Here is a 243,793-nt window from a genome sequence, read left to right on the forward strand (position 1 = left end):
ACAACCAGATCATCTTGTATCCCCCCCCCCCCCCCCCAGCGCTTAGAACAGTGCTTGGCACATAGTAAGCGCTCAACAAATGCCATCATTACCGTTATTATTGCCACACTTCTCTGGGCCTCAGTTCCCTCATCTGCAAAGTGGGGGTGAAGACTGGGAGCCCCAGGTGGGACAACCTCATCACCTTGGATCTACTCCGGCGCTTAGAACAGTACTGGGGACAGAGTAAACGCTTAACAAATACCAACATTATTACTATTATTACTGCACTTCTCTGGGCCTCAGTTCCCTCATCTGCAAAATGGGGTGAAGACTGGGAACCCTACATGGGACAACCTCATTACCTCGGATCTCCCCCAGTGCTGAGAACAGTGCTTGGCACATAGTAAGCGCTTAACAAATACCATTATTCATTATTATTATTATTATTATTATTATTATTATTATTATTACCATTATTACTGCACTTCTCTGGGCCTCAGTTCCCTCATCTGCAAAATGGGGATGAAGACTGGGAACCCTACATGGGACAACCTCATTACCTCGGATCTCCCCCAGTGCTGAGAACAGTGCTTGGCACGTAGTAAGCGCTTAACAAATACCATCATCGTTATTATTATTGTTATTATTATTATTACCATTATTACTGCACTTCTCTGGGCCTCAGTTCCCTCATCTGCAAAATGGGGATGAAGACTGGGAACCCTACGTGGGACAACCTCATTACCTCGGATCTCCCCCAGTGCTGAGAACAGTGCTTGGCACGTAGTAAGCGCTTAACAAATACCATCATCATTATTATTATTGTTATTATTATTATTACCATTATTACTGCACTTCTCTGGGCCTCAGTTCCCTCATCTGCAAAATGGGGATGAAGACTGGGAACCCTACGTGGGACAACCTCATTACCTCGGATCTCCCCCAGTGCTGAGAACAGTGCTTGGCACGTAGTAAGCGCTTAACAAATACCATCATCATTATTATTATTGTTATTATTATTATTACCATTATTACTGCACTTCTCTGGGCCTCAGTTCCCTCATCTGCAAAATGGGGATGAAGACTGGGAACCCTACATGGGACAACCTCATTACCTCGGATCTCCCCCAGTGCTGAGAACAGTGCTTGGCACGTAGTAAGCGCTTAACAAATACCATCATTATTATTATTATTTATTTTATTTTGTTAGTAGGTTTGGTTTTGTTCTCTGTCTCCCCCTTTTAGACTGTGAGCCCGCTGTTGGGTAGGGACTGTCTCTAGATGTTGCCAATTTGTACTTCCCAAGCGCTTAGTACAGTGCTCTGCACATAGTAAGCGCTCAATAAATACGATCGATGATTATTATTATTATTATTATTGTTATTATTATTATTATTACTGCACTTCTCTGGGCCTCAGTTCCCCCATCTGTCCAATGGGGATGAATACAGTGAGCCCCAGGTGGGACAACCTCATTAGACAACGTCACTACCCTGTATCTACTTCGGTGCTTGGCGCAGAGTAAGCGCTTAACAAATACCAACATTATTGTTATCATCATCATCATCATCATCAATCGTATTTATTGAGCGCTTACTATGTGCAGAGCACTGGACTAAGCGCTTGGGAAGGACAAATTGGCAACATCTAGAGACGGTCCCTACCCAACAGTGGGCTCACAGTCTAAAAGGGGGAGACAGAGAACAAAACCAAACCTACTAACAAAATAGAATAAATAGGATAGATATGTACAAGTAAAATAGAGTAGTAAATATGTACAATATTAATAAATAATCAGTAATAAATACGTACAATATTATTGCTGCACTTCCGTGAGCCCACTGTTGGGTAGGGACCGTCTCTCTATGTTGCCAACTTGTCCTTCCCAAGCGCTCAGTCCAGTGCTCTGCACGCAGTAAGCGCTCAATAAATACGATCGGTTGATTAGTAGTATTTAAAAAGGGAAAAAAAATTCTGTATCTGTGTCTCCTACTAAAATGATTAATAGTATTTAAAAAGGGAAAAAAAATTCTGTATCTGTGTCTCCTCCTAAAACGATCTCACTGAATTTTGAATTCTCGGGTTCTCTCTCCCCCTTTAGAGTGTGGGTCCCGCGTTTTTTTCCCGAGATGAGTTTAGTCCTTAGGAACCTACAGAAAGTCATTCCCATCAGGCGGGTCCCGCTCCGGGCGAAAATCGAGGCCCTGAGGCACGTTTTGGGGGTGCGGCAGTTCGACTTGGGGATCATCTGTGTCGACAACGAGCGCATCCAGCGCCTTAACAGCACGTACCGGCGGAAAAATGTTCCCACTGACGTTCTGTCCTTTCCCTTCCACGAGGTAAGAGCATTTATTTCTTTTTAATCACCTGGTTATCAATCGTATTTATTGAGCGCTTACTATGTGCAGAGCACTGTACTAATCAATCAATCAACCAATCGTATTTATTGAGCGCTTACTGTGTGCAGAGCACTGGACTAAGCGCTTGGGAAGCACAAGTTGGCAACATATAGAGACGGTCCCTACCCGACAGTGGGCTCACAGTCTAGAAGGGGGAGACAGACAACAAAACCAAACATACTAACAAAATAAAAGAAATAGGATAGATATGTGCAAGTAAAATAAATAAATAGAGTAATAAATATGTACAAACATATATACAGGTGCTGTGGGGAAGGGAAGGAGGTAAGATGGGGGGATGGAGAGGAAGATGAGGGGGAGAGGAAGGAAGGGGCTCAGTCTGGGAAGGCCTCCTGGAGGAGGTGAGCTCTCAGTAGGGCCTTGAAGGGAGGAAGAGAGCTAGCTTGGCGGAGGGGCAGAGGGAGGGCATTCCAGGCCCGGGGGGTGACGTGGGCCGGGGGTCGTCTCCCAAGTGCTTAGTTCTCTGCTTATAGTAAGCGCTCAACAAATACTATCGACAATAACTCCCAGACTGAGCCCCCTCCTTCCTCTCCCCCACCCCTCCGCCTTACCTCCTTCCCCTCCCCACAGCACCTGTATATATGTATATATGTTTGTACATATTTATCATCAATCGTATTTATTGAGCGCTTACTGTGTGCAGAGCACTGTACTAAGCGCTTGGGAAGTACAAGTTGGCAACATATAGAGACGGTCCCTACCCAACAGTGGGCTCACAGTCTAAAAGGGCTCACAGTCTAAAAGGCTCACAGTCTAAAAGACTCTATTACTTTAGACTTTATTACTCTATTTTATTTGTACATATTGATTCTATTTTATTTTTGTTAATATGTTTGGTTTTGTTGTCTGTCTCCCCCTTCTAGACTGTGAGCCCGCTGTTGGGTAGGGACCGTCTCTAGATGTTGCCAACTTGTGCTTCCCAAGCGTGCTCTGCACACAGTAAGCGCTCAATAAATACGATTGAATGAATAAACGAATGAATGAATGAATGAATGAATGAATGAATGAATGAATGAATAATGCCAAATCAGTACCAGATAAGGGACAGGTCAGCTGAAAACCAAACTGTTTAGAATAAAACCGAAAGGAAGCCGTGCTGCACACCTGCTCCACTTATGATCATCCTGGAAACACCTGGGTAGGGTGACACATCCAATTCCTTATAGGCATTTGTTTGATAATAATAATAATAATAATAATAATAATGGTATTTGTTAAGCGCTTACTATGTGCAAAGCACTGTTCTAAGTGCTGGGGGGGGTACAAGGTGATCAGGTTGTCCCACGGGGGGCTCACAATCTTAATCCCCATTTTACGGATGAGGGAACTGAGGCTCAGAGAAGCGAAGTGACTTGCCCAAAGTCACCCAGCTGGCAAGTGGCGGAGCTGGGATTCGAACCCATGATCTCTGACTCCCAAGCCCGGGCTCTTTCCGCGGAGCCACGCTGCTTCCCTGAGTTGATGAGTTATGATGGTTTTATTTGTAAAAGGGTTGAAAGTAGGCTGTGATTGGGGATGCTTTTATAAAATCAAATCAGTTGTCAGTTTCAAAAACTTATATTTCTCTCTTTTCAGAATCTGAAAGCAGGCAAAATTCCCCAGCCCGATTTCCAAGAGGACTACAACTTAGGTGACATTTTCCTAGGAGTGGAGTACATTTTTCAGCAGTGCCAGGAAGGAAATGAGGATTACTACAGTGTTCTAACAGTAAGTGCCAACTGAAGTCACCCAGCCTAGTCATTTCCCATCTGGGGGCCAAACAGCATCAGGGCGTAAATTGTTGATTTGAATGGAATATTCCGGCCCCTGAATCACTCTCGCAACCTTTTTCGGCTTCATCCTCCTACCAAGGAGAAGTTTTGTTCTTTATTTTATGTTACAGAGTCAGGGAGAAGTGTCCACTTTTCTGTCCCTTATAAGATGGCATTTGAGAAGGGTTTTGGAGATGGGGAGAGCGGTGGTCTGCCGGTTACCAACTGCATAGATCATCATCATCATCATCGATCGTATTTATTGAGCGCTTACTATGTGCAGAGCACTGTACTAAGCGCTTGGGAAGTACAAATTGGCAACATATAGAGACAGTCCCTACCCAACAGTGGGCTCACGCCTACATACTCTGTCTCTCTCCTGTCAAAGGAGTTTAGCCACAAAACTTTTAAATAAGAACTAGTCCGAGGCAGGGAACGTGTGTACCAATTCTTGTATTGAACTCCCCCTGGCACTTAGTACAGTGCTGTGCACACAGCAAGCACTCAAGTGCCGCCGATTGATTTCGATTCAGCGAAACCCTGTATATATGCATATATGTTTGTACATATTTATTACTCTATTTATTTTACTTGTACATATCTATTCTATTTATTTGATTTTGTTAGTACGTTTGGTTTTGTTCTCTGTCTCCCCCTTTTAGACTGTGAGCCCACTGTTGGGTAGGGACTGTCTCTATATGTTGCCAACTTGGACTTCCCAAGCGCTTAGTACAGTGCTCTGCACACAGTAAGCGCTCAATAAATACGATTGATGATGATGATGATGATGATGAAACCCTTTACAAAGCGGCATCAATGAGTTGACGTCACATCCCGTAACGTGGACCGTTGCTAATAAACTCCAACAGATGTGCAAACTTGGTCCCTGGCCTTGTGCTTACCCACTTATGATCGTCTCCGTTAGTCTCCAGTTTAGTCGATTAATCAATCAATAGTTTTGATTGAGTGCTTACTTTGTGCAGGACATCGTAGTAAGTGCTTGGGAGAGTCCAAAAGAGGTATTAGATATAATCCCTGCCTTCAAGGAGCCTACAATCAAGCAGGGAAGACAGACGCTAAAATAATCTAGACAGGATAAATGACAAGAGTTTAAAAGCATGAACATAATTGCTCTGAGCTGGGGAGGGAGGGACGTACTAAGTGCTTAGGTGTTCATCATCTTTGTTTTTCTATTTATATATATATATATATATATATATATATATATATATATATATATATATATATATATATATATATATAAATAAAAGTAGGCTGTAATTGGGGATGCTTTTATAAAATCAAATCAAATGCCTGTTTCGCAAATTTATGTTTCTCTCTTTTCAGAATCTGAAAGCAGGCAAAATTCCCCAACCCGATTTCCAAGAAGATATATATATATATATATACATATATATGTAGGATATATAGATATATATATATACCTTTTTCCACTTTTGTCTCTCTCCTGACTTCTCTTCACTTGCATCACCGCCATTCCTTTAATTAATTAAGTAATTATGGTATTTTGACAGGTAACTGCAGCTCATGGGCTTTGCCATTTACTGGGCTACAGACATGACACAGAAGCAGAGTGGCAAGAGGTAGTAGTTTTTGGGGTTGTTTTTTTTAACCTTCTCAATGAATCGATGTTAGAAATGTTCACAAGTGTTTTTTGCAGTGGCACAACCCTCAGCTCTTACTAATTGGAGGGTAACTCGTTCATGTTTCTAGGTTCTCAAACTGTTCTAACTGTATGTGTGCGTATATATGGGGAACCAAGTTGCATTCGGTGATAAAGTCAAATTGCTTGAAAAAAATAAGAAAAAACATCACGAATTAAATGAAAACCTAAAAACGCTAATCCTTCCAGAAACATGGAATGGCTGAAGAACAAAAGGGGAATAAATTATAATGTTGTTTACCAAATATAGATGAAAAACTGAAGGCCAAGATAATATTGTTCCAGAACATTGTTAGGAGAACAACTGGTGACTTACAACTGATTTCTTCATTGTTTGGACTAATATTGTTCCATTGTGAGCCCACTGTTGGGTAGGGACCGTCTCTATATGTTACCAACTTGTACTTCCCAAGCGCTTAGTACAGTGCTCTGCACACAGTAAGCGCTCAATAAATACGATTGAATGAACGAATGAATTTACCTTGTAAATGAGAGCTAAATATTTCTCAGCCCATACTCCACCAGGAAGGACCCGGGTCACAAAGTGCTGTGAAATCTCACTGATTTGGACTAAAGAAGGTAATCGAGCGGGGCAGCGGGAGACGGATTTTATAACAGAACTGACGACTATGCTATGTATGTTCTGAATGATGTATGTAGTCGTAGTAGTAGGAATGGCATTTATTGCCTTCTAGGTGCAATACACGGACTAAGCGCCACCCTGTATCTTTCCTCCTGGTCCTTCCCTTAGTCTTTTTCATTTCTAGCTCAATTTTGGGTCCCCTTCTAATCGCCGTCTCTCCCCACTCCCTTGGAGGACTCATTCGCTCCCATGGCTTCAACTATTATCTCTATGTGGATGATTCCCAAATCTAACGTCTCCAGCCCTGATCTCTCTCCTCCTCTGCAGTCTCACATTTCCTCCTGCCTTCCAGACATCTCTCCTTGGATGCCCCACTGACACCTCAAACTTAACATGTCCAAAACAGAACTCATCTTCCCACCCACACCCTGTCCCCTCCCCTTCCCCCCCGCCTCAACTTTCCCATCATTATAGACGGCACCACCGTCACACGAGCCCATCGCCCTGTCATTATCCTCAGCTCATCTCTTCCATTCAGCCTGTCACCAGATCCTGTGGGTTCAACCTTCATAACGGCACCGCAATCCGCCCTTTCTTCTCCATCCAAATTCCTTCCAAGCACTTATCCTAACCCGCCGCGATTACCGTATCAGCCTCCTCTCTGACCTCCCTGCCTCCTGTCTCTTCCCACTCCAGTCCGTACTTCGCCCTGCTGCAGATTTCTACAGACTTTTCTGAGTGGCCTTTAAGACTGTGTACAGCCCCATAACCCTTGAAACACTGCCGGACCGTGGTTTCTCTGACAACGCTCAATTCTGGTTCTCGTACAGCTCTGAATACTCCTCGGTTTCGTTTGCCGGCCTCTTCTCTTTAGCTGCGGATGTCCCAGAGGCTCTGTTCAGAATCCCTTAATTCTTCTCGCTCTGTACTCACTCTCTCATGGAGTTAAGGAGCCCATCCACCGGCCTGGGCTCAGCTACCATCTCTATAACTTCCCCTTCACAGTCAACAACACCACTATCGTCCCCGTTCCCAGTCGCCTTCGACTTTGGTATCATCCTTGATTCCCCCACAACTCACGTCCGATCTACCCCCAGGCCTGCCGGTCCTTCCTACGCGTCGCTTGGATCCACCCTTCTACAGTAAAACTTTTAATACCCTGATCAAAGCTCGTGTCACACAGCAGCGAGGCCGCAGTATCAGCCTCCAGCTTCTTCTCGCCGTTCTCTAGACTGCGAGCGGCCGTGAAGATCGTCTTCTTGAAATGTCACTTGGCACACATCGATCGATCAATCAATCGTATTTATTGAGCGCTTACTGCGTGCGGAGCACTGTACTAAGCGCTTGGGAAGTACAAGTTGGCAACATATACAACACATCTCTGCATTCCTCAAAGATCTCTCAGTTTCCCCCAGATCAAGCAGGATCCTCACAATCTGCCACAGGCCTCTCCTCTGTCTCTGCCCATCCTACGTAGCGGTTCTCTTCCCCTGCTTGCTCTTTGCATTTTTCCTGAGCTACCTTTCACATTCTGTCCCGCTCTCACCTCTCCTTCTGTTCTCAATCAATCAATCAGTCGTATTTATTGAGCGCTTACCGTGTGCAGAGCACTGTACTAAGCGCTTGGGAAGTACATAGAGACGGTCCCTACCCAACAGCGGGCTCCCGGTCTAGAAGGGGGAGACAGACAACAAAACAGAACATAGTAACAAAATAAAATAAATAGAATAGATAGGTACAGGTGAAATAAATAAATAAATAGGGTAATAAAGAAAAGGGAAAAGAGTGCCAGGCACTGAGGGGCAAAGAGAGACACACACAAAGACAGAGGCAGAGAGAGGAAAAGAGAGTGAGACACACAAAGACAGAGAAAGAGAGCGAGACACACAGAGACAGGGAGAGAAAAAGAGAGATGGAGGGTGTGTGTGTATAATAATAACAATAATGATGATGGTATTTGTTAAGCACTTACTATGTGCAAAGCACTGTTCTAAGCGCTGGGGGATACAAGGTGATCAGGTTGTTCATTCATTCATAGCACTGTTCTAAGTGCTGGGAGATAGAAGGTGATCAGGTTCTTCATTCATTCATTCATTCATTCATTCATTCATTCTCGGCTGGCCCTCCCCCTTCCTGACCGTCCTTCGGGGGCTCGTTCATTCATTGTCGTATTTATTGAGCGCTTACTTTGTGCAGAGGACTATGCTGAGCGCTTGGGAGAGTACAGCACGACAATCAATGGACACATTCCCTGCCCACCATGAGCTTATAGTCTCGAGAGGTCATCTCCTCCCACCCCCCGCCCTGCCTTGCAGGCCGCACTCCCTTCCCTTAAGCTGTCATTAATTAATTAATTCATTCATTCATTCATTCAATCAATCGTATTTATTCACTGACACTGTTCCCCTGGCCTGAAACTCTTGTGAAAGACCACAGCGCTTCCCTTATTCCAAGCCTCCCTAAGATGCCCCCTCCCCAGTAACCCCCAGCTCCCCGAGTCACATTAACCGAACATCCACCTCATATTTCTCTATTCGTGCCTTTCAGCAGCGCTTTTCTAGTCTTAGTGGTACAGTCATCATCATCAATCGTATTTATTGAGCGCTCACTGTGTGCAGAGCACTGTACTAAATTGTGTACAGTCCACAATTTATCCTGATTACTCACGTTGTATTTCCAAATCTGTTCTTCCCCATTAGACTGTAACCTCCCTCTGGGCAGGGAATGTATGTTGTGTGTCTGTTGTACTCTCCCCAGTGCTTTGTTAACAGTGCAACGGGAATTCATTGAATGCCTCAACTACTACTATCACTGCTTCAGAGCCATTAACAACCTCAATTTATTCATGCTGTCCAATGTCAACATTAGGTTGTCTTCGTCTTGGGTTCCCTTTGTTTTGTTGATTTTCTTAGACATTTTCGTGCCTATTAGCATTACGAAAATTCGTTTTTATAAAGTATTGGTACAAAATATTGTTTTAATGCAGTCCCCCCAAAATGATATATTTTGAATAATTTCTGTCTCCTCTTCTTCCTTAGATGTATCAGAAAGAAAAACATATCCTTGATGAGCTGAATAAACTTACCGGGACCAATCTCCAGCCACTGACCAAAAACCATTTTTGATCCTTTAAGAATAAAGTTCAAAAATACTGACAGGACAAAAGGGCTAACTTGGTTTTTATTTTCCCTCTTACCTAACGTGTACATCTTGGGGAATATGAATTGATAGTGAAATAGTTCTCAAAAGTTGTTCCAATAACCATTTGAATGACTTTCTCTAGGTTGCCCGACTGTTTTCTAGTTCAACTCTTCAAATGTATGAGGAATATGGTAGAATAAGTTAATATAGAATGTAACCTATGCTAAGATTCATTGATATCATGGCACAATAGAAAATAAGTGGAAAATTGATGTTAGTACAATCATAATGATAGAAAGAAGGACTCTTCTTTCTATTGGAAATGATTCACCCCATCACCTGACTTTTTTGAAAGTCTATACAGTTTATACGCTCAGTTCTGGGTCCCCTTCTATTCTCCATCTACACCCCCTCCCTCTCGGTATATTTGTACATATTTATTACTCTACTTATTTTATTAATGATGTGCATCTATCTATAATTCATCTATTTTGATGATACTGACACCTGTCCACATGTTTCGTTTTGTTGTCCGTCTCCCCCTTCTAGACTGTGAGCCCGTTGTTGGGTAGGGACCGTCTCTATCTGTTGCCAAATTGTACTTGCCAAGCGCTTAGTACAGTGCTCTGCACACAGTAAGCGCTCACTAAATACGATTGAATGAAATTCATGTCCATGGCTTCAACTACTATTTGTATGCACATGATTCCCAAATCTCCCTCTGCAGCCCTGACATCTCTCCATCTACCCTTTCCTGGGGAAGCAGCATGGCCTTGTAGATAGAGCACAGGCCTGGGAGACAGAAGAACCTCGTTTGCTGTGCGAACTTAACTTCTCTGGGCCTCAATTACCTCATCTGTATAATGGGGATTAAGATTGTGAGCCCCTTATGGGACAGGGACAGTGTCCAACCCGATTAGCTTGTATCTCCCCCAGGACTTAGAACAGCGCTTGACACTTACTAAGCACTGAACAAACACAATCATTATTCTGGAGTCTTGCATTTCTTCCTGCCTTCAGGACATTGATTCATTCAATCGTATTTATTGAGCGCTTACTGTGTGCACCGCACTGTACTAAGCGCTTGGAAAGTACAATTCGGCAACGGAGGAGACAATCCCTACCCAACAACAGGCTAGAAGGGGGAGACAGACAACAAAACAATAACATCAACAACATCAAAATAGATAGATAGAATTATAGATAGATACGCAGCATTAATAAAATCAATAGAATAATAAATATGTACAAATATACACAAGTGCTGTAGGGGGGAGAGGGAATAGAGCAGAGCGAGGGAGTAGGGGCGATAGGGAGGGGAGGAGGAGCAGAGGAAAAGGGAGGCGAAACGCTAGCTATGAATGGATAAAGATAAATAGGAAATTGCCTAGTGGCTTCAACCCCTACCAATCATCTTTACTGAGCACTTTGTGTGCAGAACAGCATCATCATCAATCGTATTTATTGAGTGCTTACTGTGTGCAGAGCACTGAACTAAGCGCTTGGGAAGTCCAAGTTGGCAACATATAGTGACAGTCCCTACCCAACAGTGGGCTCACAGTCTAGAAGGGGGAGACAGAGAACAAAACCAAACATCTTAACAAAATAAAATAAATAGAATAGATATGTACAAGTAAAATAAATAGAGTAATAAATATGTACAAACATATATACAGGTGCTGTGGGGAAGGGAGGGAGGTAAGATGGGGGGATGGAGAGGGGGACGAGGGGGAGAGGAAGGAAGGGGCTCAGTCTGGGAAGGCCTCCCGGAGGAGGTGAGCTCTCAGTAGGGCCTTGAAAGGAGGAAGAGAGCTAGCTTGGCGGATGGGCAGAGGGAGGCCATTCCAGGCCCGGGGGATGACGTGGGCCGGGGCACGTGGGCACTATACTAACCTCTAATGCTAGAGTGGTAAAAAGTACTTTTAAATAGGTCACCTTCCTAATAGCAACATCTCTGCTCGGTTGTCCCGCTGGCATCTCAAATTGAGCGTGTTCGAAACGGAACTCCTCATCTTCCCACCCAAAACCCGCCTGCCCGAAAGACTTCCCCATCACTGTAGACGACGCTACCGTCCTCCCTGTCTCACTAGCCCGTAGCCTTGACGTGATCCTCGACTCAACTCTCTCATTCAGTCCACATATTGTCATAAAATCCTGTCCGTTCTACTATCATCATCATCAACATCATCAATCGTATTTATTGAGCGCTTACTATGTGCAGAGCACTGTTCTAAGCACTTGGGAAGTACAAATTGGCAACATCTAGAGACGGTCCCTACCCAACGGTGGGCTCACAGTCTAAAAGGGGGAGACAGAGAACAAAACCAAACATACTGAGAAAATAAAATAAATAGAATAGATATGTACAAATAAATTAAATAAATAAATAGAGTATCGCATCTTTAAAATCTGTCCTTTCCTCTCCTTCCCAACTACGACTACACCGATCCAAGCAATTATATCCGCCTTGACTACTACATCGGCCTCCTTGCTGACCTCCCTGCTTCCTGTCGCCACTCCAGTCCGTATGCTGCCCCGATCAAAACAAAAAACACTGTTCGGTCCATATTTCCCACTCCTCAAGAACCTTCATTGGTTGCCGATCCTTCTCCGCATCAAACCAAAACTCCTTATCGTTGGCTTTAAAGCACTCCATCACCTTGCCCCTTCACATCTTACCTCGCTGATTTTCGACCACAACCCAGCCCAATCGCTTCATTCTCGCTAAGGCCAACCAAAGCGGGAGAGTCCAGATCAAAGTACAGTTAGGTGAGCTCGAGAGGGACGAACAATGTATGTCGGGGAGCAGCAGGTGAAGAGAGCGATATTTAGGATGGGGAGAGCCTCGAGGCCAACCGGGAGAAGTTTATGCAGCCAAGTCGGGGGGCGGTGAGAAGGAGGGAGCTGTGTGTGAATCAGTTTCAGTGGGGAGCAAGGGAAACGAGTGAAAAGACTGACTCAGTAGTCTAATAATAATAATAATAATAATAATGGCATTTATTAAGCGCTTACTATGTGCAAAGCACTCTTCTAAGCACTGGGGAGGTTACAAGGTGATCAGGTTGTCCCACGGGGGGCTCACAGGCTTAATCCCCATTTGACAGGTGAGGCAACTGAGGCCCAGAGAAGTGAAGTGACTTGTCCAAAGTCACACAGCCGACAAGTGGCGGAGCCGGGGTTTGAACCCGTGACCTCTGACTCCAAAGCCCGGGCTCTTTCCACTGAGCCACGCCGCTTCCGTGTCGCGAAAGATAGAGCCGCGCCCGGGACTTCGGGCTCTTAATTTCTAAACCTCTCCCACGCCGCCAAACGAAATCGACGTCCTCTACTTCCCGACTGGACCCGGTTCATCGCCTTCCCTGCGTCGGTGGGCATCTGCCTTCTACAGACTCCCTGAATACCTGACTTGGGAAGGGCCGCGAGAGATCCATCCCCGGCCCAGTCGAACGACAAGTTATCTCGGGGACAGACGGGTGACTCAAGTCCAAACCCGAAGGCCCCCGAGACGCTAATGCCTTTCCACCGGGGTCGAACGACTCGAGGCCGAAGCGTCCCCATTTTTATCCGACAAGCTCTGTCCCCGCCGAAGCCGAGTTGTAGGTCCCGGGTGGTAGATTTTCGGGTGGGGAGGCTGAAAGATACCGTGGAGCGAAAACTGGCGGAATTGTTCTAGTGTGAGAGCTGAAAGCGAGGAACCAAAGATGAAGCTAAGGTTGTGAGCCTGTGGGACTGTGAGGATGGCTGTGTTATCAAAGTTAGGATAGTTAAGAGGAGGAGTGGAGTAAGGAGATGTTGTCCACTAGCGGACTTGACATGACTGACTCCATTTTGTGGATGCTGACAGTAACCCTCCTTTTGTACAGGCCGAGAGAACAAGTCTGCAACAGATGCCTTCAAGGCCATCAAGGAACACCCATCCGAAGATAACGAGAATTTACATCCCTATTAACGAGATTTACCTCCCTATTAACGAGAATCGACAAACCTATCTATGCAAGGCCATAGGCAAATAACAACATCTTGCACAAGGCCGTAGGAACGGAGAACAGAGAGAATTTGTAACCCCCTGCCGGTCCCAATTGAATTCCTGAAATTTCCAAATGCCCCACTCCCAAAAGACACAGTGATATTGGGATCGGGGCTGCTTGTCCCTCGTCCCTCTCCCAGGAGGTGAACGGGCAGGTGGCCGCTTTCCTTCTTTGCTGCTCTATCAGAACTCATGTCTCCGAGTCATTTTTCCTATCTGCATCACCACCCCGGTTACAAGAACCCTGCGGCCGATTTACACCAAATTAACCTATTTTGCACCCTACTTGTCGATAACGGAGAGATGATAAGTTTAATTTCAGTCAGACACAGTTTGAAGCCCCAACAGGATAGACTAGCCAAAGTGCAGATGTCCTGGAGGAAATGTGGGATTGTAGACGAAGTGTGTAGAGAAGCAGCTTGGCCTAGCGGAAAGACACGGGCTTGGGAGTCGGAGGTCGTGGGTTCTAATCCCGGCTCCGCCACTTGTCAGCTGTGTGACTTTGGGCGAGTCACTTCCCTTCTCCGGGCCTCAGTGACCTCATCTGTAAAATGGGGATTAGGATCGTGAGCCCCGCCTGGGACACCTGATTACCTTGTATTTCCTCCAGCGCTTAGAACAGTGCTGGGCACATAATAAGCCTTAACAAATGCCATCGTTATTTATTATGATTAAGTGAAAGATCTTGGTCAAGGGTCCAACTGGATTAGCTGGCCCAGGGGCAAGAGCCCGGTCCTGGGGGTCAGAGACCGCGGTTTCTAACCCCGGCTCCGCCACTCGTCTGCTGTGTGACCTTGGGGAAGTCACCTCCCTTCTCTGGGCCTTAGTTACCTCATCTGGAAAATGGGGATTAAGACAGCGAGCCCCACGTGGGACACGGACTGTGTCCAACCTGATGACCTCAAATCTACCCCAGTGCTCAGAACGGTGCCTGGCGCATAATAAGCGCTCAACAAATACCATTGAAAGAAACAAAGCGCCTGACAAATACCATATTAAAACAACAAAGGTCAAGGCTTGAGGGGATCCTCCTCAGAGAGGTGATTGTTGAAGCTATGCAAGTGTACTTCCCAAGCGCTTAGTACAGTGCTCTGCGCACAGTAAGCGCTCAATAAATACGATTGATGATGATGATGAGCCCCCTGAGAGTGAATTTAGAGCAAGGAAACTCTGGGACCCAGAAGAAAAGTGCTGGGGCATCTGGCCTTAGGGGATAAGAGGTGGAAGAAGAATCAGTGAATGAGGCTGAGGAGAGGTTAGTGAGGTAGGAGGACAACCAGATCAATCAATCAATCGTATTTATTGAGTGCTTACTGTGTGCAGAGCACCGTACTAAGCGCTTGGGAAGTACAAGCTGGCAACATATAGAGACGGTCCCTACCCAACAGTGGGCTCACAGTCTAGAAGGGGGAGACAGAGAACAAAACCAAACATACTAACAAAATAAATAGAATAGATAGGTACAAGTAAAATAAATAAATAAATAGAGTAATAAATATGTGTCAATCAATCAATCAATCAATCGTATTTATTGAGCACTTACTGTGTGCAGAGCACTGTACTAAGTGCTTGGGAAGTACAAGTCGGCAACATATAGAGACAGTCCCTACCCAACAGTGGGCTCACAGTCTAGAAGGGGGAGACAGAGAACAAAACCAAACATACTAACAAAATAAAATAAATAGAATAGATAGGTACAAGTAAAATAAATAGAGTAATAAATATGTATCAATCAATCAATCGTATTAATTGAGCACTTACTGTGTGCAGAGCACTGTACTAAGCACTTGGGAAGTACAAGCTGGCAACATATAGAGACAGTCCCTACCCAACAGTGGGCTCACAGTCTAGAAGGGGGAGACAGAGAACAAAACCAAACACACTAACAAAATAAAATAAATAGAATGGATAGGTACAAGTAAAATAAATAAATAAATAGAGTAATAAATATGTACAAACGTATATATATATATATATGCAGGTGCTGTGGGGAAGGGAAGGAGGTAAGATGAGGACCAGATCATCAAAACCAAAGTCAGGATGGGGTTCAAGGAGAGAATGGTCCACGGTATTCATTCAAACGTCTTTATTGAGTGCTTACTGTGTGTGGAGCTCTGTACTAAGCGCTTAGTGGTTTAGTGGATAGAGCCCGGGCTTGTGGTCAGAGGTCATGGGTGCTAATCCCGGCTCCACCGCTTGCCTGCTGTGTGACTTTGGGCAAGTCACTTAACTTCTCTGGGCCTCAGTTCCCTCATCTGGAAAATGGGGATGAAGACTGTGAGCCCCACGTGGGACAACCTGATCACCTTGTATCTACCCCAGCATTTAGAACAGCGCTTGGCACATAGTAAGCATTTAACAAATACCACGACTATTACTATTACTGTCAAAGGCAACGGAGCGGAAAAGGGGAGTACAACAGAGTAGATTGTGGAGATCGAGTAGATTGAATGGGGCTTGTTGGTCTCGGCTACAATCAATCGTATTTATTGGGCGCTTACTGTGTGCAGAGCACTGTACTAAGCGCTTGGGAAGTACAAGTTGGCAACGTATAGAGACGGTCCCTACCCAACAGTGGGGCTACAAGGAGGTTCCTGGTGGCCTTGGAGAGTTCTCTTCAATGAAAAGGGGGTGAAAAACTTGATTGTATTGGATCAAAAAGACTTGACAGAATAAAAAAGTGAAGACGGTGGATGCAATTGAAACTTTAAAGGAATCTGCATGGGATTGGGATGAGGAAGTTGGGCAATAAGTCGAGGGAGCTCTGAATCCAGAGAAGACTTGAATGTGCTTCATAATAATAATGATATTGGCATTTGTTAAGCGCTTACTATGTGCTGAGCACTGTTCAAAGTGCTGGGGTAGATATGAGGTAATGAGGTTGTCCTACATGGAGCTCACAGTCTTAATCCCCATCTTACAGATAATTAACAATAATAATAATAATAATAATGGCATTTATTAAATGCTTACTATGTGCAAAGCACTGTTCTGAGTGCTGGAGTAATCAATCAATCAATCAATCGTATGCTTACTATGTGCAAAGCACTGTTCTGAGTGCTGGAGTAATCAATCAGTCAATCAATCGTATTTATTGAGCGCTTACTGTGTGCCGAGCACTGTTCAAAGTGCTGGGGTAGATATGAGGTAATGAGGTTGTCCCACATGGAGCTCACAGTCTTAATCCCCATCTTACAGATAATTAATAATAATAATAATGGCATTTATTAAGCGCTTACTATGTGCAAAGCACTGTTCTAAGCGTTGGGGTAGAAATGAGAAAATCGGGTTGGACAGACCTCTCCCACAGCCAGTCAGAATCTGGCAGTTTGAGTTTTTGTTATTCTTAATAATGATAATATTGGTATTTGTTAAGCACTTACTATGTGCCAAGCACTGTTCTGAGTGCTGGAGTAATCAATCAATCAATCAATCGTATTTATTGAGCACTTACTATGTGCCGAGCACTGTTCAAAGTGCTGGGGTAGATATGAGGTAATGAGGTTGTCCCACATGGAGCTCACAGTCTTAATCCCCATCTTACAGATAATTAATAATAATAATAATGGCATTTATTAAGCACTTACTATGTGCAAAACACTGTTCTAAGCGTTGGGGTAGATAGGAGAAAATCGGGTTGGACAGACCTCTCCCACAGCCAGTCGGAATCTGGCAGTTTGAGTTTTTGTTATTCTTAATAATAATAATATTGGTGTTTGTTAAGCACTTACTATGTGCCAAGCACTGTTCTGAGTGCTGGAGTAATCAATCAATCAATCAATCGTATTTATTGAACACTTACTATGTGCCAAGCACTGTTCAAAGTGCTGGGGTAGATATGAGGTAATGAGGTTGTCCTACATGGAGCTCACAGTCTTATTAATCCCCAACTTACAGATAATTAATAATAATAATAATAATGGCATTTATTAAGCGCTTACTATGTGCAAAGCACTGTTCTAAGCGTTGGGGTAGATACGAGAAAATAGGGTTGGACAGACCTCTCCCACAGCCAGTCGGAATCTGGCAGTTTGAGTTTTTGTTATTCTTAATAATAATAATATTGTTGAATATTATTGAATGAATGAAAGAACAAAGAAGATGGTGAGTTCATCATGGGGTAGGGAGGGAAGCGATGAGGTCCCAAAGGCCATCCCTCCTCCCCCACCGCCCGGGGAAAGAAACGGAAAAAGCAGAAAAGGAAAAAAACAGAAACAGAAAACCGGGGAAGCAACAGGAAAGACTTAACCCTCCCCATTCCCTCTCCCCTTACCTCCTTCCCCTTCCCGCAGCACCTCTATATATGGATATAAGTTTGTACGGATTTATTACTCTATTTTATTTGTACATGTTTATTCTACTTATTTTGCTAATATGTTTTGTTTTGTCATCTGTCCCCCCTCTTCTAGACTGTGAGCCCGCTGTTGGGTAGGGACCGTCTCTATACGTTGCCAACTTGGACTTCCCAAGCGCTCAGTACAGTGCTCTGCACACGGTAAGCGCTGAATAAATACGATGGAATGAATGAGTGAATATTGGGGTGGGGTTTGTCATCATTCCTCCCTCGCTGAAGGAGGAATAGAAGAATTACTGAGCTAAAGAGAGAGCTAAATTACAGTGGGTCAGAGAGAATTGGAAATGGCAAGATCGGCCTATTGCCTGGATTTCCACTATTTCCACTGGTATTAAGCACTTACTATGTTCCAGGCACCGTCCTGAGCACTGGGGTAGATTCCAGCTAATCATGTTGGACCCCGTCCATGTTCCATATGGGGTTCACAGTCCTAACCCCATTTTCCAGATGAGGTAACTGAGGCCTAGGGAAGTGAAGTGACTTGCCTGGCAGCATCAGGATTCGAACCCAGGTCCTTCTGACTCTCTGGCCTGTGTTCTATCCACCAAGCCACACTGCTGCTTCTCAGAGTTGACGGCATGAAGTATCGAGGGATGGGACGCTTGGTAGGGGAATCCAGGGGGAATGTGATCATCTGGGACAGAGTCTAAGGGTGGAGAGGCGACTACGGAAAATTTCAAATCTCAAATCTACAATTTAAAAAAAAAAATTAAATAACAGAAGCAATTCCACTGGGAACATTTCACTAATTTATTTTTCTTATCCAACTACCTTCGCTTCAGTGTGCACTTCATCCTTCTATCCTTAGCGCTAATCAAATACCTCCTAAATCTCTGAGAGTGGAAAGCTGAAGCTCAAAAATCCTATCTTCTTCCTTGGTAGCTCTAATTAAGTTTTCCAAGCGTCTCAAGCGCTTCGACAGTGAGGTGCCTGTTTCTTGCATAGATTGTGTGTTTTCCATCTGTCTTGTAACCTGTTCAAGGTATGAGAGAGGGAAAATGAAGTTATAGCCAGCCCCATTAAAATGGATCTAAGTGACACTATGTGCGGTTTGTTCGGTTAAAGCAACAGACTATCAACTCATCATCAATCGTATTTATTGAGCGCTTACAGTGTGTAGAGCACTGTACCAAGCACTTGGGAAGTACAAGTTGGCAACATATAGAAACAGTCCCTGCCCAATAGTGGGCTCACAGTCTAAAAGGTGGGCTCACAGTCTAAAAGTCTAAAACTTATTATTTGTTCATCCTACTTTGGTCGGGACTCTGTCATGACCTTGAGAAAACCATTTGACTTTTCCCATGCCTGTTTCTTCTTCTGAAAAATGGAGATAAAGTTTACAGGAATGAGGTGAGGAATAACTGATGAAAGCGTTGTTAAAATGTCATTGCCAGCCTAAAATATCAAGTTATGTCCTTGTGGTTAGCTAGAAGAAAAAATTGGAGATACTATATCCTGCTATGTGTAATCCAAAAATACAGAGTTTAATCCAGTACTAATACTGACTAATAATTGTAGCTACAATAACTATTCATAATCACCATTTAATCCGGTGTATCAGCGGGTAGCGAGAATAGGAAATTGCACCTTGAGCTAATAAAGATGACTAATAAAGATGTCAATAATTGCTAACATTATCATTTCATACCAGGAGAAACTAGATCACAAAAAGTCTATATGTTGCCAATTTGTCCTTCCCAAGCGCTTAGTACAGTGCTCTGCACACAGTAAGCGCTCAATAAATACAATTGATTGATTGATTGATTGATTGAAAAATTAATACTACTGATGGTATTTGTTAAGCGCTTACTATGTGCCAAGCACTGTTCTAAGCGCCTGGGTAGATACAAGGTGATCAGGTTGTCCCACGTGGGGCTCACAGTCTTAATCTCCATTTTACAGATGAGGTAACTGAGGGCACAGAGAGGTTAAGCATCTTCCCAAAGGTCACACAGCAGACAAGTGGCGGAGCAGGAATTAGAACTCAGGTCCTCTGACTCCGAAGCCCGTGCTCTTTCCACTAAGCCACGCGGGTTACAAAATAACTTGCCACCTGTTACAAAATAAGGCAGTGAGTGGCCTAATAACAGAGAAGCAACAGGGTTTAATGAAAACACTCAGAGTCAGAGGACCTGGTTTCTAGTCATACACAGCGTGGCTAGAGAAGCAGCGTGGCTCAATGGAAAGAGCACAGGCTTCAGAGTCAGAGGTCATGGGTTCAAATCCCGGCTCGGCCAATTGTCAGCTGTGTGATCATGGGCAAGTCACTTAACTTCTGTCATGACTTCTCCCCCTTTTAGACCGTGAGCCCACTGTTGGGTAGGGACTGTCTCTATATGTTGCCAATTTGTACTTCCCAAGCGCTTAGTACAGTGCTCTGCACATAGTAAGTGCTCAATAAATACGATTGATGATGATGATGACTTTGAGAAAACCATTTGACTTTTCCCATGCCTGTTTCTTCTTCTGAAAAATGGAGATAAAACTGCCAACTTAGTTTACGGGAATGAGGTGAGGAATAACTGATGAAAGGGTTGTTAAAATGTCATTGCCAGCCTAAAATATCAAGTTATGTGCTTGTGGTTAGTTAGAAGAAAAAATTTGAGATACTGTATCCTGCTATGTGTAATCCAAAACTACAAAGTTTAACCCAGTATTAATACTGACTAATAATCGTAACTACAATAACTATTCATAATCACCGTTTAATCTGGTATATCAGCGGGTAGCGATAATAGGAAATTGCACCTTGAGCTAATAAAGATGACTTGCTTCCAGGTATGTCAATAATTGCTAACATTATCATTTCATACCAGGAGAAACTACGTCACAAACTTCTCTGTGCCTCAGTTCCCTCGTCTGGAAAATGGGGATTCAGACTGTGAGCCCCACGTGGGACAACCTGATCACCTTGTATCCTCCCCGACGCTTAGAACAGTGCTTTGCACATAGTAAGCGCTTAACAAATGCCATCATTATTATTATATTACACCTGCTGCATGACCTTAGACAAGTTACCGTGTAACTTCTCTGTGCCTCAGTTCCCACATCTGCAAAATGGAGATTCAGTTCATTCATTCATTCAATCGTATTTATTGAGCACTTACTGTGTGCAGAGCACCGTACTAAGCGCTTATCCAATCCCTCTTCTCCCTCCTACTACTTAGTCTGTGAGCCCCCATTGGGACATGATTATCTTGTACCCATCCCAGTGCTTAGTACGGTGCTTGGCTTACAGTAAACGTTTCACGAATACCACAATAATTATAATTAAACTTAATCTGGTACCCAACTAATATTTAGGTAACACAAGCAATGGAAACTTCAGAAACTTTCATCTTTCCTTTTCTACATCTTATAAGAGTAGGCAGAGAAAAGGTAGAGGATGATAGAAAATGATACCTTCTACCATTCCAGATTTTAGAAAACATCAATATAAAATGTAGAGCTTATTACAACACTATACATCTGAGTGGGGCTCGACAAATAACTGGAATTGAAAAAAGAAATCAACCGGGTGGGACAGCAGAGAGGTGTGAAATAGGCAGATCTCCCTCTGCGCCTCAATTTCCCCATGTTTAAGATATATTTCCCTAATCACGTGGAATTTTACGGACTATGAAATGGTTTACCTGCAGTTCAGTTAATGCGGCGGATTTGACTAGTAATGCAATGGACTGAGGCATCAAAGTAAATTGCTGTGGCAGAGACATTTCCAATTGTCCAGACTCCTCAGTCAACCACTGCTGAATCTGATCTTCAAACCTTTGAATATATACAGCGCTGTATCATTTGGTTTGCACTCTACACAATAAACATTTTCCTCTCATGTGCGTTCTCTGTACTGTTTTCCACAGTTTCACCTCACCAAATTGAGGAAGAAAGACACTTGCAACTAAATCTAATAAAGGATCCTGGTTAATCGCACAATCCCCTCATTTTATAATGAGTTTAAGCAGTACAAACTTCCTCCAAGCTTAAAATGTTGGTTTTTTTAACTGAAATGCAAGCTTAAATACAAATTGAAAGTTTGGATAAAATTATCTGGAGCTAGTTGCAATGTGGCTTGGATGCAAAGAGGTGGAGATTGGGAGTCAGAGATCGAGGGTTCTAATCTTGGCTCCGCCACTGATCAGCTGTGTGACCTTGGACAAGTCACTTGACTTCTCTGGGCCTCAGTTCCCTCATCTGTAAAATGGGGATGAAGACTGTGAGCCCCACGTGGAACAACCTCATCACCTTGTATCTACCCCAGTGCTTAGAATAGTGCTTGGCATGTAGTAAGCGCTTAAGAAATGCCATTATTATTATTATTATATATGGCATTTAGATTTTGGTTCTTTAAAGGCTGATATATGTTTTTAGATCATCATTAACTCAAATTATATGGAAATTAATTTATTTGCAAAGAACGGAATTTTTAAGCATAACTTCAACGTAACAAAATGACCGAATTAGTAGTATTTACCGGAACATGAAATCTAATTGAGCTATTTTTTTTAGCTTAGAAAAAAAACTAAATAATGATCTGTGTACTAAGTGACAACTGTTATGATAAACATGAGATGGCTCAAGTATAACAACTCCTACTCAGACGAGTTGATTTCTGCAAGCTACAGATCTTGGAAAATATTTTATAAACTTTCCAATTCTTTGTCATGAAATTCTCAGAACAGCTAGATAACAGTTAGCAAGGTGTTGGGGAACTTGGCTACCTAGGCCCTTATATTGTACTCTCCCAAGCACTTGGTACAATGCTCTGCATACGGGAAGTGGCATGTAGTAAGCGCTTAAGAAATGCCATTATTATTATTATTACATATGGCAATTAGATTTTGGTTTTTTAAAAGCTGTTATATGTTTTTTAGATCATTATTAACTCAAATTATATGGAAATTAATTTATTTGCAAAGAACAGAGCCCCTTCCTTCCTCTCCCCCTCGTCCCCCACTCCATCCCCCCATCTTACCTCCTTCCCTTCCCCACAGCACCTGGATATATGTATATATGTTTGTACATATTTATTACTCTATTTATTTATTTATTTTACTTGTACACATCTATTTTATTTATTTTATTTTGTTAGTATGTTTGGTTTTGTTCTCTGTCTCCCCCTTTTAGACTGTGAGCCCACTGTTGGGTAGGGACTGTCTCTATATGTTGCCAATTTGTACTTCCCAAGCGCTGAGTACAGTGCTCTGCACATAGTAAGCGCTCAATAAATACGATTGATGATGATGATGACGAAGTGCTGAATAAATACAACTGATTGACTGACTCTCCCTATAAACTTACACATTCAAGATAAGGAATCCAAATACCTAAAAGACAAACAAACCAAAAAAAAAACCCCAAACTATATTTGCTGCTCTCCAACTCTTATGGTTAAGGAAATCAAGGTTTCTTTAACATTTCTTCTGCTACTTACCTTTTGCTTTCTTGCCTCTCTTGCCGAAGGCAGGTTGAAAGACGAGCTGAGAGTAGTTTCTCTATGGAGAAAGAGGGATTTGAAGCTTCCACAGGCAGGTATTCCTTCTTTTTGCCAGGTTTGAGATGCACACAGGCATCATTCTGCTCTAGAATCATTCCCAATGCATCATTCAGCTTCAAAGTCTTCTTAGAGTCGCTCTCTGAACTACAAGACAAAACGTTTTTATATATAACTAAAAGGTGGTTTAGTTGATCTGCAGAACCAAATAAAAATCCTGCCATGCCTAAAGCAGTGTCCTCAAACACTGCTGCATCTGATCTTCAAACCTTTGAATATATATATATATATATATATATATATATATATATATACAGCCTTATCCTTTGATTGGCACTTGGCACAATAAACGTTTTCCTCTCATGTGCATCCTCTGTGCTGCTTTTATTGTTAAAGCCTCACCAAATAGAGGAAATAGTCTTGCAACTAAATCTCATAAAGGATCCTGGTTAATCACGCAATCCTCTCGTTCTATAATGAGTTAAAGCAGAACAAAAGGGTAGAAGAGAACATCAGAGGGAAAATATTGTATTTCTACCATTTCTCACTAGATCAAAACGGACCCTTCCTGTTGTTGGCAGCTTTGAGGCACTCCCACGGTTAGAGGATGGGATGCAGGCGAGGAGCCTGTGAAAGAGACAGAGAAAGGGCAGAGAGATAGGAGGAGAACCAGGAGAGAGCAGTTTTGTTGAAGCCAAGTAGTGTGTGAAGTACTCAGAAATACTGAAAAAGACAACTACAACCCAAGTAAGAAACATAAAGAAAGATGGGGGAAGGGGAGTGAAGGCCAGGGGAAAGGTTGGGAGAGCGGTGATTCAAGGAAAGCCAACACAGGCATAGGATCATAGAATTGAATGACAATTTTTGTCATCTATTCCATTCCAGAGGAAAACACATTTTTACAGAATACCCAAATTAGAACTATTTTCTGATCATTCTACTTAATATCTGACATTTAACCCCCACCCCACCCCCCAAAAAGAGTATAAGCACACCATTCATAACTCTGCTGGATCTCCTTCTGGGTTCTCAACCTGGCTTGTTCCCACGCCGAAGGACGAATGAATTTCTTTAAATGTTCCTTAGAAAAGTAAACACATATTTCTCCATCTCTGCTCAGGGCTTCTACAGACATACAGAAGAGAGGGGTGAACATAAAGTCTCTATTAGCATATGTTTAGGGATAAACGTAAAATCCCTATGCGCGTTTTTAAAAAAGTTTTCAGAGGAGCAAAAAAAAAAGTATATTTTTTCATTACTCACCACTCCTTCTCCCTGGCCTTCATTCTCCACTCCCTCACTCTCCTTAAACTTGTGTCCCCACAAACCCTCCTCCCCAAATCCCGTACCCCAACCACTAATGCTGTCCCCACAACCTCAAACCTGAAATCCATCACAGGGACCTTTTTTATTTTTAACTTGCCTGGCCATCTTCTGCATCCCCCAAACCTGCAGGGCAGCAGAGACGGGAACAAGATGGGAGAATTCAGGAAAGTGCTCCGCCCTCCTCACCCCAATCCTGTCTCTGCCTCCCCACGGATTTGGGGAGTGGGATGCGGTGGGTTAGGAGGGAATGAGGGCAGTACCATAAAGAAGAAAACAGGCCCCTGCCGTGTGGATGGAGTCACAGGGCAAGGAGTCAACAGAGGAGGTGAAGACTGGGTGAAAGAAGGACAGGGGAGCCATGGATGCCTAGGGTTAAAGAAGAAGGGGCAAGTGGAGCCTGAGGCAATCAATCAATCAATCAATAGTATTTATTGCGTGCTTACTGCGTACAGAGCACTGTACTAGGCTCTCAAAAGAAAACAATACAGCAGAATTAGCAAAAGTTCCCCGCCCACAACGGGCTTGCAGTCTACAGGGGGAGATAAACATTAATGTGAATATAGACATCATTTATAATATGTCATTTTAAGATATACACATAAATTTAAAGATTAGGAGAGAGTGGAGCAAATAAGCCCCCTCCTTCCTCTCCCCCTCCTCCCTCTTTCCATCCCTCTCACCTTACCTCCTTCCCTTCCCCACAGCATCTGTATATATGTATATATGTTTGTACATATTTATTACTCTATTATTTATTTATTTTACTTGTACATATTTATTCTATTTATTTTATTCTGTTAATATGTTTTGTTCTCTGTCTCCCCCTTCTAGACAGTGAGCCCACTGTTGGGTAGGGACCGTCTCTATATGTTTCCAACTTGTACTTCCCAAGTGCTTAGTACAGTGCTCTGCACACAGTAAGTGCTCAATAAATACGATTGAATGAACGAATGAATGAACAAGTACGGCTTAATGAAAAGCCGTGTTTCCTAATTAATTAATTCATTCATTCAATTGTATTTATTGAGCGTTTACTGTGTGCAGAGCACTGTACTAATCGCTTGGGATGGATAGAACACAGGCCTGGGAGTCAGAAGGACTTGAGTTCTAATCCCGATTCCGCCATTGGTCTGCTGTGTGACTTTAGACAAGTCCCTTCACTTCTCTGTGCCTCTGTTACCTCATCTGTAAAATATGGATTGACTGTGAGCCCCATGTGGGACATGGACGGTGTCCGACCTAATTAGCCTGTACCTACCCCAGTGCTTGGCCGAAAGAAAGAAAGAAAGAAAGAAAGAAAGAAAGAAAGAAAGAAAGAAAGAAAGAAAGAAAGAAGGAAAGAAGGAAGGAAAGAAGGAAAGAAGGAAAGAAGGAAAGAAGGAAAGAAAGAAGGAAAGAAAGAAAGAAGGAAAGAAAGAAAGAAAGAAAGAAGGAAAGAAAGAAAGAAGGAAAGAAAGAAAGAAGGAAAGAAAGCAGGAAAGAAGGAAAGAAGGAAAGAAAGAAAGAAAGAAAGAAAGAAAGAAAGAAAGAAAGAAAGAAAAAGAAAGAAAGAAAGAAAAAACAAAGAAAGAAGGAAAGAAAGCAGGAAAGAAGGAAAGAAAGCAGGAAAGAAGGAAAGAAGGAAAGAAAGAAAGAAGAAAGAGAAAGAAAGAAAGAAAGAAAGAAAGAGAAAGAAAGAAGGAAAGAAGGAAAGAAGGAAAGAAGGAAAGAAGGAAAGAAAGAAGAAAAGGAAGAAAGGAAGGAAGGAAGGAAGGAAGGAAGGAAGGAAGGAAGGAAGGAAGGAAGGAAGAGAGAAAGAGAGAAAGAGAGGAAGAGAGAAAGAGAGAAAGAAAGAAAGAAAGAAAAAAAGAAAGAAAGAAAGAAAGAAAGAAAGAAAGAAAGAAAGAAAAGGAAAGAAAGAAAGAAAAGGAAAGAAAGAAAGAAAAAGACAGCTGACAACAACAGGAAGATTTCTGTTGTGCTGCCCAGCAACAGGTGGTTAATATATCCAACATCCATGAAATAGTTTTGAGCATTAAGTATACATCTTCACATTCTAATATCAACAGTATTGGGCCAAAAGGAGTCCAAAAATTAAAATGTGTTAAATACCTCTATTTAGCCTAAATTTTCCTTGAATTACAGTCTAATGCTCCCCAAGAGTTACCTGGCCTAGCCTCACCCATTACAGGACTCGGTAATCACATGTTTCTCTGTGTGGCTCTTTCAGATCTGTACTCTGAGATCCCTTGGAGTCTCATCGGCCATGCCAGGCTAAAAGAAAGCAAGGTCATCTTCCTCCATGTACACTGAGTAAGGATTTACGGGCTTAAAAATATAATTTAGGGGATAATTCACTTGGGAGTCTTAAAATTCAAGTTCAGATTCTATTTTAGCTTTTCTTTTTGATTCTCGTACAACAGCACCTGTTTTTTGTTCAGTAAAATTCAGGTTCAGGTGTTATTTTAGCTTTTATTTTTTGGCTCACATGCAGCGGCATCTGTTTTTCATTCAATAACATTTCTCCTTACTGGTGCTCACCAGAGTCAAAAGACTGAATAAGCCCTTCTCATAAATACCTATCCAAATAATATTGCTTAATTTTCAACATTCAAACTCTAGTATAAATTCTAAATTTAACAATATGATAATAATAATAATAATAATGGCATTTCTTAAGCGCTTACTATGTGCAAAGCACTGTTCTAAGCACTTGGGAGGTTACAAGGTGATCAGGTTGTCCCACGGGGGGCTCACGTCTTCATCCCCATTTTACAGATGAGGGAACTGAGGCCCAGAGAAGTTAAGTGACTTGCTCAAAGTCACACAGCTGACAATTGGCGGAGCTGGGATTTGAACCCATGACCTCTGACTCCAAAGCCCGGGCTCTTCTCCACTGAGCCACGCTGCTTCTCTGCAATATCCTAATTTTGAGTCTTTAGTGATGGCTGAATATTGAAATAAGAACACTGCAGCCGTCTGTAGAAGAGCATGACATTTTAAAGTAACCACACATGCCAGGTACCCAAGGAAATTTCATACATAATGGAAGACAGAAAGGAAGTCCCCCCCAGAAAAAGATTTTTTTGATGTATTTTAAAATGGCCATGCCTTCCAGATATCACGTTCTAAAATACACCATCGATTCTCCTACTAAGAAAATGCTCTTGTATTTATTGTTTCAGGTTTTACCTTAGTTTTTTTTTCAAATAAGCTAAGTTTTGTTAATGGTATTTGTTAAGTGCTTACTATGTGTCAAACACCGTTCTAGGCGCTGGGGTGGTTATGGGGTAATCAGGTTGGACACAGTCCCTGTCCCACACAGGAATCACAGGCTCAACTCCCGATTTTCAGGTGAGGGAACTGAGGCACAGAGAAGTTAAATGACTTACCCAAGGACACCCAGCAGGTTCATGGCAGAGCAGGATTAGAACCCAGGTTCCCTGACCTCCACGCCTATGCTCTTTCCACTAGGCCACGCTGCTTCAATCGGATTAAATCAGGTCAAATCCTAAAAGTCTTTACCTGCCTTTACCCTTTTACCTGTCCCGGCCCAGATCCCATTTCTGAACCAGCATTGATCACGTCTCCTGCCAAGTTATCCAGGAGGAGAAGTTCACCACAAGCTTCTGTTTGTTTGGGACTCGATAAAAGCGGGATGTTGGAATCCACCACTAAGGTGACCATCAGTGACCCTCCCAAATATCAGACAAGGAAATGGTCATCACATGGATAATGTTGGGCACGCAGCCAAACACGAACAGGTCATAGCCACCATTTTGCGGAAGAATGCCAATTCCATGCAATCCTATCACATTTCTCCAAAGCCTTTGTGTTCCCCTCTCAGTCTGTGGGAACTTTCCTGCCGCAGCTGAGTTGTGGAACTTTGCCTCAGAAGCCCTCGTGGAGGGGGGCTCGGGGCTGATGATTTTAAAAACATGCGTAAAAGCATCCGGTTCCATATCAGAACAAGACAGGAGACATGCCAGATGAAAACCAGACTGTGTGTTGGAAAATTGGACAAACTTAAGATCCTCACTGAAGCTCCTTATGGTCACGGAACTTGGGACTTATTTATTCTGTACTTCCCTTTTAGACTGTGAGCCCACTGTTGGGTAGGGACTGTCTCTATACGTTGCCAACTTGTACTTCCCAAGCGCTTAGTACAGTGCTCTGCACACAGTAAGCGCTCAATAAATACGATTGATTGATTGATTGATTCCCTAGCACCAAGTAGAGTGCACCTTGCCAAGGGGATGTTTGATCAATGCTAATGGTACTATCAGTACTATCTGCAACCCATCACAAACTGAAACTCGCGTTATGATGGGAAATCATTAAACTAGTCATCTATTTCTATATGAAATAAGCCTTTCAAGAAACTGAAATTCTGAAATGCTTAAAGTCCCACAAGAAGTCAGCAGCAAAGGCAAGATGTCAAGGAAAGTGTTCGCCCTTCAATCCAGTACTGAGTTCGTTCAGCCTCTCAAATAAAAGCCTACAGTGATACAATCAATAATGATAATAACAGTTTCACTTCTTTACTGAAAAGAAGGCATAAGCTCTAACCAATCTATTTTACGCAATTCCTGTACCAGAAGAGAAAAAACTCAGCCAAGGAAATTGGGTTCAGAAGATCTCATTTATAGGCCATAAATACTATAAACACCATACTGAATTTAGCAGACTTCAATTTAATACCTGACATGATCGGTAACGTCAGTGGCATCCAATCCTTCAGTCTATGGTTAATGCATAAAGAAATGATAGCATCCCAAGGGATGTCTTTAACTGAAAATCCACCCTCTCCGGATGAGGCTAACTCTTTGTCCTTTAACTTGAAGTAGACTCTGCTCAGTAAATCCTCCACCTGAACCTGAAGAACTGGTTGAGTCTGATGCGAACTGGGAATCTGAGAAGCATACTGAAAAATTGTGGTGCAAATACAGTTCCAAGGGGCTGAAAAACATAAAGTACAATTTGCGGGGAAAAGGCGGCACTTCAGGATACATATTAGCTGAATCATGACTATAAATATGATATGTTTAAATGATATTAATGAATGAATATGTGATTATGCTAATTAATACTAGTTATGCCGATTACTAACCCAAGATCAGGAAGAAGGAGGACAACAAGCCTCTCGGTTTCTTTTTCCTTTGCTTTCCACATCACTTTGTCTCCTCCTACCTTAGCTCACTGCTCTCCTACTATAACCTAGCCCACAAAGCTCACTCCTCTAATGCCAACCTACTCACTGTACCTCAGTCTCTTCAATCTCTCCACCGACCTCTCGTCCACCTCCTGCCTCTTCAAACCCCCTCCCTCTTCAAATCCGGCAATCACTTTCCCCACTTTCAAAGACTTAGTGATGGCACATCTCCTCCAAGAGGCCTTCCCTGACTAAGTCCTCATTTCCTCTTCTCCCACTCCCTTCTGTGTCGCCTTTTCACTTGGATTTGCTCCCGTTAGTCAACCCCTCCCTCAGCCCCACAGCACGTATGAACATATCTGTAAATTTATTCATTTATATTAACATCCGTCTCTCCCTGTAGATTGTAAACTCGTGGGCGGGGAATGTGCCTTCCAACTCAGTTATACTGTGCTCTCACAAGTGCTTAGTATGCTGCTGTGCGCACAATAAGCACTCAGCAAATACGTTTGATTGATTGATTCGTGGTTTAGCTCTAGAAGGGGGTTTCTGGGGACACGTCAGTCAGTCAATCATATTTATTGAGCGCTTACTCCTGCTTCTACAAACCAGCCCGCACACTTCACTCCTCCAATGCTAACCTTCTTACTGTACCTCCATGTCATCTATCTCGCCTCTGGCCTGGAACACCCTCCCTCCTCATATCTGACAGACAATTTGCTCTCCCCATTCAAAGCCATATTGAAGTCACATCCCCTCCGAGAGGCCTTCCCTGACCATTCATTCATTCATTTATTGAGCTCTTAGTGTGTGCAGAGCCTTGTACTAAGCACTTGGGAGAGTACAATATAACAACAGACAGATACATTCCCTGCCCACATTGAGCTCAGGGTCTAGAGGGGGTATATGCCAGGAGAAAAAGGATCCGGGTTCCTTATGGGTCTTTCAGCCTCACCTACACGCATGGCTAGGTAGCAACACAGTCAGGAGGGTCAACTTTAGACACTCATCAATCTTTAGCCATGGGCAAACGTTACATTAACAAACGTGTCAAAACGGAACCAGCAAATCAGAGAAAAACACTCTGTGCCAATACACTTTTTGAAACTAGGAAAGAGAACTCGAAAGAACAAAGTGCATGATACGTTAAGAAACAGCTCTTCCGCTCATCCCTACCTGAAGGAGGGATGTCTATCTGTGGGATCTGGAGGGAGAGTACTGCTTCTTTCAGCCAAGCAAGGTGCTGTGGCGTATTCCAATAGAGGTGAGGAAGTTGTCTAGTACCCCCGGGTTCCGCGAACTCAGTTACGGGCCACGAGAGATTACTTAACCATCCTGAGGATATCGCTTCGGCAAGGAATTGAAGTACACTGTTGTAGAGGTCAATGATAGGCCCGGGCTTCTGAGATGCTAGTCCAGCTAAACGTCTCTCTTTCCTGTCCCAGAAAAATCGTTGACTGAACTCACGGTGAACTCCATCTTCCACGAATTGAATAAGAGTTTGGCAGCAGAGTTTGGGGTGGCAAGGGGAATGAGAAGCCAACCATTTCACTGCCTTGGAGACCTAGAAGATAAAACATTTTTTTAAAATGGCATTTGTTAAGCGCTTTTTATGTGCCAGGCATGATACTAAGTGCTGGGGTAGAAACAAGCTAATCAGTCCCTGTTCCACACAGAGCTCATAATCTTTATCTCCAATTTACAGATAAGGTAACTGAGGCACAGAGAAATTAAGTTGCCTTCCCAAAGTCACACAGCAGACATGTGGTGGAGCTGGGATTAGAACCCAGGTTCTTCTTACTCCCAAGCCTGAGCTTTATTCACCAGGCCATGCTGCTCCCCACTTCCCTCCAATTTTCCAAGCGCTCACAATGCTCAAGTTTTGTGGTAAATGGCCTAAGGTCAGGTGGTAGTGGTTAGATTTTATTCTACAAAGTTGTTGCTGGGGTCCATTGTTTTTGTTGCGAATATCAGTTTCAGGAAGGTGGTAAGAGATCCCACCACTAATATATCTAATTAAGGATTATCTTCAAGAATGAATCAATGCTAGCTCTCTGGTTTAACTAGACAAACTGAGGTATTTTCCACCTGGATCATTAATTTTGGAGACTTTTGTCTTTTGCTTCGAGGAAATCTATCATGAGGTGATTTGTGCCTGTTCACTTGTTGGCACTATATTTCCAAATGCCTATTTAAGAATTTTATTCCCAACGTAAACAATCTCCCCCAGTTCTGGGGGATTTCAAATATGTCATTTTAAATAATGAGGGTGGTGACTAAATCTAGTTTTGAGGACGTTTTCTTACCTGGAGGTTGGCTTCCAAGTCATTTAAAAAACTAGGTATCTTAACAATAATGTAGTCAGAAATGAGTTCACTTGAAATTAAGTCCTGCAGCATGAGACCTTTAAAGACAAATCAAAAGTAAAAAAACAGGCTTGCTTCTTTTAACTGTATTTCTGAGAAAATCTGAAGGAGAAAAAGAGCACGTTTATATCATTTCATTCATTCAATCATATTTATTGATTTACTTTACTAAGCGCTTGGAAAGTACAATTCTGCAATAAATAGAGACAATCCCTACCCAACCACGGGCTCACAGTCTAGAAGGGGGGAGACAGACATCGAAACAAGTCAACAGGCATCAATGGCATCAATATAAATAAATAAATATAATAATTATAAATAAATATAAGACCATTAAGATTGGCTATCTAATCTAGTTTTCAATTTTCTATTTTGAGCCCAATTCTAGCAACATCCAAAAAGGTAGCAAAACAAAAGCAACACACCCTTTTCCACATCTTTTTCTATTTCATCTTTTCCCTGAATGGGAACTAGGATTATTAGAGGTATAACTGGAAGGACAGGTTTGGCCTGAAGCAACTTTTTCAACTGAAGCAATGCTGAAATCCAGGATTCATCTATTTTTGTTGTATCTTCATTTTTCTCTCTCACTGGAAGGAGGAGAATGAAGCCACTGGTTCCAAGAAAATCCCTCTGACTTTTAGCCACCTCCAGTTCGGCATCATTGAGAATGCCTTGGACTACCTAGGTTAAAAAAAAGGTTACAATACAATTTTTACACATTTTGTTGTTTAAATTCACTAGGAATACAATAAAGGAATATACTTCCGCTAGATATTTTTCAGAGCTAACCAATCAATCATTGGTATTTATTGAGCACTTACTTTGTGTTAGCACATCTAAGAGCATGGGAAAATTCCTGCCCACAAAGAGCTTACAGTCTACAGGGATACGGAAAGGGCATTACAACAATCAAGCGTTAAAATTTTTCTGGCAGTGTGGAAGATGACACTTTTTAATGACACCCCACAGTTTGAGTCTCTAGGGACATTATACAGGGACATGCGTCATCAATTACAATATGTTGCCAACTTGTACTTCCCAAGCGCTTAGTACAGTGCTCTGCACCCAGTAAGCGCTCAATAAATACGATTGATGATGATGATGATGATGGTGAATTACAACCCACTCCAAGCAGCTTTAATCCTGAAAGACTCTTCTTAACAGAAGCCTAGGTATACTGCGCATTCAGTCACTGGGGAAAGGTTATAATGACCTTTGTTTGAGGTTTCTAACTGAACTTTTCATCTTCCCTTCCAAACTCTCTCCTCCCCACGATTTTCCCATCTCTGTCGACAAAACCACCCTTCTTCCTGTCTCGCAAGCCCGCAACCTTGGCATTATCCTTGACTCAGGGTCAGTCAGTCACTGAATCTTGTCAGTTCAATCTCAATCAATCAATCAATCAATCAAACATATTTATTGAGCGCTTACTGTGTGCAGAGCACTGTACTAAGCACTTGGGAAGTACAAGTCGGCAACACATAGAGACAGTCCCTACCCTCTCCACAATTCACTCTTTCTTCTGCATCCAAGAAGCTAACACACTGGCTCGAGCACTTGCTATAACCTCTCTCGGCTATCATTTCTGCCTCCTTGCTGACCTTCCTTCTGACCTCTCTCCACTCCAGTCCATACTTCATGCTGTTGCCCAGATCATTTTTCTAAAAGATCATTCTGCATATCTCCCTATTCCTCAAGTGCCTCCAATTCTGCTGAATCGAGCAGAAATTCCTCATCAATGGATTCCGGGGACTTCAGGCAGTCATGTCCTCCCGGCCTGAAACTAGTTCCCCCTACAAATGCCCCATGTGAGACACAGACTGTGTCCAATGTGATTAGCTTGCATCTACTTTCAGTGCTTTCCTTCTCCTGATCGTACCTGGAGAGTTTTCAGTCCTCTACCAGTCTCGGCTAAGGGAGGGGAGAATCAAGCAGGGGCATATCCATTCCATTCCTAGCTTGGGCAGTGGCTAGTGAGTGGAAGGCAATCTGCTACAAGTCTGTACTGGGCAGCAGTGGCACGGGACAGAGTCGAGGGCAGAGACTCAAGTTTACCGTGTGGAAGAAGGCAATAGTAAACCACTTCCGTATTTCTACCAAGAAAACGTTACCAAAACGACTGCGGATGGAGGTGGGGCGTTCAGGGAGAGTTGTGTCCACGGAGCTGCTATGGGTCAGAAATGACTCGACAGCATAAGACAAGAGGCAAGACCACAGTGCTTAGAAGAGTAAGCTAACAAATACCATCATCATTATTATTATTATCATTATTACCCAAAAGACTAGGACTCGCCCCATCTTTAAAGTCTTAATCAAATCATATCTCCACCAGGAAGCCTTCCCTAAGCGCTTAGTACAGTGCTCTGCACATAGTAAGCGCTCAATAAATACGATTGATTGATTGATTCCCTAACTAAGCATTCATCTCCCCATCCTATTTCCCCTCGCTACTACTTCATCCGTGCACTTAAACCCTAAACACTGAGGTACTCCCTCCATCCTCCATACATATACTTATACCAGATTGCTTGCCCTACCTCTTATTTATTTTAATGTTGGTCTCCCTCAACAGGTTGTAAGCTCCCTGAGGGCAGGAAGTGTCTACCGACTGCACTGCACTTTTCCAAGCACTTAGTATAGTGTCTGCACAAAGTAAGCACTCAATAAATACCATTGACTGGTTGATAGATCTCTTCATCAGAGCCATTAGTGCATAAGTACTTCACGTACATGGCAATGCATTTTTCAGTTCTAAATGGGCCTTTCCTTCAGGTTACATTTAATTAATATATACTTAATTAATAAGAAACTACAGAGAAGCAGTGTGGCTCAGTGGAACGAGCACGGGCTTAGGAGTCAGAGGTCATGGGTTCGAATCCCCACTCTGACACTTGTCAGCTGTGTGACCTTGGGCAAGCCATTTAACTTCTCTGTGCCTCAGTTACCTCATCTGTAAAATGGGGATTAAGAATGTGAGCCCCGCCTGGGACAACCTGTTTACCTTGCATCCCCCCCAGTGCTTAGAACAGTGCTTCACACATAGTAAGTGCTTAACAAATACCATCATTATTATTATTACTGTATTATTACTGTAGCGAACTTTGTCATGCCTTCTCTATAGACCAGTGCTTAGAACAGTGCTCTGCACATAGTAAGCGCTTAATAAATGCTATCATTATCATTATAGAGTATAAGGATTTTATTAAACATACCTTTACACACACATTTACATGTGTTGCCCAGCCTTCTTGTTGGTTAATATATTGCAACAATGCAAGTGTCTGGATTTTGTCCTCAGCATTGCTAGTTATTTCTTTAGAAATTTCAGCTCCCATGAATTTGACTTTTAACCAATTTCCTAGAATTCTATATAAAGCAAGAAAAGAGAAATGATTATTTCAGTAACAAACCTTATTGCAGATTTGCAAATATGTGAAAAAAACCAAACCCCGTAGTTGCAGAAATGTGTTTAACTAAACCTCAGCATACCAATATAATAATTCGAATTAAATTTCTTTACGACTTCCCTGACATCAACTGCTGTTTCAACTGGGAGAAAGGGTAAGTTACTCTGCAAATCTAATTCATAATTAAAACCAAAGAAAAGTAGGTATTTAGAGTCGGGGGAGAGGGGGGCTGATGGTCCAGGATATCTTTACCTTATATGAATGAAATTTTGCCCTTGTAGAGGAGGAGCTGCTCTATTAAAAAGGAATCAGAGTAAAGATTTCAATCAACAAACAGTATTCACTGAACTCCTACTTGGTACTGAGCACAGTGCTAGCATCTTGGTGAGTAAAATAGAGCTAAAACACACAATCTCTGCTCTCAGGGAACTCACAGTCTGGGGAGAAGTCAGATAAAAATTAATTTACAGGTAGCAGAAGAGAATGGAAAAATGGATATGTTGATGAGTGAGCACTTTAATAGTTGTGCATGTGAGTCGATATGTACAGAAATGCTATGTTGAATTTAAGCACATACCTGTGTAGTTGGGGCTGAAGTGTGGAGGTGGTAGTTAGAGGGACATGACAAGAAGAAAAAATAAATCAAGGAAGCCTCCTGCAGCAGGTGGGATTTCAGAAGGGCTTTGTAGATTTGAATTGGAAGGGAGGAGTTCCAGGAAAGAGGAAGAGATAACCGGGGGCAGAGGTGGCAGAGATAAGAAAGAGGCATAGTGAGTAGATTAGCTTGAGAGGAATGAAGATTTCTAACTGGAGTTAGGGAAGAGAGTTGATTGGCAACAGGGAGAGAGCAGACTAAGTAATTTAAAGCCAACAGTCAAGCAATTTTGCTTGAGGTAGAGAGGAATGGGTAACCATTGGAAAAGTTTTGAGGTTGCAAAGATGTGTGCCAAACCATAGTTTAGGAAGATAGTCTAGGCATCAGAGTGAAGTACGGATGGAAAAAGGAAAGGGCTGGAGGCAAGGAGATTAGTGAAATGGACACAGTAGTCTCAGCCGGGAAATGACGAGCATTTGCACCTTTGTGGTGACTGGATGAAGAGGAGGGGGCGCATCCAAAATATATGGGGGAAAAACCAACAATAGTTAGTGACGAGCTAAATGTGAAAGTTGAAAGAGAATAAGGAGTTGAGGATAATACCAAGCTTGCGGGCTTCAGGAAGGGAAAGGATTCTGGTGTTGTCCACTGTGAAGGGAAAGTCAGGTGGAGGAGAGGATTTGGGAGGAATTCAGTTTTAGAAACATCGAACTTAAGGTGAACTTAAGGAACTTAAGGACATCCAAGTGGAGGCAAAAGGAATGACAAGATTCCAGAGGAAGTGAGAGGTTGGGATCAATTAGATAATAATAATAATCATTATTATCGCGATATGTATTAAGCGCTTGCTACATGCTAAGCACTGTTCTAAGTGCTGGGGTAGATACAAGTTAATCAGGTCGGACACAGTCCCTGCTCCGCCTGGGGCTCACAGTCTCAATCCCCATTTTTACTGATGAGGTAGCTGAGGCACAGAGAAGTGAAGTGACTTGCCCAGGATCGCACAGCAGACAAGGTGTGGAGGCGGGATCAGAACCCATGACCTTCTGATTCCCAGGCCCACGCTCTATCCACTATGTCATGCTGCTTCTGGACTGGGGAGTCAACCTACTGGAAGTGGTATTGCAGCCATGGGTGTGAATGAGTTCCCCAAGGGAGTGCGAGTAGAATGAGAAGAGAAGGGGGCTCAGAACAGAGGCACAGTTACGGGGAAGGGAGCTGATGAAGAACCAGGGAAAGAGACTGTGAAAGCATGGCCAGAGACTGTACATTATAAAGTCACATGATTCAGCTCCTTAAAGCTCTTCAAGAAGCCAGAAATCTGGGATCTCCATGCCCGACCTTGCCCGTAACCAGATTTCAACTGACCTGTACTGCCCCAAATCGCCCACTACCATCTAGGATACAGCTCCAAAGTCAATCAGTAAGTCAATCGCATTTATTGAGCGCTTACTTGTGCAGAGCCCTGTACTAAATGCTTGGAAGAGTACAATATAGCAATAAATAGACACATTCCCTGTCCACAGTGAGCTTACAGTCTAGAGGAGGAAACAGATATTAATACAAATAAATAAATTGCAGATATGCACGCAAGTGCTGTGGGGCTGGGCAGGGGGGATGAATAAAGGGAGTAAGGCAGGGTGACACAGAAGGGAGTGGGAGAAGAGGAAAGGAGGGAAGTGATCGGAAACTCCTTTCAGGGTATCACCGAGAGCGGCCCACATGAAAAACTCACACTCTGTGTCCTTCAAAGAACTTTTCCTTTTATAATATTTATTAAGGCACTTATTCCGTCTTAAGCGCTGGAGTAGAGGAGACAAGATTATCGTGGGGGACGCGGTCTCTGACCCACATGGAGCTCACAATCTATGAGCCCAGAAAGGTTTGGTGACTTGCCCAGGGTCACCCAGTAGGCCATCAGAGCTGGGACTTGAGAATCATGCTTTTTCCACTAGGCAATGTTTTTCTCTGTGTTTTACCGTCTCTCTTCCAGTTTCAGTGCTGCCTCACTTCTAGTTCCCAAGTACTTAACCTACCTTAAGTCTAGGGAACTGGACAACCCAGCTGAAGCTGGTTTGTATACAACTTTTTGCTCTCTTAACCCAAGGGCTTAGGTCCCATAAAGGCAAGCAGGCTTTTCCAAACCCAAATGCCACTTTTTCCAAAATACCTCAGAGGCAGCAATCACTCTATCTTCAGAACATTAATGTATTAAACCTAATTTTAGCACCAGCGCTTATTTTCAATAACACAGTACACTGAAAACATAGGGATTTGTAAGCTAACCTGCTGAGATCTCCGCTTGGATGCATTTCGCTGTCCGGCAGAACTAAAACCACCTTCCAAAACACGTGTTCTCTTTGAAGTGCGAGGTGTTCAGAGATAAGTGATGGAAGATCCAGTGGAGACCAGGATGCTTCTCTTTAAAGGACAGAAGGCATATTGCTTTTGTCAGTTTGTCATTGACTTGTTACTTTTCTCTTTCAATATGAAAAGAGTTCTTGAAAAGACAATGAAGCCCAGCACTAAACATAAGTTACTTAAATGAGTTGTTCCTAGAAATATTCTTTCCAGTCGTAACATGTCAGTTATGTCATATTAAAATACCTAAATATGTTGTTTTAGCTTTTTTATGGTATTTGTTGAGCACTTACCAATCAGGTTGGAATACAGTCCCTGTCCCATATGAGGCTCACAGTCTATCCCCATCTTAGAGATAAGGTAACTGAGGCACGGAGAAGTTAAGTGACTTGCCCAAGGTCACACAACAGACAGGTGGAATAGCCAGAATTAGAATCCAAGTCTTTCTGAATCCCACTGGGCCACACTGCTTCTCAGCTTAGTTGGCTTAGATTGCCACACTACCTGAATGTACTCTTTGACCTCCTTATACAGACACTGTGTGTTCACTTGATTCTTGATTTTCTTTTCTACTTCTTTGCCTGTCCACGTAATACTGGATAGTGGTGGATATAATAGAATTCAGTGAGAGTATTAAGCCATGTCGTCAGTGAAGATCTTTCACCGTGAGTAGGGATTCCCAGTTGAAGCCTGATACATAGGCACAATTTTTCAGGGTAGTTGTCAGCCCATAAAACTGTGATGAATCTGTGAAGTGGCTCACGATTACCTACATGTCTCATATATATGTCTTCAGAGTACAGCCATCAGCATTCAGTGACTTCTGGACAATTCCGTCTACGACTTTCAATGGACAAGCCTTTAAAAAAACTTGCTGAGCTTCCCAGGATGGCAAAAATTTGCTCATGGTCAGTATCCAGATCTAACGATGGTGTCAAATGGTTTTTTGTGGGTTTCATGCAGGGGACAGAGTTTATGCAGGATTGGAGAATCAATAAAACAAAAAAGTGGACATCCTGTTTATTTGAGCATCGGATCAGGCACGTCCCAGTGGCCTATAGCAGTACAGGAGCCAGACTAGCCCTCTCTGGAATAATTGGCCCCAGTGCAGAACCAATTTTCACCCAAGGCCATAGCTCGAGCCCACAAGTGCAAGTTTGCCAGATGGCCAGTTGAACACCAGTAACACTGTCTGCTCCCACAGTGAGCTAGATGCTCTGGGCAGGGTTTGAAGCCTGATCCGGAGACTCGGGGAAAACTATCCCCGCTCCTGCTACTCCAGCTTTTACAGCCAGCAGGATGCAACTTCGGGCCCCGTGACCTGTAGGCTTTACCTCATCTTCACTGGGCTGCAAGGTGAGTCAGAGTCATGCTTGCCACTGCCAAGCCTTTAAATGTCTTGGCCCGGTGTTCTCCGTTCCAGGATGAGGCAATTTTTATTTCACCCTGAGCTTATAAATATAAAACCCTGGTGCCACTTCCTGCAGTTCCCCTGGGCCTGTTTTTGCCTCAGAAGATATATCTTCTTTATTATAATTTAGTTTAAATCCACAATATGATCCTGGAGGTGCTTGGTTAGCAATATTCATCAGTACTGTGTCGAAAAAGACTCTGGCTGGTTTCTAGCCAATGATGGAGAACAGTGAGATAGTCCAACGGCTCCCCTCATCAGCTATATCTTATTTCTTCTTGAAAATGGTGATACAGCATTACAGACTGACAATAAATCTGAAGAAAACCGAGGTTACATGGCACCAAAAGACATTCTCACCACTATATTGGTGTACATGCGTTTTGTATACATAAAAAGCATCATTATCATCATCAATCATATTTATTGAGTGCTTACTGTGTGCCGAGCACTGTACTAAGCGCTTGGGAAGTACAAGTTGACAACATATAGAGACAGTCCCTACCGAACAGTGGGCTCACAGTCTAAAAGCATGCACATACATAAGCTTTGCCTTATACAACAGTGGGTCTATGGATCATTTCAGTCTACAACAAAACTGTTGTACTTCACTTTTCTCATTTTCTAGATTTCTGTGGAATTTATGGATTTCAAGTGCCTTATAAAGTAGATGACAAAAAATTTTAAAGGCTCCCCTAACTGACAGCTTACAGCTGAAAAAATTTTATCTTTAAAATATAGAATTCTATCTTCTTTTATGAAAACATCTTCGATTTTATTTGTCAGGTTTTTCTTCCTCTATTAATTCTGAAATCCTATGTCCTGGCCAACAAGTTTGTGATCTGCATCAAGGACTGAAATGCATTTTCTAGAAAGTATGCTTAAGGTAAATATTCTTAATGACACAGTGTTCTGTGGTTTGCAATAAGTGTGTTTTTTTTGCATAGGAGAATATGCAGTAACATGGTCAAAACAGGGTGGAGTATGACATTTATTTTGAGGACTTGGTCGGAAAAATATTCAGTGAATCACATCTGTTTATTTCCTTGTAAAATAATTAAATGTACCTCAATAACTTCTGGTAAAAATACTGAACCTTCATTTGATGTATCATCTCATTTCTCAGTCTATTTAATCTGAAACCGAAAGAAAGAGTAACACCTGCTTAAAATCATTTAACCACTTCAGCATGATTCCCTGGAGCCAATACTGTGGCAAAGAGAATGAGAAGTCCTACCCTAATCATCACTCTTAAATCATACTTGACTCTACTGATGAAAAACCTAGAATTAAATTGGTATAATCCCTTTTTTAAGAAATGTGATGGCAAGAGACAGTTTAGTGAAATCAATTAGTCAGTTAGTCATATTTATTGAGGGCTTTACTGTGTGCAGAGCATTGTTCTACGCACTTGGGAGAGTTCAAAACGCAGTCTAGAGGAGCAGACGTTAATGTAAACAGATAAATTATAGATACCTACATAGGTCCCGTGGAGCTGTGGGATGGGTAAATAAAGGGTGCAAATCCAAATGCCAGGGCTACACAGAAAGGAGTGGCAGAGGAAAGGAGGGCCTAGTCGGGGAAGGCCTCTTGGAGGGACTGTGCCTAATTAGCAATCTCCATTTTAAGGAGGCCTTCTTTTTTCCTTCATTTGCCTGTATCTGTGAAGGCTGGTTGCCCAGGTCTGTGGATGTGCAGTAGGGTCCGTCCATTGTTTTAGGAGATAAGGGAGAATCAAGTAGCTGTAGTATTATTCAACTTAAGTCACCTTGCACCTTGCCCAGTGCATCAAAGCAGAGCGTTAATCGATGCCCAAAAGTTGAGTGGCTGACTGGAATGCATGGAACCATGGGAACGGTATTGATGAGGAAATAGTAGAGGTATTAAGGAACTGAAGGTTCAGGCAATCACCCAGGAATCCTAATGAAAAGGCCAAAGAGTCCCCTCCATGGATCTCAACACTCTGTTTCCCCCATTTGGACTGTAAACCAATGGTATTTACTGAGCGCTGACTGTGTGCAGAGCACTGTACTAAGCACTTGGGAGAGTACAATACAACAGAGTTTTTTTTTAATGGCATTTATTAAGCGCTTACTATGTGCAAAGCACTGTTCTAAGCGCTGGGAAGGTTACAGGGTGATCAGGTTGTCCCACGGGGGGCTCACGGTCTTAATCCCCATTTTACGGATGAGGTAACTGGGGCCCAGAGAAGTTAAGCGACTTCCTCAAAGTCACACAGCTGACATGTTGTGGAGCCAGGATTTGAACCCCTGACCTCTGACTCCAAAGCCCGGGCTCTTTCCACTGAGCCACGCTGCTCAGTTGGTAGAGGTGTTCCGTGCCCACAACGAGCTTACAGTCTAGAGGGGATAACTCATACTTGCTCCCGTCTACTAGTGGCATGTCATAAGCCTAGATGCCAACTTCTCATTTTGAGGGTGGGGGCCAAGAGGGAGCTGGAATTTTAGAGCGGGGTGGGCAGTGGGAAGGACAGGCTTCGAAAAGCTAGCAGGGGGAAAGTCACCATTTTAGGTTTTCTTATCCCTAACTGGAAACTCTCGGGTCCTGTCGGAGAATTGCGACAGGTGAGACTGAGAGGTGTTTCTGAAGGAAAATAATATATTACATGTGAAAGACCCTTGAGTCCTTCAGGAAGAGAAATACAATAGAAACATTAAGTACTATAGTAATCCAGATATTTCTATTCTCAGAAGGTGTTCTTACCGGATGCAGGAGATTCCCAGTTTTCCTGCATGCCCCAGGTCCAAGATTCCCTTAGAAAGATACTCCTTAGTAATAGGGCATTCTGCACTGGGCAATAATGCCTTCAGTTTATTTGTGTTGTCCACGAAACATGGTGCAGCTGGGAATACTCTGAGTTTGCGCTTTATTTTTTTCTGATTTATAACCACATTTCTCCAACTAGAAAAGAAACAAACTTGAACATATCGCTCGTCAGAACCACTTAATGTGAATCAGATTTCTCTTTGCCACTATTCTTTCAGCTGGCAAAACATACTGCAGCCTACCAGCCAGTGTTGTTCAATTTCCAATGACACAGCTCTATGCCTTGGGAAAGCCAGAATGACGTAAACTAAATCAGCAACTTTACCAGGAAGCAGGAGACAATCTGTCTCTATATGTTGCCAACTTGTACTTCCCAAGCGCTTAGTACAGTGCTGTGCACACAGTAAGCACTCAATAAATACGATTGATTGATTGATTGAGTCCCATTTCCCATAATCTAAAAGCTCTAGAAGATAGAGGTAAAAACGACAGCTCGAAAGCATTTGTTATTGGGGCTTCCAAACACATCAGATACCTCCACACCGTCTTCTCTCTTTTTCACCCCAAATGCCTTAGCACATAGGCATAGATCTCAAATGGGCTATAAAATGTCTATGTACTGATTTTTAGGTTTCTGTCACATATATATATATAATATATATATTCATACACACATGCACACACACACACACACACACACACACATATATTTTATTCATTCTATCTCCCCCATTAAGCTCTGAGCATCTTGAGGGAAGGATCCATGCCTTCTCATCTTTTATAACTACTTAGATCCTCATGGAGTTGTGGAGTTTTCTAAACTCAGTGGGCAGAAGCAGGAGACTCTTTGGATCCCAGGCCTGTGCAACTTGACGTGGCCTTCCTAGGCCAAATTTTCCTCCCTGTCCCTCAGAATAAAAACACACACCTCCATTTCTGCCTTCCCTTCCCTAGATTGCTGGCACCATTTTGAAATCAGCAATGTAATAATAATAATGGCATTTATTAAGCGCTTACTATGTGCAAAGCACTGTTCTAAGCACTGTGAAAGAGGTAAGGGGGAGAGGTGCTATATCAGGACAGCTGCAGAAGGGTCTCCTAAAAGTTGTACTTGCGCTTCTAATGGCATCAGGAGCTTCTCTTCCAGCCTTCCCCTCCAAAGGGTAATGGGAAAAGGGCAGCTGTTTCTTTCCTCACTTTTATAAAGTGTCCCAAAAGTGTGTGTGCTCAACAGGAATTGTTGTCTTGACCTACCTTCATAACAAAAGAAAAAAATTCTACACTCAAAAAAATATTTCTGCACCATCAAAGTAAAGAATCTGGGGAAAACAATGCTTGATATGGGGTTTTCCATACTAGGATGGTAGATTATTATCAAATCAGTTGTGGCCACTATACAGTAATTTGCCATAAGATAGCATCAGATAAATCATGTTCTTCATTTTTACTACAAACGATCTCATGTGATGCAAATTATTTGTCACCTTAGCCCTTCTGTGTTCATCAATATAAATTATGTACTCCTCTGGAAATTTTTTTCTCTTTCTGGGGTGGAAAAAAATTCTGCTGAAATGGTGAGATCCTTCACAAAGGCAGTGGGATGGATTAAAAGACTTTTTTTAATGTTCTTTCCACTCCTGCAATCATTCTCTGTAGTTCTATATGGACGGTGGCAATGAAATTATCAAGAAGGATAAAGCTCCCTTAACAAGCATATTGAAAGCAAAAACAGTGAGAAAAGTTTTATCCTTACAGAAAACCATATTTTATGTTCCCCTGGAGTTCCATGGAAGTTTTGGTCACTATATGTAGGAAGAAAAATAACTGGAAAAAGTATAGATAAGAGCAACTAAAATGATCAGGGAGATGAAACAGCTTCCATACTGGATCAGACTGAAAAAATTAGACTCCACTCTCTCAAACACTGAAAATGTAGTGGGGAAAGGCCTAAAGTCTACACAATCGTCAAAACTGTTAGTAAGGAACATGGTAATCTTACTCATTAAACCCTACAATACCAAGATTAGAGGACCCAAACTGAAGTTTAAAAGCAGTAGTTTCAAGACAATGGCAGATGATTACTCAGCATAAAGCATAAAAAATTCATAACCACAGGTTTCTAAGCAAAGAAACATCAATATGTTCAAGATGATTTATATAAGATTTAAAGACAATGATTCTCTGGTGCAGGTTGATAAATTACCTCGATAATCTTTAGACATGCCTAATGTCTAGCTGATTTAGTGAAGCAGTTTAAAATAGTTTGACTGTCTCCTTGGATAGGTGCCTCTAAGATGCAATTCAGTGCAAACTTCAAGTCTAAATAACTGCAGTGCGGAGTAATCTTTTCTACCTATACTCCCCAAAGATACTGCATTCAAGTATTTGAGCAGTTCCATCAGCATTACTTATGGCCCACACTCACATCAAGTGGTAATACAGTATCACAAACCACAAAGAAGTTGAACAAAATTACTCTCCTAAGCTCATCATAATACAATTGTGCTGAGTGGAACATTGGAGAAGGGATGACAACAGCATACAGAAACAACTGCTGCACCTTGAATGAAATCAGGTAACCAAAAAGGACAGAGACGTTTGAAGGACCAGGAAAACAAAGTCTAAGACAAGCAGCATCTCAAAGGTTGAGCCAATTGCCAAATAGACCAGCATGGCACATTTTAATCAAGAAAGAAGAAGTCCTTTATGAACAGAAGACTCTGTAAGGATCATGAGAAAAGAAGGCTAAAGCGAAAACAACTCCAAAACCTACAAATGAAAAATTCTGTACTACCAAGGACAATCTTTGTGTTTGCGCAATGCAATGGGAATACGGATCCCTCACTGGCCTTTCAATCAGATGTGAATTTCACTGTGAGGAGTATCCTTTCCAATGATGAAGGATGACTAAATCATTTAGAAAAACACAAACCTGCATATATAAGGGAAGAATGGTTAGAAGATATATCCTTATTAATAAGGATGGGTGTTATGATGGGTTTTTCCACCCATTCTTGGTAATTAGTTCATCCTCACTCGATAAAGCTCTGTCTTCTTCCCATTCAGCAACACTGCTTTTCCTCCCATGCCCATTTCCCTCAGCAATTATTCCAGACCAATAACTCCCTACTGAAATCCTGAATGCCTCCTCTCTTCTCATCTCTGATGAAACGGTCAACTACTTTATTAACAAAACTGAAGCTATCGGGTGTGAACTTTCCAAAAATCTGCTCCTCACGACCCATGGCCCTCCTCCTTGTGTCTCATTTTCTATCGGCCTTTCCCATCCTCTTCTGGCATCTTTCATGAAGTGTACTGGGTGGTTTGGGTTAGGGGTGCAGTCTACTGCTGTGGTATGGAATATCTGCATGCCCCCCTCAGTTTCAGACACTACATTTCTTTGGAGAGTGGCACTCATTTCCACCATAAAAACTGTTTCAGTTTTTGCCATTCATCTAGTACAATATTGTTTTTCTTTGTACTGCTGTGCCCCGAAAAAGCTTGACTTGATGGTGTACTAAGGAAATTTAGAGATCTACAATTTTTTTTAATCGGAAGTCTGCCCATGTTGGTGTGCACGAAAAGCTTCTTCCTGCTTCCAGGAATTATTTACCTTACACCAACAGGACTCCCTCAACAAAATGATTTCAGATTACTTTGATTCATAGTTGGAACTCTCTATGCTGTAAACAGTAATTCACATCCTAATGTTGGTGTCTTGTCATTATGCAAGACAAAGTTACTGGGGCTCAGGAAGCCTAGGAATGTGATCCAAGATTGGAGTTAACAAATGTGAAAATCTATTTTCCATCAGCAGTAAGAATGAGAAAGAGCAAATAGTTTCACTCACCGCCACAAACACCTGCGGAAATGCTGAAATTCCTGTAAGGTTTCCCGGGCTGTCTGAAAAATCTCATCTTCCAGAAAGAGAGTTACTAAGTTAACGCAGGTCTCCTCAGGACAAGAAAATATCTGTGCTCTTTGACCTTTTTTAGGAGCATAGCTGAAGTATAATAATTAAAAGATTAGAAATATAACTTTGGCCTGGCATTCACACATACTAATTCTTGATTATACTATTTTCCCAGGGTTTACAACCAATTCATTCATTCAATCGTATTTACTGAGTGCTTATTGTGTGCAGAAAACTGTACTAAACGCTTGGGAAGTACAAATTGGCAACATATAGATATAGATTTATCTATATCTATATAGAGACGGTCCCTACTCAACAATGGGCTCACAGTCTAGAAGGAACAATTGAACATAGTCATGTTGTTTGCTTGTTTATTGTTTTGTCTCTCCTGCCCTTTCAGGGCTGAACACTTTCTATTATTTAATATAAATCCTAAGCAACGAAAACAATTTTACACATTTATGAGCATTTAATAAATTCTCACTAATAAGGAGTGATTAAGGGGTCAAAATTTTAAATCACACTGATATCCTATGTGATGCTTTTTTTAAAAAAAATGAACATTTTAACAAATGTATTTTGTTCCTTGAAAAATGTATCAATAACAAAACAAATTTCAAGTTATTGAGACCCCCCCCCCCCATAATAAAGAGTTTAATTTAGCAAAAGAAGATCTTGTGAATCTCATTTCCCACACCCCTTTCCCCAAGCTGGGAACGAGGAAACTATATTATATTGTCTTGAAAACTTAGCACATATGAGACCTCAATCACTCTGGACTTCGCTGATTACTAAAAGGAGGATGGAAAGATAAAAAAGAAAAGGGTTCGGCTCAACAGAAAAAATCCGTTCATAATTTTTACCCTAATGCACTAGAGACATTGATGATTTCTTGACATTCTTCTTCAACAATGTCTTGGACGAGCTCTTCCACCACTTCTTCGACATCCTTTGAGAAACATACAGTTAAAAGCAGTGAAGCTGGATGATATAAAAGGCAGCCTGATTTAATGTTAAAGTTCTCTAAAAATAAAAGCCAAACGTTTATTCAGAGAATTTTTTATCACAAATAACAAGAAACTGTGAAGATCCCTGTAGATAATAATAACAGTGATGGTTATGGCATTTATTAAATGCGTTTCCTGTGTGCTAAGCACTAGATTGTATAGGCTTGGACAACTAACAGTCTCTCTGGGCCTCAGTTAGCGTGGCTTAATGGAAAGAGCACAGGCTTGGGAGCCAGAGGTCATGGGTTCTAAACCCAGCTCTGCCACATATCAGCTGTGTGACTTTGGGCCAGTCACTTAACTTCTCTGTGCCTCAGCCACCTCATCTGGAAAATGGGGATTAAGACCATGAGCCCTATGTGGGACAACCTGATTACCTTGTATCTCCCCCAGCACTTAGAACAGTGCTTGACACATAGTAAGCGCTTAACAAATACCAAAATTACTTTTATTATTTTATTATTATATGAAATGGAGTTAATAATAGCTGTTTTCTGCACCTCACCGAGGATGCTGGAAGATAAAATGATATGAAAGATATGAAGGCACTTTAAAGAAATTAACACCAACACATCAAGTGAAAGTCAAGAGACTGGTGGAGCAGTCCGTAGTGGGCTACTAGAGAGAAAAATGGAGATGCAGCAGTGGTTATCAAGGAGGATAAATTTCCCAAGGCTCCTCTGAGAATCTGTTGTCATTTATAGAATCTGTATATATGTATATATGTTTGTACATATTTATTGCTCTATGTATTTATTTATTTTACTTGTACATACCTATTCTATTTATTTTATTTTGTTAGTATGTTTGGTTTTGTTCTCCGTCTCCCCCTTTTAGACTGTGAGTCCACTGTTGGGTAGGAACTGTCTCTATATGTTGCCAACTTGTACTTCCCAAGCGCTTAGTACAGTGCTCTGTACACAGTAAGCACTCAATAAATACGATTGATTGATTTATAGGTGATAGGGTGAGGTATACCAAATGCCTCATAAGGAGTGAAATCCAGAAATGCATCATGCACTAAGAGATGACACAGCCCAGGATCTATAAGCCCCACCTTTCATTCATTCATTCATTCATTCAATCATATTTATTGAGCACTTACTGTGTGCAAAGCACTGTACTAAGTGCTTGGGAAGTACAAGTTGGCAACATACAGAGACAGTCCCTACCCAACAGCGGGCTCACAGTCTTGGATTCTACAGCCGATTGCCACAGGAAATCGATTCCCTCCTGGCTCTTTCTTCTGCTCACCAACTCTCCCCTGCCCTAAGCGGTTTTTCAGCGCCCCTTCCCTTCTGCCTCCTCTTGTTCTCCATTATGTGTAAACTCAGGTTGCACATTAGTCTACTAGGCCACAACACATCTTATGCCACAAAATCATAGAAGTCCTCACCACCTCCAGTGAAAGCCAGGGAGTAAATTGCTAAAAGTTACAGAAGCCCTCACCTCTGCTGCTAAAAGTCACGGGGGCCATCCCTGAATTCCTGAGGAGCTCTCGCCTCAACCTCCGCTTAAAGCTACAGGGCCAGATCAAGCATGCTTTTCCCCAGTCCTGAGCTGGGAACCTAGCACATCCACTTGCCACGATCACATAAAACTAATAATAATAATGGTATTTGTTAGGCGTTTATTATGTGGCAGTCACTGTGCTAAGCATCGGGGTAGATAAAAGCAAATCGGGTTGGGCATAGTCCCTGTCCCAAATGAGGCTCACAGCTTTAATCGCCTTTTTACAGATGACGTGCCTGAGGCCCAGAGAAGTGAAGTGACTTACTCAAGGTCACACAACGACAAGTGGCGGAGCCGGAATTAGAACCCATGACCTTCTTGGCTCCCAGGTCTGTGCTGTATCCACTAAGCCATGCAATTGCATGCAAGCCCAAGAGAGAATTCATTCATTCAGTCATATTTATTGAGCGCTTATTATGTGCAGAGCACTGTACTAAGCGCTTGGAAAATACAATACAGCAATCAAGAGAGACAATCCCTGCCTAAAACAGGCTCTCAGTCTAAAGGACAGATCCTCAATACAGCTACAGAGAAGCAGTGTGGCTTAGTGGAAAAAGCTCGGGCTTGGGAGTCAGGGGATGTGGGTTCTAAGCCCGGCTCCACCACATGTCTGCTGTGTAACCTTGGACAAGTCACTTAACTTCTCTGGATCTCAGTGACCTCATTTGTAAAATGGGGATTAAGACTGTGAGCCCCACGTAGGACAACCTGAATACCTTGTACCTACCCCAGCGCTTAGAACAGTGCTTGGCCCCTAGTAAGCGCTCAACAAATTCCATAATTATTATAATTATTATTATTGTTCACTGTGCCTGAGGAACATGTTACAGCTGCACCGTTTGACCCTTCTGAACTCGTTTGAATGAGCCCTTAGAATATGTCCAGGGATTCTACAGTTGATTAAATGGTTGGCCCATATACGCTCAAACCGCCCCCCAACCAACATCTGCCACTCGACAGGTGCTTTCGACTAACATCAGTGCTCTCATTTCTCCTGCAAAACTCTAAAACCACCGCTTTCCATATGTTCTGAATGGAAATATATTCTTCTGAGGAAATATCACCTACCAGTTCAAGGTAAGCATTCAGAGACGGAACAGCAGGTTGTGCTAGACGTTGAGGAGGTTGTTCAGATGGCAAAGGAGCTAGAGGAGGAGCTGAAATTGATAACGGATGATGAAACCGGGGCTGGGATTGAAACCCAAATGGTGGCTGCTGCGGATGCTCTTTCTGAGAACGGCCCCGAAACGGGGACCGTGGAAGAGAATCGCAGGCTGACGGTGGTGGAATCCATGGAAGAACCAGCGGTAAGCAATCAGGATGTCCCACCTCTCCGAGGTCTCCTTTACTTCTTTTGGGAAGACCTAAAACACAGGTATACCCCAAAACAAAGATCAGACTCTTTTAATGTTATATTACAATGGTCAGACTATTAGATATTTGAAGTATATGTCGGTATCAAAGAAGCCCTACTAATGGATGCAAAGCTCACTCCGATGCCTTCAAAACATGCCCTTCTCTGTTTTTTGTGTGTAAATCATGAAGTCTGTCATTCAGCAACACATGCTCACACACTATCTGACAATTACTCTCCCCGCTTCAAAGCCTCATTGAAAGCCCACCTCCTCCAAGAAGCCTTCCCTAACTAAGCTTCCCTGTCCTCCTCTCCCTCTCCCTTCTGCGTCACCCAGACCTGTTCCCTTCATTCATTCCCCCCTCCCAGCCCCAAAGCATTTATAGATGTATTTGGAATTTATTCATTCCTATTAATGTCTGTCTCCCCCTCTAGACTGTAAGGTCTTTGTGGGCAGGGAATGTGTCTGCTGTATTGGTTTATTGTAGTCTCCCAAGCGCTTAGTACAGTGCCTGGCACCCAGTAAGCACTCAATAAATACGTCTGACTGACTCAAAAGGAATCCCATTATCAGCAATGTCACCTTCAGTAGACTGCTAATTACTATTGAGAATAATGACAGTTATCTATATAATATACATTTTCATAAATATTTCCAAAGTCATTTCTTTCTATTTACGTCATTGTCCTAGTCTTGATGCAAAACTGAACTTCCCCAAAAGGAGATGTCTGCTTTAAGTAAAGAGGTATTTTCCAAATTATTATGAGTGCTTCAGATTGCTTCAGACGACATCCGCTCTATCGTGATTTTTGAAACTTGAACAGAAACCCATTTGACATATGAATCTAAACAGGTTGTGTTAAGCATGGTTTTGTGTAACTGAGTCTGAAAAAAAGTTTCCAATGCAGTGCCGAATCACACTGTATGTGCTGTGTCCTAGATTAGTTAACAATTTAACACATTGAGGATTTTTAGGAGATGGATGGCAGGAAAATAAAGCTCAGAAGCAACTGAATAAATGATCATGAGGCCTCAGGGCTGCGTGATCGTCGCTTAGTGGAAAGAGCCTGGGATTGGGAGTCAAAGGACATGGGTTCTAATTCCAGTTCTGCTACTAGTCTGCCGTATGATCTTGGGCAAACCATTTAGCTTCTCTGTGCTTCAGTTACCTCATCTGTCAAATGGGGATGAAGACTGTGAGCCCCACGAAGGGCAACCTGATGACCTTGTTAACTACCTCAGTGCCTAGAACAGTGGTTGGCACATAGTAAGCGTTTAATACCATAATTGTTATTATTATTATCATTATATATTGTGCTGTAGAAGAGAGAAGTAGTCAACGTGAAGGAGTAACCATGTGTTGGAAATAAAAAGGCTATCTATCAACTCATTCACCTGTCATATTCAAATTGGTTTTCTGGTCGCCGTTGGATGGCTCTATTTCAGAATTCTCTCCTGTGTATATACTCTGCTTGTTGAAGCTACATACTGGTATATGCTGAATTACCGAGGGTAATGGCCCTCCATTTATAATTTCTCCAATTGACCCAGTTAGTTTCTCTTTAATAAACGCTGATATCTTGGGCTTGAAGAACCTCTTGGATTCCTTGAATCTTAAACGGTTCAGATGAACCCAGCTATGAACACAAAACAAAGTCATTCAGTGAATATCTTCAGGTCAGGAAACCAAAGTGTAGGAGACTTTGAAACTTTGAGATTTATTTTTAACCTACGTTTTCCTACTGCAAGAAGGTTTTTTTTTTTCCAATCGACCTGGAAAAATTCTGTAGCTTTTCAAATTAAACACGATACGGTTTGAGCATTCGCATGATGTCCTCTTACCCGTTAGAAACATGGAGACCATAGTAAGTCACAAAATCTGTTGCCTCTTTATCATCTCTGAACAGTAACATGTGCACCAGATCACGCAGAGGAAAAGTGGTTGATCTTTGAGAGTTTACAGTATAGGCAGTATTAAGAATCTTCAGAGCATTTCTGCGAACCTAAGAATAAAGAAATTTGATGAACTTCTGCAAACACAGTTCATAAATACGTACCTGAGAAAACATTTTACCAAAGGGAAATCAGAGTAAAATGAGATCTTTTTAATTAGCTTAGCCAATCAATCTGATAATAAGGTTGTCCGGCATTCATTTCCCCGTTAATGGATCTTTATTCTTTTTTGATATTTCTTAATTTTCTTTAGACAGCAAATTACAATTCATTCACCTAGTCCTGAGAACTGTTACGATTCAGTGGTGCAAGCCTTGATTTGTCCCACTACACATTTCATTATTATTTTCTTTTAAATTGGGAAAGCATTTCAGTTAGGGTCAACCTCCGTGACGGAAATTTGCCCTTACCATTTTCTTCCATCTCATAAGAATATCGACACTGAACCTGGTTCGGTATGGGTCATTCGCAGTGTAGAGACGTTTCAAAGGGAAAGGATGTTTCGCCGAAAATTACAAGTTCAAGTGAACTATATTTACTTTATTAGCAGCCCCATCACTGATAAGAAGCAATTAAGAGAACCATGATGTTCTTTTGCTTTACTAAGGATATCTCCAATCATATTCCTGAAGACATTTCCTTTCCTTCCTCCCCAAGGCCCTATCATTACTCTAAAACAGGAACTGACAACATTTTTGTGCAGAGGTCATAAAAAATTACAATACGCTGTGCATGGCACATCGTGACAATCAGAATTCATTCAATCATATTTATTGAGTGCTTACTGTGTGCAGAGCTCTGTAATAAGCACTTGGGAAAATACAATTCAACAATAAACAGTGACATTCCCTGCCCACAGCGAGCTTACAGTCTAGAGAGACGAACTTCAAAGGTAACACTATTTACCGATGGAGATATATCAAGCTGCGAACAACTTCATAGCAACAACTGCTGCTCCCAACCCAGAGATCTCCGGTCTCTCACCTGGCCTTTCCCAACCTCTCAGCCTGACCCCCAGCCAGGAAGGGGAAGGGAAAGGGAAGGGAGGGTGTAAAGAGCCAGAACTGGCCTTGACACCCACAACGACAGTTGCTTCCATCCGCTCTGGCTTTTCCCGACTCCCATGGCTGGGTCTGGGAAGGAGACTGCAAGAAAGGTCATCCTCTAGACTGTAATCTCGTTGGAAGCAGAGAATGTGTCTGCCAATTCTGCTGTATTGTACTCTCCCAAGTGCTTCGTATGGTGCTCTGCACACAGTAAGCGCTCAATAAATACGGTTGATTGAAAGGAAAAGTGGAATTAGAGGTGGGAAATAGAGGACAACAGTGCCTTGCAGAGCCCGTCTGAGGTGTTGGGCACCACTGGAAAATTCTCACAACACTCTTGCCCCTGCTTTTGGCTGCAGGGCAACTGAGGTGGTACAGCCTCCCATTCCCCTCCATCAATCCCTCTACCGGGGCTCGACCCTGCCGGGATTATGACAGAATGAATCTCATAAACTGAGTCAGGGAGCAGAATGGAAAAAAAGGAAGGGAGGAGAAGTTGTGGGGAGAAGCCGTTTAGCCGGATAGAACACAGGCCTGAGAGCCAGAAGGACCTGGGATCTAATCCCAGCTCCACCACGTGTCTGCTGTGTGACCCTGGGCAACTCGCTTCACTTCTCTGGCCCTCAGTTACCTCATCTGTAAAATGATGATTAAGAGCGTGAGCCCCACGTGGGACAGAGACTGTGTCCAGCCTGATTGCCTTGCATCTACCCCAGTGCTCAGAACAGTGCTTTAGCACATAGTAAAATGCTTCACAAATACCACGATCATTAAATGCATGGTGGGGGTTTATCTGGGAGCGGCACAGTTGACAGTGCTCTTCGTAGCCACAGCTTTAGGAGGCAAAGAAGGGGGAGAGGGTGAGAAGGAGGGGTCCATAGCCCACCAGCCAGCTGGAGTGGGCTTTGCCTTCAATATCACTAGCAAAAAATTCCTGCGGCAGCGGCAGGAAGCCGGAGATCTCAGATAGCCCTCTCCTCTCATTCCCTCCTAATTCCCGCTCCACACACCCTACTAAGGGATCCCTGGGATGGTCCCAGCCACAGTCTTGAACACCCTCCAAGTGTTGGGGCTGGCCGAGCCACACTTGGCTCCAAGAGCCAGATGTATCTCAAGAGCCAAAGGTGGATGACACTTGCTGTACGCTCCTTTGGTTGATTGTTGAATTTCAGAAAGTAGACAGGTGCCTCGGAAAATTTGGTGTCAAGCTCGGACATCAAATAGAACGAAATGAGTATCGAGTGGAAAAAACATCTGCACGCAGGATGTTAGTTCTTAAAGAGTATTTCAAAATGTAGCTCTTTCTTACCTGGTTAAAATACCCATGTAAGATGCAGGAGTTGAGATAGGAAGCTGTCTGAACCAATTTGAAAAATTTCACAAAGTTGTTGGTGCTTAAAGCAGTTAGAGCTTGAGAAGCAAATACAACCTCAGGTGAGTTGTAAAGAGTGGGCTGAAATTGCTGTAATTCTCTGGAGACATAAGAGATAGGATTTTGCTTATTTCATTGTTTGGCAATATACAGTCTATATAATGTTATACAGGAGGAAATGTAAATGGTGGCATAAAATCACCAATGTATGTGCTATCAACTAAGATAGTTATGATTTTCAACAAAAGGGTGCGGAGCTGAGACCGGCAGGTTTTGGTGACGGCTTGGATGTGAGGGGTGAACGAGAGAGCGGAGTCGAGGATGACACCAAGGTTGCGGGCTTGTGAGACGGGAAGGATGGTAGTGCCGTCAACAGTGATGGGAAAGTCAGGGAGAGGGCAGGGTTTGGGAGGGAAGACAAGGAGTTCAGTCTTGGACATGTTGAGTCCAGAAATGGAACAGGCCAAATTGTAAACTAGACTGTAAGCTCATCCTCTAGACTTTAAGCTCACTATGGGCAGGGAATGTGTCTATCTACTCTGTCATACTGTACTTGTGAGAAGCAGCATGGTGCGCTGGATAGAGCACGGGCTTGGGAGTCTGAAGGTCATGGGTTCTAACCTCGACTCTGCCACTCTGCTGTGTGACCTTGGACAAGTCACTTCACTTCTCTGTGCCTCAGTTACCTCATCTGGAAAATGGGGATCGAGAGTGGGAGCTCCGTGTGGGACAGGGACATTTGCTTGTATCCACCCCAGCGCTGAGTACAGTGCCTGGCACCCAGTAAGTGCTTAGCAAGTACCACAGTTATTATGATTATTATCATTACTTGCCTAAGCACGTAATATGGTGCTCTGCATGCAATAAGTGCTCACTAAATATGATTGACTGATTGACAATTGTTAAACCCCGAGAAAAGAGACCTGGTTAAAAGCTGAACCAAGCAACTGAGCCTTGAGGGTGAACCAGTTAAGTTATGAAGGGGGTAGAGGGAGAGGTCCGGAGCCTCACCATTAAGGCATTAGGGCAGAGCCACCAAGACCAAGGTCAAAGACTAGCCTCCCAAGCCGGGAATGAAATGGAAGTTGAGCCTTTTAAAATCTCTTGAGACCAACTGGAATACAATTAAGTGGAACCAAGCCAGGGAATCACAAAGGAGCTGTATTGGTCAATCAAAAAGGGTCTGGAACCCCAGATAGAAACCCTCAGCCCTTACAAGAGTGTAGTTATAAATTAAACTTGCACTTTCTGGCAATGTGGCTTGAACTCACTATCGGATCAGCTGACCGGGAGGTCTACCCGCAGCTAAAGAATTTACAACTATCCCTCAAAGGCCAGTATTCTCTGGAAGCTAGCCCAAACTGGCGGCCTAGTGACCTGCCAGATCAAAAAAACCTCTAACCTTCTCCGCAAACAGTATTTTTAATTAGGTTTCCTTTCAGCTTTTCCAGTTGCCTGAGCTGGAAAGTTAGGCCAGATCATCTAGAGTAGTCTATATATAGATCAATAAATAGGATGGGAAGCAGCATGGCCTAGTGGCTAGAGCATGGGCCCGGGAGTCAGAGGGTCAGGGGTTCTAATCCCGACTCTGCCACATGTCTGCTGTGTGACCTTGGGCAAGTCATTTCACTTCTCTGGGCCTCAGTTGCCTCATCTGGAAAATGGGGTGAACAGTGTGAGCACTATGTGGGACGGGGACTGAGTTCAACTGGATTAACTTGTGTCTCCCCCAGCGTTTAGAACAATGCTTGGCACAGAGTAAGTGCTTATTTATTTATTTATTTATTTTGCTTGTACAGATCTATTCTATTTATTTTATTTTGTTAGTATGTTTGGTTTTGTTCTCTGTCTCCCCCTTTTAGACTGTGAGCCCACTGCTGGGTAGGGACTGTCTCTATGTGTTACCAACTTGTACTTCCCAAGCGCTTAGTACGGTGCTCTGCACACAGTAAGCGCTCAATAAATACGATTGATGATGATGATGATGATGATGCTTAACAAATAACATAATTATTATTATTATCGAGCACTTACTGTACACAGAACACCACTAAGAACTTGGGAGATTGTAATTGAGGAAGAGGGTAAAGCAGAGAGAAAACACAAAGCCACTTTCCCTAAGGTAAATCATCGATCACGCCGTTCTCACAAACATTCACCTGAGTACGTTTTCGTTATTAAGATTCAGCAGAACACTGTAAGCTCTGAACTCTGCTTCGCTCTTACAGTAAATATCCATGTTTGCTAGGTCCTGGTACATCTCCTTCAGGGTCTGGAGGCATTTAATCACGTTTTCGTTGTTGATTTTAGCATCGAAGGAGGCTATGGGCTCCTCACAGAGCTGGTGAGCACAGTGGATGTGAAATCGCATACACTTCTCTAACAGGGACACCGTCAGAGGGTCACAGAGATTCTGCTGAGTTATATCCTGTTCAAAGTGAAAAGCAAACCATTTTTTTTACTGCTAATTGTTTCTTTCAAGTGAAGAGATTCCCTAGGAAATATCAAAAAGATAAAGTACACCTGTCCCAAGTTAAAACAGTAGTTGTAAGCTTGTTTTGGGCAGGGAATGTGTCTACTTATTGTTATATTGTACTCTCCCAAATGTTTAGTACAGTGTTCTGCACACAGTAAGCACTCAATAAATACGATTGAAAGAATAGTAGTAGTAGTAGTAGTAGTAGTAGTAGTAGTAGTAGTAGTAGTAGTATTGGTATTTATTGAGCACAACACACTAAAAAAGAGTTTGGGAAAGTACTACAGAAGCACAAGACAGACCACTGACCACAAGGAGCTTATTCTTCAGTAGGAAAGAGAGACATGCAACATATTTGCAAAGAATAGGATCTGTAGGATCAGCTGGGAACAGGGCTCAGCTTCAGAAGGCCCACAGTGGTGGAAAATCAATCTTTTTCCCAAAGTTTCTGGGTAGCAAAATACACTGAGAGAGAGCCGCTTCCATCTTCTCTGCCCACATCATACCAAAGATTTTTTTTTCTAAGGGGAGATTAGAGCACGCACATAAACACACACAAAAAAAAGAAATATAGCCCACAGGCCAGAAACTGCCCTTCTGGTCATTTGATTGGACTGTCGCTCCATTAAACAAAACCAGAAAAATCCTGGTTCAGGTTTTTGCCTCCAAATTTTAATGCCTAAGGCACACCCTGAGAATAGGGGTGTAATCCCCACTCCATCCATCCTTGGGGCTTAATTTGACATAGGTGCAGCTGGGTTTACAAGGGTAGCACATTGTATTCCCCCAGCCTCATCACGTGTTCTCCCTGACTCCTTTTCCTGCTCAGGAGCGATATCCTAAGGCAGTGGTGGTTGGGATTTGGACTCTCACTACCTAGGAACACCATCCTCCCCACCTCAAATCCATCCTAACTCCAAATCAGCCAAGATTTTGCCATATGTGTCAGACCCTCAGAGTTACTCTGTCCTGCCTGAGCTAATTACTGAGGAGAGAACAGTGGACAGAGAATAAGATGAAAGACCAGTGAACGAATGAGCTCAGTTGGATCACAATTCCCAAGGAGGCAAAAGAGAAAACAGCTCCAGCCGCAACAAACCTTAAGTACAACACATAAGGACGACTTCTTTGTGTGCCCAGTGTAGCCAGGACTGTGGATCCCACATTGAGAGAAGCAAGAGTGGCCGAGTGAATAGAGCATGGGTCTGGGAGTGAGAAGGAACTGGTTCTAATCCCGGCTTTGCCACTTGTCTGCTGTGTGATCTTGGGCAAGTCACTTTACTTCTCTGTTCCTGGATTACCTCATTTGTAAAATGGGGATTCAATACCTCTTCCAGCTCCTACTTAGATTGTGAGCCCTGTGTGGAACGGAGTCTGTGCCTGACCTGATTAACTTGTATCTTCCCAAGCACTTAGAATATTGCTTGGCACATTGTAAGTGCTTAACAAATATTACAATCATCATCATCATCATCGTCTTTAAGCCACATGTACTCGTACATGAACTTCAGCCCTTAGAACAGTCCTTGACACAAAGTAAGCACTTCAGCGGATGCCACAATTATTCCTTATTATTAATTAGAATATAATAATGTATAGTGACTAACAGTAACTCCCAACCCCATCTACAAAACGAGGCCCAGGACGGAATGTACATTCTCAGTCCGGGGATGCTATGGTTACAAATTTAAAAAGTCAAAAAAACTATCATTTTAAACCTAGATTTTCAGTGAAATCTGCATTTCCATTGTTAAAGAATTTGGTCTTATTGCTTAAATACTGCAGTAGAGGTCAGAACCTCTAATTTCCAGTTCCAGCACTGATGTTCAATGCCTCTGAGGTCTGAGGCTCAGAGTTACTCAATTTCTCTGTTGGGCTCAGTTTCCTAACTGAAGTAAATTATTCCTAATCATAAGCAGTTAAAATAAATCTTTATCACATATTCATTCATGAAATTCTGCTAAAAACGGAATCATGAAAAACCAAGAGCTGCTATCGCATTACCTTATGTGGATGTGCAAATGAACAAATGGAACGGGGAAATACTTATCATACCCAAATATTCCCATTTAAATCCATTCTCACTTAAAGTTAAAATGCGCTGAATGGAGCCAGAGTGTCAAAGGGATAGGGATTTTAATGGTTACCTTTCTTACACCTCGTGTCCTGTTCCAGATAAAATCATACCACTCTCGGGTGTTTCCTTCCATTTTGTTCATCACATGGGTAATTAAGTAATCCATTGTCATGCTCAGGACACTTGAGGGTCGAAGGTCATGAGGCAGTGGCTCTTCCTGATCGGCTGATGATCTGCTATATTCTTTAATCGCTGCTGTGTGGTCTACCTGAGGGAATATAGACAAAATGACAATCCCCGACAAGAAAAGAAATCTGAAATTGTAAACCCCATGGGTTTTTCATCTTATTTGGCCTTAGTTTGATGAAAATCATCTTGTAAAACCCTTCCAAATTTTCTCTCCTGTAGTTTTATCACATTTGTCCACATTCTTGTTAACAAGAAATCATTTTACAATTTTACGAGTGCCAGTCTCCCTACAGACTTTAGCTGGTGCAATAACATTCCTAATCCTCAGATTGCTCCACCTCCTTCTATGCCCCCTCCTCACCAACTTTATAATGGCTGAGAAAAGCTGGATCTGGGGTGTCCGACTGGAGCCGAGAATTGCACTGCTCAATAAATACGAGTGAATGAATGAATGAATGCTCTATGCTACCCCAAACTTCCCCTCCTCCCTCCTGCCAACCTCTTCCTAAACAGGACCATGGGCTGTCCGTTTGAGTGCAAACCTGCAGCCAGTGGCTATTTCAGGGGAGACATTCTGGATACTCAATCAATCAAGGCATAATGAAAAGGTTATCTTGGAAGGAAAAGAGGGTGAGCTGAGATGAAATGGGAGAAGAGGGTTGTTAAATAAAAGGGAGAGAGCTGATGGAGTACCTTCGAGCTAATGGTCAAGAGTTTCTGCTTAAACCATCAAGGACTGGATAACCATTGAAAGTTTCTGAAGAGTGCAGAGACCTTTGCAGAATGGCATTCTAGATGAATGATTGGGGCAGCAGAGTGAACTATATGGCCTGAGTCAGGGAGATCTTTGAAAAGGCTGAAAAAGTAGTCCAGCCGGGATGTGCCCAGTGTCTGGTCTGTGATGGTGGTGGCTTGGGTGAAGAGGAAGGGGAAGATCTGGGAAACACTGTGGAGGAAAAACTGCTTGGATTTGTCAACAGACAAAGGTGAAGGTTGAGAAGGAGTGAGGAATCAAGGATAATACCAACGCTAGGGCATGGAGGACAACGGTGTTGTGGACTGGGAAGTGTGGATTTGGGAGGGAATACGAGGAGTTCGGTTTTAGATATTTTGAGCTTAAGTGGCTAGTGGGATAACCGTGTGAAGATGTCCTAGAGGCAAGAAGAAATTCATGATTGCAGAAGAGGAGAGAGATGAGGAGTAAAGGGACAGATTTAAGAGTTGCCCACATAGAGGGTGTAGCATAAGTCCTTTGCAAGGGAATGAGTTTAAAGGGAAAGGAATTGGGAGACCAAAAAAGAGCTTGAGGAACACCCACAATTAGGTTTGAGAGGTGGAAAGGGTGTCAGGGAAAGAGACTGTTAAGGAGTGATCAGAGACATACGAGAACTCAAAAAGAACCGTGTCAGTAAAAACCAGACTGGCTACATAAAAATCGTGCACTTCAGACAGACTGTATGATAATGGGTGTGTTAGAAAATACAATCAGGGAAAAACAAATCAGCAAAATAATCAGCAGTGATGATACCTTGTCTGTTCCAGGAAGCAATTCAAAAATACTGAGTTGTTTTCTGCTTTCTCTCAAGTAGCGTTCTTTTTCAGGACACATATCCGGACATGTCCCAACAATGGGTTTTGCTTTATCCAAATCAGTTCTTTTTACTTGAACTACAAAAAAAAAAACAAGAGTCTTTGTTCCTGTAAACAGAAGGGTTTCTGGACTGGGACATTTGCTGCCACATAATGGTCATACTGAGCTCCAAAGAAAAGGGGCTTTCAAGGAGTGGAGCTTCTGGAGAGAAGATCAGAAATAAGCTAGGGAGAAGTAAAAGGCTGCTAGAAAGAGATGGAGAGAGCCATAAACACAGAAAGATGGGCATGGAAAACAGAAGGAGAAGGTCGGGTAAGCCCGAGGCAGGTCACGGTGCAGGCACTCAAAGCAGCAAGGCAGGCAAAGAAGGAAGATAGACGTCAAAAAGGGTGAGACCGACAAGAAGAGCAGAAAGGCAAACCCAGAGTGGAACTTTTCCGCTAATCCCGGCTCCGCCACTTGTCTGATGTGTAACCTTCACTTCTCTGTCCCTCGGTTCTCTCATCTGTACAATGGGGATTAAGACCGTGGAGCCCCTTGTGGGATATGGACTTTTTCCAACCTGATTATCTTGTATCAACCCCAGCGCTTAGTACAGTGCCTGGCACATAGTAATACCACTGATTAAAAAAAATTTAATTTAAAAACAAACTTTTCACCCTCCACCTCCCTTTTTTGCCCACTGCTTGACTTTTTCATCCTCTTCATCTTTTTCATCTTCTCCTTCTCCCTGAATTTTGCTTCCCTCGTACGGGTTACAGGTGCTTGGAGTGGCTTATTCTGGCTTTGCAAGTCTGGAATAGCAAAGACGAGAGCTGTACACAATGACCGACCGTGGCTGCTTCCTCATTCTTAATGCCCAGAGGAGAGGATGACATGAATTTTGAGCTTTAAAAGAGGGCCTAAGGGAAGAGCCTTCTGTGTCTGTTTATTGTTATACTGTACTCTCTCAGTGCTTAGTACAGTGCTCTGCACACAGTAAGCACTCAATTACTACGATTGAATGAATAAATGAATGGGTGTCGCACTGAAGAGACAGACGGTGAAGGAACTTAGAGATACATAGTCACAGAGAGAAAAAAAATAGGGTGGAGAACTGGGAGAGGGGTCACAGAGAAAGGAGAAGATGATCAGAACGATCAGGAGGGGAGTCTCCAGGAAATGAGGGGGAATAATGAGAATAATAAAAAGACCCAAGCATTCACTGCCCCTGATATACACAGGCCCAGATATTCACAGGGACAGTTACATAAATAGGTATATATGCACACATGGGAGCTTGTCTGCTAATGGCGTTGTATCATACTTTCCCAAGCACGGTGCTCTGCACATAGCAAACTCTCAATACCACTGATTGATTAACATACAGGCAGACACAGACACACACACACACATTCACAATTATAAACATACAGACACACAACAAATATCAACTGCTCTACTTTAGAAGGCCCCGCTTCCACTCAGTGGAGTGCAGCAGCTGTTACAGTGAGATCTAGAGGATGATGGCAACCCCTTTCATGTCAGAACTGGCCCTCTGGAGGCAAGGAGACAGGCCACCTGCCTTCACCCCATCAGTAAGGGCTCTGGATAAAAGAGTTAGGGTCACATTTTGACGGTGGCAAAACAGGGAATTAAAGACATGGGCCCAGTGAATTGGAGGTGGCCTGAATGGGCATTTCTGAGACTGTGAGCCCACTGTTGGTTAGGGACTGTCTCTATATGTTGCCAACTTGTACTTCCCAAGCGCTTAGTACAGTGCTCTGCACACAGTGAGCGCTCAATAAATACGATTGATTGATTGATTGGTAAGGAACCAAGGAGAGTAGTCAAGGCCGCTGAGAGAGGGCCAGCATGCAGCTCAGCCAGCCGATAAACCTGACCCAGGAGAGTAGGAGGAAGAATGTATATATTTGTATATATCTGTACATATTTATTACTTTATTTATTTTACTTGTACGTATTTGCTACTCTATTTTATTAATGACGTGCATATAGCTATCATTCTATTGATTCTGGTGGTTTTGACACCTGTCTACTTGTTTTGTTTTGTCGTCTGTCTCCCCCTTCTAGGCTGTGAGCCCATTGTTGGGTAGGGACCGTCTCTGTAGGGTGCCGACTCGTACTCCCCAAGCGCTTAGCACAGTGCTCTGCACACAGTAAGCGCTCAATAAATACGATTGAAGGAATGAATGAAAAGAATGACCATCAATTTAGGGACAATGACCAGCCCAGGACCAGAGCCACCCACGAGTGGTCGGCTCCCATTACAAAGGTCAACAACCATTCATTCATTCATTCAACAGTATTTATTGAGAGCTTACTGTGCGCAGAGCACTGTACTCAGCACTTGGGAGAGTGCGCTATTACAATAAACAGACATATTCCCTGCCCATGATGAGCTTACAGTCTAGATGGGGGTCAGTCTAGAGAACTTCTAGCAACATCAGCAGCTGCAAGATGGCTCTTCTTCCTACACAAAGACTGCAGTGTTTCTGGGAAATGATATGATCTCATCTGAGGGTATAACTGGAGGCCAGAACTCTCTGTGCTGCGCAGGCCAATCTGGGAATTGAGCTGCACTTTTCAGTGACTTTGTCCGTATCGCCTGCTTGCAAGTGGATTTGTCCATTGAGGATTCAGGCAGTATCTGGGTTTGAGTGGAATCTTGAGCCTTGTGTGGTGAGAAACCTCTGCAAAGATGAGCCAACCTTAACTGCCAAACAAGTGCAGCACCGGGGTTGCACCAGTTTTTGAAGTAAAAATAGAATGAAGGATGTACTTTAGTTACCGCAGAGAACAAATTGCATGCTAACTCTTAAATATATGTTTATACATGTGTGTTTGTGTGTATAAGCAAATAGAAACACCCTATAATTTCTATAGTAGAGCTATATCCCCAGAGCCTGGCTCCTTATTAAAACACTTGCTCCCTCCCTACTTCTTTCTCTACCATCTTCAACTATTCACCCTCCAATGGCTTCTTTTCCACTGCTTTCAACATGCCCATGTCTCCCCATACTAAAAAAAACCCCTTGACCTCACAACTCCCTCCAGTTATCGCCCCATCTCCATCCTACCATTTCTCTCTAAACTCCTTGAGCGAGTTGTCTACCCCCGCTGCCTCAAGTTCCTCTCCTCCAATTTTCTCCTCGACCCCCTCCAATCTGGCTTCCATCTCCTTCATACCACAGAAACTACCCTCTCAAAAGTCACAAATCATCTCTTTCTTGCCAAATCTACTGACTTCTACTCCATCCTAATCCTCGTCACCCTCTCACCTGCCCTTGGCTCTGTGGACCATCTGCTTCTCCTGGAAACATTCTCCGACCTCGGCTTCACTGATGCTGTCCTCTCCCGGTTCTCCTCCTATCTCTCTGGCCGTCACTCTCTGTCTGTTTCGTGGGCTCCTTCTCTGCTTCCCACCCGCTAACTCTGGGTATCCCTCAAGCTTCAGTTCTGGGTCCGCTTCTATTTTTCATCTACACCCACTCCCTTGGAGAACCCATTCACTCACGTAGCTTCAACTACCACATCAATGCTGATGATTCCCAAAGCTACATCTCCAGCTCTGATCGCTCTTCCTCTCTGCAGTTTCTCATGTTCTTCTGCCTTCAAGACATCTCTACTTAGATGTCCTTCCATCACCTCAAATGTAACACATCAAAAACAGAACTCATCTTCCCACCCAAACCCTGGCCTTCCCCTGACTTTCCCATCCCTGTAGAAAGCACCACCATCCTTCCTGTCTCACAAGCCTGTAACCTTGGTGTTACGTATTCAATCTATCACTAAACCCTGCCAGTTCAATCTTCACAACATTGCTAAAATCTGCCCTTTCCTCTCCACTCAAACTGCTACTGTGTTAATCCAAGCACTTAACCTATCCCACCTCGATTACTGTATGAGCCTCCTGCTGACCTCCCCGCCTCCTGTCTCTCCCCACTCCAGTCTCTACTTCACTCTGCTGCCTGGAACCTTTTTTCTCCAAAGCTTTGAGTCCAAACTTTGTTTTCCCACTCCTCAAGAACCTCCGGTGGTTGCCCATCCACTTCCACATCAAACAGAAACTCCTTACTATTGGCTTTAAAGCACTCAATCACCTTGCCTCCTCCTACCTCACCTTCTTACTCTCCTACGACAACCCAGCCTGCTCATTTGGCTCCTCTATTGCTAACCTACTTCTGTACCTCGATTCATCGATCTCGTCGCCATCCTCTCACCCATGTCCTGCCTCTGGCGTAGAACACCCTCCCTCTTCATATCCGACAATTACTCTCCCCCCTCTCAAAGCCTTATTGAAAGCAGATCTCCTTCAAGGGACCTTCCCTAAGACCTCTTTTCCTTTCCTTTCACTCCCTTCTGCATCACCCTGACTTGCTCCCTTTATTCGCCAGCCCCCTCCATGCCCTACAGCACTTATTCATTCATTCAATCGTACTTATTGAGCGCTTACTGTGTGCAGAGCACTGTACTAAGCACTTGGGAAGTACAAGTTGGCAACATATAGAGACGGTCCCTACCCAACAGCGGGCTCACAGTCTACAAGACTTATGTACATATAGTTTTTTTGTATCTTAATGTCAGTCTCCCCGCTCTAGACTGTAAGCTCTTTGTGGGCAGGGAATGTGTCTGTTTTATTGTTATATTATACTCTCCCAAGTTCTTAGTAAAGTGCTCTGCGCATAGTAAGCACTCAGTAAATATGATTGAAAGACCGCAATACATAAAATCCCGAGCTATGTCATGCACTAACTATTGAAGAAGAGAAGGAATGATTATGGCAGTTTGTTCAGTCAATTGTATTTATTGAGCGCTTACTGTGTGCAGAGCACTGTACTAAATTCTTAAGCACTTACTATGTGCCAAGCCTGAACTAAGCACTGGGGTAGAGACAAGACAATCAGGCTGGGCACAGCCCTGTCCCACCTCTAAGTAGGACAGATAGTGAAGTAGGGAGGGATCTATAAGCTACTTTTAATAGTAATCTGACATTAAATCCAATCGCTGCCAAGAAAACAGTTCCCTCTCTAGCGCTTGCTTCCCTTGTCCCTACCCAGACGTTTTCCAGTAACTTGCAGGCCGGGTTCTCCGCTTCAGCCGGGATTCAAGAAGAAGGAAGCACAGGATGGTGGAACTGGGATGAAGGAAGAGCTCTTCTCTGCCACCCGGATTCTGTCCGCCCTTCAATCCAACTGAAAGAAACCTGGTTGAACCCCCTCCCCATTTCCCTGCTTCCTATTCATTAATTGCTTTCAGTGGAGAGGGTCTGCTGTCTGTTATCACAGCTTTTAGCTTCTAAACAGCTGACAGTGCTCCTGGCTTAAGGGGAGGACCTCTTCTCTCTGGTGACAAAGATGCAGCCGCAAACTGACATACAACAGCAGGAGGAAACAGCAAGACCAAGTCAAACCAAACTAACTTAGCTGCCATTTGGGGGAAGGACACAGGGTCAGAAGACAGGCACCTGGATGATCTCCCTATCCTCTATTTCTGCTGGGGTAAGCAGTGATAACAGCTTGAGTAGGGCCACCTGTGCCCCTTGTTAAAAAAAAAAAGGATAGGTGGGTAGGAGTAATCAATCGATCGTATTTGTTGAGCACTTACTGTGTGCAGAGCACTGTACTGAACATTTGGAAGAGTACAATATAACAGTAAGCAGACACATTTTGGCAAGGGGATTGGAAGGCTGGTGGAGGGCTCTGTGTTTGGGGAGCAGCAAGGCGTAATGGTTGGAGCACAGGCCTGGAAATCAGAAGGATCTGGGTTCTAATCCCAGCTCTACCACTTGTCTGCTGTGTGACCTTAGACAAGGTACTTAACTTCTCTGTGCCTCACTGCCCACATCTTTAAAACGGGGATGAAAACTGTGAGCCCTGTGTGGGACAGGGACTGATTCCAACCCAATTACCTTGTATCTACCCCAGCGCTTAGAACGGTGTCTGGGACATAGTAAGCACTTAACAATTACTATAAATGGGGAAGCAGCATGGCTTAGTGGAAAGAGCACGGGTTTGGGAGTCAGAGGACACTAGTTCTAATCCTGGCTCAACCACTTGTCTGCTGTGTGACCTTGGGCAAGCCACTTCACTTCTCTTGCCTCAGTTACCTCAGCAGCGTGGCTCAGTGGAAAGAGCATGGGCTTTGGAGTCAGAGGTCATGGGTTCAAATTCCGACTTTGCCAATTGCCAGCTTAACTTGTCACTGAACTTCTCTGTGCCTCAGTTACCTCATTGGTAAAATGGGGATTGACTGTGAGCCCTCCATGGGACAACCTGATAACCTTGTAACCTTCCCAGCGCTTAGAACAGTGCTTGGCACATAGTAAGCGCTTAATAAATGCCATTATTATTATTATTATTATCTGTAAAATGGGGATTAAAACTGTGAACCCCATATGGGACAACCTGATTATCTTCTATCTAACCCAGTGCTTAGAACTGTGCTCGGCACATAGTAAGTGCTTAACAAATACCACAATTATTATTATTATTACACAAAGATCAAGAAAGTCCCTAGGAGAAGCAGAGGGGAAAGAATGAGGGGAAGGGGATAGTAAGGAGTGATTTATCATGATCTGCCTGTAAGGCCTCGGTAGCCATGCTGGGGCTGGCTAAGGAATGGGAAACTAACAAATTACATTTAAGTCTATGGGAAAACATTTCCCAAAATAGGATGGGTCACAAAATCCCTATATTTTAAAGTAACATTTTTGTGTAAGAATCCTGGACTTTGCCTTCATTCACAGTATAGTAAAATTAAAAGTCAAATAAAGGAATACCCTCAGCTCTTCTATGGTACTGAGCATGTCTCTTTGAATAATCCCAGAAGGCTAGACTGTGAGCCCACTGTTGGGTAGGGACCGTCTCTATATGTTGCCAACTTGTACTTCCCAAGCGCTTAGTACGGTGCTCTGCACACAGTAAGTGCTCAATAAATATGAATGAATGAATGAATGAAATGCAACATTATAGAAATCACACCTTGACTGATGCTACTTGCATGTGCACAACCATTTCTTCCAGCAACACATTCTGTCGGGCAGACACGCATTGTAGGGACAATGCTACCTAATTTTTCCACTGCAACCTGACCAGAATTTGTAATGAAAAATACGTTGTAGGGGAACTGACTGCATACACAAAAGACAACACTATAAAACTACGAGGCACTAAGTAGGTGGTTAGGATTTAAAATTTAGAAATGAAGTCCATAGGCCACTTGATACAATTCAATTTCTGATTTTTCTTTCTTACTGTGTACCAACAGACCTGATGCAGATGACGCCATACCTAGTCGGATGATTTTATCCCTTTGATTGAGGAGTCTATATTTTTCTTCAGAAGTCCTTGCAGTTATGCTCATCAAACCGCTGACACCAGATGCTGCTGATCTCACCCTTTCTGAGTTCTTCATTTGCTCATCACAACTAAATGGATCTGCCTCTTGGTTTAGTCCCTTTGGAAGTTCGAGTTTTGTAAGTGAAAGGCTGAAAATGTATAAATAGAGATAGTGGATTTAACAATAATGAGGGAAGAGCAGGCATTCAATTAATACTATCGACTGATATAAGAAAACTAGGTCTTCACGTGCCTGAAATTGAGAGAAGCAGCATGACCTAATGGAAAGAGCCCGAGGCTGGGAGTCGGAGGACCTGGATTCTAATCCCAGCTCTGCCACATGTCTGCTGAGAGACCTTGGGCAAGTTGCTTAACGTCTCTGTGCCTCAGTGACCTCATCTGTAAAATCGGGATGAAGACTGTGAACTCCAACTGGGACGTGAACTGTGCCCAACCTATTTAGCGTGAATCTACCTCAGCGCTTGTGGGCAGGGACTGTGTCGGTTATATTATTATACTACTCACTCTCAAGCGCCTAGTGCAGTACTCTGCCTGCAGTAAGTGCTCAATAACTATCACTGACTGACTGACTACAGTGCCCAGTATTAAGAATTTGACCACAGCAAAGAAATGACATTTTGGTTGGCATGAACCTCAGCTAGTTCCCCTAAGTACTTAAATTGGTGAGGAAGTGCTAAAGTGGCCTTTGGAAGTATTTAAGCAGGGAAGACTTGAAATTAATTGGAAAAGGCCTCCAGGAGAAGATGTAATTTAAGAAGACTTCCGAAGAAGAGGCGAGGAGGAGACACCAGATTTAAAAGAGGAGGGAATTCCAGGCAGGGGATAGATCCTTAGGCTGCAGGAAAAGTTAAAGAAATAGAAAGACACTCATTGAAAATGTGATAATTTAATTTAGGATAAGGGTTTAATTCTCATTCTCTTTTTAAATCAATCTAATATATCTATGGAGTGCAGAGCAGTGTTTTAAGCACTTGGGAAAGAACAATAGAGTGAGAAGACATGAACTAACTTCAAGGAACTTGAAATCTGGTGAGTTGTAATGATCAACCTTTATTGAACAATTCATTCAATCAATGAGCACTTTCTGTGTGCACGGCACTGTACTAAATCAATCAATCAATCAATCAATCAATCGTATTTATTGAGCGCTTACTATGTGCAGAGCACTGTACTAAGCGCTTGGGAAGTACAAATTGGCATCACATAGAGACAGTCCCTACCCAACAGTGGGCTCACAGTCTAAAAGGGGGAGACAGAGAACAGAACCAAACATACCAACAAAATAAAATAAGTAGGATAGAAATGTACAAGTAAAATAAATAAATAAATAGATAAATAGAGTAATAAATATGTACAACCATATATACATATATACAGGTGCTGTGGGGAAGGGAAGGAGGTAAGACGGGGGGATGGAGAGGGGGACGAGGGGGAGAGGAAAGAAGGGGCTCAGTCTGGGAAGGCCTCCTGGAGGAGGTGAGCTCTCAGCAGGGCCTTGAAGGGAGGAAGAGAGCTAGCTTGGCGGATGGGCAGAGGGAGGGCATTCCAGGCCCGGGGGATGACGTGGGCCGGGGGTCGATGGCGGGACAGGCGAGAGCGAGGTACAGTGAGGAGATTAGTGGTGGAGGAGCGGAGGGTGCGGGCTGGGCTGGAGAAGGAGAGAAGGGAGGTGAGGTAGGAGGGGGCGAGGTGATGGACAGCCTTGAAGCCCAGGGTGAGGAGTTTCTGCCTGATGCGCAGATTCATCGGTAGCCATTGGAGGTTTTTGAGGAGGGGAGTAATATGTCCAGAGCGTTTCTGGACAAAGATAATCCGGGCAGCAGCATGAAGTATGGATTGAAGTGGAGAGAGACACGAGGATGGGAGATCAGAGAGAAGGCTGGTGCAGTAGTCCAGACGGGATAGGATGAGAGCTTGAATTAGCAGGGTAGCGGTTTGGATGGAGAGGAAAGGGCGGATCTTGGCAATGTTGCGGAGCTGAGACCGGCAGGTTTTGGTGACGGCTTGGATGTGAGGGGTGAATGAGAGAGCGGAGTCGAGGATGACACCAAGGTTGCGGGCTTGTGAGACGGGAACGATGGTAGTGCCGTCAACAGAGATGGGAAAGTCAGGGAGAGGACAAGGTTTGGGAGGGAAGACAAGGAGCTCAGTCTTCGACATGTTGAGCTTTAGGTGGCGGGCGGACATCCAGATGGAGATGTCCTGAAGGCAGGAGGAGATGCGAGCCTGGAGGGAGGGGGAGAGAGCAGGGGCAGAGATGGAGATCTGGGTGTCATCAGCGTAGAGATGATAGTTGAAGCCGTGGGAGCGAATGAGGTCACCAAGGGAGTGAGTGTATATTGAGAACAGAAGGGGACCAAGCACTGAACCTTGGGGAACCCCCACAGTAAGAGGATGGGAGGGGGAGGAGGAGCCTGCAAAAGAGACTGAGAAAGAACGACCGGAGAGATAAGAGGAGAACCAGGAGAGGACGGAGTCTGTGAAGCCAAGGTCAGATAACGTGTGGAGGAGAAGGGGGTGGTCCACAGTGTCAAAGGCAGCTGAGAGGTCGAGGAGGATTAGGACAGAGTATGAGCCGTTGGATTTGGCAAGCAGGAGGTCATTGGTGACCTTTGAGAGCGCAGTTTCTGTGGAATGAAGGGGACGGAAGCCAGACTGGAGGGGGTTGAGGAGAGAGTTGTTGTTGAGGAATTCTAGGCAGCGCGTGTAGACGACTCGTTCAAGGAGTTTGGAAAGGAATGGTAGGAGGGATATGGGACGATAACTAGAAGGTGAGGTGGGGTCAAGAGAGGGTTTTTTTAGGATGGGAGAGACATGGGCATGTTTGAAGGCAGAGGGGAAGGAACCAGTGGAGAGTGAGTGGTTGAAGATGGAAGTTAAGGAGGGGAGAAGGGACGGAGCGAGAGATTTCATAAGATGAGAAGGAATGGGGTCAGAAGCACAGGTGGCCAGAGTAGCACTTGAGAGGAGGGAGGAGAGCTCCTCTGAGGACACTGCTGGGAAGGATGGGAGAGTAGCAGAGAGGGTTGAGAGCCGGGGGGTTGGAGAAGTGGGGGGAGTGACTTTGGGGAGCTCGGACCTGATGGTTTTAATTTTATTAATGAAGTAGGTGGCCAGATCGTTGAGGGTGAGGGAAGGAGGAGGGGGAGGAACCGGGGGCCTGAGAAGGGAGTCAAGTGTACGGAAGAGCTGACGGGGATGATGGGCATGGGTGTCAATAAGGGAGGAGAAATAGTTTGGTCTGGCAGAGGAGAGGGCAGAGTTAAGGCAGGAAAGCATAAACATGAAGTGTATGAGGTTGGCATGGTGTTTAGACTTTTGCCAGCAGCGTTCAGCTGCTTGAGCGTAAGAGCGAAGGAGGCTGACAGTGGCAGTGATCCAGGGCCGTGGGTTAGTGGTGTGAGAGCGGCGAAGGGAAAGGGGAGCGAGCGAGTCTAGCTGAGTAGAAAGGGTAGAGTTGAGAGCAGTAATCTGATCATCAAGACTGGGTAGAGAGGAGAGGGCGGCGAGGTGGGGTGTGAGGCGCTCCGAAAGATGGGTGGGGTCCAGAGAGCGGAGATCTCTGTGAGGGAGTAATACGGATTTACAGGGGAAAGGAGTGTGAGTGAGGAGGCAGGTGAGAAGATTATGATCAGAGAGAGGGATCACAGAGTTGGTGAGGGTGGACACAGTGCAGCGGTAGGAGATGATGAGGTCGAGGGTATGACCAAGTTGGTGAGTGGGTGAGGTGGGGTGGAGGAAGAGGTTGGCAGCGTCAAGGAGAGATAGAAGGCGGGCGGCAGAGGAGTCGTTAGGGATATCCATGTGGATATTGAAGTCTCCGAGGATCAGAGTGGGCATGGAGAAGGAGAGAAGGAATGTGAGGAAGGGGTCAAAGTCGTTAAAGAAGTTGGAAGTGGGGCCCGGAGGGCGGTAGATGACGGCTACAAGAATCTGGAGGGGGTGGTAGAGGCGAATAATGTGGGCTTCAAAGGAAGGGAAGGAAAGGGAAGGGGGAGGAGGGATAGTGCGAAAGCGACATTGGGGGGCGAGAAGGAAACCGACACCTCCTCCTTTTCCGGTGAGTCTGGGGGAGTGGGAGAAGAAGAGGCCTGCACTGCAGAGAGCAGCAGAAGAGACCGTGTCGTCCGGCGACAGCCATGTTTCAGTTAGGGCGAGGAGGAGTAGAGAACTGGAAAGGAAAAGGTCCAGGATGAAAGGGATCTTACTTAAAACGGAGCGGGGGTTCCAGAGGCCACACTTGGCATCAGCTGTCGAGGGTGGGGAGGGAGGGGGAAGGGTGCGAGGGGTGGGGAGGGTTTGGATTGGGATGAGTTGGCGGGGGCCTGGGCGCGGAGAGTGGGAAGGGGGGTGGCGATGGGAAAGGAGAACTGGGATGGGGTGGGGACGGGGAGAAGGGGAGGAGGGGGGCCGGGAGGGAGAAGCGGAGGACCTGCGCTGGTACAGAGGAATCCTTGGTAGGGGTTGAGGGGGAGCGGTCTTGGTGGGTGAGAGGGAGGGAAACAGCTGGGTGGGAGAGGGGAAGGGGAAGGTGAGGAATGGGAATGGCAGTTGGGAGCCAGGGAACTGAAAGTTCATAGTGAGGTCAGCAGGGCGAGTGACAGTACCGCGGGGGGTTAACAATTGAGATGCAGAAGCAATAAAACAGTAGCAATGATAAAAGTAGGCGATGGCATCACAGGGTGTAGTTGAGCAATCAATATGCTATGGCAATAATAGAATTGGCAGACAATGATGCCACAGAGAGCAGATACAAACTATTAAGAGCTGGAGTAGGGTGGGCCAGTTAAGGGGGGTCAGGGAGCAGAGATACCTGGGGAGGGGAGCGAACAGTCAACTAGCATGGGAGGGCTGAGGAGGTGTGAATGAGGTTGTCGTTAATGTAACATGTAACATGGTGCTAACATGGTGCTAACGAGGTGCTAACAAGGGCTTTTTACCTGGGGGCGGGCGGGGGGAGAGTCAGTCAGGACCGGACCGGGAAGGTGGGGGGGGATGAGGGGCACTTTACTTTACTTTACTTTACTAAACTCTCAGAAGGGTACTATCCATGCCCTCAAGAGCTCTGTTTTATCAAATCACAATAAAGAAGGAACATGTATAATGAGACTATAAAATTCAGTAAATTCAAGGGAGATTAAAGAATAAGAAATAGAATAAGAAAAATCAATGAAGATGAGTGTTTGCCAACCCAATATAGTGATAACAGTATTTGTCACTTTGCCCTTTTCATGCTTTGTGAAAATGATAATTACTTGCCTCAGAAGTATTGAGACAAATCTCTCAATGGTAAAAGGCCTTTCAAAAATACTGTACATAGTAAAGTCACAGAGTTATGTCTAGCCATTTGTTAAATAATTTGCAGAATACAACCCACTGGCTTATGAGGTGACCTTGGGCAAATCACTTAACTTCACTGTGCCTCGGTTACCTCCTCTGTAAAATGGGGATATGACACTTACTCTTTATACCACTTATATTGTTTATCCCGTGTGGTACAGGAAGTGTGTCTGATCTAATTGTCTGTAGCTACTCAAGTGCTTATCCAGTGCTTTCCACAGAGTTGGAGCTCTAAAAATTCCACAATTCTCATTATTTTTGAAACTATTAATTGCATCCATTTCTTAAAAATAATTGCAAAAGATTGACCTTATCAAAATATTTAAACTGAGCGGCTTCTGAAATAAGCAACCTACCTCTTGCTAGGCAGTTTATCATCTCCAAAAGACTTTACTAAAGGCTTTTGAAGAGGAAAATTCTGATGGTTTTCCTCTTCACTTTTATTTTTTTTTCTTATTTTTTTTCCTTTGGTTAAATATTCTTCCTTTCCAATTCCTGAAATAAATGGAATAAAATACATTTCAAAGTTGCCTTTCTCCAGTATGCTTTCTTCAGCTTCCTTTATGTAACGTAACCCGAAGATCACAAAGTAATGAAACCACAGAAAATTAGAAGCCCTGGTCATTAATAAAATATTTTCAGCTGAAACACATCTCAGTTCTTCTTCGAAGATTTAAGACTGAAGGAAATCAAGCATTCTATAATCAGTTACTCTTAGTTCTTGATCTGCATGTCCCCTGAAAAGTTTATGGGTTCCTTGTGAATGGGAAATGGGGACTAAAGAAGAAGGAAAGAAAAGTTGGAGCTAAAGGAGAGGTCTGTAGAGGAAAAATCTAAAACTTATTTTCCCCTCTTCTGCTTGCTCTGAAATCCCAGGAAAAATGAAATGGAGGGCGATTCTGGACTACGGATGTGTCTAAAAGGAACATTTGAAGGGTGGAGGAGATCTGGCAGGTAAAATACCTCCCAGGCTAGGCTGATTTAATTTATTTCCATAGAACTGAAGAAAATAGAACAGAGGGAAGGATTAAGAGGCATGAGAGATACAGACAGGAGCAGCCACAAAAAATCTTGGAATGGCATTAAGCTCAGAAAACTATTACTCAATTTATTCCCCCAGTAATGTGGACAATATCTGTACAGCAGCAGCATGGCTTAGTGGAAAGGGTGTGGGCTTGGAAATTAGAGTTCACGGGGTCTAATCCCAGCTCCACCACTTATCAGCTGTGTGGCTTTGGGCAAGTCACTTAACTTCTCTGTGCCTCGATGACCTCATCTGTAAAATGGGGATTAAGACTGTGAGCCCCAGGTAGCACACCCTGATTTCCTTGTATCTACTCCAGTGCTTAGAACAGTGCTCGGCACACAATAAGCGCTTAACAAATACCATCATTATTATTACTATAGGTGCACTGACTTGTGCATATAGGCCTACAAGGAGAAAGTACCTTGCTTTAAAGTGGCTATGAGAGAAATAGAGGGTCTTGTTAAGGAATAGCCAAAAGGAGATAGTGACTGGAGGCAAATATAAGTGCATTTATTCATGTTACGCAAGCCTATGAGCAAACAGTACCTTGCTTCAAGTAGGTAAGAGAGAAATAGTGGGGCATTTTTGTATTTATGGTATCTGTTAAACACTGACTATGTGCCAGGCACCATATTAAGCGCTGGAGTAGATACAAGCTAATCAGGTTGGAGACAGTCCCTGTCCCACTTGGGGCTCACAGTCTCTATCCCCATTTTACAGATGAGGTAACTGAGGCACAGAGAAGTTGTGACTTGCCCAAGATCCCACAGCAGATGATCGGTGGAGCCAGGATTAGAGCTCGGGTTCTTCTAAGTCCCAGGCCCGCGCTCTCTCCATTAGACCATGCTGCTTCTCTGCATGTTAAGGAATAGACAAAAGAGAAAGGAGCTAGCGACCCTGTGTTACACTCTCAGTCTCCCTCACAAACATACACGCTTGCTCAAACAACCAAACTCAGACCCTCCGTCAGCCACACAAACACATGCATGCATACACTCTAACACAAACACATACCTTTAGCACGAAAATTCAGAAACACACACATATTCCTATATTCCATTCATACGTAAACACAGATAGAGACGGGTTTGATCCCGTGCAAAGCGGCAGAGAAATGAAAAAGTAAGTGAAGCTTCAGTGAGGGGCAGCCTCCACTGCCTACCTCTGCTTCCTCTGTGCCACGAGTTCTGGGCAGTAAGTGGTGGCCCCCAGGGAAGTAATAATCATAATGATAGCATTTATTAAACGCTTACTATGTGCAAAGCACTGTTCTAAGCGCTGGGGAGGTTACAAGGTGATCGGGTTGTCCCCCGGGGGGCTCACAATCTTAATCCCCATTTTACAGATGAGGGAACTGAGGCCCAGAGAAGTTAAGTGACTTGCCCAAAGTCACACAGCTGACAGTTGGCAGAGCGGGGATTTGAACCCATGACCTCTGTCTCCAAAGCCCATGCTCTTTCCACTGAGTCACGCTGCTTCTCAGTAGCAATTGCAGTTTACCTTCTGCTGCTGCTTTGGTTCTGGTCCACTCTTCATTTACAGGTGCCTGTGAATGTGACTTTATGTGCTAGAATGTGTGCCCTCCCTGCCATTAAACATCCCCCAACCCCCTCCTCTAGACTATAAGCCCATTGTAGGCATTCCTTCAATCCTACTTAGTGAGCACTTACTGTGTGCGGAGCACTGTACTAAGTGCTTGGGAGAGTCCGCTACAACAATAAACAGACACGTTCCCTGCCCAACACAAGCTTATAGTCTAGAGTGGGGAAAGACAGACAGCAATATAAGTAAATAAATTACAGATATGTACGTAAGTGTTGTGGGGCTGGGAGGTGGTGGAGAGTAAAGGGAGCAAGACTGGGAGATGGCAGAAGGGAGTGGGAGAAGAGGAAAGGGGAGGCTTAGTCTGGGAAGGCCTCTTGGACGAGAAGGGCCTTCAATGAGGCGGGGGGAGTAATTGTCGGATTTGAGAAGGGAGGGCATTCCATACCAGAGGCAGGATGTGGGCCAGGGATCGGCGGTGAGATAGGCGAGATCGAGGCATAGTGAGAAGATTAGCACTAGAGGAGCGAAGTGTGCAGGCTGCATTGTAGAAAGAGAGTAGTGGAGAACGTATCTGACATTCTGTTAGAGTGTACTGTCCCAAGCACTTAGTACAAAGCTTTGCACGCAGAAGCACTCAATAAATGCAACTGACAGAATGACTAATCTGAGTACTCAGAGACACTGCCAATACAGCATTTTTAGATATGGCTAGTCTTACATGCAAATGTATACACACTCAACATTTATTTTTCTTGTCTCCTTTTAGCCTGTAAATTTCTCAGGGAGTAGGGAATTACCTTCCCTTAATCAATCAATAGTTTTTATTGAGCACTGATTGTGTGAGGAGCACTGTACTACTCACTTGGGAGAAAACAATAGAGTTGAGAGACATAGTCCTTACCCACAAGGGGCTCACAGCCTAGAGGGGGAGTCAGACATTAAAACGGATTTTGGATAAGGGAATGGGAGAATATAGTGATATATATGGAAGTGCTGAGCGTCAGGTGAATATCAGGTGCTTAAGAGGTACAGATACAAGTGCCTAGGAATTGCAGGGTAAATAGGAGAAATAGTGGTACTGGAGGAAGCTCAGATGCAAGTTCTGATTGATTTAATACCAGTGATTTATTTAATCACTGAGAAGCAGTGTGGCCTAATGGATAGAGCATGGGCCTGGCAATGAGAAAGACCTTAGTTCTCCTCCCAGCTCCACCACTTGTCTGCTGTTTGACTCTGGGCAAATCACTTCAATTCTCTGGGCCTCAGTTACCTCATCTGTAAGTGGGGTTAGGACTGTGAGCCCTATGTGGGACATGTACTGTGTCCAACCCGATTAGCTTAGTAGAGTTCCTGGGACATAGTATGTGCATAACAAATACCGTTAAAAGTCATGTAAGAATGAAAGAAAGAAAAGGGTTGTTAGTAAAGTCAATGAGAACTCTCAGAAAAGGTCATGGAATGTCCTACTCACTGACATGGAAGAAAAAAGTTCAAGTTTTCATAGGTTATAGAAGTCTCCACTAACACGTGTAAATACCCATCAAATCTCACTTACTTGATTTTTGGTTGTGCCAAAACATGATGATGTTCCTATGTAATCTTTTGCCCTTTTCCTTTGCCAGGGCAGCCCCAGCAGAAACCTGGAAAAGTACATATATGATGATTTCTTACTGTAATCATCGAAACAGCAGAAACCCAGAAAAATCAAACAATCAATGGAATTTTTTGAGATCATACTGTGTGCACTGCATTGTACTAAGTACTTGGGCGAGTACAAGACAATTGAATTGGTAGACATGATCCCTACCGTCAAGAAGGTTATAATCTAGAGTGGAGAAGAGGCATTGAACTTAATTACAGATAGTGGAAATGGAAGCATACAAGGTTAGGTACGTAAGTGCTTTGGGGCTGGGTTAAATATCAGGATGTTAAGCGGTATAATACCGAATGTGAAGATGATGCAGGGGGGAGGGCAAATAAGGTGGGCTAATGAGGAGTTTGTCAGGGGAGGCGTTTTGGAGGAGATAGGATTTTAGAAGGCTTTGATGATGGGGAGCTTGGTGGCCTGACTGATACAAATGAGGAGGGGAGTTCCAAGCCAGAGGATGGACATGAGCAAGGTGTCAATGGAAAGACAGGTGAGCTTTTGATGCAGTGAAAAGTGCAGCATTAGAAGAGTGAAGTGTGTCGGCTGGGTTGTAGTAGGAGATCAACAAGGTGAGGAAGAAGATGGAGAGCTGATTGAGTGCCTTAAAGCTGATGTTAGAAAGTCGCCGTTTGATGCAAATGGATAGGCATCCTCTGGAGGGTTTGAGGAATGAGGAAATTTAGACTCACTGTTTTTTAGAAAAACAATCTGGGCTGCAGAGTGAAGTGTGAACTATAGAGAGGAGAAATAGGAGGCTGGGTGGTCAGCAAAGAGGCTGATGCAGCAGTCGAGGCAGGACAGAATAAGTGTGTGGATCAGTGCGGTAGCAGTTTGGATGGAGAGGAAGGTGGGGGGAATGTAGAGATATTGAGAAGTTGGATCCAACAGAAGTTGGAGACAGACTGAATAAGTTGGTTGAATGAGAAATGCCAAGGTTACAGGCTTGGGAGACAGGGAGGATGATGTGAGCCCACTGTTGGGTAGGGACTGTCTCTATATGTTGCCAACTTGTACTTCCCAAGTGCTTAGTACAGTGCTCTGCACACAGTAAGCGCTCAATAAATACAATTGATTGATTGGTATTCTCTACAGTTAGGGGAAATTCAAGGTGGGGATACCGGGTTTAGGCTCGGAAGATGAACGGTTCTGTTATGGGCATGTTAAGTTCAAGATGTCGGTGGGACATCCAAGTAAAGATGTCCTGAAGGCAGGAGGAAATGTGAGACTGCGTAGGAAGAGAGAGGTCAGGATTGGAGAGGTGGATTTGGAGACCATCGACTCAGAGATGGTAGCTGAAGCCATGGGAGCAAATGAGTACTCCAAACCAGAAAGAGATAGTTCCTAACAACTTAATTTCTAAAAGAGTATAGAGCTGTGCTGCTCCTCATGAAAATGAAACCACTTGATTTTGTCATTTTAATGTTTTTTTTAAATGACATTATATATTAGACCCTAATAAATTTTAAAAGTAAACAACAACCTAAGCAAAGTTTGACATTTTTATAGTAATTTGGAATGGTAGTAGAATATTTTATTTCTAGTGAAGTGGTAAAAGACACAAACCTTAATATTCAGTATCTCTGATGTGAAAAAATATACATTTTAGTGGCTAATATTACAACTAAGCATTTATTGAGTGATTACAGTGTCCTGAGGGCTACACAGATTTAATTTAATTAGTTTAATTAATTTAATTTTTCCATTTCAGCTACACTTTTCATGATCTGCACATTTTTCAGTTTACCATTCTGAATACTTACATGATCACCAAAGTAGATAACTGCCATGTATTTGTTGCGCTTGATATGGACCGCCTGCACCTTTCCAAATTGACTAAAATACTTTTTCAGAACAACCTTGTTATTAAGGTGATAAGGAATATGTTTACACTGAATTGCAGTGCGGCCATTCGGCAACAAACAGTCCGATTTCCCACTGTTTTGATTCTGATGAGGAAAAAGGCTGGTTGTGTCTGGGAGGAAAAAAAAAATGGACAGTTTATCAAATCAGTAAATCAATTCGGAAGATTTTCCATTAGAAGCAAATGTTGCACCTGTAAAACTGGAAATTCCAAAACAAGTAGAAAAACTGGGAAAATACAGATGGTGAAGAAGTAAAATTTAACACCGGGAGTTTATATTTGCAAAATCAAATCAATTCTAGTATTTTATAAGCTTCAATTCTGTGCAGAGTACTACATTAAGGGCTTGGCAGATTACAAGAGAATTAGTAGCCTTGGTCCCTGCTTTCAAGGTATTTATAATGCAAGACCTGCAATTTCAGATCACCCAGTCCTCTCTGCATCAAGTAAGGAACTCCTGACCATTGACTTCAAGACACTTAATCAACTCTCTTCCCACTATTTATCCTCATCCCTGTCCCACTACACTCTAATGCAGACTCTTTGCGCCACTCAATCCAACTTGCTCTTAGTGCCTCGTTCTCATCTCTCTCACCGCCAACCTCATGCTCATTTTCTTCTCTCTCCACTGGTCTCTCCACCTTCCAAACCATTTTAATATATCATTTCAACTTGGATTTGCTCAGTAAATCAATATTATTTACTGAGCACATATTCTGGGCAGGATACTGGATTAAGAAGCACTTGGGAGAGTAAAATGGAGTAAGTATATATCATCCCTGCCCTCAGTATAAATTTCAGATAGGGAAAGCAAACAAGTATACATATAATAATAATAATAATAATGATGATGGCATTTGTTAAGTGCTTACTATGTGCAAAGCACTGTTCTAAGCGTTTGGGAGGATACAAGGTGATCAGGTTGTCCCACGTGGGGCTCACAGTCTTCATCCCCATTTTACAGATGAGGTAACAGAGGCACAGAGAAGGTAAGTGACTTGCCCAAAGTCACACAGCTGACAAGTGGTGGAGCTGGGATTTTAACCCATGACCTCTGGCTCCCAAGTCTGGGCTCTTTCCACTGAGCCACGCTGCTACCCAAGTGCTGTGGAGATGGAGCATTGGGTACTTAATAGAGTGGGGAAATGATTAATCTAACAGTGGTATTTATTGAATATTTACTGTGTGCAGAGAACTGTACTAAGCACTGCCCTTCCCATCTCTGAAACTCATAACCTTGGCATTATACTTGACTTCTCCTTCTCGTTCAACCCCTACATTCAGTCTGTCACTAAATCTTGCTGATTTTTCCTCCATATTTCCAGGATTCACTTTTTTTTCTCTATCCAAATGATCCCCACGTTAGTCCAAACATTTGTCACATGCCAACTTGACTACTGTAGAAACTCCTCAAAGATCACCTTGCCTCCAGTCCATACTTCACTTTGCAGCTGAATCATTTTTCTAAAATGTCATTCTGTACACACCTCCCTTCTCCTTAAAAATTGTTGTTGGCTACCCATTCCTCTTCATATCAAGCAGAAACACCTGGCCATAGGCTTTAAGGCACTTTGTCCACTCCCTCCCTCCTATTTATCCAGTCTCACCTTTCAGTACACACCAGCTAGCCCTCTTCCTTCCTCTAAATTATCCTGCTCACTGTACTCTGTCCTCTTCTTTCCTGCCTCAACATTTTGTTCTCATCCATCACCAAGCATGGAACTCTCCACTTTGAATTCACCAGACCGCAACTCTCCCCATCTACAAAGTCCTTCTGAAGTCATATCTCTTCCAGGAAGCCTTCACCAATTAATGTATCTTTCCCCTATGTTATATCCCTATGCACTTGTGTACTTACAAATACCCTGCAGAATTTCTGTACATACTAATTGACATATCCTATTTTTTAGAACTCAAACCCGGGTTCTAATACCAACTCTGCCACTTATCCTCTGTGTAACCTTGGGCCAGTTACTTAACTTCTCTGTACCTCGGTTTCCTCAACTGAAAAATGGGGACTAAATGCCTATTCAATCAATCAATTGTATTTATTGAGTCCTTACTGTGTGCAGAACACTGTACTCAGTGCTTGGGAGAGTACAATAAAACAGAGTTGATAGGCATTTCTTCTGTCTTAGACTTGTGAACTCTGTGCGGGTCAGGGACTGCATTCAATCTGATTAACTTGTATCTACCACAGGGCTTAACCAATAAATACCACAATTATTATTATCTTGCACTAACTCATACACATATTGCCTTCTTTCTTCCAAATATCTGCACATTATTTCACTGTGCTTCACCTGCTAGATTGCAAATTCCTTGAGGGTAGGAATCATGTCTAACTAGTATATTCTCACAAGCACTTAGTATAATGCTCTGCACACAACAGGTGCTCCATAAATATGATTGATCAATCAGTGAAATAGATGCACTCAAATACACTACCACTGCTACTTCCCACTCTGTCATGAATATCCATTAGGCTGGGTTTTGCACAGAAAATTAAATAATTCCAAGTCATATAGCACCTATCTTCTGCACACAAACTTTGCTCTAAATTCTCCATGGCTGACAAATTCCCTTAGCTACCTCAATTCTAGCTTCTGGAGGACAAGTTCTCCACTGCCATAGAACACTCAGTACTTCAAATAATATGTAGAGAAATTCATTCAATAGTATTTATTGAGCTCTTACTGTGTGCACAGCACTGTACTAAGCGCTTGGGAAGTACAATGAGCTATTCACCTTGAAGACTATGTCAGCATTGTAGGATATCAAATTATTTCCAATTCAAGTTAACACATGCATTTACTTGCAACATCTTAGCAAAGTGTTATTGTTTGTGGAAAATAACTCTTCCTTAAAAAGAATTAGTGATATTTCTTAACATGAAGTATAAAGTAAAATATTGGTTAGAATACTAAACAGGGTAGGTATAATAAAATGATATACATTATAAAACAAAGCTCACTATGAACCATTGCACTAGACCATAGATTTGGTTATGCCATCTGAAGGGCAAGAAGGCCCTATTTGTATAAAGAGTAAGGAAGCAAGTTCATTAACCCACAGTGTTATAACTAGCTCCTAAAATGAGTATAGAGGTATTATTTGAAATAACATAACTAATTCTTATTCATCTGTAGTTCCTACCTTTCTTTATCCTTTCCATACATTCAGTTTTCTGTTTTTTAAATTTTCTTGATTGCTGTTTAGCAAATTGATCTGCTTCTGATAGAGTCATTTGCACGGTTGTTTCAGAATTATTTTGGGTCTTATTTGTTAAAGCACCTTTATATGGTCTGTTCAACGGATTAAAGTATTTATTTACGGAGTGGTCACCCATGGGTCCATGTTCTTGTTTCTTTAAAGCATCATCTTGCAGTCTTTTTCGTGGCCTGGTAGAAGCTAGTACATTTTTCTGCTCCTGTTTCATTCTTTTGCTGACTTGAAAGGACTCCCCAGACGGTATGTTTATAAAACTGCTAATAGGTCTTTGAAATGGTGGCTTAGGGGCTTTTTTTGCCCTGTTCGCTTTTCTACTTGAATGTGAAGAGGTGAAAGAAAATGGCAAATTACTGCTTCTTGCTCGATTGGCAAAGTGAACATTTGTTCTCATCTCTGGGAAAAACGGTTCCTGAGAAAAATATGAAGTTATCTGTCCCTCAGGCTCACCGTTAAGTGAACAAGAATGTGTGCAAGGTAGTCGGGCCATCAGGTTTTCCATTTCATCTAGCCCAGCACCAAGAAGTGATTCAAACATTAAATTTTCTGGAAACTGAAAACTGGGCTTTGATTTCCTAATGACGTACCTCGAGGGTTCTCCTGAAGAGTATCTTAGATGGGAAATGCTGGGGAGATCTCCGGAGCTGGTAACTGAATTAAAAGTGGGCCTTTCTTCATCACTTTTGAAAAAAAATGTATCAGGAGGTGAACTAGACACATGAGAGAAAAGCTGTTCAAGTTCAGTAGAGTGCTCAGATTTACCGGCTGAACCTATATCCATTGTTTCAGCTGAATTAGCAGTGCCCAGTTTGGAATGTGCTACAAGCGTTCCGTTTGTTTCAGACCTTCCAGTTCCCTTTCCCCAGGCAGAAGAATCAACGTGAGGAAATCTTATTGACTTTGCAGATGCTCCTGAGGAAGTCTCATCCTGCTTCGCAAGTTCACAATTGATCTGATTCATGTCTTTTTGTGGTTTGTCTCGATTCTGTTTCCGATCCTCTACAATACAAAGGCATCAGAACATTCAAGTCTCTGGTGGGTCAAATTCAGCAATCTTTGAAAATAATCTAAGGGACCTTGAGAAAAAATAGATCCATGCAACTTACCAACACCAGCATAAATGGAGAGATGGTGTGAGTCGTCTCTGGTAATATAAGGATGGTTTAAAAGAGGATCTGTCCTCGCTGGTTTTGCAGGACCAGTTAGTAGGAGCTGAAGCAACCATAAGCGCATAAGCAACATCATTACTGGGTCAAACCAACGGGTCCATTCGGACCAGTATTATGTTTCCAACCATGGCAGTGGGATGCTGGTAGGAGTGTGGTGGTTGCCCTCCCTAACGTTTGTACGAACAATGGTCATGAGGGAACATCTAACACCTTTAACTTTTCCAAGTGGTCCAGGTCAACCTGCACAATGTTCAGTTACTTTGCAACCCCCAAAGACCGTTTCTGAGAGTGTTTTCTTTCATGATTTCCTGAGGAGAAAACTGGGCAGAGAGAAAAGACCCAGTAGCAGAAGAAGGAAATTCCCTTCCCCTTGTGGGCAGTGAGAAATACTATTAAAAGCAAGTATCAGAGCCCACTGCATAATCTGGCCATCACCTAGCCCTTCCCTACCTCATCAATCAGTGGTATTTATTGAACACTTACCATGTGTACAGTACTGTACTAAGCTCTTGGAAGAGTACAATACAACAGATTTAGCAAAAATATTACCTGCCCATAACGAGTTTACAGCCTAGAGAAGCAGTGTGGCTCAGTGGAAAGAGCACGGGCTTTGGAGTCAGAGATCATGGGTTCAAATCCCAGCTCCGTCAATTGTCAGCTGTGTGACTTTGGGTAAGTCACTTAATATTAATAATAATAATAATGATGGTATTTAAGTGCTTACTATGTGCAAAGCACAGTTCTAAGCGCTGGGGGGATACAAGGTGATCAGGTTGTCCCTCATGGGGCTCACAGTCTTAATCCCCATTTTACAGATGAGGTAACTGAGGCACAGAGAAGTTAAGTGGCTTGCCCCAGGTCACACAGCTGACAAGTAGCAGAGCCAGGATTTGAACCCATGACCTCTGACTCCCAAGCCCGTGCTCTTTCCACTGAGCCACGTTGACTTGCTCAAAGTCTGTGCCTCAGTTACCTCGTCTGTCAGATGGGGATGAAGACTGTGAGCCCCCCGTGGGACAACCTGATCACCTTGTAACCTCCCCAGCATTTAGAACAGTGCTTTGCACATAGTAAGCACTTAATAAATGCCACATTATTATTATTATTAGAGGGGGGAGACAGACATTAATTAAGGGGAGCAGTGTGGCTTAGAGGAAAGAGCGGGGGCTTGGGAGACAGAGGATGCGGGTTCTAATCCTGGCTCCACCACTTGTCTGCTGTGTGACCTTGGGCAAGTCACTTCGATTCTTTGGGCCTCAGTTACCTCATCTGTAAAATGGGGATTAAAACTGTGAGCCCCAAGTGGGACAACCTGGTTACCTTGTATCTACCCCAGTGCTTAGAACAGTGCTTGGCACATAGTAAGTGCTTAACAAATGCTATAACTATTATTATTAATATGAATATATACATAATTTTTAATATGCAATTTAAAGGTAGGTAATAGGAGCTGTAGGGTTGGGGGCTGGGTGAATATCAGATGTCCAAAGGTCACAGATCCAAGTGCATAGATGATGCAGATGGGAGAGTGAATTAGGGAAAAAAGGGTTTAATCAGGGAAGGCCTCTGGGAGGAGATATGACTCTAACAGTGCCTTGAAGGTGGGGAGTGGTGGTCTGGCATACATGGAGGGGGAGAGAGTTCCAGGACAGGGCAAAGATGTCAGCAGCAAGACAGATGAGAGGGGCATGGCGAGTAAGCTGGAGTTAGAAGAGCAGAGTGAGCAGGATGGGCATAGAGGTAAATCAGTGAGGTGAGGTAGGATGGGGGAGCTGATTGAGGGCTTTAAAGCCAATGGTAAGGAATTTCTGTTCAATGCAGAGGTGGATGGGAAGCCACTGGAGGTTCCCAAGGAGTGGGGAGACTTGGACTGAACGTTTTTGTTGATAAATAATCCATGCAGCAGAGTGAAGTATGGACTGGAGTGAGGAGAGGCAGGAGGCTGGAAGGTCAGCGAGGAGAGAGATGCAGATAGAAGCACTTGAACGGCAAGGTATGGATGGAGAGGAAAGGGTGGATTTTAGCAATGCTGTGCTCATGTTTTCAAAAAAAACTCTCCCTTGACGCTAAGGCCCCCTCCAGTTATCACTCCTTCTCCTTCCTACCATTCCTACTCAAGTCACTACTTTGAGTCATACCTACTCAAAGTCACTCTTTGAGTTTGTCTCCATTTCCTCTCCTCCAGTCCTCTCCTTGAACACTTTAAATCTGACTTCCTCCCCCTTCACTCCACAGAAATCACCCTCTACGTGGTCACCAGTGACCTCCTTCTTCCCAAATCCAACAGTCCCTACTCCATCCAACACCTCCTTGACCTCTCGGCTGTCTTCAACACCGTCCACCCCCCCTCCTCCTGGAAACATTATCCAACCTTGACTTCACTGATGCTGTCTTTTCCTGCTTCACTTCCTATGTCTCTTCTCAGTTTCTTTCTCATGCTTCCCATCCTCTGTGGGAGTTCCTCAGGCTCAGTACCGTGTCCCCTTCTATTCTCCATCTACACCCATGAAGAGAATTCCCAAAATTGTTAAGAGAAACATCAATGCCTGAAGCTTCACTCCTGGAATTCCCTATTATCTCTTCATCTTTCCGCCCTCATACGTGGGCCAATAACTCTGTTCTTCAGCCCCCTCACCCATGGTTTCTCTGACTGTAAGAGGACCTCCTTCCTCACCAAATATCCCTCTGTGGCCACCTCAGCTCAGGACAGGCTTTCTGGAGATGCTCGGCATCAAATTGGAGGACCCTAAGACTTCCAATCCTGTTGCTGAAGAGATCATTTCACTTCCCACCCGTGGCCAAACACCACAGCGCAATCCATGAGCTCCATCCTCCGGGAGGAGGCACGGATCAAAGGTCAGGTTATCCTTTGGCGATAAAGCCTTCCCTCTCAGTAACTGCTCTCAGACTTCAACGGAAGAAGTCTTTCAGTTATCACTGATGCTACCAAAATGTAGCTAAAAGACACGGTTCTGGTGTTCTTAAGTCAGTTTTGAACCCCCCTACCAGAGGGCATGGAATATTCCAACTGCTTTTCATCTCTGTCAGGTGGTGGGCTTCCGTTAACCCTTTTCTGGCCCATGAAAAGCCTCAGGGTGAGCTTGATTTCGCTCAAAGGACACCCAGTTGGTGAGAGGTGGGGACAATAAGAGGGATTTTGTCCCTATTTTACAGATGAGTAAGCTGAAAACCAAAGTTAAGTGATTTGTCTAGGGTCACAAGGCAGACAACCCTGTAGCCTTTCTGCTAGGCCTCACTAGGACTTTGACAAGGATCAATTAAGAAATCAACTGCCCACCTCCATCTTAATAAAACTGCTTGCTCTTTGAGTCAAGTAAGGACATATAAATGCTGCTGATTTTATCCCTATTTTACAGATGAGTAAGCTGAAAACCAAAGTTAAGTGATTTGTCCAGGATCACAAGGCAGACAACCCTGTAGCCTTTCTGCTAGGCCTCACTAGGGCTTCGACAGGGATCAATTAAGAAATCAGCTGCCCACCTCCATCTTAATAGAACTGCTTGCTCTTTGAGTCAAGGAAGGACATATAAATGTTGCTGATTTTATCCCTATTTTACAGATGAGTAAGCTGAAAACCAAAGTGAAGTGATTTGTCCAGGGTCACAAGGCAGACAACCCTGTAGCCTTTCTGCTAGGCCTCACTAGGGCTTCGACAGGGATCAATTAAGAAATCAGCCGCCCACCTCCATCCTAATAGAACTGCTTGCTCTTTGAGTCACGTAAGGACATATAAATGCTGCTGATTTTATCCCTATTTTACAGATGAGTAAGCTGAAAACCAAAGTTAAGTGATTCGTCCAGGATCACAAGGCAGACAACCCTGTAGCCTTTCTGCTAGGCCTCACTAGGGCTTCGACAGGGATCAATTAAGAAATCAGCTTCCCACCTCCATCTTAATAGAACTGCTTGCTCTTTGAGTCAAGCAAGGACATATAAATGTTGCTGATTTTATCCCTATTTTACAGATGAGTAAGCTGAAAACCAAAGTGAAGTGATTTGTCCAGGGTCACAAGGCAGGCAACCCTGTAGCCTTTCTGCTAGGCCTCACTAGGGCTTCGACAGGGATCAATTAAGAAATCAGCTGCCCACCTCCATCTTAATAGAACTTCTTGCTCTTTGAGTCAAGGAAGGACATATAAATGCTGCTGATTTTATCCCTATTTTACAGATGAGTAAGCTGAAAACCAAAGTTAAGTGATTTGTCTAGGGTCACAAGGCAGACAACCCTGTAGCCTTTCTACTAGGCCTCATTAAGGCTTTGACAAGGATCAATTAAGAAATCAGCTGCCCACCTCCATCCTAATAGAACTGCTTGCTCTTTGAGTCAAGTAAGGACATATAAATGCTGCTGATTTTATCCCTATTTTACAGATGAGTAAGCTGAAAACCAAAGTTAAGTGATTTGTCTAGGGTCACAAGGCAGACAACCCTGTAGTCTTTCTGCTAGGCCTCACTAGGGCTTCGACAGGGATCAATTAAGAAATCAGCTGCCCACCTCCATCTTAATAGAACTGCTTGCTCTTTGAGTCAAGCAAGGACATATAAATGCCGCTGATTTTATCCCTATTTTACAGATGAGTAAGCTGAAAACCAAAGTTAAGTGATTTGTCCAGGGTCACAAGGCAGGCAACCGTGTAGCCTTTCTGCTAGGCCTCACTAGGGCTTCAGCAGGGATCAATTAAGAAATCAGCTTCCCACCTCCATCTTAATAGAACTGCTTGCTCTTTGAGTCAAGCAAGGGCATATAAATGCTGCTGATTTTTGCCCTGATTCTTATATCAACTTTGGGGGTGCGGGGAGGGCACTAAGCAATGGCTTAAATTATAACTCCAGGATCAGTGCACCTCTTAAGAAACCAAATTACTACTCTGCATTTTATTCAACATGAATAGGCTTGAAGATCTGATGGTTTCCTCGGGAAAAGGGTAAATCTCCAAAGATCCAAATGCTCAATGCAGGTATTTCTTTTAAACAATGGAATTAAATTTGATTATTTGATTAAAAATGGAAGGCAAATATTTTACAAGTGCCCTTTTCTTACTATCCCTAGATGAAGGGTTCGAGGGAAGAAATAGTAACCTGTTACAGTGCTAGTTACTTTAAGAATTGGTTTGCCTTTGTAACCTATGTCTTCAAATTACTGTAAATCATTTTTCATTAGGGCATTGTTAAGTGAACTCAAATATAATAGTCTGATAACAGCAAGATTCTCCAGCGTTACTTTCTTTCTGATTCCTGATGCCAGCCAGCAGTCTGACCTGAATATCTCTCTCTGAATTGCAACTGTCATTTTAATTTTAATTACTCTTTCAAAATAGTAGGATACTCCCTTGGATTGTATTTTCTTTTAGCCATTATGGCAATATCACACACAAACAAAAATCTGTCCTAGATTTTTTAAAAATTCCATTTTTGTTCTTTTGAGGGCTCAGTTGGAAGCCAGTCCTTTTATTTGCAAACAAATGTTCCTACTGAGTCATTTCCTGAGCTTCCTGTGCGACTTTGATACTTCCAACATTTTATATTTCTTATTTCTCTTCCCTGATGCTTGGAGAGTAATTCTTTTCAATCATGTTCTATAATTTAATTCTTTTTTTCACCTGCCCAGGGAATAATACAGAGATACTCCAGAGTCGAGGCCTTAAACTATATCCCAAGTTCCAGTTTTTAAATTATAGAAACATCCCTTACTGTGGAAAGTATATATTATAGCCTCAATTTTAGTCCGATTGAAATGCTGGATGAGGACTAATTTCAAAAGTTTTCTGTTGGAAAATGAGTCATTTTTCCAGGCCTCGCACGATATTGTGGTCAGGATCGGACTGGTACGCTGGAATACCAGGAAAATTCTAGTGGGTTGGTGTTTGTGTGAGTTGATGGGGGTTAGGATGAGTTAGTATGGCCTGCATCGGTCACCTCTGATACTGAGCAGCTACAAGGTAATCAGGTTGTCCCACGTGGGGCTCCCAGTCTTAATCCCCATTTTCCAGATGAGGGAACTGAGGCACAGAGAAGTGAAGTGACTTGCCCAAGTCACACAGCTGGCAAGTGGCGGAGCTGGGATTAGAACCCATGACCTCTGACTCCCAAGCCCGTGCTCTTTCCACTGAGCCATGCTGCTTCTCTATCATTGTTATTATGAATTATTGCTATTATTAAGCTCATCAATTCCTACTCTTGTTTCGCATTCTCCCAAGTGCTTAGTACAGTGTTCTGCACCTAGTAAACACTCAATAAATGCAGCTGATTGATTGAAAGATCAAACAGAAACTCCGTAACATCGGCTTTAAAGCATTTAATCTGCTCGCCTCTTCCTACTTTCCCTCAGCGATTTCCTACTACAACCCGTTGTCCGGCTCCCCCTTCTAGACTGTGAGCCCGTTGGTGGGTAGGGACCGTCTCTATCTGTTACCGAATCCAAGCGCTTAGTCCAGTGCTCTGCACATAGTAAGCGCTCAATAAATACGATTGAATGAATAAATACGATTGAATGAATGAATCCATCCCTCTCACTTCATTCCTCTAATGCCATCGTACTCCCTACCTCACTCTCGTTGATCTTATTGCCAACTCCTTGCCCTCCTCCTCCTTCTTCTTCTTCTTCTCCCTCCCACTTCATAAACAACAGACCACTAATCTCCCCACTTTCAAAGCCTTATTAAGGTCTCGTCATCTTCAAGAGGCCGTCCCCTAACAAGTCATCTTGTCCTCTACTACCTCTCTTTTCCGCATCACCTACGCACCTGGATCTTTGATATTCACCCCACCCTCAGCCCCACAACAATTATGTACATATCTGTAGTATATTCATTTATTTTAATGTCTGTCTCCTTCTCTAGACCGTGAGTTCCTTGTGAGCAGGGACTGTGTCTACCAGATCTTATACTGTACTCTCCTGAGTGCTTAGTGCAGTGCTCAGAACACAGTAAGTGCTCAATAAATACTATTGATGGATTAATTGATTTATTGGATGCCTCAACCACCTCAGGTTTTCAAGCCAGATTTCCGAGTAAGAACTTTGGAGCCAGTACAGTCCTGTTGTGAATAGCAATGAAATTACTAGTGCAAACATGTTAGAGATTCTCTCCTGCCTTGCGTTTTGATCGGATGAGTACCAGTTTTTCCCGATGATAATTCTTCAAAATGATCCACTGCTGAAAGAGGAAGTAGAATAGAATCTCACTGTGGTCAGATACAAACTTTTAAAAAGTTATTTATTAAGCGCTTACCATGTTCCAGGCACTGAATTAAGCACTGGGATAGATACAAGCTAACTGGGTTGGACACAGCCCACATCCTATATGGAGTTCACAGCCCATTTTACAGATGAGATAACTGAGGCACCAAGAAGTTAAGTGACTTTCCCAAGATCACACAGCAGACAAATGGCCGAGTCAGGATTAGAACCCAGGTCCTTCTGACTCCCCAGAACAGGCTGTCTACTAGGCCATGCTGCTTCTTAGGCCTGCCTCCCAAGATTCATTTCAGTTTTCAAAATATTTTCACTTTTAAAATTGCCCCTTCTGTAATTTGGCCTGATCAGTTTGTTCATTTTGAGAATATATGAGTTCTTTTTTTAAATTCAAATCCAATCTATTTGTACTACGATTCAAAATTACAACAACCTGTAACGTGGATCATTCTGGGTAAATGCAGTCATGGTATGTTTGTTTCATTTATGTTTTGGTTTATTTAATTAATGCATTAGTTCATTTATTTAATGCATTTATTTGGTCTTGGTTCATTTATTAATGACAGCTGCTTAGTGTTTACAGTCTACCATAGCCTGCACTAAGTGCCAGGAAAGGGTAGGAAGAAGATAATTCAGAACAGGTTCTGGAAACACAAGTGAGGTTACAGTCTCATAAGGGGCAGAAGGATAGACTTATAGGGAATGAAATTACCAGGTAATTTAAAAAAAAAAACAGTTTAACAGTGCACTACTCCCTTGTGCGATAGGTCTCCCCCCTGGCAATAGCAGATAGAAATTCCCAGTCAAGTGGAAAAAAAAAAAAGAAAAAGATTGAGTTTAAATGATCCCATCTCTGACCCCTTGCTCAAACCCTCCATCCTTCCTGGAACTTCCCCTACTTTCAAATTTTCCAGATCATAGCTCTCCTGTCTTTGGAGCTGTTTTTCAGTCTCTTCTCTTCCAGATGGCTTGCCCAGTTCTCTTCTCTTTTCTCTTCTCTTTTCTCTTCTCTTCTCTTCTCTTCTCTTCTCTTCTCTTCTCTCTTTCTCTCTTTCTCTCTTTCTCTCTTTCTCTCTTTCTCTCTTTCTCTCTTTCTCTCTTCCTCTCTTCCTCTCTTCCTCTCTTCCTCTCTTCCTCTCTTCCTCTCTTTCTCTTCTCCCCAGGTTATACCCCTTTATCAATTCAGGAACTTTAGGCCAACTATGCACTGGTTTATTCACAGCCACCTCCAACATTTCTCTGCATACCCTAACAAATACCCAATTACTTAAGCACTGACTCATTTACTTATGCACTTTTCCTTATTCCTTCTAGCTGTAAATTATTTTAGTGTTTGTCTCTCCGGCTAAACTGTAATCATATTCAGAGCAAGGATTGTGTCTACTTCCTCTCTTTTGCAACCCCAAGCACTTAGTACAGTGCTCTGCACAGAATAGGGACTCAAAAATATTACTGATTGATCAGCATGGCATAGTGGAAAGAGCACGGGCTTCGGAGTCAGAGGTCACAGGTTCTAATCCTGAATCAGTCACTTATCAGCTGTGTGACTTTGGGCAAGTCTTCTAGACTGTGAGCCCACTGTTGGGTAGGGACCGTCTCTATATGTTGCCAAATTGTACTTCCCAAGCGCTTAGTACAGTGCTGTGCACACAGTAAGTGCTCAATAAATACGATTGAATGTATGAATGAATGAATGAAGTCACAACTTCTCCCTGCCACAGTTGCCTCATCTGTAAAATGGGGTTAAGACTGTGAGCCCCAACTGGGACAACTTGATTACTGTGTATTTACCCCAGGGCTTAGAATGGTGCTTGGCACATAGTGAGCGCTTAACAAATACCGACATGAAGGGGGAGAGAGTTCCAGGCCAGGGGGAGGATAAAGGCAAGGGGTCAGCGTAAGAAAGATGAGATCGAAGTACTGTGAGTAGGTTGATGCTAGAGGACCAAAGTGTGTGGACTGGGTTATAGTAGGAAATCATCATCATCATCAATCGTATTTATTGAGCGCTTACTATGTGCAGAGCACTGTACTAAGCGCTTGGGAAGTATAAATTGGCAACATATAGAGACAGTCCCTACCCAACAGTGGGCTCACATCAGTGAGGTAACGTGAGATGATAATAATAATTATAGTATTTGTTGAGTGCTTACTATGTGCCAGCCACTGTACTAAGCGCTGGGGTAGATCCAAGCTAATCAGGTTGGACACAGTGTCTGTTCCATGTGGGGCTAACAGTCACAATCCCCATTTTAAAGATGGGATAACTGAGGGCCCGAGAAGTCAAATGATTCACCCAAGGTCACACAGCAGGCAAGTGGCGGAGCCGGGATTAGAACCCGTGACTTTCTCACTCCTGGGCTCTTGCTCTATCCACTACACAATGCTGTTTCTCAAGGAAGCAGGTAAGGAAGGAGTAAGCTGATGGAGTGCCATAAAGTCAATGGGAAGGAGTTTCCGTTTGATTCAGAGGCAGATAATCTGAATACTCACTGTAATCTTACTGCTGGTAATCACACCCTAAGATGACGTCAAAGACTCAAGAGCGTAGTCGGCATTGGTGTCCATCCCGGTTTACCCAGTATCCCTAATGGTATTCCCATCATTTCTGGTTTCAGGCTGTCGCTTTGGAGTCCGGATAATATAAAAAATCATAGGCCTGCCTTGAGCTCTATTTTGGGAGTTTTGAATTAGGTGATATACTTCTCAATTCCTCTGTATTTTGCCCCTCTCTCAGGATTGTGTGTGTGCGCACACACGTACACGTGTTTGTGTATTGTTTTTGTTGTATTTGTTCCATGTTGCACTGGGAAGCTATTAGCCAATTGTTCAGGGAAAACCAAGATGCTGTTCTGAACTTTGTGATTGAGTAGCTTGGAGAAAATGACATGCAAAAGCAAAAATCCATGCGTAGTTAAAATTTACTCTTGGGCTGTTAAATTTCTGATTCCATAACTAACTCTTGTTTAGGAGAAGTTTGGGGGGATTTTTGATGGTGTTTGTTAAGTGCTTTTAGACTGTGAGCCCACTGTTGTGTAGGGACTGTCTCTATATGTTGCCAACTTGTACTTCCCAAGCGCTTAGTACAGTGCTCTGCACACAGTAAGCGCTCAATAAATACGATTGATTGATTGATTGCTTACCATGTGCGAAGCACCGTTCTTAGTGCTGAAAAGAATAGTTATGGTGTTTATTAAGTGCTTACTATGTGCCAAACACTCTTCTAAGCACTGGGGTGGATACAGGGTAATCAGGTTGTCCCACGTGGGGCTCACACTTTTCATCCCCCTTTTACAGATGAAGCAACTGAGGCACAGAGAAGTTAAGTGACTTGTCCAAGGTCACCCAGAAGACAAGGGCGGAGCCAGGATTAGAACTCATGTCCTCTGACTCCCAAGCCCGGGCTCATTTCACTGAGCCACGTTGGACAACCAACAAATCATCTATGATCTTGCCTTAGAATAGTATAGTCATTACTGATTTTGCCATTGACTTGTATCTCTCTTAGGACTGTGAGCCCACTCTTCTCCACTGTTGGGTAGGGACCGTCTCTATATGTTGCCAACTTGTACTTCCCAAGCGCTTAGTACAGTGCTCTGCACACAGTAAGCATTCAATAAATACGATTGATTGTATGCAGCCATTAATGATCGTCTTAGAGTAAAATTGTTTAGGGCGTATGAATGAGGATGAGCACTGAAAAGTAGGGAAAGTTACCAAAGTTGGATGAAGGACAAGAAAGTGCCCATGTGCCCGAAAGAAGGCGATTTTTATCAGCAGTAGAAGGTGGGTAATAGTTAGGAACCGGTGGAAGTGTGGCCTAGTGGATAGAGCACAGGCCTGGGGGTTAGGAGGACCTGGTTCTAATTCTGGCTCTGCCACTTGTCTGCTGTGGGACTTTAGTTAAGTCACTTTACTTCTCTGTGCCTCAGCGATCTCATCTGTTAAATGGGGATTAGTACTGTGAGTCCCATGTGGGACATGGACTGCGTCCCGATTAGCTTGTATCAACCCCAGCGTTTAGTACAATGCCTGCTGCACCGTAAGCGCTTCACAAATACCATAAAAAAAAAAAATCAAGAGGATTGGCCTCGAGTTAAAGTCAAGATGAACGGACTTGAAAAAGGCCAAGTGAAGCTGACTGAGCTTGCTGAATTGTTCTGGAACCAAGAAGGCACCCAGCCGTGATAGACTAGATATTGAATCGGGATCATCTGTAAAAATGAAAAACCGACACGCCACCAAAAAGGAAGATTTCATATCCATCGGAACTGCTTGAGCTCTGCAAGGCCTTCGTTTCACCACATCTGTCCACCCTACAGACGAATCGAGTGGTAACGATACATGAACGTGCATGAAAGCATGAGAATATTTAATTTGAAGTCTAATAAGCTTGCTATAATTGGTATACTGTGTCATTTGCCATTTGCGCTTGCTCCTCTTGGATCCTTTGCTCCTATGAAAGGGTAAGACCTTAGAACGCGTAACAAAATACATCAGCCTCAAACACCAGGTTGGGGATTTTATATCTGTTTATTCTGCAGTAGCTTTTCATTGATTCAGTCGTATTCTTTCTTACTTGCTTCATTTTTTCCCTGTTCTTTACTTTCCTGTTCTTTGTCCTTTAGAGTTGTTTCACCTTCGGTTGTCCAGTTACCTGAAAATGAGGAAGAGATAATACTCCAAATTACTATTAAGACAAAGGAAAATTTCTCATCTCAGTTAAGTCAATTAATCAATCTATCAATGGTGTTTATTGAGCATTTGCTGTGTGCAGAACACTGAACTAAGCAAGCGAAAAAAATACAATCAAGAAGCAGCACGGCTTAGTGGCAAGAGCACGGGCTCCGACACTTGTCTGCTATGTGACTTAGGGCAAGTCACTTAACTTCTCTGTGCCTCAGTTGCCTCATCTGTAAAATGGAAATTAAGACTGTGAGCCCCAGGTGGGGCAACCTGATTACTTTGTATCTACCCCATTGCTTAGAACAGTGCTTGGCCTATAGCAAGCACTTAACAAATACCGTCGTTATTATTACAAACTGAGTTGGTAGGCAAGGTCCCAGTTAAACCCCTTAAAAGTTATCCCCAAAAGATCCTATGTTCACTCTTCTATTGGTAATGAATTTCAGAATTCCCGCAGGAGATAAAATGCTGATTTAAAAAATCCATTTATTATTACCCATCCACCTATGGAAGGAGTACTGCCTTCTGAATCCCTCATTTATGTGTATATATGTATGTATGTTTGTACATATTTATTACTCTATTTATTTATTTTACTTGTACATATCTATTCTATTTATTTTATTTTGTTAGTATGTTTGGTTTTGTCTCCCCCTTTTAGACTGTGAGCCCACTGTTGGGTAGGGACTGTCTCTATATGTTGCCAATTTGTACTTCCCAAACGCTTAGTGCAGTGCTCTGCACACAGTAAGCGCTCAATAAATACGATTGATGATGATGATCCTCATTGAGCCTCCACTGAATTTTAATAGGATGCAAGTGAGAAATGAAGATGTAGATGAAAATAAAAGTTAGAAAAAAGAGCCAAGCACAAACATTGTGCATTTTTTTTCCTCTGGGTCCTGGTTAGCTGCATGATTATGTTAAATATCTTAAAGAGCACCATCTTAAAATAGTAGATACATTTATAGAGAAATATGACATTCCTGATTGTGGGGAATGCAAGGTGATACAAAAAGTGTTGAAGAGCACCTGTGTACTTCGTTCCCATTCTCAGCAAAGTACGTAGTACTTGCAATTGTATATAGAATTTTTTATTTAACTAATTCATCTAGACATTATAGTTCTTCCTCAAGCTCCTATGATTTGTAAAAAAAAACTTTGTCTTGTCTGACCCATTAGACTGCAAAATCCTTGAAAGCAGGGAAAATGCCTCTTACTTCTTTTGAACTCAGGAAGGCCATAATAATCAGTGTTCAGGTGGTTAAATTGACCATCTTCCCAAGACTGATTCAAGTTCATCAGGATTTAAATTACTGATCCAAGATGGAAAAAAGATAGAGATGTGATGATAAAAACTGTTCCTTCTATAACACTTCTTCCATGAAAAAGGGGCAACCTATCGTCAATCAATCAATCAATCAATCGTATTTATTGAGCGCTTACTGTGTGCAGAGCACTGTACTATCGTCAAGGTTGAGATGATTTAGTAGTGTAGAGTCTATGTGGTGACTTGCTTACATTTTGCTTTGATTTCATTAAAACAAAAACTTCGCTAGAGTAGCATGCCTAAAGAGGCCTGGCCTGGGTGTCCAGATAACTGGATGCTAATCCTGACTCCACCACTTGCCCGCTGTGTGATCTTGGGAAAATCACTTCACTTCTCTGTGCCTTAGTTTCCTCATCTCATAAATGTTGATTAAATACTTGTTCTCCCTTCCCCTGAGACTCTAAGATGACTATGTCCAATCTGATTATCTGTATCAACCCCAGGACTTAGTACAGTGCTAGGCACGTAGAAAATTGGTTTTCTTATGGTATTTAAGTGCTTACTATGTGCCAGACACTGTACTAAGCGCTGGGGTAGAGACAAGCTAATCAGGTTGGGCACAGCGCACGTCTCGCATGGACCTCACGAGCTTAATCCCCAATTTACAGGTGGGGTAACCGAGGCCCAGAGAAGTGAAGTGACTTGCCTAAGGTCACAGAGCAGGCAAGTGGTGGAGCAGAATTAAAACCCAGGTCCTTCTGACTCTCAGGCCTGTGGTCTATTCACTAGGCCATGCTGATTCCCAAGTAAGTGCTTAACAAATGCCATTATTATCCAGAGCTTAGTACAATGTTTGGCACGTAGTAAGCACTTAACAAATACCATAATTATTATTATTATTAGCGGGAGGAGGAGCAGTAATATTAATAAAGCAAAAAAAAATACAGTTAATTAAATTCTCTGCTACTTACCAATGCTAATGATCTGAGGGATTTACAAACCCGGTGGCAACTGGGAGAGGACTCCGTCGATTACTACCCTTGAGAAAAGAAAAACTCTGAAGAGTGCAGGTCTGTACATCATTGATTTCAGGAGCCTGCCTTGAATATTCTGTAACATAGAATTCCACTTAAAATACGAGATTTACTTCAACTAGAGAAGCAGCTTGAGTCAGTGGAAAGAGCCCGGGCTTTGGAGTCAGGGGTCATGGGTTCCAATCCCGGCTCCGCCAATTGTCAGCTGTGTGACTTCGGGCAAGTCACTTAACTTCTCTGTGCCTCAGTTACCTCACCTGTAAAACGGGGATTAAGACTGAGAGCCCCACGTGGGACAATCTGATCACCTTGTAACCTCCCCCGCGCCTAGAACAGTGCTTTGCACATAGGACGTGCTTAATAAATGCCATTATCATCATTATTATTATTAACTATAATTCTTATTTAGAGAACTTAGTGTAACATACCCATCCTTGGTACATATTTGTCACATTCTCCTGTAATGTGTGATGACTAGTTGCTGAGTTATGTTATGTTATCCTGGTTATGTTATCCTGGTGAGGAAGCTCATGTCTTTACAGGCAGGCCTCGACTTGAGACGGTTCAGGTTACGACTGTTGCACTTAAAATCATGTTTGAAATAAGGCTTTAGAGCACTCAATCAACTCAGCCCCTGCAACCTTATCTTTCTCATTTCCTACCTCAGCCTAGCCCTCCTCTAAGGCCTGTTTGCTCACTGTGCCTTGATCTCATCTATGTCACCGACAGCCCCTTTCCCACGTCCTCCCTCCATCCCCGGAACTCCCTCCCTGCTTCCATAGATGACAGACCACCGTTCCCGGATTAAGCCTTCTTTTCTCCTATTCCCTCTCAATCAATCAATGGTATTTATTGAGCGCTTACTGTGTGCAGAGCATTGTACTAAGCGCTTGGGAAGTACAAGTCGGCAACACATAGAGAGAGTCCCTACCCAACAGCGGGCTCACAGTCCGGAAGGGGATCCCTTCTGCATCGCCTTTGCCCTTAGATCTGTACCCTTTAAGCACTTGATAGTCACCCCACCTCCCCAGCACTTATGAACATATCCATAATGTACTTATTCCTATCAATGCCTGTCTCCCCCTCTAGACTGTAGGCTCCTTGTGGACAGGGAGACGGTCACAGGTTCTAATCCAGCCATTGCCACTTGTCTGCCGTGTGATCTTGGGCAAGTCACTTCATTTCTCTGGGGTCAGTTACCTCATCTGTAAAATGGAGATCGTGACTGTGAGCCCCAGGCAGGACAGTCCTCCCTTCAAGGCCCTGCTGAGAGCTCACCTCCTCCAGGAGGCCTTCCCAGACTGAGCCCCTTCCTTCCTCTCTCCCTCGTCCCCCTCTCTATCTCCCCCATCTTACCTCCTTCCCTACCCCACAACACCTGTATATATGTATATATGTTCGTACATATTTCTTACTCTATTTATTTATTTATTTATTTCACTTGTACATATCTATTCTATTTATTTTATTTTGTTACTATGTTTGGTTTTGTTCTCTGTCTCCCCTTTTAGATTGTGAGCCCACTGTTGGGTAGGGACTGTCTCTATACATTGCCAATTTGTACTTCCCAAGCGCTTAGTACAGTGCTCTGCACATAGTAAGCGCTCAATAAATACGACTGATGATGATGATGATGACAGGGATTATGGTCCATTCCGATTTGCATGTGTCCAACCTAGCGCTTAGTACAGAGTCTGGCACATAATATTTATTTTATTTTGTTAGTATGTTTGGTTTTGTTCTCTGTCTCCCCCTTTTAGACTGTGAGCCCACTGTTGGGTAGGGACTGTCTCTATATGTTGCCAACTTGTACTTCCCAAGCGCTTAGTACAGTGCTCTGCACACAGTAAGCGCTCAATAAATGTGATTGATGATAATAAGACTTAACCATAATATGATTATTATTATTAACTCTGTTGCATTGTATTCTCCCAAGTTGGAGAAGCAGCGTGGCTCAGTGGAAAGAGCGCGGGCTTTGGAGTCAGCGATCATGGGTTCAAATCCCGGCTCCACCAGCTGTCAGCTGTGTGACTTTGGGCAAGTCACTTAACTTCTCTTGGCCTCCGTTACCTCATCTGTAAAATGGGGATTAAAACAGTGAGCCCCCCGTGGGACAAGACTGAGCCCCTTCCTTCCTCTCCCCCTCGTCCCCCTCTCCATCCCCCCCATCTTACCTCCTTCCCTTCCCCACAGCACCTGTATATATGTATATATGTTTGTACATATTTATTACTCTATTTATTTTACTTGTACATATCTATTCTATTTATTTTATTTTGTTAGTATGTTTGGTTTTGTTCCCTGTCTCCCCGTTTTAGACTGTGACCCCACTGCTGGGTAGGGACTGTCTCTATATGTTACCAACTTGTACTTCCCAAGCACTTAGTACAGTGCTCTGCACACAGTAAGCGCTCAATAAATACGATCGATGATGATGACAACCTGATCACCTTGTATCCTCCCCAGCGCTTAGAACAGTGCTTTGCACATAGTAAGCGCTTAACAAATACCTACCCCAAAAAGTGCCTAGTAAGCACTCAATAAATGTCATTAGTTGCTTGATCGATTGATTAAGATGGCAGCGGTGCTGGTCCATTTGGGGGGGTTGGAGGAAGTGATCACATGGGCCCAGGACGGAGGGGCTGCAGCAACCAGCTCCGCCCCAGCCCTTGCTCTCTTTTGGCCACCAGAATCCAGACTCAGAAGCCAGAAGGGTTGGGGGATAGAAGTGGAAGCCATGCCAACCTGCCTTAACCACCACAACGCATAATATTCTCCCTTTTTTAAAAGATGGTATTTGTCAAGTGCTTATGATGTGCCAGGCACTGGGCTGAGGTAGATACAATTCATTCATTCATTCAATCGTATTTATTGAGCGCTTACTGTGTGCAGAGCACTGTACTAAGCGCTTGGGAAGTACAAGTCAAGAACCAATAGAGACGGTCCCTACCCAACAGCGGGCTCACGGTCTAGAAAGGGGAGACAGACAACAAAACAAAACACGTGGACAGGTGTCAAGTCGTCAGAAGAAATAGAAATAAAGCTAGATGCACCACATTAGCAAAATCGATTCATTCATTCGATCGTATTTATTGAGCGCTTACTGTGTGCGGAGCAGTGGACTAAGTGCTTGGAAAGTCCAATTCGGCAACAAGATAGAGGCAATCCCTACCCAACAATGGGTTCACAGTCTAGAAGGTCCCATCGCTATCATGAGGAGCGGCATTGCTTAGTGGAAAGAGCCCGGGCTTGGGAGTCAGAGGTCGCGGGTTCCAATCCCGGCTCCGCCACTTGTCAGCTGAGCTAATCAGTTTGACTCAGGCCCTGTCCCCGGGGCGGCTCATAGTCTTAAGCCCCATTTTACAGATGAGGGAACCGAGGCACGGAGAAGTTAAGTGACTTGACCAAGATCCCACAGGGGGAAAGCGGTGGAGCTGGGATTGGAACCCAGGTCCGTCTGATTCCCAGGCCCGTGCTCTCTCCACTAGGCCACACTGACACTGTGGGCATTCAGGTTAGAACTTTGTGAGTTTTACCCTCGTTGACAATGTTTCTAAACTGATCCCTTGTTTCAGCTTTACAACACTAGACTCCTTTCAATCAATCAATCAATTAATCAATCAATCAGGGGTATTTATTGAGCCCTTACTTTATGCAGAGCACTGTTCTAAGCACTTAGTAAAGTGCAGTAGAGTAAGTAGACATGATCCCTCCCCTTTAGGAGCGTATGACCTGTGGCCCTTGCTCTAGGGGTATAGGAGGCGATGGAGGCGGGCAGTTGGAGGAGCTGCAGGGAAATAGGAAAACAATTTTAAAAGTTGCAATAGGGCTAGGTAATAAGTTGATAGTTTAAAGAGGAGAGAAGGGTGGGGTGGGATGGGAGGGGTATCCGACCACCAGACAGAGTCAGCAAGTAGAGTGGACATATCCATTTTACTTCCAATAAAGTAAAAGTTGGCTACCCTATTGGGAAGTCTCTCTGACTCAATAGAAATACATTAATATGGCATTATTACCCATTTATAATTGATTCCATATAAAATTGTTGGCAGTTTTGGTAAAAATAAGTTCTCTGGCCTTAGTTCAAGAGGTAATCCTCCATTTCTAAGTAGGGTTTCCAGCAATGGCCTGCACAGATCCAAACCCCAGGACACATGGGCTACCATAGGAGTTAGCTGGCATGGAATGTGATGATATCAACTGGACACTATTTTTGCAGATCTCTGCCCAACCATGAGTGCTTTTTCAGGTTACAGTGACAACACCCCCCTTCCCAACTGCTCCAGAGTCACTGTGTTTCCCCACTCGTCCCTCGAAAGACAACTGCCGCTTCCAGGCCGGAGAACTTGGCAGCAAAGCTGCAAAAGAGCAAGGTTTGGCCCTGAAAATGTAAGCAAAAGACATAAAGTCTCCTGGGACCAAATCCTTAGAGAGAGGGCAGGCCAGCTGCAAACAGGACTTTCCAGTATAAAACTAGATGAATGGCCACCTTATACGCAACAGTGTTTCTACAATAAAATCAACTCCCATTTGTAATGTTTTGACTGGAGATTAATTTTCAAGAACCAGCTGTGTCATAGTTCTGAGAACTGCCTGTATTATAATATATAACCACATGATTAGCTTTGCTCATCTCCATCGATAGCAATGCCGACATTTGTAACAACTGTTAATTTGAAGTTTCATCTCTATTTCCTTTTCTATTCACTGCAGATAACCCCCAGCAAACCTCACCGTGTTAGTAACAATTGTGGTATTTGTTAGGCACGTACTGTGTGCCAGGCACTGTACTAAGCACTGGGGTGGATACGAGCAAATGGGGTTAGACACAGTTCCTGTCCCACATCGCATTTGCGGTCTCCATCCTCATTTTACAGATGAGGTAACTGAGGTGCAGAGAAGTGAAGTGTCTCGCCCACGGTCACACAGCAGACAAATGGCAAAGCCGGGATTAGAACCCACGACCTTCTGACTCCCAGGGCCGCGCTCTAACCACTGCGCCACGCGGCTTAGACTTCCTCGTCCCCCTCTCCATCCCCCCCATCTTACCTCCTTCCCTTCCCCACAGCACCTGTATATATGTATATATGTTTGTACATATTTATTACTCTATTTATTTATTTATTTTACTTGTACATGTCTATTTATTTTATTTTATTTATTTTGTTAGTACGTTTGGTTTTGTTCTCTGTCTCCCCCTTTTAGACTGTGAGCCCACTGTTGGGTAGGGGCTGTCTCTATATGTTGCCAACTTGTACTTCCCAAGCGCTTAGTACAGTGCTCTGCACACAGTAAGCGCTCAATAAATACGATTGATTCCTCGATCAGCTGTGTTTAATAATTCATTCAGTCCCATTTTTTGAGCGCTCACTGTGTGCAGAGTATTGTACGAAGCGCTTAACACCAATCGTTTGTCCGAGCTGGGAGCGGGAGGAGTAAGCGTTCCCGCAGGGACTTACGTGTTCAGAGCAGGGAGTGTGGTTGAGGGTCCCGTTACGTGATGGATGGCAGACTGGAATCCTCCGGGCTGTGCCATGGGATTGGCGGGCATCATGGAAGTCCACGGGGAATAGCCGAGCGGGGGCAGAGCGGTGGGAAGGGCCTGCATCCCTGCAGGAGTGTAGTGGTGGTGATGGTGCACCGACACGGGCCTCTGTTTTTCCGTTCTCACTACAGTTGGCTGAGCAAACTGTGGATCCTCCGGGGAAAAGGAAGGAACTGTTAGGACCGAGGCAACCTGGGGATTTGCCAAAGGAGCTTTGACAACCGTGAGATAAATAGCAATAATGATGGCATTTATTAAGCGCTTACTATGCGCAAAGCACTGCTCTAAGCACTGGAGAGATTACAAGGTGATCAGGTTGTCCCACGTGGGGCTCACAGTCTTAATCCCCATTTTTACAGATGAGGTCACTGGGGCACGGAGAAGTGAAGTGACTGGCCCAAAGTCACCCAGCTGACAAGTGGCGGAGCCGGGATTTGAACCCATGACCTCTGACTCCAAAGCCCGGGCTCTTTCCACTGAGCCACGCTGCTTCTCTGGGATACTTCTCCGAGATACTTTTTCAGGTGGGAACCCTTGAGTCACAAATGAATTTGCAAGCCCCAGCTAGGAAGCTTACTGCTTAGTTAGCACCGTCTCTGGATGTTGCCAACTTGGACTTCCCAAGCGCTTAGTACAGTGCTCTGCACACAGTAAGCACTCAATAAATACGATTGATTGATTGATTGATTGATTGAATGAATGAATGAATTAGCATGTTGCATGAGGAAACCTAGAAGCGAATTGCTCCAAATTAGGTGTAGAACATAATAACACTAGTAATAATTACAGTATTGGTTAAGTGCCTACTGTGTGCTGGGCACCTTACTAAGTGCTGGGGTGGATACAAGCATATCGGGTTGGACACAGTCCCTGTCCCATGTGGGACTCAGTCTCCATCCCCATTTTACCGATGAGGTAACTGAGGCCCAGAGAAGTGAAGTGACTTGCCCAAGGTCACACAGCAGACAAGCAGCAGAGCCGGGATTAGAACCCATGACCTTCTGACTCCCAGTTCCCTTCTCAATCCAGTATACCATGCTAGGCTAGAAATCCTGACTTTCAAACTTTAGATTTAACAGTCTCCAGACCATTTACAGAGGCTAATAATAATAATAATAATAATAATAATAATAATAATAATAATAATGACATTTATTAAGCGCTTACTATGTGCAAAGCATTGCTTTAAGTGCTGGACCAGGGTAGCCTCTCTTTTTTTTTATGGTCTTCGTTAAACACTTACTATGGGCCAGGCATTGCACCAAGCGCTGGAGTAGATACAAGCTAATCAAGTTGAACATAGTCCATGTCCCACATGGGGCTCTCATTCTTAATCCCCATTTTACAAACGAAGTAACTGAGGCCCAGAGAAGTGAAGCGACTCACTCAAGATCACATAGCGGACAAGTGGAAGAGCCGGGATTAGAACAGTCTTCTAGACTGTGAGCCCACTGTTGGGTACGGACCGTCTCTATATGTTGCCAACTTGTACTTCCCAAGCGCTTAGTACAGTGCTCTGCACACAATAAGTGCTCAATAAATACGATTGAATGAATGAATGAACACAGGTCTTTCTGACTCTCAAGCTTCTAGACTGTGAGCCCGCTGTTGGGTAGGGACCGTCTCTATATGTTGCCAATTTATACTTCCGAGGTGCATAGTACAGTGCTCTGCACACAGCAAGTGCTCAATAAATACGATTGAATGAATAATTCATTCCTCTTCTCTCTGAGTTGCCTTACCTGCTGGGTATATCGAAGCCAATGTGCGTTGGGTCCACCGGAAGGAGAAAAAGCAATCGGTGGCAGGGCTTTGAGCATCATATTGTGCATGATTATCTGGTGCATCTGCGCATTCTGCATTAACATCATCTCCACCATGTCTGAAAAAGAAGTGACAGGCCAGGGAGCAGTTAATGAAATCGGAGGCATTCATCTTACAACTACCATCTGACATGCAGAACACTTGAAGAGAAAAACGAAAGGAACATATATAAGAGAAGAATGCAAAGGAAAAAGACAGTTTTAGCATTGGGCTGTCATTGATTCGACATTCTGTTCTCCCTGCGACGTTAACATTTTATTTTTAGAGTTAAAGCTTAATATTTCAGGGAAGCATGCTTATCCACTAACTCTATTTTACTCTTTCAAGGGTTTAGTACTGTTCTACACTCAGTAGGTGCTCAATAAATATGATTACTTGACTGGTTAAATACTTAAAAAGGGGAAAGGCACTTAAGGTAATAGATTTCATCAGGGAATACAGGAGTATCTCTGAATCCTGTGATACCTAAACCTGTGCCTCCACAATTCAACTGGAAATAAGAGAACAAAAAGGGAAGTTCCAGGAATTCAGTCTGATGCTGCCTGGGTTGCCTTCATGAAGCTCACTGTGGGCAGGGAACGTGCCCGTTTGTTGCCCAAGCACTTAGTACAGTATTTTGCACACAGTAAGTGCTCAATAGATGCGATTGAATGAATTGAATGAATTACTGGTACTGGGTTCTGCTAGACAGGGTGGCTAATTAAGATAGTTACATAAAATCCTATTGCTTTTGGGTCCAGAATACAGGGGCCACCTATATAAGCAGCGTGGCTTTGTGAATAGAGCACCGATCTGGGAGACAGAAGGGCATGGGTTCTAATCCCACCTCTGCCATGTGTCTGCTGCGTGATCCTGGGCAAGTCACTTCACTTCTTTGGGCTTCATTTATCTCCTCTGTAAAATGGGGATTAAGAGTGCGAGTCCCATGTGGGACAGGGACTGTGCCCAACCTAATGAACTTGAATCTACCCCAGCACTTAAAACAGTGCTTGACACCTAGTAAGCGCTTAACAAGTACCATTATTATTACTGTATTGGTATTATTATTACCCCAGTCACATAATGGGAAATGTTTTCTCAGCATGATTTCATGCCCAGTCTCCCGGCCACCAGAATTAATCACGGCAAGCACTTCCACCAAGAAATTTGGTTAGTTACATTTTCTGGATCGAATGTTAATATCTGCTCTAACTGAATTTACAAGAGATGTGAGGTATCCAAAAGATTACTTCAATTCCCTGAGGCCTTGAATATCTCAGATAGGCTGTGGAGAGAGTTCCTCATTCGGTATTGGAGGCTGTGGAGGACCCAGCTCTATTTTTCCAGAGACCAGCATATTTCCTTGATTGAGGAATCCCAATTTAAACGATCACTGACATTACAGAAGAGTACTGTCCTGTTGCTTAATTTTTGATCCTTAAACAATCGACCTAAATGGACGGTGCAGTTATGGGAAGGGAACTTGCCTTCTTTGATGCTCCCAGATCGTTGGGGTGTGAAGGCCTGCGGAGGAGGAATTTGGGTGATGAGGGGCTGCTGAGGTAACTGCTGAATAATGGTGGCAGGTTGTTGAGGTATCTAGGATCAAATCAATAAAATCTGGGTCAGTGTGGTAACTTCTGAATCAAAATCAGAGCCCTCCCATGGACAGGCTGCTGGAAAAAAAGTAAATGGTTAAAGAAACCCAGGAAAGAAATGGAGGATTGCTTTAAGTTTTTCAGATGTTTCTACCAGCGACTAGGGAGGCAGTGTTGTCTAATGGAGAGAGCACAGGCCCACGGTGTGAACTTGGGCCAGTCACTTAACTTCTCGGTGCCTCAGTTCCTACATCTGTAAAATGGGGATTAAGACTGTGAGCCCCACATGGGACAAGGACGGTATCCAACCTGATTAGCTTACACCTACCCCAGCACTTAGTACAGTGCCCGGAACATAGTAAGTGCTTAACAAATACCATTAAAAACAAACAAACCAAAATACCCAATGACCCTAGGGAGAACAATCTTACCGTTTGCTGGATGATTCTTGGCTGTTCTGGCTGAGAAACTACGGGAAGGGGCTGGTAAATATGTACTGGTGGAGCTTGCTGATACAGGTCTGATCTGTAAGTCTTTTGGGGGCTGTGGCCAGACCATGACAATTCTTCTAGGAGATGCTGTTCCTGTAAACGTCAAGAAAATAAAGCAAATAATAATCTCTTTTTGACACACAGAACATCCATGGGAATCCGTGTCACTTCAAAATACCAACGAGCCAGTTCATCTCCAGATTTAATGATTTCATGGGCGCCTCTGCCATTCACACCATTCCATTCATCCATGAATGGATCTCCACATTTAATGATTTCATTCGTGCCTCTGCCATTCATACCATTTCTTTCCATTTTCTGCTTGAACCTGTGTGTATTTGTTTTTCCAGTTCGCACCTGCTCAGTAAAGTTAATCTGTTCAGAAGGAAGGGAAAGGAAGAAATGCTAAGGGTTTGGACATTGAATTGCTCTGGGATAAACCTCACAAATAGATAGTAATCATTTTCCTCTTCTTCTTGAATCCCTCTGGAATAAACCTCAGAGATAGATACTAATCATTTTCCTCTTCTTCTTGAGTACCATTACCAAGGTCATTGACTTCAGGAGACAGTAGAACCTGAGGCAAGCTTTATATTCGTATCCCTAACATTTTTTTCAGACTGAAACAGAATTTGTGAAATATGAAGCATGCATAAAAATATTTTGCGGCAATCTTCTTATACCTTCATCCATATTTTCTTCTACACCACTTTCTAGCTATCATCATGGATTGAATATCCCTTAGGACATAAATTTGAAGAAAAATTAGGGGATTCTTTACTAATTACATAGAAATTATTCTAATACACATTAGAATACACATTCTAAGACAAGAAATGGTATATTTGGAGACAAATCATTTATGGGATGGGAAAGGAGAGACGTGCTTTCCAGGAGATGAGTTGGATTTCTCCTCCAAGACTGATCCAATCAGATAAATTCATTATGTAAAGCATATTAAATCTATTCTTTCTCTTCTAGCATCATAATTTTCCCAGAAGGGGAAAAAAATGCCAAGTTTCTGAAACTGAAACCAACTTTCCATTTTATTAACCTAATGGCAGATCATCATCATCATCAATCGTATTTATTGATTTGTTTGGCAGATGATTTGTTGCAAATCATGAGAGAAAACTTGGACTGTGAGCCCCATGTGGTACAGGGACTGTTTCCAGCCTGATTAACTTGTATCTACCCCAGCGCTTAGAGCAGTGCTTGATACATAGTAAGCGCTTAACACATGCCTTGAAAAAATAGTCTAAATGAATAGTTTGTCATTGCTATCATCAAATAATATTTAAGTGGCCTTGTGTGTGTAGTACTATGGAGCAGAAAATGTGGCCCGGATTTTACAATAGGAAAAAGAGCTTATAAACCAATTTGCACATCACATTCTTTACTTCGAGAAAATCAGTTCGACCCAGATTTATATAATAACAATTACTATTATTATAATACTTGTTAAGCCCTTACTATATGCCAAACACTGTGTTAAGCACTGATCCGAGGTGATTACATTGGACACGGTCCCCGTTCTACATGGGTCTCTCACTCATCAGAATGTTTGGGTAGCTTAATTTAGGATGGTAATTCCCCTTGCAAGCCTTTTAACTCAGATGTGCTGAAACACAATGGCTTTTTAGCCCAGGAAACTATAGTTTATGAGTAGCAAAAGGGATATTTTCCTGCCAAGTTTATAATGGTTTTACCCTAAGCTTCTGCAGAAGATCTTTCCTTCGTCTCAGGGCATTGTACAGTGCATCTTCTTCACCATTATAATTCCCTGAGAAGAAAATGAGACAGATTTTCGAAAGCCTAACGCTGTTTATTATTGGAATCGATATCAGTCTTTTCCATTGTATATGTAAACATTTTAATTGTAGGCCAGCAGTTGCAGTAGATCACTTATGACATCCCTTTCATTTCCAGGATTCAGTGACTATTACATCAAAAATTTTAATATTGATCTGGATCTAAATTGTAGGCCAGCGGTTGCAGTAGATCACTTATGACATCCCTTTCATTTCTAGGATTCAGTGACTATTAAATCAAAAATTTTAATATTGATCTGGATCTAAATGTTTGACACACCCACAATGGCACGCTCATCAGAATTACTGACAGATGAGGATTCTCTAGGCAAAAAAACAGAAAAAAAAATCCTTTTCATATTTACCAATTTATATTCCCTCACTTTGACTCTGGCTGATTCTTCCCCACCTCCAAGTTTTTACAGGTCAAAATTATTGATTTAGAGATTTTATGCACCTAAAGCAAACTTGTACTCATCTTAAAGAAAGCCATCAATCTCTCTACAGTGAAGCAGGCCTGTTTTTTTAGATGTTTGATGCTATTTCTCCTCAAAACTAACCTTTCCAACTGGAACCCTAGAATCTTGAAACTCAGAACTGAAGAAAAAACTCCTATCTACTTAATTTGCTCCGTCTAGTAGCCCCCTAATTTAAAGCTAAAATTATTTCCCTCCATGTAACCTTTACTCCAACATATTTTCGACACCTCTATTTGTAAACTGAGTAGAAATCAATCATATTTGAGTGCTAATTGACTGCAAAGCACTGTACCTTCAAAAAAGTACTTGAATTTCTCACAAACAGGGAGAAATTGAGAAATGACTTACTTATGGAGAGAGGAGCCTCGAAATTATTTTCCATGTTTTCCCGTTCAGTTTCTAGTTTCTGTGGAGAAAGCAACCACGATATGTGTTTAGGAAACATTTATTGTTGGGATCTCATATTTGCAATCTTTCTCCAGAGTGACTCTGAGTTTAAGAATTTAGTGCTCAATAAATACAATTGAATGAATGAATGAATATATGTTTGAACGTATTTATTACTCTGTTTATTTGTTTTATTTGTACATGTTTATTCTATTTATTTTACTTTGTTAATTTGTTTTGTTCTCTGTCTCCCCCTTCTAGACTGTGAGCCCACTGTTGGGTAGGGACCATCTCTACATGTTGCCAACCTGTACTTCCCAAGCACTTAGTACAGTTCTCTGCACACAGTAAGCGCTCAATAAATACGATTGAATGAGTGAATGGAGCTGAGGACCATAGAGTAAATCCTGGAAACGTTATATACCAAGCAAATGCTGAAAGAATGCTGTAATTAGCTAAGCTAAGCCACTGAAAATGGAATAAAGAACGACGAAGGGTCCGATAACACCTAGAGGTTGGTGACTCCCTGTTTGGTTAGATGAAATGGATTTGAAGGCAGGGAAGGGAAACTTTCACTGCTTGAAGTTTTCTATATAAATTGGAATTTGGGAGCAATTTTATTTACAAATATAGACAATACTACAATCAAAGCATGAAAACTCTACCGGTTCTGTTGACCCATTTGTTTGTTTTTAGTTTTTTTAGTGGTATCTGTTAAATGCTTACTCTGTGCCAAACACCGCACTAAGCTCTGGGTTAGATACAAGAAAATCAGGTTGGACATAGTCCCTGTCCCACACTGGGCTCACAGTCTAGGTAGGAGGGAGAACAGATACTTTATCTCCATTTTACAGATGGAGAAACAGAGGCATCTAGATAGAGGTTAAGTGCATATCGCAAGGGCACACAACAGGCATATGGCTTGGTCATTCTTTATTCCATTTTCAGTGGCTTAGCTTATCTAATTACAGCATTCTTTCGGCATTTGCTTGGTATATAACGTTTCCAGGATTTACTCTATGGTCCTCAGCTCCATTCACTCATTCATTCCATCGTATTTATTGAGCGCTTACTGTGTGCGGAGCACTGTACTAAGCGCTTGGGAAGTACAAGTTGGCAACACATAGAGACGGTCCCTACCCAACAGTAGGATTAGAATCCAGATCCACAGACTCCCGAGCCTGTGCTCTTTCCACTAGGCCAAGCTGCTTCCCCAAATTCATACTCTCTATACTTAAAAGAGAAGCAGCGTGGCTTAGTGGAAAGAGCACAGGCTTGGGAGTCAGAAGTCATGGGTTCTAATCCCGCTCCGCCACTGATCATTCATTCATTCAATCGTATTTCTTGAGTGCTTACTGTGTGCAGAGCACTGTACTAAGCACTTGGGAAGTACAAGGTGGCAACATATAGAGACGGTCCTTACCCAACAACAGGCTCACAGTCTAGAAGGGGGCGAAGCTGTGCGACTTTGGGCAAGTTGGTTGACTTCTCTGTGCCTCAGTTACCTCATCTGGAAAATGAGGATTAGGTTTAGACTGTGAGCCCACTGTAGGGTAGGGACTGTCTCTATATGTTGCCAACTTGTACTTCCCAAGCGCTTAGTACAGTGCTCTGCACACAGTAAGCGCTCAATAAATATGATTGATTGATTGATTGATTGACTGTGAGCCCCATGTGGGACAACCTGATTACCTTGTACCTCTCCCAGTGCTTAGAACAGTGCTCGGCACATAGTAAGCGCTTAACAAATGCCATTATTATTATTATTATTAAAATTAGAGTAAGATTAAAAATAAAATTTAATAAATGGTTTTAAACAAAAGTGATCTGTAGATTTTTTTTTCCTTATCCACAGAGAGGACGCTTTTTAAATATTTGGTTTAAATGTAGTACGATGGGCTTGGAAGTCAGAGGTCATGGGTTCAAATCCCGGCTCCACCACTTATCAGCTGTGTGACTTCGGGCAAGTCACTTCTCTATGCCTCGGTTCCCTCATCTGTAAAATGGGGATAAAGATTGTGAGCCCCACGTGAGACAACCTGATGACCTTGTATCCTCCCCAGTGCTTAGAACAGTGCTTCGCAGACAGTAACCACTTAACAAAAGCCATCATTATTATTCCAGCGCTTAGAACGGTGCTTTGCACGTAGTAAGTGCTTTATAAATGCCATTATTATCATTACTAACTAGAGCAGCAGGCTTATTCTAAGGGAAAATAATTACGTATAATGAGAAAATATAGTTTAAAAATAAAGATAAATAAAAATAAACACAGGAATGGAAAGTGGAATAATGCTCCAGTTTACAGATAAGAATGGAGAATAAGTACAATAAGATAATATGATTCAATAATGAAGAGCAGATTGGAGAAATATATGAATGGCAGCTGGCATAATGCTCCAGTTTACAGGTACAAATACACTGAAATTTTATGGACTAGCTGAGGCTATAGCCCGGTAAAAGACACATTTTTGATAATGGTTGATATTATTGTCTTTATCATTTTTTATGGTATTTGTTAAGTGCTCACTGTGTGCAAGGCACTTTACTACGCCCTGGGGTAGATACAAGATTGGATACAGTCCATGTCCCATGTGGGGCTTAATCCTCATTTAACAGATGAGGTAACAGAAGTAAAGAGAAGTGAAGTGACTTGCCCAAGGTCACACATAGCAGATAAGTAGCAGAGCAGGATTAGAATCCAAGTCTTTTTGAGTCCCTGGCCCGTGGTCTAACCATTAGTCCAGGCTGTTCTCTGGGGTATAAGGATGAGATGGTTGGGCAAATTTGCTTAATTAAAAAAAAAAAAGAAATGGTGATGGAGAATCATATGGAAACAGAAGTGGTAGTAATAGTGTTTAAGTGCTTACTAGGTTCAAAGTACTGTTCTACGCTCTGGGAGAGACAATAGTGGTGGGAATTAGACATTCGTTCATTCAGTCTTATTTATTGAGCGCTTACTGTGTGCAGAGCACTGTACTAAGCGCTTAGGACATGGTCCCTATCCCTCAGTGAGCTCATTATCTAAGCGACTCCTTGTCATTTCACTCTATTCTCAGAGCGAAATGTGCCGAAGTGCTGTATTGAAGAGACAACGTTCCCAAAGTATTGGTGTCAATTCTGCCTTCTGAACTTCTCTTGCCTAGCTCTGCTCACAGTATGCGCTCAGTTAATAGGATTCATTCATTCATTCATCCAATCGTATTTATTGAGCGCCTACTATGTGCAGAGCACTGTACTAAGCGCTTGGAAAGCACAATTCAGCAACAAATAGAGACAATCCCTACCCAACAACGGGCTCACAGTCTAGAAGACGGGCTCACGGTCTTGAGCGCTTACTGTATGTAGAGCACTGTGCTAAGCATTTGGGAGAGTACAATATAGCGGTATAACAGAGTTGGTAGACACATTCCCTGCCCACAGTGAGCTAACAGTCTAAAGGGGGGACTCCTTGTCGTTTCACTCTATTCTCAGAGTGAAATGTGCCAAAGTGCTGTATTGAAGAGACAACATTCCCAAAGTACTGGTGTCAATTCTGCCTTCTGAACTTCTCTTGCCTAGCTCTGCTCACAGCATGCGCTCAGTTAATAGGATTCATTCATTCATCCAATCGTATTTATTGAGCGCTTACTACGTGCAGAGCACTGTACTAAGCGCTTGGAAAGCACAATTCAGCAACAAATAGAGACAATCCCTACCCGACAACGGGCTCACAGTCTAGAAGACGGGCTCACGGTCTTGAGTGCTTACTGTATGTAGAGCACTGTGCTAAGCATTTGGGAGAGTACAATATAGCAGTATCACAGAGTTGGTAGACACATTCCCTGCCCGCAGTGAGCTAACAGTCTAAAGCGGGGACTCCTTGTCATTTCACTCTATTCTGAGAGCGAAATGTGCCGAAGTGCTGTATTGAAGAGACAACGTTCCCAAAGTACTGGTGTCAATTCTCCTTTCTGAACTTCTCTTGCCTAGCTCTGCTCACAGTACACGCTCAGTTAATAGGATTCATTCATTCATCCAATCGTATTTATTGAGCGCCTACTATGTGCAGAGCACTGTACTAAGCGCTTGGAAAGTACAATTCAGCAACAAATAGAGACAATCCCTACCCGACAACGGGCTCACAGTCTAGAAGACGGGCTCACGGTCTTGAGAGCTTACTGTATGTAGAGCACTGTGCTAAGCATTTGGGAGAGTACAAGCAGCGTGACTCAGTGGAAAGAGCCCGGGCTTTGGAGTCAGAGGTCATGGGTTCAACTCATCATCATCATCAATCGTATTTATTGAGCGCTTACTATGTGCAGAGCGCTGTACTAAGCGCTTGGGAAGTACGAATTGGCAATATATAGAGACAGTCCCTACCCAACAGTGGGTTCACAGTCTAAAAGGGGGAGAGCTCACCTGGGGGAGCTCCCAGCTCCACCACTTGTCGGCTGTGTGACTTTGGGCAAGTCACTTAACTTCTCTGTGCCTCAGTTGCCTCATCTGTAAAATGGGGATTAAGACTGTGAGCCCCCCCCATGGGACAACCTGATCACCTTGTAACCTCCCCAGCGCTTAGAACAGTGCTTTGCACATAGTAAGCGCTTAATAAATGCCATTATTATTATTATTATTACAATATAGCAGTATAACTGAGTTGGTAGACACATTCCCTGCCCACAACGAGCTAACAGTCTAAAGGGGGAGACAGGCATTAATATCAATAAATAAACTACGGATCTGGACATAAGGGCTGTGGGGCTGAGGGAGGGTGTGAACAAAGGGAGCAAAACCAAGTGCAAGAGTGACACGGAAGGGAATGGGAGGAGAGGAAATGAGGGCCTAAGCAGGGAAGGCCTCTTGGAGGAGATGTGCCTTCAAAAAGGCTTTGAAGGTGGGGAGAGTCATTGTCGGATATGAAGAGGGAAGGTGTTCCTGGCCAGAGGCAGGATGTGACCTCTAACCGGGCCCAGGACACTATAGGGGCAATCTGGGCCCTTCCCTGGCTGCAAGACTGTAAGCTGGTTGTGGGCAGGGAATGTGTCTGTTATATTGTTAAACTGTACTCTTCCAAATGCTTAGTACAGCGCTCTGCCCACAGAAAGCGCTCAATAGGTGCTGACTGACTGCAGGCCGGCTCCCTATCCTCCTTGCCCACCACCACACAACACTCATTCACTCTGCTATTGCCACTGCTGCCTCTGGCATTCCAAGTATATATATACTTTATATATAGTAAATATATATATTTTATATATATACCAATATATAAATATGTATATATTTAATTTGAAGCTCTGTGCCCTAAAAACACATTCAAGGAGTTGCAGCACTTCTAGAAGATCTGGCACTTCTTTCAAGGGCAGGAAATGCCAGGAGTTCTGTAAAGCAAAAGTAATCCCCTGGAAAACAGACACATTCCACTCAAATACCGTACGTTTATTGGTGAATTTATTTTCCACTCACATATATCATACATTTTTCCTGGCGATAAAAAGCAGTACTAGAAGCCACATTCAGTCATTTTTTCTCAAATGCAACTGAAAAACATGAAGTGTCCAGCCATGATTCCAAATTTTTTGCCTATTGTTTTCACTTTTTTAGCCTTCTGGTTAACTCTTCCGTGGTACTTGTGAATTTTTGGTCTTTAAAAGGAAATTGATCAGATATGAAACTGATGCTATGAAGACTGCTTTGTGTAAGGAACTGATATAGGCACTTGGAGTGCTTATAGAAGTGTACAAGTGTTTATACATCACAGAGTCAAAAAAGAAAATTAAAAATAAAAGAACATGCTGATCAACCTTCAAGAGGCTTCTCTCCCTAGTGAAATTTTCAAGTAAGGGGAAAATTGTACTTCAAAAATAATTGATATCCCAAATTTGACCTCTGCCTTTTTTGAACCTGAGCACTGGAACTTAAGCATTTAAGTTTAGCTCCCTCAAAAGAATTGTAGATGATACAGTTGTAGACAATAAACCCCCTAAGACTTGAGCTCTCTAAATTTTCAAGTAAGGGGAAAATTGTACTTCAAAAATAATTGATATCCCAAATTTGACCTCTGCCTTTTTTGAACCTAAGAACTGGAACTTAAGCATTTAAGTTTAGCTCCCTGAAAGGAATTGTAGATTATACAATTGTAGACAATAAACCCCCTAAGACTCGAGCTCTCTAAATTTTCAAGTAAGGGGAAAATTGTACTTCAAATATAACTGATATCCCAAATTTGACCTCTGCCTTTTTTGAACCTAAGCACTGAAACGTAAGCATTTAAGTTTAGCTCCCTTAAAGGAATTGTAGATGATACAATTGTAGACAATAAACCCCCTAAGACTTGAGCTCTCTAAATTTTCAAGTAAGGGGAAAATTGTACTTCAAAAATAATTGATATCCCAAATTTGACCTCTGCCTTTTTTGAACCTAAGCACTGGAACGTAAGCATTTAAGTTTAGCTCCCTTAAAGGAATTGTAGATGATACAATTGTAGACAATAAACCCCCTAAGACTTGAGCTCTCTAAATTTTCAAGTAAGGGGAAAATTGTACTTCAAAAATAATTGATATCCCAAATTTGACCTCTGCCTTTTTTGAACCTAAGCACTGGAACGTAAGCATTTAAGTTTAGCTCCCTTAAAGGAATTGTAGATTATACAATTGTAGACAATAAACCCCCTAAGACTTGAGCTCTCTAAATTTTCAAGTAAGGGGAAAATTGTACTTCAAAAATAATTGATATCCCAAATTTGACCTCTGCCTTTTTTGAACCTAAGCACTGGAACTTAAACATTTAAGTTTAGCTCCCTGAAAGGAATTGTAGATTATACAATTGTAGACAATAAACCCCCTAAGACTTGAGCTCTCTAAATTTTCAAGGAAGGGGAAAATTGTACTTCAAATATAATTGATATCCCAAATTTGACCTCTGCCTTTTTTGAACCTAAGCACTGGAACTTAAACATTTAAGTTTAGCTCCCTGAAAGGAATTGTAGATTATACAATTGTAGACAATAAACCCCCTAAGACTTGAGCTCTCTAAATTTTCAAGGAAGGGGAAAATTGTACTTCAAATATAATTGATATCCCAAATTTGACCTCTGCCTTTTTTGAACCTAAGCACTGGAACGTAAGCATTTAAGTTTAGCTCCCTTAAAGGAATTGTAGATTATACAATTGTAGACAATAAACCCCCTAAGACTTGAGCTCTCTAAGCTCGTGTGTGTCTACAAGCTGTTACACTGTACTCTCCCAAGCTTAGTACAGTGCTCTGCACACGGTAATCATTCAATAAATATGATTGGTTAATTAACCGGTTTATTGATTGATTGTTTAAAGTCTGAAAGCTACCTACCTTTTCCAGGAGTTTAAGCTTTAGGCGGGTCATTTGGTCTGCCACTGGTGATTCAACCATTTTCGAAAATCTTCTAAAATGATATGCAGATAAATTAAGGTTATCTATGAATAAGGAGGACACTTCAATTTAGTCTCCTTCGTTCCAAGAGATTTTCATCAGCAGCTCAATAATATTTCATAGAAGAAATTATCTGCAAGAGACAAGAAAAAAGATTCCAGAGAATTTTCTCTCTATCCCACATCACAGTCTATTCCGCTGTGGTACACCTGAGGTTGCCGTGTTGCTTGAAGGGCTTAACCTCTTCTCAGAGGTTGCTAGTGTGTTCCTTGAACTGTTGATAAATCCAACCCTGATAGTTGCTAGGAAGTTCGGAGGTCTGAGAAGCCTTTGGCTCCAGACAAATAATGCGGTTGCTAAGTCTATATAACCTGTAAACAACTTCATCTCCAGGTGTTTCAACCTGGTGTGGCAGTGGGTGCGGGAATGTTACTAAAGTGGGTGTCAAAACGCTCAGTGGATGGAATGACTTTGTAGAAAGGTGAGAAAGTAAAAAGGCTCCGCAAACCTGAAAAAAACAACTGGGAACTTAGTTTTTCCTCAAGGTCACACACCCAAAGAACCTGGAAATTTCCCACTTTATAACACTGTAATCAGCAACCGGAACATCCTGAACCTAAGCCAGAGCTGAGATTTATCCACCAGTAACCTTTGATGTTGTTAACTTTTGTGCTTTTGTTGGCCTTGTTTCCCTAGATAGATTATTTCTTCCTTTAGGATTTGTCTTTTAGACTGTGAGCCCACTGCTGGGTAGGGACTGTCTCTATATGTCGCCAGCTTGTACTTCCCAAGCGCTTAGTACAGTGCTCTGCACACAGTAAGCGCTCAATAAATATGACTGATGATGTATAGTGCCCAGCTCGTCACTTGACAGAAAGCAATAAATCGCACTGCCAAGAATAAATACAACTGAAAATAAAGCTATGGTTGAGAAACAGAAACAAAGCCAATAGGTAAACAATTCCTTTTAATGAAATCACCAGCATTAAAAACACATACTTAATACTTGGAGAAGTACCGTGGCCTAGTGGCTAGAGTACGGCCCTGGGAGTTAGAAGGACTTGGGTTCTAATCCTAGCTCCTCCACATGTCTGCTGTGTGACCTTGGGGAAGTCACTTCACTTCTCTGGACCTCAGTTACCTCATCTGTAAAATGGGGATTAAGACAGTGAGCCCCATGTGGGACAGGGACTGTGTCCAACCTACTTAACTCGTATCTGCCCCAGTGCTTAGAACAGTGCTTGGCACATAGTAAGCGCTTAACAAGTGTCATAATTATTATTATTATCACTATTATTATTAATGCCAGGTCTGCCACTTGCCTGCTGTGTGACCTTGGGCAAATGGCTTAACTTCTCTGTGCCTCAGTTACCTCACCTGAAAAATGGGGATTAATTCCTACTCCCTCCTATTTAGACTCTGAGCCCCATGTCGGGCAGAGATTGTGGATGATTGATTATCTTGTATCTATCCCAGGATTTAGCACAGCGCTTGGCACACAGTAACAAGTACCATAAAAAAAATACATAGAAGGGAATGCATAACTTTCAGACCCATTTAATCCCTTTCTCACATTCCTTCTCTCTCTTTCTCCATCCCTACACTGACCCTCGGAGACTTCAGTATCCACGTGGATGCTCCCGATGACCTCCCCCTCTCATTCATTCATTCAATCGTATTTACTGAGCGCTTGCTGTGTGCAGAGCACTGTACTTAGCGCTTGGAAATTACAATTCAGCAACAGATTCAATCCCTGCCCACAACGGGTTTACAGTCTAGAAGGAGGGAGACAGACATCGAAACAACTAAACAGGCATGAATAGCATCAATATGAACAAATAGAAGAATAGATATATACACATCATTAATAAAATAAATAGAATTATAAATATGTACACCCCCCTGCTCACCAACCTCCTGCTCCATCCTCATCCCTCCCTTAGTCCCACACCATTTATGTACATATCCATCTGTAATTTATTTTAATGTCTGTCACCCCCTCTAGCCCGTCAGCTCCTTATGAGCAGGGATCATCTATACCTACTCTTTTGTATTGTGCTCCCCAAGTCTTGAGTATAGTGCTCTGCCCACAGTAAGCACTCAGTAAATACCACCTTGCCATCGACACCTTGCCTACTTCTTCCCTCTGGCCTGGAACTCCCTTCCCATTTACATCTGTACATATGTATATATGGTTGTACATATTTATTTATGTGTACAATTTATTATGTGTAATAAATATGTACATATTTATTACATATTTATTACTCCATTTATTTATTTATTTATTTATTTATTTATTTTACTTGTACATTTCTATCCTACTTATTTTATTTTGTTGGTATGTTTGGTTCTGTTCTCTGTCTCCCCCTTTTAGACTGTGAGCCCACTGTTGGGTAGGGACTGTATGCGATGCCAATTTGTACTTCCCAAGCACTTAGTACAGTGCTCTGCACATAGTAAGCGCTCAATAAATACGATTGATTGATTGATTGATTGATCTGATGGATCACTACCTTTAAGGCTGCGGTAAAATCTCATCTCCTCCAAGAAGCCTTCCCTGACTAACCCTCAATTCCCCTACTAGGTCTCTCTTCTGCTTTGTCTATGTGCTTTGATCTGTACCCTTTATCTGTACTCCTGGTGCGTCTATCTCCAAATCCTGCTCCCCACTTCCTTCTCCCCACTTAAACTTTTAGATTATGAACTCCAGGAGGGAAAGGGACCCTGTTTAATTCTCACCTGATTATTTTTCCTAGCACTAGTCCAGTCCAGTCCAGAGGCACACAGTAAATACTTAATAAATACTATTACTACTACTAATAATATTGATACTACTACTACTATTAATATTAATGATGATGGCATTTGTTAAGCACTTACTATGTACCAGGCACCGGGGTGGATAAAAGAAAATTGAGTCGGACACAGTCCCTGGCCCATGTGGGGCTCACGGTCTCAATCCCCATTTTACAGATGACGTAACTGAGGGCCAGAGAAGTGAAGTGATGATGGTGATGGTGATGATGGTATTTGTTAAGCGCTTACTATGTGCCAGGCACTGTTCTAAGCGCTGGGGTAGATACAGGGTAATCAGGTTGTACCACGTGGGGCTCACAGCCTTAATCCCCATTTTACAGATGAGGTAATTGAGGCACAGAGAAGTGAAGTAACTTGCCCAAGGTCACCCAGCAGACAAGTGGTGGAGCCGGGATTAGAACTCATGACTTTCTGACTCCCAGGCTGGTGCTCTTTCCACTAAACTACATTCAGCACTTGATATTCACCCCACCCTCAGTCCCACAGCACTTATATACTCTGCCTTTTCCCTTATCTATAATGTCATTTCCCCGTCATTTATTTTAATGTCTGCTTCCCACCTACACCGTAAGCTTCCTGTGGGTAGGAATCCTTTCCTCCACTTCTATTGAGTTGTACTCTCCCGAGAGGTTAGTACAGCGCTCCGCACACAGTAAATGCTCAATAAATAGCATTGATTGATTGGCTCATTGATTTTGTTCAATTGCTTTTCAAAGAAAGTCCGGCAACTCTTCTGGCATTACAAGTCACATTTCACAGGCAGAACGAAGACAGTTCTCTTCAACATAGTGTTGGGAAACCTTAAAGTTTGAAAAAATACATGTCATAAAAAATAAGGGAATAAGGGAAGAAGGAATCTCTTCTCTCTAAATGTTTGGGAATCTATGGGACCATCACATAAATGGGAAGCAATTTGGCTGAGTGGAAAGAGCATTTGAAAAAATACGTGTCATAAAAAATAAGGGAATAAGGGAAGAAGGAATCTCTTCTCTCTAAATGTTTGGGAATCTATGGGACCATCACATAAATGGGAAGCAACTTGGCTGAGTGGAAAGAGCATTTGAAAAAATACATGTCATAAAAAATAAGGGAATAAGGGAAGAAGGAATCTCTTCTCTCCAAATGTTTGGGAATCTATGGGACCATCACATAAATGGGAAGCAACTTGGGTTAGTGGAAAGAGCACGGGCTGAGGAGTCAGAAGTCGTGGGTTCTAATCCCGGCTCCACCACTCGTCAGCCGTGTAGACTTCGGGCAAGTCACTTAACTTCTCTGTGGCTCAGTTGCCTCATCTGTAAAATGGGGATTAAGACTGTGAGCCCCACCTGGGACAACCTGATCACCTTGTATCTCCCTCAGTGCTTAGAACAGTGCTTGGCACATAGGAAGCACTTAACAAATGCCATTATCATTACTATTATTATTATCCTTTTACTGTTTGTCCCTGCTCACAAAATGCTAAAGCAGCTGACAGCCTTCAGTTTTCTCACTGATGGAGATAATTTGCTCCGATGAAAGGAAATTGCCTTATACCTCTCAGTACAATATTTGAAGATACTGACTGAAGTTTAAAATATTATTGTTAAAAATACTCTATTCTGCTCTAAGATGCTTAAGAAAGTAGAGAAGGATTGTGGATTTCCAACAGTGACATTATTTGTAGGGCTCTGGAGGTTTAATGAGCTGGGATAATTAAAAAAAAAATAGAGCATCTGATTTTTTTAAGGGAAGAAATGAAATTGACCTGGCTTAATTATTTTTTTTCTATTTTTGGACCTGTACCTCAGAATCTCTCTATGATTTGGAAATTCTACTGTATAGATTCTTCTTTACGAGGGGTGGGGGAACACAGAAGGGCAAGAGATTGAGAGGAAATAATTTATCTTTGTTCAGTTTTGGCCTTTAAGTATGCCTTGGTTAAGATAACCTTCTAAATGGTGATGGTTTCTTCCTTCAAGACTGACAAAACCTATCAGTCTGTCCCCTCCGTTAGCTTCATTTCTTTTTTTTTTTTGACCTGTCAGTATACCAGAATGAACCTCCTAATAAATTGGTTCCTTGGATATGATTCTTAACCTGCATTCCAGAAAGGCAAAGGTCAATTAAGAAGAGTCTGCAGAAAGAGGTTTTGTATTTGAAATGAATTTATTTCAGATTGGGGAGAGATCTGACCGTCAACATCAAAACAAACTGGGCACTGAATAGGAAGAAAAAACAGGCTTTTATATATTAAGATTCCTCATGTCCTCCTTCAGTCTGATTATTTTGTGGCCTTGCTACGTTTTCCTTACATATCTCTCCCTCTACTATTTTTCTGCATTCTTGCGCAGCTTTTTCACTTCCGACAAGGAAAAGCAAAAGGCCACAGTCCGCATTCGCCGGAAAAGGCGTCGAAGAGGAAGGGCTCGGCTGTCCATGCGCCTGACGAGGAAGTGAGCACGCTAGAAATCCACGTCCGGGGGACGGTCTCTCCCGAAAACTAGGCCGGACTTGCAGGAAACGATCAGATCCTACAGATGATGAACTTGAGGCGAAGGTAAACTTACTTAGCGCTTGCTGTTTTTTCCATTTAAACCTTTCATAGCAATTACTTTCACTGTGGTACTTTGTCAGATCAGAATTTGATCTATTCTTGGTAGCGTCATAGAAGAGTGAATGCTTCAGTATCGTCAAAGGAAAATTGTACAGAATAAATGTGTTTTAGATCCTCTCGGGATCGTACCTGGAGAGTTTCCAGGATGCTACCAGTCTCGACTTTGGGAGGGAGAGTCAAGCAGAGGCCTGTCCATCCCATTCCTATCTTGGTCAGTGGCTAGTGAGTGGAAGGCAATCCGCTACAAGTCAGGACTCCCCTGTGCTGGGCAGCCGCGGCAAGGGAGAGAGTCGAGGGCAGAGACTCAAATTTACTGCACGGAAGGAAGCAGTGGTAAACCCCTTCTGTATTTTTACCAAGAAAACTGTATGGATACACTACCACAACAAATGAAGATGGAAGAGATGTGTCTGTAGTGCCGCTATGGGTCAGAGACGACTCCACAGCTTAAGGCAAGACAAGTTTTTTAAACCCAGGTTGTGTAAACTGTTTCAGGAAACTCTGGGTTCAGTTCTTCGGAACTATAGCTCAATTACTCTATTGCTTTCAGTAATATTCAATATAGCAGTACTACTCTACTACTTTCTGTTTCAGGAATCAGGTAGATTTTTGGAAATTTGTATTCTGATCATCATCCACCTATTCCTCTAATAATAATTATGGTATTTGTGAAGCGCTTCCTATGTGCCAAGCGCTGTTCTACATTAGTAGGCCAGGATTTGATTGGGAAGATTAGGGGCTCTGTTTTGGACATGTGTCTGTGGGACATCCAAGTAGAGATGTCCTGAAGGCAGGAGGAAAGTGAGACCGCAGGGAAGGAGAGAAGTCAGGGCTGGAGATGTTGATTTGGGAATCATTCACACAGAGATGTTAGTTGAAGCCATTGGAGTGAATGAGTTTGCAAACGGGACAGGGTGTCCAATCCAATTTGCTTGTATCCACCCCAGTGCTTAGTACAGTGCCTGGCATATAGTAAGTGCTTAACAAATACCATTATTATTGTTATTATTGTTGTTAAAGAGAGTGGGTGTAGATGGAGAATAGAAGGGGACCCACAACTGAGCCTTGAGGGACTTCTACAGTAACAGGGAGGGAGGCAGGAGAGAAGCTCATGAAAGAGACTGAAAGGAGGAGAACCAGGAGAGGACAGTGTCAGTGAAAACAAGGTTAGGTAATTATAACAATGATGACATTTGTTAAGCACTTACTATGTGTACAGATTTATTACTCTATTTTACTTTTACATATTTACTAGTCTATTTATTTTGTCAATGATGTGCATCTAGCTTTGCTTCTATTTATTCTGATGACTTGACACCTGACCACATGTTATGTTTTGTTTTGTTTTATTGTCTGTGTCCCCCTTCTAGACTGTGAGCCCACTGTTGGGTAGGGACCGTCTCTATATGTTGCCAACTTGTACTTCCCAAGCGCTTAGTACAGTGCTCTGCACACAGTAAGCGCTCAATAAATACGATTGAATGAATGAATGAATGTGCCAAGCACTGTCCTAAGCACTGTTCTATGCTAATGTTTGCAAGAAAAGGAAGTGGTCCGCAGTATCAAAGGGAGATGAAAGATGGAGGAGGAGTAGAATGAAGTAGAGCTAGAGATCATGGGTGACCTTTGAGAGGGCAGTTTCCATGGAGTGAAGGGGGCAAAAAACAGATTGAAAGGGGTCAAGGAGAGAATTGGAGGCAAGGAAATGGAGGTAGTGGGTATAGATAAGTCGCTCAAGAGGTTTGGAGAGGGATGGTAAGAGGCAGTTGGGGCAGCAACTGGAGGGAACTGTGGGATCATTGGAGGGTTTTCTAGGATGGGGAGACAGGATCATGTTTGAAAGCAGTGGGGAAGAAGCCACTGGAGAGAGAACAATTGAAGATGGAGGTCAAGGAAGGAAGAAGTAAGGGGGCAGTCGTTTTCATAAGGTAAAAATAATAATGATAGTATTTGTTAAGCACTTACTATATGAAAGACACTGTATTAAGTGCTGGGGTGGATACAAGGAAATCAGGCTGGACACAGTCCCTGTCCCATGTGGGGCTCACAGTTTCAATCCCTGTTTTACGGATGAGGTAACTGAGGCCCAGAGAAGTGAAGTGACTTGTCCAAGGTCACACAGCAGACAGGTGGCAGAGCCAGGATTTGAACCCATGAACTCTGACTCCAAAGCCCATGCTCTTTCCACCGAGCCACGCTGCCAATTAATACAGGGGTTCGATCAGTGGTATTTATTAAGCACTTCCTCAGTGCAGAGCACTGTACTACGCACTTGCGAGAGTACAAAACACCAGAGTTGGTAGACATTTTCCTTGTCCACAGAGGTAGGAATTGAATAGAGCTTAAAAGCATGTTAAATCATTATAGACCTTCAGATTACCTTTTACTATCAGAGTCATTGCTGAGTAAAAATTAGCTTTAGTTGTATAGACATTAGACTCAAGCTCATCGTGGGCAGGGCATGTGTCTGTTACGTTGTCATATTGTACTTAGTACAGTGCTCTGCATACAGTAAGTGCTCAATAAATATGATTGACCGAAATAAGAAAAAGGGTGAAGAGCATATCCATGAGGACGTCACCTGTCTGGAAATGTAATTATTTGGATTCTTAATTCATATGTAAACTGCTTCCATTTTCATTTACTTTGTAACATTTTACTTTTTAGACTTTCCAAGATGAAGAAAATCCACTTGCCCTAATGGAAAAAAGTAAAAATGTTCCACAGGAGCAAAATCCAAGTATTCTATTAAATGGGAGAAATATCTCCGAGAAAACGTCACTTCACAGATGAGCCAGTCCTGAATCTACTTGGAGCAAACTTTATGACAGTTTGAAAAAAGTGTCTGAGTAGTCTCAGACTACCCTGCGGCCACCCATGACAGTATCAAGGTTCAGAAGAAAGGGCCCAAATTTCCCATTAATGATTCCAGAATTCCCGATGTGAGTTTTGTGGCTCCAAGACCAATGGTTTTGACTATAAAGTGAAATCCTGATGATATAATGTAAACACTTGGAGGAAGTTTTATCTTGTGCCCATTCAGGCCTAAAGGCACTCTATTTCAAAAAATTATACTACAAAACCCCAACTTATCCTGTAGAGACGGGGCCAATATCTTCTGAATTAAGACTTCGGGGAAATATAATTTTAAAATGAAAGTGTCTCAGTCAATTTGAAGGAGCATTGGTACACTGAAGAATTCAAGCACATCACAAAAAATCAGATGCTTAGAAGCAGCTTGAAGGTCTTGGATTTGAGTCACAGACAAGAAATAATAAAAATCAAGAAACTGTTTCATGAAGAATTGAATATAAAATAACAGAGGAAAGTTGAAGGGGAAAAAACTTCTACAAAATTTGATTTGCAGAATTTGATTTAAATGATATTTGTGACTTTTAGACAGGTTCAGAAAACTTGAAAATCAAGTGGAAAACTTTCAGAGAAAATATATCAGAATTGGAAGTAATAAGAATGTTATAAAACACAATGATTTCATGCACCATCACAGACTGAGGAAACGGAAATCTATATATGGAAAGGAAAATTTGAATAAAGAGATAGGAAATGCACCTCTTCCATCCAAGAATCAAAAGCGGTTCCATGAGACTGAAAACACCAAAGGTGTATGACTAGATAAAACTGGATGAAGAAATAGCTGCCTATAATACGAAGTTAAGATCTTTGGGATAGGAAGGAAAAAATGTCCAATTCAGACCGATTAACTCAAGGAGCATTAGAGGAATGATTGCACTGGGTCCGTCAAGAAAGAGTTTCAGGAGTTTTGAAAGTGGACAGGTTGATTCAGCAGCAGAAGACAGAAATTTAAAGATTTAAATTAGTAGGAACAAGGAAATTTAATGTGCAACTCCTCTAAATGCACACAGTGGAATCTGTTGTTTGAATGGTGATGCAGACAATGGAAAAGCGACTGTTCTCAACAAAAAGATCAAATACTTATGCCAGAATCTCTTGAGTTATTTCAACGAGGAAAAAAAGCCTGACAGAATAAATGTGATATCACATTTGGATGAACAAACATATTTAAGCACTTATCCTGAGGGACTCAAGGTATATTTTAAATGGAAGCCAAATATTTGACAAATGCAAAAGAAGACGATGCTTTATTCTAAATTTGTTATGGGTAATCACTCAGTAAATAGGTGAAGATATGATTTGCCTGGAAAATGGATGCATTAATTGATTGGCTCAGTGTAAAAAGTGTGTCATTAAAAATGTTTTCCAGGAGATCCAGGAATCCCATAAATGTCATATATGGCTTTGAATTATGTAATTTGAACTGCACAAGGAGATGACATAACAGACTTGTGAAGGAAGCGCTCAGAGACTTGAGAGAAAAATAGAATGTGAAAATAAAAAAGTCATGCAAAAAGTGAAGATCAAGCTACAGTTGTAGAAGAATTATTGGATTGAAACTTTCCCTTCCCAGGTCTTTGAAGGAAATGAGAATAGACTTAATAATATTTGTTGAGTACTTAATGGTTACTTAATGATTATTCGAGTACTTGAGTACACTGAAATAAGCTCTAGGGGGAAACAAGATAATTAGGTCCAAGGTGCTCACATTCCAAGTGGGAGGGAGAACAAGTATCGAATCCCTATGTTATAGGAGAGGAAACTGAGTCACAGAGAAGTTAAGTGACTTGCTCAAAGTCACACAGCTGAAGCAAAGTCAGGATTAGAACCCAGGTCCACTCATATCTGCGCCCTTGCTCCTTCCACTAGGCCACATTGCTTCTCATGAAGTAAAAGAGGGAAAAATTATTGTCATAATTGAGAGACAGAGAACATCTGTTGAGAGGCGTTCAAGAGACGATCTTGAAGAAGTGTGGTCTAGTGGATAGAGCAACGGCCTGGGGGGCAGAGGGACCTGAGTTCTACCCCAGCTCTGCCACTCGTCCGCTACCTGACCTTGGGCGAGTCACTTAACTTCTCTCTGCCTCGGTTCCCTCATCTATCAGTTGGGGATTAAGACCGGGAGCCCCATGTGGAACGTGGATTGTGTCCAACCTGATTAGCACGTATCTACCCCGGTGCTTAGAATACAGAGTAAACACTCAGTACCATTCAAACTGAACAAAACAAAACATAACGATAATCTTGGTCAACTGGGAAGTGCAGTCCTCTTTGGAGAACTGATTAGCCGCTTGAAAAAGTTGCTAGTAAAGTACAGAAACTAGATACACTTGAATCCGAGAATGTAATCTAAGAACCATGATAAACTGTTACAATAAAAGGCAGTTTAGAAGACAGTTTGTCTACTGAAGGGTAAACCGAGGTTTGACTGCGACTATGACTTCCTGCAGGGTCTGGAATAGCCCCTGAGGCTTTTTGCTTCGTAGGTGCTGTGGCGAACCAGCACGGAGAAGACGGTTTAAGACCCTTATAATCCTTCTGTGTGCTTTGTACTAGCCGAAGGAATCTCAGGGCACAGCTCACACTTGAGGTGACTGTGAAGTACTTGGGCTGGGATTAAGCTGTGATTTGGATGCATCTCCTAATCTCAGTCTCAGAAATGGTGCGTTGATTTGGAGATTCCAACTGGGTCAGATGAACCCTGGAGAGACCTCGTTTCAGCCCACAATCACTGAAAACCCATAGCCAACTTGAAACCTTGGGGCGGTCCTGCCATTTCAGTTGGATCTCTGGGCTTTTCTTCTCCGCCCTGGCTCAAGGGGGGAATGCTGAATCTGGGACAGGGCAGAGCAGGGGCTGAGTTTGGGATTGGACCCGGCTTAGCCGATCCGGATTTTTGCTCGAAGATTCCAGGGTCGCTATGTGAGCTCCGTGGGCCCTGCCGTGATCCGTCTCACCAGGCCTGGAGACGGGGCAGTGCACGGAGTGGGGAGGAAGGAAGAAAACCCAGCCCCTCCTCAGTGCCATACTTCCATCTCTGCCCACTGGCCAAGGGGTGTGCTAGTCCCCTGGATCCACCCAGAAATCCATGGATCCAAGGATCCATGGCCCAGTCCCTGGAAACCCACCCTTCCCCTGTCTTGCCCATCTCTGCTTGCTCCTCTGGTCTCTTTGGAGTGCTGGGAATGGGTCCAACTGTGAGGGGAGGAGGGGAAAAGTGGAAGCAAAGGAACCAGGGAAGAAAGGAGAAGGGACAAGGCGAGAAGAGAAGGTGAGAAGAGGCTGCCACACTCCCTGTTCCTTCTTGCTCCTTAGCCACCTGGGATCCAGCCTACTACCCCTGTCATCTACTTCTCCCGACAATTCCAATTATCTGGCCACACAAGTGCCACACATATTGTTCCAAGTTCTATCATTCTGCTGCCGCTGTCTTAAACAGTGACCTGGATGGACCACTGATTTGACTCAAGTAATGGCATCGCTATATTTCTCCATTCTAAACATATTTATGTTGACTGCCATCTCTCCTTTTCCTCCCCGTTACCTTTTAAATTCCTTGTAAGCGGGAACTATCTCTGTTCATTATCTGTACCTCAAGAGCTTGCTTAGTTCAGTTCTGTGCTGTGCATTTTGTTGGCACTGGACAAATACTTGTTAAACAACTAAATAGATCACTTCATTAAGAATCAGAAAATCTTATTAGATGAAAAATTGGATTCCAAGGATCATCATCAATCGTATTTATTGAGCGTTTACTATGTGCAGAGCACTGTACTAAGCGCTTGGGAAGTACAAGTTGGCAACATATAGAGACAGTCCCTACCCAACAGTGGGCTCACAGTCTAAAGATAAGAATCAGGAGCAAGTTTAACATCATAGCTAGAAAAAAACTCCTTAAACTCCATTTGTGACACTGATTATGTGCTTGTGGTTTCACCTCAAGTGAACCTGAGATCTGACTAATTTCATTTCTTTTTGTGTTTGATGAAACAATTTATCCATTACCTCTTAGGAATGCTTTAAGGAAGTTGGACTTACCAAAAAAAAAAATTTGCCAAGTGGTTGCTTGCAATCCTTTTTTACAACTAAGATTAAAATGTGCTGTAAAAGTTCACATCAACAAGAGTTTTTTGCAGTAAAGGTGATGTAATTGTTTCAATCAAACAACAGCATTTATTGAGCACTTACCGTGTGCAGAGCACTAAACCAAGTGTTTGGGAGAGGATAATAGAAAAAAGTTGGTAGATAGGTTCTCTGCCCACAGTGAGTTTAGACTCTAGAGGGGGAGACTGACATTACTATAGATTAATAACTTAGAATAAATAATTTATAGATATGTATACCTGAAACAGTATATTTTTCTTTGATCGTAGAATAATATTTTCTTTAGCATCTGTGCAGTTTCACCAATATTTTATTTTTATAGCAACGTTTTCCCAAAGAGCTTAAAGCAGTCTCTCACATCCTCATGATATCTTGACAGTGTTGGAAAGGGAAGGCTTTATACTTAAAGAAGCTGAGGAACAGTCTAAGTAACTTCCCATGATAGCAGTAACTAGTACAATCCAAAGCCAGATTCATTCTTTCATTCAATCGTATTTATTGAGCGCTTACTGTGTGCAGAGCACTGTACTAAGTGCTTGGGAAGTCCAAGTTGGCAACATATAGAGAAGGTCCCCACCCAACAGCGGGCTCACAGTCTAGAAAGGGGAGACAGACAACAAAACAAAACATATTAAGAAAATAAAATTGCTAGCCTGGGGTTCTTTCATCTACATGGTGCCATTTCCCATATAAGTGTACATTTGCAGTTCATTTCACTTTGCAACCTTGAAACGGAAAGAACAACTCAATTCTATTTTCAGGATTTACCCAAGCTGCTTTCCTTTCCCTTAACTATTAATAGTGAACAGGGAGTGGCCGGGTGGGATGAGAAGCATGACTCAGGCCCTGAGAGTGGGATTGTTACAAATATAATTCAGTATAAAATGATTACCTGAAGGATACTTGATCCAAACAGACTGATTATCCAAAAGACAAGCTCAGAAAACCAACCCCCCCACGAAAACCCTCAGATGAACCCATAAAATTGGGAGCAACTCTTTCCAAGATAATCCAAACTTAATTTTATTAGATTGCTTGAATTTTTAATTGAACTAATCTAAGTCTCAGTCTAAATGATGCTGATCCAAACAGATGATTTGGTTCGTTTTTCATGGGGAAGCAAATATAAGTTACAAGGCTTCCACAAACATTGCAGCTTACATACATTAACTCTATACTTGAAGAACACACTAGAATAATTTGTTTAATAATGATTGGTAAAATAAACTTAAAATAATTGAACTGCAAATTATTAAAGTGTTTAATTAGTTTTTAATTTTTAATAGTTCATTTATTTATTTAATTTGTTTTTAATTTAAAGAATAGCTTAATTTAAAGTATAAAAAGTTGCTGCACTCAAATCTGCAATATTAGTATTTGAATAAGGGTAATGGATGCTGATTATTTGTAGAAACTACATACTTCTAGCAAAACTTCAATGTGGTGTTACCTTAAAGGAATGCTACAAAGATTCTCAGGCCCCAAAGTTTAAAACTGGAAATATTTTAAACACATTTTTACTTCCTTCCAATCCTGCTAAATTCCCAGAAATGATTCTTTCCAAAATCCAGCTATGCTCCTGAGTGCTTTTACTATGGAAAATTTTAAATAATAATAATAATGTTGGCATTTGTTAAGCGCTTACTATGTGCAAAGCACTGTTCTAAGCGCTTGGGGGATACAAAGTGATCAGGTTGTCCCACGTGGGGCTCACAGTCTTAATCCCCATTTTACAGATGAGGTAACTGAGGCTCAGAGAAGTTAAGTGACTTGCCCAAGGTCACACAGCAGACATGTGGCGGAGCCGGGATTCGAACCCAGATTTTTACTTTTGCACAACAGGTGTCGTTGCTTAGAACAGTGGTTTGGCACATACTAGGTATTTAACAGATACCATCATTATTCTTATTATATGCTCCACTCTGTTGAATTAGTTGTTATTGTTGCATGCTCTAATTTTTTATTCCTTCAATTGTATTTACTGAGCGCTTACTGTGTGCAGAGCACTGTTCTAAGCGCTTGGGAAGTATAAGTCGGCAACATATAGAGATGGTCCCTACCCAACAACAGGCTCACAGTCTAGAAATTTTTATGATATTTATTGTGCGCTTACTCTGTGCAGAGCATTGTACTAAACACTTGGGAGAGTACAACACAGCAGAGTTGGTAGACACATTCCCTGCCCACATAAGTTTACAGGCCAAAGGGAGAGACAGACATTCATAAAAATAAATCATTTATAGATAAATACGTTAAGTGCTGTGGGCTAAGAGTGGGGTGAACACCAAAGGTGCAAAGAGTAAAGACTTAAGTGTGTTGATGATGCAGAAGGGAGGAGAAGTCAGGGAAAAGAGGGTTTAATCGGGGAAAGCCACTTAAAGGAGATTTGACCTTAATAAGGCCTTGAGGGTGGATAGAGGGGTGGTCTGGCAGTGTTTTGGAATTTGTTTTTACAATCATCTAGACTTCTAGATTGTAAGCCCACTGTTGGGCAGGGACTGTCTCTATATATTGCCAACTTGTCCTTCCCGAGCGCTCAGTACAGTTCTCTGCACACAGTAAGCGCTCAATAAATACGACTGACTGAATGAAGTCATCTGTGCTCTGTGTTTTCATTTCTGGCAGGGAATGTGTCCGTTATATTGTTGTGTTGTACACTCCCAAGCGGTTGGTACAGTGCCCTGCGCACGGTAAGCTCTCAAGAAATACGATTTAATGACTGATTGATTACACAATTTAGATAGGATTCCATGAAAGTTCTGTTTTAAGGAGCGTTCCTCCACAATCTCGGAGTAAAAATGGTCCGCAAGTCAACGCAAATGGGTTCGGTGTAGGTTGTGTGCGTATGTGTGCTGTTGGTCAAGGAAAGATGCAGCTAAAATTCCCAATTTCTTGCCTCAGCCCTACCGTATACTGCACGGTACAATCAATCCATCAATCAATCAATCAATCAATCGTATTTATTGAGCGCTTACTATGTGCAGAGCACTGTACTAAGCGCTTGGGAAGTACAAATTGGCATCACATAGAGACAGTCCCTACCCAACAGTGGGCTCACAGTCTAAGAAGGGGAGACAGAGAACAGAACCAAACATACCAACAAAATAAAATAAGTAGGATAGAAATGTACAAGTAAAATAAATAAATAAATAAATAAATAGAGTAATAAATATGTAATAAATACAATCATGGCCTAGTGGATAGAGCTTGGGCCTGTGAGTCGGAAGGACCTGGGTTCTCATCCCAACTCTGCCCCTTGTCTGTTGTGTGGCCTTGGGCAAGTCACTTCACCTCTCCCTGCCTCAGTTACCTCAACTGCAAAATGGAGATAAAAGACTGGGAGCCATAGGTGGGACAAGGGCTGCGTCCAACTTGATTAACTTGAATCTAATCCCGGATCTGAGTAAAGTGCCTGACGCCCAGTAAGCGCGGAACAGATAGTATTTGTTTCTGTTTCTTTGTAGTGCCTGCAGTGCTCGGCAATTATTCTGAAATAATAATCAGGTACGAGGATGTAAAGCTTTTCTACTGACGGTGGACATGACAATAAGGAATTTGTATAGAAAAATGTCAGTTGTCACGTTCTCTTCCAACCATATAGCCCTGGAACCGTTCGTTCCCAATGAAACAATGAATACTAAAATGTGATTTTCCCATTATTCAAGAACACACCCACTGTGTTATAGCAGGTGACGGTACAGTGCTGTGCTACTTTAAATAACTAATGCTTGCCTATTTTAGCACGCTGTTCGAACAGCTGCAAGGATCTGGCAGGAACTGAAGATAACTCCTTTCAGTTGTCCAGCAGACTGAAGACGTGGAAATGCTATGCAAGTTTAGATCGAATCTGATCTGCCGGATTTTTAAAGAGTTTGAGTTAAAAATTGATTTTTAACGGTATTGTTCCGGTCGTTCCAATATATTATTTTATGTGAAAGTGAATAAGGAAGGTTATATAGAAATTGTTTTTAATATCGTTCAATCTGGGGTCATTTGGGGGGCAACTCTTGGGCCCTCACCACCCTCTCTGGCAGGAACAGTTGGATCTTCCCTTAGGGTTCTTCGCAGTGCTGGATCCCCCCACTCAAAAAACCTGAAAAATGCTTGCAAATGTGAGCGAAGAATGGTTTATTAAATGGCTTATTACATTTTAGCAGGATCACTACAGTGCACACCTCAACGTGCCAAAAGCAGAAGCAGTGTGGCTCAGTGGAAAGAGCCCGGGCTTTGGAGTCAGAGGTCGTGGGTTCAAATCCCGACTCTGCCAATTGCCAGCTATGTGACTTTGGGCAAATCACTTCACTTCTCTGTGCCTCAGTTACCTCATCTGTAAAGTGGGGATTAAGACTGTGAGCCCCCCATGGGGCAACCTGATCACCTTGTAACCTCCCCTGCGCTTAGAACAGAGCTTTGCACATAGTAAGCACTTAATAAATGCCATTATTGTTATTATTATTATTATTATTAAAAGGGACGCTATTGTTCCATAGTTATTGAGAAGCAGCATGGCGGTGGATAGACCAAGGGCCTGGGATTCAGAAGGACCTGTGTTCTAGTCCCGGCTCCACCACTTGTCTGCTGTGTGACCTTGGACAAGTCACTTCACTTCTCTGTGCCTCAGTTACCTCATCTGTAAAATGGGAATAAGATCGATTGTGAGTTCAATGAAGGACAGGGATTATAGTCCAAAACTCCGGTTGCCATTGCCAACTCTGTATCTCCCTTACCTTCATCCCTAGCCCACCTTCGGCATATTGTATTTCTTATCTCCAATCGTTAAACCTCCTTTCTTCCAAATCCCTTAGATACCTTGTAAAGGAAGCACCTCTGAAAGCATAATTAAGGGGCCTGGCATTTGTTAGGGAAGCAGTATGGCCTAGTGGAAAGATCACAGGTCTCAGATCTAATCCCGGCTCCGCGCCTGTCTGGAGTGTGACCTTGGGCAAGTAAGTTAATTTCTCTGGGCCTCAGTTTCCTCATCTGGTAAAATGTGGGTTGCATACATAATAATAATAGTGATATTTATTAAGCACTTACTGTGGGCCAGGCACTGTGCTAAGCCCTGGGGTGGATACAAGCAAATCAGGTTGGACTTATTTTATTTTGTTAGTATGTTTGGTTTTGTTCTCTGTCTCCCCCTTTTAGACTGTGAGCCCACTGTTGGGTAGGGACTGTCTCTATATGTTGCCAACTTGTACTTCCCAAGCGCTTAGTACAGTGCTCTGCACATAGTAAGCTCTCAATAAATACGATTGATGATGATGATGATGACACAGTCCCTGTCACCTGGCTACACACCTACTACGACGCAGTCCGCACACTTCGCTCCTCTGATGCTAACCTTTCCACTGTACCTTTGTCTCGTCTACAATTACTCTCCTCTGCTTCAAAGCCTTATTGAAGAAACACCTCCTCCAGGAGGCCTTCCCAGACTAAGCCCCCCCCCATTCCTCTTCTTCCACTCCCTTCTGCATCGCCCTGACTTGCTCCCATTGCACCCCTCCCAGCCCCACATCATTCATGTCTGTATCTGTCATTTATGTATTTATATTAATGTCCGTCTCCCCGCCTCTAAGTCACTGTGGGCAGGGAATTGTGTCTGCTTATTGTTGTATTGTACTCTCCCAAGCGCCTAGTACCATGCTCTGCACTCAGTAAATACTCAATAAAAACGAGCGACCCAATGAATGGATGCTCCCTGTGTGGCTCACAGTCTCAATCCCCATTTTACAGATGCGGTAAGTGAGGCACAGAGAAGTGAAATGACTTACCCAAGGTCCCACAGGAGCTGGGATTCCCTGCTCCATCCCCTACATCATGCTGCTTCTTATGTTCTCTCTCCTACTTAGACTGTGACCCCCATGCTTAGTACAGTGGTTATCATTTAGTAAGCACTTAACAAATAATAATAATAATAATGGCATTTGTTAAGCACTTACTATGTGCAAAGCACTGTTCTAAGCGCTGGGGTGATCAAGTTGTCCCACGTGGGGCTCACAGTCTTAATCCCCATGTTTACAGATGAGGTAACTGAGGCTCAGAGAAGTTAAGTGACTTGCCCAAGGTCACACAGCAGACTTGTGGTGGAGCCGGGATTCGAACCCAGGACCTCTGACTCCAAAGCCCATGCTCTTTCCACTGAGCCACCACCATTATTATTATTAGCCTGCCACACCAACACTTTCATTTTAAATCCACCTCCTGCATGGAGATCAGAGCTACAGAGAAACCGAGGTAGGTTTGAATCCTGCTTCTGAACCTGGGGTGAATTGTAGAAAAAAAAGGACTAAAACATTCCCTTTTCTCCGCAGTTCCGGACTTCAAGCAGGAACTGCCACAGTCAGATTTCAAATTTCTGCTTTTGGATATTGTGTGTGTATCCATTTCCAGGAGTCGTCCAAAAAAGTTTTAGGAGTCACGTCTAATGGGCATTTGCTCAATGAATAGGGAAGCTTTGGATTCTGTTCTTTTGTGATTTATGACTTTATTCCCTGTTTTATTTACAGTTGGATGGCCATTCTTGAAGGAAAACCTAAATGGTGATAAGGGAAAAACAACACGTATCAGGTGCCTCCAGTCCCATTCTTTAACCTAGATCGAAACAGACCTTGATAGGATGGCAGTTGAAGAATGCGCTCTGGTTTTGTAAACGGGAAAATGCCGTTACTAGGAGAAAGTAACTATTAGGAACCTTTGTTATTAAAAAAAAAATACCCCAAACTATGTATTAATCTAAATGAGATGAGGTAACTGAGGCACAGAGAAGTTAAATGGCTTGCCCAAGGTCACAAGCTGACAATAATAATAATAATAATGGCATTTATTAAGCACTTACTATGTGCGCAGCACTGTTCTAAGCACTGGGGTAGATTCAAGGTGTGTGACTTCAGGCAAGTCACTTAACTTCTCTGTGCCTCAGTTACCTCATCTGTAAAATGGGGATTAAGACTGTGAGCCCCTCTGTTGGACAAACTGATCACCTTGTAACCTCCCCAGTGCTTAGAATAATGATTTGCACATAGTAAGCACTTACTAAATACCATTATTATTATTATTATTATATTCAAAACATGTAAGGAATTAAAGATTCCATTAGTTAAGGAATATGGTGGAAAAACAGATAGCAGTGTGTGTATTGGACAGGGAGGGAAGAGAATGTAGAGACTGAAAAGCATTCCATACCCCCATAGACAGACGTAAAAGCAAGTAAGCTAATTAAAACTAGATGACGAGAGAGAAAAATGTAAATTGAAATGCTAAGGTACAAAGAAGATAAAAATTCCAGAGCTGTCCCAAGTTGTCCCACGTGGGGCTCACAGACTTAATCCCCATTTTCCAGATGAGGTAACTGAGGCACAGAGAAGTCAAGTGACTTGCCCAAGGTCATACAGCTATGTGGTAGAGCCGGGATTTGAACCCATGACCTCGGACTCCAAAGCCCGGACTCTTTCCACTGAGCCATGCTGCCCAGTCTCCCTCCCTCCAGTTTCTCCCCTCTCCTATACATACTTCGTTCTTGGAAAACGTTTAGTACGTGTTTACTATTCTTTTTATTTTGCTAACGATGTGCATCTAGGTTTAATTCTATTTGTTCTGACGATTTTGACACCTGTCTCCATGTTTTGTTTTGTTGTCTGTCTCCCCCTTCTAGACTGTGAGCCCGTTGTTGGGTAGGAACCGCCTCTATATGTTGCCGACTTGTACTTCCCAAGCGCTTAGTACAGTGCTCTGCACACAGTAAGCGCTCAATAAATACGACTGAATGAATGCCCCTGTTCTCTGGGGCCTACTGCTTCTTTCTGTGCATAAGGGGATACAGATGAAGGCCATATTATGGTGCTAAACACTGAAGTACTTTCCAAGCGCTTAGTACAGTGCTCTGCACAAGGTGCTCAATAAATACCATTGAATGACTGAAGTAGTAAGTGCTACTTTTCATGTACTCAGGTCTAAAATAAAGTTTTTAAAAAGTTAAGAAGTGAGAATCATTCATTCATGCGCGTGCTCCCCATGTGCAGAGCCCTGTACTGAGCACTTGAGCGAGCACAATATGCCTCGTGGCCTAATGGGCCTTGATGTCAGAAGGACCTGGGTTCTAATTCTGCCTTGACCCTCTGCTGGGTGACCTCGGGCTAGTCACTTTACTGTGCCTCAGTTACCTCGTCTATAAAATGGGATTTAAGACTGTGAGTCCTATTTGGGACATGGTCTGTGCCCAATCCGATATCTTCCATCTACTCCCAAAGTTTAATAGAATGGCTGGCACTTAGTAAGCGCTTAACAAACACCATTAAAAAAATACCATTATAAAATAAGTAGATTGGAGAATAAACATGGATGCGGTGTTACTGGGGAGGATAACCAAATGTTGTTTAAAGTGTAAACAGCTGTTAGGATTGCAAATTTCTGCCACTTTCATTCTTTTATTATTATTATTATTAATAATAATAATAATAATGAGTTCATTATGGTTTTACTTAAGCTTGTAAGTGCACCCAACATCCATAGTTCAGAAGCTTGGGATTCTGCAAAGATCTGGAGGGGGGGGCAACGACTTCTAATGACAAGGTGTTTGAAGATGGAGTCTTTGGAGGTATTTTTCTTTCCCTGAGGTGACCGCCCATCACTAAATTTTGTGTCCTTAAAATGTATCCTTAGGACAAATATCAGCGATTTACTGATCCTGTAGGATCAAACGCTTCGATGACTGGGCCACATGTATTTCCAGTACTTGACTAACTAAAATCCCTCTCCTATGACGCAGTGGAAATAACGGGAAGCAGCGTGGCCTAGTTGATAATAATAATGATGGTATCTGTTAAGCGCTTACTACATGCCAAGCACTGTTCTAAGCACTGGGATAGATCCAAGGTCATCAGGTTGACCCATGTGGGGCTCACAGTCTTCACCCCCATTTTACAGAGGAGGCAACCGAGGCCCAGAGAAGTTAGGTGACTTGTCCAAGTGCATCAGGGGATACAGATGAAGGCCACATTATGGTGCTAAACAGTGAAGTACTTTCCAAGCGCTTAGTACAGTGCTCTGCACAAAGTGCTCAATAAATACGATTGAATGACTGAAGTAGTAAGTGCTACTTTTCATGTACTCAGGTCTAAAATAAAGTTTTTAAAAAGTTAAGAAGTGAGAATCATTCATTCATGCGCGTGCTCCCCATGTGCAGAGCCCTGTACTGAGCACTTGAGCGAGCACAATACGCCACGTGGCCTAATGGGCCTTGATGTCAGAAGGACCTGGGTTCTAATTCTGCCTTGACCCTCTGCTGGGTGACCTTGGGCTAGTCACTTTACCGTGCCTCGGTTACCTCGTCTATAAAATGGGATTTAAGACTGTGAGTCCTATTTGGGACATGGTCTGTGCCCAATCCGATTATCTTCCATCTACTCCCAAAGTTTAATAGAATGGCTGGCACTTAGTAAGCGCTTAACAAACACCATTAAAAAAATACCATTATAAAATAAGTAGATTGGAGAATAAACATGGATGCGGTGTTACTGGGGATGATAACCAAATGTTGTTTAAAGTGTAAACGGCTGTTAGGATTGCAAATTTCTGCCACTTTCATTCTTTTATTATTATTATTATTAATAATAATAATAATAATGAGTTCATTATGGTTTTACTTAAGCTTGTAAGTGCACCCAACATCCATAGTTCAGAAGCTTGGGATTCTGCAAAGATCTGGAGGGGGGGCAACGACTTCTAATGACAAGGTGTTTGAAGATGGACTCTTTGGAGGCATTTTTCTTTCCCTGAGGTGACTGCCCATCACTAAATTTTGTGTCCTTAAAATGTATCCTTAAGACAAATATCAGCAATTTACTGATCCTGTAGGATCAAACGCTTCGATGACTGGGCCACATGCATTTCCAGTACTTGACTAATTAAAATCCCTCTCCTATGACGCAGTGGAAATAACGGGAAGCAGCGTGGCCTAGTTGATAATAATAATGATGGTATCTGTTAAGCGCTTACTACATGCCAAGCACTGTTCTAAGCACTGGGATAGATCCAAGGTCATCAGGTTGACCCATGTGGGGCTCACAGTCTTCACCCCCATTTTACAGAGGAGGCAACCGAGGCCCAGAGAAGTTAGGTGACTTGTCCAAGTGCATCAGGGGATACAGATGAAGGCCACATTATGGTGCTAAACAGTGAAGTACTTTCCAAGCGCTTAGTACAGTGCTCTGCACAAAGTGCTCAATAAATACGATTGAATGACTGAAGTAGTAAGTGCTACTTTTCATGTACTCAGGTCTAAAATAAAGTTTTTAAAAAGTTAAGAAGTGAGAATCATTCATTCATGCGCGTGCTCCCCATGTGCAGAGCCCTGTAATGAGCACTTGAGCGAGCACAATACGCCACGTGGCCTAATGGGCCTTGATGTCAGAAGGACCTGGGTTCTAATTCTGCCTTCACCCTCTGCTGGGTGACCTCGGGCTAGTCACTTTACTGTGCCTCGGTTACCTCGTCTATAAAATGGGATTTAAGACTGTGAGTCCTATTTGGGACATGGTCTGTGCCCAATCTATCTTCCATCTACTCCCAAAGTTTAATAGAATGGCTGGCACTTAGTAAGCGCTTAACAAACACCATTAAAAAAATACCATTATAAAACAAGTAGATTGGAGAATAAACATGGAAGTGGTGTTACTGGGGATGATAACCAAATGTTGTTTAAAGTGTAAACAGCTGTTAGGATTGCAAATTTCTGCCACTTTCATTCTTTTATTATTATTATTATTATTATTAACATTACAATATTAATTAATTAATTAATTATAATTAATAATAATAATAATAATAATAATAATGAGTTCATTATGGTTTTACTTAAGCTCGTAAGTGCACCCAACATCCATAGTTCAGAAGCTTGGGATTCTCCAAAGATCTGTGGGGGCCAACGACTTCTAATGACAAGGTGTTTAAAGATGGACTATTTGGAGGCATTTTTCTTTCCCTGAGGTGACTGCCCATCACTAAATTTTGTGTCCTTAAAATGTATCCTTAGGACAAATATCAGCGATTTACTGATCCCGTAGGATCAAACATTTCGATGACTGGGCCACATGCATTTCCAGTACTTGACTAACTAAAATCCCTCTCCTATGACGCAGTGGAAATAACGGGAAGCAGCGTGGCCTAGTTGATAATAATAATGATGGTATTTGTTCATTCAATCGTATTTATTGAGCGCTTACTGTGTGCAGAGTACTGTACTAAGCGCTTGGGAAGTACAAGTTGGCAACATATAGAGACGGTCCCTACCCAACAGCGGGCTCACAGTCTAGAAGGGGGAGACAGACAACAAAACATATTAACAAAATAAAATAGATAGAATAAATATGTCCAAATAAAATAAATAGGGTAATAAATGCGTACAAACATATCTACATATATAGAGGTGGTCCCCTGGGGGGAAAGCAGGGGTCCGCCGCTTACTACATGCCAAGCACTGTTCTAAGCACTGGGATAGATCCAAAGTCATCAAGTTGACCCATGCGGGGCTCACAGTCTTCACCCCCATTTTACAGATGAGGCAACCGAGGCCCATAGAAGTTAGGTGACTTGTCCAAGTGCATCAGGGGATACAGATGAAGGCCACATTATGGTGCTAAACAGTGAAGTACTTTCCAAGCGCTTAGTACAGTGCTCTGCACAGAGTGCTCAATAAATACGATTGAATGACTGAAGTAGTAAGTGCTACTTTTCATGTACTCAGGTCAAGTCAGCAGACACGCAGCAGAGCCGTGATTCGAACCCATGACCGTTGACTCCCAAGCCCGCGCTCTTGCCCCCAAGTCACGCTGCCTCTCGAGCAGGTCGGAAGGATGTGGGTTCCAATCCCACAAAGCCCCTGGCCCGCTGTGTGACCTTGGGTGAGTCACTTGACCCGTTTTTCCTTCGCTCCTCTGTAAAATGGTGGTTACGACTGTGAGTCCCATGGGGGACGAACCTGGTAGGTTTATATCTACCCCAGCGCCCTGGAGAAGCAGCGTGGCTTGGTGGCAAGAGCCCGGGCTTGGGAGTCAGAGGTCATGGGTTCGAATCCCACCTCTGCCCCTTTATCAGCTGTGTAATTCTGGGCAAGTGACTTCTGTCAAATTAGCTCTCTTCCTCCCTTCAAAGCCCTACTGAGAGCTCACCTCTTCCAGGAGGCCTTCCGGGCTGAGCCCCCCTTTTCCTCTCCTCCTCCTGCTCTTCCCCCTTCCCCACCCCACAGCACTTGTGTAGATTTGTAGTTATTTATTATTCTATTTTACTTGTACATATTTACTACTCTATTCATTTTATTAATGATGTACCTATAGCTATAATTCTATTTATTCTGACGGTATTGACACCTCCTTGTTTTTTGTTGTCTGTCTCCCCCTTCTAGACTGAGAGCCCGTTGTTGGGTAGAGACCGTCTCTAGATGTTGCCTAATTGTACTTCCCAAGCGCTTAGTATAGTGCTCTGCACACACAGTAAGCGCTTAATACGGTTGCATGCGTGAACTTCACTTCTCTGGGCCTCAGTTCCCTCATCTGTAAAATGGGGATGAAGACGGTGAGCCCCACGGGGGACAACCTGATGATCAGACTGAGCCCCCTCCTTCCTCTCCCCCTCCATCCCCTCCCCACAGCACCTGTATATATGTATATGTTTGTACGTATTTATTACTCTATTTATTTGTACATATTTATTCTATTTATTTTATTTTGTTAATTTGTTTTGTTCTCTTGTCTCCCCCTTCTAGACTGTGAGCCCACTGTTGGGTAGGGACCGCCTCTATATGTTGCCAACTTGTACTTCCCAAGCCCTTAGTACAGAAGCAGCGTGGCTCAATGGAAAGAGCTCGGGCTTGGGAGTCAGAGGTCATGGGTTCAAGTCCCGACTCTGCCAATTGTCAGCTGTGTGATCTTGGGCAAGTCACTTAACTTCTCTGGGCCTCAGTTACCTCATTTGTAAAATGGGGATTAAGGCTGTGAGCCCAATGTGGGACAACCTGATCACCTTGTTTTCTCCCCAGCGTTTAGAACAGTGCTTTGCACATAGTAAGCACTTAACAAATGCCATCATCATCATCATTACAGTGCTATGCACGCAGTAAGCCCTCAATAAATGCGATTGAATGAATGACCTTGGATCACCCTTAGCGCTTAGAACGGTGCTTGGCACGTAGTAAGCGCTTCATATCATCGTCGTTATTATTATTATGATTAAAAAGTGCGGTAAAACGGAGAGCCAAAGGAAGGAGAAGGCTGGTTGGGGGGTGGTCTGCGGCCTTTTCGTCCCCGTCTCCTCAGCCGGTTGGAATGGCCGCAGGGCCGCCCCTTCCCTTTCCCCTCCTGTTATCGATCAATCGTATTTATTGAGCGCTTTCTGTGTGCAGAGCACTGTACTAAGTGTTGTACTAAGCTGTTATCGACAAGTAGGGTGCAAAATAGGTTAACTCGGTGTAAATCGGCCGCAGGGCTCTTGTACCCAGGGTGGTGAGGTAGATAGGAAAAATGACTCAGAGACATAAGTTCAGATACAGCAGCAAAGAAGGAAAGCGGCTACCTGCCCGTTCACCTCCCGGGACAGGGACGAGTGACAAGCAGCCCCCATCCCAATATCGTTGTGTCTTTTATTGAGTTACAGCAACATGGGAGTGGAGTATTTGGAAATTTCAGGAATTCAATTGGGACCGGCAGGGGGTTACAAATTCTCTTCGTTCTCCTTTCCTATGGCCTTGTGCAAGATGTTGTTATTTGCCCTATGGCCTTGCATACATAGGTCTGTAAATTCTCGTTAATAGGGAGGCAAATTCTCTCTGTTCTCCGTTCCTACGGCCTTGTGCAAGATGTTGTTATTTGCCCTATGGCCTTGCATAGATAGGTCTGTAAATTCTCGTTAATAGGGAGGTAAATTCCCGTTAATAGGGAGGCAAATTCTCGTTAATAGGGAGGTAAATTCTTGTAATCTTCAGATGGGTGTTCCTTCGTGGCCTTGAAGGCATCTGTTGCAGCCTTGTTCTCTCGGCCTGCACAAATGGAGGGCTACTGTCAGCATCCACAAAATGGAGTCAGTCATGTCAAGCCCGCTGGTGGCCCACACTTCCCCTTCCCTTTCCCCCTCAGCCGCCCGCGCCCAACTGCCGCCTCAGGGTGGAGGCGGGAGGGAGAGGGAAAGGGCGGGAACGCCACGCGCCTGCGCGAAGGGGCGGGGCGAGGGGGCGAGGCGGCTGCGCAAAGGGGAGGGGTGAGGGGGCGAGGGCGCGAAGGGGCGGGGCCAGGGCGCGAGGCGCCTGCGCGAAGGGGAGGGGCGAGGGCGCGAGGGGGCGGGGCGAAGGCGCGAGGCGCCTGTGAGAAGGGGAGGGGTGAAGGTGCTAGAGCGCGAGGGGGCGGGGCCAGGGCGCGAGACGGCTGCGCGAAGGGGTGGGGCGAGAGCGCGAGGGGGAGGGGCGAAGGCGCGAGGCGGCTGCGCAAAGGGGCGGGGCGAGAGCGCGAGGCGGCTGCGTGAAGGGGAGGGGCGAGGGCGCGAGGCGGCTGCGCGAAGGGGCGGGGCGAGGGCGCGAGGCGGCCGCGTAAAGGGGAGGGGTGAGGCCGCGAGGCGGCTGCGCGAAGGGGCGGGGCGAGAGCGCAAGGCGGCTGCGCAAAGGGGCGGGGCGAGGGGGCGAGAGCACGAGGCGGCTGCGCGAAGGGGTGGGGCGAAGGCGTGAGGCGCCTGCGCGAAGGGGCGGGGCGAGGGGGCGGGACGGCTGCGCGAAGGGGCGGGGCGAGAGCGCGAGGCGCCTGCGCGAAGGGGCGGGGCGAGGGCGCGAGGCGGCCGCGCGAAGGGGCGGGGCGAGGGCGCGAGGCGACTGCGCGAAGGGGAGGGGCGAGAGCGCGAGGGGGAGGGGCGAAGGCGCGAGGCGGCTGCGCAAAGGGGAGGGGCGAGGGCGCGAAGGGGAGGGGCGAGGCGCCTGCGCGAAAGGGCGGGGCGAGAGCGCGAAGGGGAGGGGCGAGGGCGCGAGGCGGCTGCGCGAAGGGGAGGGGCGAGAGCGCGAGGGGGAGGGGCGAAGGCGCGAGGCGGCTGCGCAAAGGGGAGGGGTGAGGGCGCGAGGCGGCCAGGCGGCTGCGCGAAGGGGCGGGGCGAGGGGGCGGGACGGCCGCGCGAAGGGGCGGGGCGAGGGGGCGGGACGGCTGCGCGAAGGGGCGGGGCGAGGGCGCGAGGCGCCTGCGTGAAGGGGAGGGGTGAGGGCGCCAGGCGGCTGCCCAAAGGGGAGGGGCGAGGGCGCGAAGGGGAGGGGCGAGGCGCCTGCGCGAAAGGGCGGGGCGAGAGCGCGAAGGGGAGGGGCGAGGGCGCGAGGCGGCTGCGCGAAGGGGAGCGGCGAGGGCGCGAAGCGCCTGCGCGAAGGGGCGGGGCTCCTTTCTCCCCCTCCGTCCCTCCCATCTCGTCCCCGTCCGCTGAGGGGGAATCGGCCGCCGGGCTTTAGTTTTGTCCCGGGCTTCCCCCGCCCAGCTTCCCGCCCTTTCCCCCCCCCCCCCGCCCCGCGCCTCACAACCGCCCCCTCCCCGTCCGCCGCCGGTCCCCTTCCGCTCGCCCCTCGCTCCCTTTCCCTCAGACCTCGGCTTCATCCGCCCCGTCGGCCCTCGTTTTCCCGCCGCCCAGGCCGGTCGCATCCCAACGGATTCCTCCAGACCGGCGACACCGAGGAATTGCGGGTAAATCCTCCTCAGAATAATGACAATAATACTAATGTGGGCATTTGATCAATCCTTACTAGGTGCAAAGCACTGTCCTAAGCGCTGGGGAGGGGCACAGGTGGTCCCCTGTGGGGTTCACAGTCTTCATCCCCATTTTACAGATGAGGAAACCGAGGCTCGGTGAAAAGCGCTTACTAGGTGCAGAGCACTGTCCTAAGCGCTGGGGAGGGGGAAGCAAAGTGATCAGGTAGTCCCCTGTGGGGTTCACAGTCTTCATCCCCATTTTACAGATGAGGAAACCGAGGCTCAGGGAAGAGCGCTTACTAGGTGCAGAGCACTGTCCTAAGCGCTGGGGAGGGGGATGCAAAGTGATCAGGTGGTCCCCTGTGGGGTTCACAGTCTTCATCCCCATTTTACAGATGAGGAAACCGAGGCTCGGTGAAAAGCGCTTACTAGGTGCAGGGCACTGTCCTAAGCGCCGGAGAGGGGGATGCAAAGTGATCAGGTGGTCCCCTGTGGGGTTCACAGTCTTCATCCCCATTTTACAGATGAGGAAACCGAGGCTCGGTGAAAAGCGCTTACTAGGTGCAGAGCACTGTCCTAAGCGCTGGGGAGGGGGATGCAAAGTGATCAGGTGGTCCCCTGTGGGGTTCACAGTCTTCATCCCCATTTTACAGATGAGGAAACCGAGGCTCGGTGAAAAGCGCTTACTAGGTGCAGGGCACTGTCCTAAGCGCCGGAGAGGGGGATGCAAAGTGATCAGGTGGTCCCCTGTGGGGTTCACAGTCTTCATCCCCATTTTACAGATGAGGAAACCGAGGCTCAGGGAAGAGCGCTTACTAGGTGCAAAGCACTGTCCTAAGCGCTGGGGAGGGGGATGCAAAGTGGTCAGGTAGTCCCCTGTGGGGTTCACAGTCTTCATCCCCATTTTACAGATGAGGTCACCGAGGCTCAGGGAAAAGCGCTTACTAGGTGCAAAGCACTGTCCTAAGCGCTGGGGAGGGGGGTGCAAAGTGATCAGGCAGTCCCCTGTGGGGTTCACGGTCTTAAACTATTACTCTATTTATTTATTTATTACTCTATTTATTTTACTTGTACATATCTATCCTATTTATTTTATTTTGTTAGGATGCTTGGTTTTGTTCTCTGTCTCCCCCTTTTAGACTGTGAGCCCACTGTTGGGTAGGGACCGTCTCTAGATGTTGCCAATTTGTCCTTCCCAAGCGCTTAGTACAGTGCTCTGCACATGGTAAGCGCTCAATAAATGCGATTGATTGATTGATTAAACCCCATTTTACAGATGAGGTCACCGAGGCTCAGTGAAAAGCGCTTACTAGGTGCAGGGCACTGTCCTAAGCGCTGGGGAGGGGGGTACAAAGTGATCAGGTGGTCCCCTGTGGGGTTCACGGTCTTCATCCCCATTTTACAGATGAGGAAACCGAGGCTCAGTGAAAAGCGCTTACTAGGTGCAAAGCACTGTCCTAAGCCCTGGGGAGGGGGATACAAAGTGATCAGGTAGTCCCCTGTGGGGTTCACAGTCTTCAACCCCATTTTACAGATGAGGTCACTGAGACTTAGTGAAAAGCGCTTACTAGGTGCAAAGCACTGTCCTGAGTGCTGGGGAGGGGGGTACAAAGTGATCGGGTAGTCCCCTGTGGGGTTCACAGTCTTCATCCCCATTTTACAGATGAGGAAACCGAGGCTCGGTGAAAAGCACTTACTAGGTGCAAAGCACTGTCCTAAGCGCCGGGGAGGGGGGTACAAAGTGATCAGGTGGTCCCCTGTGGGGTTCACAGTCTTCAACCCCATTTTACAGATGAGGAAACCGAGGCTCGGTGAAAAGCGCTTACTATGTGCAAAGCACTGTCCTGAGCGCTGGGGAGGGGGGTACAAAGTGATCAGGCAGTCCCCTGTGGGGTTCACAGCCTTAAACTATTACTGTATTTATTTATTTATTACTCTATTTATTTATTTGTTTGTTTGTTTTACTTGTACATATCTATCCTATTTATTTTATTTTGTTAGAATGCTTGGTTTTGTTCTCCGTCTCCCCCTTTTAGACTGTGAGCCCACTGTTGGGTAGGGACCGTCTCTAGATGTTGCCAATTTGTCCTTCCCAAGCGCTTAGTACAGTGCTCTGCACATAGTAAGCGCTCAATAAATACGATTGATTGATTGATTAAACCCCATTTTACAGATGAGGTCACCGAGGCTCAGTGAAAAGCGCTTACTATGTGCAAAGCGCCGGGGAGGGGGATGCAAAGTGATCAGGCAGTTCCCTGTGGGGTTTACAGTCTTAAACTATTACTCTATTTATTTATTCATTACTCTATTTATTTTACTTGTACATATCTATCCTATTTATTTTATTTTGTTAGTATGTTAGGTTTTGTTCTCTGTCTCCCCCTTTTAGACTGTGAGCCCACTGTTGGGTAGGGACCGTCTCTAGATGTTACCAATTTGTCCTTCCCAAGCGCTTAGTACAGTGCTCTGCACATAGTAAGCGCTCAATAAATAGGATTGATTGATTGATTAAACCCCATTTTACAGATGAGGTCACCGAGGCTCGGTGAAAAGCGCTTACTAGGTGCAAAGCACTGTCCTAAGCGCCGGGGAGGGGGATGCAAAGTGATCAGGTAGTCCCCTGTGGGGTTCACAGTCTTCAACCCCATTTTACAGATGAGGAAACCGAGGCTCGGTGAAAAGCGCTTACTAGGTGCAAAGCACTGTCCTAAGCGCCGGGGAGGGGGATGCAAAGTGATCGGGTAGTCCCCTGTGGGGTTCACAGTCTTAAACCCCATTTTACAGATGAGGTCACCAAGGCTCAGTGAAAAGCACTTACTATGTACAAAGCACTGTCCTAAGCGCCGGGGAGGGGGATGCAAAGTGATCAGGTAGTCCCCTGTGGGGTTCACAGTCTTCATCCCCATTTTCCAGATGAGGTCACCGAGGCTCAGTGAAGTGACTTGCCCAAGGTCCCACAGCAGACACGTGGCGGAGCCGGGATTCGAACCCGTGACCTCCGACTCCCAATCCCGGGCTCTTTCCACTGAGCCACGCTGCTTCCATCCATTGGCAAGGGCCAACCCGGCCTTCCCAAGCGCTCACCATAGTGCTCTGCACAGTGTAAGCGCTCAGTAAATAGGGTGGACCGACTGAATGAAAGGGCCCAACCCCTTCCCTCCCCCCAAACTCCTCCATTCCTTGTCCATATCTATTCTCTTTATTTTATTTTGTTAGTATGTTTGGTTTCAATTAATAATGGCATTTATTAAGCGCTTGCTATCAATCAATCAATCAATCAATCGTATTTATTGAGCGCTTACTATGTGCAGAGCACTGTACTAAGCGCTTGGGAAGTACAAATTGGCATCACATAGAGACAGTCCCTACCCGATAGTGGGCTCACAGTCCAAAAGGGGGAGACAGAGAACAGAACCAAACATACCAACAAAATAAAATAAGTAGGATAGAAATGTACAAGTAAAATAAATAAATAAATAAATAAATAAACAGAGTAATAAATATGTACAACCATATATACATATATACAGGTGCTGTGGGGAGGGGAAGGCGGTAAGGCGGGGGGATGGAGAGGGGGACGAGGGGGAGAGGAAAGAAGGGGCTCAATCTGGGAAGGCCTCCTGGAGGAGGTGAGCTCTCAGCAGGGCCTTGAAGGGAGGAAGAGAGCTAGCTTGGCGGATGGGCAGAGGGAGGCCATTCCAGGCCCGGGGGATGACGTGGGCCGGGGGTCGATGGCGGGACAGGCGAGAGCGAGGTACAGTGAGGAGATTAGTGGTGGAGGAGCGGAGGGTGCGGGCTGGGCTGGAGAAGGAGAGAAGGGAGGTGAGGTAGGAGGGGGCGAGGGGATGGAGAGCCTTGAAGCCCAGGGTGAGGAGTTTCTGCCTGATGCGCAGATTGATCGGTAGCCATTGGAGGTTTTTGAGGAGGGGAGTGATATGTCCAGAGCGTTTCTGGACAAAGATAATCCGGGCAGCAGCATGAAGTATGGATTGAAGTGGAGAGAGACACGAGGATGGGAGATCAGAGAGAAGGCTAGTGCAGTAGTCCAGACGGGATAGGATGAGAGCTTGAATTAGCAGGGTAGCGGTTTGGATGGAGAGGAAAGAGCGGATCTTGGCAATGTTGCGGAGCTGAGACCGGCAGGTTTTGGTGACGGCTTGGATGTGAGGGGTGAATGAGAGAGCGGAGTCGAGGATGACACCAAGGTTGCGGGCTTGTGAGACGGGAAGGATGGTAGTGCCGTCAACAGAGATGGGAAAGTCAGGGAGAGGACAAGGTTTGGGAGGGAAGACAAGGAGCTCAGTCTTTGACATGTTGAGCTTTAGGTGGCGGGCGGACATCCAGATGGAGATGTCCTGAAGGCAGGAGGAGATGCGAGCCTGGAGGGAGGGGGAGAGAGCAGGGGCAGAGATGTAGATCTGGGTGTCATCAGCGTAGAGGTGATAGTTGAAGCCGTGGGAGCGAATGAGGTCACCAAGGGAGTGAGTGTAGATTGAGAACAGAAGGGGACCAAGCACTGAACCTTGGGGAGCTCCCACAGTAAGAGGATGGGAGGGGGAGGAGGAGCCTGCAAAAGAGACTGAGAAAGAACGACCGGAGAGATAAGAGGAGAACCAGGAGAGGACGGAGTCTGTGAAGCCAAGGTCAGATAACGTGTTGAGGAGAAGGGGGTGGTCCACAGTGTCAAAGGCAGCTGAGAGGTCGAGGAGGATTAGGACAGAGTATGAGCCGTTGGATTTGGCAAGCAGGAGGTCATTGGTGACCTTTGAGAGCGCAGTTTCCGTGGAATGAAGGGGACGGAAGCCAGACTGGAGGGGGTCGAGGAGAGAGTTGTTGTTGAGGAATTCTAGGCAGCGCGTGTAGACAACTCGTTCAAGGAGTTTGGAAAGGAATGGTAGGAGGGATATGGGACGATAACTAGAAGGTGAGGTGGGGTCAAGAGAGGGTCAAGAGAGGCTTACTATGTGCAGAGCACTGTTCTAAGCCCTGGGGAATTTACAGGGTGATCAGGTTGTCCCACGTGGGGCTTACAGCCTTCATCCCCATTTTACCGATGAGGGAACTGAGGCCCAGAGAAGTGAAGCGACTTGCCCAAAGCCACACAGCTGACAAGTGGCGGAGCCGGAATTTGAACTCATGATCTCTGACTCCAAGGCCCGTGCTTTTTCCACCGAGTCCCCCTTTTAGACCGTGAGCCCACTGTTGGGTAGGGACTGTCTCTATATCATCATCATCATCATCGATCGTATTTATTGAGCGCTTTCTATGTGCAGAGCACTGTACTAAGCGCTTGGGAAATACAAATTGGCAACATATAGAGACAGTCCCTACCCAGCAGTGGGCTCACAGTCTAAAAGGGGGAGACAGAGAACAAAACCAAACATGCTAACAAAATAAAATAGGAGAGATACGTAGAAATAAATAAATAAATAGAGTAAAAAAAAATGTACAAACATATATACAGGTATATATGTTGCCCACTTGTACTTCCCAAGCGCTTAGTACGGTGCTCTGCACATGGTGAGCGCTCAATAAATACGATTGATGATGATGACCTCTTTTCCTCCCTAGGTGCTGGACTTGAGCGAGCATGGGATGGCGAAGGGATGGGTAAGCCGGGGTGAAGGGAAGCCGAACGAGGGAATTTAGCCAAGGACGGAGAAGGATGGACGAGCGGCGGCCCCAAGGAATGGAGACTTCGCAGCCGGAGGAGATGCCGCCGGTTCCGCCCGAAACAGAGGTGTGACAGCTAAACTCACAGCCGTCGCCATTTAAAGCCAACCCTAGAGTAGAGCTAATGACTCTGTGACTGTTTACGTCCATCATCATCATCATCAATCGTATTTATTGAGCGCTTACTATGTGCAGAGCGCCGTACTAAGCGCTTGGGAAGTACAAATTGGCAACGTCTGGAGACAGTCCCTACCCAACAGTGGGCTCACAGTCTAAAAGACTCACGTCCAGGGTCTGTCCCCCGGTCATCCTGTCCGCTTTGTGCGTTAGGCCCTGGAAGAGCAACAGATTTGGGTTTCTGGTGTCTAATAATAATAATAATGATGGTATTTATTAAGCACTTACTATGTGCAAAGTACTGTTTTAAGCGCCGGGGAGTTTGCAAGGTGATCAGGTTGTCCCATGGCGGGCTCACATCTGCAGGGAGGGCCCGCAGTCATTAGAGGGACTTCCCCAAGGTCGGTGGTAATAACAAGAATGATGGCGTTTGTTAATCAATCAATCGATCGTAGTTATTGAGCGCTTACTGTGTGCAGAGCACCGTGCTAAGCGCTTGGGAAGTACGAGTTGGCAACATATAGAGACGGCCCCTACCCAACAGTGGGCTCACGGTGTAAAAGTTTGTTAAGCGCTTACTGTGTGGCTGGCACTGTACTAGGTGCTGATGAATAGATGGTTTGTTGTAATTGTGCCCAGGACCTGATTAAGGGGATCTGGAAGGGGCCTGGAGCTGGGCTGGGAAATTTCAGTAAGAAATTTGACAGCGGAATGTGCTTTCTAAGCGCTGGGGTGGGAAAAAGCTAATCAAGTTGGATAACTGCCACTTCAGCCCTTCTGCGCCACCTAAACCCCGCTTCCGGGGCTGCCCTTCTAAATAAAATGGTATTTCTTAAGCGCCTACTCTGTGCCACGCACTGTACTAAGCGCTGGGGTGGGGCGAAAGCAAATCAAGTTGGACACAGTCCCTGTCCCAGCTGAGGCTCACAGTCTTAATCCTCATTTTACAGATGAGGTAATTGAGGCATAGAGAAGGGAAGTGACTTGCCCAAGGCCACACAGCAGACAAGTGCCAGATCCAGGATTAGAACTCATGACCTTCCCAGACTGAGCCCCCTCCTTCCTCTCCCCCTCTCCATCCCCACCGTCTTACCTCCTTCCCTTCCCCACAGAACCGGTATATGTGTATATATGTTTGTACATATTTATTACTCTATTTATTTTACTTGTACATATCTATTTGTTTTATTTTGTTAATGTGTTTGGTTTTGTTCTCTGTCTCCCCCTTCTAGACTGTGAGCCCACTGTTGGGTAGGGACTGTCTCTATATGTTGCCAACTTGTACTTCCCAAGAGCTTAGTACAGTGCTCTGCACACAGTAAGCGCTCAATAAATATGATTGATTGATTGATTGATTGATTGGCTGGTCCCGAGGAGTGGTTTCTTGGCCCAAAGCAAGTTCCGATGAGGTAGCGTAACCACGGACGCTTGTGCGAATCACGAGGCCCAAATCGGCTCCGAGCTTTATGGGCGTGGACTGTGCCTACCAACTCTGTTGTGTTGTGCTCTGCCAAGTACTTACTACAGTGCTCTGCACGTAGTAAGTGCTCAGTAACTACCATTGATGATGATCAAGAGCAGTTGCTTCATTAATCTAGGCCTGAACAAACCCATTTCTTTTGCCAAAGGTGTTGTAAACCAACTCAGATTAAGTGTGGTAAAGCGATATTGTAATTTTTTTTTTCTTTGGAAACGATGAAAGAAGAGTCCCAAGACTGTCTTTGAGAGAGCGGCAGGTTTAGCCATTGGTACGGTATTCCAATGGATGTGGGCTTAAATGTGTATACAAATATTTATGTACCAACTATTACTACTACCCACACAGTGCACTGCACATAGTAAATGCTCAATAACTACCACTGATGATGATCAAGAGCAGTTGCTTCATTACAGTGGGGTTAATCTAGCCCTGAAGAAACCCATTTCTCTTTGCCAAAGGTGTTGTAAACCAACTCAGATTAAGTGTGGTAAAGTGATATTGTAATTTTTTTTTTGAAACGATGAAAGAAGAGTCCCAGGACTGTCTTTGAGAGAGTAGCAGGTTTAGCCATTGGTACGGTATTCCAATGGATGTGGGCTTAAATGTGTATACAAATATTTATGTACCAACTATTACTACTACCCACACAGTGCTCTGCACGTAGTAAGTGCTCAGTAACTACCACTGATGATGATGATCATCATCAATCGTATTTATTGAGCGCTTACTATGTGCAGAGAACTGTACTAAGCGCTTGGGAAGGACAAATTGGCAACATATAGTGACAGTCCCTACCCAACAGTGGGCTCACAGTCTAAAAGATACCATCATTACAGTGCTCTGCACACAGTATTCCAATGGATGTGGGCTTAAATGTGTATACAAATATTTATGTACCAACTATTACTACTACCCACACAGTGCTCTGCACGTAGTAAGTGCTCAGTAACTACCACTGATGATCATCATCATCATCAATCGTATTTATTGAGCGCTTACTATGTGCAGAGCACTGTACTAAGCGCTTGGGAAGGACAAATTGGCAACATATAGTGACAGTCCCTACCCAACAGTGGGCTCACAGTCTAAAAGATACCATCATTACAGTGCTCTGCACACAGTATTCCAATGGATGTGGGCTTAAATGTGTATACAAATATTTATGTACCAACTATTACTACTACCCACACAGTGCTCTGCACGTAGTAAGTGCTCAGTAACTACTACTGATGATGATCAAGAGCAGTTGCTTCATTACAGTGGGGTTAATCTAGCCCTGAACCAAACCCATTTCTTTTGCCAGAGGTGTTGTAAGCCAACTCAGATTAAGTGTGGTAAAGTGATATTGTAATTTTTTTTTTTGGAAACGATGAAAGAAGAGTCCCAGGACTGTCTTTGAGAGAGTAGCAGGGTTAGCCATTGGTACGGTATTCCAATGGATATGGGCTTAAACGTGTATACAAATATTTACGTACCAACTATTACTACTACCCACACAGTGCTCTGCACGTAGTAAGTGCTCAGTAACTACCATTGATGATGATCAAGAGCAGTTGCTTCATTAATCTAGCCCTGAACAAACCCATTTCTTTTGCCAAAGGTGTTGTAAGCCAACTCAGATTAAGTGTGGTAAAGTGATATTGTAATTTTTTTTTTTGGAAACGATGAAAGAAGAGTCCCAGGACTGTCTTTGAGAGAGTAGCAGGTTTAGCCATTGGTATGGTATTCCAATGGATGTGGGCTTAAATGTGTATACAAATATTTGTGTACCAACTATTACTACTACCCACACAGTGCTCTGCACGTAGTAAGTGCTCAGTAACTACCATTGATGATGATCAAGAGCAGTTGCTTCATTACAGTGGGGTTAATCTAGCCCTGAACAAACCCATTTCTTTTGCCAGAGGTGTTGTAAGCCAACTCAGATTAAGTGTGGTAGTGATATTGTAATTTTTTTTTTTGGAAACGACGAAAGAAGAGTCCCAGGACTGTCTTTGAGAGAGTAGCAGGTTTAGCCATTGGTACGGTATTCCAATGGATGTGGGCTTAAATGTGTATACAAATATTTGTGTACCAACTATTACTACTACCCACACAGTGCTCTGCACGTAGTAAGTGCTCAGTAACTACCACTGATGATGATCAAGAGCAGTTGCTTCATTACAGTGGGGTTAATCTAGCCCTGAACCAAACCCATTTCTTTTGCCAGAGGTGTTGTAAACCAACTCAGATTAAGTGTGGTAAAGTGATATTGTAATTTTTTTTTTTGGAAACGATGAAAGAAGAGTCCCAGGACTGTCTTTGAGAGAGTAGCAGGTTTAGCCATTGGTACGGTATTCCAATGGATGTGGGCTTAAATGTGTATACAAATATTTGTGTACCAACTATTACTACTACCCACACAGTGCTCTGCACGTAGTAAGTGCTCAGTAACTACCACTGATGATGATCAAGAGCAGTTGCTTCATTACAGTGGGGTTAATCTAGCCCTGAACAAACCCATTTCTTTTGCCACAGGTGTTGTAAGCCAACTCAGATTGTGTGGTAAAGTGATATTGTAATTTTTTTTTTGGAAACGATGAAAGAAGAGTCCCAGGACTGTCTTTGAGAGAGCAGCAGGTTTAGCCATGGGTATAGTATTCTAATGGATGTGGGCTTAAATGTGTATACAGATATTTATGTACCAACTATTACTACTACCCACACAAGAGCAAATACATGTGTTCTTATTTTTGAGTAAAATGCTGGATCAACAAGATACGTGATAAGTCTTACCTTTGCAAACGAGACTGTGAGAAATGCTTTTTGGTCCAGTTAAACTAATGGGCATTGTGATGGCCAGAAGTACTTGGGGAAGTTGTGAGGTGATCAGAGAGTTAAACCACACACTTCTAGAGAAGCAGGGTGGCTTAGTGGATAAAGAACGGGGCTGGGAGTCAGAAGGACCTGGGTTCTAATCCTGTCTTTGCCACACTTCTGCTGAGTGATCTTGGGCAAGTCACTTATCTTCTCTGGGCCCCAGGTTACCTCATCTGTAAATGGGGGATTAAGAGTGTGGGACAGGAACTGTGTCCAACCGGATTAACTTCTATCTACTCCAGTGCTTAGAACAGTGCTTGGCACATAGTAAGTGCTTAACAAGTACCATAATAATTATTACTGCCATCTCCATAGGCCCTGTTCAGTCTGTTCCCTCCATCCCCAGGCTATTCGCTCCTCCTCTTTAAGTGTCAGATGAATTACCTGTGGTCCTTACCCTCTCCTGGAGCTATGAAATAGTTAACTATAGTCTATTTTTATTTGGCCGTGAAGGGTTTCAAAAATACATATAGGTCATGAATCGAATGACTAAACATTACTGAGGTAAATCGTTTACTATTCAGGAGGTCTCTGATATTCAAGGCGTACGGATTGGTATACAAGTTTCAGGAGGCAGTCTGTTTAGCTTAGTCTTTAAAAACTGATTAAACCGCAGAGCGGAGAATAGTCATATTGAAGGGAAGTGTAGTATGACAAGGTTTGATGCCAAAAATTGTTTCTGCATAGGGAAGAAGTGAATCACATGTCCCGGGAAGATTGATTTTTCTCCTGGTGAATTTAGTTAAGTGTTTAAAAATGTTGTATGCCCTATGTAAATTAGAATAAATTGTCAACTTCTCAAAGTAGCCTAAAAAATGTGTCACAAGTGCTTGTGTTACTGCATTTGTTGTATTGTTGAATAAACAGTACTCTTCCAACAGAGAATTATATTTTCAAATGTATTAGTCATAGTTACTTGAAAAAGGTCATATCTCAGAGGCTTTTACTTGAAGGAGAGAGAGGTGGTGCATTTTTGTGTTAGTAAAAATATTTATTGATTAAGGAAATGTTTACAAAATTATCTCCTATTGTATATATATCCTCATAGAAGCAGCAAAACATTTATTTTTTTTTAACGGAATTATTTGTGTTTCTCTACCAGGACAGGCATAACCTTGAACTGGAAGCTTTACGACTGAGTTTGAGTAACATGCACACAGCTCACCTAGAACTGACTCAACTCAATCTGCAAAAGGAGAAAGAAACCGCCCTGGTGGAACTTCGAGATGCACTCAATGATAAACATGCTCAGGATATGGCGCTTCTGCAGAAAAGGCAGCACATTGAATTGGAGAATATAAAAGAACAACACCTGAAAGAAAGAGAAGATACTTTATTGAAGCATAAGCAAGAAATTGGTACCTCAGATAAGCACATTCTTGTTTCCTCTTTTAATACTCTTAGTAACCTCCCCGGCCTTCTCAATAATGTAAAATGACCTTTTGAGAACGATCAGCTGGGTAATGGAATGGAAAGTAGGGCTTTTGTAGGTGAAATAACGGGAAAAAGATGTTCCAAATCCCCTCTCTGAAAATACTGTAGTCTGTACTGGGTATAACCCTTTGTGTTTCCGTGTCATATCATCTCCCACCCAGGCAAGGTTCAGTGATCTATTTCGTTTCTTTATCAGACTTCCTTCCAGGAATAACTAATGCTCCCTTTGTCCTGCTGTGATCTGCGGGGAAGCACCGTCGTCTAGGGGAAAGAGCACGGACCTGGGTTCTACTCTTGGCTCTGCCACATCTCTGCTGTGTGACCTCGGGCAACTCAATTTCTCTGTGCCTCAGTTACCTCATCTCCACAGTGGGGATTCAGTACCCTCCCTCCTATTTAAACTGTGAGCCCCATGTGGGAGCTGATTATCTTGTATCTACCTCAGCAGTTGTTCAGGGGTTGGCACGTAGTAGGTGCTTAAAAAATACCACTATGATTATTATGACTATTACCATTTTTCTCTTTTTTAAAAATAGGAAAACACCTCTTGGTACAGTATTCTGTGGAATGCTCTTTTGGATTTGTGTTTAAATGATTGCCGTGTCAACGCAAATAATTACAGAATTTATTAATTTGGCAAATTTACAGAAGCAAAATATCCACCTGTAGAACATTCATTTTCCTAGCAATTCAATTCATTATTTGTGTATATTTTTGTGTATATAACTTACAGCCAGGACGTATCAAAAAACCCAAACCCTTTGGATAGTCTCCTTAATACCGTAAGCATATTTGGTTGGGCAGAGCAGTTAGTTCTTGCTGACTGAATGCTCCTTGTAGGCCATGACATAATCCGCTGGTTTTATTTAATATTAAGTGGGCAATGAGAATGTGTTCCTTTTTTTTCCTCATCAGAGTTTTTTCTTTAAGTCAGTGTAAATAGTTTGGCAACAAAGCTGTAAATATTTTTTTTTTCCTGAAAATAGAACCAAAGAAATTGTATGTGCAGCCATTATTTATTATAATAAAAGTTACTCTAGAATGTTTTACCCTTACATTAACATTTATATTTAAGATGCTTCTGATTAAAATACTTTAATCAGAGCATCTTATATTTAATCCGTGTTAATATTTGCAGACTGTAGAACTGCGTAGGAAATTGAGATGCTGAAAATGACAGTCTGAAATAATTGGACAGTTTACTATTGCAATTTAGTCTGCTACAATTTAAAAGTTAATTTGTTTTGCAAATCCTACTGTGCTTTGCCTTGCAGCTGACCTGAGAACAAGATTAGAAGTGGAAAAGGAGAATCATGTCCAGATGGTAGAGGTATACTATGCTTTATTTAAAAAAAAATAACAAAATGTATATTTTCAAAATTTGTCCCTCCCAGATGGCTATTAAGAAGGTATTAAGTAGTCATCTTTTATTTTAGTGTCCCATAGGGGTATTGGTGTGATTTATTTGGGGGCAGGATGGGGAACTATAGCCAGCTTTCCTCACCATGCCCCTTGGAGCCGGAAAGGGACCAGGGATGGAGCCGAAGTGGCAACTCCACCTCTTGCCCAAGGCCTGGAAGAGGAGGATGCTTCTTGCCACAGCTATTTTAGACCTCACCAGGACCCCGGGGCTGGGTGGCAATGGTTCCTTTTGTCCCCTGGACCCATGTCCCCTTGAGGAGAAGCTGCCTGCCTGGCTTAAGCCCCACTCCATCTACCCGAGCAGCTTCTGGCATCTCCCGGGGTCAAGACGGGGGCCGGAGCTCTGGAGCTGCTGCGGCCAGGGCACTCCATGCAGCTGTGCATGTTTTCCGGGCCTCTTCCTGACGGGGATTCCCTGGCATGGCTGCAACAGGGGATCCAGGTTGCTCCCATCGTAGGGAGCCCCGGATCTCTGTCCCTTCCAGGCAGCCTGGTTGGGTCAGGTTGGGGTGAGACGGGCAGCTGGCTCCCCCATCATAGGGTGTAGACTGGAGCCAAGGGTGTAAGGATCAGGAAAAGTAGAAGAAGAGGGAGGAGGATATGGTGAGGGTGAATGCTTTTTCCTTTTTCTTCTACCACCTCTCTTCATGCCTTCTTTCTCCCTCCCAACTCTTCTCCCCCACCTTCCTTTCCATCTCACTCTTTCCACCTCTCCCCTCCTGCTTCCCCTTTCCTCTTCCATCCCACCCCACCTACAGCCCCTTTGTACTTACCTTTATTCTCTGCCGTTTCCCCTATCTGCAGTTTATTTTAGTCTTTGTCTCCCCACCAGGACTGTAAACTCCTTGTGGGCTGGGATTAGGTCTGTCAACTCTATATTGTATTGTCCCTGTGCTTAATATGCAGTAAACACCCAATAAAAGCCATTTGAGTAATTGATCTTACTATCTCCACCTCTCCCATCTTCCTTCCCACCTTTTTCTTCTCTTTTCCCATCCCTCTTTCTCCTTCTTCCTCCTATCCTTCTCCCTGTTTTTCTGTTTGCTCCTGCTTCTGCCCATTTTCCTCCTTGTTTGACCTTCACTGGAAGGCAAGTACAATAAGAAGTTGAAATTTAAATTGATTCATCTCTTCATCCTTTAGAAACGCAGATAAAAGCTTTCAATTAAACATGATCCATTTCACTGACTAATTAATTGGAAAATGGATTAGAATGCGTGTTTTTTGGTTTTTTCTCCTCTAGGCCCTCAGAAGAGATTGGCAATTGGAGACGGACTTGCGCTTAAAAAACTTGCAAGAAGAACTGACTGAAGGGCATCAGGCTGAAATGGAAAATGTGCAAAAGGTTCTGAAAGCCGAATTTGCAGAGCAGCGGGCTGAATTGGAGAAGTTTTCCCATTGCAAAGATCAGGCTGAACGTAAGGATTTTCTTTTCGTAATGACTTTATTTTCAAATGATGACGATGAGGGGAGGGAGAAGAGGAGGGAGAGTAGTAGGAGAGGGTAAATAGCGGCAGGATGGGTGAGGAGTGGAGAGCCTCAGTGATGGTGGTGGGAGTTGTGATAGCAGTAACCTCTCACCCAAAAGGGCTGGAAAGGGCAGCATAATAATAATAAACAATAATAATAATAATAATAATAATGGCATTTATTAAGCACTTACTATGTGCAAAGCAAAGCATCCCTTGGATGGAGTGATGGCGGAAGGGATTTGGGGGCGGGGTGGTGGGGGAGAGAGTTTGGAGCCAACAGGGTTGATGTGGGATCAGGAAGTATCTTCAGTATACTCAGTTAAGTGAAACTAAACTAAATAATGTGAACCAGATTATTTGATAGTATTTATTAAACATTATGTGCTCAGGAGTAGGGTAGATACAGAGAGAGAATTCAGTCCTGTCCCCAGAGTGGCTCATAATTTAAATGGGCGAGCCGGTTGCAGTGACCTTTTTAGTTCAGCATTTTTAGCAATTCAAGTTCAATTAATGAAGTTTGTACCTTAGGTTACCTTTGAGATTAGTTATTTGGTGCTTGTTTTTCTCTTTCAAAAATGAATGTATTTTTCTCTTGCTAGAGTTGAGAGAGCAGCTCTTACTGCGTACATCACATGTTGAAGAAATAAAACATTTGAAGCAAGACTTCGAACTGCAGCTGCAACAAGTAAATAAAGAGCATGAAACTGAATTAGAACAGTTAAGACTTTATTTTGAAAAGAAGTTGAGAGATGCTGAAGGAAGTTACAGTGAAGACTTAAATTTGTTGCTTCAGAGGTTGCAGGAGATGAAGGAAGACTCTTTAATGGAGTGTGCAGAAGTCAGGTAATGTAAATGCGTGGTCTCGAAGTATTAACATAGGCATGGGAAATAAAAACTTCAGAGTCCAATTAAAACCTAATTTTGTAGCAAAAGGAAATATAGGACTTTTGATGTTTTTCAAAGTGGGATCTTCCTATATTTCATCTTAGGAAGGAAGAAAGGGTTAATCGCTGTATTTTTCTCTATGTTTTTGGATTTTAAAATATTTTGCTCTCTTAGTTCATCTGTTGAATTTTTGGAAGAGACAGCTGAAAAAGAAAGAAAAGATCTCCATGAGCAGCTCATGCTACAATTAGAGCAAAATAAGGTGAGTTGATAATGAAAGAAAATATTTTTCTTTCTGTTTCATTTGTGAATGGATATAGAAGATAAGTAGAAAATGAGGAGTGAAATGCTTTCTCGAAAAGCTCTAATTGGGCTTGTTCATTTTGTGAAATGGTTTTGTGCCTTTGCTTTCGCAAATACTTTATATTAATAGTAATAATAATAATTTTGGAATTTGTTAATTGCTTACTATGTGCCAAGCACTGTTCTAAGCGCTGGGGGAGATACAAGATAATCAGGTTGTCCCACATGGGGCTCACCATCTTAATCCCCATTTTACAGATGAGGTAAGAGGCACAGAAAAGTTAAATGACTTGCCCAGAGTCACACAGCTGAGAAGTGGCGGAGCCGGGATTAGAACCCATGACCTGTGACTCCCAAGCTCATGCTCTTTCCACTGAGCCACCCTACTTCTCTACATATTTGCAAATGTCAAAAGTTTCCTTCCCATGTCCCTTCCCATGTACCAAGCGCTTAGTACAGTGCTCTGCACATAGTAAGTGCTCAATAAATACGATTGATGATGATGATGATGTTACATTCTATTAAGGATTTCCATAAAAATAGACATGGGGACAAGGCCTGACACTTGCTGTCTAGCAACAGAGAAACAGCGAAGATATTTTAAAATACCATTAATGTTTCTCATGAATGCTTGCTTTTTGTTAACTTAATTTTAAAACGATTCGGCTCCCAAATTTCTCCCTAGGAAGTAGTGGTTTAAGACTTGTAAATAGCATTATAGTTGCAACGCTTTGAGTAATGATGTGCGTGGAGTTGAAATGACCCAGTAGGCGAGGAGTAACATTTCCTACCAGGGAAAGTCTAAGATCGTCGTAAAATTGGACAACAATAGTGAGGTTGGTTGTGAGGCCCTACTTCTAAACTCAGACTCTAGGGAAGAGGTGACCTTTTACCTGTGATTTTAAAGATGCTAGGCCCAGAGCTTGAAAAAGAGGAATGATAAAGACAGATCTGGAAGCAGCGTGGCTCAGTGGAAAGAGCACGGACTTTGGAGTCAGAGGTCATGGGTTCAAATTCCGGCTCCGCCAATTGTCAGCTGTGTGACTTTGGGCAAGTCACTTAACTTCTCTGTGCCTCAGTTCCCTCATCTGTAAAATGGGGATGAAGACTGTGAGCCCCACATGGGACAACCTGATCACCTTGTATTCCCTCAGCGCTTAGAGCACTGCTTTGCACATAGTAAGCACTTAACAAATACCATCATTACTATTATTATTTGGAAGGGGGAGAGGGATACAGTTACTCTCGACCCGGCCTTCAAAGCCTTATCGAAGGCACATCTCCTTCAAGAGGGCTTCTCAGACTAAGCCCCGCTTTTCTTCATCTCCCACTCTCTTCTGCATCATCCTGACTTGCTCCCTTTGCTCTTCCACCCACCCCCAGCCCCACAGCACTTACATATATATCTGTAATTGTATTTATTTGTATCGAAGTCTGTCTCCCCCGACCTAGATTGTGAGCTCATTGTGAGCAGGGAATGCCACTGTTTATTGTTGTATTGTACTTTCCCAAACGCTTAGTACAATGCTCTGCCCACAGTCAGCTCTTAATAAATACAATTGAATGAATACAGGCTTGAAGCAGATTGCTAGCTTGAATAGGGGGGTCACAGGTGGGGAAATAGAGGGGGACGGGGATGGGTAAGGGTCAACGGGAGCAGGATGTTGAAACTCAAGTTTCAGAGTCTGGTCTCGATCCAGAGTGGCTGGGACCCATTACCAAGGTTTGAGGCATATGATATAGCGGAAAGAAGATGATTTTGGTAGCTTCATTTTTTTCGAATTACAGATTGGGTGGAAGCTGAGAGGCTTGCACTCCTTGAGATTTGATGCATAAAGGGCAAGAGAAATGTAGTGATGGGATTGAGTGAGTGCTTTTGAGATGGAGGGAAAGGTATGTCCTTCAGATGTGCAAGAAAAGTATTAGGGCCGGCGTGAAATCACAGCTGCAGTAAAGTCCTTAGTGGCCCAACTTCTAATCAGTCATTGGTATTGAACGATTACCGTGTGCAGAGCACTGTACTAAGTCCTTGGGAGAGTAAACTACAGTAGAGTTGGTAGACGTGATCCCTGTCCAGAAAGCAGTTACAGTCTAAAGGGGACACCATGTGAAATATTTGAGAGCCTCCTGTAAATTGTATGTACCTACCTCTAGTTGAATGTTATTCTTCTGTCTCATTGTTCAAGGAGGGGTTTATTAGTTTGCAGCTGCGCTTAGAAGAAAAACACAAGCAGGAACTGGAATCTCTACAGTCGTCTCTTGCCTTGCAAAAAGAAGACCTTCTGGAAATGAAGCAGGCTCTCTCGGACAGGTACACCCTGGAGATTGAAGCACTGAAAAAGAAGCACTGCTTAGAACTTGAAAGGCTTCGAGCCAAGCTCTCAGAGGAACACATCAAAGGTAGTCACGATTTTTCTACATACTATGGAATCTGATACATTGGTTTCTGAATTGCCACAGCAACTTCTTTTTTTAATGGTGTTTGTTGCTTGTTAAGCGCTTACTCTTTTTTATAGTCCTGATAAATAGAGTTTTGTATATCTGTTGGGTACTGTTGGAAGGAAATTTCAGAGAGCAACTCTCTTTGAGAGTCTTACACTTTTTTATTTTGCTTTTTTTCCCCGATGGTATTTAAGTGCTTATTATATCCCTCTAGACTGTAAGCTCATTATGGCCAGGCACTGTCTGCTAACTCTATTGTACTCTCCCGAGCACTGAGTACAGTGCTCTGTACATAGGAAACGCTCAATAAATACCATTGGTTGATTGATGTGCCAGGTACTGTATTAAGCACTAGAAGCTGATCAGGTTGAACACAGTCCAAGTCTCACTTAGGACCCAGAATATTAATCAGCATTTTACAGATGAGGTAATTGAGGCCCAGTGAAGTGATTTGCCCAAGGTCACACAGCAGACAAGCGACAGAGTCACAATTAGAACCCAGGTCTTCTGTCTCACAGATAGAAGATTATATTACTGAACATAATCCCAGGACAATTCAAAGTACAAAATGAACATGGTCTCCAAGAAAACATTTGACTCTAGGAAAACAAAACAGACTTTGAAATAATATGAATATTATATTTAAAGACATGAAAGCTCATATAGAGACTTGGAAAGGGAGTAGTGGGTAACGATCAGAGAAAACTTCCTGGAAGTGAGCAGTCTTAAATGGTAAAAAAGAATTGGCTTGGGAAGTAGGAAGAGGTGGATTATTCCAGGTATAGGAGATACAAAAGATTTTCCTGGCTGAATTGAAGGGTGTAAACTGGCTAAAAATTGAGATTGCTAAACTCTACCGATAGGTTTTTATACACTTGAACTGAATTACTTAAGATAAAAAAAGTTTAATATTTAATCATGTAAAAATTCTTATTGGAATGGGCTAGTAGAGGTAATAGACTGGTCAGCTCAGTAATATTGGTGGGTTGTGTCATGCCTAAAGAATGTTTGCGTACTAAAGGTTCAGATCCGTCTAATAAATCCGGTTGCACAATGCTCCTTGAAGTGCTTTTAAAAGTTTTGTTTTTCTCCCTTTAGAAATTACCAAGATACATCTACAGTGTGTTCAAGACTCTGCTGGTCACGTTAAAGAAGAGGGAGCAGAAAATGTACTGGAAAATGACCACAAAGCTAAACTCTTGCTTCTTCAGTCTGAGATGCAGCATACTTCTGAACTGAATGAAGAAATAGAACACTTTAAGAGAGAATTACAGGACATCATTGTTCAGCATGAAAGGCATCTAAAAGAGGAGTTAAAAAAAGTAAGATTGAAGGAGCTTTACAACAGGATTGCGGGCTAGTGACGCATCTCCTCTCTGCTTAAATGCGAATCTACTGGTCAAGGGCAAATCACCATTCCTCGATCGTAAATGTCTCCAACGTGTTTGCAGTTCTGTTTCCACGTTTCTCTGATTTCTGTCCCCTTGAGGGTCTGCCGTTTTTCAGCTGAGAGAGAGGGTCTGTGGGGTGGTTTGTCCAGTTGTGAGACTGTTCTGGTGTCAGCAGATTGGAAGAGAGGAAACCCCTCACCCCCGCCCTGCCTTCAGCCCACACAAGCTGTATGCCTTAACTGTAAGACGGTTCCAAAGTCCTTGCAGCAGTCTTAGTTTGGGTCATCGGCTGGTGTAAAACACCCACAGCTTCTGCCTGACCTTGGCGTAGACGGTCGTCTGTATTTGCAATTCGGACACCTAGAGCCTCCCTGAATTCAAGCGTGCAGATCGGGGTTGCTTCTAGTTGGTGTATCTGCGGTTGCCTTTCTGGCCTATAGCATAGTTGATGTCCTGTCATTTACTTGGGCACTAGGAGTCCAGTGCCTCTTGCTGGCTACCAAACTCGTAGTATACTATTTGTAGAAGATTGCATCATTACATTCCCCCGACCTCTTAGAAATCTCATTCAAACTTTTTCTTTTCTCCTCTGAAGTTTTTGACGTGTTATGCAATTTGTAGGTAAAGGGTGATCTTGTTGAAGACAACCAGAATAAGAGAAAGGAAGGCCAAGAAGATATTCAGCAAGAGGAACAAAAGTGCAGGGGAAAAGAGGATGAATGGGAACTTACGAAAGAGGATCTGAGAAGTCAGACGGAAGAAAAATTGTCCCTGTTGCTCTTTAAACTGAAGAGAAAGGCTGAATTTGAGAAGCAGGCTATAAGGAAACAGTTTGAGCTCCGAGAAGCAGAAATGAAGCAGTTGCAAGACCAGCAGGCCACCCAGATCCTCGAACTGGAGAAGTCCTTGAAAGAGCAGCAGAATAGTTTGCGGCAGCTAGAAGATAACCTGGCTAAGGAAGAGGCTGTACAAAAATTTCAAGTTCAGTATGACCGAGAACTGGAGGCTGCTAAAGCACTGATGGCGAAAGAGTTGGAGGATGCCAGGCTGAAGCTACAAGAAGATAGTGCCTTAAAATTTCTGGCTACCCAGAAAAGGTTGGTAACTCATTCTTTAGAGATTGTGGCATTGGTTTAAGCCCCGGTGAATTCTGGTCTTCTAATAATAATATTAAATAAATAATGTTGGTATTTGTTAAGCGCTTACTACGTGCAAAGCACCGTTCTAAGTGCTGGGGTAGATACAAGGTAATCAGGTTGTCCCACGAGGGACTCACAGTCTTCATCCCCATTTTACAGATGAGGGAACTGAGGCCCAGAGAAGTGGAGTGACTTGCCCAAAGTCACACAGCTGACAGGTGGCGGAGCCGGGATTCGAACCCACGGCCTCTGACTCCAAAGCCCGGGCTCTTTCCACTGAGCCACGCTGCTTCCCCCAACTACCCCGAAGTAATGCCGTGGTCCATCTGCCGTCACTACTTCGCGGTTAATTAGGATGTGGTGGGAGCTGAATTTAGTGTGAAAATTACCAAAGGGCCTTTTTTTCCTTTAGTGAACACATGCTGGTGTTTTGCACCTCTATTGGAGTTATTTTCCTTTCCAGAGTTGTTTAGTAGTAGTGGTAGTATACACAAGTCCTTGCCATTTGGTATCATCTGTAGTCTTTAAATGGAAGAAGAGCCGTGGCCATACTGGCTCAGTTGGGTATAATGCAACAACTGAATTCGCTCTCAGATCTTTAGATAGTCCTAACGGGTAAATCAGATGTCTTTAATCAATGACAAAAGGAAAACATGATCTGTGCCAAATAGAGAAAGAACAAGTTTTTATTATTCATCTAAAATAGGAGATAAAATAACATATTACTTTTGTCTGTCCTCTTGGATGTGAAAAACCTTTTTTTTCAACCCTCTTACCATCTTATTGAAGCTAACTAAATACTCTTGATGATTTGGGCACACGTTTTTATTATCTGTGCCTTTTCCCCGTGGCAAGGTTGTGTGGGGGGGTGATACAGCTGAATTGGCCTTGTGGCAGGAATCATGGCTTTGAGTAAGGTTTGATGTTTAGTACCATGGCTCACACCATGAAGGGTCGAGGTTTTCCTAGCTCTGGTGCTCACCGGGCGAGCTGTTCAGGAGGTCTGTCCAAGCCAAAAAAAGCCTCCAACCTTCTTGGGAGAGCCATGCTGTAGAAGCCGGAAACTTCTCCGCCAGGCACGTCACCAGAACAGTTGACCCAGTAGCACCCCTGAGACGAAACCGCCAACCTTCTCCGCGAGAGTCACTTTTCTGTTTTCTAGACTTTTTGATTTTTCTGGCACTGTGGAGGTTGATCGGGAAGATCAAGAGTTGACTGTATTTGCTGGTCATCGGTAAACCTAGTTTTAAAATATCTTTTTTCTGAGATGAGCTCTCACTTTTAATGGCAGAAACAGACTCCTCATGTTGTGGCCTCTCTGATACTGGGGTCAGGGAAAATGCTTCTTGGCATCATTTCTCCACCAATAGTATTTATTGCTTACTCTGTGAAGAGCACTTTACTAAGATAGAGTGTGCTCTGCTAGATTGTAAGCTCCTTCAGGCAGGGATCATGTCTGCGTACCGTCTTGTACTCTCCCGAGCATTCAGGACAGTGCTGTGCATACAGGAGGTGCCCAGTAAATACACTGAATGATCTCTGCCCTCAAGGAGCTTACAATCTATCAGGGTAGACAGACACTACAGTTATAGTTAGGGGGAAGCAGTAGAGTTTAATGATATTAACATAAGAACTAAGGGGGCAGGGGAAAAGGTTACCAAAGTGGGTAGATGACGGGAAGTGCTGAAGTCACAGTTCTGGGGAACATAGGTTGAGGCAAAATTAATCAAGGAAGACCTCTGCAGGTGATGTAATTTCAGAAAGGCTGTGAAGATGCAAAGAGCAGGTGGTCAGTCAGCTACCAATAATAATAATAATAGTAATTATGGTTCTTAAGTGGTTGCTATGTGCCTAGCACTGGGATGCTACAAGTTAATCAGATTGGACACAGCTCCTATCCCCCATGGGGCTCACATTCTTTATCCCCATTTTCCAGTTGAGGTAGCTGAGGCCCAGAGGAGTCAAGTGACTTGCCCAGGGTCACGCAGCAGACACGTGGCAGAGTCGGGATTTGAACCCAGGTCCTTCTGACTCCCAGTCCCGTGCTCTATCCACCAAGCCACGCTGGAGGGGAAGGCGTTCCAGGCAGGAGAGAGGGCATACGAACCAAGAGGTTGATGGTGAGAGAGATGAAGAACAAGATAACGGTGACTAGGTTGATTTGCGAGGAGCAAGGCGTGTGAGCTGGGGTGTCGTGGGAGAGGAGCAAGGATAATGGTGGGGAAAGAGCTGATTGCCTAAAAGCCAGTGATAAGGAGGGTCTGCTTGGTGAGGAGAGGAATCACCAACCACTGGAGGTTTCGGAGGTATATGCAGAATGATGTTTTAGAAGAGTGATCTGGGCAACGCTGTGAAGTGGGGATTGGAAAGGAGGCTAACAGAACAGTCATAATTTGAATATAATAACATTTTAACATCAGTGCACTGATTTTTGTAAGAAATGTAGAGCATGTTTTCTTCGGTGTTTCTATGACTGCACATTTATTTTCGGTGAATGTCCTTAAATAACGTTTAGGTTTTTGGAAGACCACAAGGAAGTACCCAACCAATTCTCAGCAGAACAAGAGGCTTTCATCCAGGAGCTCAAGGGGAAACATGCCAGCGAACTCCAACTACAAAGTCACCAGCTCCAGGAGAAGCAAAGGCAAGATACCTTGTCCCTGATGGCTGAGCTGCAGGCAAAGCACCAGTCTGAGATGGATGTACTTCAAGGTACGCTGCAGAGAGAGCACCAGGTACATATAGAAGCGCAGTTAACTGAGTTGCGGGTCAAGCACGCTGCCGAAATCAAGGAGCTGGAAAACAGACACTTGTCCAATCTAGATTCTTTGGAGTCATCGTACCTATCTGAAATTCAGACCATACAGAATGAACACAGACAAGCTCTAGAAAGGCTACAGGTGGGTCTGGAGGAGCAATTGCAAGAGAAGGACTCTGTAGAGAAGCTCTTCGCCGAAGAGATAGAGCAGCTAAAACTTAAGCAAATTGAAGAGCTTCAACTCGCGCGGGACAATCTAAAAGCCGAATTGGCCAGGAGTCACAGTGAAAAACTTAAAGCCATGGCTGCGGAGCTAGAAGATGTTCATAAGGTAAGCCCAAGGGCAAATATGCCCTCGAGTTTACAACAGCACTTTTCTCATGCGTAGCTTAATAATTTGGTTCAGTCGAAACGGTTCAAAGATTTAAACAAAACGTTTATTGGTTCCGGGCTATCTTGTATGAGTCCCCCAGGTATTGATTCTTTGGAAAACTTGATTGATCAGGCAGTTGTTTTTAGCCTCTTGGTAGTTTCTCAGTTCAGGACAACACAAAAAATGCATTCAAAATATGGAAAGGGAAATCTGAGTTTTTAGCTTCCCCTGGCCTATATAGTTTTATTGGATCAAAGGGTAGACATGCTGATTTCCTTATCTTGAATTCTGTCAGGCACAAGATAGTGGTGATATAATAATTTAGCCTTAGAAAGTAATTTTGTGGCAAGGGAAAGTTTGGGTGTTTTTTAATTTGTTTTAAATAATTCAGATATGGGACTTTAAGCCAGATATATGGATTCTGATGTTTTATTACAAAGCGGTTGTCTGTTGAACTCTTGTTGTAAAATTCACGAAGAGCTGGTCTCCTATATTTTTCGGAATTAATGTAATTGATTTATTTTTTTCACATCAACTGTGCAAGTTGTGAATCTTTGACGTGCTAGTAGCAAGGAGAAAGAGGGGAGAGAGTCCTCTTCCTATACTTCTAGTGCTGCTCCTGAAATCCCTCAATCAGTGGTATTTATTGAGTGCTTGGGAGAGTAAAATGAAACAGTTGGTAGACATAATCCCTGCCTAAAAGCATCTTACGATGGAGAGGGGGAGATAGATGTTAATATAAATAAATGACGGATTGGTATGTAAGAGCTGTGGGGCTGAGGGTGAGGTCAGTATCAAGTGCTTCAAGGGTACACTTTGTCATTGAAAAAATCAACCTAAGTAATATTAGGGATTCTAGAAGTAAACGAGATATTTTTTGTTAATGACCAAATTAGTTGTTATCCTGGAATCTTTTGGAATTGGTAATGTGAATGCTAACACTGGTTAAAACATTTGGGTAATGATCTTTTGGGTTCACCTTCAAAGTGTAGAAAACAATGGGAAAAACATTTTGGAAATATGTCTAGGAAGTAAAAAAAGAATGGCAGGTTACTAGTTTCCTTGGGTATTAAAGAGCTTGTTGTTGTTAATGGCACTTACAAATTTTACTGTGCTAATTTCATGAAGCAGAATGAGGGCTTGTTGCTAGGATATCATGTCCCAACAGATACTCCTCTAACTGTATTTTTCTTCAATCTTGGTGACTGCACACTCAAGGGATAGCATGTCATCGTTTTTTCTTTGTCTGAATTTACCAGATTAAAATGTGATACACAAAAACGTTGTATTTAAATCAGGGACTTTTAAATATTTTCTCCTTAGTGAATTACAGGTTCAGAGTTGTGGCATTGGTAATTTTGGTAAGAAAAGGCAGTAAGTTGCTATAGTTTAAAATACCATTTCAATGACCAAACCAATTTCAAGCTGGATCAATCAATCAATCAATCGTATTTATTGAGCGCTTACTATGTGCAGAGCACTGTACTAAGCGCTTGGGAAGTACAAATTGGCATCACATAGAGACACATGTAAATTAATTGATTTCTTTTGTTATGTATTAACTTATTTATGTATTAAATTTAAGAGAATGCAGTAAGATATAAAGACGTATAGGTTATGAATAGGGTTAACTTAAGTTTCAAAATGGTAATTTTGTGTTATAAGGCAAATTTTAAAATAATTCTGAATGTGGTTTTAAAAAAATTTGCTGTTTTTTCTTAAGAGAATGTGAAGAGGCCTGTGGAGACTTAGAGGAGGGAAAAGTCTGTTTGAAAGTCATTGGCGTGTTGTTGTTTTTCTAGAAGTTAATAATTTCTTTAGTCACATTGTTAAAAGATTATTCAACATTGCAGGGGGCCAAACCTTGGTTGTAAGACTGAGTGATTCTTTTTCACATGGCTACTGTTACAGGAGAATTTAAATGTTGCTCTTCAAAATCAAAGATGTTTGCTAGAGGAAGAAAACCATAAGGCTTTGGACAAGTTACGTGAAGAAGTGCTGAACATGGAGGAACAGCATCAAAAAGCCCTGCAGGAGCTTCAGAATATCCATGTCACAGAAATTCAGAAGCAAAAAGAAGAATATTTAGAACAGCTGCAGGACCTCAGCAAGCTGAGAGAACAGCAGGAACATGATCAGAAGGTAAGCATTTCAGAAATAGTTGCCATCCTGTTTGAAGCTATGAAACCCCTCACACCCTCTCTCAGATAGTAGTAATAATTATGGCATAGTTGTCCAAAGGGGTTTTTTTTAATGTTTTGTGTCAAAGCACACAAATACTTGCTGTTTCTGTTTGTGAGATTAGAGTGAGGAACTAGTTCCAAGGAATGGAAACATGTCTTTCTCAGTTTTGGCATTCCTGTTTCTCAAAAGACCCTGGCTGGTAATTCATCTGTAATTCCTTGTACAACCGTTTTGAGCTTGTGAATTTTAACTATAAGCTTTGTGTTCCCTTAGCATTGTTTTTGTATTTTAATTAATCAACACCCTTATCTTGAAGGTACATATCCAAGTCTGGTTCTGCCACTTGTCTGCTGTGTGACCTTGGGCAAGTCACTTAACTTCGGTGCCTCAGTTACCTCATCTGTAAAATGAGGATTGAGACTGTGAGCCCCATGTGGCACAGCAGCGTGGCTCAGTGGAAAGAGCACGGGCTTTGGAGTCACAGGTCATGGGTTCAAATCCCGGCTCCGCCACTTGTCGGCTGTTTGACTTTGGGCAAGTCACTTAACTTCTCTGGGCCTCAGTTCCCTCATCTGTAAAATGGGGATTAAGACTGTGAGCCCCTCGTGGGACGACCTGATCACCTTGTATCCCCCCAGTGCTTAGAACAGTGCTTGGCACATAGTAAGCGCTTAACAAATACCACCATTAGTAGTATTAGTATTATTATCATGTCAGATCACAGTGAGCAGTGGGGTAGGTGGAAGAGGTTGCGTGAACACTAGAGCACAAGCCTGGGAGTCAGAAGGACCTGGATTTTAATTTTGGCTCTGCTACCTGTCGGCTGTGAGACCTTGGGTAAGTCATTTAACTGCTCCGGGCCTCAGTTACCTCACCTCAAAAATGGGGATTAAGACTGTGAGCTCCACGTGGGACTAAGCTCTCGGTAGAGTACAGTATAGAAGTAGATGTGATTTCTGCCTTCAAAGAGCCTACAGTCTAGTGGGGGAGATGGACCTTGTACATTCCACTTGGAGAAAATGTCAGAGAACATTTATATATATAATTATATATATTATAATATATATTGCATATATATCATAATATATATTATATATAATTATATATTATATATGATTGTATATACTTATCTATAATATATATTATAATATATATGTAATATATGTTATAATATATTATATATGTAATGTATATTATAATATATTATATATAATTATATATTATATATATAATTGCTGTGAAGGTGGAATGAGAATCAAAGTACTTAGCGGGTTGAACCCAAGTGCCTTGGCTCTGAAGAAGGGAGGGGGAAAGGGCGGGGGAGAAGAGTTTCGACAGGAAGGGCTTTGAAGATGGTGGGAGTGGGAGGGAGTTCGAGGTGAGAGGAAGGATGTGGGGAAGGGGTTGGCAGTGAGAGATGAGATTGGCGTTAGAGGAGCGAAGCTGGTGGGCTGCGTTTTAGTGGGAGATTCCCGAGATTAGGTAGGAGGGGGTGAGCTGATTGAGTGAGTGCCTTCAGGGTGATGGCAAGGAGTTCTTGTTTGATGTGAACATTGGTGGGCCATAATTGGAGTTTTTTGAGCGAGCAGAATTTTCTTGAGAAATAGAATTCAGGGAGCAGAGGGAATTATGGACTGGAACGGAGGGAGACTTGAAGGCAATGGAGCTGATACAGTAAAGGTGGGATATGAAAAAGTGCGTGGATCAGTACCTTCAATCTGTCTTGAAATCCTGTCAGTTCTACCTTTGCAACATCTCTAGAATCCACCCTTTCCTCTCCATGGAAACTATCACATTAATCCAAGCATGTATTTCCCACCTTGAATACTTCTTTTCTTTAAGGTATTTAAGTGCTTACTATGTGCCAGGCACTGTACTAAGCACTGGGATATCATCATCAATCGTATTTATTGAGCGCTTACTATGTGCAGAGCATTGTACTAAGCTCTTGGGAAGTACAAATTGGCAACATATAGAGACAGTCCCTACCCAACAGTGGGCTCACAGTCTAAAAGGGATATATACAAGGTTGTTGGGTTGGATACAGTCCCTGTCCCCCTTGGTGCTCACAGTCTAGTCCCCATTTCACAGGTGAGGTAACTGAAGCACAGAGGAGTTAAGTGACTTGCCCAAGGTCACACAGCCGGCAAGTGGCGAAGCCGGGATTAGAACCCAGATAACAACAATAATAATAATAATGATAGCATTTTTTAAGCATTTACTGTGCGCAAAGCACTGTTCTAAGGTTGTCCCACGTGGGGCTCAGTCTTAATCCCCATTTTCCAGATAAGGTAACTGAGGCCCAGAGAAGTTAAGTGACTTGCCCAAAGTCACACAGCTGACAAGTGGTGGAGCTGGGATTTCTGCCTCTCAGGCCCTTGCTCTAGCCGCTAGGCAAAGCTACTTCTCATCAGTCCCGCCATCGACCCCCGGCCCCCGTCATCCCCCGGGCCTGGCATGCCCTCCCTCTGCCCATCCGCCAAGCTAGCTCTCTTCCTCCCTTCAAGGCCCTGCTGAGAGCTCACCTCCTCCAGGAGGCCTTCCCACACTGAGCCCCTTCCTTCCTCTCCCCCTCGTCCCCCTCTCCATTCCTCCCATCTTACCTCCTTCCCGTCCCCACAGCACCTGTATATATGTATATATGTTTGTACATATTTATTACTCTATGTATTTATTTTACTTGTACATATCTGTTCTATTTATTTTATTTTGTTAGTATGTTTTGGTTTTGTTCTCTGTCTCCCCCGTTTTAGACTGTGAGCCCACTGTTGGGTAGGGACTGTCTCTATATGTTGCCAGCTTGTACTTCCCAAGCGCTTAGTACAGTGCTCTGCCCACAGTAAGCGCTCAATAAACACGATTGACTGATTGATTGATCAGTCTCCTCAACCGACTACTTCATCAGCCTCCCCGCTGACCTCCCTGCCTCTTGTCTCTCCCTTCTCTAGACCGTGTTTCACTGCTGCCCGAATCATTTTTCTGAAAAACCGGTCAGTCCATATCTTCCCACTCCTCAAAAACCTCCTTCGGTTGCCCATCCATCTCTGCATCATCATCATCATCATCAATCGTATTTATTGAGCGCTTACTATGTGCAGAGCACTGTACTAAGCGCTTGGGAAGTACAAATTGGCAACATATACAGTCCCTACCCAAAAGTGGGCACACAAAAACTCCCTACCGTCCGTTTTGAGGCAATCATCTCTCTCCCTCTTGCCTAACCTCACCTCACTGATCTACTACACCCCAACCTGCCTACTCCCCTCCTCTCACAGTAACCTACTCTCTGTACCTTGATCTCATTAAGAAATAGCCGAATTCTGACTTGTGAGAAATGAACTGTATTATCTGTTAAACAATACCTACAGTAATCAGAACAAATGAAAAGCAAGCTTCAGTTCAAAGATTTTTACATATGATTAAAATCAAGTGCTTTTCCTCTTCAGTTATTTCTCATTAATACTGTTGTTGTCTGTGGCCTTAGAATATTAAGCTGAAAAAGCAGGGAGCTATATTCATTAACCCAAAGCCAGTTTATTTCTGGATGAACTGTAAAAGTTTCTAGTACGTTGAAGCTGAAGATTAACATTAATTTCAATACGATTGAATTGATTGAATGTATATTTTAGAATTATTATCTCTCATATCGCCAACCCCTTGCCCAGGTTCTCCCTTGGATTTGGACCCCACTTCTCCCTCATATCTGACAGTTCACTGTCCTCCTCGCCTTCAAAATCCTCCTAAAAGCACTTCTCTCAAGAAGCCTTCCCAAACAAAGTCCTTCATGTCCCCTATCTGCTCTCCCCTCTGCGATGACCAAGCACTTGGCTGTGTGTACCCTTTCCAAGCGCTTAGTACAGTGCTCTGCACACAGTAAGCGCTCAATAAATACGATCGAATGAATGATACCCCAGCCCCATGGTGCTTACGCAAATATTCTTATACTTTTACTGTTTCTCCTATCCCTGATCCATTTAATTGCCTGTCTCCCCCCTGTAGACTTTAAAGTCTTTGTGAGCAGGGATTGTGTCTGCCAACTCTGTTGTTGCATACTTTCCCAAGGGCTTACTAGAGTGCACACAGTAAGCGTTCAATAAATATCTGTGATTTTGACTTGAGGGCTAACATGGGTACTTATTTTTGAGGAAGGTGTGTTGCATTTAAAACATTTCCCAAAAGGCCCGTCGGATTGTCAGTCAAAGAGATTCTTGTCTTTAGTATTAAAGACACGTGGACATTTCACAGAGGTGGTAGTAGTAATAGTAGTAGTAGTGGTGGGAAGTAAGCACTTCCCAAGCGCTTAGTACAGTGCTCTGCACCCAGTAAGCGCTCAATAAATACGATTGATGATGATGGTGGTGGAAGCATTTATTGAGCATCCGTTCGGCAGCGTGCTCTCTACTAGGTGCTAGGGAAGAACAGAATAGAGTGGCATTGTACATGTCCACAGGAAGGTTATACTACAATGGGGAAGACTGACAAAAGTATTCACATCTAGAGTAATCAAAATAATAATTTAGTACACATGCCAAAGCCATAGAGTCGACTGAGTGAATGATATGGCCCGGGGTGTTTGGGATTTAATCAGGGAGAGCTTGTCGGAGGAAGGGGATTTTAGAAGGGCATTGAACGTATGGAGAGATGTAGTTTGTTGTGGGGAGGAAGGAAGTTCCAAGCCAAGGGAAGTGGGAGCCCTGGATGGAGGCTTTTTCTTGAAAACTAAGGTCCTCCAGCTGCGGTTTAAGAAGTTTCTGACTTAATAATAATAATTGTGGTACTTAAGAGCCTACTGTGTGCCAGGCACTGTACAAAGTGCTGGGGTGGATGCAAGCAAATCGAGTTGGACACAGTCCCTGTCCCATGTGGGACTCAGTGTCAATCCCCAGTGTACAGATGAGTTAACTGAGACACAGAGAAGTGACGTGACTTGCCCAAGGTCACACAGCAGACAAGGGGCAGAGTCGGGATTGGAACCCGTGACCTCCTGACTCTCAGGCCGGTGCTCTTTCCACTAGGCCACACTGCTTCTCGTGACCTATGTCTACCCACCCTTGAACATAGCTTATCCGTATCTTTTCAGATATTCCCTGGCTACCGTTGCTCTGCTTTTTGTTTTCTTGACTGCGTTTCCAGGAAATGTCTGGGAATTGCTTCCTCTAGTTACGCTGCCAGTGTTTGCAGTCAGTTCTAGCCCCTGTTGAACCAACAGATCACATTGTCATTTGTCATATGCAAGGGATTGCTGCTTATGATATAAAAGAAATTATGTCGTGACCTTCTACCTCCAGTCCTCTTGTTTTGCAGAGAATCAGTTTTTCCACGGGCTCTTCTGTTTTTCACATTGGCTAGGAATGAGAGAAGGATATGCTCTCTCCAGTCTTTCTGAAAGGCATTAGAGACACTGCCTGAAATAGCAGGGCACATGGTGTACTTTTTAAGTTGCCACGATCAGAGCCATGAATAGCTTCCTTCAGTTTCCAAAGTGAAGTGTATCTTTCACAGAGGATTAGTGTGACATTCGTGCGGTGAGGCAGGAAGGTTACTTTGCTCCCCTTCTTGTGGGTCTCCTGGGTTTCAAAAGCATTTGATGTGGAAGTAGCTGCTACCCAGGTTTATTGTTGGAAGCAATTTTTAGGGACACATTTTGCAGTAAGTTCTTTTCCAAAGCTGTCAAATTCTCCTTGTTGCTGAAAATGTCTTTTAATGTCAGTAAGTGTATTTTTCTCTTCTACTTGGGGTATTTAGTGTAGGACAGGGTTTTGAAGTGGCCCAGAACTTTTTGTGTTAGGGCTAATGACTACAAACCAGATTTTTTTTTTTCTTTCAGGAATGATCAGCTGTTGTTGTCAGGGTCCAGAACTTTTACCCTGGAATGTGACAGCAGCATTCAGCATTCTTTTTCCCCTTACCGATTTCCTCAACTTGCTTTCCCTTTTTTCCATTTCCCCTTTGTTTTACAAGTGTTATTATGCTTAGGAAATGTGTTGGGTGAAAAAAACCACTATAGAAATCTAAAAGTAGTACCCCATTGAAGTTCTACATTATGGTCACTGGCCACATATACCTATCCACCTCAGCTTTACATGGAATGTGGGTGGACAAGGCTGAAAAGACATGTGAACAATAATTTGTTCAGTATTAGGCATACCTAAAGATCAGTTTTTGCAATGCTATTGACTTGTTAACTATGCAGCCTCGTGTTAATCATCATCATCCTCATCAATCGTATTTATTGAGCGCTTACTGTGTGCAGAGCACTGTACTAAGCGCTTGGGAAGTACAAGTTGGCAACATATAGAGACAGTCCCTACCCAACAGTGGGCTCACAGTCTAAAAGGGGGGATAATATCAATAATAATATCAAGTGCTCAGTGCAGAACATGGTACTCAGTGCCGGGAGAGAATACACAGCTTGGAATTAGACATAATCCCTGTCTTTTAGGGATCTTTTTTCTTCCTGAAGTATGTTTTTATTAGCCCTCCCAGTGCTTAGTACAGTGCCTGGCACATAATAAGCACTTAACAAATACCGTAATTATTATTATTCCTGATTGTTGTGTGGCAGTTGGATATTGCTGCTGGTATTTTTTCCAGTAATAATGATTATGTTTATAAAATTTCACCTATGTCACTACATGCCAAAGTGATCTACTAGATACAGGATAATCAGATTGGATACTGTCCCTGTCCCACGTGGAACTCACGCTTAGAACAGTGCTTTGCACACAGTAAGCGCTTAACAAATGCCATAAAAAAAAACCCTCACAGTCTAAAAGGGAGGAGAGCAGATATTTTGTCCCCATTTTACATATGAAGAAACTGAGACAAGTTAAGTGACTGGACCAAGGTCACACAACATGAAAGTGGCAGAGTCGGGACTAGAACCCAGGTTTTCTCACTCCCAGCCCTATGTTCTTTGGACTAGGCTGGGCCGCCTCAGTCAATCATATTTATTGAGTGCTTACTTTGTGCAGAGCACCATACTAAGCACTTGGGAGAACACAGTATTACAGAGTTAGTGGAAACATTCCCTGTCCACAGTGAGCTCATAGTTCAGAGCAAATTTTTTTAATGGTATTTAAGTGCTTACTATGTGGCAGGCACTGTACTAAACGCTGGAGTAGATACAAGATATTCAGGTTGCCTCCTAGCTATGCCACTTTGTTGTTGGCTTCATTAAACCTGAAGAATGACTTCTAGTGTTCTTTTTACTTATGGAGTCTCTTGTAGGTAGAGGACTCAGCACTTAATAACAGTTATATTTAGCCCTCTTAATTTATATATGTATTTCTCAACAGTTGCATGCCCACGTATCATCCTTAAATGCTAAAATAGAGGAGACGACTTCTGAATTGGAAAGACTCCAGCAACGACGAAAAAGGGAAAACCAGGAAGGAGCTAACTTGATATCTATGTTGAGATCGGATATTGAACTGTCTCAGAATGAACGGTTGGTACTTCTGCCTTATGCAGCAAATAAAAATAATTACATGTTTAAGCGCTTACTCTGTGCCAGGCACTGTATTAAGCGCTGGGGTGGAGGGTTACCAGAAATTAGGTTGGACGCAGTCCCTGTCACACATGGGGCTCACAGTCTTAATCCCCATTTCAACTGGTCATAAATTATTCTCTGATTATTTTTATTCATCTTCGATCTCCCAGGTGACTTTCTGATTTTATTTCTCTGTGTTCTTGGCAGAAAAAGGCTCCAAGTTTAGTTTTTAGCTGGATGAGGAAAGAAAGGAGAAAATGTAGACTCTCTAAGACCTCTGCTTTTTAATAACAGTTCACAAGTAATTCTTAAATCCTTCTAGAATCTACTAGAAAGCCAAATTGGCAAAATCATCAGTTTTATTCGGCAGTATTCTTCAAAATACCCATTATTCACATTTCAGGAAAACACTACAGGAAACCAATCAGCGACTTTTGAATTTGTTCGGGGAAACAATCCAAGCTATCATTGCCATGAAGAGCCATATCCATAGGAAAATTGGTCACTGCCTTGATGGTATCGATTCATTTGGGGAGGAAAACGGTCCTGTGCTGGGAGAAGGAGATTCATCCCAGGATACATGTAAGTACGAATTGACTGATTAGTCAAAAGTTTGCATAGATGTTACCAGTATTTGAGACAGAATCTGCAACTCTCGCCGCAACCCGTAAGTTCTTCAAAATCTGTAACCATTGTTACAGAAGCTGCGTCCAGAGTGAACCAAATGGAAAGTAGGTTCAAAGGGGACCAGAGGTAGTCCTGCAGTTCTTTTTATTCTGTATGCTTTGAGTCTGGGAGTATGATTAACTGCTATATTGCCAACTTGTACTTCCCAAGCGCTTAGTACAGTGCTCTGCACGCAGTAAGCGCTCAATAAATGCGATTGAGTGAATGAATGAACGTTCTGGGAAGTCATCTGCAACAACTTCTGGTGTGTGCAAATTGCCTCTTGCAATCTAGCAACTCCACTCATTATAGTAGGCAAAGAAGTTGCCTTGAGTAGCTGTGCCCAGATTTTCCCTGATCAAACTTCATGGCAGAATTTCATTTTGATTGAGTCAGACCTATAGAGAACCCTGCTAGATAATCAGCAATCCTTTCCAACCACCCTGAGTGGCGGTTACTGGGTGAGACGTACTTTAGTCCCTTCAAGATCAAGGAAACATTTGGATTACTTATCCCAAACGCTGGAACTATGTAGACTTTTATCTCCATCTGCACTTTACCCTCATTTCCTGACTCTTCACACTGTAGTCCTAAAAAAGATCAAAGATTTGCACTCAAAGCATCTAAGTCGGCAGAATGAGTGAAGAAACTTTCTGAACCTGTCCGCCTCTACAATAAATTACAATAATATCTCATTTTATATCAGCTATTAAAAATCATAGCCAATGACATGATGGTTTTTTAAAAATATACATTGCCATTAATCCTAAAAAACAACTCTCTTGTCCTTTTGGTCTTGAGAAATTTTCAGTTAGAAAGCTGGACTTCAAACTCATTGTCATATTCCTTTATTTTACTGAGGTTTACTGGATTTGAAGCACTCCGGTTCTAACATTGAATCCAATTAACGCACCTGTGTACTTATTCATTAACTTTTTTGTTAGGTCAGTTACTTGATGAAACGTTACCTGGAAGTGACGTAGCGCCCGAATGTAAAGTGACAACTCCTGGAGGTCATGAAACTCTCCTTGAATGTGGCAAGACATTACTTGAGCATGACCAGATATCTTCTGTAGCTGAAATAAGTAGTCATTTATGTGAAAGTTTTTTTATGAACCCAGAAAGTACGCTGGAGTGTGAACAACCGGTTAAAAGAATTTACCAGAGTCTTGGCGCTGCCGTGGATAATCTTCTAGAGATGATTTTGGATTCCACTAAACAAGTGAGGTTTATTTCAACCATTCCTATTCATACCTGTAAAAGATATTTTGCAAATGAAAGCTTGTTCAGATGTACTTATTAAGCACTTACCTTTACTAAGTGCTTGGGAGAATGCACTACAACAATAAGCAGACATATTCCCGCACAAAATATTTATTACAACACAGTATCTATTTTAAGGAGTGATCACTGTAGTTGCACTGACCCATTGTCATCGACCATTTATCATTCTCGTTTTAATGTTGAGCTTAATGGCTGGCAAAAATGGACAAAAGAGGAAGGTCTAGACGAAGATCCTGAAGCAGGCATCTGGTTTGTTAAGCCATTCTTCAGTTGAAAACATTTTTGCCGTGCCTTTGTTTAGAGATAAATAAAATAATTGGTGTTCGGGACAACCAGATAAAGCCAACGCTAAAGAAACACTCGTCCCACTTTCAAGCCCCCTCTAGAAACCATGGTGTGATCCTGTCACCCTGGATAATTTGTGGGGAGGGAGTGTGTTGTTGTGTTGTAGTCTCCCAAGCACTTAGTACAGTGCTCTGCAAACAGTAAGCGCTCAATAAATACGACTGAATGAATGAAGTAACAGATGCTGTTATGTGAAGCCCAGAACTATTTAGGGTTCTCCTCCAAGATGGCAAGCAAGGGTCATTGAACTTTTTCAGCAACACTACTGTACCATCACCGATTTTATAAACCACTGTGAAGTGTGGCATTTTGTTAGGGTGAATTGGTTGGGAGCTTGACGTCTTGCTGAAGTTAGTGAAGACTAAACATTTGTGTTTGGAATCGAATACGATAGGTTTCTTAGTCGAATGATCGTACTTTTAGTTACAGTAACATTACAACTGTTTCTGGAGAAAGCTCTGTAAGATTTCATAGTTTTTATCTCTTCAAGAAGACCATATTCGAGAGCAACAACCCTGATTTGAATTGCATGTTGTTACTAGCTGGAAGAAACGCGTGAAATTCACTCTCAGTTTGAGAAAGAGTTCAACCGTAAAAATGAAGAGATTGCTCAGGTGGTAAAACAGCATAAGGAATTAGTGGAGTGCCTAAATGAAGAAAGTACAGCCAAAACCCAGCTAACACTGGAGCTTCATAAAGCTGAAGGTAGGTGGAAATGAAACCAGCAGGTTAAGAGCTACTTTTAACATAGAAGTTTTGCTTTTCCACGTTGCTCACTCAGGTTGTTGTGGAAAGAGCAGAGTCTCTCAGGGTATGCCCGACAAGGTAGCCAAATTTTTGTTCCCTCGGCGTAGTCGTGGGAGTCAAACTTCCTTGAGAATAGTGAGTGCTTGGTGCTTGAAATAAGTACCTAAGTATGTAATATCCAATCCAAGATCCTGATGCAAGTGATAAATTACAATACAGGCAGTGATGATCATGAGGATTTTATACATAATTGATCAATCAATGTAGTTATTGAGAGCTTACTGTAGTAAGCTCTTGGGAACATACAGTACCACAGAGTTAGACGTGTTCCCTGCCCTGAAGGATCCTGCCATCTAGAGATATTATAATAATTATATATTATTGCAAAAATATTGAGCCTCAGAGGTGAACATGCTGCACTGTAAATAAAGAAAATGTGTAGTCCGCCCATATTAGGAGGATTTTAAGAGAAGAATGGGATGTTTTGTACAGTATTTGAAGTTGTTTTCAAATTTGAAATGAGTTCCCAGCTCATAAGTCAGGAACAAATAGTATCGGGGATCATTAACGCTTCATACCCCGCTTTCATTTTAAAGATAGAAAATTGTAACAAAGGCAAGAGAAACAGACTTGACCCTGAATAAATAACTGAGTTGGAACCTAGAACTTGAATCCGTTCTGTAGCTTTAAATATTTTTCAATTTAATATTTTTTCATTTTTTTTAAGTCCTGAAGTGATGTCTTAGTAATAAAAATGATACTTATGGTATTAAGCTCTTACTATGTGCCAAGTATTGTACGAAGCTCTGGGGTCGATGCAACATGATCAGGGCAGATACAGTCCCTAACCCACACGGGACTCGTAGTCTAACAAAAAGGGAGTGGGATTTAGTCACCATTTCACAGATATGGAACCTGAGACATCAAGAAGTCACTTGCCCGAGATCACCCGGCAGACAAATGGCAGAGCTGGGATTAGAACTCAGATCCTCTTACTATCGGGCCCTTACTCTATCAGTCAGCCGGTCATATTTTTTGAGCACTTACTGTGTGCAGAACATTGTACTAAGTGCTTGGGGGAGTGCAGTATAACAATATAACGGGACATTCCCTGCCCACAGCGAGCTTACATTAGGCAAAGTCTAGTCCTGCGCCAGTTCTTTTAAGTTTTTTGGAAGAAAAGTACTAAAAGCCAAATAATGTTGGTCTTCCAGTAGTGTTACCTGGCTTGGTCAAATAAAATCAAGATGTAGGCAAATAAATTTAATCAATTTGAAAATGTTAATTCCAGCACAGATAGTATGTTTTCTGAGACTACTGTTTGCTATCAGCGCTTAGAACCGTGCTTTGCACATAGTAAGCGCTTAACAAATGCCATTGTTCTTATTATCAGGTGTACAATTGCCTCAAGGATTGGAACTACTGAGCGTGGCTCAGTGGAAAGAGCCCGGGCTTTGGAGTCAGTGGTCGTGGGTTCAAATCCCGGCTCCGCCACTTGTCAGCTGTGTGACCTTGGGAAAGTCACTTAACTTCTCTGAGCCTCAGTTACCTCATCTGTAAAATGGGGGTTGACTGTGAGTCCCCCGTGGGACAACCTGATCACCTTGTATCCCCCCAGCGCTTAGAACAGTGCTTTGCACATAGTAAGCGCTTAATAAATGTCATCGTCATTATTATTATTATTATTATTGTTTTTAACATACTTGCAAAATGGCTGCAGTGGCAAACAGTGTGTGCGGATGTGTGTGTAAAAGAGGGGAAACACTTTTAGAAGCAGCATTTTAAATTTTAAAAGGGAGAAGGAGAGAGTTTAAGGAGAGCGGAGCAGGAGGCGCCTGGGAGTGGAGAAGTGGAGTTTTCCAGGCAGTCACCTGGGAGGGCCCACACATCTGTTTTTCTTCCCGTGAAGAACTTTGAAGAAACACTCCCCAATTTAGAGCACTTATTCTGGGAAAATTGATTTGGACTTTTAAGGCACAGGTTTTGGGAACTAATTAGGTCTCAAGTCTGAGAACTGCCTGTGTTAAGGTTGGGGCAAAAGCAGAGATGAATAGGGGTTGGTGGAGGGATGGGACAGGCTGCATATTGGGACAGAAAGGATTTAGAGCCACAGTCCACTCTCCTGACCTGCAAAACCTTTCTAAAATCACATCTCTTCCAAGAAGGCTTCCCTGCCTAACCCTACAATTTCCCCTACCCCCCAGTGAGAAGCAGTATGGCCTAGTGGGACTAGCGTGGACCCAGATGTAAGAGGAGCTGGGTTCTGGGCCCGGATCTGCCACTTGCCTGCGGTTTGACCTTGGGAAAGTCAGTTTACTTCTCTGCCTCAGTTACCTCATCTGCGAAACCTGTTCTCCCTCCTTCTTGGACTGGGAGTCCCTATGGGACCTGACTCTTTTATATCTACCCCAGCGTGTAGTACGTATGGTGTTAGCACATAGTAACTGCTTGACAAGTATTATTATTATCATTTTTACTCTTATTTTCTCCACCCTCCCCTGTGTCGACTATGCACTTGATTGTGTGTAGCCACTAAAGCATCTTGTTACTCACTCCAGCCTCTCAGCACTAAGTAACGTACTCTTATACTCTACTGTTTTCCTCTGTGTATAATTTATTTTAATGTCTGCTTCCCCCTGTAGTCTTCAGTCTCCTTGTAGGCAGGGTTTGCATCTGCCAACTCTACTGCACAGTGCTTTCCCAAGCGCTTAGTACAGTATTTGCCGCACAGTCGGTGCTCAATAACTACCCTGATTGATTGATTAATTGTCCTCTCTGTGTTTTAGTTTCCTTGTCCGTAAAATGGCGATAGTTTATCCTGTTAGATTGTGAGTCAAAGGACGGAGACTGTCTGATCGGATTCTCTTGTATCCAGCATTTGTTGGCACCTCGTATTGCTTAATAAATGCCATTATAATAATAATCCTATTCTGCACATTTTATTTCACTCTCAGTATTGGTCAGTAGTGTCCTTTATCATCTGTGAATCTTCACCCCTACCAGTGACTGCAGTAAATAAAAATAATAAGCATTCCTTTTATAACAGGTATCATTGAGGGCTACAGAGCAGAGAAAGCTGCCCTAGAGGAGATGCTGAGCCAGAAAGAAAAGTCGGAGCACCATCTTGTTGTCGAATTGGAGAGCTTGAAAGAACAGTTCCAGTTGTTGACATATGAACAAACAAAACTTGGGGAGGAACGGAATCTTTTACTGAGTCAGAAAGAAGCTCTGGCTGCTGAGGCAGAAGAAAGAGAAGTTGGTAAGAAATATCATTGCTTGATCTGGAAAGTACCATTCACTGATATGGAAAATGCGTAAGCTTCGAAAAATCTTTCTTCATAGTTCTGTGGGACAGAAAAAGTTAAAGCATCTTGGGAGTAATTAGAAGAGGACACCTTCAGTTTTCAAAAAAAGCAGCAAACCTATTTACCTTTTTGAAATGCAGTAAAAGAAAGTTGCCGGGGGGTTAATTATAAGAAAATTCTTCTTTTAAGTGAAAATGTGAACATATTCGCAGGCCCTTGCGCTTTTAATGAAACATTTTGGAGGAAATGCTAGAAGCAGAAACTCTGTTTCTCAATAGGGTTTTTCTGTCACTGCCTAATTTAGTGACTGAGAAAAATACCAGAGTAGCGTAATGAAGTAACATAGAATAAGCCCAGTCGAGTTTTACTGGACATTTAGAGTTCATGCCGTTGGCAAAGGCAGGCGGAAGGAAGAGACGGGCTGAGTCAGTCAGGTAAATTACTGTAAAATCCCATTCTGAGGCTGTTCACTTTACCATGCATTTAGTTACAAAGAGGAGCACAAATGCTACCCAAAAGAGCAGAAGCTGTCCACGTCCTTGCAACTGTGGCGTCCACGCTGCATTTCAGAAACCACCCCCGTCCCTGTTTCTTCCTTTATGTATGAGGAGAGAAGGGAAGCACTTGGCTTTTTCTAAAACCCCTATGTAGCGAGAGAAACTGGCTAATTGTGGCTTAAAGTGTCTGGTTTCAAATATCCAGCTATTTCAGGTCAAAGGACCACTTCTAAAGTACTTGGATATTTAGACTGCAGTATCACTTCGAGGCCAAAAATAAATTTAATTTGTGAGTGTGCAGATCCAGCTGGAACGTCAACTAGATTCTAAATTTCTGTCATCCAGATAGATATGTAGGATTGAGGCAGATGCTTTTTTCTAGGGAGAGTCCTGCAATTAGTAGTAGCGTAGCTTAGTGGATAGAGCCCGGCCCTGGGAGTCAGATGGTCATGGGTTTTAATTCCAGCTCTGTCACACGTCTGCTGGGTGACCTTGGGCAAGTCACTTCACTTCTCTGTGCCTCAGTTACCGTACCTGAAAAATGGATATTAAGGCTGTGAGCCCTATGGGGGAGAGGGACCTGATGAACTTGTGTCTACCCCAGCGCTTGACACAGGGAAAGCGCTTAGCGCGTACCATAAGAAGCAGCATGGCTCAGTGGAAAGAGCCCGGGCTTGGGAGTCAGAGGTCATGGGTTCTGATCCCGGCTTCGCTACCTTTGTCAGCTGAGTGACTTTGGGCAAGTCACTTAACTTCTCTGTGCCTGTTACCTCATCCATAAAATGGGGATTAAGACTGTGAGCCCCACGTGGGACAACCTGATCACCTTGTATCCCCCCCCCAGCGCTTAGAACAGTGCTTTGCACGTAGGGAGCACTTAACAAATACCGTCATTATTATTATTATTATTATTATTACTAAGGAATTCTGGAATAATGTTGACTGTAATATGTGTTAAGGGCTTAGTATGTGCTAAGCTCTGTACTAAAGCACTGGGATTCAAGATCATCAGGTCAGATACGTGAGGCACCTCTGTCAACATTATCCCAGAATTCCTTAGTAATAATAATAATAATAGTAATGATGGTATTTAAGTGCTCACTATGCAGTGAAGTGGCTCACCCAAGGTCACACAGGAGGCAAATGGAAGAGCTTGGATTAGAACCCAGGTTCTATCCATTAGGCCAGGCTGGGACCCACTCTGAATGCTCCTCTCTCTTCCCCTTTTATATTATAAGTGGCTTTTAGTATTAATCAGCTTTAGCATGCACTGTCAGTATTTTTACATTTGCATTGCTCTAAAATCGTGCCAAATTTTCCAACGTTAACATTGTATGAGCAAAGCAAACTCTTGAAGGGTGACTAATTGTATCACACACCCTTTGAAAAATCCTCCCAGCTCTCTGCAAAGATTTTCCCCCTTTCCTTCCATTTTCACTCTTCTTTCCATCGACTGACTCTCAAAATGGTCCCATTTTTATTTCTGTATATGTTTGTACATTTTAATTCATAGGTGTTCCTGTTGGTTCTGTAGTACAGAAGGATTCAGGTTTGTAAGAATGAATGTCTTTTTTTTTTTTTTCCTCTTCATGATTTGTTTTAGATTTGTCCCAGACATTGGGAATGATTTTACATAAGGAGGAAAAGTACTTTAGGCATTTACTCAATTAATGTAAATTGGACATTGATAAAATGCCTTTCAAACAATTTGTAAAATTATTGAACTAAAAATCAATGAATGAATGAAACCTCCGAGATGCTAGGTTTGTTTAGTGGCAATGATAAAAAACAAAATGTGTGTGTCTTGCAGTAGTAGGTTTACTTACTGAACTGATATTTTATAACTTTGTATGACTCTTCTGGGAAATAAAAATATTTGTTAAATAAAAAGTTAAGGTATAAAATCACCCTTAAAATTTCACAAGGTGGGCTATTAAATACCCAAATTCTAACTTGTGAGAAATGAACTGTATTATCTGTTAAACAATACCTATAGTAATCAGAACAAATGAAAAGCAAGTTTCAGTTCAAAGATTTTTGCATGTGATTAAAATCAAGTGCTTTTCCTCTTTAGTTATTTATCATTAATACTGTTTTTTGTGTGTGGCCTTAGACTATTAAGCTTAAAAAGCAGTGAGCTATATTCATTAACCCAAAGCCAGTGTATTTCTGGATGAACTATGAAAGTTTATAGTATGTTGAAGCTGAAGATTAACATTAATTGCAGTATGATTGAATTGATTGAATTTATATTTTAGAATTATTTAAAGGAATCTTGTAAACGTTATAACTGCATGTCTGAGGCTGTCCGTGTAATTAATTTGCCAGCCAGACTCAGCATGACAGTTTGAGCTAATAGACAATAATAATGGCTGAAAATTATTCAGACTGTCCTGACATACCCCAAAATCCCCATCTGCAAAATGGGGATTCAAGTTCGGTTCTCCCTTGTGCTTTCTCCATGAGCCCCATTTTGGACCTGATTTTCCTGTGTCTACTCCAGAGTTTCCTTGTACAGTGCTTAGCAATCAGCACTTAACAGATACCGTTATTATTATTATTATTATTAGGCCGGCTAAACTCTGATTAAAGTATAGCAATTCATCGTACTTCAAAACTGTCCAGGTTTTATTAGCATGACAAAATGCATTAAGAGGAAGGTAAAAACAACTATTGCATTATTACATGAAATAATCTCAGTCCCTTTGGTGCAATTTCTCTGTTTTCTCATGGCTTCGGGCTGGTGGGGTGTGAGATGTGGATTTGGCTTGGGTTTATTCAGGAATGTTATTTTCATTCTTTTTAGTCTAATCCTTCGCATGCAGCCAGTTCTTCCACTTTGCAATTTGGCTACAGTGCAGCACCAGCGTAATTAGGGATCATTCTTCCGATCACGGGCACCTATTTGGGTAGCCTGCAGTGCCGTGTTGGGAGAAATTGTGGTGGGAAATACTGGAATGTGAGTTATATTTAATGTGGGGTTCTTCAAGAGTTCAACCCCTACATTGTAGGAAACTGATTGTATTTGACTTCTTTTGTTTTCAAACACGGTATGAAAGAGAGGACCCTAGTTTAAAAAACTCCATTGTTGTAATTGTCATTAAATTGGTTATTTAAGTGAAGTAGATCAAAATTTCACCAGAGAAGGGGACTTCCTGACAACGCTGAAGGCAAAATAAAGAAAAATAGAAGACGCCAGTTACGCGGCAATTTCACATTGCTCTCGTTTGCGGATAGTTTCTCTTGTGTTACCAAATGGACAGTTTCGAGTGAGAACTCATATTTCTTTATTAGTATTTAATCGTATTGAAGAAGGCATATTTGAGTTACAAAACCTTAGAAACAAGGGGAAAGTAATCTGTAAAATACTGGTTCCAGTAAAAAGAGTTGTTAGTGGTTTGAAAGTTAGATTGAGTCCCAGTCTTAGTTTTGGCACTGGCCCGTTGTTGCCCTAGGGCAAGTCACTAAACTTCTTTGTGCCCAGTTTCCTCTTCAGTGAAATGGAAATAAGCTTGTTGTGGGCAGGGAACATATCTGTTTATTATTATATTGAAGCTTCCAAGTGCTTGGTACAGTGGTCTGCACACAGTAAGCGCTCAAGAAATATGTTTGAATGCATGGTCGCATTTAGGTTAACAGCTAAGCAGGAGCAACAAGAAGATAATGCATGAAGGTAGTGAGGAGCAGGGCATGCACAAGGAGAACAAATAATAAAGGTGTGCGGAAGGACAGGTGGGATTATTTAATAAGTACTTTAGAAATCTGGTGATGTAACTTTGGATCTGCCATTGTAAACCCAAATCTCTGTGACTTGTCTGAAAATGTAGTACGACCAGATTGTTGTAAGTTGAGAACTTCTTATACTTTATAGATTTAAATTTGTGGGGGGCGGTCTTTGGCAGTAATAGTAATGAATTTCTTTTGAAGCGTGTTATGAACATTGGAACATTTGGAACTCATTTTAGTATTTGATATTTTGAATGTCTCTAATGTGAATTTTTTTCTTCACATCAGGTTTACTTAAAAAAGTGGAATGTTTAGCCAAAGAGCAAACGGAAACTAAAAAGCAGTCGGAAAAAGATCGTTCAACTTTGCTTTCCCAAATGAAAGTCTTGGAGGTAGAATTAGAAGACCAGCTCTCCCAGAATCAAGAACTTGCCAAGAAGACAGCAGAGATTATGGATCTCAAGCAGCAGATTGTTTCTTTAGACAAACATTTACGAAATCAAAGACAATTCATGGATGTAAGGGCTTCACTGAATTTCATTTGCATGGAACAAAAGATTTATTATATAGCTCATTAAAAAGGCTTTACATGGTCTTACCCACAACTCTCTTTTTCCCCATAACTGTAACAATTAAAATGTTGTGTAAATATTGTAGCTGCCAACCCTAACGACTGCAATAGTAATGTTGAGGTTATTTAATAAATCAGAGTCTCTTTCAGAATGATCAAGAACTCTGGTAGTATTTACATCGGGCCTGCAGTTCTTTCTTCACCACTTTATAACATTTCCTTATTCTGTGTTTAACATTGATTTAACTTTTATTTGACAGAGTAATTAGTTTGGAATATGAGTTTTAACAACACAGTACCACTTAAGTAGTTCCACATGATATAATTCGCTGTCATTCAGGGGTGGATTTTGGTCCACTTGACAGGAATACTTACGGTAACTTAAAATTATTAACTAAATTATATTCCTAGAAAATCGGTCAGGTATGCTATATGATGCAAGATGAACAAATTCTTGACCTTAATATAATAGTTTCATATTCTTTGTGAGCCTTTCAGACTTGGTTTAAGATGGTTGTGGGCAGGGAAGGTGACTGTTTATTGATGTAGTGCATCATTATTTACTCCCAAGCCTGGGCTCTTTCTGCTAAGCCACGCTACTTCTCTAAATAATGGTGATTGGAAGGGAAATGGTTATTCTTTTCTTGACACAACCAGAGTCGTACTTTACCATAGGTGATCTGAGGGTAGCTTGATAGAAAAAAGGAGATCAGTCAAATCAGTTTTAAGTATGATTTAATTAAATTAATGCAGATGATTTCTAAAGCTTCAATCATTTTTTTAAAAAAAGCCTTTTGCAGACTTTTCACATTTAATATTTGTAGATTTCCTTTTTCATATTAGAGTGTTACTTTCTGCACATTTTAAAGCAGAATTCGTTCTGGTATTTTTCCAGTAATTATGGCATTTATTAAGCACTTACTAAGGTAGATACAGAATTAAATCTGATAACCTTGCATGTACATCTGAAAATTGGTTTGGGACTCGGCTGTTTTAATTATTTATTGTTGAGAACTAACCTGAGTTTGGTAAAGAAATTTGATTGTGGTTACTACTTATAAGCCAAATTACACTCAATTTCAATTCAGAGTAGATGAATTTACTTAGGCTAGCCAAGCATGTCATCTTTAGCACCCCGTTGCCTGTCGTTAAAATGTTCATTTATATTTATTAAATATGTTTAATCATAGCTGTGCTCTCACTCTTCAATTTGTAGTTCTTTAGCTTCCCCAATTAGGTTGTAACCTTTCTTAAGGGCAAGGACCGTGTCTTATACTTTTCTTTGTCTCCTGAGGCATAGTACCAGTGCTTTGCTGTGCAAGTGTAAATACTTTCGAAGATAATGAATATTTCTAAATTATTTAAAGAAATTGACCCAAGTACCATATTTGACAGGAACAAGCCATTGAAAGGGAACACGAACGTGATGAGTTTCAGCAGGAAATAAAAAAGTTGGAAGAGCAACTCAAATACACTACAAAATTCCAGTCGGTGGGAGAATTTAGACCTAATGAGGTAAGTAAAGTTTCATATGACTTCATTTAGGTGTGCAAATTGACTGGGAAAATATTAATAGTGTTTCACATTTTAATTTTTATCTTTTTTTTCTCCCCAAACATGAAACCATCAGAACTTTGAGTTGAATACTGAGGTATGCATAAATGACATGAATTATTTTTCACCTTTGTGCTTAGGATTTGCTTTCGTTGCTTCTTGATTTTCTTTTTCCAATCCTCTTTTGGGCTGGGATTTATGCTTGGCTCCGTTTTCTCCCTCTAAACTTACTGCTCATTTGTGAATTTGTAACGTTTTTCTAATTAATGTGTGTATATTATTTAAGCCAGAATTATTTAGGTATCAGAAAATTTGATAGAGGGTTATGTATGAAATAGCCTAATTGTGCCTTTCTTTTTTTTCCCACTTACGAATTTGTTTCAAGTTTATTGCAATATTTACCATTTGTACTGTATTGATAAAAGTGTTTTAAATTTTGTTGAAATGAGATTTTTGAGAACTAATAACAATGGTAGCCTCTTAATTGTTCATTAGCTAGTCATGGATTATAACAGCAGTAGCTACCTTTTACCTAATTAACATTCCTAAGAAAAATTAGCTGCTGCACCTGACATCTCTGTAGTTATTCTTTCTGTTCATCGTATTAAAAGAAATATTTTTAAATACGCTTTACCTAGAATGATGTAGAAAGATATATTTTATAGGAAAATGGAGGTTATTTCTTTATACAAATTGCAGTGGGAGTATATATGTGTAGATGGACTTCTTTTAGCATTCTGCATATGAAGTAGAAAAAATCTTCCTGTGACAACATTCTTTCCTTCACAAAATACTTGTGATAAGCGAAATACCTAATAGGAAGTTCTAACACGTAAAGGTTTGTGCTTATCACAGTCCTTTCATAGGATCAACTCATGAAAAATATCTTCAGTTTTAAGCTAGTCCGTGGTCTATAATAGCAATTCGATCTATGTGTTCATTGCAACAGTTGGTCATTTGAAGCTTCGAGTTTTCGTACTTTTAGGCTTCTTTAATTTTCAGGTTTTTTTGCTACCTAGATGGAGTCGTTACAAAGAAAATTAAGAGATAAATCAGATGAATTAAATGAATTGATTATAAAAAAAGAATTGGCAGACAGACAGTTGATAATCCAGAAGGATGAAATTAAAATCCTAGAGGAGACTAATGCAGAAACTTTAAGAAAAGTTAGCTGGCTTCAAGAGGAGTTGGACAGACTGAAGAAAATTGAAAAAGAACTGAAGCAAGTAAGAAATTCATTGTTGATATCTTAAGGAGTGGCAAACTAAGCTCAGTGAAACCACAAAGTGCTGCTGGATGTTTTTTTTTTTGAGAGGAACATGTTTTTACTTGTTAAAAATCCAAAATTACAGTATAGTGAATGATGTTGTTTTGGAAATGTCTGAGTGACAATCTTTTATCTCATATCAATATATGTGCACATATATATATAGCACTAAAATGTATTTTCTAGGATAGAGAGGCATTGCAAGAACAGCAGCTCAGTACCTTGATTCAGATTTCAACATTGCAGTCTAAACTGGATGAAGTGAAGCATCTAGGACCTGTTCAGAGCAGTCCTGAGCAGGATCTCAAGGAACAGTTAAAGGCAGAACAAGATGCTCTACATATGAAAGAGAGAGAAGTAAGTATATACTTTTTGGGGGCATTATCCATGCTCTTCCCATTAGGAGTGTTCCGAGGAGAGGAAGCGGAGTTAATGGCTCATCTGAAATGAGAAAAAAACTTACGCACCCTGGACATTTGACACAGTGATATACCAAAATGTCTTTGCTGCCAGAGCCGCCAAACAAATTCTATAAACCCTCCTCCCTGGATGCACTGCCAGAATAGGTAACATGACAGCATGCTTGAGCAGAAAAATCACCAATTTATGCCACAAAAAGCACTTTTAGATTTTCCTGACCTTTCTGATTCTTGGAGCCAGAATTTAACCGGGGATATTAAGAGTATGGCCGTGTGTCCTTCGGCAAGTAACCGATCCATCCTAGGCTGCTTTTTCTTCCTCTTCACAGTCTTTCTTTTCCCCTTTATCAAAAGGGATAAAGAGAGATTGTGAATATCCCTGGGGCAAAAACTCCAATCTACTAAAGTTGTATGAACCTTAGTGCTTAGCACATAATTGTTCTCCCCCTTTTAGACTGTGAGCCCACTGTTGGGTAGGGACTGTCTCTATATGTTGCCAACCTGTACTTCCAAGGCGCTTAGTACAGTGCTCTGCACACAGTAAGCGCTCAATAAATACGATTGATTGATTGATTAATATCATTATTATCATTATTTCTGCTACTGCCTTTTGATCTCTCTGCCCCACATTCCCTTTTTTTTTTTTTTTAACAAAGTCTGGGGAAAACAGTATGCAGTGTACAAGAATGAGGTGTTCTACAGGCAACAAATTTCCATTCATTAGCATTTCTTAGTTTAATTTTATTCAAAAGTTAACAACATGGCCTAGTGGAAAGAGACAGGTTTGGGAGTCAGGACCTGTGCTCTCATTTTGGTTCTGCCACTTATCTGCTGTATAACCATGGGCAAATCATTTAGCTTCTCTGTGTATCAGTTTTCTCATCTGTAAGATGGGGATTCAATAGCTGTTCTCCCTATCTTCAAAGCTGTTTCAGCCCCCATCTGGGACAAGGACAGCGTCTGACCTGGTTAACTTGTAATCCACCCCAGTGCTTAGTAATAATAATAAAAAATAATAATAATAATAATGGCATATGTGCACTTCCTTGCACATTGGGGAGGGTACAAGGTGATCAGGTTGTCCCACGTAGGGCTCACAGTCATAATCCCCATTTTACAGATGAGGGTACTGAGGCACAGAGAAGTTAAGTGACTTGCTCAAAGTCACACAGCTGACAGTTGGCGGAGCCGGGATTTGAACTCATGACCGCTGACTCCCAAGCCCGGGCTCTTTCCATTAAGCCACGCTGATTCTCATACAGTTTTTAGCTCATAGAACTTTAAAAAAAACCAAAGATAATACATTATAGAGCTCTAGGCAACACCAGCGTCATTTAAATTCAGAAGGTAAAACGTCGAAGAGTAATGGAAATCACTCACGCTAAATGATAATGGTCACTGGAGTTATATTCGTGTTAGTGGGTGAAGGCGTTGGTGATGTTTTCACTGGTTGCCCAGAGGCCCTGTGTGTAAAGTTCAGCAACTGTCCAAATCTGTTGTATTATCCTCTCTAAAGCGCTTAGTCCAGTGCTCTGCACATAGTAAGTGTTCAATAAATACCAGTTATGATTTTGGCACCACGTTTCAGAGAAACGTTTGCTCTTTCCTGAGTGTTTTGTTCTTAATTTCAGGTTCTGAGCTTGGAAGAGCAATTAGAACAGTTAAAGAATAATTTGATACATAAAAATGAGGATATGGTGCAGCTAAACTTGCAGTTAGACCTGCAGAATAGCCTCATGATTGCCAGTGTCAAAGAGCTTCGAGAAGAGAACACTCACTTAAAGGTAAATCAACTGGAATGGCAAATAAATTAGTCCAGCCTGTGATTTAGCTACAGGTAACAAAATTGTGGTCATTGGGTATAAAGCCAAAAGTTACAAGGTGAGCAGTCTTGATTGGTTCCGCTGAAATAGAGTGTTAAGCAAAATGAGTGCAAAATAACAATAGTGTCCCATCTGAAATAATGTAAAATACATTAGTACGTTCCCCAAATCCAAAAAATTGGCCAAACCATATCCCTATATGAAAAATAAATCACATTGTAGTTGCATGATTAAATAACAATGTGAATAAGTACCAATTTTGGAAGATTGCGATCTGTATTTTGAAAACAAATGCAAATATTCCATTTTCAAAGCCTCACCTTTCACAGGAAAAAGATGCCTTTTGCTTAACTGACTGAAGAACTGTCATTCTGTAAAGCCAAACAGAATAAATACCTTTTGAAAAGGGATGTTTAATTTCTATTCTTGTCAGTCAAAATACTTCATAGGCTAAGGGGAGGGAAAAGTTGGAGAGTGAAACAAAAAAGGTATTTGAGCCAATATAAGGTTTTCACACACCCCAAAACCAGAGCATTTGATGTGAGAGAGCACTCTTTAAGGAATACCAACATTAAGAAACAGCACTAGGGTAAAAAATGCTAAATGAGGAGTAAATAATGGGAAATTCCTGTACCCTCATTTTGAAGTACTTTGTTGTCACCTGTGGCTGATTTGAAGTGGTAACATTTACCGGTTTTGGAAATGCATTGAACTTCTGAGTTAAACAAATGGAACTTAGTTTTTTAGAATTTGGAGAATGGGTTACCAATCAGTTGTATTTATTGAGCACTTACTGTGTGTAGAGCATTGTACTAAACACTTGGGAGACTACAGTTTGATTCACTTGTATCTACCCCGGCGCTTAGGACAGTGCTTGACACATAGTAAGCACTTAACAAGCTCAATAATAATAATGATGATAATGAGAGTTAGTAGGCACATTCCCTGTCCACGGTGAGCTCACAGTTTAGAGAGGGAGACATAAATTAATATAAATAAATTATGGGTATGTATGTAAGTGCTCTGGGAGAGACGAATAAAGGGAGCAAATCCAAGTACAAGCGTGGCTCAGAAGAGAGTGAGCTAAGTGAAAATGAGAGCCTAGTCAGGGGAGGCGTCTTGAAGATGTGCTTTCAGTAAGTAAAGTTTCTTGAAGGAGAGTCTGTTGGCTCTGAAGAGGGAGGACTTTCTAGGCTAGAGGCAGAATGTGGGCGAGAGGTTGGTGACGAGATAGATGAGATTGAGGTACAGTGAGTAGGTTGGCATTAGACTGTGAGCCCACTGTTGGGTAGGGACTGTCTCTGTATGTTGCCAATTTGTACTTCCCAAGCGCTTAGTACAGTGCTCTGCACATAGTAAGCGCTCAATAAATACGATTGATGATGATGATGATGATTAGAGAAGCGAAGTGTGCGGGCTTGGTTGTAGTAGGAGAGCAGCAAGGTGAAGTAGAAGGGGGCAAGGTGATCGTGGGCTTTAAAGCCGATGGCAAGGAGTTTGTGTTGGATGCGGAGGCGGACAGGCAACCACTCAAGGTTCTTAAAGAGTGGGGAAACATGGACTATGGGTTCTCCCCTTCTATTAATATAATAGGAGCTTTCAAACTTCTCCATAAGACCTTTTATAAAACTGATGGCATGTTAGGTATCCAGTATGCTATACTTGGATTGATGATTAATAAGAAGACAAATTCATAAATGCGGAGCGAAAACTAGGTTTTTGTGTATAAATTCCGCTCCTTTGCTCCTTAAGCTCTCAATGTGTAGATTACAGAATGAGGTGAATTTAGTTAGGTGTTGGTGGGTCGTGATAATTATAGCAGAATTTAAGTAGAATCAGTTAAAAAAAAAGTCTAAAAATTACCTGTCACATTGCTTTGCTACCATCTGCATGGAAAGGTTAAGTGACTTGCCCAAGGTCACCCTGCAGACAAGTGGCAGAGGCGGTAAAGATGTCGAACTTGTACTCCTCATACCTAGGAAGGAGATATTTGTGTTTGAAGCCTTGGGTAATTAAAGTTCCTTCTATTCTGCTAAACCTTCAGGAGGTTCTCAGGAATTCTGATACGGAGTGACTCCAGAGTGCATCCGGAGTTGATATTGGAAGAGCACGCTAAATTGGTTCGACCGCTTCTCAGATATTAGGACTGCACATAGCGAGTCAGACTCTCACACTTTGAAGGGATTTCTGAAAACCCTCTGTAAGCCTGGAGGCTCCCCCGCAACTTCCATACCTCTTTGCTCATCTTGTGTGACCCCACAGTTAATTGAGAGGAGAGTCCACTAAATCTAGTCCATCCACCCTTTTTGGTGGGAATGTACAGCGTGGTGGAGTGATTCAGCTCCCACTGGTGTGCCTGTATGTCCAAACCCAAGTATCCGCAATATTTGAATATCCAGCCTTTTTTTTAAAAAAAAAAATGGTATTTGTTAAGCACTTTACTAAGTGCCAGGGTCTTTACTAAGAGTTGGGAGTTAGATACCACATAATCGCTTTGGACAATCCATGTCCCATAGATGGCTCACTGTCTTAATCCCCATTTTACAGAGTGAGGTAACTGAGGCCCGGAGAAACTGACTTGCCCAGGGTCACACAACAGACAAGTGGTGGAGCCAGGAGTGGAACCCAGGTCCTTCGGACTCCCAGATAATAATAATAATGATGGCATTTATTAAGCTCTTACTATGTGCAAAGCACTGTTCTAAGCGCTGGGGATGTTACAAGGTGATCAGGTTGTCCCACGTGGGGCTCACAGTCTCAATCCCCATTTTACAGATGAGGTAACTGAGGCCCAGAGAAGTTAAGTGACTTGCCCAAAGTCACCCAGCTGACAATTGGCAGAGCTGGGGTTTGAACCCATGACCTCTGACCTCTGATCATTCGGACTCCCAGGCCTGTGGTCTAATAATAATAATAATAATAATGCTCTATTCCTGAGGCCTTGCTGCTCCTGTCCTTATTTCTAGATAATTAAGTTATGGAAGAACAGAAATGCCATACTTGATCGGACCAATGTATTCCAGTTTTCTACGTCCGTCAGAGGCTCCAAAGAAAGTTCAGCCATCAGAATCACACTTCTTGACATCCATTCACTGAGTAGGGATATAAGATCTAATATCTCCAACTTTCCTGTTTTGTGACTTGAGTTTTATTGTAATTCTGTGACAATAAAGCATTCGATTTGAAAGTTTTGTATTTCGTGAGGATTAAAAAAAAAAACCTCAGCCCTAATCTTAACATATGACTCAACAATCATCATCATCAGTAGTATTTTTTGAGTGTTTACTATATGCAGAGAACTGTACTAAATGTTTAGGAGAGGGCAATTCATTTGAGTTGGTAGACATGCTCCTCACCTACAGTGACCTGCAGTCTAGAGGGGGAGAAAGATGTTAATATAAATGAGCATGCTAGCCCTTCTACCTTTTGGTTTCCACAGGCATTTCTACAGGACCGAGAGCAGGAAATTATTTACTTGAATGAACAGATCAAGAGGCTGCAGCAGGAGGTAGAGAACGCAAAGGATAATGAGGTAATGAAATATAATTGATTGATGTTTTGATGTTGGAGATCTTTTCCCTATCATTAGGTACCTAATATCAAGTCTCAGATTTTTTGCTAAAAATCAGTCATCAGTCATATTTATTAAGCGCTTACTGTGTGTGCTGTACTCAGCACTTGGGAGAGTATAGTGTAGCACAATTGATAGATACCTTCCCTGCCCTCAACGAGATAACAGTCCCGAAGGCGGGGGGCGGAGGGGGATCTTGTCGTACATTGTCGAGTCGTTTCTGACCCTTAATGACTCTATTTGAACACATCTCCCCCAGAACGCCCCACCTCCATCTGCAGTTGTTCTGGTAGTGTTTCCATAGAGTTTTCTCGGTCAAAATACGGAAGTGGTTTGCCATTGCCTTCTTCTGCACGGTAAACTTGAGTCTACAACCTCGGCTCTCTCCCGTGCCGCTGCTGCCCAGCATAGATGAGGAGGCAGGCATTAATAGAAGTAAATTCTGGGTATGTACATAAGTGGTTGTGGGGATGAGGAGGTGCAAATCCAAGTATAACATTAATAGAAATAAACTCCGGATATGTACATAAGTGGTTGTGGGGATGAGGAGATGCAAATCCAAGTATAACACTAATAGAAATAAATTCCGGATATGTACATAAGTGGCTGTGGGGATGAGGAGATGCAAATCCAAGTATAACATTAATAGAAATAAATTCCGGATATGTACATAAGTGGTTGTGGGGATGAGGAGATGCAAATCCAAGTATAACATTAATAGAAATAAATTCCGGATATGTACATAAGTGCTTGTGGGGATGAGGAGATGCAAATCCGAGCGTAAGGGCGACGTAGAAGGGGTGGAAGAGGAAAGGAGGGCTTAATCAGGGAAGGCCTCTTGGAGGAGATGTACCTTCAGTAAGGCTTTGAAGGTGGGGAGAGGGCTTGTCTGTCGGATATGAAGAGGAGAAGAGTGTCTATCACCCTCATTTTGGAGCTTTCCCCTTGGATTTCATCAAATATCTGTAGGTTCACTCCACACCATACATCTACAACAGAGCTAGTTTTTTTTTTTATCATTTCTCACCTGTTCATTCCTTATTTAGTGAGGAAAAATGCACCTGAAAAGTCACGTTGTAGACTGCTTCAATTCCTCAATATTGAGTCAAACCCTCTATCTGCACTTGACCTAATGGAGGTTTTTTGCCTCTTCCTCCTGCTTCTTTTTTCCCTTCTTCTGTTCCTAGTTTCAGCCTGGCTTGGACCTGAATTTTAACAATTCTGGTATCTTAATGTAGTAGAAGAAAGCACTGATTTTCTCTACATGTGTGTACTGTCTATATGTATTTATGTGTTGTGATGGTTTCATTAAAATCTACTCTTTCGAGCACTGAGCATTTCAGTTTCAATGTGCCAAATATTTCATTATAGTTTTTTGACCCAACTACTTCTAAGACCTAGGATTTTTGTTTTTGCGTGCTTAAATTTAACGGTTAAATGATTGTGAAAGGTATGCACTGGAACAAGCGCAAAGTGAGAGGCAGCATGGCCTAGGGGAAAGAGCACGTACCTGGGAGACAGAGGACCTGAGTTCTGATCCCAGCTCTTCCACTTGTCTGCTGTGTGACCTCGGGACGTTGACTTAAACTTGTTGGTGCCTCGGTTACCTCATCTGTAAAATGGGGATTAAGACTGTGAGCTGCACGTGGGACATGGACTGTGTCCTACTTGATTAGCTGATATCTACTCCAGCGCTTAGTACAGTGCTTGGCACATAGCGCCTAACAAATACCATTTTTTAAGTGTTTAATATTTCATGCCTCTTATATCTAAGTGTTCCCTCAAACACAAAGAAACTTTTTCTCAAATTAAAAAAGCACCACAGTTCATCAGGTCGTATCATAACTATTTTGACTAAAGGCCCTTTGAGAGGTCAACACTTTCTTATCTATTTCATTAAACATTTTTTCACGTTGAAATTTAAGTTGTTAGAACATTGGCTTCCTAAGGGAAAGTATTCTGATACTTCATTGAACAGTTTGCTTACGTAATGTTTTGCTTTTCGACTCAGGTTGTGGAAAAGAAAAATTCCGAAATAGAAGAACTAAAGTCCCGTATTGAAAACCTGCAAGAGAATCAAGAAAGATTACGAAGGGATAAAGTGGAAGAAGTTGAACAGCTTCATGAAGTAATTGAGAAGCTTCAGAAGGAGCTGTCTGTATTTGTCCCTGAAGTTCATGAAATCAGTGATAGCCGGGATAGTTTTAATCACCCCAAGGTTGAAAATCTCCAGAGTGAATTGGAGAAGGGGTTATTAGGTTTTCAGGAAAAATTAAGTGATGAAAAAATCACACGGCCAGATTCCCGTTTGCGTGAGCTGCAGGAGGAACTGGAAACTGTAACGGTTGCTAAAGAAGCCCTTGGCCAACTACTTAAAGAAAAGCAAGATCAGTATAAATTACAGGTGGAATCTTTGAAGCAGAGCCTTCAAAACGCTGAAGATAATTCAATGCAACAGTTGAGCCTTTTGAGGACACGTTTATCTCTAAGGGACTCCGAGGTAGAGTTGATGACCTCTCGCATTCAAGAACTGGAAGATATTCTGCGAGCTAAGGAAACTCTTATTTCCGAGAGAGAATTGGAAATCGACACTACGAACAAAGAAAAAACAACACACTTCGCTCAACTGGAGGAAGTAGTAGCCGCTTTTTCCCGACTTCACTGTGAACTGGAAAAGAGGAATTCTCTCTTTCGGGATGAACCTCCGGAACTTCAGCTGCTTAGGTCTGAGTGCGTTAACCTTCATTTGAAGCTGCAGATGCTTAATCAGAAATTAGTAACTTACCAAATGGAATTAGATAAACATCAAGTGTGTGGTTCCCAGTGTAAAGCCCAAATTCAGGCAGACGTGAAGCAACTTGATGCTCTTTCTACTCTAAAAATGCAGTTGCGTTTGCAGTTTAGAAAGGAAGATGATCATCCAGAAGGAGATAATCAGGGCCTGAGGGAACAATTAGAAGCTCGGTATATTACCCAGGAAATGTCACAAGAAGAGTCAGATCAAGAAGCAGAGAAGTGGCCGCTAGCAGCTGCCTCCTATTTGCCACTCGGCGATGATTTGGTATGTATTTCTGCAAGATCATGAATGTAAAAATGAACAGTAATCACAATAATTATGGTATTTACTCTGTGCCAAGCAGTGGACAATACACTCATGTAGATATAGGCAAATTGGACACAGTCCCTGACCGAAATAGGGCACACAGTTTAAGAGGATGGAGAGCAGGAATCATATCCCCATTTTTACTGATGAGAAAACTGAGGCACAGAGAAGTAAAGTGACTTGCCCATCGTTACCCAGCCATCATGTGGCAAAACCAGGGTTAGAACACAAGTCTCTTGACTCAAAGGCCTAGGCTCTTTCTTCTAGGCCAGGCTGCTTTTGCAGCAGTTGAATCTAGATTCATGTCTAGCAAGATGCAGTATATGATTATTAATAATTCAGTAAGCTTGTACTGTGCACGAGGCATTAAGGTTAAATTCTTGTAAAAAGAAAATTGAATCCATAGTACTTACACATGTAGATTGAATTGTGCACTCAATTTTTCCGATTGTCTCCTGCCATTGGAGGATAAGGTCCTCTCGGGAAGCAGCGTGGCCTAGTGGATACACCCCGGGCCTGGGAAGTCAGGTGGACCTGGGTTCTAATCCCACCTCCACCACATTCATTCATTCATTCAATCGTATTTATTGAGCGCTTACCGTGTGCAGAGCACTGTACTAAGCGCCGTCTGCTGTGTGACCTTGGGCAAGCCACTTCATTTCTCTTTGCCTCAGTTACCTCATCTGTACAATGGGGATTAAAACTGTGAGCCTCATGTGGGACAGGGACTGTGTCCAACCTGATTAGCTTGTATTTACCCCAGCGCTTAGAACAGTGCTTGACCTGTAGTAAATGCTTAACAGGCACCATCGTTGTCACGAGGCCCTTGGGGACATGTCAGTTCTTATTGTTGTACCTCCCCCAACCCTCTTTCCAGTGTACAGCTCTCGGTCAGTGCTAAATAAATACCACCATTGTTATAATATGGGGAGCAGCATGGCTAAATGGATAGAGCACGGGTTTGGGAGTCAGAACGCCCTGGCTTCTAATCCCAGCTGCACCACTTGCCTGCTGCGTGACCTTGGATAAGTCACTTCACTGCTCTACGCCTCAGTTACCTCCTCTGTAAAATGGGGATTAAGACTGCGAAGCCCCACGTGGGACAGGGACTGTGTCCGACCTGAATAGCTTGAATCTACCCCAGTGCTTAGAACAATGCTTGACACATAGTAATAATAATAATAATAATAATCATGGCATTTATTAGGCTTAAGGAGTCCATGACCACGAGAGAGATGTAAGATACATCTGACTTGCTATCCTCGGCCTTTCCAAACATGAAAGACTGGGCCAATCGATCAGTGGTATTTATTGAACACCGTACTAAATGCTAGGGAGAGCACTTTTCTTTTCTCCGCAACTCTCTCGCCCTTCTGCGTCCCCTGCACGCTTCGATCTGTCCTCTTTAAGCCTTCTAGACTGTGAGCCTTAAGTCTTCTAGACTGTGAGCCCACTGTTGGGTAGGGACCGTCTCTATATGTTGCCAACTTATACTTCCCAAGCGCTTAGTACGGTGCTGTGCGCACAGTAAGCACTCAATAAATACGATTGATTGATTGATTGATAGTAAGTGCCTAGCAAATGCTACTACTACTGTTATTATTGTTGTTAATATAATTGGCGATATAATCATCATAATCAATCAATCAATCGTATTTAGTGAGCGCTTACTATGTGCAGAGCACTGTACTAAGCGCTTGGGAAGTACAAATTGGCAACACATAGAGACAGTCCCTACCCAACAGTGGGCTCACAGTCTAAAAGGGGGAGACAGAGAACAGAACCAAACATACCAACAAAATAAAATAAATAGGATAGAAATGTACAAGTAGAATAAATAAATAAATAAGTAAATAAATAGAGTAATAAATATGTACAACCATATATACATATATACAGGTAAAATAATAATGGCATTTGTTAAGCGCTTAGTATGTGCAAAGCACTGTTCTAAGTGCTAGGGGGGATACAAGGTGATCAGGTTGTCCCACGTGGGGCTCACAGTCAACATCCCCATTTTACAGATGAGGTAACTGAGGCTCAGAGAAGTTAAGTGACTCGCCCAAGGTCACACAGCAGACATGTGGTGGAGCCAGGATTCTAACCCATGACCTCTGACTCCAAAGCCCGTGCTCTTTCCATTGAGCCACGCTGCTTCTCTAAAATTATTATATTATTATAAAATAATAATTATACAGAATATGGACTAAACAGTTCTTGGAAGTGTTGTACAGTCCACATGTGAGTGAGTCAACCCCTCTAGGTAAATGGCCTCAAACTTCTCAAAGTAGAAAAAGTTGAGAAGGCAGTCATCAACCCACTTTCTTCTCCTGCGTAAGGGGAGACCGTAGAGGGGTTGACTCCAACAATGTTGGGCTGTTAGAGGGAGACTGATGTAGACACTAAGTGATACACTCCCTCCCCTATGGATTCTGGAGCCTGATCGGCAGGTAATATTTGCAAACATATAACTGAAACCCACATTTGCCTTAGTTATAACCTTCGGATTTCCAAAGAACCCAGCCCTACAGTCAGTTCTCATTATTCCATTTATATTCTTTGTAGTATCTGTTAAGCGCTTACTGTGTGCCGGGCACTGTACTAAACGCTGGGATAGATGCAAGCTAATCAGGTTGGACACAGTCCCCGTCCCACATAGGGCTCACAGTTTCAATTTACGTGTTCTTGTCAACGTGCAGATTGGATCGAGCGCCTTGGAGGAATTGGGAAATGTTTTCACTTAGTGATCTTAGTGATTTCATTGACTTTTAAAAAAACAACACAGAACAGTCTTTCACTTTCTTTCGTTTCCTTTTTTATTAAAAGCCTCAGGTGGTTTCACAGATGGTTAGGGTGTTGTACCCTAGCTTTTGCATAGGAAATAATGCATATTGGCCTTTTACTTCTTTTTAAAGGAGGCTTATTAGGTTTTACCCTTTTTTCGGGTTCTGTTTAGGACATAACGAGAAGAAAACATACGGCTGCTGGGCCTGCAACAAATACTCATTTATAAGAACCTCCTCAAAAGCTGAAGCTTGAAGTGAAAGGCATGGCTTTACAAAGCTTAATCTTTCTTGTCTTGTAAATTACAGGTTAAAAATAGACTGACTGAAGATTTTCAGTTCCAGAGAGCAAATATACTAAAGCAGGTGAAACAACTTCAGGAGAAGCTAAAGCACCTAGTGTCATCCTCAGCCTTCAAGACCAACGAGACGGAAGATGTTAACCATCATCAGCAAGTGTCAGAATCCTGTGAGGAAGCTCATGTGTCAAAGAATCGTTTGAATAACGTTCCACAGAGCTCTGAAACCACCGAAAAGTCACCACTTCTAAAAGATCCAATTTTAGATCTAGACAGAACTTCAAGCAGTCCTTTTGAAGTTGCAAAGAGCCAAGATTCTGCCACGCAGAAGAAAATATCAAGTCTTCCCATTCAGAAGAGACGGGGATCTCGGCACGCAGCGCTTGTTTCAAAAACCAATTTGAACAGCGTGTCACCTACCCAGGAACACACTGAGACTTCACAGCACTTCACCGATGCAGTTATGGATGTGGATTTAGCCTTATGGAGCTCACCTGAAGCCATCAGAAACGATTCTGTGCTAGGGTACCAATCAGATGTCCGCTTGACACCCTTTTCGGATGCCATCAGTTCCCACAGCGCAGATTTAGCAATGAGGAACTCTAGATCTTCAGTTTTTCAAAATATCCCTGGCTTACTGGACTATCCCCACGATGCAATACAGGAAAAGACCCTGCAAAGATTAAAATCTACACCTAAGTTGGGAAATTCTTCTTCAGCTGACTCCTGCGATGCGGAAGCGGTCATTTCGGTAAATCTATTTAAAAAATGTTTACGTATTTTGTTTCTGTTACCAAAGTGCAAGTTCCCATTTCCCATTCGCACTTTGTGCTTTGTCAATTCGCAAGGAAATGCATATTGCATTTCTTTTGAGGAATGTACGAATGCCATCAGAGTGGCCATCCAGTATTATTTCATCTCCTGACTTAAAAGGAGTAAAGACAAATTTAAATAGTAGGTCAAAACCTCTGTCGGTAACGTATGCGGTGTCTGCGGGTGAATGTCGTAGTTGTTATGTGCTCAGACGTTTGAGTTGATTTGGATGTTTTTTAAATATTGGAAGACGTTTCCTCCGAGCATTACGATATATGATGTGGAATGTTCATAAGCGCAATAGTGAAGATAGTGGTTTTGTGAAAGGAATCTTTGTAGATGCGTAAAATTATTTTCAATGTTTCATTTTCAAAGTTCTTCACACATGAAAGATTCTCTCTGTAATAGTGGTTAGTTTAATCAATCAATCAATCAATCGTATTTATTGAGCGCTTACTGTGTGCAGAGCACTGTACTAAGCGCTTGGGAAGTACAAATTGGCAACGTATAGAGACGGTCCCTATCCAACAGTGGGCTCACAGTCTAAAAGGGGGAGACAGAGAACAAAACGAAACATACTAACAAAATAAAATAAATAAAATAGATATGCACAAGTAAAATAAATAGAGTAATAAATGTGTACAAACATATATACATATATACAGGTGCTGTGGGGAAGCATTTAACAGATACCACAATTATTAATCTGATTAATATTAATTAAGAATTAATCAATTAATTAATTATTATTAACATAATAACAATAATAATGGTAAGCCCTTATTCTACGTGCCAGGCACTGTACTAAGTTTAAGGGCTTTTCTTCTTCATTAATAGCACTCATTTCTTTTCATGCTTCTCTTATTGCCCATTAAAGGCATTGTCTGTTTTGAGCTGTGCTTTCTCTTCAATTTTAAGAATAAGGGTTATTATATTTAGCTTAAGAAATGTATATCGGAGGTTTTGAAGAAAATGATTGTGATTTTTATAAAATATCAGTCACATAATATTTGTAAGTTTTGAAACAATAATGGCTACTTTAAAATATGTATAAAACACTTAATTTTGATCTGGTATAACTTAAATGGAATAGTTTAATTGAATTAATAAAGAATGCTACTCCCAGTTACTTTCTTCGATAACAGCAGTTGTGCCCATCTTATAGAGTTTTTGAATAAGGGGTAGTTAGTTTTTGGATTTATAACGGCATAAACTCAGTGGCCATGTAAATGTGTTTATACTCTGCAATATAACTGTGAATAGGAGAAAGATGAAGACTCTATCCTAACCCCATCGGAGTTTCAAGATGATTTAAGATCAACCAGACCTATTCCAGAAAGGGAAAGTGATGGTTATGACAGCAGTGAGTATATTTTTCCCGTAATCATTTTATTCCTTCATAGCCCCATTTACTAATTTAAAAGAAAATCACAATTGAAAGCGCAGGAAGTATTCATTTTTATACGAAAGCTAGAAGAACCAACAGTCAGTGTGTTGATTTTCTTGTTTAATAAGGAGATCTGGGTTATTAGCTGTATTTTTTATCCTATTTATAATCAGAATATATTTCAATTTGTTTCTCTTAAATTACTAGATTAGAAAAAAAACATATTAAGTGCTTGTATTCAACATGTAAAGCTCACAGGAAGACTTGCCCCTCTAACCTGCTAAAGAACTGTCTTTTATTTCACTAAATTAGTGAGCATGGTGTAACCTTCAGCATAACTGAGGTCTATTTTTAGGTAACAGTTTGGATTCGGCAGCGAAACCGACCAGAGTTTCAGAAAGAACTGAACATCTTGATGCCAATCTTGAAGCTTATCTTCGGAACTGTGAAATGGTTCAGGGATTTATACACTCAATGAAAGACAAGGAGATACAGTCACAAAGAATGAAGGTAACGTTACCCGTGTTGGGACCCCAAGCCAACTTGTACTTCCCAAACGCTTAGTCCAGTGCTCTGCACACAGTAAGCGCTCAATAAATACGCTTGAATGAATGAATGACAGAATCTGAATTGCATGAGTAGGTTGGTATGCAGTCTTGGTCAAATTACTCAATCTGCTGGTCCATCAAATGGAATATTAGTTCTGTTACTGCACATTATAGAAAGCAATCAAATATGTTCTGCTAGCAGCCAATCTAGTTACCTTGGGCCAGTAATGCCTTCCAGGTCGGAATCAGGGCAATTTTTATATTCTAATACTGCTGGAGGATTTTTGGAGTTTGTGGGAGGATACAGTAGTGGCTGAAGTTTCCAGAATCTCTTTTGACCTCACCTTGATTTTTGTTTTTTCCCCTGAAACAGCTCCACTTCTAAGGAAGTGGTCCAAGTGTCGTGAGCCAGGGCTTGCCCCCAAATATAAGGGAATCTGAAGCCCCTTCAAGGTTCAGGGTATGCCATGACTGACTAGCTTCTGAATTTAGGGGCTGCTTGAGTCTCCATTTTTTGAGAAAATGGTATTTTTGCCTAACCAAAAGCCTCGTGAGGTGGCCCTGTAGTCTTTCACGCAGATCCATGATCAGTCTTGGTGATTTTGTTTTCTGCAAAGCGGGCTTCGTAGCCCCGAGATATATTGTTTCTTCTATTCTTGTAACTCTGAACTTCACATCTTAGCACACACGGTAAGATTCAGAACTGAATTCAGATTCAGTTTCTGATTCAGATTCAGATTCTGATTCAGATTCTGAATTGTTGATTCAGAACTGGTGTTATATACTGTGCTGTTTAGGAAATTCACAATTCTCTGATTACTCCCCAGAGTATTTCTGGCAGCTGTCTACTACTTTTTGATTTTTTTTTTCTTTAAGAGTTTGAAACTTGAAAGAGGGAAATCATTTTCATTTTGTAAACGTCTCTTCTACCATATGTGCATATTGGTCTGCTTTGATCTTTTCCAAGGGGATTATTGAATTTTTAATCTAAAGTAATTTTTGTTTTCTTATGGTGGAAAAGAGCCCCAGACCAAAAAACGTATGGTGGCTTTTCGACAGCTGAAAATAACTGTGTCCGTTACTGGGAAAATGTGGCTGTCACATTCACATTTAAATGAAGCCTCAATATTTAAGCATCAGTCAGTCAATCAATGGTATTTATTGGATGCTCACTGTGTGCAGAGCACTTGGGAAGGTACAATATTATAGAGTTGGTAGACAAGTTCCCTGATCACCGAGTTTACAGTCTAGCCAGGGAGGCGGGCATTAAGGTAAATTATGGATATGTATATAAGTGCTTTCTGGTTACAGTCATTTAGCTTCTCTGTAAAATGGGAATTAAATCCTACTCCCTCCTACTTAGACTGTGAGTCCGATGTGCAACAAGGACTCAGGGACTCAGGAGAAGGGCCAGAGGGTGTGGGCAAGGGTTGGCGGTGAGGTAGGAGAAACTGAGGTACAAAGAGTAAATTGACATTAAAAGAGCAAAGTGTGCAGGCTGGGTTGCACTAGGAAATGTGAGATAAGAGAGGAGGGGGCAAGCTGGTAGAGTGCTTTAAAACCAATAGTGATGACTTTCTGTTTGATGCAGAGGTGGATAGGCAATCACTGGAGGTTCTTGAGTTGTGGGGAGATTTAACAGTTGAGCAGACACGAAGAAGTTAAGTGACTTGCTCAAGGTCACACAGCAGGATTAGGACCTAGGCATTTGCTCCGAGTTTCTGGTTATCAATCATCCTACGGTCAAAGGGCCAAGGTGAGAAAACAAACCAGGTTGAGCTTTCCTCATCAATTTTTACTGAGCACCTACTCTGTTCAGAGAACTAATACTACGTGGTTTTAGAAGCAGAAGACTAAGTGCCAGCCTTCCGTGAGTTCATATTGGTGGGAGATGGGCCGACAAAACCTGTCAACTTAAAATAGGAGCCAAAGCATGGACACGGCTGATAAAAAATGAGAACAGACCCGAAATCAAGTAAATGAGAGGAAGATAGACAGATGAGTGCCACAGGTGACTGACTGATGGGATTAGTTGACCAGAGAGATGGGGATTGCTGCTGGAGAAAGTGGCTTTCTAGGCATATTTGGGATACAGAGAAGGAAGTGGTTTGATGGAGTTGTGGGGAGAAGAGTGTTGTACATATTTATTACAACTATTACTCTATTTATTTTACTTGTACATATCTATTCTATTTATTTTCTTTTGTTAGTATGTTTGGTTTTGTTCTCTGTCTCCCCCTTTTAGACTGTGAGCCCACTGTTGGGTAGGGACCGTCTCTATACGTTGCCAACTTGTACTTCCCAAGCGCTTAGTACAGTGCTCTGCACACAGTAAGCGCTCAATAAATACGATGGATGATGATGATGATGATGAAGAGTGTACAGAATGAGTCAGATGACGAAGTCAAGAATGTGGTGCAATAAAAGAATAGTTCGAGTGGAGCGAAGAATATGAACTGGAGTGCGGCGAATGAAGAGCTTTGGGGGAAAAAGGCCAGCTGTGGTGTTCACCCGTTTCCTCCTCAGTCTGCTTCCCCCAAGTTACCCAACTTGGACCTTATCCCGTGTCGCAAGTGTTGTCTCTACCCTCCTCTCCTTGTCCATCAATCAGTCGCATTTATTGAGCGCTTACTGTGTGCAGAGCACTGTACTAGGCATTTGGGGGAGGATAATAGTTGGTAGGTACGTTCCCTGCCCACAGTTAAGCTTGCAGTCTAGGGGATTTATTGCCAGCGTTTGTACAGCCTACAGTTCTTTAATCAATCAATCAATCATGTTTATTGAGTGCTTACTATGTGCAGAGCACTGTACTAAGCGCTTGGGAAGTGCTTTAAGGGAGCTAAACTTAAATACTTAGGTTCCAAAGCCTACTAACTCTGTTATACTCTTCCACGTGCTCTCCTCTACACTCCTCAGCCACTGACCCTTTGGCTTTTATTTCTTCTACCCACCCTTCCACCACCCGATGGACCCTCTGCCTAGGAAATTTTGAGATAACAAATGGTTCTTCCAGGAAGAATAATCCATAAATTCCCATTTTCTGTCTTAGTGATGGAGAACAACTTTTTGAATAATCTGCCGAATTTAGGAGTCCTCCCACCCGCTTAATACCCCTTTGTGCCAGAAGAAATTAGTGGAGCATGTTTGGTGTTCGCCAAGTTCAGACTGCTCGACGTAAGACGTAGAAAAAGGTTCTTCCTTTTTAATTGCTCTAAGCTTTTACGGATAGGGATGTTTTCCATAAGAAAAGTGGTAGGAAGCTTAGGGAGAAAAAAGGCTAAATTGTTTGCTTTCCAAAGCCTCAGCTTTATTATCAGGAGAGGCTGTTTGGCCTAATAGAAAGGATGGGAGTCGGGAGTCTGCTGAGTGACAGTGGGCAGGTCACTTAACATCAGCCCTTGGTTTACTTATCTGTTAAATGGGGATGATGCCTTCTTCCCCTTCCTCATAGATCATGAGACTGTGAGCCCATTGTTGGGTAGGGATTGTCTCTTTTGCCAAATTGTACTTTCCAAGTGCTTACTACAGTGCTCTGTAACAGTAAGTGCTCAATAAATGTGATTGAATGAATGAGACCTATAGGGCAGGGACTGTCTGACCATCTCATTTTCTTACATTTGCCTCAGTGTTTAGCACAGCGTTTTGCACAGTGTAAACATTCAAAAATATACATTTTTATTCAAGATGACGACAGATGGAGTGGTAAAAATGTGTTTTTCCTCAGTCATGGACTTCATCTTTTCTGGTTTTTATTCATTCTATCTTGGATTTTATGCTTTCTGTCGTCTCCAATAAGATTTTGGATCATTTTAGTTAAAAAGTGCAGTTATAAGTGTAACTTATTTAAATATAGCGAACAGTGCTCATGAGTCAAATGTTTTATGATTTCAGCACCCAACTGCATTTAAAAACAATAGTTTCTTCTTTTCAGACTTTGCTGAAAATGGTACATGATGAGAGTCACCAAATACTGGCCTTGTCAGAAAATGAAATCCCTCCTCAAGCGCAAAGATACAACCAGTGGAACGCCCTGTTTGAAAGGTTTCAGAGGGAGAGACAGGGTTTGTTAGAAGCAGTAAAGTCACTGAGGAAACATCTTACTCAAGTGCCTCAGGAAGGAGCAAAGGTATTGGGGTGAAGAATTGGCGTTCTCCTTACTTCTGAACTCAAAGATTTCAATGGATGTGTGATAGTAATTCTACGAGAGTGAAAAATTAGGATATAAAGAGGCACATTCCTAAGCATGCAACCAGATTTCAAGGAAAGAAATAAATTCAGTGTTCCTCTGAGCCATCCTCTTATGCCACAGTTGGAGACAGAATGGCAGGATAAGTGGGCCGTGATGTGGAAAGGCATTTCTTCTAATAATAAAAATAATAGTAATAATTGTGGTATTTAAGTGCTTACTGTGTGCCAAGCACTGTACTAAGCGCTGAGGGGGAATACAAGCAAAATCGGGTTGGATTCAGCCCTTGTCCCCGCTTCAGGCTCACAGTTTTAATCCTCATTTTAAAGATAGGTAACTGAAAGCTCAGAGCAGTGACGTGACTTGCCCAAAGTCACACAAATGGTGGGGTCAGGATTGGAACCCATAACTTTCTGACTCCAGGCTTTATCCACTAGGCTATGATGCTGCTCATATTATGCTTTAAAGTAAATCACTTTTATCTTTTCACTGGTGTTTCTTCAGTTAGCATTTATCGAGCAGCCGAAATGTGCAAGACGCTTCACTAAACCAAACCAAAGGTTTTCATTGCAGACTGTAAGCTCTTTGTGGGCAGTGTTCGCACATACTCTGTTGAATTGTACTTTTCCTAAGTACAGTACAGTGTTCTGCACACAAAAAGTGCTCAGTAAATGCCGTTGATGGACTGATTTTGTTTCCCTGTTGTAGGATTCTCTGGATATATGCCTTGATTGGAGAGGTGAATTTCTGCAGGCCGTTCAGGAAGTGTTTGAGAAAGAACGAGATGTGTTGAAAAACGAGTTGCAGTCAAATACTTGGAACCCTGAATCAGGGGACAAGAAGTCATTATTTAAAAAGCTGGAGAATATTGTTAAAGAACAGGTAAGGAGGAACTGGAGGGTATTTCGCACTAGTCAATCTTTTCCTTAGTAGCATTTCAAAATTTCCAAGCTCCTCTCTGACTTGGTTATCTCAACTCCCAAGTTCTTGTATTTTGAAAAGTGGGTCAGTGCCCATTCAGAATGGCTTGAACTCTTGTAACCACTGAGTTATCATTGCCTAGTGGGTAGAACAGTGCTTTGCACATAGTAAGCGCTTAATAAATGCCATTATTATTATTATTATTATTAGTTATCAGTTCCCAGCAGGTAGTCATTAAAGGACAAAGAAAGTAATTTTGAAGAGTGGAAACAGATACCTCTCCCGGTAGTAGTAAAATTAATACTAATAATAATTAAGGTATTTGGTAAGCACTTACTGCGTGTCAGGCACTGTACCAAGCACTGGGGTGGATAATAATAATAACGATAGCATTTATTAAGCGCTTAGTATGTGCAAAGCACTGTTCTAAGCGCTGGGGAGGTTAACAAGGTGATCAGGTAGTCCCACGGGTGGCTCACGGTCTTCATCCCCATTTCACAGATGAGGTAACTGAGGCCCAGAGAAGTTAAGTGACTTGCCCAAAGTCACACAGCTGATAAGTGGTGGAGCCGGGATTTGAACCCATGACCTCTGACTCCCAAGCCCAGGCTCTTTCCACTGAGCCACGCTGCTTCTCCGATATAAGTAAATCGGGTTGGATTCAATCCGTGTCCAGCGTAGGGCTCCCATTTTCAGTCCCCATTTTACAGATGAGGTAATTGAGGCACAGAGAAATGAAGTGACTTGCCCGAGGTCACACAGCAGACAAGTGGCGGAGAGCCGGGACTAGAACCCATGACCACCTGATTCCCAGGCCCAAGCTCTATCCACTATACCGTGCTGCTTCTGTTTGTTGAAATCAGACCCTTTTTGAATGTAACTTATTGATTAATTGCACTTTCTTTAGTGAGTATCTAATGTTGAGCTGTTTCTTTTCCAGGGAGAAGAACAGAAAAAGGTTTTGGAGCATCTTCACATGTCCGACAGGAGCAGCTTATTGTCAGAAATCCAGGCCCTGAAAGCTCAGCTCCGAATGACTCACCTGCAGAATCAAGAAAAGCTGCAGCAATTGCACGAAGCTCTAACCAACGTCGAGGATCATGGAAACAAGCAAGAATACCAACTCAGGAGACAGGGTAGGATTTAGGAAAAGTTTCCTTTCTTGCTTCTGTTCAGGTTTATTGTGCTCTCTCAAAATGAGACAAAACAATGGAATAGCAAAAATGAGCTCATAGTCAACATTATTTTTATGAGTCAGGATAAGCCCTAGATGCTTCCTTAGAGACTTTGAAAGAAGGAATGTACTTCCCTAAGGACTTAACTTATGACCAGGGAGTGTCTTGAATATGGGAAAGAATAGCATCCGTTGTTCAAAAGAATGGTTCATATCAACTAATTACTGGGGCTTCGAATTAACTGAGCTGTACAAAAGAAACAAACAAAAAACACCCCCATACAGATTGTTCTAAATGTTTTCCTTAAGTTTTCTTTTCAAATCCTGGATGGAGTTTGGTAGGCTTATTTTATTTTATTTTAGAGCTGTCAAAAGCAGCACTACAGAGTTATCGGATTTAATTTGTTTTTTTCATACTTACACGTTTTTACCCCAACTATCCAGGCATTCCCTGGTTTATGGACACCCCGGGACTAGGACCTGTAGAGTTTGGTGATTTACCTGAGCCCGGGCCTGGGTGTCAGAAGGACCTGGGTTCTAATTCCAGCCCTGCCACTTGTCTGTTGTGTGACCTTGGGCAAGTCACTTCACTTCTCTGGGCCTCACTTCCCTCATCTGTAAAATGGGGATTAAGACTGTGCGCTCCATGTGGGGCACGGACCGTGTCTAACTGTGCGCTCAGTGCCTGGGATATAGTAAGCTGCCACTATTATCACTATTATTGTTGTTCTTATTATTCTCATCATCATTTTATTACCCCAGCATCTGTCTTCCTTAGCCCAACATCAGGGCTGAGTGCTGAAAGTACAAAAAGTCCCTCCCCTATCCTGCTTCTGTCGGCTCTCCTTATTCCTTGCACTTGAACTTATCTGCCCTCTGGTTTGTTTTGTTTTTTTTACGTTGTAGTATTGTTTTGCTTTCTATAACTTTTAACCATTTCCCTACTTGTTGCTCATGTACCTTCGCCCTGGCAAAACCAGGGGGCCGAAGATAGTCTGGGACAGGATTTGAGGGGCAGAGAGACCTGGAAGGTGAGACCGTTACCTTTCTATACCGCCTTGGTCCAACCCTGGCTTCATTAAGTGCTTAGTACAGTGCTCTGCACATAGTGAGCGCTCAATAAATACGATTGATGTTGTCCAGGGCTTTGGCTAGGGCAAGTAGGCAGGAGTGCAAGATGGGCAAGGGGAGGTGCTGTCGCAAAGCTGACGTGTATTAAGAGCGTACTATGTGCCAACCACTGTTCTAAGCGCTGGGGAGCTTACAATAATAATAATGATGATGATGGCATTTATTAAGCACTTGCTATGTGCAAAGCACTGTGCTAAGCACTGGGGAGGTGACATGGTGATCAGGTTGTCCCACGGGGGGCTCAAAGAGCCCAGGCTGGGGAGCCAGAGGTAGTGGGTTCTAATCTCATCCGCCAAGCTAGCTCCCATCCGCCCTTAGTTTTGTAAATAGCTTAACACGTGTTAGCTTTTCCTCATAGCAGCTTCACAAGGTGGGTAAATATTGCTTCTGTTTTTATAATTGTGCTTCCATATGAAGTACTTGAGCAAGTAGTACAAGTTCTCCCCCCAAAAGGTGACTCCGAATTCAAGTCCCGGGAATTTTCTTCTTTTCATTTAGCAGTTTCAGCCAGTGGATCTTCTGAATTGCTTTTGCTCTCTTCCTGAGCCAAGATCGGATACAATTTTCACAGGGGAAAAGGAAAAAAATGCTTTTTGGTTAGCTAGCTCTCTTCCTCCCTTCAAGGCCCTACTGAGAGCTCACCTCCTCCAGGAGCCCTTCCCAGACTGAGCCCCCTCCTCCCCTTCTCCATCCCCCCCGCCATACCTCCTTCCCCTCCCCACAGCACCTGTATATATGTATATATGTTTGTACATCTTTATTACTCTATTTTATTTGTACATATTCTATTTATTTTATTTTGTTAATATGTTTTGTTTTGTTCTCTGTCTCCCCCTTCTAGACATTGAGCCCACTGTCAGGTAGGGACCGTCTCTATATGTTGCCAACTTAGTCCAGTGCTCTGCACACAGTAGGCGCTAGATAAATACGATTGAATGAATGAATGAAAATCAAAGTAAAATAAAAAAAAACAGTATTAAGGGGAGTTGAGGTGTGTAGTGGGGCAATGGAAAAGCCACCAGGATCAGGGAGAGCAACGCCAGAAAAAGGGTGAGAAGAACCAGGTTGGGAGGATAGAGCACAGTAAGCATAGGCAAGTTTCTTCACTTCTCTGAGCCTCAGTTCCCTCATCTGTAAAATGGGGATTAAGACCGTGAGCCCAGTACATCAGTGCAACTGGGGCGTAGGGAGTGGACTTTCCAACTGCTTAGTTGATGCTCCAGTGCTGAGGTGGCAAGGATCGGGGGAGTGTGAGTGTTAGACTGTGAGCCCACTGCTGGGTAGGGACCGTCTCTATATGTTGCCAACTTGTACTTCCCAAGCGCTTAGTACAGTGCTCTGCACACAGTAAGCGCTCAATAAATACGATCGATGATGAGTGTAGGGGAGAACTAGATGAATCGGGGAAGGCCACCTGAAATGGGATTGCAGAAGGGCTTTGAAGACTGGGAGAGCAGTGGTCTGCCGGAGGTGAAAACATCAAGCAAGAGGGGCCGTATTTAAATATAAATTACATTTAGGCGGGATTAGATTTCTAATCAATTTTATAAATCAATACCGTTGACCAGCCCCGTATAAATCTATCCACCGTTTTCTCACCTTTCCTTCCTCAGTTGAATTATTAGATTACAAACTTCAGCAGGAAACGTGCATAGCAAGTGACTTGCAGAAGTCCCTCGAAGGAGAACGAGAGAGAGTAGCCGAAATCCAAGAGCTTCTGGTGACGGAACAAAGCGCCGTAAAAGATTTGAAATCCGAACTGGGCGAATGTCAACGGGAAAACGAAAGTCTGTTAAAGACCCTTAGGGAACTTCAGAAGGAAGTCATTCGGCTGAGGTACGTTGCAGGTCAAATGTTTTAGTTGGCTTATAACCCCAGAGGAATGGTAATTAAATCCAGTGATGACAGTTTATTGAATATAAGTTTATTTCTGTCTCACAATCGAAGAATCATTTTACAGCATTTTTCACCGGCATGACCTAGCGGAAAGAGCATGGGCGGCCCGAGAGTCAGAGGACCTGAATCCTAAGCCTGGCTCTGCCGGGTGACCATGGACAAGTTTTTAAGTGGTCCGTGCCTCAGTTTCCTCACCTATAAAATGGGGATTTACATACCTTTTCTTCCGGCTACTTGGACTTAAATACCATTATTATTGTTACCCATTCTTCAAGGTTTATCGTTTTTGGAGGGAGGAAAGGAGAAAATAAATTCTCCTGCCACCTCAGTGCTGTTTAGTAGAAATTCACCGCTCACTGGGCCAGTGGACATGGTCCGGTCCCCTCTTAAGTAATTATAGTAGTAATAATCGGGACATTTGCTAAGCCGTTTAGTGTGTGCCAAGCACTGTACACTAAACCCTGAAGCTGATGCAAGTTAGTTAATGCAGTCTGAGTGGAAGGGAGAGCAGAACATTAAATCCTCATTTTACAGATAAGAAAACAGGCCCAGAGAAGTTGGGTGGCTTTTTTTCCCCCGTTGTCACAGAGCAGTCAAGTACTCGAGTCAGGAATCGAACTAGGTCCTTCAACACCCAGGCTGTGCTTTGTCTACTGGCTTGCGCCACCTGAATATATGTTTGTACGTTTTTATTATTCTATTTATTTATCTATTTATTTTACTCGTACATGCCTATTATATTTATTTTATTTTGTTAGTATGTTTGGTTTTGTTCTCTGTCTCCCCCTTTTAGACTGTGAGCCCACTGTTGGGTAGGGACTGTCTCGATATGTCGCCAACTTGGACTTCCCAAGCGCTTAGTACAGTGCTCTGCACACAGTAAGCGCTCGATAAATACGATTGATTGATTGCGCAACTTCTCAAATCTGGGCAAATAAATGAATAGTGACTCTTCTTTTATCCCGATTAGTTTGGGGGTTTAAAATCATTTTAGGCCAGGACCACTTCATTGAAGAGCAGTCATCTCCCTAGCAGGGGTCATTAAGGCTTTTGGAGGGAAGTTCCCCTCCCACTCCCCCCCACCCCTCTAAATTTCTATCACCCATTAGTTTTAATAACGACATTTATTAAGCGCTTACTGTGTGCAAAGCACTGTTCTAAGCGCTGGGGAGGTTACAAGGTGATCAGGTTGCCCCACGGGGGGCTCACAGTCTTAATCCCCATTTGTAAAGTTTTGTAAATAGCTTTACCCATGTTAGCTTTTCCGTACAGCAGCTTCATAATGTGGGTAAATACTGCTTCCATTTTTATAATTGTGCTTCAATATGAAGTACTTGAGCAAAGTAATCCAAGTCCTCCCCCCAAAAAGTGACTCAGAATTCAAGTCCCAGGAATTTTCTGCTTTTCATTTAGCAGTTTAAGCCAGCGGATCTTATGAATTGCTTCTGCGCTCTTCCTGAGCCAAGATCAGATATAATTTTCACAGGGGAAAAGGAAAAAAAAATACTTTTTGATTAGGGAGGAAACATTTAAAATCTTTGGTGGCAGGCTAAACCAGAAAAAAATTAATCTAAACAATAAGAAGTTGTTAAAAATACTTTCATTGGCTTTATAAAACATCCCCATCGTAACATTTTTTTTTAGCGTTCTTCCTGTTAGTACTATTGAATTTTGTTGCTGCCTTTATCTTGAGTTAACTGGAGGTAAGGTTCCAAGGTTTACCCTTTCCTTTTCCTCCACCTCAACCTTTGAACTATTTTGATTAACTGGAATAGAATAAATAAAGCCACTTTCAATTTAGCACTAGATAATGGCAGATCTGTTTAGCACTGCCTTTTTTCTGGGAAGGATGCCACAGATAATACTTTGGAAATTAGATAGGTACCTACCTGCATGGAAACATCTCGTTTTCTTTTTTTAATAGCATTTGTTTGCATTTATAATGTGCCAGGTGCTATACCAAGCGCTGAGGTAGAAAGAAGCTAATCAAGTTGGACACAGATTAATCGATTTTTAACCGTTGAGGTAACTGAGGCACAGACGTTATGTGATTTGCCCAAAGTCACACAGCAGACAAATGGTGGGTTTGGTATTGAAACCCAGGTTCTCTAACTCCAGGCCCGTGTTTTTTCCACTCTGAGCGTGTTATGGGCAGGGAACGTGTCTGCTAATTCTGTAGTATTGTACTCTCCCGAGTGCTTAGTTCAGTGCTCTGCACATAGGAAGTGCTTAATGGATAACATTGACTGACTGAGTAGGCCCATGCTGCTTCTTGTGTTGGTACTACTATTTGATCTTGAAGCTATAATGTGTATTTCACCACTGTTTTTTAATATATTGTTTTAGTCAATTTCCGGTATCTTGAGAACCCAGTAATGCACTTTACATTATGCATTCATTCAGTCATTTATTGAGCACTTACTGTATACAGAGCACTGCATTAGGCGCTTGGGGGAGTACAGTACAACAATGAACAGACATATTCCCTGCTCACAGTGAGTTTACAGCTTCCTTATGTTATACTGTACTTGTTTACAGCTCTTAACACTTTCAATCCCCAATTAAGGGCAGTAATGGGGGTAATATGGAAGAAGAGTGGGAATACTCGCCAGAGTATTTTTTTTAACTATGCATTTTCGTCATCAATCCTTGCTTCTAAACCTAGATCCTTGTTGGAAAGCAAAGAAAAAGATTTGATTGCGGCGATTCAAGAGTTACAGAATGAACAACTGAAAGGGCAGGATCTTCAAACTACGTTAGAGCGAGAGCAACATCAGTATATGCAAAGAGAAGAACTAAAGGCAAAGACATTAGAGGTAATTCGTGGTGTGGATATGCAACTCCTGGGGTAAAGGAGAGTAGGGCCGGTGACGTGGTTTGAAATTTAATCCAGGGATTTTTATAATCCGCTCACGGCAGGATTACAGATCTTTTCAAACTCCGATTTCCTGCTTCCCCTTGGAAGATCCAGTTCATTAGAAGCAGATAACCGCCCTGCCCGTCGGAGAATCCCGGCCCCTGGGAGCTGGTCTGACCCTTTCAGGGATGTCTGTGGTTTCCCGGTTCCAGTGTGAACTCCAGGTTTCTGGGATATGTGCTGAGCCCGGTCAGCCTCTTGACTAAGGAAAAGTAGGATTTTCCCAGCCTACCCGTTTTTATGGAATGACAATTTTAGATAATAATAATAATAATGATGGTCTTTGTTAAGCGCTTACTGTGTGCCAAGCACTGTTCTAGATACAGGTAATCAGATTGTCCCATGTGGGGCTCACAGTCTTAATCCCCATTTTACAGGTGAGGTAACTGAGGCACAGAGAAGTTAAGTGACCTGCCCAAAGCCACACAGCTGACAAGTGGCAGAGCCAGGATTAGAACCCACCACCTCCGACTCCCAAGCCCAGGCTCTTTCTGCTAAACCACGCTGAGATCATTAACCCATGGGTCTTTCCATGGCCTAGACCTTTCCTGCGTGTAGAGCTTTAGATTATAGGGACAAGTGAAAAAAAAAGTTACTACATTTCACATAACTAACTAAAACTGTATCTCGTACGTAGTTTTTATCAGTATTCACCCCAAATGCCCATCTTCACCTGGAATCCTTTGATTTTTAAAAATTGTGGTGTAAAGTTATGTTTGAATACAATTGAATATTTGTAAAATAACGTCATCAAGTATGTTCTAGCCTTATTGAAATATTTTCCTCTATAATATAATTTAAATAATTTAACCAACCTACTGTGGATAGCTTTTCCAAAGAAATGGGAACATATCAAAGGATATTAATTACTTAAAATTAATACATTTTTGATAAAAGATCATTTGTTTGATCTCAGAATAACAATTATTTATTCTAAGGGCATTTTCTTGAAAAACTGGGACTGTGATTTGCCATTCATTCTCAGAAAGTGTCATTTAAGATTAAATGTCCTGATTTTTTCATATAGCAGGGTTAGAGTGCTCTAGATATCTTTCCTTGATTGCAGAATAACCACTCAAAACGCTTGATTTTGCCCAACACAGGAGTTAAAGACTTCTTTGGATACCCAGCACACTCAGAATAATCAGTTGTCCATTGCTTTAAAGCATGAGCAAATGGCGAAAGAGAACCTTAAAAAAGAACTGCAGATCGAATATTCTCGTTGCGAAGCTTTGCTGTTCCAAGAACGAAACAAACTTTTAGAACTGCAGAAAAGCTTAGAAACAGAAAAGAGTCATTCAGCAGAGCTCTCCGAGGCTTTGAACCACGAACGGATTTTGACCGAACAGCTGAGCAAGAGAGCAAGTGAAACGTGTGCTCTTAAAGAAGCACAGTCCCAGCAGATTTTGGTGCGAAAACTGAAGGAAGAGAAAGCCCGGACGATGGAATTACAAGCAGCGCTCGAAAAAGCGCAGCAGCAAGCCGTCCGTGCCAAGAAAAAGCTGGAGGCCGAGATACAGGTGCACCGCGAAGAAATGAAAAAAGAAAAAGAGGTAGGTAACAAATTCCATTCTGCAAAAGAAGCCTTCCAAAAATAGAAATGGAGCGGAAATTTCCGCTTTTGAGAGAGGGTAAAGCCCTGTTAGATTACAGGCAGAATTGGAAATGTTAGAGACAAAAATTGAAAGGACAAGAAACCACAAAGCAACCACAAGACAGAAAAAACAAGAGGCAGTGGCAGGTTTGGAAAAGAGAAAGAACTGGCAAAATGAAAAACTGGTGAGGCTTTGAATGTCGTGTGGTTGAAGGACACGAATATTCTTTCATTCATTCAGTCGTATTTATTGAGCGCTTACTGTGTGCAGAGCACTGTACTAAGCGTTTGGGAAGCACAAGTCGGCAACACATAGACATGGTCCCTACCCAACAACGGGCTCTCAGTCTAGAAGGGGGAGACAGGCAACGAAACGAAACATGTAGACAGGTGTCAAAACCGTCAGAATAAATAGAATTATTGCTCCAGGCACATCGTTAACAAAATAAATAGAATAGTAAATACGTACAAGTAAAATAAATAGAGTAATAAATCTGTACAACTATATTCAAGTGCTGTGGTGGGGGGAGGAGGTAGGGCGGGGGAGTTGGGGAGAAGGAGAGGAAAAAGGGGGCTCAGTCTGGGAAGACCTCCTGGAAGAGGTGAGCTCTCTTTAGGGCTTTGAAGGGAGGAAGAGAGCTAGTTTGGCGGATGGGCGGAGGGAGGGCATTCCAGGCCGGGGGGAGGACGTGTGCCGGGGGTCGACGGCGGGGCAGGGGAGAATGAGGCACGGTGAGGAGATTAGCGGCAGAGGAGTGGAGGGTGCGGGCTGGGCTGGAGAAGGAGAGAAGGGAGGTGAGGTAGGAGGGGGCGAGGGGATGGACAGCCTTGAAGCCCAGGGTGGGGAGTCTTTGCTTGATTCGTAGGTTGACAGGCAACCAATATTGCTGATTCAGCTCTGATTTATTTTGCCTCTGAGAATGGGAACAGGTCACCCCCAAATCTCTCCTTTTGTTCATCCTTCCTTCTTATGCTTAGGAATTTACCATCTAATAATCTGAGGTTTTCCCCTCTACTCCATGAATTTTCCCTCTTAATCATTATGAACTATACACCCATGTATTTATCCAAACCTCTCTTGAACCTACACGCCTGTGTGGATTTCTGTGATCATTAATTTCACTAATGGGATTTCACCCCTGGGTGGGCAAAGTGTTTCGTTGGTTTCGAGCCCGTCGCCCTGAAACTACAATGGGTATCCTCTCGTCTGGGTGACGTGGGATTCACGTAAACAACTTTACATTTTTGGTTTTTGTTTTTCTCAAACTAACCTAGACCAAATTGTTGTAGCTAATCAAAGATAATCCTGCTAGTTTAGCAGGAATTTGAGCTGACTTTTCTGCTACAAAATTTTCAAAACCAGCTGCTTATAAAAAAAAAAAATACAGTCAGTGATCAATCAGTGGTATTTTGTCAGTGCTAAATATGAGCAGAGCACTGTAATAAGTGCTTGGGAGAGTATAATACATCAATTAGCGGACACATTCCCTGCCCATAGCGAGTTTACAGTCCTCCTCGGATATATTTTCAGTACGTAGTTTGGGTAGAAGACGACAGCAGATGTAGGGAATATTCTTCGGACATGGGCCCGGATACAGTGAAATAGGTTGTTGGAAGGAAGTATTATGTTTCGGGGGCATGTGTCTGTGTGCGTGTCATAATAAATTTTCATTAATGCAGGGATTGTCAAGAATGTTCCCCCTGCTTTCTAGGATAGCTGGCTTAAGTATGAAAGATTATCACTTTACAAGTTCCCATTCTAATGACCTCTTCAGTATTTTTTTTAATCAGGTTTTTGAAATGCTCCATAATTTTGCTGTTTCGACATTCTGGTAGCCCGTGAAAAGTCAAGCTATTTGTACATTCCTCTCTGGTAGTCTTAAGAACGAAGTACTAGCATTAAGTAACGCCTGCCTACGTTGAAAGGGAAAGCAAAATTACATACAGAATCTACAGAATGGTTCAAAAAGCCTGGACAGATTGTAATCTGCAGACCTCTGAGGCCATTCTGGGGTACCTAGGAGTAGAGTGGACTCTAGAGCCTTGCTGAACTGGAGATGGATTTAGTAAAGTTAGTTAGCTAGGATGCTAAGCATTGAGCTAAATCCTGGATGGACGCATAATAATCAGATGAAACGCAGTGCCTATCAAACATAGGGCTCACGGCCCGAGAGGTTGGGAAAACAAGGATCCCATCTCTGTTTTGACGGGAGCACATAAAGGTGAAGTCGTTCAGCAGACCAGTATCGGAGTGAGTGACAGATCTCCCAATTTCCAGTTCCGTGCTGTTTTCCACTAACCTACCCTGCCTCCTTTTTCGGGGGCATTTCTTTCCCCCTTCAGGGGTTTCATATTCACATGCTTCCCTCCCCATCCCTGGCCCCCAGAACAGATCGCCTCATTTTTTTGCGTAGTGCCGTCATTCGCGGCATTTGAGTGATGAGTTTCTTGACTGATTAACAGCGTGAGCTGGAATTGCAGCATCAGAGGGATGAACACAAAATAAAGCAACTCCAGCAGATGCTAGTCAAGTTGGAAGAAAAAGAAAGACACTTTGCCTCAACTAAAAATTGTCCAGAAGCAGCTGTAAAACCTGATTGCAGTGATGACAGCAGTCCTGGATTGGCCTTTTTTCCTGATTCTGAGAGACTTGAAAATCAGCAACTAGAGAAGATACGACAGCAGTTGCTTTACGTTGCGATCCTCCTAACCAACTTTATTAACCAAACCATAGACAGGTAAGAATATAGAACCGTTTCATCACAGATTTGGAATAGTAGTTCAATCGTATTTATACTTTACACAGTGTCCTGCCGTAGTACGCAGTGCTAGGTGGTTGGCTGGCTCTTGTTTGGGAATTAAGGAATAGTCGCCTGCCTCTGGATAAAGTGTGCCGCGGCATTAGAGGAAACGATTTGTGTGCGCACGTACCAAGTGGGGACGGGTAAATACCACAGCCAGAGTTTTCTTGCAAGGTTTTGCAAGAACGCCATCCCCATAGCAGAACAGAACTGGGTTCTTCTCCTTAAAGCGCTACTTAAAACTTCAAAAACCTCTAGAATTTTAAATGGTCCTTAAAAGCAAGGTTCATTACTTCTTTCTGCTGCTGCTGCTGTCGACTTCTGTTCAGCGAACCAAAGCACACAACCATCTTTTCTACTATCTGCACATTCATAAATTTTTTAGACTGTGAGCCCGCTGTTGGGTAGGGACTGTCTCTATATGTTGCCAGTTTGTACTTCCCAAGCGCTTAGTACAGTGCTCTGCACATAGTAAGCGCTTAATAAATACGATTGATGATGATGATGATAAATCAGGATCCGAATAAGTAACTGGCCACCAAGTGTATGCTTCTAAGCCGGTGCCAGTAATGCCGTAAAAATGAAGTATTCTCCAAGTGCCATTTAATGTTTCCATGGCTATGTTTGCCAAGCATTATTGAAGTTTAAAGTTGTCCAAAGAGTTTATGATAGACTTGGAAATAAGCCTGTTCCTCAGAGGGAGGGGAGAGCAGAGACAAAGTAGAGCTGTCTTCTTCGAAGACCCCTGAAGGCCCAGGCTGAAGAGAATGCAGTTGATTATATGTTTAGTTTTCTGGGACTCTGTAGCTTGAGAGTCTGTATATATGTTTGTACATATTTATTACTCTATTTTACTTGTACCTATCTATTCTATTTATTTTATTTTGTTAGTATGTTTGGTTTTGTTCTCTGTCTCCCCCTTCTAGACTGTGAGCCCACTGTTGGGTAGGGACCGTCTCTATATGTCGCCAGCTTGTACTTCCCAAGCGCTTAGTACAGTGCTCTGCACACAGTAAGCGCTCAATAAATACGATTGATTGATTGAGAGTTGTGCGTGTGACAGTCATGGCATGCTTTCAAGACAAATGCAGGCTCTTATTGAAAATGAACACCTTATTTTAACAGAACAATTAACGATTGGTCCACCTCAAATGATAAAGCTGTCTTCTCTTTGTTGCATACCTTAGAGGAACTGAAATCAGAATTGCGTATCTCTTCCACACCTCAAGTAAGTGACTTCTGTTGAACTGGTCTTATTCCACTGCACCTTTGATTCTTGCATGGTCATTTTATTTTGAGTAGTCTTTTAATCTTTTTGTAATTCTGGTTGCATGTAAATACTTTAATCCTGGGTTTGGGGCATTGGTTCCGTGTTTCTGAGATCATGACGGTACCAGCAGGGGCCTCCTAATGGAAGATAATCTTCCAGCCGCGGAGGCTTTTTGCGCGCATTCCTAAAGATGTAAATATACTTCCAAGTTAGTAAATGCTATTTTGTTCATCTTTATTGGATGCCTGTCTTCTCCAGCCCCACGTTAATTTTCTGTGTTGAGGAATATTTGTGTATAGGAGAATGCTTGCATAGATTAGTGCGTGTTTGCCTATCTGTTAGTTATTGGAAGACAGAATGGTTAAAATCAGGGTTAGTGAGCTAGCGTATTAAATATTTTTTTTGTAAACCCCTTAGAGTGTTCTAAACATTTTTGACTGGGGGGTCCCTTATCCACTTTTTAGTGTGAGAGCGCCCTTCATCTTAGAGCAAAATTTGATAGCTCTGTTAAGCCAGCTATTTTGAAGCACATAATGTAATAGATTCACATTTGATTTCCATTAAGCATGAGACATAAATGTTCAGTCTTAAATCAGTATTACAAAGATTATAAAGCCAAGCTGTCGAAAGTAGTCAAAAGTAGCCAGTTCTTTTTTGATGTCTTCCGTGAACTCCTTGGAAATAAGGTGGTTTTACAGCTGTCGTAATTAGCAACACACATTTCTATTTTAACTCTGAAGTCATTCCGCAGGGATGGAAGGCAGGTACCACCTTAGTTTATCACTTTTTAAAGAATTAAAAATTAATATCCAATATGTTTTGATGAAGGGTATGAAGTTGTGTGTACAAGAGAAAATAATCTCCTATTGTAATCAATTTGAATTTTTTGTGTTCACCTGCTGATTTCCTCCGTGGCACACCAGTGAGGTCGGGCCTTCTTTTGGGAACCATTTGCTGAACTTTCCACTTCTTTTCTTCCTCTTTCCTATTGCTGCCTCTCTTTTGGTCATTCCGTTGCTCAGTCTCATCTCCAACAGAAATTGGAAAAGGGAATGGAAAGGAGGTAAAGCTGAAATCACATTATTTTAGCTACTTGTTAGCAACACTGTCAAAAATATTTGAGCGACCAAGTGCAAGTAATCGATTGAAATTCGGAGGTTTCCTTTTGGGGTTTCATTTCTCCCAGGTTTTATTACGGAAAAATGAGAACTGATTGTGGCAATGGCTGCTGGGTCATTCGCAACCGATGCTCTGAGGGAATGATTTTTCATTCGGCAAAAAAAAATTGGAGTTGTAAATTTTTTCTTAGAGCGAAAAATGTTTCAAGCCTCACCTTTATAGTGAAGCTAGAGGTGAATCGAGGTATTGGGCAGAGAAAACATTTCTTTTCCCCCAGTTGGCACTCCCATGTTTGGTAGATGGTGTGGTCATAGGAGGTATTGTACAGCATTGGGAAGGGCTGGAAGTAGGGTGGAATGGATCCTAATTTAGCTCTCAGAAATGCCATTCCAGTTATGGAAATGAATTGGCATGCCAGTTGCCCTTTGGGTTAGCGGGCAACAGCAGCAACTAAGGAAAGACGGTGGATGCCAGCAGGTGAAGCTGGAAAACGGGCTCTGGTCAGAGGCCGTGGAGCTGGTCCAGATTTCCCCCCTTGGAGACCCATGGAGAACGAGCATCTTTTGAGGCGGAGAGGGGGTTGATGACAATGCCACTAAGAGTGCAGGATCATGGCGGTGCCTCCCCATCCACTCCGGCACCCTATGCTGGTCCCTGACCCCCACCCTCAACCTGATTTCCAGGGAAAAAGGCGGCGCCGTGGTGCCCTTCCGCCTCCCTTCTGCCCTTTCCCTCCCTCACTGCCAGCGCTTCTGAAGTGCGAGGGACTGGAGCTCTCTGCCGTATTTGGGAGTCACTGGTCAGATGATCCCAAACTGGATAATCAAAGCATATGGGAATTAATTAGATGCTTTTTGATTTAATAATAATAATAATAATAATAATAATGGCGTTTGTTAAGCGCTTACTCTGTGCCAAGCACTGTTCTAAGCACTGGGGGGGGGGAATACAAGGTAATCAGGTTGTCCCACTTGGGGCACATAGTCTTCATCCCCTTTTTACAGATGAGGGAACTGAGGCACGGAGAAGTGAAGTGACTTGCCCAAAGTCACCCAGCTGACAAGTGGCAGAGCCGGAATTAGAACCCATGACCCCTGACTCCCAAGCCCGGGCTTGTTCCACTGAGCCGCGCTGCTTCTCTGCTTCTCACGACCGGCGTTCACGCTGATGTTAAATAGGTGATTTCTACAATGATGTGAGAATCACCGGGTTCTCTGCACACAGTAAACGCTCAGGAAATGTGGTTGATTGATGGGCGCTCCAGGGAGGAGGAGAGAGGCTTCGGGTTCAAGCAGGAGGGTTTGGTCTGCCCTAAGGCCCTGTGTGAGGAGAACTGTGGGCCCATTCTCCCACCGGGCTGAGGGGAGAGCTGTCCTGGGGGTGCAAGTGGGAGAGGAGCGGGAGAAGGATAATTGCCCTTTTCCCGGGGTTTGTGCTCCTTGCTTAACAGGTTGGAAGGTCTGTGGGCGGCTGTTGCGGTGCCCCGTTCCCCCTCAGCCCCTGACATCATGAGCGCCCCATAAGAATTTCTTTTTTTGTTTGTTCCTTCACTGATACCGGGGTATCAACAGAAATGTTACCATTGTTCATTCTTTAACTTCTTGTACTCAACTTTGACCTTTTCCTCCGTCGCCCTCCCTGCCTCCCATTAGGGAAAGAGCGTGCCATCATCCGCCCATTGCAAACTGTCGAGGATGTGCTCCTTCCACCACCCTCACCCCTTCTGTTGAACTCAGGGCATTGGGCACGTACCGAAGAGCACAAGGCACTCTTTGGGATCATTCCAGGGTTGGGCATCTGGCACGTGCTGGTGATGATTCATCGGAGAAATCACCTGTTTAATATCACAAAATCACTTGGCGTGAATGCCAGTCTGAAATCTAAAAGCATCTAACAGTTATTCCCAGACTCTTTGATTATCCATTGGGGATCATCTGACCAGTGGCTCCCAAATACGGTATCAAGAGATGGGCTGTGGGAGAAAGTTCTGTCATCCAACTGGTGAACCTCCCTGAAATGGAGACCGGCTAAATTGGTCTGTACACAGTACCGCATTTCACACTGTTGACTGAAAAGATTGCTTTTTTATGTGTTAGTGGTAAACTTTCCCGAGAGAATCCTTTCAATCAATCCTATTTATCAAGGATGTGCTTTAAGCTGAAGTTTTCCTCAGATGTCCCCTACTTGGAATAGTCACAGGTGTTCTTTTTTTCTCCCAATTTACCTATTAAGTGCATTTTATTTTGTTAATATGTTTGGTTTTGTTCTCTGTCTCCCCCTTCTAGACTGTGAGCCCACTGTTGGGTAGGGACCGTCTCTATATGTTGCCAAATTGTACTTCCCAAGCGCTTAGTACAGTGCTCTGCACACAGTAAGCGCTCAGTAAATACGATTGATGATGATGATGATGCAGGGCTCTGTACTAAGTGCTTGGGAGAGTACAATAGAAGAGACACATTCCCTACCCACAACGAGCTCTTTCGATACTCAAAGAAGTTTACATATAAACCCAGTACATTGTCGGTGGGAGTAGAGTGCTAGTATAACTCCTGTTTCCCATTTAAATTAATTTGTCTTTCTTCACCTTGAAAGAAAACAGGCCAGGTTCAGGTCAGTCTGGTAGACAGCTTACTGAAAGAAAATGGATCACTCACGAAGACTCTTACAACACTGACCCAGGAGAAAGTACAACTGATCCAAACTGTTCATAAGCTTGAGAAAACACTGAAGCATCATTTGCAGAAGGGCTGTGGACAGATGGTATGTGTTTCAGGTTTTCACGTTTTCCCTTTAATTCTGCCAGGCAAACTATCAAATAGTAAATTTTACTAAGCGCCCAATGTCACTGAGCTAGGCACTAAAGCAATATTGCGTGGTATTGAGCTGAATAAATGACAGCATATCAGTGCAGAGGATAGCAGAAATACTTCTCGGTTCTAAGAGGAGCAAGTCTATTTTTTGAGAGTGACATATTGTGTATTTATGTTATGCTTGTTTTTTATGAAAAAATACAACAAATCCAAATGTATACTTGAAAAGCGCAGAAACTGGTAAAGTACTGGGGAAAATCACAAATGACACTTACGGATGTTCGTCTGATCAAATGAAAGCTAACCAGAGCACTTGGGAGTTTCTAAATATTCATATCTATACCCAGTCAGTTCTTTTCCACCTGTTTCCATTATTATTATTAATATACAGTTATATTAAGAATTAATCTATGTAATATAAATAATTACAAGATAATTTTCCTTTACACCGTTTGGCTAAGAAGCTTTTCAGAAATAAGGAAATGCTTTTCCCACCATGTCCACCTGCTTATGTACAGTGCAGTGTGGTGCCAGAAGAAGTGGTTTTGCATGTGCGTGCAGCTTTGTACTAGGTGTATCTAACCCCAGTCTTTAGGACTGTGACGTTCTTTGGCAACCTTGCCTCTGCTTTATATATAAATATATATAGAGAGAGAGTGTGTGTGTGTTTTTTCTGCCTCCGTTGCCACCCGGAAACACTGTGGCTTGCAGTCAGCTTCCACGTGGTGATTGACACAGAGTGCTGTCCAAGGGCGTACCCACCTACTGCAGAGTTACTCCGCAGGAGTTATTTCGCCGACAGAAAGTCTAGTAGATGCTCTGCATGTCGCAGGCATTCTGAAAATCGGGTTGAGGAGGAAGAGGAGAAGTAGCTCCTAGACAAAAGGGCCCCCGAAAAGCCTGCTTTCTATTCTTACCTTGACCACTCAGCTGCCGCAGCCTCTACTGAACTCCCACAGGAGTGGCCATGGGTAGTGGCCAACAATGGCAGGATCTGCAGGTGAGAGCAGCCAATTTGGAGGAGGTGGTGAAGCCTTGGAAGCAGAGGTAAACCTCTGGCTCTCTCCGTGGGCCTCCAGATCATCCGCCTTCATTGGGTCCCCCTCCCCTTTTCATCTAGGGAGATACATCTTGTCCACATCTAAGTCCCATGATGTCATGCCCTCATGCATCGGGAATTGCTTTATTCATTCATTCAGTTGTATTTATTGAGACCTGTCTGTGTGCAAAGCATTGACTAAAGCTTGGGAGAGTGCAATCTAACAATAAAAGTTTATGCATCTAAATAGATCCAGAATCCAGACACTATCCCTACCTATTTAATGTCACTGTCGTGGAAAAATCTAGTTGCAATGTAGTGAAATCCCGTGCCTCAACCTACTGCGTTTATACTAAAGTCGAGCATAATTAATTTTGACATATTTGATTTCTGTCGACCTTTTGACCTCGTGATTTTTATTTTAAGAGCAAATACATAGATCGTATAGATGGCGGTCCGTCACAGAAGTCTGACAAGAACGCCTGGAAACGACAAAAGATGGCCATACAGAGTTCACTGAAGCATGCTGAGCCTGGACCGATGAAGTCTGTTTTGAGGAATGAACCAGGCCCTACTGTGCGCACTTCTAATATTAAAGTAAGGTCATTAATAGGATGGATAAAAGTGAATGGGGTTTTCGCGAAAAGTGCGTTTCTATTTCCCTCCGGAGTGATGGAAGGCAGCATGGGATGGGGTCTCCTCGGTGATGCGAGGAAGAGCCGGGTCTGGTTCCTGGGGAGGCATCGAAGTTGTCGTGAATAGTAAAAATATTTCTCAGTCAGTTCTGATATTTGAGGTGTCTGTTGGTTGCCATCATCCTTGTTGAAAAAAATGAACTGAAAAAAGACTGACTTTATTTTTTTCTTGGTTGCATTTTACAGTTTGATGTTTCATTCCTGGCAAAGAATAATTTTTGGTCTGTGAACTTTGAAATGATACCTTTCAGGCGTGTTTTCTTTTAAGGAGCAATGCCACAAGTGGTTCGGTAGCTCGGAGTTTTGTTTGGAATTTTTTTTTTTTTTTAAATTTTGAAATGATACCTTTTAGGCGTGTCTTCTTTTAAGGAGCAATGCCACAAGTGGTTCGGTAGTTCGGAGTTTTGTTTGGAATTATTATTATTTTTTTAATTTTGAAATGATACCTTTTAGGCGTGTTTTCTTTTAAGGAGCAATGCCACAAGTGGTTCGGTAGTTCGGAGTTTTGTTTGGAATTATTATTATTTTTTTAATTTTGAAATGATACCTTTTAGGCGTGTCTTCATTTAAGGAGCAATGCCACAAGTGATTCGGTAGTTTGGAGTTCAGTTTGGAATTTTTTTTTTTTTTTTTTAATTAAAGACGTGTCTGCCTCCTGTAACAATTGCCATTTTATTTTTAGGTGGAAAAGTTATATCTACATTTCCTGCGAGCAGAAAGCTTTAGGAAAGCGCTGATATATCAGAAGAGATACCTCTTGCTGCTGATCGGCGGATTCCAGGAATCTGAACAAGAAACGCTTTCAATGATTTCACGTCTGGGCGTGTTTCCCTCTAAAGCAGACCAAAAGGCTGTACCTCCTCGTCCTTTTACAAAGTTCAGAACTGCAGTGAGAGTAGTTATTGCAATACTGAGGTAAAAGCCAAGTGATCAGCCCTAATTGCTCCAAAGTTAGCCTCTACTAAATCTCTGCAAATCAGCGGACTGCCTCTCAATTTTCCGTTTTCTTTATCTCCCAAACCACGTAGTAATATTTCCTTTTTATTCGGAGATGAAAAAAACAAATAGTTTAAAATGGCAAAAAGGAAAGGCTCATGAAAAAGTAAAATTTTATCAGTTATAATTTCCGTTCTGTTAGATTTATAACTATAATATCCATATCGTCATTGTCAATATTTATTGAGCACTTACTATTATTGCTCTTTTATGTGAGCCCACTCGCTTAAAGGCGAATCTTTGAGCCTGAAATGATAGAATGCTATTGTAAAACTGAAATGTCAAATCATGTTAGAGTGAATTGACTTTGGTTCATCTCTATATGTTGCCAATTTGTACTTCCCAAGCGCTTAGTACAGTGCTCTGCACACAGTAAGCGCTCAATAAATACGATTGATTGATTACTATGTGCAGATCGTTTAGCATTTACTAAGCTCATTTAAATTCTGCTTACTTATTAAGGAATGCCTTGGATTTGAAAGTATTTTTATTAGTGAAAGTTAAATTTAAGCCAGCGCAGATTTCTTTTTTTCATGAGCAACTTGAAAAGGGTGGCCTTTTGTAATGAAGCAGTTATTATCTTTTCAGTCTAGAAAAGTGGGTAGGGTTCCTTTTGAATTATTTTTAAAAAATCAAACTATATGATTAACAAAACTTTCCAGCTAGCTGGTACCCAGAGGGAGCAATTTCCTTTTATAAAAAAAATACGTAGTGCAACTTTGGAGCACTAGTAGCTAGAACAATTGAAAATTTTATGAATAACAGAGCTAATTGCAGGTTCACATGTGTTCCAAGCCCTTTCTTTGAGGCTGAAGTTGTTCTAGTGTAAACTTGATGGGTCTGGGGGTTGGTATCCTGAAATGTCTGTAAATCATTCGTCAGCTGAAGGACCTCCGCAACGCTGGATTCGTTTCATGACTGTTTTGTAGTTTTGGGTCCACTGTAGGTTAATTAACTCGTTTGCAGACTCTAGGATAGTTAATTGGTTCACCGACAGAGCCGGAACCGGGCACGCCCTAGGGTTGGCCCAACTTTAGGCTGGTTTTATTTTATTTATTTTATTTTGTTAGTATGTTTGGTTTTGTTCTCTGTCTCCCCCTTTTAGAGTGTGAGCCCACTGTTGGGTAGGGACTGTCTCTATATGTTGCCAATTTGTACTTCCCATGCGCTTAGTACAGTGCTCTGCACATAGTAAGCGCTCAATAAATACGATTGATGATGATGATTTGATGAGAAGCAGCGTGGCTTAGTGGATAGGGCACGGGCCTGGGATTCAGGAGGACTTGGGTCCTAATCGTGGCTCAACCACCTGTCTGCTGCGTGATCTTGGGGAAGTGACTTCACTTCTCCGTGCCTCGGTTGCCCCATCCGTAAAATGGGGGTTAAGACCGTGAGCCCCACGTGGAACACGAACCGTGTCCAGCCTTGATTAGCTTGTATCTACCCCAGCGCTTAGTGCAGTGTCGGGCACATTGTAGGCACTTAACAAATAGGCCATGGGTTCAAATTCCCACTCCGCCAGCGGTCAGCTGGGTGAATTTGGGCAAGTCACTTCACTTCTCTGGCTTCCGTCCCCTTCATTCCACGGAAACTGCGCTCTCAAAGGTCACCAATGACCTCCTGCTTGCCAAATCCAACGGCTCATACTCTGTCCTAATCCTCCTCGACCTCTCAGCTGCCTTTGACACTGTGGACCACCCCCTTCTCCTCAACACGTTATCTGACCTTGGCTTCACAGACTCCGTCCTCTCCTGGTTCTCCTCTTATCTCTCCGGTCGTTCTTTCTCAGTCTCTTTTGCAGGCTCCTCCTCCCCCTCCCATCCTCTTACTGTGGGAGTTCCCCAAGGTTCAGTGCTTGGTCCCCTTCTGTTCTCAATCTACACTCACTCCCTTGGTGACCTCATTCGCTCCCACGGCTTCAACTATCACCTCTACGCTGATGACACCCAGATCTACATCTCTGCCCCTGCTCTCTCCCCCTCCCTCCAGGCTCGCATCTCCTCCTGCCTTCAGGACATCTCCATCTGGATGTCCGCCCGCCACCTAAAGCTCAACATGTCGAAGACTGAGCTCCTTGTCTTCCCTCCCAAACCTTGTCCTCTCCCTGACTTTCCCATCTCTGTTGACGGCACTACCATCCTTCCCGTCTCACAAGCCCGCAACCTTGGTGTCATCCTCGACTCCGCTCTCTCATTCACCCCTCACATCCAAGCCGTCACCAAAACCTGCCGGTCTCAGCTCCGCAACATTGCCAAGATCCGCTCTTTCCTCTCCATCCAAACCGCTACCCTGCTAATTCAAGCTCTCATCCTATCCCGTCTGGACTACTGCACTAGCCTTCTCTCTGATCTCCCATCCTCGTGTCTCTCTCCACTTCAATCCATACTTCATGCTGCTGCCCGGATTATCTTTGTCCAGAAACGCTCTGGACATATCACTCCCCTCCTCAAAAACCTCCAATGGCTACCGATCAATCTGCGCATCAGGCAGAAACTCCTCACCCTGGGCTTCAAGGCTCTCCATCACCTCGCCCCCTCCTACCTCACCTCCCTTCTCTCCTTCTACTGCCCAGCCCGCACCCTCCGCTCCTCCACCACTAATCTCCTCACTGTACCTCGCTCTCGCCTGTCCCGCCATCGACCCCCGGCCCACGTCATCCCCCGGGCCTGGAATGCCCTCCCTCTGCCCATCCGCCAAGCTAGCTCTCTTCCTCCCTTCAAGGCCCTGCTGAGAGCTCACCTCCTCCAGGAGGCCTTCCCAGATTGAGCCCCTTCTTTCCTCTCCCCCTCGTCCCCCTCTCCATCCCCCCGCCTTACCGCCTTCCCCTCCCCACAGCACCTGTATATATGTATATATGGTTGTACATATTTATTACTCTGTTTATTTATTTATTTATTTATTTATTTTACTTGTACATTTCTATCCTACTTATTTTATTTTGTTGGTATGTTTGGTTCTGTTCTCTGTCTCCCCCTTTTGGACTGTGAGCCCACTATCGGGTAGGGACTGTCTCTATGTGATGCCAATTTGTACTTCCCAAGCGCTTAGTACAGTGCTCTGCACATAGTAAGCGCTCAATAAATATGATTGATTGATTGATTGATTGATTGATTCTCTGTGCCTCAGTTACCTCATCTGCATCATCATCATCAATCGTATGTATTGAGCGCTTACTATGTGCAGAGCACTGTACTAAGCGCTTGATCCCCATCTGCAAAATGGGGATTAAGACTGTGAGCCCCCCGTGGGCCAACCTCATCACCTTGTAACCGCCCCAGCGCTTAGAACTTGCTTTGCACATAGTTAAGCGCTTAATAAATGCCATCATTATTATTATTATTAAATATTATTAAAAAAAAAACACAACAAAAACCAAAACTTATTTGGACTTAGGCTAACCTGGAGAACGGACCCCCGTTTAGGATTCCTGTAGCCTTTGAAACTGGAGTGCGACTCGTACATCTGTCCCGGCCTGGTCACGTAATTCATGGAGCAGGAATGGAACCAGATTAGTCTTATTGATAAAGTACTAGTCTTCTCTGGGCTTCAGGAAAAGAGCTGAAACCTTTGATCTTTATTTATTTATGTCTTTATATTAATGTCTGTCTCCCCCTCTGGACTGTGAGCTTGCTGTGGTCAGGGAACCATGTCTGTCTTTTCTTGTATTATACTCTCCAAGGGGCTTATTACAGTGCTCTGCACCCAGTAAGCGCTCAGTGAATGCGATTGAATGAAAGAATAAATGAGTGCACTTCCGTATTTTGTTTTCACCGTACTTTCTAATTGCAGATTAAGATTTTTGGTGAAAAAGTGGCAAGCAGTTGATCGAAAAGGAGTCCTGACTGGAGGTACCGAACTTGACACAGGTCAGGATTGAATTGTTTTCGTTCACTACGTGACTACAAAAGTTTTTAGTCTTCACTGACCTGTAAATACGTTAACACAGGCTTTGTAGAGGCAAAAGGAATCAACAGTTTTGGAATCATTTTGCCAGGGAAAAGGAGTCGGATGGGGGCCACTTTCCATTTATAAGGGGCAAATATTTGTATTTCCCGGGTGGGAAAAAGTGGAACTATACTAAGCGAAAGAGTGGATTTAGGTATTTAAAAGCAAGTATCCACTATAAAGGCGAATCTTTGAGCCTGAAATGAAAGAATGCTATTGTAAAACTGTAATGTCAAATCATGTTAGAGTGAATTGACTTTGGTTCATCAGTCAATTAGGCATTATTGTAAGTTGCCAATGTAAATGATGGAGAAAAGGGCACATGTACTGGTAGGTGATCTGTAGCAGCTGATTTTGAAACTTTCTGGGATTTGATGGCGGTCCAGGCCCACTTCTAGCATCGATCCTTGAGGCTTTGAAAGTAGTTGTATGTTAAAGTTCATTTTCTTTTCCTTTGCATATTTTTCTCAATATCAATTAGTACCTGGAGAAATAGTAGAAATTACAAAACAACCTTTACCTGACGCAAGAGATTCACCTCCCACCCGGGATATTTCCTTAGGCCACACAGCAAATTGCAATCAAGTCACGAAACCACATCCTGCACCCGTAAACCGATTTTGGGAAAGGTTAGTAGTCAATATCATGCAACGTTTGTTTTGTTTTCTTCTCGGAGGGGAATGTGTTTTGAAAAGCAGGCAATAAGAAATTCGTCTTCATTTATTTACAATTCTGAGTGCAGAAAAGGTTCTGTGCACACTGTAATCACTCAGTAAATACTAGTGATTGCTTTTTTGCATTTGGGGAAAGCCTGATGTATAGATAAAGAGCCTGGGTGCAGGTTTTGTGCATGTATTTGGACTCTTCCATTATTGTGGAGGTAGGTGGTGGTAAATAAAGGAGTGAGAATACGTCAAAATAACCGCCTCTTCTGACAGTGATTATAAGCCAAAATGTTCAGAAGCAAAGAACTTAGAAGCACCGGGGGGTACTGGTGTCTCTTTCTCCCAATGAGTTCCTTAAACTAAGCTTGTCGTGGGCAGAGAACCTGTCTACCAACTCTGTTCTGTTGTACTTCTCCCGAGGACTCAGTACAGTGCTCCGCATACAGAAAGCGCTCAATAAATATGACTGATTAATATTAGTTGCGGGTGTGTATTTTGAATTCTGTTTACGCTATTTCTTGGTAATTCAGATCGTTTACTGTGAGGCTAGGCATTTCCTTGCACCACTCCTAAATTAAATACTTTTGATAAAATACTGGGGACACGGACTGGAAAACATCCATTGTAAAAAAACAAACCAACACTGGTTTTTACTACTTTTATGTTTTTTATGTATATACGTTACATGTATATGAAGCAGCATAGTACAGTGGATAGAGCACGGGCCTGCGAGTCAGAAGGTCATAGGTTCTAATCCCGGCTCCGCCACTTATCTGCTGTGTGACTTTGGGCAAGTCATTTAACTTCTCTTTGCCTTGGTTACCTCGTCCATAAATGGGGATTGAGACAGTGAGCCTCACGTGGGACAGGGACTGTGTCCAACCCTATTTGCCTATATCCACCCCAGCGCTTAGCACAGTGCGTGGCACATAGTAAGTGCTTAACAAATACCATTATTATTATTATTACATAAATCAACCGTATTTATTGAGCGCTTACTGTGTGCAGAGCACTGTACTAAGCGCTTGGGAAGTACAAGTTGGCAACATATAGAGACAGTCCCTACCCAACAGTGGGCTCAAAGTCTAAAAGTATATATATATATGTGTGTGTGTGTGTGTGTGTGTGTGTGTGTATATAGTGTATATATATGTGTGTGTGTGTGTGTATATATAGTGTATATATATGTGTGTGTGTGTATATATATATAAAGTATATATAAGTATATATATATAAAGTATATATGAGTATATATATAGGTATAAAATAATTAAAGTGAAATTTGTTAAGCACTTACTGTGTGAAAAAGGATTATGCTGAGGACTGGGGAAGATTCAATACAATTAGATCAGACATAGTCCCTGTGACACATGGGGCTGCCATTCTAAAAGGGAGGGAGAAGAGAAATTTATTCCCCATTTTATAAATGAGGAAATCGAGGAAGAAAAGTTGAACCGACATGCCTAAAGTCACACAGCAGACAGGTGGCAGAGCCAGGATTCATGATTCCCAGTCCTGTGCTCGTCCCTCATCCCACTTGGTCCTCTTCCTTGGTTTTAATACAAGTGGATAGTGTGAGAATAGTGAATATATTAAATTGCCTCAGTGAGTCAATTAGTAGCCTTCACTGTGCTCCTGCTCTGTGCCCAATAGCGTAGGGGAAATAGAGGTAGAAGACATGATCCCTGCTCTCCAGGAGCTCAGTAACGAAGCAGGGAGGCAGACACAGTGCAATTTACAGGTAGGAAGACGAAAGAGTCAAATCCTTGTCGTGAGTGCAAAAATGCCGAAGGGATAGTTGGGAAGAAATGACTTGGGCAGAAATAACAATAATTGGTGGAAGTCTCCCGGAGGAGGTGGGGTTTTAGAAAGACTGAAGAAGGGGAGAGATGAAGTCCAGCAGAAATTCCCGGCATGGGGAACGTGTAAGCCAAAGGGTATGGGAGAGGCAAGAATGAAGCCTGGTGAGAAGTTGAGCTTAGGAAGAACGGTGCATTCCGAGTTAACGTTTAGGGTAGCAGTAAATAATTTTGTTTGGCGAGAACACGAACACTGTAGGTCAGTCCAGCTTGTGAGAAAATAGATTCCTAAAAATATACTCACATCTTTCCCCCCCCCGAGCACTGCCGCGGCTATTTTTATCCTGTTAATGGCTCCCACTGCTTGAACCAAAGGCTGTTTTCCTTCCTTCAACTCAGCATGTGGTCAGATCTCAAGTATATATAGATGTTACAACTAGACATGATTCTGCGGTGATATTCGATGCTCATGAACTACTCGTGAGGCACATTTTTGGGGGGAGAATACCATAGTAACACTTAATCCACTGAAAGAGTTAATATGCCAGTGGGAATTGTTGACCTTGAAGTTAAGTTTCCTCAGCTTTGTGAACATTTGATCTCACAGAATCATTTTTGGTTTTATGAGTGTCCTTTTTTATGGTGTTATGGTGTCAAACACTGCTCTAAGGGCTGGGGTCAGTGCAAGTTAATTAGGTCGGACTCGGTTCCTGTCCCGCATGGGGCTCGCAGTCAAAGAAGGAGGGAGAACAGGTATTTAATCCCCATTTTACAGTCGAGGAGCTGAGGCACAGAATAGTTTAAATGATTCGCCCAAGGTCACACAGCCAGCAATTGGCAAGGCCAGGGTTAAAACCCAAGTCTTCTGATTCCCAGGCCTGTGCTCTTCCCACTAGATCATGCTACTTTATGGAGTATTTTTTAACTTAAAACTTTCATAGTATTTATCCCTTTACATCACAAAGGGTTTTAAGAATCATTTCTGTACATTTCCAGGAATAATCTCGTGAAGGTGTTTGCTTTTTTCTACGGGTAAAACACTAAAACAGTCTAGGGAGTTTGCTGAAACCAGGCTGTGAGATTTGGGGCAGAATCAGAATTAAACCAGTTTCTGAGCCACCGGCCTACCGCTGAGCACACTGAGCTATGTTGTTGATCTTTGACTTTATTCTGATTTTTTTGGTCTGTGGCTTTTTCTTTTTTAAAAGATCTATTTCGCCTCCAAGTCCAGTTTCAGAAAAGTCAGTAGCTTGTTCTCAAGATCCTGAACGTTCATTAACTGAATACATTCATCATTTAGAGATTATCCAGCAGAGATTAGGTGGTGCACAGTCTGGTAAGTCAAGTATATGAAATTGTCAGTTTTCCAAGCAAAGAAGGATAATTGCTGCCTCATTATCCAAAGAGGGAGATGCTTATGCAGCACTTAAATATTTGAATGGTTGACATGGGTTAAAATTCAAGATTTTTCATTGAAACCGTGTTGAAATCAGTACTTGCTCTTGATCAGTTTTGCCGCAGCCTGTTTTTTCGGTCAGGACTGCATGTGAAGTCTCGTTTTAATTTTTGATCAGTTTTTGAATAGTAATTTGCCACAGTATTAGGTAGCAAGATAAAATATCCTCTGCATAGATTTGTTAACTGATACATAGTGACATAATTTAGCCAGTAAAAGGAGGTATCAGCTTATTTATCCATTAATTTATGGTGGTATTTATTACATTGAAAAGATGTTGATTACAATATTTTTTAGGGAAAAAATGGATAGAAATGTTCCCAAAGGCCAGTTCAAGTTATGCGAATTCAGACAGTGAATGCTTTTTTAAAAACCAACTGTTTGGCCTGATTTTTAGCATAGGGAGCCATATTAAATGAGGTCATTACCCTTATTTTTATTTGAAATGATTCTTAAGATGAAGTTTCAGGTTACTAACTTGGAAAGCCCGATACGGTAACCCACTGAAATTGTTACTGTCTGTAATTAAACGAAGTAAACTGGCGTTTGGGTACAGTGCTTTCTGGTAATATCGGATAATTTTTTCATAAATCAAATTTGTTTCTGCCAGCAAGTAAAACTGTACTCAATTGCTAACGTTTCCTGTAACTTTACTTCTATTTAGAGTTCACTTCTAAAAATCCCGCCGCCAAAAGACCAAAAAAATAAGCCAGGCCGGCCGAGTTCCCAAGTGTGGCAGTTCGATCATCTTGATGCAACCCAAGGTTGAAGGACAACAGATTTTTCCGGCAATTACTGAGGCTTTCTATATAATGACATCAGCTTGTGACCACTGTGAATTAAAAGTGCTGGGTTCTCTGCGCAGTGTTGCTGAAGTATAATTTAATGGCTCTGTTTGGTGGATGTTCATTTCCGCTCTTAGGGCAGTGTATATTCTTGTGTGGTGACAGTAAAAGTTAACAGCTAAATCATGCCTTGCCTACACTAGTGTAAACTACAAAATGACTATGTTTATTTTTCTAAAGTGCATAGCTGTATGCCTTGTAAAAACATTAAATCTGAAGTGCCATTGATTTGTGAATGGCCCCTTGGCGATGTATTTCTGCCTTCGTCTTACCATCGGGTTTTCTTTTTAGATGGAATTCTGATATTCCCGACAGAGCGTGGGATCCACTGTGAGTTTAGGGAGTGTCTCGAGGATCTCCCTGAATCCTGATCCTGGCTCAAAAAGAAAGCCGCTTCTCCACCTCACGTTACAGACTTTCCGAACGGTTGCCAGAATCTCCCCCCAACATTTGTCAAGAAGATGCTTGATGAAAACATGTAGTTTCAATAAGGTATTATGTACTTTTTGAGAGCAGAGGAGTGGCCCTTGGGTCTTGGGGGGGAAAAAATGGGTATTGAAACCCTGCTTTTGACCCTCATTTTTTCATAATCAATCATATTTATTGAGCGCTTACTGTGCGCAGAGCGCTTGGGAAGTCCAAGTTGGCAACATATAGAGACGGTCCCTACCCAACAGTGGGCTCCCAGTCTAGAAGACCTTTTAAGCTCCAAATACGCGTTTTATTTTTCATCCTCAAGTGAATAACCCTGCCCTCACCCCTTCTGAAATGCTCCCGTTGACACCTTCCCACGAGTCGTGGTTGTTCTGAACTAAGAGCGTTCAGAGAGTAACGCTGGTGCCAATCTGTCACTAACCACAGAATTATTTTTGGTGTCTGTGTGAATACCTAAAGTCCTTTTTCTTAAACTAAATCAGAACCAGTTCAGAAAGGTGGTGGAATTACTGCTTAAAGTTTTAGGGGGGGAATTGAAGACTCACGGTTACTGAAAGCAAGAGGAAACTCCGTCGTCTCCCTGTGGTACTTGGGGGCTGTGAGGCAGAGGAGGCAGCGTATGAGACTGAGGAAGAGCCAGCAGAGAGGGAAGAGGAGAACTAGATTAATATAATAATAATAATAATAATAATGGTATTTGTTAAGCGCTTACTATGTGCAAAGCACTGTTCTAAGCGCTGGGAGGGGATACAAGGCGATGAGGTTGTCCCATGTCGGGCTCACAGTCTCAATCCCCATTTTTGCCCATTTTGGTGGGCAAAACCAAGGCCTGATTGTTGAGAAGCCAGGTAGCCTAGTGGAAAGAGCACAGGCTTGGGAGTCGGAGGACCTGGGTTTTAATTCTGCCTCCGCCACTTGTCTGCTGTGGGCTTTTGGGGGGGCGGGGGGATTTGTTAAGCACTTAGTACGTGCCAAGCACTGTTCTAAACACAGGGGTGGATACAAGGTAATCAGACTGGACACAATCCCTGGCCCATATGGGACTCACAGTCTTAATCCCCGTTTTCCAGATGGGGTAACTGGGGTATAGAGAAGTTAAGTGACTTGCCCAAGGTCACACAGCAGACAAGAGTGTTTCAAAGAGGAAGGAGTGGTCCAGTGTCAACAGTGGATGAAAGGTTAGGAGGATTAGAGCAGACACCATCAGACTTTTTATTTCTTATTTTTTTTTTATAATGACATTTATTAAGCGCTTACTATGCGCAAAGCTCTGCTGTAAGCACTGGGGAGGCTACAAGGTGATCAGGTTGTCCCACGGGGGGCTCACAGTCTTCATCCCCATTTGACAGATGAGGGAACTGAGGCCCAGAGAAGTGAAGTGACTTGCCCAAAGTCACACAGCTGACGAGTGGCGGAGCCGGGATTTGAACCCATGACCTCTGACTCCAAAGCCCAGGCTCTTTCCACTGAGCCACGCTGCTGCTCTGAAAGGAGGTTATTGGTGACCTCGGGGCAGATCTGGTGAGGCAGAGTAGTCAAAAACCTGATTGGTGTTATTACTCTATTTATTTATTTATTACTCTATTTATTTATTATTACTCTATTTATTTTACTTGTACATATCTATTCTATTTCATTTTGTTAGTATGTTTGGTTTGTTCTCTGTCTCCCCCTTTTAGACTGTG

General features: G+C 42.8%; 4 protein-coding genes and 2 non-coding genes across 10 annotated transcripts in view; 4 read left to right on the top strand and 2 right to left on the bottom strand.

Annotated features, from left to right (window-relative positions):
• The window catches only part of YBEY (ybeY metalloendoribonuclease), an 11,860-nt gene extending 2,277 nt beyond the window's left edge, over window positions 1–9,583 (top strand). For 2 of the 3 annotated variants that reach the window (XM_038749530.1, XM_038749529.1), the window contains exons 2-5: window positions 2,084–2,321; window positions 3,978–4,109; window positions 5,689–5,757; window positions 9,459–9,583. In XM_038749530.1, coding sequence (XP_038605458.1) covers window positions 2,112–2,321; window positions 3,978–4,109; window positions 5,689–5,757; window positions 9,459–9,545 — 498 coding nt within the window. In that variant the 5' untranslated portion in view covers window positions 2,084–2,111 and the 3' untranslated portion in view covers window positions 9,546–9,583. The remainder of the gene's footprint in view (window positions 1–2,083; window positions 2,322–3,977; window positions 4,110–5,688; window positions 5,758–9,458) is intronic. The other variant, XM_038749532.1, reaches the window with a different exon arrangement.
• A 9,122-nt stretch (window positions 9,584–18,705) lies between these two features.
• Window positions 18,706–87,327, bottom strand: LOC119930634 (germinal-center associated nuclear protein-like). The gene is made up of 29 exons (XM_038749173.1): window positions 87,165–87,327; window positions 86,862–86,987; window positions 84,428–84,533; window positions 83,250–84,320; window positions 79,993–80,204; window positions 78,140–78,224; window positions 74,369–74,507; window positions 68,604–68,800; window positions 61,249–61,388; window positions 59,602–59,799; window positions 57,138–57,406; window positions 54,916–55,078; window positions 52,450–52,610; window positions 52,003–52,244; window positions 50,321–50,616; window positions 47,597–47,682; window positions 46,668–46,820; window positions 42,755–42,952; window positions 41,098–41,166; window positions 38,545–38,679; window positions 35,469–35,622; window positions 32,679–32,937; window positions 32,194–32,291; window positions 31,064–31,451; window positions 29,437–29,694; window positions 24,426–24,555; window positions 23,371–23,577; window positions 21,575–21,707; window positions 18,706–18,915 (listed from the first exon to the last, which is right to left on the bottom strand). The coding sequence occupies exons 2-29, from the start codon at window positions 86,985–86,987 to the stop codon at window positions 18,757–18,759; spliced, it is 5,832 nt and encodes a 1,943-aa protein (XP_038605101.1). The 5' UTR covers window positions 87,165–87,327; the 3' UTR covers window positions 18,706–18,756.
• Window positions 34,118–34,256, top strand: LOC119931121. The gene has a single exon (XR_005451982.1). It is a non-coding gene; the product is annotated as a small nucleolar RNA SNORA7 (small nucleolar RNA).
• Window positions 87,328–123,720: 36,393 nt separating the features above from the next.
• LOC119931196 lies at window positions 123,721–123,858 on the top strand. The gene has a single exon (XR_005452052.1). It is a non-coding gene; the product is annotated as a small nucleolar RNA SNORA7 (small nucleolar RNA).
• Window positions 123,859–144,659: 20,801 nt separating this feature from the next.
• On the bottom strand, window positions 144,660–146,234 carry LOC119930472 (extensin-like). The gene has a single exon (XM_038748799.1). It carries the CDS (start codon window positions 146,232–146,234, stop codon window positions 144,660–144,662), a length of 1,575 nt encoding a protein of 524 aa, XP_038604727.1.
• PCNT (pericentrin) lies at window positions 146,143–241,927 on the top strand. Of its 3 annotated transcripts, none has more exons than XM_038749359.1 (44): window positions 146,143–146,276; window positions 151,854–152,022; window positions 157,514–157,769; window positions 159,120–159,175; window positions 160,511–160,685; window positions 161,339–161,582; window positions 161,799–161,886; window positions 164,114–164,327; window positions 165,468–165,691; window positions 166,382–166,857; window positions 169,415–169,988; window positions 171,942–172,172; window positions 179,513–179,664; window positions 180,110–180,288; window positions 181,317–181,594; window positions 182,544–182,706; window positions 185,795–186,007; window positions 188,064–188,099; window positions 190,565–190,794; window positions 192,243–192,362; window positions 192,478–192,498; window positions 193,421–193,627; window positions 193,855–194,025; window positions 195,719–195,871; window positions 199,350–199,442; window positions 201,493–202,542; window positions 205,677–206,417; window positions 207,743–207,842; window positions 208,222–208,376; window positions 212,346–212,540; window positions 213,309–213,482; window positions 214,462–214,657; window positions 217,440–217,662; window positions 220,388–220,538; window positions 221,743–222,192; window positions 224,697–224,971; window positions 226,160–226,262; window positions 230,016–230,183; window positions 231,699–231,869; window positions 232,650–232,882; window positions 236,753–236,829; window positions 237,390–237,537; window positions 240,581–240,708; window positions 241,493–241,927. In XM_038749359.1, the coding sequence occupies exons 2-44, from the start codon at window positions 151,948–151,950 to the stop codon at window positions 241,534–241,536; spliced, it is 9,411 nt and encodes a 3,136-aa protein (XP_038605287.1). In that variant the 5' UTR covers window positions 146,143–146,276; window positions 151,854–151,947; the 3' UTR covers window positions 241,537–241,927. The 3 variants fall into 3 exon arrangements, with proteins under 3 accessions (XP_038605287.1, XP_038605289.1, XP_038605288.1); XM_038749361.1 differs by having other exon boundaries at window positions 193,915–194,025; XM_038749360.1 differs by lacking the exon at window positions 188,064–188,099.
• The last annotated feature ends 1,866 nt before the right edge of the window (window positions 241,928–243,793 follow it).

Source organism: Tachyglossus aculeatus, chromosome 7 (genome assembly GCF_015852505.1).
Source record: "Tachyglossus aculeatus isolate mTacAcu1 chromosome 7, mTacAcu1.pri, whole genome shotgun sequence".
Lineage (NCBI taxonomy): Eukaryota > Metazoa > Chordata > Mammalia > Monotremata > Tachyglossidae > Tachyglossus > Tachyglossus aculeatus.

Coding starts and splice junctions, on each gene's coding strand:
- LOC119930472 (XM_038748799.1), bottom strand. CDS start 146,234: ATGCGACCGGCCTGGGCGGCGGGAAAACGAGGGCCGACGGGGCGGATG.
- LOC119930634 (XM_038749173.1), bottom strand. CDS start 86,987: ATGGAGAATAGAAGGGGACACGGTACTGAGCCTGAGGAACTCCCACAG. Junction 68,801..74,368: donor GATAAACTGCCTAGCAAGAG/GTAGGTTGCTTA, acceptor ATACATTTTCAG/CCTTTCACTTACAAAACTCG. Junction 24,556..29,436: donor GACGTTACCGATCATGTCAG/GTATTAAATTGA, acceptor GTATGTCTGTAG/AAGCCCTGAGCAGAGATGGA.
- PCNT (XM_038749359.1), top strand. CDS start 151,948: ATGGACGAGCGGCGGCCCCAAGGAATGGAGACTTCGCAGCCGGAGGAG. Junction 182,707..185,794: donor GGAGCTTCATAAAGCTGAAG/GTAGGTGGAAAT, acceptor CTTTTATAACAG/GTATCATTGAGGGCTACAGA. Junction 190,795..192,242: donor ATCAAAGACAATTCATGGAT/GTAAGGGCTTCA, acceptor CATATTTGACAG/GAACAAGCCATTGAAAGGGA.